At 42.2% G+C, this 285,453-nt stretch overlaps 4 protein-coding genes across 7 annotated transcripts; 3 read left to right on the top strand and 1 right to left on the bottom strand.

Annotated features, from left to right (window-relative positions):
- Positions 1 to 13,864: 13,864 nt before the first annotated feature.
- On the top strand, positions 13,865 to 78,218 carry TOM1L1 (target of myb1 like 1 membrane trafficking protein). The gene is made up of 15 exons (XM_063453479.1): positions 13,865 to 14,099; positions 37,114 to 37,198; positions 38,063 to 38,141; positions 39,442 to 39,591; positions 41,751 to 41,900; positions 63,912 to 64,028; positions 66,116 to 66,249; positions 68,270 to 68,330; positions 69,037 to 69,187; positions 71,611 to 71,707; positions 72,855 to 72,915; positions 76,353 to 76,458; positions 76,987 to 77,065; positions 77,455 to 77,510; positions 78,002 to 78,218. The coding sequence occupies exons 1-15, from the start codon at positions 14,042 to 14,044 to the stop codon at positions 78,016 to 78,018; spliced, it is 1,401 nt and encodes a 466-aa protein (XP_063309549.1). The 5' UTR covers positions 13,865 to 14,041; the 3' UTR covers positions 78,019 to 78,218.
- A 4,757-nt stretch (positions 78,219 to 82,975) lies between these two features.
- LOC134611916 (cytochrome c oxidase assembly protein COX11, mitochondrial) lies at positions 82,976 to 90,154 on the bottom strand. Its single transcript, XM_063456234.1, has 4 exons — positions 89,875 to 90,154; positions 87,900 to 88,055; positions 84,938 to 85,063; positions 82,976 to 83,361 (listed from the first exon to the last, which is right to left on the bottom strand). Exons 1-4 carry the CDS (start codon positions 90,118 to 90,120, stop codon positions 83,179 to 83,181), a joined length of 711 nt encoding a protein of 236 aa, XP_063312304.1. The 5' UTR covers positions 90,121 to 90,154; the 3' UTR covers positions 82,976 to 83,178.
- Positions 90,155 to 90,171: 17 nt separating this feature from the next.
- STXBP4 (syntaxin binding protein 4) lies at positions 90,172 to 173,132 on the top strand. 3 transcript variants are annotated; one of them, XM_063456231.1, is made up of 17 exons: positions 90,172 to 90,231; positions 97,534 to 97,670; positions 99,814 to 99,946; positions 105,205 to 105,311; positions 107,339 to 107,471; positions 107,941 to 108,001; positions 110,487 to 110,566; positions 110,992 to 111,088; positions 112,675 to 112,796; positions 114,329 to 114,382; positions 121,285 to 121,350; positions 125,508 to 125,684; positions 126,476 to 126,592; positions 132,078 to 132,127; positions 133,574 to 133,701; positions 149,459 to 149,516; positions 170,569 to 173,132. In XM_063456231.1, the coding sequence occupies exons 2-17, from the start codon at positions 97,639 to 97,641 to the stop codon at positions 170,696 to 170,698; spliced, it is 1,545 nt and encodes a 514-aa protein (XP_063312301.1). In that variant the 5' UTR covers positions 90,172 to 90,231; positions 97,534 to 97,638; the 3' UTR covers positions 170,699 to 173,132. The 3 variants fall into 3 exon arrangements, with proteins under 3 accessions (XP_063312301.1, XP_063312300.1, XP_063312303.1); XM_063456230.1 differs by having other exon boundaries at positions 90,190 to 90,231; positions 97,531 to 97,670; XM_063456233.1 differs by lacking the exon at positions 149,459 to 149,516 and having other exon boundaries at positions 90,190 to 90,231; positions 97,531 to 97,670; positions 170,569 to 170,660.
- Positions 173,133 to 239,781: 66,649 nt separating this feature from the next.
- On the top strand, positions 239,782 to 267,486 carry HLF (HLF transcription factor, PAR bZIP family member). Of its 2 annotated transcripts, none has more exons than XM_063456235.1 (4): positions 239,782 to 240,149; positions 244,429 to 244,764; positions 263,255 to 263,475; positions 267,098 to 267,486. In XM_063456235.1, the coding sequence occupies exons 1-4, from the start codon at positions 240,035 to 240,037 to the stop codon at positions 267,314 to 267,316; spliced, it is 891 nt and encodes a 296-aa protein (XP_063312305.1). In that variant the 5' UTR covers positions 239,782 to 240,034; the 3' UTR covers positions 267,317 to 267,486. The 2 variants fall into 2 exon arrangements, with proteins under 2 accessions (XP_063312305.1, XP_063312306.1); XM_063456236.1 differs by having other exon boundaries at positions 267,101 to 267,486.
- Positions 267,487 to 285,453: the final 17,967 nt, after the last annotated feature.

Below are 285,453 nucleotides of genomic sequence, written 5' to 3' on the forward strand. Positions count from 1 at the left end.
TGACATAATCTGGGCACCAAATCTTTAACTGTTTAAAAATCAGTCCCCTATATATACCCCATCTTCCCAAGCATGTCTTTTTTTGTCTCCAGTTGAGAAAGCCCTCATAGGTGAAACGCGTTGTGGATATTTTAATATTTTATTTTGTGTTCAAATAAAAGTATTTTGGCTACTTTTAATATACTTTGATTGTGCCATTTTACTTTTTAATTTTTTTAGTATTTAATTTGTATTCTTATTATTGCTGCTTTGTATCCTGATTTTACTTTTCCTGTTGAGTATTACTCCAAAGAAATCCTATGTGGGGATTATTCCACTCACGCCTGAGTCATTGAGCAGTCCGCCTGCTCAATCATATGTGAGTACACATTTTATTACTTATGCTCCTACGATATATTTTTACAGTGAGCACTATTAGTTGTCTCTCTTCTTTCTAACCCTTTCTATGGTCTACATATCAATACGATATCTACACCTCTCCACGTATCCTATAAGCTGGGATTGTACCGCTGTATGCCATACATACTAGAGAGAGTTCAAGCTCTACTACACGTGAGGAGGATTACAATAGACCCTATTGTCCAAATATTTACCTTCTGTACTTGACGTATTGCACTATTATTTTTTCCTTTCTCCACATACGAATCTGAAGAAGTCGTCTCCATTCGGTCCACACAGAGAATATCTCCCCATATAGGCCGTTGGTTGTCCATCTGGCATAATTAAGGACTCTGTTTCAGTATCTCTTTTTTTAAGGTTTAACTTGGGATTTGCCATTGTATTTTGGACTTTTTTACGATCATATTTACTATAGTCTGTTTTGGCACAACCTAAAAATGGTCTTGTCTTTTGTACATTACAGTTGTGCACATAGACAAATGTCGGTTCTGCAGAATACATTTTACGGAAGATAAAAACATTTTCGGGAACCTAATCAAGAGAAACAAAAAATTTAAAAAAGCGTGAAAGTGTACCAATCCTTGTGCTGCAAACTTTATGATAATATAATACTTTGTATATTTTTTGCAGTACACTGATAGGAGCATTTTCCCACCCTTTAGTTCATGGATCAAGTAAGTAAAAGTAACCAAAAGAGGGGGAAAACAGTCAACAACAACAAAAAAACTATATTTATATATTATACATTCTATATTGCAGGTTTTCGTTATCAAATTTACCAGGGTAAAGTCGAAACAACATACGTCTAAAATTCAGGTGTTCCAAAAATGTTGTTTTTTTTTTTTGGAAAAATGTTTTGGCCAAACCAAATTTTCCTGGTGTGCACAAGTTTAGTAGCTCTCTTATCACACATGTTCTATGACAGTTGACATCGAGTAACAGATTGTCTTTCCTCCGACGGTCTATGATAGACGACATGAGAGAGATTTACCGTTATTGAAAAGTGTTAACTGTTTCTAAAATATGAGGTGCGTGTCTGGCAGAGAATTATGGGAAATGTAGTACGATAACGGACGCAAAGCACTTGATATGGATAATGTACCTATTATTCTGGATTTAATGAAGTAGCGTTTGTGATTCACTGCAATGCATGGAATGTTTACGTATCCTTACTGGCTCATGTTTGCGCTGAGCCCGGACAGAATAAATTGCTGAAAACATATGCATCGAAGGCTGAATTTCAATCCCATAACATATCCGAGGGAAGCTGAATTCTATTACCCAGTCCTGAGAGCTTTCCCTGCATTTACCTCCCTCTATATTTCTGTATAGAGGTTCAATGCCTGCTCCGAACCCATCGGAGCAGATTAGCTCCTTTAAACAGTACATAGAAGGAAGGTAATTTCAGGCCGAGTTATAGCACCTTTTTTATATTTTAATGACAAATTGGGCTGTCTCGGGAAAACACACAGAAAATCCAGGTATTGCAGTCATGCGGCAATGGACTGAAGACGTGGTACCACAGCGCTACCGTGTGGCAGCCGCAGGGAACGCTGCTCTACAGTGTGACACTGATAACAATTCGGGTTTTTCCAGTTCTGCGACAGATGTGTTTCAATGCAGTAGTTCTTAGGTAGATAAGAGAGTGAGGATGGAAATTTAATTTACAGAGTCAACAAAGAGGAAAATAAATGGCTTGCATTGTGTTTCGAACAGCGTTTTCATCCTGTAGGTCTTGTTTAAAGAAACTTTAAACGCTGTTTATTCTCTCGAATCTATGAGCGAATCTGAGAATAGGAGAACTCTCTCCATCTGATGATCATTGTGGCTGCCAAGGTTCTAAGCAGAAGTCAGAATCTGCTGTTTGAAATAGAACGTTGGAAATGTATTCAAATCTAAGACTTGGCCTGAGGATTGGCATTCCGATTTCATGGAAGAGGACAGACAGACAGACAGATCTCTTGGAAGTGCTGATTTGAATTTGGATCGTGGGGGCAATTAGGGATGAAATTCCAGATAAAAGGGCCAATTAAAAGTTTCTTTGCTTATTTCTGCCTGTTGCAGGTTTTTTGCTCCCTGTCTCCTGATTACTGCAAAAATTTTACCCATAAAAACCTAGACCTACCCAGCTCCAAGTGGAATGCTAACAAAAAGTTGGGGAAATACCCATATATAATGAGTCTGTGCTAACTCAAACTCTACATTCTCAACTCCTCAATAAATTGAATTTCTGTGCCCCTAGACTTCACTAAGCATTCATAGGCTTCCTCTGTAACCCAATCCTTGCCAAGCTGCCTCTGTAACTACACTGACCCATTCCTTGCCAGGCTGCCTCTGTAACTACACTGACCCATTCCTTGCCAGACTGCCACTGTAACTACACTGACCCATTTCTTGCCAGACTGCCTCTGTAACTACACTGACCCATTCCATGCCAGGCTGCCTCTGTAACTACACTGACCCATTCCATGCCAGACTGCCTCTTTAACTACACTGACCCATTCCTTGCCAGACTGCCTCTGTAACTACACTGACCCATTCCTTGCCAGGCTGCCTCTGTAACTACACTGACCCATTCCTTGCCAGGCTGCCTCTGTAACTACACTGACCCATTCCATGCCAAGCTGCCTCTGTAACTACACTGACCCATTCCATGCCAGACTGCCACTGTAACTACACTGACCCATTCCATGCCAGGCTGCCTCTGTAACTACACTGACCCATTCCTTGCCAAGCTGCCTCTGTTACTACACTGACCCACTCCTTGCCAGGCTTCCTCTGTAACTACACTGACCCATTCCTTGCCAGACTGCGTCTGTAACTACACTGACCCATTCCTTGCCAAGCTGCCTCTGTAACTACACTGACCCATTCCTTGCCAGACTGCCTCTGTAACTACACTGACCCATTCCTTGCCAGGCTGCCTCTGTAACTACACTGACCCATTCCTTGCCAGGCTGCCTCTGTAACTACACTGACCCATTCCATGCCAAGCTGCCTCTGTAACTACACTGACCCATTCCATGCCAGACTACCACTGTAACTACACTGACCCATTCCATGCCAGGCTGCCTCTGTAACTACACTGACCCATTCCTTGCCAAGCTGCCTCTGTTACTACACTGACCCACTCCTTGCCAGGCTGCCTCTGTAACTACACTGACCCATTCCTTGCCAGACTGCCTCTTTAACTACACTGTCCCAATCCTTGCCAGGCTGCCACTGTAACTACACTGACCCATTCCTTTGCGGGCTGTCTCTGTAACTACTCTGACCCATTCCTTGCCAGACTGCCTCTGTAACTACACTGACCCATTCCATGCCAAGCTGCCACTGTAACTACTCTGACCCATTCCATGCCAGGCTGCCTCTGTAACTACACTGACCCATTCCTTGCCAGACTGCCTCTTTAACTACACTATCCCATTCCTTGCCAGACTGCCTCTGTAACTACACTGACCCATTCCTTGCCGGGCTGTCTCTGTAACTACACTGACCCATTCCATGCCAGGCTGCCTCTGTAACTACACTGACCCATTCCTTGCCAGACTGCCTCTTTAACTACACTGACCCATTCCTTGCCGGGCTGCCTCTTTAACTACACTGTCCCATTCCTTGCCAGACTGCCTCTGTAACTACACTGACCCATTCCATGCCAGGCTGCCTCTGTAACTGCACTGACCCATTCCTTGCCAGACTGCCTCTTTAACTACACTGACCCATTCCTTGCCGGGCTGCCTCTTTAACTACACTGTCCCATTCCTTGCCAGACTGCCTCTGTAACTACACTGACCCATTCCTTGTCGGGCTGTCTCTGTAACTACACTATCCCATTCCTTGCCAGGCTGCCTCTGTAACTACACTGACCCATTCCATGCCAAGCTGCCACTGTAACTACTCTGACCCATTCCATGCCAGGCTGCCTCTGTAACTACACTGACCCATTCCATGCCAGGCTGCCTCTGTAACTACACTGACCCATTCCTTGCCAGACTGCCTCTTTAACTACACTGACCCATTCCTTGCCGGGCTGCCTCTTTAACTACACTGTCCCATTCCTTGCCAGACTGCCTCTGTAACTACACTGACCCATTCCTTGCCGGGCTGCCTCTTTAACTACACTGTCCCATTCCTTGCCAGACTGCCTCTGTAACTACACTGACCCATTCCTTGCCGGGCTGCCTCTTTAACTACACTGTCCCATTCCTTGCCAGACTGCCTCTGTAACTACACTGACCCATTCCTTGCCGGGCTGCCTCTTTAACTACACTGTCCCATTCCTTGCCAGACTGCCTCTTTAACTACACTGACCCATTCCTTGCCAGGCTGTCTCTGTAACTACTCTGACCCATTCCTTGCCAGACTGCCTCTTTAACTACACTGACCCATTCCTTGCCGGGCTGTCTCTGTAACTACACTGACCCATTCCTTGCCAGACTGCCTCTTTAACTACACTGACCCATTCCTTGCCGGGCTGTCTCTGTAACTACACTGACCCATTCCATGCCAAGCTGCCACTGTAACTACTCTGACCCATTCCATGCCAGGCTGCCTCTGTAACTACACTGACCCATTCCATACCAGGCTGCCTCTGTAACTACTCTGACCCATTCCATGCCAGGCTGCCTCTGTAACTACACTGACCCATTCCATACCAGGCTGCCTCTGTAACTACACTGACCCATTCCTTGCCAGGCTGCCTCTTTAACTACACTGTCCCAATCCTTGCCAGGCTGCCACTGTAACTACACTGACCCATTCCTTGCTGGGCTGTCTCTGTAACTACTCTGACCCATTCCTTGCCAGGCTGCCTCTGTAACTACACTGACCCATTCCATGCCAAGCTGCCACTGTAACTACTCTGACCCATTCCATGCCAGGCTGCCTCTGTAACTACACTGAGCCATTCCTTGCCAGGCTGCCTCTGTAACTACACTGACCCATTCCTTGCCAGACTGCCTCTGTAACAACTCTGACCCATTCCATGCCAGGCTGCCTCTGTAACTACACTGACCCATTCCATGCCAGACTGCCACTGTAACTACACTGTCCCAATCCTTGCCAGACTGCCACTGTAACTACACTGACCCATTCCTTGCCAGGCTGTCTCTGTAACTACTCTGACCCATTCCTTGCCAGGCTGCCACTGTAACTACACTGACCCATTCCATGCCAGACTGCCACTGTAACTACACTGACCCATTCCATGCCAGGCTGCCTCTGTTACTACACTGACCCATTCCTTGCCAGACTGCCTCTTTAACTACACTGACCCATTCCTTGCCGGGCTGCCTCTTTAACTACACTGTCCCATTCCTTGCCAGACTGCCTCTGTAACTACACTGACCCATTCCTTGCCGGGCTGCCTCTTTAACTACACTGTCCCATTCCTTGCCAGACTGCCTCTGTAACTACACTGACCCATTCCTTGCCGGGCTGCCTCTTTAACTACACTGTCCCATTCCTTGCCAGACTGCCTCTTTAACTACACTGACCCATTCCTTGCCGGGCTGTCTCTGTAACTACTCTGACCCATTCCTTGCCAGACTGCCTCTGTAACTACACTGACCCATTCCATGCCAAGCTGCCACTGTAACTACTCTGACCCATTCCATGCCAGGCTGCCTCTGTAACTACACTGACCCATTCCATACCAGGCTGCCTCTGTAACTACACTGACCCATTCCTTGCCAGGCTGCCTCTTTAACTACACTGTCCCAATCCTTGCCAGGCTGCCACTGTAACTACACTGTCCCAATCCTTGCCGGGCTGTCTCTGTAATTACTCTGACCCATTCCTTGCCAGGCTGCCTCTGTAACTACACTGACCCATTCCATGCCAAGCTGCCACTGTAACTACTCTGACCCATTCCATGCCAGGCTGCCTCTGTAACTACACTGACCCATTCCTTGCCAGGCTGCCTCTGTAACTACACTGACCCATTCCTTGCCAGACTGCCTCTGTAACAACTCTGACCCATTCCATGCCAGGCTGCCTCTGTAACTACACTGACCCATTCCATGCCAGACTGCCACTGTAACTACACTGTCCCAATCCTTGCCAGACTGCCACTGTAACTACACTGACCCATTCCTTGCCAGGCTGTCTCTGTAACTACTCTGACCCATTCCTTGCCAGGCTGCCTCTGTAACTACACTGACCCATTCCATGCCAGGCTGCCTCTGTAACTACACTGACCCATTCCTTGCCAAGCTGCCTCTGTAACTACACTGACCCATTCCTTGCCAGACTGCCACTGTAACTACTCTGACCCATTCCTTGCCAGACTGCCACTGTAACTACTCTGACCCATTCCTTGCCAGGCTGCCTCTGTAACTACACTGACCCATTCCATGCCAAGCTGCCACTGTAACTACTCTGACCCATTCCATGCCAGGCTGCCTCTGTAACTACACTGACCCATTCCTTGCCAGGCTGCCTCTGTAACTACACTGACCCATTCCTTGCCAGACTGCCTCTGTAACAACTCTGACCCATTCCATGCCAGGCTGCCTCTGTAACTACACTGACCCATTCCATGCCAGACTGCCACTGTAACTACACTGTCCCAATCCTTGCCAGACTGCCACTGTAACTACACTGACCCATTCCTTGCCAGGCTGTCTCTGTAACTACTCTGACCCATTCCTTGCCAGGCTGCCTCTGTAACTACACTGACCCATTCCATGCCAGGCTGCCTCTGTAACTACACTGACCCATTCCTTGCCAAGCTGCCTCTGTAACTACACTGACCCATTCCTTGCCAGACTGCCACTGTAACTACTCTGACCCATTCCTTGCCAGACTGCCACTGTAACTACTCTGACCCATTCCTTGCCAGACTGCCACTGTAACTACACTGACCCATTTCTTGCCAGGCTGCCTCTGTAACTACTCTGACCCATTCCTTGCCAGGCTGCCTCTGTAACTACTCTGACCAATTCCTTGCCAGACTGCCACTGTAACTACTCTGACCCATTCCTTGCCAGACTGCCACTGTAACTACACTGACCCATTCCTTGCCAGACTGCCACTGTAACTACTCTGACCAATTCCTTGCCAGACTGCCACTGTAACTACTCTGACCCATTCCTTGCCAGACTGCCACTGTAACTACACTGACCCATTTCTTGCCAGGCTGCCTCTGTAACTACTCTGACCCATTCCTTGCCAGGCTGCCTCTGTAACTACTCTGACCCATTCCTTGCCAGGCAGCCTCTGTAACTACACTGACCCATTTCATGCCAGGCTGCCTCTGTTACTACACTCACCCATTCCTTGCCAGGCTGCCTCTATATCTACACTGACCATTCCTTGCCAGGCTGCCTCTGTTACTACATTCACCCATTCCAGACTGTTTCTGTTACTAGACTGATCCATTTCATGCCAGACTTCCTCTGAAACTACACTGACCCATTCCTTGGCAGGCTGCCTCTGTAACTGCAATGATCTATTTGATGCCAGACTTCCTTTGTAACTACACTGACCCATTCACTTTCACCGCCAGGCTGGCTCACTGTAGCTGTAACTCCACTGACCCTTTCAGTGCCAGATTATCTGTCTGTAATTACGTGACTCTTTCAGTGCCATAGCAAAGATTGATGAAGTCCAGCTCTCTGTCTCTACCATTGAAATAAATGCCATTCAATAGAGGCCATTCTCTCCTCTCCTGGTCCCTGGACCAGTGGATTCGAAGCCCCTCGTTGACATTTGTAAGGGACATTTTGCACACCATTAGAGCTTACATAGGTTATGTTAGAGGAGGATATACCTTTTTTACTGTCTATATCTAATACCTGCATGGTAAGAAGGCTTCGTTCAGGGTCTTACCCCCTTTCATATGTTCTGACTGACAGCTGATCTGTAACTGCACACATGACAGTTGGTGAACACTTTACACAGTAGGTAGGTACAATTATTGCGTCCAATATTGGATAATTAATGAGGCTCGAAACCGATTTAATGTGCCTTCTGATTCCCTTGGTCTCCTTAGTGATTGCTCCACTTTGCCCATATTTGTATAAATGTCCACCAATGCTACTGCCTTGGTAGCAACCAAGGAAATGAGGATAAGCCCTGTGAACATACGCTGGGCCATTTCTAAATATATAGGATTTGTTTTGTGTGTGTGAATGACAGGGGAGAAATATTAATCATTTACTGCACCAGTACAGAGCTTTGGCTAAATATAAGACAGACTGTGCAGTTAGTATCTAGAGCAAAATAAGAAAATACCTTTTTGTCGCCTCCAAGGTAACAATGTTCCTTTGTATCTCTACATCACCTGAAAGGCTGAAAGCAAATCACTAAATACCTGTCACAGGTAACCTGATATCGCTCGAAAATAGTAAAGATATCATTTGCAATAGAAAGGATTTCTAAAAAAAAAAAAAAGAAAAAATGACATAATCGCTGCTCATGACATCATTTGTTGTGAAATGGAATGTTGTAAGTAATCACATGATTCCTGTTTCCATTTAAAGAAATGAAATCATTTAAAAGGCATCGCAAGCAGAACATGTTACAAAGTAAAAATGGACCAGCAAGCTCTTTCTCCATCGGAAGATATCCAAACCAGTTCCAGGGTGTGGGGAACGTCCCTTACATTCTGCAGACAATAGATACACAGAGACTGGATGTGACATTCTCTGTGATATTATATACAGTTACCCTGGGGCATGGAACTCGTTGCAGATCAGATGATCAGATGAATCCTTAAAATGTTTCAACATTTGCATATTCTCTACAAAAGAATGGTTGTATGGAGAGTAACGGCTGTATAGAGGATAGTGATTGTACAGAGGCTAGTGGTTATATAGGGGTAACTTTCCATTGAAGGCTCGGGCTGTATGGAGGCTGTTTTCTATACAAAGGCCAGGGGCTACATGGAGGATATATATATATGGCAAGATAGAGGATAGTCACTGTATGGAATCTGGTGGTTATATAGGGGTAACTTTCCATTGAAGGCTCGGGTTGTATGGATGCTGTTTTCTATACAAAGGCCAGGGGCTACATGGAGGATATATATATATATATATATATATAGCAAGATAGAGGATAGTCACTGTATGGAATCTAGTGGTTATATGGGCCTAATTTCATTTGATACATGTAGGCTATTGGCTAAATTGATACTAGGAGCTATATGGAGCCTAGTTTCCATATAAAGGCTAGTGACTATAGGAGGGGTTGGTAGTCCATAATCCTTTCACAGAGGTTAGTGACTATATGGAGGTTTGTGGCCATATGAAGGCTAGTTACTGTATGAAGGTAAGTGGCTATATGGAGGTAAGTGACTATAAAGGCTATTGATTGTATAAAGGTAAGTGGCAATATGGAGGTTAGTGACTATACGGAGGTGTCGGTAGTCCAAAATCCTTTCACTGAGACTAGTGACTATATGGAGGTTTGTGACCATTTGAAGGCAAGTTACTGTATGAAGGTAAGTGGCAATATGGAGGTGTCAGTAGTCCATAATCCTTTCAAAGAGGTTAGTGACTATATGGAGGTTTGTGGCCTATGAAGGCTAGTGACTGTATGAAGGTAAGTGGCTATGTGGAGGTAAGTGACTATATGGAGCTGTCGGTAGTTCATAATCCTTTCACTGAGACTAGTGACTATATGGAGGTTAGTGGCCACATGGAGGCTAGTGACTGTATGAAGTTAAGTGGCAATATGGAGGTAAGTGACTATATGGAGGTTTGTGGCCTATGAAGGCTAGTGACTGTATGATGGTAAGTGGCTATATGGAGGTAAGTGACTATATGGAGGTGTCGGTAGTTCATAATCCTTTCACTGAGACTAGTGACTATATGGAGGTTAGTGGCCACATGGAGGCTAGTGACTGTATGAAGTTAAGTGGCAATATGGAGGTAAGTGACTATATGGAGGTTTGTGGCCTATGAAGGCTAGTGACTGTATGATGGTAAGTGGCTATATGGAGGTAAGTGACTATATGGAGGTGTCGGTAGTTCATAATCCTTTCACTGAGGCTAGTGATTGTATGGAGGTTAGGGGCCACATGGAGGCTAGTGATTGTATGGAGGTTAGTGGCCACATGGAGGCTAGTGATTGTATGAAGGTTAGTGGCCACATGGAGGCTAGTGATTGTATGGAGGTTAGTGGCCACATGGAGGGTAGTGATTGAATGGAGGTTAGTGGCCACATGGAGGGTAGTGATTGAATGGAGGTTAGTGGCCACATGGAGGCTAATGACTATGAATCCCATTTGCTATACGTGCAGGTGTGAAACTGTTAGCACGTTAATCAATTTGTTCATGTGCTGTGTGTTTGCGTTTTCAATCACAATGTTTATCTTTTCATCTTGTTTCTCTAGAACAGTTGCGGCTATCTGAAAAATGCCGATTTACATTATAAAAGAAAATGTTTTCTTTAAAACAGGACTTCATGTTTTTCAAAATCTCCGCAATACAAACGAAAATGACATTTTGTGTAAAGTCGCATCCTGTAAACAAGATCATTTTAAGGTGGGTTGAAAGGATCTTGCTCTGCAGCAATGATGAAGGTTCGTCGCCCAATCTGTTCCGGATATTGAGAGCAGGGCGTGTGTTACTGACATGTTGGGACAGGTCTCGGTGTGTTTTGTAAACCTATTGCACTCACACACTTCTGAGACTGACACATTAATGGCAAAATGATTTTAACCCTATAAATGACACATATGATGTCTTAACACAGCCTGAATCCCCTGGAGAGTCGTATTTGTTTGAGCAAAATAGTTGCATTTAATAATTCTATAATGTGCAATTGCTTAGACTTACATTTGCTTTTTGCCAATGTTTTTAATTTGATGGTCAGCTCACAATAGGCCATTGTTTAGTGAATTACAGCTTAATGTATGATAAATGCTTCCCCCTTTTAGAGGCACAGTAACCTATGAAATTACATTTCTAAGAGACAAGAAACCAATTTTTTAAAGGATCACCATAGAGTCAGGAAAACTAAGCGGTTTTCCTGACACTAAAGTGCCCTGAGGGTGCCCCCACCCTCAAGGTACCCCTCCCGTTGCGCTGGAGGGGTTAAAACCCCTTCAGGAGCTTACGTTATTCCAGCGCCGGGCTCCCTCGGTGCTGGTGACCTCTCCTCCCCTGCCGGCGTTAGCTGCCTCTGCCGACGTCAGCGGAGCCAAATGCGCATGCGCAGCATTCAGGCTGCCAATAGGAAAGCATTTTTCAATGCTTTCCTATGGACGCTCTGCATGATGGAGGCATAATATGACTCCAGCGTCGCAGATGCGCCTCTAGTGGCTGTCCGGAACACAGCCACTAGAAGCTGGCTTAACTCCAAATGTAAACATAGCAGTTTCACTTCATTGAGCTGAAGTGGTCTGGGTGACTATAGTGTTCCTTTAATATACAGTAAATGGCATGGTTTACAGATACATTTATTTTAAAACTGAAATTTTAAGTGCCTGGGTACGAACCCCTATGCCATTATGGCTTGTTAAACATTATGTCTTCGAAGCCCCAGATCTAAACCAAAAACAGGTTTAAATATGTACTTTATGTAACACAACCTTCTCTATCAATAGGTTCAACTTTAACGTAACATTCGTTGAGTTTCAAATCTCGACTTTTACATAAAAGGGAAAAGGAGCAAAATTTGTGAATGTTGAGGAAAGTGAAGTGGAGGGAGGTGGGGGGGGGCAGGTAAAAAAAAATGTGGGGGCTAAAAACCATTGGTCGCTTACTTCACCCTGGAAACTACCAAAATCCCATGTGTTTGAGTCAAAGGGAAATTCTGAACTGTAACAAATTGACAATAGAATTGCAAAATAGAGGTAAAAATAAATAAAAACCATTCAAATCACGTTGTGACAATAAACGCCAAAGCAGTTATTTTGGAATGTATACCAGGTCCGGACAGTAAACGTCAGACTAGAAATGGGGGAAATCCCTTATAGAACAGTAAGTTAACTCCACATTACCCAGACAGGAGACATGTATTGTTACAGTATAATATTAGAATATAATATATATGTTAAACCGCAATTGAATAGCAGGTCCTCAGATTTCTACTATGCGCAAAATTTAGGTTGCTGTCATAAAAAAAAAAAAAAAACACATCAGGCCATTTTTAGGTACTTTAAAAATTACTTTCGTCTGCAAATTTAACCCTTGGGTGTCTGAGTCGTGATAGATAGATATTTGCTCTCCAAGGGTTAAGCTCTGCACTTGTGCAGTTAATATCATGTAAAACCTTTAATTATGTAGAAAGGCATTGTGTGGCTCCTTTTAATGGCCTTGACAAGTATAAACTTGGAGATCTTTAACCGGTTGAAAATCTGGGTGCAGTTAGTATTAATTACCCAAAAAGCTGGGATTTCTAGGAGACATCAGCTACACTCTGTCCTTTCATTGGAAGTATTTTTTTTATTTTATGGCTTATATTTTATGGCTTAAGTGGTTGTGAGTTTCGAATAACCTTGTGTCAGGTGCGGCTATGGCTCCAGTAGACGCATATTTCCCAGGATTCCTATTGGTTACTCTACACTTGCTCCCAGCATTGCGAGACGCTGTTCAGGTGGTACGTCCCCTTTAATGTGTTCTGAGTATATCTACCGGATTATTCACTAACGTCCGAATGACCGCGTACCGAATGGACGGCAACTTGTTCACAGTATGTAACCATGTCTGGATATTGCAAAGCACGCTTCGAATGAACATGAAATTGGTCGGGATTTCATTCAGACCGAACTGCCAAACAGCGGAAAATCAGGGCTCAGATTTAAATAATCCAGACTATTTGCATGATGGTCGCACTAGCTGCGGTGCCAGGGTTAATCAATTGGCGGCAAGTCAGTGCTTTCAAGACAATCACATGCCTCTTATGGGGGTCAATAGAAATCCCTTATGCCCCCACCTGAATAACCCTGGGGGCAAGTCTACGAGTGAGGTCAAGTCTACTAAACAGTGAGCAGTCAGCGGCTGGATATGAGGCCTCTAAAATCATGGGAGGGATCTAGGTAGGGGATCAAATAGTACTTTAAATTATCGTTCACTTACCTAAAATCAAGTGAACTAGAATTTGTAAATGTCCATCCTAATTGTGTTTAAACTCTGCGCTTTGTACATATTCTATATTTGATTCTTGGTGTAGAAAAGTAATGATTTTAACCCAGACATTGAATATATCCGGCTGATTGGGGGAGATTCAGTTTGGTTGGCTGAAAATATCAATCCAGAAAAAAATCTGGTGTTTAGTGAATGACTCTGTAAAAGAATAATTCAATTATTAAAATGAAGCCATAACGACCCTTTTGGGCCCGGTGTCATTGCTCTGCGTGGTGTCACTTCATTTCACCTGTGCCATGCCTTGATTTCTAAACATCTTGCAGTTGGTGATTGCATAAACACCCTCCCTCCCTGCAGGGTTACTGTAAGCATTGCATGAGACTCACGTGACAGTCAGAGTCCACAACCTGTACCTGTGTACCTGCTCTCTGAGCAGAGCCATGTATCTCTCCCCGCCCCCTCAGCCAAGGCAGGTAAATCTCACAACTCACTGTACTGCATGGAAACTACAGAGAGAGCCAGGGCTGGGATCTGGGGGGAGATCTAATCCCAGGAGATTAACTGCTGAGCCCTGCGTGTACACAGACAACTAATTTATTACATTCATGGCTTTCACCAAACCTTCCAAAGATCCCTTCAGCACCTACGTGGGGCATCTAATTGGTGAGTAACAGATCCAATCTCTCCTGAATCACAGGGAATGCTACACATGTCAGCCTATACATACAGGACCCAGAATATCTTCCAGATAGGACAATGTTTTCTGTATAGGATTAAATCTTTTACGTAAGGTCACGTGTAAAATCTAGCAAGGCTCAAAACTGCCACTTGTCACTAGCCTTTGGCAAGTGAAAATGTAGCCCTGGCGAATAGAATATATGTATATCATTGTACAGCGCTACAGAACTTGCTGGTGCTATATAAATAATAAAATAATAATAATAATGTATAATATATATACTTTATAATTATATTACATGTAGGGTCAAGCATTATGTAAAGGATATGTTATTTGCATGTTCGAACCCATGCATTGTGAATGGCATATTAAATGATAACTGAACTTTTTTTTAAAGGGAAACTATAGGCAAGGATTACAAAATTAGTGCCCCCTTCGCTTATGCACCCCCTCCCCCTTCGCAGCGCAGAAAGGGTTAAAAACACTTTATTCATTTTCTTAAATCCAGCTCAGATGTCCCTCTGTAGTGGGTCAGGCTCCACCTTCGCTCCTCCCCCGATGTCGGCCGACGTTACGTACCTAATGTGCATCCGCGGCGAGCACAGGGATCGCATTAGGACAACATCAGAGGAAAGCATTAACTCAATGCTTTTCTATGAAGTTTTGGGTGATGCAGGATGTCCTCATGCCGAGTGAGAGGATGTCCAGCGCAGCCAAAAGTCGCCTAACAGCCCGGAAGCGCCACTAGTGGCCGTTTGGTAGAGGTGGGGTTAGCCCTGCAGTTTAGTTATTGCAGTTTCTCAATAACTGCAATATTTACAATTGCAGGGTTAAGGGTACTGATACACTGCATCTAGACCACTTCAATGAGCTGAATAACTATAGTGTCCCTTTAGTGTCCCCTGGATAACTATAGTGTCCCTTTAAATAAATATCATTTGCAGTTTTTTTTTTAAAGCCTGCCGGAAATGTATTTTATGGCATTTTAAACAAATTTGTCAGACACAGTTGGCACCTTATAAATAATGATTCAATAGACAGACAGATTATTTTATTGAAGCTTTATTCTGTGCTCTACCCTTAAATAATGCCAACATGATACCAACTATGTGGGCATAAAGGGGTGCTTGCATTATCACCTGCAACATGCACAACTGCATTTTGGGAGAGCATGCAGATACGTAGGCATTCCACTGCACCAGCCAAGATGTCAAACTACAGGAATCTTTAAATTGATACATTTGCTAGCAATTTTACGGCATATACACATATTATTCCGCTTAAAGAAACACTCCTGACACCATAACCACTTCATTCGAATGAAGTTGTTATTGTACCCGGAGGTTCCCTTTAAGGTGAACTTTCCATCATTGGTATTAACAAGTAGCCCTGGGCCTGATTTACTTAGATCACTTTGCATGAAGAGTTTGGGGGGCCAGCTGTGCATTGCTGTGATTCTGCATGTAGGTGCACAGAATTCTCCATATAATTATGTTGTATAATCCTTCTCTCACCATCAATACTTCCGATTGGTATCCTTTTGAGAGAAATCCACTCTGCGTTGTGTATTAATAGTGAATGCAATATCCCCGTGTCACCTCTTCCAAGAACTAACATATATCTTTATCCCCTCGTCCAGATAAATATATGACTAGCACTACTAAGGTATTCTACCCGATATTACAAATAAACAGCCAACACCATAGTTCTTACCAGAGAGAAATCTTTACTTAGAATCTGCCCAGTTAAATATTACAGAAGAAGAATGTTACAGAGTTATAGTATTACCGAGTTCCAATACATTCATAACACTCACACATTCCATCTATCTAATAATATCGGCTACATTGTGTATAATAATATCGGCTACATTGTGTATAATAATATCGGCTACATTGTGTATAATAATATCGGCTACATTGTGTATAATAATATCGGCTACATTGGGTATAATAATATCAGCTACATTGTGTATAATAATATCGGCTACATTGTGTATAATAATATCTGCTACATTGTGTATAATAATATCGGCTACATTGTGTATAATAATATAGGCTACATTGTGTATAATAATATCTGCTACAATGTGTATAATAATATCTGCTACAATGTGTATAGTAATATCTGCTACATTGTGTATAATAATATCTGCTACAATGTGTATAATAATATCTGCTACATTGTGTATAATAATATAGGCTACATTGTGTATAATAATATCGGCTACATTGTGTATAATAATATCTGCTACATTGTGTATAATAATATCGGCTACATTGTGTATGTGCTGTGAGATGTTATGTGCAGCGTGTGTGTCTTACCAACCTAATCTAATGTGATGACAGTATCTTCTATTTTTAAAGGAATTTGTTCCCATGTTGTAAATAGCCAATGCCTCAGCTCAGTTGATATGTAAATGTGATTTCCTTTCCCAAGGCCCACAGCGTTGTCAATCCTGTTATTTTATTTACGTGTGAATCTCCCAGCCATTCCCTTGCCTCTAACCTAAGGTGTGTTTTCCTAGATAGTGACTCCTTTGAAGACTAGTTGTTATGTAAATGTGATTTACTTTCCCCCTAGGATGTAGCGGTGCCTTTCAGGTGCTGTATCTTTCCAACTATCCAAACAGAAACTCCCTGTGAAGATAATTCCTGATCTCCCATACACACAGACTTAATCAAGCACATATAAATCAGATATATATAATCATAATATTTTCCCCAACAAACTGCACTGGACCTGCAACTACAGTAGATTTTGCATGTTGTTGCTGCACACGATTATGCATGCAGCATGCTGTCTCCCATGATTGCTAGTCAAAACAGAAAATGTTTGTTTTCGGGGATACAAGTGCTAGAAGAATGTTTGTTAGCCTGTTGAGTGCCCACTGCGTGCCTTATTGATGTTAGTAAATGCAGAATGAGGCAAAGTGAATGCGTGGAGGAGATAATGCAGAATATTGGACATTTATTGCTACATTCCTGATCACTGGATTCCTCTCTGTACCACATCATCAACTTAAATTTACATAAATAGCAAGGCATCATGGAAAAATGCATCTCTATTCCGTGACATTGGATCCATTCCCTGTACCCCAAAACTTTCATTCTATCGACATAACAAGGCATCATCGTAAAAGAGGTCCCTGCTCTCTGACTCGCGATAGACCCCGTACCCCATCACTTTCATTTTGTCTGTGTTAGAAGGAGGCACAGGCAAACCATTTGGGTGTAAACGTTATGACAACTGCTATTTGATCCGCTCAATAAACGTCACACAACAGAATGGAAAGCCAGTTTTATGATACGGAAACAGGATGAGAGAAGTTTCATTTCTCCATATAGTGGAGCTCTCATACTTCTTATAACATATATGGTGATTTATTCCCTGACGTACAGTAACTATCAGTACATTACTGATTGAGAATCACGGCTGGAAAATGAACCCAGAGCAGTCTAAGAATAGTCATCTTGTATGAAACAAACACACCACAAGCAGGGAAAGTCATTCAAGTCCAGGTTTTGGAGAATTCACCAGGAAATACTACATTTTGTTTTTTAATCACCTATGACATCAGCTTAGCTATTTCACCTGAAATTTGCATTTGCCTGATGAACTCGGAACTCTGACAATGATTTAAGGAAATGTCGTGAAAATACATTCAATCAATGGAAGAATTCTTCCCCTGCCAAAGTACCGAATTCCAGCTTTAGAATTTTACAGGGATCGTGAGATGCGTTCCTTGTAAGTGAAAGGGCAGGTAGGTGACCACAAGCGAATAGCAATTCCTAGGTAGATATATCTAAACCTACACGTTTGGCAATGATTTAGCAGTACGGATTGCACGTCTACCTGAAGCTGACACGTTCTGTGAGTGAGAGAGTCTCTAAAAATGTACTAAGGATCTCTGTCAGTTCATGTGTGACTCGTGAGGATGGAATGGAGGGAGTGGCGGATGAGTGATACAGTCTTACCATTGTGTTACATTGTTATCACGTATTAAAATATATCATCAACAAGCGTAAAGTCGGGCATTTCAAAATATTTAAATCTGCCATTACATCACACACTTGCTTGTAATCCTAGAGTCCTGTTTAACTATATTTATTTATTTATTTATTATTGCTATTTATAAAGCGCCAACAGATTCAGCAGCGCTGTACAATTAGTGGAGAAACGTACAATATACACAGACAAATACAAGAGATAAGAGAGCCCTGCCCATAAGCTGATATCTAGCCATTGGAGCTTTTTTATACAAAGTGCTTGGCTAGATGGCCCGTGAGCTTACAATCTAAAGGTATAAAATGAATGGAGTCAATATCTGTGCAAGTCTAAGGGACAGCATAGGCAACCAGACCACTTCATCTGAGTGAAGTATTCTGGGTGCAGTGCCCCTGCCCCCCTTAGTTCTGCAATGTAAATCATTGCAGTTTTAGAGAAACTGCAATGTTTTCTATTGCAGGACTAAGACTGCCTCTAGCTATCTATCAGACAGCCACTAGAGGTACTTTGTGGGTTCTAACAGAGTTTGACTTCGTTAAATGAAGCTGGACGTCCTCATGGTCTGCATGAGGACATCCAGCGACAGTGAAATCCTCATAAGAAATCATTGCCTCAATGCTTTTCTATAAGGAAGACCTAGTCAGCACTTGCCACGCATGCACATTAGGTCCCCCCTGTCGGATGACGTCGGAGGAGGCAGAGTGTCGACCCAGTGCACATTCCCTTTAAATACACCCATTATTACTAAAGAGAAAATTACCGTGAATCAATGTGAATTTAGAGTCAATTTCAAATGTAAGGCCAAATTATCGTAACTGAAAGCAGTATCTATCTAAATCGACTATTTTAGCCTGTGAATTCCAGGCAGTTCCCTGCCAGTATTCCGCACCCAGTGGATTTTTCAAGGGTGTCCTGTCTCGGTGGTCCGAGTTTGCTACGGTATTGTTCCCCAGTAATGAGAAGTGTGTCCGCTGGCTGCACTGATTCAGTTCACTGACTCATTGGAGAATGCTGTAGAAAGCATTTATACTGTAAAATAAACATTTCCCGTCTCTGAGCTCGCCGTGCAGAGAAAGACGAGAGACCTGCTTGGAATTCACAACAGGAACAGTTTATACAAAAAGCAATGTACCTAAACATGAGTTGTGTAAATAAGGCGCACGTTGTGCTTTGCATTTCCACTCTCCCCGGCCTCTTTCACTCCCTGAATGTCTGTAAGGGCAAGCCATTTTTCCTGCACTATAAACTCCTTATTTCTCCACCGTCAGCGACTGAAGTGGAGGTGTTTAAACAGACAGCGCTCTGTAAACAGAAAGGGTTTAACGACCTTTAAATATCTTTAAATATCTTATGAAACATTCTGTATCGGCTGGAGCCAGCCGCCGCTTCGCACGTCTCGGGAGACTGCAACTCCTGCATTGCACAGCCACCCTTCCACCAGCAAAGCATCATGGGAGCTGCAGTCCAACATTCGCTATTGTAAGGGCTTCTTTTATATATTACGATCTGTTAGTCATTTGTAGTCATGGCTGCAATCTGAAACCTGCAATTAAACTCTCCCATTCCTGAGTTCAATGTTCAGTAAAGTGCAGTGAATGGGGTACTTATTTACCCCGGAGACGCAGGGGGTGCGGCTTATTGCATCAGCGTTGAGCTGCGTGATTGCCAGAATCCCAGCATCAGACACAGCCAACTGAGAGCCTGCCAGCAATCATTTGTTGTCTTTTGACACCAAAGAGCTGGTTACTCCTAGCCTAGGGGCAAGTATAAATGAATGGCCTTTCTTTATACCTGAAACTCGCAAATCCCAAACCCCGGGAAACATCCCATTGGGCCAGCGGAATATTAAAATCACAAGCCACCAGTAAAAACACAAACCCACGCTGGACTGGGCTAGCTGGACTGGGCTAGCACAGGCTCTGCACAATTCCTAAAATAATACACAATGGGGTGAAGCATAGGAAATGCAAAAAAAAAATCATGTATAGTGTAAACTTGTATGTATACAAGTGTATAAAAAATACATACGTATCTTGATATTCTATAAAATATAACAGAGAAACAAAAATAGTGCAAATAAATGTTGCCAATATAAATCAGAATAGAGATGATCTGTCACACTCACAACAGACACTTTGCTCTGGTGATTAACGCCTTAGGTGAGATCCAATGTCCTCTTCTTATTCCTTAAATAGGACAAGGTGGATGGTTTCAGCTTGATGAAGAACTCCACATGGATAATAATGGAAAACTATTTATTACATTTAAAAATAATCCAACAACAAAATACAAAAACTTAATTGGTGCAAAGTCCTATACAAAGTAGTCTCCCAAAAGGCGTTTGGCCAGTCTCTTTTTTGTGGGAGCCCCCAAAACAGTGGTCTTAAAGGGACCCTATAATCACCAGAACAACTACAGCTTATTGAATTTGTTTTGGTGAGTAGAATCATTACCTTCAGGCTTTTTGCTGTAAACAATGCCTTTTCACAGAAAATGCAGTGTTTACATTACAGCCTAGTGATAACTTCTCTGGCCACTCCTCGGATGGCTAGTAGAGGAGCTTCCTGGGGCAGTGCTGCACAATGTGATCGACATTCAGTGTCTCCACCCTCTGCATGGAGACACTGAATGTTCCTCATAGACATGCATCTCTATTAGGAGATGCTGATTGGCCAGGGCTGTGTTTGGCTTGTGCTGGCTCTGCCCCTGCCCCTGATTATTTTGACAGTCTCAGCCAATCCAATACTTTCCTATGTGAAAACAGTGTGGTTGGCTCAGTACACCACTTCTGATGATGTCAGCCAAGCAGAAAGCTCAGGGACAGAGCCACACCAGCAGACTGGAGTAAAAGTAAGATGTTGCTATATTTAGAGGGTAGGGGAAGGGGGGAGGGGAGGTGGTGGGGGCAGATTGTGGTTTTAACACTATAGGATCATGAATACATTTGTGTTCCTGACCATATAGTGTTCCTTTAATTAGAAAAGTATGGGCTCTTTAAAAAAAACTTGTAGATATACCTGACGGCAGAAAAACTTTAATGTCTCTGTCTATATATATATATATATTATTTAGATTATATTATTATAATTAAATGCATGCGGTGTAATTTTCTGGCCAGTCTGGGCTCTGTATCTCAGTCCGTCAGTGTATTATAATACAGTTCCCTTAGATATTTACTAACCAGGGTGGAGAATTTGAATTGCACATAATAGAACAAAGGGACAGTAAGGCTGCCAGATGGATAAAGCAATGCCAATCATTAATCTGACTCTTCATCACTGGAGCAATAAATAACACAATAGATGCACAATGCAGTTCTCCTTCTCCTTTTAACTAACGCTCATAATGGGGCCCGTTGTAGGGGAAACTGGCCAGTCCTGTTCTGCTTTGTGGTTTTAAGGAAATAAATCCTGGTGCATTTTGCGATTTCCAGATCATTGCATTGCTAACAAAATAGAGATGGGTATTTATTACCAATAAAATATAACACAGAATCACACTAAATTAATCTGAAACGTATCACTTGGTTCTTTAATTATCTCTGGACCTGAATTAGTAGAAACAATTATCACGATCAGTGTTGAAAGGACAGGGGTAAGACACAATAACTCTGGGCATGTCTGAGCAGGTGTTTATGGGATATGCAGTTTAGTATCAGATTCATTCATGAAATTACATGAATGAAACTACTGAACAAGATAATGGAAGCCGCATTGTTTTTCATCGATAGAATTAGTTGCTGCTTTGCATATCGGCGGTCATTGACCAGGTTGTCACATAGAAAACCAAAGGAAACAATAAAAGAAAGTTTGACTTGTAGCTGCGTGATTGTATAAGGTGCAATTCCAAGTCACTGGGTCTAGATAGGAAACCTCGTTGTACCATAACTGGTTGAAAACATACGGCTGAGTTTGGTGCATAGACTGTCTCTATGCTGACTACCAGGTGCAAAGGGCAGAGTTTAGAACAATGATTGACAAGGAGATAAGAGGTGTGAATTTCTACATTTGATTACCGGTATATTTTTCACATATTACAAATATATTGTTGTTAATTATAGAGATAAGTAAACGTAAGATGAAAAATTCTAGGAAATCACAGTTTCCCTTTCAGTGTCCCTTTAACTTGGCACCAAAGGCCACCGGTGGCTCCTATGAAGTAGAGGGTACTGATGAAAATGTGCATTCATCTTCCATTTATTAGCTAAACTGTTCGATCAAACTCACCGGCAACAGTCACAGAAATCATGTTCTTAGATTTAACTATGAAGCAGATCTGCACAGAGGGAAATGAAGTATGCAAAAATTATAAGGACCTTTAACACCCTGTAGGATAACTTAGCATCAATAAACCTGATTATATTAATTGTAAAAATATCAGATATCATTTTCACAATACAGTGATAGCATAAAATCTGATTCATTCCAACCTCTAATAATTCATGCAATATACTCCTGGAGTGGTGTAATTGCCAGTCACTATGACAACCAGGTCATGAGATTCTCAAACCATCTCCTGGCTATCTTGTATTGACAGGTGTAGAGCCAATCAGTTAAAGAGAGAGATATTATTATTGAGTTTTTGTATTTTTGGAGACAGCCAAGAAATTCAGCTGCAATTGACCCCTCTCTCGGCAGCTGCTGGACCCCAAAAGCCTCCCGTAAAACCTGCAGAATAAAAGCTTCAACGCACCAAGACATGGCCCCCTTGCTCATGATAAATTCTGCAACTTCTAATATAGTCAGAGCAGGTAGGGAGGTCATGCCAGCAAAGCATATTAGGAGCCTTGAGCTACGTTCACAACTAATATCTACCCCAACGGCCTTGTCGAGCTTGTGCCTGCTTCCTCACTTATTCAATAAAAATAGACATGGCAATGTACCTCCCACTGTTTTTAATCAGCAATAAATGGTGCTTTGAGGCTACAGCCCACAATCCATATGTGTTAGTGTTCTGGGGGCCAATTGCCCTCCTCCCCCCTTGCCAGTCTTCTCTTGCCAAAAGACTCGAAAGAGTAAATTTCAAATTAGAAGCTAAACCTATTAAAAGCACACCTTATTTAAATTAACTTGTTTATATTAACTCGTACCATGTTCTAATTTGTTAGTTTGTTTGTGTGTTTTTTAAAGTAATTAATTAATGCAAACAGAGACCCCTGTAGACCTTTTTTCAAGTTCCTACATATTTTCTAAATCACAAAAAGGTTTTTCTGCTAGCTATAACTGAATCTAATTAAGTGACGTGTGCAATTTATATTTCTATGATTCTAAGAGAACTTTTCAAATAATTCTTCTATTTAACAAATGAGGCTAAGAATTTGAAGAGTATAAATGATTTTCTAATATACCCGTAAGGCGGGGGAGAAATAGCAGTGAATTACTGTCTGTAGCATGTATCTACTGCTGCAAGGTATCATTCTATATAATGTGTTACATACCCTAAGGGCTTATATACCTATCCCACCAGGGGGCAGCGCTGTGCAAAGTGGCCTCTAATTCCCCTGACCATCACTGCACTCGATAGCAGAGGAAACTACAACATTGTAATGGCATCGAATAATACGACTCTTGCTAAGTTAGAGCGTGACTCAAAGTTCACTTTATAAAAAGTTAAACAAGTTTCTTTGTAGTTTGTAAATCTTAAGTAAATATTGAAACGGCAAAGAAATCCAATAATCCATTAAGCAGTTCAATAATACTCAATGGTGCACCAACTCTGCCAAGTGGCCCTGTTTAGGATAGAAAGTCCCTATTTGTGGTCCGAATCCCTGTTCTCTAGGAGTTCTGTATTGTAAGTGTGTCTGATTAGATAACATCATTTTGCAGCAATAACACTCACAGTAAAGACACCTCCCTGGACTGACAAGGAAGGGGGGACATGACTGCGGCTAGGATAAGGAGTCTTAAAGGAAGAGCAGATGGGAGGGGGATATATGGATACATAGTTGCTAAGATGGAAGACAGTTATAAGGACAGTGAGGGGAGGGGACTTACCAGTCAGCTCTTGGAAGTGCAGGGATCCTGACTTTCAGATTTTCAGATTTGCATCTGTCTTTCTTTGCTGACCCCTTTAAAAAAAAAAAAAAAAAAAAAATATTATAGACATTATTCTTAAAAAGTTTTATACTTACCTGTTCCTGAATTTTGAGAGTGATGGACGTTTCCCAGGAATCGTTGGTGGCCCTGTTGCAGGCTTACCGGGCTGCACATGGTGCAGGCTCGTTAGCAGAGGTGTTGGCCGGCATGGATGGCGTCCCCGGTGAAGAGGCTCGACCTGTGGAAGGTGGGCGGCGGGCCAGGCGTTCAAGGCCGCCGTCGCGACTGTCTCCCAGCCCGGTGAGAGGAGGTCGTGAAGGCCGAAGAAGCCGGCGAGCTGGAGTGGCTGGGAATGTGGAGCCGAGCCTGGTGTCGTCCCCCCGAGCGATCCGGTCCCAGGTGAGAGCTGCGGCTGCGTCCGGCAGCCATTTCCAAGATGGCGATTCGGCGGGAAGATCCAGGAGCCCTCCACCTTCTCTTCCGGCGCGGCCGGAAGTGACGTCACGACGCCGGTCGCGCACGGCCGGCGCGCCGGATATGACGACAGCAGCCGGCGACGGGCAAAACCCGGAAGTGGGTGCCCGCGCCGGAAATAGAACGCCGGGCGCCCGGAGACCACAAGCGCCGGCGGAAGAAGGCAGCAATAGGGGTGCTGTGAGCCGGACAGCAGCCCCAAGGAGATGGGAGTCCCCAGGACCGGCCGGTTCATGGGGTGCCGCGGATCAGGCGGCAGCCCCAAGGTTGCAGTACTGCCAGGATGCCGGCGGTCGGGAGGCCGTGTCGGCTGCAGCCCCTCTGGGAGCTGGGAGGCTCCAGGGGGAGTCCGGTGAGGAGGAGGAGTCTGAGGAGGAGCGAGAAGGTGATGGAGGACGGCCCCTGCGCCTCCCCTCATTTGGTGAGTCAGCATGCGCAGGCGCCTGGGGTGCTGCAGGGGGTTCAGGTCAGGATAGCGAGGTGTTGCGCCTGCTGAGGATGTTAGTGGAGGGGCAAGCCAGGGGTACTGGTCTAGGGGCTCAGGGTCCCGGTAGTGCGGATAGTTTGAGGGGTCATGGGGTTGGGGTTGGTTCCTTTCTCCCAGGGTGTGAACTGGCTCCCCTAGGTTTACATGTGCCAGCGGAGGTGCAAGAGAAGATTATTCGTGGTGAGTATGTGGATCTCCTTTCTCTCGTTCCGCCAGACAAGGAGTCCGTGGACAGACCGCGACGTGGCGAACAATTGGAGGGAGAAAAGGGTAAGGCTATCCCGCGTACGTTCGGTAATTGGCTGCAAGGATTTAATATCTTTGCCAGCGTACTAGTGCGCCGTTTCCCTGAGAGGGCCCCCTCTTTATTTGGTTATTTGGACTTAATTTGGGGCGCCTACAAGGTTTATGGAGGGCAATGCTGGTTCAAATACGACCAGCAATTCCGCCAGAAGATGGCGGCGTGCCCGGGTATGGGTTTTGGGGTGCAGGACGGCAGCCTGTGGCTGCTACTTATGACCCCGTGTAGACCCTCTCCCTTTTCGGGGGCGGCCGGCGTCCCCACGGGTACGTCGGCAGGTCAGAGGAAGGGAGTCTGTTGGCTCTTCAACGAGAGCCACTGTAAGTGGTTTAGCTCCTGCAGATTCCGGCACGAGTGTGCCCACTGTGGGGGAGCCCACCCGGCTCTCCGTTGTTTCAAGAAGGGCAGACCATCTGCCTCCAAGGGCTCTGGTAGGGACGACGTTCCTCGCAGAGAGGACTCCAGTGAGCGTGGAAAAGATGCGTCCATGGCTCGTCCAGTATCCTAAGAGGGACGTTGCTAGCCTCTTGTTCGACGGTTTCACAACGGGTTTCTGTTTCCCTTTGTGCGGGTTTCTGTTTCCCTTTGTGCTGTCGGACGAGGGCCAGTTCGCGGACAATCTTCGGTCCACGCGGGGAAAAGAGGTTTTGTTACAGGAAAAGTTGGAGGCGGAGATTCAACGGGGCCGTATGGCCGGCCCCTTTGATTCCCCCCCATTCCACAACCTGAGGGTGTCTCCGCTGGGTCTGGTACCCAAAAAGGATCCGGGAGTTTTTCGATTGATTCACCATCTCTCGTACCCTTCGGGGTCGTCGGTCAATGATGACATTGACAGGGATGCGTGCAGGGTACGTTATGCGTCCTTCGACTCGGCATTGCTCCTCCTGCGGCGGGCCGGTCGTGGGGCGTTATTAGCAAAATCGGACATTGAATCGGCCTTTCGTTTGTTGCCGGTTCATCCAGATTGCTTTCACTTGTTGGGGTGTTTCGCTAACGGTTGCTTCTATTATGATATGTGTATGCCCATGGGCTGCGCTATCTCTTGTTATCATTTCGAACTGTTTTCTTCTTTTTTGGAGTGGGTCACGTCCAGAGTTGCGGGTTTGTGTTCGTTGACACATTACCTGGATGATTTTTTGTTTGTTGGTCCGTCGGGTTCCCAGGATTGTACAGCGTTGCTTCAGGCATTCCGGCGGGTGGCGTCTGAGTTCGGGGTTCCTGTGTCCGAACAAAAAAACGGTTGGCCCGGTGTTGGTCCTTTCATTCTTGGGTATCGAAATCGATACCGAGAGCATGGTTTTCCGGCTTCCGGAAGAGAAGTTGGAGGGGTTGCTGCGGTTGGTGGACTTAGTCAAAGGTTCCAAGAAGGTTCAGTTGCGTCAGATGCAGGGCCTGTTGGGGCACTTGGTTTTTGCATGTCGGGTGTTACCGATGGGTCGGGCATTTTGTCGTAGATTGTCCTTGTCCACGGTGGGGGTGAAGGAACCTTTCCATTACATTCGGATCACGAGGCGCCTTCGGTCGGATCTGGCAGTGTGGAGCTCCTTCCTCAGACGTTACAACGGGCACTCTTGCTGGTTGAGGGAGGCCACCACCAATGCTGCCTTGGATCTGTTTACCGATGCCTCGGGGTCCGTTGGTTTTGGAGCGTATTTTCGGGGTCAGTGGTGCGCGGGGGAGTGGCCGGAGGAATGGCAGTCTTCCCCATTTCGAAGGAATTTGACCTTTTTGGAACTGTTTCCGATAGTGGTCGCACTGGAACTGTGGGGTGAGGAGCTGAGAAATCACACGGTGGTCTTTCACACGGACAACATGAGTGTGGTCCATGTGATTGCCCGATCGTCCTCCTCGTCCCCACCAGTTTTGGCTCTTCTCCGTCACCTCGTGCTCCTTAGTCTTCAGTTTAATGTTTGGGTGCGGGCGCAACATGTCCCGGGTGTGCAAAATGTGGTGGCTGATGCATTGTCTCGCTTGCAGTGGGAACGGTTTCGCGAGGCAGCGCCGGAGGCGCGGCGGATCGGTCTGCAGTGTCCGGACTCCTTATGGAAGCTCGATTTCGAGGCCTGATGGGCTTGGTATCGGACTCCTTGGCGGAGGCTTCCTGGAAGGCATACCGGGCAGTGTGGAAACAGTGGCTGTCGGCAGCACGGGACGGGGATGTATCCACGGAAATGGGACGTACGGAGGCGACTCTTGTGTTGCTGGATGACTTGGTCAGGAGAGGTAGGTCTTGCGCAGTAGCGGAGAAGGCGCTGGCTGCCCTGTCTTTCTTGTTTCGATTTATGGGCTGGCGGGATGTTACTAAGGAATTTGGGATCCAGAGGGTGGTGAAGGGGTGGCGACTGCGGCGTCGCCCGGATCGTCGTCGTCCGATTTCGGTGGAAATGTTGCGGCGGATTCTTTTAGTCTTGCCGCGGGTCTGTGGCTCGGATTATGTATCGAAGTTGTTTCGCGTAGCCTTCTCGGTCTGCTTTTTTGGAGCCTTTCGCATCGGCGAGTTGGTAGCCCCGAGCAAGGGGAAGGCCTCGCCTTTGGCATTGTCGGATGTGCGGTGGTCTACTTCCTCCGTTGACATTTTTGTGCGGCGCTCTAAGACGGACCAGGCGGCCCGGGGTGCCTGGGTTCGTTTAGGGGCCACGAGGGATGTCGTCTGTCCTGTCGGGGCTTTTCACGATTTTCTGGAGGTGCGCCCGGAGCGGGGAGGCCCTTTGTTGGCTCACGCGGATGGGTCTCCCCTAACACGCTATCAGTTCTCGGCAATGCTGAAGAGAGCATTGGCCGCGGGTGGTATGGAAAGTCAAGGGTTTTCGGCCCATTCCTTTCGGATTGGGGCGGCTACCCAGGCAAGTGTTTTGGGTTACTCGGCTGCGGGCATTAAACGCATTGGAAGATGGGAGTCGGGGCGTTTTAAGTCTTATGTCCGACCTCATATGCTGTAACCCTCTTCTCGTTGTAGGTGGGCGGCCCCGGTACGTGTGGATACTAGGGCATTCCTACGTGTACTGGGCAGCTAGACGAGCTGAAGACCGGGCCTATGGACGAAATTTGGGGTTCTCAGTGGACTTGGCCCGAGTCAGGTGGAAGGGCATTAGGGGCCTCCGATGGCAGCAAGTATATCCTGAGTTCGTGGAGCTCCGTAAGTTTGTGTCAGGGCCGGTGGTGGTGGTGGTCCATGCGGACGGGAACGACTTGGGGGTATCCAGGATTGTGGACCTTCTCCACCCGATTCGGCACGACTTGGCGAGGTGCATGGCGCTGTTTCCGGACATGACCTTGGTTTGGTCGGAGGTGGTTTCCAGGCCGTGCTGGCGCGCGCTGCCGCACTCGCGCGGTTTGGAGAAGAGCCGGCGCAAGCTGAACATTGCAGTGGGGAAATTTGTCCGGCGGCTAGGTGGGGTGGTCGTTCGACACGTGGAGCTGGAAGGGGAGAACCAGAACTTAATGAGGAGGGATGGGGTCCACTTAAATGAGATAGGTTTGGACATCCTGAACACGGGTTTGCAGAGTGGGATTGAGGCTGCGCTGTCGGCGGGGGGCGCGATGACGGCAGGAGGCGTGAGGGGAAGTCGTCATCGCGGTGGCGGGAGTCCTGGCCAGCGCAGGCAGAAGTGATGGAGTTGCCGAGGAGGCTTGGGGAGTCGCAGCCTGTTGGGAGCTGATGGCGGAGGCAGGCTGCTCATGGACTCATGGTTTGTGGGGATAGACCTGTCTGTTGGGCAATCACCCCAACAGCTGACAGTATTTATGTTGCTGGCATGGAAAAATTAAATAAAGCTGTGGCCGATGCCCTTACCCAACTTTATACGGTCTCTGTGTGTCATTGGGAAAGGGGGGCACCGGGTGGGTGGTACAGTCATCTAGACAGCAGTCAAGACACCTCCCTGGACTGACAAGGAAGGGGGGACATGACTGCGGCTAGGATAAGGAGTCTTAAAGGAAGAGCAGATGGGAGGGGGATATATGGATACATAGTTGCTAAGATGGAAGACAGTTATAAGGACAGTGAGGGGAGGGGACTTACCAGTCAGCTCTTGGAAGTGCAGGGATCCTGACTTTCCCGCCCTCCCGCCCTTAGGACATTTGGTTATTGAAGGAATGTGGGTTTTGTTTCTGGTGCTTGTTGTTGGTTGTCTTTTCTTGTTTTGTCACAGCATGCGGGAGTCCTGGCCAGCGCAGGCAGAAGTGATGGAGTTGCCGAGGAGGCTTGGGGAGTCGCAGCCTGTTGGGAGCTGATGGCGGAGGCAGGCTGCTCATGGACTCATGGTTTGTGGGGATAGACCTGTCTGTTGGGCAATCACCCCAACAGCTGACAGTATTTATGTTGCTGGCATGGAAAAATTAAATAAAGCTGTGGCCGATGCCCTTACCCAACTTTATACGGTCTCTGTGTGTCATTGGGAAAGGGGGGCACCGGGTGGGTGGTACAGTCATCTAGACAGCAGTCATGGGCTTTTAAAGGGGCACGCACATTAAGTGTTGTAGTCTTTATGGTGCCAACGGTCTACCAGCACCATCACATCCCATAATGAGGAGTCATTCTGACTCTAACCTAGGTTCTCCAGGAGCCTGCAGCTCTCACTGTCTACTATGATATCACTAATACAGAGATTCCCATTCTAGTTTACAATGTTAGTTTTGTCCAACTATAGACATGATGTGTATCGCGTTTATGGTTCTTAGAATTGTCCTTTAAACTACAATAAATGTGTTTAACCAGTCTGAGTAAATAAGACACTTTGTTCTTGTTCTAAGTTACATATTCAGTTCTTACAACGTGGTGGAATGGGTCGATATCCCCTAACCATACCTCCAGTCACACCCCTGTAATTAAAGTGTCTGTGTCGTAGCTATGTGAAATGATTGGGGGTACGGTGCATCTTCTTGAAGGAAACCAATGCATGAATGGCCTGACTCAGCTTCTGAATGGAATCTTTGGAGACATTGGGCAGTGTGTTTGTGTAGTGGATGCTGTGTGTTTGTGTAGTGGATGCAGTGTGGGTATATGTCGGGTAGGAAAGGGGCTGCATTCGGTGGGCAAAAGATGTGGGATTTTTTTTTTTTAATCTTTATTATTCATTTGTTAGTTTTATTCCCCCCAGCTCTCACCTGTGGTCAGAAAGGGGGGACATTACACTCCATGGTGGTCCGGTGACATTGTGCAGGCTGCCTGGCACCTATATAGTAAAGAGGGGGCCCAGCACTCCCTATCTTCAGCTTCCGGCAGCTCCTCTCTCCAACTCTGAAGATTGCATTTGCTGTTCCCCCTCTTCACTATAGAGACAGTTGAGGGCCTGTAGGGGTACAAATATATGATATGATAATAGCTATATATGTGCAAAAATACTCCAAGGAGGTAGGTTTCTAGCACTTGTTAAATGGTCGAGTAGGCAGCTTGAACAACCCAAAACAGAGTCTCTTCTTACTGGTAGTAAATAGTTAATGTATAGAAGGAGGGGAGCAGGTCCAGGTCAGTGCAGGTCAGTATGTAATGAGAAGAGAGGACAAAGTGCAGGATATAGTGTAGTATGTAGTATGCTGATACTGTGTTAAAAAAACAAACAAAAGGAATTGCAATTTCAGTGTATGGAGCTGATAATTAGCTCCAATTTGATGCGGTAGGTGGTATAATCCCTGCCCGTGGATATATACTTGGTCCAATGGAGGGTGCTATAGAGGTATGTAAAAAGAACAGAGCGCCACCAACATAGTGTAGTATGTTGAATATACTGGGTGGAGTGATAGATACTTGGTGGAGTACATGGTCACGCAGGGAATATGGGGCCCAGACCCCCCAGGCAACCGGGGCTCCATACAGCAGTATCAGATGTAACTCCTGATGGCAGCCCTATAATTTTAATGATACAATAAGCTTTAACAATATAATGGAATGTAATGATACAATAAGCTGAAATAAAACAATTATTTGCAGCAATACAATATGCTGTGAAGATACAATAAGCTGTAACAATACAAAATGCTGTGAAGATACGATAAGCTGTAATAATACAAGAAGCTGTAATGATACCATGAGATGTGCGATATAATAAGCTGTATTAATACAATGTGCTGTACAGATAAAATAAGCTGCAATAATACAATGAGCTGTAATGATACAATGAGCCGTAATGATACAAGAAGCTGTAATGATACAATAAGATGTGCGATATAATAAGCTGTAGTAACTCAATGTGCTATGAAGGTACAATAAGATGTAATAATACAATGAGCTGTAATGATACAATGAGCCGTAATGATACAATAAGATGTACAATACAATAAGCTGTACTTATACAATGTGCTGTGAAGATACAATAAGCTGTAGTTTTACAATGTGCTGTGAAGATACAATAAGCTGTGGTAATATAGCTACCGGTAATTATACAATAAGCTGTAATAATACAATGAGCTGTAATGATACAAAAAGCTGCAATGATACAATAAGATGTGTGATACAATAAGCTGTAGTAATACAATGTGCTGTGCAGATACAATAAGCTGTGATGATAAAGCTACTGGTAATTATACAATAAGCTGTAATAATACAATGAGCTGTAATAATACAAAACGTTGTAGTGCTTATGGTGAATAAAGAGTCCCTTGAAGTACTGCCGCGAGGTCTGAAATACAACCATCAATTTCCTATAATTCATTATCTGCTAAAAAAAAATGGCAGATGCATTGACCCAAACCCTGCTAACTGTCCTGAGTTTCCAGGAACAGTCACTAGTGTCACGTCCAGTGCTTGGGTTTTCACCCACATTCTGGACTCATGATGTTTCTTTTCTTTGTGCGAAACGGTAAACCTGTGCTTGATTCTAATGGGTTAATAAGCTGTAAATTTTTTTCTCAATATGTTCAATACGGGGTATATACCATATTCCTCTAATTGGGAGCGGATTTATTCACCGAACCCCTTCTCCTCCAGCACCCCACCATTCAGCAGATTGTACCAGAATTATCCCAGCTATAAATCCCATCCTCCATACACAGGCAGTGTCACTCTCTGCTCACAGACTGTTACAAGCCTTTTAAGACTTGCTCACAGATAATCACCTAAAGCATGGTTCGTCAACCTGGTCCCTACCGCCCACTAGTGGGCGTTTCAGGATTCCAGGTGGGCGGTAGGGATTTCCAGGTTGATCGGGCCGGTGCGAGCCGGCGGTACCCGTGCGACTGGGTACCGCCGTGACCATTTGCGGCTCCGGCCCGCCCGGTAAACCGCCGGGGCCGCCTTCCAAAGTGTCCATCGGGTGGCCCATGCTGTCAGGGCCACCCGATGGATGCGGATTGTAAGGGGGCCCGGTCAGCGCTGGGCGCTTTAACAGCGCGACCGGGCCCCCTGTGATGACATCAGAGCTGGGAGGAAGTGATTCCCCGGTCACTCCTCCCAGCTAAAACTGAGAGCCGCGCGGGAGGAAACACCAGGGAGTCAGAGTGGGAACTCTGACTCCCATCCACCTGAGCCACCACTGGACCCCAGGGAAAGTCACCCTCCTGCACCTTAAAGGTAGGAAACAGGAGGGTGACTTAAATATGAAGTGTGTGTGTGTGTTTGTTTGTGTGTGTGTGTCTTTGTAGGTATGTCTTGTGTGTGTGTATGTGTCTGTCTGTGTATATGTGTGTGTGTGTGTCTGTATGTGTCTTTGTATGTATGTCTTGTGTGTGTGTATGTGTCTGTCTGTGTATATATGTGTGTGTGTGTGTCTCTGTATGTATGTGTGTCTTGTCTTTGTATGTATGTCTTGTGTGTGTGTGTGTCTGTCTGTGTATATGTGTGTGTGTCTGTCTGTGTATATATGTGTGTGTGTGTCTGTATGTGTCTTTGTATGTATGTCTTGTGTGTGTGTGTGTGTGTGTGTGTCTTGTCTTTGTATGTATGTGTGTCTTGTGTCTGCATGTGTGTGTGTCTATGTATGTCTGCATGTGTGTGTGCATGTCTGTGTGTCTGCATGTGTGTGTGCATGTCTGTGTGTCTGTTTGTATGTATGTGTCTTGTGTGTATGTGTGCCTGTCTGTGTCTTTGTGTGTGTGTGTGTGTGTGTATGTGTGTCTTGTGTGTCTGTATATGTGCCTGTCTGTGTCTGTATGTATGTCTTGTGTGTGTCGTATGTGTCTGTGTGTCGTATGTGTCTGTCTGTATGTATGTGTGTCTTGTCTTTGTATGTATGTGTCATTGTTTGTGTGTCTGCATGTGTGTGTGTCTATGTATGTCTTATGTGTGTGTGCATGTCTGTTTGTATGTGTGCCTGTCTGTTTGTATGTATATGCTGCGAGACTAAATATTTGATATCTGGTTCGATTTTCGTAAGGAACAAACGAAGGTCTCTTTCAGTGATATTCAGACGACTTCTCTGTTTGCGCATAATATGATTTCTCATTTGTGCGTCAGCTCATCTCCTCTCCCTCCTCAATTCCCCTCCCCACCTTTTTTTCCCCTTTTTTCTATTTTTTAACCATCCTTATAGCAATGCCCAGTAGGAAGGCTGAGCTAGGTAGCCCACTTACTATAGTCCACTATAACATACACTCAAGACACACACACACACACAGGACACACACACACACACACAGGACACACACACACACAGGACACACAGGACACACACACAGGACACACACACACACACACACAGGACACACACACACACACACACAGGACACACACACACACAGGACACACACACACACACACACACACAGGACACACATACAAAGACATAGACAGGCACACATACGTGTGTGTGTGTATGTGTGCCTGTCTGTGTCTGTGTGTGTGTCCTGTGTGTCTTTGTGTGTGTGTCCTGTGTGTGTGTGTCTGTATGTTATAGTGGACTATAGTAAGTGGGCTACCTAGCTCAGCCTTCCTACTGGGCATTGCTATAAGGACGGTTAAAAAATAGAAAAAAAGGGGAATAAAAGGTGGGGAGGGGAATTGAGGAGGGAGAGGAGATGAGCTGACGCACAAATGAGAAATCATATTATGCGCAAACAGAGAAGTCGTTTGAATATCACTGAAAGAGACCTTTGTTTGTTCCTTACGAAAATCGAACCAGATATCAAATATTTAGTCTCGCAGCATCAACCGCAAGGATCTCATTAATCACTAGTAAAGGTAATTTCAATTTACTTTATTGTTTTCTCATTAAACGTTATAAAGTTAAAATCCTTATAAACCTGCATTAAGTAGAAATAAAAAGATAAATACGTACATTTATTTTTTTTAAAAACACCCCCCTTTCTTAAAAATATTCCGCATTTGCGCGAAAACTGGTGGGCGGTAAGGAAATTTTTTCAACCAAAAAGATGCATTAGTGGGCGGTAGGTAGAAAAAGGTTGACTACCACTGACCTAAAGTGTAAATCAGTCTTGTATTTCAGGAGAGATGGGAAGGCTGTAAAATTGGATTTTATGTCTGTTTGTTATACATCTCTTTCTACAAACTGTCTAGCAGGTCTTACTCCTGCTTAACCCCTTAAGGACACATGACATGTGTGGCATGTCATGATTCCCTTTTATTCCAGAAGTTTGGTCCTTAAGGGGTTAATCAGAGGTCTGTTAATACATAAGTAATGATGGAGGGTCATTTAAAGGGATACTCCAGGAGTAATCGATGCAAAGTTTTTAATGCATTCACTAAAAAAAACAAAAAACAAAAAAAACAACAATAGAGATAAATTATTTCACAACAAAAACTTGTCACTTTCTGCATTTGAGATTTCCAGGAAGTGGCTGGAACCAGTCAATCCTGGTGATACCTTTTATTTTCTAATGCTGAAGCTAAACATATTCTGACCTATATTCTGACTTATTTATATTTAGAAACCTAGCATATTCTTTAATCCTGGCTCAGCAGGCTAGTTACACAAGTTTCTTCGTTCGAGAAAATAAAAATATGGCTTTTATACGGGAAAATACGAAAATACGGGAAAAAATTTTGGCCATTTTGGCTGTTTTTGTCTTGTCTGGGTATGTTTTAGTAAGTTTTGACTGCGTATTGTTGCCTAAGGCGTATACAGATCAGGAGCGTGGGGTTTAAAATAGTTTTGTGATTGTTTTCTTGTGAAATGTTTTAACACGCTTTTCCTGATGATGTACCATTTATGCAAAGTAAGGCAACAATTGTATATTGTGTTTTGTTTATATGGAATAACCAATAACAAAAAAATATATATATTAAATAAAAAAAATAAAAAAATATGGCTTTTATTAACTTTGCACATAGCATCATTCACAGACATGTACGGTGGGTCCTATCTGAGGTAACGGGGAGTGTATGTAGCCTCCATTAAAATATTGGCACAGGGAAAGGAAAACATTGCAACCTGGCATTTAATTTAATATTTTTGAAAATTGCGTAAACTTGTTTTTTATCACGTCAGTTTTTTTTTTTAATGAAGTGTTTGGTGGAATGCGTTTTTGAGCAAAAAAAAGTCTACAAAATATACATTTTTCTGGTCGGCAAATGTCGACTTTTCGGCGTCTTCATGTTCCCAGAGACTCTCTATCATGCATATTGATGAGTTATACTTTGAGGAGCTGGAAGCTGAGCCGTGGACCTGCAAACAATGGCAAACAATAAAACAGCCCATCCACTGTAATTTATCAGTCTGTGCTTCTATAAGGAATCATGGGGGAAAGTAGCGAATTAGCATTCATTTGCATTAAATGCCATGCCTGTGCCTTTTCAGAAGTTGCTTGTGATGTAATCTTAAATGTTAAATGTATTCAAATAATCTAAATAATTTGAAAAAAGAAGTCGTGTATTCACAAACAGTCAAGGAAATAAGGCAACCAGTTAATCTCTAAAAAAAAAAAAAAAAAAAAGGTTTTAATGTGACCACTTCTGTCTTGGGAAATAGGATCACATGGACTTTGTATCTAGATTGTTTTGACACAGGAATATTCTATAATGAAAAGCACAGAAAGTTGGGGAATCTTGTGATTTCAGTTTCAGACGTTCCGTTTTTGCTAGCGGAACATCAAATAACTGCAAATCAGGTTAAACAGTGCTTGGAGCTAACATTTTACCGTCCTATATATTGTGACCAGGGTGTGTTAAGTTCCGCAACATTCCATTGCAAGGACATTCCTTTTCAGCAACACCACAACACAAAGTCAGGGTTATTCGGGAATTCCAAGCAAATTTACAATTGAGGCCAACATATGTAAACTGAAAACAATTCAGAGCTCCCAATTGTACTAATTTTCTCAGGGCAGTCCCGATTTTGGGGTCCTGCCTTGCCGTTCGGATTAAATTCCCTGGTGTCCCACATTTAGGGACACCAGGAACCTGCCCTCACCAGCACAATGTGAGTGCATCTTTATCAGCGCTCTCTGCGTGGTCCTATAGGTTGGGTATTTGCACAGCTAGCCAAACTAGAAACATTATCCTAATATCATCTAGGCTTAAATTTGAAATTTACTTTCATCTCACCTTGACTTCTCACGTTAGTGTTTCTGGACGTTCAATAAAGCATCACAGCTGTGCAATAAACTGCCTTTATTGTTGCTCTGAGCCATGCTTCGATACTTCCAACAAATTTGTATTCTCATCGGAAATCTCCTTGTGTGCTCTCATCTATCAGTGTATATTCTTGTATAATGCCTTTTTTAAATATAGATTATGTTGTATTGTAATTGTATCCTGTTTGTCTGTTTATGAAAGTTTTATTTCATTTTTACATTTTTTTTAGATGTCAACACCGCTGGAACAAATCGCACAGCAGACTGGGGGCAATTTCTTAATATATGTGATTCCATTAGTACTACAGGGGAGGGGTAAGTATTTAATTAATCGTTTTCTATTGTGTCATTGTGAACCCCTTTAGTTCATAAGGCCATAGGAGCAACATTGTTTTAGGCACTCAGTTAATTTAAAGATTGGATTTGTCATTTAATTATAGTTATTGATACATCTGACTAATTCCAGTACAAAGTATTTTTATGTAAATTAATCTTAGTTCTGCCTGAGTCCATCCGGATGAGGTAGGCCAGCCCTGGGTCACTTTAAAATCTAAATTATATTAGGTTTATAAGCAGTAAATGGGAATAACTGAAAAAACTAACCGCAAAATGGTTTTATTGGTAAAGTAACATTTGATTTATATATATATATACATATATATATATATATATATATATATATTTATTTATTTATTTGTTTGTTTATTTTTTTATTTTTATTTTTTTTATTTTTTGTAAAAGCTACTTTGGCTTAAATTTCAATTCAACACAAGTTATTGTTTAGTAAAAAAAAATAATAATTGTATTTATAGGCTAATTGAACGTACAGGATTTTCCATAAACCATGACAGGTATTTTGAATGAGTTGCCTCCCCACCCCCCTCCACCCTCCCTCCATTGCCCCTGTTTGCAATTCCCACACAATTGTATGCATTAAGTAGAAACATGACACTCCATTACATCACATAAATAAACATGCTTATAAATTGATGCATGTTAATCTTTGCTTTGTCTCACGTCTATGATGTACATTATCAGGATATTGTTCAGTATAGCATCCAGTGGGTCATAGTGCTGGGTTAACCGAATCCGGATGCATAGTGAATATTTATCTTTTGGAATGTTTCACAGAAGGGACTCTAACTGTACTGATATCTGTCCATGTTTTGTGTCCAATAGACCCAAAGAGGCCATCAAAGCATTCAAGAAACGTTTGTATAGAAACTACAACCAGAAAGAAGTGCGTCTGGCTCTTTCTGTGAGTTGGGGAAAAATTCACTATCATTATGTAAAATAAATAGACATAAAATTTAACAGCCAGCCTGAAATAAAAGAATTTAAAAAAACTACACAGTAACTCTGTTGAGATAATCACTCCAGAAAAATGACTCAATGTATTGCACTCACAAACCAGAAAGCAATAGAGGTGTTGAAGCAAAGTTCAGATTATCTGGATGGAATATACTCCCAATGGATAGTCAGCATTGATCGTGATACTTCCCAAAAATCTTAAGTAAAATGTGAGAAAAGAAAGTGAACGTTCTATACCAGATAAAATAAAAAGCAAATTGTGTTGCACTTAACTCAATTAAAAATATTCTCAGCATGTCACGATAAACATCACCAAGTCTGAATGCGCCCTATGCGTTTCGTCCCCAGTGGACTTCATCAGAACTCTCAGTGAGTTGATAATCGCATAAAAATACAAGTAAAACAATAAAAGCAGAGCTGATGTAACAGGAGATTTAGAGCACAACAATCCAGGTTACACACCATCTTTAAGTCCCGTTCCCTCGCTCTCTCTTCAGGTTTATTAGAGAGTATATAAGGGAAACGCATCATGGGAATTAATGCTTAGTTCTGAAGTTCCCCAAATGCAATGGGTAAATCAATGCATACATAGAGCAAAGTGTAAAAGTATTTGCATTCCCCTTTCTAAAAGATCCTGTTTAGATGCCTTCAGTGCAATATAACAATAAAACATTAACACTCTAACAATTGATAATTCCAAAAACTAAATAAAACATTTTAACGCTGGAATCGAACTGACAAACCTTTGTTTTACCTTGATACATCTTCCCGGCAGTGCGTATATTATATGTAACTATATAGAGTAGACTCGTGCACTTTCAAACTGATTCATGGGAATTTAAAAAAAATTTTGGATCGGAAGAATTTTGGAAACTATTTTAGTTCAGTTAGCAAATTCAGTCTGATTCAAAAAAATCAGTTAAACCAAAAATAATTGGGGGAGTCCTAAAATGCAATTAAAAATGAGACTATAGTGTCCATTTTACACAATAACAACTCTCAAACTGTTAGTTAGTGATTCAAAGTTGTTGATAAATGTCAGTGGCTGAAATTTTAATTTGAATGGACTGAAAAGGCTCGGCTATCGCCCCATTTGGTGGATTCCGAATTTGAGTAAAGCTAAGTTCAGAATCAGGAATTTCAGTCAAACACCCGATAGGCCCAAATTCGGCCAAATTTCAATTCCAACAGAACCAAATCTCCAAGTTAAATACGCAGTAATTTATATAGTATCTTTAACGTTGCAGCTTCTAGAGATGTGTATGAAGAATTGTGGTCCTGCCTTCCAGTCGCTGGTAGTGAAGAAGGATTTCTGTAAAGATGTTTTGGTAAAACTGTTAAACCCAAAATATAACCTTCCAGTCAACTTTCAGAACAAGATCCTTCAATTCATTAAGGTAAGTGCATAATCTGCTACAGGAGTAACATTACTAAACACAGCACAACTGGGCTCTCAGAGGCGCACACAGAGATAACCAAAACATTATCGGTGTTTTCAAAGTCAATGTCACATTGAAAGCCAAAGAGGCTGAAACGAGGCATAGTTACATAGTTACATAGTTACATAGCTGAAATGAGACTTGCGTCCATCAAGTTCAGCCTTCCTCACATTTGTTTTTTGCTGTTGATCCAAAAGAAGGGGGAAAAAAAACAGTTTGAAGCACAATTTTGCAACAAGCTAGGGAAAAAAATCCTTCTTGACCCCAGAATGGCAGTCAGATTTATCCTTGGATCAAGCAGTTATTACCCTATATTGAAAGATTATATCCTTGAATATTCTGTTTTTGCAAGTATGCATCTAGTAGCTGTTTGTTGGCTTAAAGAATATTTCCAGTTTGTCTATATCAATCATAAATTTAACGGAGCACTATAGGATCAGGAGCACAAACATGTATTCCTGACCCTATAGTGTTAAAACCACTATCTAGCCACCTTTCCCCCATTTGCCTCCCTAAAGATAATACAATCTTACTTGTATTCAAGTCTGAAGCTGCTGCCTCTGCCTGTGAACTTCCTCTGACCTCTGACATCAGCAGAAGTGGCGGCCTGATCCAATCACAATGCTTCCCCATAGGATTGGCTGAGACTGACAAGGAGGCAGATCAGGGGCAGTGCCAGCACAATTCAAACACAGCCCTGGCCAATCAGCATCTCCTCATAGAGATGAATTGAATCAATGAATCTATATGAGGAAAGTTCAGTGTCTGCATGCAGAGGGAGGAGACACTGAATGTTCGGATGCATTTTAGGCAGCCATGACCCAGGAAGGATCTCTAACAGCCATCTGAGGTGTGGCCAGTGAAGTTATAACTAGGCTGTAATGGCCTATACTATGATATATGGAAGCTGCTATCTGGGCACCTGTGACTAGGCCCTAAAAGTGTTGGGCAATCTCTGCAAACTGCGTACCCCTGTTCCTGAGCGCTAAATGCAGGGGATGAGAGAGACGGGTTCTACCAATATTGATCCGTGCCCCAAAACTGTCCCCTGCCAATCTGCTCTGTTAGTAACAGGGGACACTGGGGTAATATCATTTAGCTGTTCCCAATCTCTTCCCACAGACGTGCCTCATGGGATGTTCCAGATATATCCTGGCACACACTAGTGCAGGGTGCCCAAAAGGTAGGTCCCCAGATGCTTTAAAACTACAGTTTCCATGATGCTTTGTCATTCTAAAGGCATGCAAAGGATCATGGGAGTTGTAGTTCTACAACATCTGGGGATCTACCTTTTGGGCATACCTGCCCTAATGAGTGCAATTTCTTACTCACAATCTGCTATTTAGTTCCCTGCGCATGCATTGTACATGTGTGGGCTAGTTTGATATGTTTTTGAAGAAAAAGTCATGACTGTCTTGGCATATAACTGGTCATTACTCGGTAAAAAAAAAAAATTAAATATGTAAATTAGCATTTTTGCAAGTAATGTTTCAATGTAAATTTTACACTCTCTAATGTACTGTGCTCTGCATGTCTACCAATGCTCTACAGCGAGGGAATGCCGCTATCTTATGGGTGCACGTCATCACTGACACTGGATTCCTCTAGGTTAATAAACCCCCCAAAAATGTCTTAAAAATGCTGAAAATGCAGCGTGCGTTTTGTTTGTCCTCAAGCACTGACAGCACAATAAGACTGTCTGTAGACTTGCGCAAAAATGAGTTTGAAGCGATTTGTCCAAATAAAATGTCTGTTAATTAATTCAAACTGACCTCACCTGTAGATTCCACAGGTAAAAATACGGGTAAAATGATTTTAAAACAATTTGTTTGACAATTATCCATAATTTTATCCAAACTTATCACGTCGTCAAATATTTGCAGATGGTCATCAGTTTCATCTGTTGGCTTACATTAGACACCGAGTTCTTGTCAGTTTATGAAATAACTACACAGGTATAAAAGGATGACAAAATGTATATGTTCGTATATTGCTTTTTTTATTATTATTTATGTATCTACCGATGTAATTATTATCTATGTGGATTTACTGAGTGCACCTTACTTAGAGCCTTGTTTTAAAATGTTTTTCGCATTGTCTTTGTTTCTTTTTAAAAGTCATGGTCATCTGGTTCTCTACCAAACGTGGACACAACTGAGGTCAAAGAATTGTATCTCGATTTGGTTAAAAAAGGAATCCAGTTTCCCCCTTTGCCGATCGACGCAGAGATATCGCTGGAGACAGTGGAGGTAAATGGGATCACTGCTGTGCATGAAAAATCTAAATAATCAAATATAATGTAGTTGGAAAAAAATGACATGCAATTGGCTTGTCAGTCAGTGGACGAGCAAACCCTGACACGTTCCAAATTATTAACCTGATAATGGCTGAGGGGTTTATCTACTGAACAAATCTTATTAAATATACAAGGCTGTAGCAAATGTTGGGACAAATTAGCGAAATTGTAAAGATTCTAATAACCTGCTATTTTATCAATAAGGCTAAAATTACCTAAATTTAGCACCTAAAATTGGTTTGTTGTTTGTTTGTTTTTTGCCTTCTTTTGGATCAAACAGATGTTTGAAATGCTGAACCGGTGGTTTTAAGTCTTTTTTTCAGTCTCCATTACTTTGTAACTATGTCATGATGGAAATTCTAATTACTTAGAGAAAGGGGCACTTAGGACCAGGAGTACTTTGGGCTAGAGGTACTTAGAGGAGGATTCCTTATTGTGATTTGAGTGTTCATGTGTAGAGGCTGTGATAGGTTTATTAAGTTTTAATAAATATAACAGAAGTTCCACCTGTGAGGAAAGTCCAAACAAATACGGACCGTTTCACTGGTGGAGGAACACCTAATTGGACACTCCAGGGGTGTCCTGGGGCTTGACCCCTATAACTTGTAGAACAGACGAAAAAGACTCAACTGCTGGAATGAACCAGACTAGTCAAGTGTACAACTGGATATGATGAACAAAATAATAATAAATCTACAAATAAAGTAAATATAGTCTAGTGAAAACACCAGTAAATAATGGTGAGAAACTTGCCGAAATGGCTAACCTCTATGTACATAAAATGATGCCTATGTGCCTACAGAGCTCCCAGATAGCCAACTGGCTAATGACTTTATTAAGTAGAAAGAAATGGTCAAATCCAGAGCTAGGGGCCCATAGAGTAGGTATAAGTCAAATGACAAACATAGGTATCTGGGGTGCAGTCACGTACAGCTAAACACGGTGCTTGAGTCGTGTAACTGCAAGAAGGTCTATAAACTTAGTAACCAATATGTATGCAGTATCTGGTCTGCGGTATACTAAGTGATAGTCCCACTGTCATAAGGGGTGTCATAACTGGGTTAATGGATACCTAGCATAAATGACATAGGGAAACAAACGTATATATATAGCGTCCCCCTAAATAAATCTCGATAACTGTAACGCTAAACAAATAATGGTTACAGTGTATCCTCGAGAAACCCCAAATGCTACTTCTGTGAGAAATACTCAACAGATAATAAACGTGACAAAAACCCCTGGTACAAATAAGAGGTGAAAAAAACACAAAATTAGGGTGACTTCATGTGCATAACCATACTTAGAGTGTTGGTTGCCTACACATGGTGATAGATATCTAGCCCCTGACGAAGGTGCATCTGAGCGAGCACCGAAACGCGCGTCGGGCTCTATGGGCTCTTTGTTCTGTTATGGTACTTTTTGAAAGTAAACCAAAATGTTCAAAGTCTATCTGTTCCTGTCCAAATCAATAAAATTAAATTGCGTATATACGCTGAAGTAATTAAGTCTGACACACGAGGTTCAGGTTAAAATAACTTCGAGAAAGTTTATTGGCAAGTGAAGAAAAAGCGGGCGCGCAGGCCCTTTTAAGAGGCATTTTGCGTCATCATTGATTATTAGAATATCAGCAAATAAACATCATCAATTGGATTAATTGTTAAGTGACGGGGTTAGTGTCTTACCTATTGGTTCGTAAAATTAAGAGGTTAGTCCCGTGCCCACCCATCAGAGGTGGGATTATTCTGGACACGGGTGGGGGACAAGGGGGGTCCTAAGCGTCATTTTACACGGTCAATGATATCAGGCTTTATGTCCAGGTGCAAGGTCTCTTATGAATAGAACATTTCATTACTACTGTGTTCTGTGGCCTTCAAACTGTACTATCTTACAAGCTCTAAGGAGTAGCCGGCAAGTCTTAAGGAGTAGCCAGCACCTCCTGGTACTTGTCCTTGAAGGAAACACAGTCTTTGTCTACTGTATTAATTGGGTTGAGAAGTTCAGTCACGTAATGTAGTTTTAAAATGAACAAGTTAAGTCATGAGGACAAAATGGAGGATTGAAGAAGTCAGGTTAGGAGGACAAAATGGAGGACGAAGTCACAGTATAAAGTTAAAATGGAGTTAGTACAATAATTCAATACAAGTACAATAAAGATTTTTAATAATTCCACATCAGTCCCCCCTATGAAATGTTAGATTCTAAGAGATAAAACTTTATTATGTTAGTATCAGAAGACGTGTTAACCCAAAGGCACAGAAACCCCGTGGCCGCTAGCTAGATGTTAATGCAAAGTGCAAGGCTGTCCCTAGATCTGACCCTAATAGGCTAACCATCCGTCAGTATGGCTCTCGAACGCTTCACACCCAAGGGTATCCCATGGCAGCTAACCCACCACTTCTCCACATGGGGCCTTTACCATTCACTGACAGATGCTGTCCCTAATCTAGTCCCTTCCTAGAATTCCTGCACTTTATCAACAAAGGGGATAATTTGTAGCGGCAGACAGGGTGAGTTGATGTCTTGGAATTCTTGGTCATCAACTTCGAGATGGGTCAAAGTGGGTGTTGCTTGGTCAACAGTCTTCATGAGGGATTTTCTCAGACATGGGAGGACACAACAAAAGAGAAGAGCAAAGATAAAAAGAAAAATTAGTATAGCCATACCAATCTGCATTAAAGCCTTTTGCCATCCTGTCATCCAACCAAACCATCTTTCCCAGGGATCTTTTATCCCAGAATTCCTTTTTAACTCTTCAGACAGGTCATTTAATTTTTCTATAGCTAGTGTGACTTTACCATTAGGGCCTGTGTTTTCTGGGATGTAGGTACAACATGTCATAGTGTCGGGCAAAATCTTACAAACCCCTCCTTTTTCGGCTAAGATCATATCTAGGGCCATTCTATTCTGGAAGGTCATTTGGGATGTGGCCTGCAACTGTTCGGCCAACCCCTGGAGGGCGTCTCTGGTGTAATTGACAAAACGCTGTTGATTATAATAAATGTAATTTATCCAATTTAGATTCTTGTTTGCGGTAACTATGGTAAAAATTGATTCAAATCCTGCAGCAACTTCATCCCTAGCTTTAAACTCATTGGGCACCCCCCTGGGCACTCCAATGGCATCAATATATACATGAGGATCAAAACTTCCTTTCACTGGGACGTCACGTTTAACCTTAGTGTGGCTGAACTCATGGGTGTTGAGGTGTGTGTCAGAAATAATATGTATAGGCATAATGGCCTTAGTCAAAGTACACTCTCCCCACCATTCTGTGTCCATTCTGGATCTTAGCTGTAAATCCCCACACAACCAATAAATGTCTCCTAGTGACCTAGTGTGATGTTGCAGCAAGCGTACAGGGACAGTTCTGTATGTAGCACAATAGCCTTTTGAAAAGTTACCTACAAATTTACCAATACCATCGTACATGGCATAGCAAGTGTAATTACCTTTATATACGGTAATACCATCAGGGGGTTTGACATCTTTGGCTAGAAGAGGATACTCCTTTGTCCATGCAATACATATGGACCTGTTAAAATTATAGTGATAGGCAAAAAGGCTTAAAACACATTCTTCTATATCTACGGGTAGGATTAAAGGTACGGTACCCAGGTGAGGCCGGGCACCGCCACACACATAACATGCGGTTCTATTATGCTTATTAGCATTATATTTCATCCATTCTAACCATAAATTTACATCATTAAAACCTGTTTCAGCGGCCATGGTATCTTCAAAAGTGGGGTTAGCAATGGCCATCATGTCTTGAAAGGTCTGGATATGAGGTTTTAATGGGTTAGGGACCATATGGGTGGCCCCTTGCCACTCAGAAGAGTTGCACATATCTTTAAGGTAGAAATGCCCTAACTTTTTATAGGAACCCTTTTTCCAATACATTCCCATCACATACTGGTCTGCATCTGTTGGGCTTGGATGCTCAATATTAAGAATTAATTTCATTGGTGTACTCCCTCCAGGCTTTCTTAAAGTCATTCTCTGGAGAAGCGATCTACCATGATCATCTACTTTAGCTACGGCACTTTTTGGTTTGTAACCCCAGGCAGGCCCGGCATTCCATCCCGCCCCCCCCCAATGATCACAATTGTGCCCCCATTGTTTATCAACTACACAAACATATGGGTCTTTCGAATGAGGGATATCTCTATAGATGCTCTGGATTTGTGGTGTGGGAAATGGGCATTCTACAATATCACAGTAGTCAAAGGTATAAGTAGCCACCTGGGTGCATGATGAATTATACCAGAAGGTGTACCCACGAATGTCTTTGGTAATGGCTACTTGCTGGGCCTTCATAAGGCTAATTAGGGAGAAGATGTACCAGAGATACATGTTTGTGCGATATTCGCTTCCTCTGGGGCAGGAGATTTCTTGCAGTGGGAAGCGTGGATCCAATTTGGCCTACCGGCCAATTTGACGGAGGTTGCGGTAATCAGGAGAACTTGGAATGGACCGTCAAATCTTGGTTCCAGGGTATTTTTCCGCACAAACTTCTTGACCAGGACCCAATCTCCGGGAAGTAGGTTATGGGAACCTGTATCCAATTCGGGATCTGGAATTGAAGAGAAAACTTGGGCATGTATTTTGTTTAGGACATTTGCAAGTTCAGTTACATAGTCTACTAAAACATCTGATTGGAGTTGCAACTGCTGCGGATAATAACAACCTAGTCTGGGTGCTGTCCCAAATAGAACCTCATATGGGGACAGTGAATGCTTCCCTCTAGGTGTGTGCCTAACACTGAATAGAGCTATTGGTAGGCTTTCTGGCCAGGGCATCTTTGTTTCTTGTGACATTTTTAACATTCTGGTTTTTAGAGTGCCATTCATGCGCTCCACTTTACCACTACTTTGTGGGTGGTAAGGGGTATGGAAGGCTAGGGTCACCCCTAGAGCAGTCCAAATTTCTTTAGTCACAGTTGCTGTAAAGGCTGGGCCTTGATCACTCTCAATAACTTCTGGGAGTCCGAATCTACATACAATATCTGTAAGTAGGCGCTTTGCGGTTGTTTTTGCAGTGATATTGGCCACTGGGTAGGCTTCTGGCCAGCCTGAGAACATGTCCACTATTACTAGTGCATATTCATGGGGCCCACTCTTGGGCATTTGGATGTGGTCGATTTGAATTCGTTGGAAGGGGTACATGGGCTTTGCCAGGTGTTTCGCAGGCACCTTAATTGGTCTTCCTGGATTGCATTTTGCACAAATGACACAGGCCTTGCAAAAGCTATTGATCAATGTTGTGATTCCAGGTGCTTCATAATACTTCTGTATGAGGGCGGCCATCAATTCTTTTGACAGGTGTGCAGGCCCATGTGCCCATTGGACAACTGCTGGATACAAATTCCTGGGAAGGCAAAATTTGAGGTTGTTGTAATATATTCCGTCCTTTTGGATAGCTCCTTTCTTTTTCCATTTCTGGATTTCTTCAGGAGTGACTGCAGCTTGCTGTTCTTGTAAAATTCGCAAATCAGTAGGAAGAGTTTGCAGAGCAAAAATAGGGACTTCTTCTTCTTGTCCGGACACTTCTTCATCCACTTCCTGCAAATCCCTGGCCGCTAACTTAGCAGCCTGATCAGCCAAATGGTTGCCCTTTGCTTCATCTGTATCCAATTTCCCATGGGCCTTTACTTTCAAAACGGCCACTTCTTTGGGGAGTAGGAGGGCATCCATTAGCTCCTTGATTGCAGTGCTGTGTTTGACTGGTGTACCGGCGGTGGTAAGAAATCCTCTAGTCTTCCAAATTAGGCCGAAGTCATGTGCCACGCCTAGAGCATATCTTGAATCTGTATAGATGTTGGCACGTTTTCCTTCGGAAATTTTGCATGCTGAAGTCAGAGCCTGTAATTCAGCTTCTTGTGCAGACATTGCTGGCGGTAAGGGTGATGATTTAATAACTCCATCTGTTGTGGTTACGGCATATCCTGTATGATATGTTCCTCCTTCATCGGCATATCTCGATCCGTCCACAAACAGGGTAAAATCCGGATCTGGTAATGGGTTCTCATGCACAGTTGGTAAGTGCACTGTTTCCATTTTCATCTGTTCAAAACAGTCATGAGGTGTTTCTGGGTCATAATCATTCTTTATGACCAGATCTTGAAATTCCTTTTCCAGGAAATGGCGTGGCCATGCTTCTAGAAGGTCAGTTGTTGGGTATTTGACAATACCATTTTCCTGTAGCTGTTCTTCATTCATGGTGGCCCATAGTTTTGCCATGGGCCCAAGATCATTCCATGACCTTGTCTTCAACTTGGTAACAGGAATATGTGGGATAGCAGTATCCCAATGACGGTAAAGGTAGTTAAGTTGTTGAGGTAGCTGGATCAAGACCATGCTATTGCCTTCAGAGTCACAATAGAAGTCTTGTGCAGTGAGCTTTACATCGGTCCGGTGGTAAAGCTCATCTTCATAGCAAGGTTCAGGGGTAATGTTTGGTTTGTACCACGTGGTGCAGAAGGCGTGATCTGGGCCTTCACAGAGAGGTTTTTCACCTTCATAAAATGTCAAATGTGGATGCATGACTTTCTTGATACATCCACAGAGCAGGTGAATGTAGGTTTCATCCGTGATAAATCCATAGTAGATACCCCCCTCAGGGAGTGGAAGAAGAGTGGACGGATTAAGCACCTGACATCTTTGGATGGAAATGTTGTCAGGCAAAAGAAGATGACACTGTAAGCGCAGGTGTCTGGCTGGAGACACGTGCTTGAGCTGGACTTGGTTGATAATAGCAGAAATGTCATGAGGGGCCAAAACAACCAGAGGGTGGCCAAGGACCAGGTCTGAGGTCCTCTCTATGAGTTCTCTCGCAGCAAAAACAGCCCTGAGACAGGAAGGAGTCCCTCTGGCCACAATGTCCAGTTGACATGAGAAATATCCAATAGGCCTCTGGCGGCCTCTTAAGTCATTAGTTTGGGTGAGCACTCCTGTTGCGTGGCCTTGTCTTTCGGAGACAAATAATTTGAAAGGTTTGGAGTAGTCAGGTAGGCCCAAGGCAGGAGCAGAAGCAATGGCTCGTTTGAGAGCATTAAAATTGTCCATAGCTTCATCAGTTAAACAGAAAGGGTCAGACTTAAGTGCGTCATAGAGAGGTTGCATGAGCAGAGAGGCTTCAGGGATCCATGCTCTGCAGTAGGAAATGAGGCCTAGGAAGGCATGAAGAGACTTAGAAGTCCTTGGAGGCGGAATATCCAGCACAGCTCTTACCCGGTCCCGAGTAAGATGTCTGGTACCTTGAGATAGGCAGTGTCCAAGGAAAATTACTGAAGGTTGGCAGAACTGTAGCTTGATGAGCGAAGCTTTGCATCCTTGTTCTGCCAAATAACAAAGCAGACTAATTGAGCACACTTCGGTAGTGGGTATGTCATCTCCACAGAGCAGCAAATCATCCACATACTGAAGCAGAACGACTTCTGGGTGCTCGGCTTGCCACGGGTCAAGGATGGTGGCCATGGCCTTTGCAAATTGACTTGGTGAATTTTGTGCCCCTTGGGGCATGACAGTCCAGGTATACTGTTGCATCTCATGGGTGAAAGCAAACAGGTATTGGCAGGATGGGTCCAGTGGGACACTGAAAAAAGCATTTGCTAGGTCAATAACTGTGAAGAATTTTGCAGATGGTGGGACTCCAGAGAGCAGAGTATGAGGATTTGGTACAAGAGGGGTGTCCAGGACTGTAGCTTCATTAACAGCACGGAGATCCTGAACCATCCTGTACTTCTCTGGCTCACCCTTCGGAGTTTTCTTTTTCACAGGAAATAACGGGGTGTTGCATTCAGATTTACATTTGACAAGGGCACCCTTCTCCAAGAGTGCCTTAATGTGGACAGAAATTGCAGCAGACTGTGCTGGTTTTAATGGATATTGTGGTTTTCTTGGTAACTTAGCTCCTGGAATAAGCTTTACCACCACAGGGGGAACGTTTAGGTGACCTATGTCCTCTGGGCCTGAGGACCATAACTTTGCGGGCACCTGTGTTTTTAATTCCTCTGGGAAATTGGACCTTAATTCTGCTGTCTCCTCACGGGGCTTTTCTAAATGCAGCATCAGAGGCAAAGAGCACAGGGCTGAAGTGTCTGATATAGACAGAGGTGTAAACATTTCTACCTGCCCATCCGGGGTAAAGGTGATGGATGCTTGCAGGCGTGAGAGGACATCAGCACCTAACAGGTTAATGGGGCATGTGGAGGATACTACAAAGCGAGCGAGCAGGCTAGAGCCAACTCGTAGCGGGGTTGTTAGAGGGCTATGTCTCGGCTGGCCATCCACTCCAACACAAGAGACATCAATACTGGACAGGAAAGATGGGTCTGGCAAGTCTCGTTCTCGTAGAACACTACGGGCTGCACCTGTGTCAACAAGAAATGTGGTAGGGTGGCCTTCAATGGGCAAAGTTACTGTAGCAAGTGGCCCCCCCTTATCCCCTGTAGACACTGCCATAACAGGGGTTAATGACACAGGCTTGCCAATTTCCTAGTCATCTGGTTCCTCAATTATTGGGACCTCCTTCTCAGTCTTAGGGGCCGGGGCAGGCCTGTGTGGCTTTCTTGGCTCTCTCTTGGGTTCCGGGCAATCACTTTTAAAATGCCCTTTGACCTTACAATTAAAACAAACACCTTCCTCTGGTCTGGTACCCTTGGGAATAGGGGTAGTGCGTGCCACCATGAGGGGAGCAGAACTTGGCCTTCTAAGGGTCTGGGAAGACTCTAGGCCCCTAGCAACTAGGAGTAAAGTATCTAGGGGAACAACCTTATATTCGGGGCGTGCAGCAATGATTCCCTTGCGTATTGGGTCTTTAACACCTTGGACGAATGCACCGGACAACATTTGTGAATGAATCTTGTCAGTGAGATCAAACCCCAAATCTGTGAACATTTGGTACAGTCTTGCATGAAACCTTTCCACTGATTCTCCTTTTTCTTGAATAACATCAGTAAGGCCAGCAGCCTGATCCGCAAGTTTGTCCTTAGCCCATTCTCTTAGTTGGGTGCAAAAAGTTACTCCAGAGGGGTAATCAACATCACTGCTGAGTAGATCAGTACTGAGGTGTCGGGCCATGCTCGGCCAATATGCATCCCCTGCTTTAATAGCACAAATACTCAGTAGATCACGCCATGCGGCGGAATAAGTCTTTTGAATTTGAACTACCCCTCGGTAGAAGGGCATAGGCTGTTTTTCTGGGTCAGGGAGTGATTTCATTAGAGCACTAGCTTGAGTGGGATTGAAAGCAACATATTTAGGAGGGACCTGTTCTCCCCGACCCTTGTGGCCAAAGGGGTCATCGATAGAACGATGAGTTGGGGCTCCCGCGGCAAGCTCTGATGAGACATGGGACACCCTGTCCATCTCGTCATCATCGAATTCTATGATATTGGCTCTTTTGCGTGGTGCAGGGCCCGAATGAGGTGAAAGGATCGGTGGTTGGGAACGAGCCCCAGATGCAGGGGTGGCTAGCGAGTCATAACCTGGGGATAGGTAGTCACCGGGGATTACCGGCATCAGGGCCGAACTGGGGGCCGCCATATTGGTGGCCGGAGAAGGTACTACGTTAGGGTTAAGGGAAGAAGCGGCGGCCATGTTGGAAGAGGGCACATCCGGGGCAGACTGTGCCGGACTGGGCATGACCGGAACCTGGGGAGTGGCTTGGGGAGTGGGTAGTGGATATCCGGGATAGGGCAGGGCCATGGGATATGGGAAGGGGTAGGGCCAGGCTGGGGTGGAGATGGGAGGGAACGGAGAGGGATTGGTAGGGGTGGGTGTAGAGGGAGGAGCCGGGGCAAGGGTGGAGGAGGTGGTTAGTTGGGCGGAGGAAGAGGGGAGGGGATCATTAACGGAGAGAGAGTGTAGGGAAGGAATGGCAGGTGAAATTTTAGGGGGAGGTACAGCAGGTAACGTAGGGATGGATGAGGATGATGGGAATGTTAGAGACGGGGAGGGGGAAAAGAAAGATCCATCAGAATTCAGGACCGGGCAGACAGGGGAGGTGACGGGATGGGTGTTGGGAGTGGGGAACATAGTCAGCTGGCTATCACCTACTGCTGACTGAACCTTGGGGATAGACGTCCCCTGGGCGCCACTTTGGGGCGCTGGCTGAGGGTAAACTCCAGCAACACAGTTATTATGATACACAAACAATTTCACACCTTTGTGATTTATCTCTTCCTCAACCCAACCTTCTAGCTGAATAGCCTTCGCTACTCTGTACCATGCTTCAGCAGTCTTTAATAAACCATTATCTGTAAGCTTGCCTTTCATTTCTGCCAGTAACTTGCGCCAACTTTCTGGTTGCAATCTTCCACCCGTTGGTACAGTGATTTTACATACTTTTGCAATCTTTTCAACACCTTTAACCATCTCCTCACCCTCTCTGTTTTCTACCAAATCACATGCTAACCAGCCCTTACTGGGTTTGCTTAAATCCTGTCCCATAATCCCTTTACCCCTATACCAACGTCCTGGATATATAGAGAGAGAGAGAAGACTGAACAAGAACGTCTACAATGCTCGACTGCCACCCGAGAACCGTGGGACTTTCTCAGGTGCGTCTTCCCAAAACGTAGACTAGTCACTGAATCCGCCTACCCGGGGTGGTAGACACGGATTGGAGCGAGGTGAGAAGTGTGTGACCAATCACTTCTCTTTTAAGAGGAATGGGAGTGGATAGTATAATAACATAGGAAGTATAGAAAGGATGAAAGACAAGGAAAATCCTTAGAGACAGACACAGGAGTTCATGAGACTCCTAATTAGACAAACAAGACAACAATACAATTGAAATACAGTGCATGCATCACAGTTCAAATGAAATTAACAATAATCCCTTTCCTTTACTCGTGTGCTTACTCCAAAGTCACCTCCCTCAACCCCGTAGTGTCTCCGCTCGGAGAACGACTTTCGTAAGTCTCACTACCAGCGGCCACGGAAACCAACTGACACCGGTCCGAGTTCCGTCAGCCTCTCTCTACTCTGCAGTCCACAAGAATGCGGCCACGTCTATCCTCGCTCCCGTAGTGCCCCTATAAAACCCACTTTATAAGTCTCACTACCACGTGATGCGGAAAACAAGCAATGCCTACTTGAATCCCCCCAGGAAACAGAGTCCCCCTCACAAATAAAACAGAAAACTGGAATTCCACAAGCCCCAGCGCTCAGGGGTGTGGTTACCAAAGAAAACCGGACTCCCCTCAGCCAAGCTGTGGGTTACCAAAACCGGACTCCCCCCAGCCAAAGCTGTGAGTTACCAAAACCGGACTCCCCTCAGCCAAAGCTGTGGGTTACCAAAACCGGACTCCCCCCAGCCAAAGCTGTGGGTTACCAAAACCGGACTCCCCTCAGCCAAAGCTGTGGGTTACCAAAACCGGACTCCCCCCAGCCAAAGCTGTGGGTTACCAAAACCGGACTCCCCTCAGCCAAAGCTGTGGGTTACCAAAACGCTAGCTAGACTGTAAAACAGGCAACAGAAGACCCCCAGGAACACATCCACAGGTCCACCCCCCCTTTATCCCAAAAAAGGGGCAAAATACAAACAGATAAGCAGACAAACCGAAGACCCAGGCAAATCCCCTCAGGTCCACCCCCCTTTATCCCAAAAAGGGGAAAACAAGCAAGACAGAACCCCAGGCAAATCCCCTGCAGGTCCACCCCCCCTTTATCTCAAAATGGGGAAACAGGCAAACAATTCAAACACACCCAGGCAACAGATAGACTAAAATGCAGGTAAACAAGTGAGTAACGAGGCACCGGGCAAGATATTACCTGTCTTTGATGTCCTCCCGGGAAGCAGTCACAGACACGTGGACGGGTCAATCAAAGGGGCCGGAACATACCGGTGGCTCTGCAGAAGTCTCTACCGTGTATCTGGAGGTGATCAGTCTCCCTTCCTTCCCCCTGGATTCCTCCGTCCACCCTTGTCTTCCTTAGGACGGCTCACCGGCCAGACATAGCCCGATGCCCCACGTTGGGCGCCAAGTTGTTATGGTACTTTTTGAAAGTAAACCAAAATGTTCAAAGTCTATCTGTTCCTGTCCAAATCAATAAAATTAAATTGCGTATATACGCTGAAGTAATTAAGTCTGACACACGAGGTTCAGGTTAAAATAACTTCGAGAAAGTTTATTGGCAAGTGAAGAAAAAGCGGGCGCGCAGGCCCTTTTAAGAGGCATTTTGCGTCATCATTGATTATTAGAATATCAGCAAATAAACATCATCAATTGGATTAATTGTTAAGTGACGGGGTTAGTGTCTTACCTATTGGTTCGTAAAATTAAGAGGTTAGTCCCGTGCCCACCCATCAGAGGTGGGATTATTCTGGACACGGGTGGGGGACAAGGGGGGTCCTAAGCGTCATTTTACACGGTCAATGATATCAGGCTTTATGTCCAGGTGCAAGGTCTCTTATGAATAGAACATTTCATTACTACTGTGTTCTGTGGCCTTCAAACTGTACTATCTTACAAGCTCTAAGGAGTAGCCGGCAAGTCTTAAGGAGTAGCCAGCACCTCCTGGTACTTGTCCTTGAAGGAAACACAGTCTTTGTCTACTGTATTAATTGGGTTGAGAAGTTCAGTCACGTAATGTAGTTTTAAAATGAACAAGTTAAGTCATGAGGACAAAATGGAGGATTGAAGAAGTCAGGTTAGGAGGACAAAATGGAGGACGAAGTCACAGTATAAAGTTAAAATGGAGTTAGTACAATAATTCAATACAAGTACAATAAAGATTTTTAATAATTCCACATCAGTTCTACTCACTTTATTTTCACTTAGGGATATCTATCACCATGTGTAGGCAACCAACACTCTAAGTATGGTTATGCACATGAAGTCACCCTAATTTTGTGTTTTTTTCACCTCTTATTTGTACCAGGGGTTTTTGTCACGTTTATTATCTGTTGAGTATTTCTCACAGAAGTAGCATTTGGGGTTTCTCGAGGATACACTGTAACCATTATTTGTTTAGCGTTACAGTTATCGAGATTTATTTAGGGGGACGCTATATATATACGTTTGTTTCCCTATGTCATTTATGCTAGGTATCCATTAACCCAGTTATGACACCCCTTATGACAGTGGGACTATCACTTAGTATACCGCAGACCAGATACTGCATACATATTGGTTACTAAGTTTATAGACCTTCTTGCAGTTACACGACTCAAGCACCGTGTTTAGCTGTACGTGACTGCACCCCAGATACCTATGTTTGTCATTTGACTTATACCTACTCTATGGGCCCCTAGCTCTGGATTTGACCATTTCTTTCTACTTAATAAAGTCACTAGCCAGTTGGCTATCTGGGAGCTCTGTAGGCACATAGGCATCATTTTATGTACATAGAGGTTAGCCATTTCGGCAAGTTTCTCACCATTATTTACTGGTGTTTTCACTAGACTATATTTACTTTATTTGTAGATTTATTATTATTTTGTTCATCATATCCAGTTGTACACTTGACTAGTCTGGTTCATTCCAGCAGTTGAGTCTTATTAAGTTTTAATGTTGCTTTTAGGAGAGAACAGTTTTATAAGATATCTGCCCTTGGAACACATCTCAATGAAATATCAAAAATGATATAGCTCAAAAGAAACCCCCCCCCAGAAAATAAAGGACTTTCTCCATAAACTCCCTTTCACGTACACACAAACACTTTGGATCTCGTCGATTTACAATTACCCGATCACCAGGGGTCCATAATCTACAGATTGAAACACGGTAATACGCCATTTTCCTTAACAAAGCTACTAAATGAAATGTTTCGGGTTGTTATGCCCTTGGCGTGTGGATGCCTCCAACCTTGAGATGCTACACAAAAAAACACAACGTGTCTGTAAAATACACAACGTCTCCCGTAAACGCTGAGGGCTGTGATACTGATGTGGGAAATGTTTTCAGCTGTTGAACTGTGTAACCGTGTTAAACTTTATATTATATTACAGTCTTCGTACTTCCAGAGGTTATCAGAATGTTTCTTTAATTATGGCTCATTGAAGCAGTTAATTATGCCTGCGTTCTCGGATGTAATTAGATCCTGTTTATCTTGTCTGACCAGCCGCAGAGTTTAGTGCATGTAATATATCTGCTGGTAAAAGCATTAAGATAGATTTCTTTTTTTCTTTTTTCCTTCTTCCTTAATAAGTGCAGTGCGGTGTCTTTTACCTCATCTGCAGTAAAGATTCTCTGATAAATAATCAGCCGAAAGTAAACTTGCAGAAGGCATTCTAATGCGAATGTCGCTTGAATGTAGAAGAGATGATCCATAACTTGAATTTCTGCGAATGGACAATGGAGAAATAATAATGGTTGGAAAGTGACCCCCTGGATGTGAGGTGGTCATGGCAGCACATATGTCAGTCGAGCAATAATACATCAAGCTGGGGAAATAACATAAGGGATGTTCGACTCTCCCCTTACTTTTCGGCCCAGTGGAGAAAGGGAACATCTGGCTTCTCACTCAACTAAAACTGGAGTAACAGTCTCTTCAAGTCTTTTGAGTCTCTTCTGGCTTTCTTTGTGCCGTGAAACCAGAAGATTGTGAATGGTTACTACTGCGGAACACATGGTAGCCAAAGACCCTCTGTTAGAAATGCTTTAGGTGTTTCAAAGTGCCCACAGTCCCAGTTTCATAGTGCAGGCATTGGTGAAGATGGCGGGGGTGTGGAGAGGAGCAGTGAAGGTCAGGACATTCAGCCTTCTCATCCGGGAGAAGAGCCAGGACATCAAGGCCTCCTTCATAGCTTTCTCCGAGCCCCATGAGATTAACATGGCCCTCAGCCTCTGCCCAATGACGCCACACTGATATTGCTTAATTTATGCAACCACTTGTTACTGTTATTGCTCAAAATCTGCATTTTCGCACGACACATAGTGGCACTGTGCATCATTCTGACATTTATGATGAGGATATCGTCACTGTGAGGTCCTATGATAGTCAGACCAGTACAAGTACTGTGTCATTACTGCGCCAACAGTCAAAAGCCGATGCTCAAACATCACTTCTCGGACAACAACCAATGATACTTTATTACATTTACTAAATTATTATTTAAGATCAAACCACAAAGTAGTAAGTATCCTCCCATGGTCTCCTGTTATCCAAGAGTGCATTATACTAGTTGGTTTTCTGGTTTTTGATTTTGGCTCGGATATTGATTTCACTATTCTCTGATACCATGACCTTGGCTTGCTTATTTTTTTACATGGTCCTTCTTCTACTCCTTTGACATTGTCTTGTTCCTGTTTACTCTCTACCTATCTGCAATCTGCTTCTTGGCACTGTGTTAAGTGACTGGTAATATGCTACTGTCCTGTCTTCTCTTATTGTTGGGAACATTTAACCTAAGTTTGTTTGTCAGGGTCATTGGTAGTCTTAAAAGTCAGAGCCTCAAGACCCAGAGGGCATTGCTCTGACAGAAGCAATGAGAGCAGCATTAAATGATTCTTGGGGGTTCTAAGATGGATGTGGGCTGTTTTCTCGGTCACACTGATCAGAATGGATTCTGGAAGTAGGGCATAAAGGCCCTCAAGCGGCAGAGGTGAATTTGTGGAAGCTTCCTGCGGGCCTAATTTGCTTAAATAGGCTTCAATTTTGCAAATCCACCTGAGTTCGACTGGAGACAACAAGAAACAGGCCAGGAAGGTGGACTTTAACCTGAAGTTCTAGGCGGGATAGTGGACATCCTACTTATGACAGCTGGACAGCAGTTCCTTTGTCTATCCCCAGAGAAGATAGCTCTGGCTCGGATTCAGAAAATGCCTGGGTTCTGGCTCTGAAGACTACTGCCCCAAGGCTGAGATCAGTGACCCAGTCATGGTATGAGGCATTATTTGTTACACTTATTGGGTCATTTTAATACATATATAACCCATAAAAAAATATTTCCACCTCAATCTAAAGAATGAATCTATCTCTGAGTTTGGATGACTGATGAATCGTCTTCTCTTGATGTTTTGCATCAATCTTCTCCTGACGACCCTTCAATTTTCCAAATGCAGTATTTATCCATGATTGCAACTTTCTCTGTAAATGTAAATTAGTTTATTTTTATTTTTTTTAAAGTAAATGTTGTTTGGAATAGAGTTTTCTCGTTATCTCAGAAATCACTAATGTATTCCAATAAATGTCATCCTTATTCGGACTCGGTAATTCAAATCAATGTTCGAGAGAACAAAAAAGAAATGCATAAATCTCAGCCCATTTTCTTGTTTTTAATGGCAACAAAGAAAAATCCCTTCCTTCTTTTATATTGTTGCAAAGCTTCACGCATTAAGAGGCTTAGTGAAATTAGCTTCCTTTGTAGTAGCTATTCTTGCCGTCAGAAGTGAGTGTTTTTAAGTAGAGAAGTGTTTTTGTAAAGTCTACCGTAAACGCACACTATTTATTGAAGATAAGGTCTGACGTATTGTGTCTCAGCATCCAACCATTAATGGCAATTTAACCACGATCAAAATGAGATGTTCTTAAAACTACAACGGAAAATGTTACAAGTAACAGTATTTATCAGTGTGTTCACGACTCATTTTCGTATTTGTGACATTATAGTTAGTACTTTTGAGACATGTTTACCACTTTTTGTGTAATCTGGTTAAACTTTTGGATTAACCCCTTAAGGACCAAACTTCTGGAATAAAATGGAATCATGACGTGTCACACACGTCATGTGTCCTTAAGGGGTTAAAGGAATATTCCAAACTCCATAACTATTACAGCATGCTGTAGTGGTTATGGTGCCAGTAGTGCTGTGGTGCCCACAATATAAATAGTCAACCAGTTTGCAGGACTTCTTACCTGGTGTCCATCGGGCACCTCTCCCTGCTTCCCCGCACACTGTGTGGTGGTTTTAGTACTTCTGGTTTTGGTACTGGTGGTTTTAGTACTTCTGGTTTTGGTACTCTTTGTTTTTGGTTCCTTTACATTCCCCACCATTCAGGCACTAATCTAATTTTAAGCTTTAATCTTCTGTATAATTGTTAAATATATGAATGTGATAAGTATATGAACACTGAACAAAAATGGGATGGATGGGTGGATGGGTAGGTGGATGCAAGAACGGATGAATGAAGGAAGGATGGATGGATGAATAAAGGAAGAATGGATGGCTGAAGGAAGGATGGATCGCTGAAGGACAGATGGATGATGGAAGGATGGATGAATGGATGAAAAAAGGAAGGAAGGATGGATGAAGGAAGGATGGATGGATGGATGGATGAAGGAAGAATGGATGGCTGAAGGAAGGATGGATCGCTGAAGGACAGATGGATGATGGATGGATGGATGAATGGATGAACAAAGGAAGGAAGGATGGATGAAGGAAGGATGGATGGATGGTTGAAGGAAGGATGGATCGCTGAAGGACAGATGGATGATGGATGGATGGATGAATGGATGAACAAAGGAAGGATGGATGATGGATGGATGGATGGTTGAAGGAAGGATGATGGATGAAGGAAGAAAGGATGGATGAATAAATGAATGAAGGAATGATGGATGGATGAAGGAAGGATGGATGGACTAAGGATGGATGGATGGATGAACAAAGGAAGGAAGGATGGATGAAGGAAGGAAGGATGGATGGATGAAGGAAGGATGGATGGATGAATGGATGAAGGAAGGATGGTTGATTAATGAAGGAAGGGTGATTAATGAAGGAAGAAAGGATGGATGAATGAAAGAATGATGGATGCATGAAGGAAGGATGGATGAATGAATGGATGAAGGAAGGATGGTTGATTAATGAAGGAAGAAATGATGGATGAATGAATGAAGGAATGATGGATGGATGAAGGAAGGATGGATGGACTAAGGAAGGAAGGATGGATGGATGGATAGATGAATGAAGGACGGATGGAGGAATGGATGAAGGAAGGATGGCTGGATGGATGAATAAAGCCTGATTTTTTTTATTTTAACAGAGCTTCACAAGTATATGTTTTATATTGGACAAGCCGAAGCAATAGATCACTCAGCACTCTGACAAACACAGGATTAATAAAACAAAAATGAGAGCTTTGAGAATATTTTTTTCTCTAAAAATAAAAGTATTTTTAAAGAAATATTGGTGCCCCCACCACCATACCCCCAGGCGGACAGTCAGTCGTTGCCCAGTTATCCTAAATGTATTATGCCGGGGGTACTCGAGCTAGGGAAAAGAGGTAATTTAATAAAATTCAGCGTCCCCTGTAAGACGATCCATCAACGCGTGTCTTACAGGAGGCAGACGGGGAACTCATTAACGTTATCTGGCCCTCAGCACCAAAGCAATAAAGTCCCCATTGTTGGCACATTTACTGTCCCCATAACATGGTGCCCGGCTAAGCAATAAGTCCAGGATTAAATCCTTCACATCTCCAGACCCATATTTATAGGATCAGCTTCAGGAAAAAATTAGATCAAGATGGAATTTATAGGCATTTATGTTTTATGCAAATAGAAAAAGTGCTTTTTTTCCCCCCGCAACCTATTTATCACTGATTTCCTTCTTTTTTTCACCAAAATATATATTTTTCCTAATAGTATTAACCCTTGAGTATTCCTATAGGTAGCTGACGATTTATAGTGCAATAACATTGTGTCTAATGATGTTTCCAGCCTTGTTGAGAACCATTTAAATCTTGTAGTTTGGAACTCCCAATGTCGAAATCACTCAGTACTCAGTAAAAAAAAAAGGACTGTTTTTGTACTAAAGGTTAAAAGAAATTTTAGACATTCTATACTGTTTATTTTATTCACAAATTTGTAAAAATGTGTTCATTTGTGTATAATTTTCTAGAAACCGTTATAAAAAGTTATAAAAAGCAAGTCAAGTTTTTGTAGGAATATTTAATTATGAAATAACAAGTTGTGGTTTATTGATAATTAACTAGTAAAATCAAAATCAAAATAGCCAATAGAGGAGGTGGTTTTCAACTCACAGGCAAAGCAGTTGACAAAGTAATAAATAAAAGAGACAAACAGTCGGAGGTCGGTTTAGTTATATGATACCTAAACCTGTCATTGTTATCACCAATTGACCTTTGTATCCAGGTATCTCTTTTGGTCCCAAAGTTCTAGTAATATTCACAGTAATGAACAGCATATATAAAAATATCACAGAGCTCCACTGCAATAAAACTCACAGCAATGTGCAATGTGTATCACAGAGCTCCACTGCAATAAAACTCACAGCAATGTGCAGTGTGTATGAGTGTATCAAAGAGCTCCACTGCAATAAAACTCACAGCAATGTGCAGTGTGTATGAGTGTATCACAGAGCTCCACTGCAATAAAACTCACAGCAATGTGCAGTGTGTATCACAGAGCTCCACTGCAATAAACTCACAGCAATGTGCAGTGTGTATGAGTGTATCACAGAGCTCCACTGCAATAAAACCCACATCAATGTGCAGTATGTATGAGTGTATCACAGAGCTCCACTGCAATAAACTCACAGCAATGTGCAGTGTGTATGAGTGTATCACAGAGCTCCACTGCAATAAAACTCACAGCAATGTGCAGTGTGTATGAGTGTATCACAGAGCTCCACTGCAATAAAACTCACAGCAATGTGCAGTGTGTATGAGTGTATCACAGAGCTCCACTGCAATAAACTCACAGCAATGCACAGTGTGTATGATTGTATCACAGAGCTCCACTGCAATAAAACTCACAGCAATGTGCAGTGTGTATGAGTGTATCACAGAGCTCCACTGCAATAAAACTCACAGCAATGTGCAGTGTGTATCACAGAGCTCCACTGCAATAAACTCACAGCAATGTGCAGTGTGTATGAGTGTATCACAGAGCTCCACTGCAATAAACTCACAGCAATGCGCAGTGTGTATGATTGTATCACAGAGCTCCACTGCAATAAAACTCACAGCAATGTGCAGTGTGTATGAGTGTATCACAGAGCTCCACTGCAATAAAACTCACAGCAATGTGCAGTGTGTATCACAGAGCTCCACTGCAATAAACTCACAGCAATGTGCAGTGTGTATGAGTGTATCACAGAGCTCCACTGCAATAAACTCACAGCAATGTGCAGTGTGTATGAGTGTATCACAGAGCTCCACTGCAATAAAACTCACAGCAATGTGCAGTGTGTATGAGTGTATCACAGAGCTCCACTGCAATAAAACTCACAGCAATGTGTAGTGTGTATGAGTGTGTCACAGAGCTCCACTGCAATAAAACTCACAGCAATGTGCAGTGTGTATGAGTGTATCACAGAGCTCCACTGCAATAAAACTCACAGCAATGTGCAGTGTGTATGAGTGTGTCACAGAGCTCCACAGCAACAAAACCCACAGCAAAGTGTGCCGTGTATGGATGTATCACAGAGCTCCAGAGGACACTGAGCTTCCTTCGTACATCTTGTAATGCCTGCTTTATTTTTCACCCCTTTCTTATTCTCTGTAATTGAAACGGCAGGACATTCTCTGCCTTTAATCCCCAGTGCCAATGTTTCTTGACTGCAATGATTACTTTAGGTGTGAGTTACCTTTATTACTTCACAAACAGAACCTGGAACAAGGCCCAGCACTGAAGCTGATAGTAAATCTCCAGCAAATAGCAATATATATTTTTTTGCGATAAAACGATAATGCAAATAGAAGTAGCATTTGGCAGGAGCCACTGTTTGCAGGACTGGTGACTGTTTTTAGACCAAGCCTGAAGATAACGAATGGTAGGATGACATCGGTGGGAGAGGTACCAGCTGTCTGGCCAATTTCCTCAAGCTGGACCTTAAATACCCTCAAACTGGGTTTCAGCTATCTGCACCAACTACCATCAACTGGGAATGAAAGTAAGAAATAAGAAGGAGATAGAAAGACAACAATAGTGCTCTCAATAAAATACATAGGAGTAAAAAGGTAATAAAAATATACTCACAAAGATAGAGCAGGCTCACTGCTCTAGGGTAACAGCTTTGGTGGTATGTTCCCCACCTCGGATACTTTGGAGTCCGTTTGACTGCTGAGTGAATACATTTGCAACTAGGATTTTCTTAAAAGCTCTTATGTGTATTTACAAAAAAAAACTTAGCTGACTATTCCTTTAAAATATATTTTTGCTTATTTAAAGCTAAATGTAACTGATGTGGCATGCAAAACCAGTGGTTTGGGTTTTTACTTAAAGTGACACATTAGTCACAAAAACAACTAAAGGTTGGTGTATAGAGCATGCCCCTGCAGTCTCACTGCTTAATTCTTTGCAATTTCTGAGTTAAATCACTTTGTTTGTGCAGTCCTACACACATCCCTGCGTGTGGCTTGCACAGACGTCCTAAACACTTCCTGTAAAGAGTCCTCTAATGTTTACACTTCCTTTATTGCAAATTCTGCTTAATCTAGAATTTCTTATCTCCTTCTCTGTTAATAGTTCCATAGACCATGCAGGGGCCTCTTGTATGTGATTAAAGTTCAATTTACAGAGCAGGAGATAAAAACTGTTAAAGTAAGTTAACACCTGATCGAAAATGAAAACATTTGTTTCCATGCAGGCTGTGTCAGTCACAGCCAGAGGAGGCATGGCAAGGACTGCATAAACAGAAACACACATGATTTAACTCCTTAAGTAGAGTATTGAGCAGTGAGACTGCAGAAAAAAAATATCTATACACCAAAATTACTTCATTAAGCTAAAGTTGGTTTGGTGACTATAGTGTCAGATTTATTTACCATTTTTTAATTGTCTATCCTCTATTTGATCATAGTTGCCCTTGTTTGGTGGGAAGTGTCACATAGCTTCACTGTTGCCTCCCTATATGCAATCAGACACATACAGTACAGGGGAGAGTTTCTTCTCAAAGACATCATCCACGGCCATGTTTCAATTATCTAATGATCCTTTAATCAGGGGAAAGGCAGCCGAGAGATTGCATTAACCTATGTTACATGTTTTAGTGACTTTCCCTTTGGCGTCTGTACCATTTGAAAGTAACATGTCTATTTAATTTATCTATTTTTTGTGGTTGTTTTGTGCAGATTGGGAAATTGTACAGTGAGTTAGACGTGGTGAGAATGAACATAAAGGTAATGTCAGAGATCCTGCTTGAAATCAGACCAGGGAAGGAGGTCAAAGAGGACATGGACCTGCTGGAGGTATGATGAGAGGGATAGGGAGATTGGTCAATAAGCTTGATATGTTCCAGGGACTGGAGGAAAACTGCATATGGTCCATATCACATGCCTCTCAGGCTTGGCCAGACTGGGAAAACAATTTGTCCCGGGCATTTTTTAATCACAGCAGTCCATAAGAGGGGTTGGAGCGAGAGAGTGGGGGTGTTGTGTCATCACCATGACAAGAACACACACCCTGAAAGTGAGCATGTTGGTTCAGTGCTCTTCCAGGGCAGCCCATGCGCAGAGCATTAGAAAAAGGCTCTATATTTGTTCTGTGCAGCACAAGCTACATTTGCTTGAGACTTGCCTCTAAGGTACTAGAGGACAAGAGGACTAGGAAAGAGTACTGAGCATGTGTTTGGAGACTACTTGTGGGATTGCGTGTATTTTGGGTGAGCTGTTTGAGGTTTGGTGTTTTGTGTAGCTAGGTTCAGTTGTGTTGTGGTGCAATATGTGTGTCTAGGGGCTGTAGACTACGAGAGTATGCATATATGGGACATTTTGTGTGTATATAGGATGTAGCAAGTGTGTGCATAGTGGCTGTAGTGTGTGTAGGGGTGTAATCTGTGTAGGGGCTGTAGAGTTTATGTGTGTGTAGGTGGTGCAGTGTGGGTCTATAGGGGACCTAGTGTGTAGGGATTCAGAGTGTATAGGGGACGTAGTGTGTGTCAGCAATGTAGTGAGTGGGTGGTGCAGTGTGAGTCTATAGTGGATCTAGTGTGTGTGTGTGGGAGATCCAGAGGGTGTATATGGGATATACTGCCTATATAAGGAATCTGGAGTTTGTGTGTGTGTGTGAAGGGTCCAATAAGTGAATGTGTCCCGTGGAAAAGTGTGTTTGTGTGTGTGTGCGTGTGTATGTGTGTGTGTGTGTGAGCATGCAGTAAATTACCTTCTTCTAATCTTTGGCCAGGGAGTGGTGACATTAAAAACCATGGTGGTCCTGTGGTATTGAGTGACTCTAGCCTGCAGTTTCTCTGGGTTCAGGCTGAGAACACTCCTCTCTTTGGCACTGTACTGTGTTGGAGCATTGCCATGGTAATCCGCGGCAATTCTCCGAACTGCCAAGCTGCCCAGGGTGCAGGCTAGACCCCTCCGGGTTCCCCTTTCCTCTCCTGTGGTAAAGTGCCGTGGGCTCATGAAGGTACAGAAGAGGTCTGGCACTAAGATATTGCCGGCCTTGCATGGTGTAGCAGAGGGCTGATTTCCCACAGCTTAACGACGGGCCGTTCGTGCGTTTCCATCTGCACTTTCTGAAGCCCTGAAAGTCTTAGTGGTGTTTGGTTAGTCGAGTGTCCGTTTTGAGTTCCAGACACTCGACGACCAAACACCGCTGTTCGCAGGTTTAAGATGGCCGCCGACACTTGTTCGGCTGCCGAAATGGCGGCAACCCAGGGAATACAGCAGAGTGTTCGTGCGTTTAAAACAAGAGAATGTAACGGGCAATCAGGGAGGTAAATTACAGCCACACTTCACACCAGGGTGGTCCGGTTGTTCGGTATTTTAGTTCGTATGGTGAATATAGCCGTTCACATGCAAGCTTGTACATCTTTATACCGAACAAAGTATAGCCACATATGGTTGTAGGTGATTCTGTGTAATCCAGGCACAGGAAAAACTCTTAAGTGCCAACAATAAAAGGGAATAGATCGGACAGCCAAAGGGGTTCTGCTACACAGGGTCGACAGGGGAGATCCTGGCCATTTGTTTGCCCAATGACAACTCCGGGCCTGGTCCCAAGTGTCCCTACTTAGCAGGGACAGTCCTTATTTTGGGCTCAAACACCTCTGTGCCTCTTTTATTATTGGAGTTTGTAACAGAGTTCCACAGTAATAATACTCCCATAAATGTGTCTTTAAACTACAATAAATGTTTAGAAATCAGTCTGTGGAAATTAAATATATTGTTCTTTTTCTAAATTACATTTTATTTACCTACAGTATAAAAGCGCCTCCCCTGGCCACATCCCCCAATCTTTGTCCATTTGGAATCTTGGGAGCTGTGATACCGAGACAGACTGCGGAGATGTCATCTCATTGAATTCATTCGTTATTCTTGTTTTCCAGGAACTCCAGAAAACATGTAAAGAAATGCAGAGGAGAATTGTAATGCTTTTAGAAAGTGTTCAGAACGAGGAAGTGATTGTGGAAATGGTGCAAGTCAACGATGATTTAAATAATGTCTTCTTGAGATATAACAGGTGCAGTCATGATGAATTATTTCAATAGCAGTTTCTTTCATTGCTCTTTAAAACAGCTTGGTTATTTTTATAATAATTATAAGATTGTAAAGTATCTCACTCAGGGACATAATATAATATCATTTAATAAACATTGTATTTATTCTTTGGATATATCTTTCTGATGATTGTCACATTTTAGCCCTATAAAAAGTTGCTTGGCTTCCTTGCCGTGTAATTGAATAGATGGCTGTAGTCAAAATGAGGTCAGCCAACAGTCAGGTTAAAGGGACACTATAGGCATCAAACCAAGATTAGCTTAATAAAGTAGTTTTGATGTGTAGATTATGACCCTACAGTCTCACTGTTCAATTCTCTGCCATTTAAGAGTTAAATCACTTTTGTTCCTGTTTAGGCTGCCCTAACCACACCTCCCCTGGCTGTGACTGACACAGCCTGCATTAAAAAAAATGTTTAATTTTCAATCAGTTGTTAAATGACTTTAGAAGTTTTTATCCTGTGCTCTGTAAATTATTATTAATATTATTATTATTTTATTATTTATATAGCGCCAGCAAATTCTGTAGCACTGTACAATGGGTGGACAAACAGACACGTAATTGTAACCAGACACAGGAACAGAGGGGTTGAGGGCCTTGCTCAATGAGCTTATATGCTAGAGGGAGTAAGGTATAGTGACACAAAGGGTATAAGTAGGGGTAATGAAATAAATTGAACTTTAATTACATACACGGTGCTACTGTAAGGTCTAGCAAGCTATTAACATAGCAGGAGATAAGAAATTCCAAATCAAACAGACTGTGCAATAAAGTTTAAAAATTAGATGACTCTTTACAGGAAGTGTTTAGGAAGGCTGTGTAAGTCAAATGCAGGGAGGTGTGGCTAGAACTGCACAAACAAAGTGATTTAACTCCTAAATGGCAGAGAATTAAGAAGTGAGACTGCAGGGACATGATATATACACCAAAACTGCTTCATTCAGATAAAGTTGTTAAAAGGAACACACCATTCTAAATAATATATATATATATATTTATTTATTTATTTTTTGTAACAATTAAGTAGATATACTGCCAAAGAAACATGCATGTATTTTTTTTCTTCATGTTTTCTTTAGTGATATATAAAAAAAAAGCTTGGAAAAGCTGCAGACCTGCTGTCTGCAGCCTTAGCATGCCTTCCCCTCTTTCACAGGCACAGACTGAGACGACTCTGTGCTGGAACCAGGTGCACACATCCCATCACAGCTTTCCAATGAGTATTCGAGCTCATTGAGAAAAGGGAAAGGCATGCATGAGCCCACCACACCTGCCACTTCTGTTAGCTCTGTGGCGGCGTTTCTGCTGAAAGGGCTGATTTCGATGGAAATTTCGATTATGTCAGACTCTGCTCTGTAGGTTTCACCCTGCTATGTAAGACACTGTCATTTTGTAGAAGCTGCAATGTCCACCTTGAAGGTTTAACGCACCTCTATCAGCTGTCTTCCTGACAGCCGCTGATGGTGCTTCCACGTTGAGAAACGAGTCAAACGTGGTTCTAAGTCAAATACAATCAAATCATTTGATTGGTGCAGAGTGGGGATTGCCACGGATGTGCACTAGTCTCCCAGAGCTTCCCCAATGAAGAATGCAGAATTTAATGTGTGCATGTTTTCATCAGAAATGTATTTACCAAACAGTCATTTTTTTGTTATTTTTTTTTTATGTTGTCAGTAGACTGTCCCTTCAAGGTGGGTGGGGCGGACACCTAAGCAGTTAGTAGAAGTCTATAGCGTTAGTAGCAGTTTATAGCGTTAGAAACGTGTATTTCTAATCCTGTAGTGTTACTTTAAACATAATAAGGATCCCAAAATGATTAGCACTTCTACTAACATACTGTGTCTGCTAATTATCAGAATGAAGAATGTTGCTACTTGACACAACATAAAGGCAGATCCTTTTACTATCACTGTGCTAATGGCTGAGTTTGCCCAAAACTTTTTTTTTTAATTATTCCCCAAATCATCTATTATGCTTTATAGGTTTTCACGGAATAGATCGAACCAGGAGCCAATTTATAGCATGCCGGCTGAACTCGCGTTGGTAAGAGAAAAACACTTTCAATGCAATAAATATTTTACCCGGATCTCCGAATTAATATCCACGAGACAAAAAGTAAACATTCACAGATTTTATATTAGATAAGAACCAGTTTGACTCCTTTATTCAACATTATTGATCAAGAAAATATACGCAAAAGGTGACACATATCTTACTGAACCAATGCTAACTCATTTATCACTAACTTATTTGTCGGGATGACTTTTGCCACAACTGGGGGTTTTAGAGCACGTGATTAATAGTTTGGGACAATACGATGCCAGAATGTAAGATAGACCAAGCCTACATGGGAGAGGGGTAACACGAAAGGACAACTCTCATCATGTTTTTTACTTTTATTTTTTAAAATTTTAATACATTTAATGAAAATGTATGATATTTTTTTAAAATTATGTATATTGATTTTTTTCTTAGAGAAAAGACTTTGTACCTGTCTGAGCGGCCATGTTGCGTCAGACTCTTCTGTTTATCTGACCAACTGCTGCTCAGCCTAATTTGTTGCCGGGGTGAATTCTGACCCAATATGGCTGCCCAGCCAGATAAAAAGTGAAATTTTCTCCAAAATGATCGTTATATATAATTTTTCATTAAATGGAGTAAACTTTAAAAAAAAACGAGAAGCTTTGATGATTGTTGTCCTTTATTAATCATTTTGAGGTCTTGATATTCATTTGTTTTGGGTTTTCAGACTGTCGACAGAAGCCCTTCAGCTCCAGCAAGCGAACTCATCGATCTCGCTCCATTATCTGCGCAGGTGAACGGCGTACCTGGACTCCCACTCACAGCCAGTCATCAACTCCCAACGCCGCTTTTAGTGCCCGGCGCTGCGCTCGGAACAGGTAAACATTGAGAAAATTGTTTATGTCTAGCTGTCTTATCCCACAGTTCAATGGCAGAAAGAATCACAGCAAAATGGTAGGATGGGCAGATTGTTGTATCCAACTCTCTTAGTCCTCAGTGGGCGAGCAAAGACTTGTAACCCAGCTATTCTTACAAATCGCTACTATAACTAGTGAGCAGTTAGTGAGCGTGTCTGACGGACCTGAAGCAAAACAACAAGTTCTGACTCACCAGACAGTGGGGTATGTGCTGAGTCATGAAAAGGCCTATTCCTTTTCTAAAAACCCAGCAGGCAGAAATATTCGGTTTTGTTATAATTTCTCTTCCTCCTTACCTCTGTAGAACCTTAATATTGTTTACATCTTTCCTGCAGAGCCATTACACTGGGTAATTCGTTCTGCAGAGTCTTAACACTGACTCTTTCCCGCAGAGCCTTAACACTGGGTAATTCCTTCTGCAGAGCCTTTAAACTACCGTTATCCCATGCAGAGCCTTAACACTGGGTCATTCCTTCTGCAGAGCCTTTAAACTACCATCATCCCATGCAGAGCCTTTTCACTGACTCGTTCATTCCTGCAGAGCATTTACACTGACTCCTCTTTGCAGAGCCTTTAAATCGACTCCTTTCCTGCAGAGCCTTACTCTGGCTCTTTTCCTACAGAGCCTTTACACTGCTCTACAACATATACAGAAATAAAAACCCAACTAAAGTGGTTTCATAGTGTGCAATTAAATACGAAACAAATACAGTGTGACAGCATGATTAAATTATCTAAATAAACAGTAATCTCTGATTGTGAAATGATATATCAGGCATTTAATAGAGAACAAAAGGTTCATGTCTAGACCCTGGACTTGCAGGAGTTAAAATAAACCTCCTGCTTTGTCAGTAAACACTCTGCAACACTCTCCAGCACAAGTACATTCTATTGATTTGCATTTCTATGCTGAGATCAATGTCTTCGGAGCATAGAAAGGCCACCGAACCTGACTGAAATGTCATGGCGGTTTTAAGATGTCCACTGATTGTGTCACCGGTGGTGGAGACGCGAATCAATCTGTTTAATAGGACATCATCGATCCAGTGATCTGCAGAGCGAGAATCATTTCTCTATCCGGGAGACAATGCCTGTTACACGTTTATAAATTAAGGAGTTAATGTCGCTCTGCCAAGACAGTGCACACAATGGACGCGCAGTCAGCAGCGATTCGCACATAACCACCTAAAACAACCCATTTTAACATCTAATTCGGCCTCGATCATGCATTTACTTTCAATCACAAAATCACTTAAAGAGGGATTAGGATGAAGAAGAAAAAAAAAACGCTTAAAATGCTTACGGAAAACATATTAAAATAATCTTTATTTTTTTTTATTTGAGGTTTTACCTCACCACCTTAAAAAGAAAATTAGTGTAACATGTGTTTAAAACCTGGGGTGTACAGCTGCCCACCTATAAACAAAGAGTAAAATAGCAGTTTTATATATATTACACAGGATACCTAAAAATCACACTGTCCTTTTCTTTGGTGTTTGAGAAGTGTGATACTGGGGACCCCGGAACTGTGACTAATCCATCAGCTTTGGAACTGTTGGCAAGTGCGGTCACTGCTCTCTATGTATATCACAAGTCATTTTCCACTAAAACCCCAGTCCTACACTATGGGGTACAGTACCGTACCGTGCACCTTTACAGCATTTGACATAGCATTGTACCGAGCGCTAGTTTGACACTCAGCAGTGATGGTGCTATAATGATAGCAATGTCTATTCAATGCTGAAAGATTATAGATTGACTATAATAAACAAAGGACATTTTTAATTTAACATTTTCAAAGTGAATCCATTTAATCTGTAGTATTTCCCTTGACTTCCAGCAAAGACTTTCCAAATGCTCACTCTGAACTTCCACTTTCGTCATCTCAATGATGGGGTCTGGGTGCAATGCCCTTGTCTTTGTAACCCTTTCATGTTAAACGCTGTCATTTTGCCAGAACAGCAATGCTTACATTGAAGGATTTAAATGCCTCTAGTGGTGTCACGAGAGGAGCTTCCTCTGAAACTCTGCTATTTCTATAAGATTAGATTTGTTTTGCTGTGCATGCGCACTAGCCTCCCAATGCTTGGATTGGCTGAGATCATCAGTTTTGATACTATCAGCCATGGTGGTGGGTCAGCAGTGTAGATAGCAGTACTGCAAGGAATAACAGGTAAATAATAGACTATAAATTATTGTTCCATGTTAATTATATTATACAGGTACATGGTATATTATGGTATATTAAATGTATTTATTTGTTATAAAAATGTACTACAAATTATTATTGTGTAAACAGTAAAGATTGTCCTTGTTTAAATTTTATAAGCTCAATTAAAATAAAATAATATATTTATATTGAATTGAGTTGTTTGTGATTGCAGATATCAGCATTTCACAACAAAATGTCTCCAACCCAATCAGCAATCATCTCTATCCTCAGATGGACCTCTCCGGATTAAGAGAAATGGCTAATGCACCGTAAGTGGAGACAGAGTCTATAATGAGTGAATGACAATATTCAGAAAAGTGGCCATATTGAGATCTTCACTTGGTTGTTAAATTCTAAATTAGAATGTTGGCAACAAATGCCTGTAGGAATTCACTAACCTGCAAAAATGAGAGAGCCTTGATACGAAAAAAAAAAAAAGGTTATGGAGAGTGTAATCCCTCCATCACTATAGTACATATGCTATACGGATTAATAAATCTGAGGTATCGAATTTCTTTCTCTTTATATACTGTATGTATTGCATTATAAAACATTTAATAAGGCTGAATTGGTGACAGAGGTAGCTAAACTGGGTTTTTATTGCCTCTCTGAAATATTATATTAACAGTTATAATTGTATTATTATCCCATCTCTTAACAAAACATCTCAATAAAAATGGCCTTACAAGAGAGACAAAATGGCCGCCTTTCTGTCTAATATTCGGCCGAGTGCATAAACTATAATTGTTGCTTAACTGGTAACCAAGGTAGAACATTTCCGAGTATTTGTATAAGGCTGGAAGTTAATTGGTGTAGTGTTTTTTTTTCCTATTGCTTTTTCCTGAGGGTCAGACTGTGACGTCTGTGTAAAATACAGCGGGGACAGAAGTAGCATGTGAACAGTTATAAAGCTCCGATTGGGTAGGGAAAAAACCCAATGAAAACCAGTTTCAAAACTTTGCATTAAAGTTTCAATTTAACTCGTTATTTTCCCAAACAAAAAGATATATTTTTCTTAAATGTTGGAAATTCACCATATAACTTTGAAACAATAAATAAAATATAGACTTGAATTGTGGCTCCCTAAACGAAGGAACCTGACAAATAAACAAACACATTTCTGTTAGTCCAATAAAAAAAGATAGTGCATTACTTCATTATTTTGCCGATAGGACTAATATGGCAAGCTTGGGGCAATGTGCTAAATGTGAAGCAGTTGCCATGGAAACCAATAGAATGTTTGTGCTGATTGCCCCACTTTTTCTCCCAGATTTGTTCTTTCTCCGAGCAGAGTTTACATATCTCCATCATTTCCGTGGTCAAGCGTGGTAGCTTAGGAAGAGAGATGTGTCTTGTGAACAATGCAATCAATATGTTTCTATTATTAAGGTGTTTCTAATCAATATTTTGCCCCAGGTTTATGTTCCCTGTACAGAGCATGACTCCGCATCCCCCTCCAAGACAACTCTATGATAATGTAAGTCTATCCATTTAAACAGGACCGGCAGTATTGAGAGGCATTAGAAAGGGACTTATTTTACCTCTGAAGAAGAGCAGAGTGAGAAAATGGGAAGTAAAGGAGCTGCCGGGGAGGGAAAAGTTGGGAGAAATGGGATCACTGGGGGAGGAAGGGTGAGAATTGGAGGAAGGCTGAAGACCACATTCGGCTTCCATTTTTTTCTGAACCTGAAGTTATTTATCATAAATTAGAAAGTATTGGCACAAATTAACTCATTTATCACACAAGCAACAGGAAGACTGGATTGGTAAGTGGTGCTAGCTACTTCCTAGTTACTGTCCCAAATACAGCCAGCTGACGTTTACTGTCACCATGCCCCAATTCAGCCAGTCCCTGGTTACTGCCCAGATTCAGCCAGTCCCTGGTTACTGCCACAATTCAGCCAGTCCTCTGTTACTGCCCCAATTCAGCTAGTCCCTGGTTACTGCCCCAAATACAGCCAGCTGACGTTTACTGTCACCAAATTCAGCTAGTCCTTGGTAACTGCCCCAAATACAGCCAGTCCCTGGTTACTGCCCCAATTCAGCTAGTCCCTGGTTACTGCCCCAAATACAGTCAGTCCCTGGTTACTGCCCCAATTCAGCCAGTCCCTGGTTACTGCCCCAAATACAGCCAGTCCCTGGCTACTGCCACAATTCAGCCAGTCCTCTGTTACAGTCCCAATTTACCCAATCCCTGGTTACTGCCCCAATTCAGCCAACTCCTTGGTCACTGCCCTTATTCAGCCAGTCCCTGGCTACTGCCACAATTCAGCCAGTCCCTGGTTACTGTCCCAATTCAGCCAGCCCCTGGTTACTGCCCCAATTCAGCCAGTCCCTGGTTACTGCCACAATTCAGCCAGTCCTCTGTTACTGTCCCAATTTACCCAGTCCCTGGTTACTGCCCCAATTCAGCCAACTCCTTGGTCACTGCCCTTATTCAGCCAACTCCTTGGTTACTGCCCTTATTCAGCCAGTCCCTGGCTACTGCCACAATTCAGCCAGTCCCTGGTTACTGCCCTAATTCAGCCAGACCCTGCTTACTGCCCTTATTCAGCCAGTCCCTAGCTACTGCCCCAATTCAGCCAGTCCCTTGTTACTGCCCCAATTCAGCTTGTCCCTGGTTACTGCCCCAAATACAGCCAGCTGATGTTTACTGTCACCATGCCCCAATTCAGCCAGTCCTTGGTTACTGCCCCAAATACAGCCAGCTGACATTTACTATCACCGTGCCCCAATTCAGCCAGTCCTTGGTTACTGCCCCAAATACAGCCAGCTGATGTTTACTATCACCGTGCCCCAATTCAGCCAGTCCCTGGTTACTGCCCCAATTCAGCCAGTCCTCTGTTACTGTCCCAATTTACCCAGTACCTGGTTACTGCCTCAATTCAGCCAACTCCTTGGTTACTGCCCTTATTCAGCCAGTCCCTGGCTACTGCCACAATTCAGCCAGTCCCTGGTTACTGCCCTAATTCAGCCAGACCCTGGTTACTGCCCCAATTTAGCCAGTCCCTGGCTACTGCCACAATTCAGCCAGTCCTCTGTTACTGTCCCAATTTACCCAGTCACTGGTTACTGCCCCAATTCAGCAAACTCCTTGGTTACTGCCCTAATTCAGCCAACTCCTTGGTTACTGCCCTTATTCAGCCGGTCCCTGGTTACCGCCCCAATTCATCCAGTCACTGGTTACTGCCCTAATTCAGCCAACTCCTTGGTTACTGCCCTAATTCAGCCAGTCCCTGGTTACTGCCCTTATTCAGCCAACTCCTTGGTCACTGCCCTTATTCAGCCAACTCCTTGGTTACTGCCCTAATTCAGCCAGTCCCTGGTTACTGCCCTAATTCAGCCAGTCCCTGGTTACTGCCCTAATTCAGCCAACTCCTTGGTTACTGCCCTTATTCAGCCAACTCCTTGGTTACTGCCCTAATTCAGCCAACTCCTTGGTTACTGCCCTTATTCAGCCAACTCCTTGGTTACTGCCCTAATTCAGCCAACTCCTTGGTTACTGCCCTTATTCGGCCAGTCCCTAGCTACTGCCCTAATTCAGCCAGTTCTTGGTTACTGCCCTAATTCAGCCAACTCCTTGGTTACTGCCCTTATTCAGCCAACTCCTTGGCTACTGCCCTAATACAGCCAACTCCTTGGTTACTGCCCTAATTCAGCCAACTCCTTGGTTACTGCCCTACTTCAGCCAACTCCTTGGTTACTGCCCTAATTCAGCCAGTCCCTGGTTACTGCCCTTATTCAACCAACTCCTTGGTTACTGCCCTTATTCAGCCAACTCCTTGGTTACTGCCCTAATTCATCCAGTCCCTGGTTACTGCCCTAATTCAGCCAACTCCATGGTTACTGCTCTAATTCAGCCAACTCCTTGGTTACTGCCCTAATTCAGCCAACTCCTTGGTTACTGCCCTTATTCAGCCAACTCCTTGGTTACTGCCCTAATTCAGCCAACTCCTTGGTTACTGCCCTAATTTAGCCAACTCCTTGGTTACTGCCCTAATTCAGCCAACTCCTTGGTTACTGCCCTAATTCAGCCAGTCCCTGGTTACTGCCCTTATTCAACCAACTCCTTGGTTACTGCCCTTATTCAGCCAACTCCTTGGTTACTGCCCTAATTCATCCAGTCCCTGGTTACTGCCTTAATTCAGCCAACTCCTTGGTTACTGCCCTTATTCAGCCAACTCCTTGGTTACTGCCCTAATTCATCCAGTCCCTGGTTACTGCCTTAATTCAGCCAACTCCGTGGTTACTGCTCTAATTCAGCCAACTCCTTGGTTACTGCCCTAATTCAGCCAACTCCTTGGTTACTGCCCTTATTCAGCCAACTCCTTGGTTACTGCCCTAATTCAGCCAACTCCTTGGTTACTGCCCTAATTCAGCCAACTCCTTGGTTACTGCCCTAATTCAGCCAACTCCTTGGTTACTGCCCTAATTCAGCCAGTCCCTGGTTACTGCCCTTATTCAACCAACTCCTTGGTTACTGCCCTTATTCAGCCAACTCCTTGGTTACTGCCCTAATTCAGCCAGTCCCTGGTTACTGCCCTAATTCAGCCAACTCCGTGGTTACTGCCCTAATTCAGCCAACTCCTTGGTTACTGCCCTAATTCAGCCAACTCCTTGGTTACTGCCCTTATTCAGCCAACTCCTTGGTTACTGCCCTAATTCAGCCAACTCCTTGGTTACTGCCCTTATTCGGCCAGTTCTTGGAAAGTTTATTGAGTTCTTCCAACTTGACTAAATTTTCCCAAATATTAACATATGGTTGCAACACGCCAATTCACTGTTTGGACGATAAACTAGATATTTTAAAACATTATATATGACTGCGGAACTATTTAAATGTTCCTTATTGAAAATCCCCCATTTTATGCTACTTTCCTATGATATTTCACTTTCTGAAACTCTCTTTTTTAGGTCAGCTTTTCAACTCCGCTTCTCCCAACAGTCCCAACATTGCCCCCCACCCTTGTAACTCTACCAAAGGAACAGCCACAGAATCCAGCGGCCGATCGCAAACCAGGTAAAGCAAACACTTGCTGCCTGAGGCATATTTACCTTAATAACCAGATGCAGACAGGCATTGAGATAAACAAGTAGTAAATAATAGACGTAGTATCAATATAAACCAACTTTCAGATACCAGAGAGGTATGACATCAGTGATGTGAAGTGGTTATGGTGCCTGAAATCTGTATGTATAACATTTCGCTTTGAAACACTTAAGATGAACCCTTTAGATGTCGGAGGTGCTTACAGCAGCATCACTGGGTTTCATTAGCCAGCCTAGAACAATGTAAGACAAAAGATGATCCGGCTGAGGGAGAACTTGGCCTCAACATTTTTTGTAATGTTGGCATTGGAGGAGTTCTATGTTTGACTGCTCAACATATGTGGGATACGATCCCACTTTCTATTTAACGCGTAGGGAAAATAATATTGCTAAACAATTTGCCGAACCATAAAAAAACCTGGACATTTGTGAATTTTATTGTGAGGATAAGCACAACGTAAAAATGAATGCCAAATCAAACTATTTTTTTTCCCCCCAGAAAATTCTAAGGAAAATTTAACAACAAACTACTATGAGCTGCTAGAATTCGATCCTCTTGTAGAAAACAGCCAAAAAGAGTGAGTGACTATAATGCATACTTTCTAATGTATAGAGAAAAAAAGGGTTTCTGGCTATAAAATAACGACATATGTTTTATAAATTCCCATTACCTTGAAGCATCCATTTTTGTTTGTTTGGTTTTTGAGATCTTAACCAATTAATTGTTCTTTAGAGATGAATGTATTGTCTCTGTATTCTATGATTCTGCCTGGTTCTGCCAAGGTCTCGTAATAAGGGCACCTATTACAGTGAGGGGCACTCTAACACAAAGCTGCTACAATCTCTCAGATAAAATATAGAACAAAGAAAAGACAATCAGTCGCCACATTCCGTGGTCCCGCTGTAAATAATGGGATGTGTTTGTGAACCATTTCACTAATTATTCATATTCTGTTCTTCGTTTTAGCGTTGTGTATGAAGAGGTTGATACATCTCTGTGGAACTCGGGACAAAAGAAAACGGGTAAAATTATTTATTACATCAGAGCTATTAACATCTTTGGATTGTTATCTCACATGATCACACAATCTCCGTAGTTGTGCCATGGCTACAATAGCTGCTCTACTATAATCTGACATATTACACTATATCATTATATTACATATCTCTTCCATAAATCAGTTACTGTATTCACCTTGAATCAATATCTCAAAAAAGAGCTGACAATGTGTTAGACATTGTATAACGGAGTCCATTTGATTCCTCTCTAAGGACTTAGACCTGACGTCTAATTTTTGTAATTGCAAAAAACAAAGCACTAGATGTCAGCTGCTGCATTGAAAGCTCACAAAGCAAAACTTAAAATCAGAAAAAAGTGAAAAGTGGGCAAAGTTTGAAGTAGAAAACCGTGATCATAGGAACTCTCTCTGCAGATACACTGCCACTTTTATTACTAAAGTTATTTGAATATTTACATTAATGCATGTTATTGTTTCTCCCATTTAATGTTATAGTTCCTTTGCTGCAATAAGAAACTCAAAGGATGACATGTTCAATATCATAACCTTAAAAAGATGGCTCTCCCACGCTGCGGACCCTGCACTCTGTGCTCCCAGGAGGTACAAACGACTCTGCGAGGTCGGAAGACAGCCTCAGGTGTACAAAATATGATCTTCACATTGGAATCGCAACTTAACTCAGGTCATCATAAAGGAGATATACCAACTGGAACAGTTTATCTGACTCTCTAATTAAGCCAATCTCCCATTTACTGTAAACTGTTTATTAATAATCTCATTTCTGTATCCTTTAACTGTATTCATTCTCACACTTACCTGTAAAAGAAGCATCACCTGATGTCCCTGCTTGTAAATAATATATTGCCCATGGGTCCCACATCTGCAATCCGTTTCTTACGGGCAGTAACACAATGAAAATAACTGATACTGAGCTTTGTTCTTGACTTGCAATTCATGGAATTAACCAGCACACCCAGGGTTTATAGGAGTTCTCATCGAATGCCTTTGGCAGCTATCCTAGATGCTATCCTAGATCACTGTAAGAGACAGGCCTAAAATATATTGGTATCTTTTTACACCATAAAAAAATCCTTAAAAGAACACCAATCATACATTTCTAACACTATGGTGTTCTACTCACTATTTAGACACACCTGCCTCCTCGTCTTCTCACTTAATCCAATGCTTCTCATAGAGAAGTACTGGGTAAGAGAAGCATCAATAATGAATGACGAAGTACTGGGTAAGAGAAGCATCAATAACTCATGGCGAAGTATTGAATCCAGCCACTAGATGTCAGTAAGGCAGCCACTAGAGAAGTGTTTAGTCCTGAGATGTAAACATGTACAAAAAAAAGCAATGTTTAACAGCGCAGAACAAAATCGACAGTTCCATTGTACGCCCACCACTGCAGGGAGGTTAAGTTATCTGGGTGCCTATAATTATCTTTTAAAGGGACACTATAGTCTCCAGAACAACTACAGCTTAGTGTACATTATACAGCTTATTGTATTTGTTCTGGTGAGTAGAATCATTCCCTGCAGGCTTATTACAGTAAACACTATTTTCAGAGAAAATGCAGTATTTACATTACAGCCTAGTGATAACTTCACTGGCCACTCCTCAGATGGTTGCTAGAGGTTCTTCCTGGGGCAGTGCTGCACAGTGTGACACATTCAGTGTGGCCATCCTCTGCATGCAGACACTGAACTTTCCTCTGCCCCTGATCTGATCCTTATAGTAAAGCATTGTGATTGGCTTTGAGCAACACTTCGGATCATGTCAGCCAAGCAGGCAGATCAATGGCAGAGCGAGCACCAGCAGACTGGAATAAAGATATTACTATATTTAGCAGGGCCTGATGGTGGTTTTAACACTATAGGATCAAGAATATATGTTTGTAGCATTCCTTTAAATTTATGAAAAATAAATTAAGAGGAGAAGTTATCACAGCGACATGATAAGAAAGGTGGAGCAATAGAATGAAGGCACGGATTTCTACTTTTAGAACTCTGGACCATGTTTCAGATTGTTCCACTTTCCCAAATCCTACCCGCAACCTTTATTCAATATGAAAGTCAGCATTTTTAATATGTTAATTTTTTTTATACCACATTTATTGCACGCATCCCCTGAGATATGGTGATCATTTATATTATTTCATTAGCACGGCATACCTTTATTAAATGATGCAACTTAATCCCTCTCCTTTAACATACGTCACTAAACCAGATGTTGCCTAACAAAAATTTTAAGTTCATAAGAAAAGAGCTGATTCCAGTCTCACCTCTTTAATCTACAATTTAGCACCATGCATCATCACCTGTCTAACCTTGTTGGCATTTAAGTACCTTTTTCTTTTAATTTAACATTTTTTTAAAATGTAAAACCTTGCGCATATATCAATGAAATTAGAAACTACTTGAGTTTGTTTAAAAAAAAAAAAGTAAAAATAACACAGATGCACATTTTAGTGATGACCAAATGGCCATAGACATGTGGTTGTTATATACCAAAATGTGAAATGTGTGTGTGTGTAACTTTCATGAAAACAATTCAACTTGTGTGATCACTAAAATGTGCATTTGTGATATCTTTCCATTATTATAAACCCCTCAGTGATTTCGAATTTCATTGATCTATGCACAAAGGTTTACATTTTTAAAAAGGTGTTTTTAGAAAAAAAAGAAATAAAAAAATTGGAATTATATGAATTTGTCTTCTAGGAATATTAGAAACAACAAAATCAGCAAGCAAGCTGTGCAAAGAAAGGAGATCGAGTCTAATTGGTCAAACAGAACATCAGCTTTATTCTGATTTAAGCAAGGTTATTTACTAAAATGAATTCAGATTTAACACCAAAGTAGCCAAGCTGGATGCAGAGCTGTTTTGGAGATTTTTATTTTGTAGGTCAGCGATTTTTAACTTGACTTTAACTAGAATAAACATGTTTTTTTCGATAAAAACTTATGTTGACGTGTCACAGATAATATATGTGTTATTAATTATTCTCTTAAAGTTGGCCTCTCCTTATATAAAACCCGCACAGCCTTAGAGTTACTCCAAGCACTATAACCACTACATGCAGATAGCGCTATTCCCCGCTAATGGGGCAATCGTTCCGCTACGATTTCCCTCTTGCCTGAGTTCCGCAAGGGCGAAGCCTCAAATGACGGTGGCTGAACCGCTTTGGGCTTCTGCAGAGCTGATTGCAGTAGCCCTCTAAACACCGTCTATATATTGCATTAGTCATTTTTTTTAAAGCTTCAGTAATTAACTCTTGTTTAATAACCTATTTACAGACTTTTCCATTGCGTGTCAAATTTTACCCATCATGCATCGGACATGTTCCTATTGGCCACACATTTCATACCCATGTAATATTTCTGCCAATTGAATGGGATTTAAAATTTTAGGCCAAATATCTAAATTGAAAGCACATATTACTAAGAAATTTACAATATGGCTTTTATGGTTTCAAATTCCCCAGCAAGTCTCATTTTAGTGAGTAACCTGCTAGATGTGCAGGTAGTGTTTTCATTACCAATGTTTATGTACGTTGTGTCTTTAATGAAAAAAAAAAAAAAAATAGACAATAATAGATTCTTTCCTTTGTGGAATGTGGTAAATCGAATATTTTTCCATTTCAAACAGCACTTTCATTCCTACGGGTTTTCTTTTTAAATAAAAACTGATGGGAACTATTTCAAACGTCACTGAATGTGCATTTAAATTGTGCTTGAATGTGTGTATATATTTATATATATAAAAAAGTAACCGGCTTTAATATTTCTAGAAACGCAAAGTGTTCTTGAAAAGCACATAATTTATATTGATTTTATTGCATTAATGAAATAAATTTTAATTTAAAAAAAACTTTAGATTTGTATTATATTTTACTTGCAGGAGACCAAACCTGAAAGAATATAGAGGACCTTGGCGGTCAAAATCCAATAAATATAATGTTTAATGGCAGCCAATGGTGATGTATCAATGTCACAAGAGAATCCCAGATTTCAGGAATGGAATGTCACATTCCATCACTGGGGGTACAAAATCAGAACAGGAGGTGGGGGAATCAGCAATGATAACATCAGCATGATGCATTCACAGCCGTACACACACTCTGATATGGATTAACAAAGCATATAGCAAATCCAGATACAGCAGCTGGTCAGAGACTTGTTTACAGATTTCTTCCGTACTATAAAGCTGAATATCAAACTATGAACAGATTTCTATAAAAAAATACACCTTTCAAAGCACAGGAGATGAAGGAAATCTGATAAATCGTCCTACAGCAAAAAACGATACCAGCTTCCATAGCAATAATTCCAAAAAGAACCTTTTGAATTAATCAGGTTTGCGATTAAATATCCGTAACTAGCATTAATTTGTGTTAATTTGCAAGTTTGTGTCACATGTCCAATTAATGGAAGTTCTCCATACAGTGAGATTGCTTTACCTCAATAAATTTCCTGCCTTTCCATTAACCTTGGGCTACGGGTGACTAAGACTGTTTATTACAAATAATGCAGAGCAGAGTTTCTCAAACTACGGGTATCTGAGGATTCACTCTAAAATGCCCCTCCCCCCTCACTCTGCACCATACGGCATGGTCCAAGCAAATTAATACAACCAGTACATTGCAATCCCAAGCCTAATATCACTATTTGAAAATTGGCTTTCCCTCAAGGTTCCATGCGCTAGCTCAGAAATTCAACATCAAGAAGTGCCATCAGCCCAGCGTTTAACCCCAATTCCCAGAGAGCTACTGATCCTGGAGAAAGCTTATTCTCTCCAATAGCTCAAGGTGGGAATATCCTATGAAAAATATGCATCTTTCAAACAAGCTTTAAGAAGTTACGGTCAGTAAATAAACACTAAACATAATGTCAATTGTTTTTTGGGTTTTAAATATTATGGACCAACGCTGTCCTCCACAGACTGCAATTAATTGTTTAGATATCACTCCCCACAGCCCAGGAAGTCATAGATATTGCCTCAATCCAAGAACATGACATACATTGCAGTACATTTATTATCAGTTACAATGTTATGAATTCCAATATTATGGGCAAATTGGAACCATGCAGTTGCACAGACTGCAACAGAAGAACTTAGAAATCAGTGTGGATTTTTTTTAAAGATGTGAATCCAACAATTACAGCTCTATACAATCACATAACCGCAATAAATCTATATTACTGGAGAAGGTATGAGTAAACGCCAATCTGTATATCAGAAACTGCTTTATTTACTGATAGCATGACAGTAAAATGCCCATTCTCTGTGCCAGTTCTCACTGTCACTCCCTCAGCACTCAGCAACCCTTACACACAGTATTGTGTATAATGCAGTGTGACTTCCAACCACACCATATAAATCACAATAACAGCGATACATTCCCTGATAAATCAATAAAAATACTCTAGTATTTACAAAAATAATTACTTGATTCATAATATATATATATATATATGTAGTGAAGTCATGAGACATTTACTCTGTAATAACACAGACATTTAGTCAGACCATTCTGTAAAAAAAAGGGCATCTTCTGTACCCGCAGTTTTATTTTCCATATAAATTAGAATAGGGGGCGTGTTAAGTCACTGTCTGTTAATATATTATGGTACAAAGACCAACAAGATTTATTCTTCGTCCAGCGATCAGCTGTACCCAGGTAACGGCAATTTTTGACCTTCTTTGGCTTCAAAAAAGGTGTAAGATAACATTATTGTGTCCACTTTCACCATGCGGGGGTCTTCTGCGAATTCTGGGTCAATATAGAAAAACACAGGCATGTCGACTTCTTCGTGGGGATTCAGCCGCTGCTCCTCAAAGCAAAAGCACTAAAAAGCAGAGAAGAAATTTTCATTACTTTTTTTAATATACCAGTAAAAGAATAAATTGTCAGATTATTACTCAAATGGCTGCAGGGCACCAACAAGCTCTGTCTGGCACTGCATGTTTCCAACAGGATGTCCAAGGATCCTGAGAAATTTAAGAAACTGTACGCAAGAAAGAATTTAAACTCAGGACAGAGAATTATCATACATGGTTATATAGAACATTTTATTTCACGGTGTGCAAACGCACAATACTATTTTTTCTTATTTTATATGTTGATTGATACTGGTTTAATACTATCAGTGCACTTTATCACACACGGACCATATACCCAGAGCTATATAACTATATCCGATAAGAGTGTTAATAAGAAGAAATTGACAGAGGATTATTAGAAATACAGTCTAAAAAGCCAGCAGTGTGATTTGCTCCAATTTGGGAAGCATCATACAGCTATATAAATATAGTAAATTAAAGCAGGGATCATGTGAGTGAAGACAGCAAGATTTGTGGAGCTCTACTGCCCCCTGCTGGAAAATTATAGGGAATCAAAATCCCTTGTTGGAAGACGAACAGGGATATTTACTAACATGAGAATTCAAAGCGAATGTTAAGGCCAAAATAGCCAAACTAGAAACATTCTCTAAGACACCTATACCTTTAGTTTGGCTGCTCTGAACTTATACTTTAAATTCCCTTTGAATTCTTACGTTCATAAATAACCAGATAATTTCACAAGTCGAAACATCAATTTGTAGAGAATTAAACTTAATTACAACATTTAGGGTAAAATGGCTGTTTTGGAAAAAAAAATTCTCCAACCTGGCCATAGTCACAACTTGGCTATTTATAGAAATCCCTTGTGTGTACCAATGCAATACTCTGTATATGACCCTGAAGATCCATGAACGCTTTTCAAGTTATAGACATGTAGATACTAAAGTTTCATCGCTGCAATATTAAAGGGACACTATAGTCACCTGAACAACTTTACAAGTTTAATGAAGCAGTTTTGCTGTATAGAACATGCCCCTGCAGCCTCACTGCTCAATCCTCTGCCATTTAGGAGTCAAATCCCCTTGTTTATAAACCCTAGTCACACCTCCCTGCATGTGACTTGCACAGCCTTCCATAAACACTTCCTGTAAAGAGAGCCCTATTTAGGCTCTTCATTGCAAGTTCTGTTTAATTAAGATTTTCTTATCCCCTGCTATGTTAATAGCTTGCTATACCCTGCAAGAGCCTCCTGTATGTGATTAAAGTTCAATTTAGAGATTGAGATACAATTATTTATGGTAAATTACATATGTTTGAAAGTGAAACCAGTTTTTTTTTTTTCACTTTCAAACATATGTAATCATAGCCAGGGTAGGTGTGGCTAGGGCTGCATAAACAGAAGCAAAGTGATGCAACTCTTAAATGACAATGAATGGAGCAGTGAAATTGCAGGGGAATGATCTATACACTAAAACTGCTTTATTTAGCTAAAGTAATTTCTGTGACTATAGTGTTCCTTTAATCATGCTTCACTCAAGAAAATGTTATTTATTTTTACACCGCATACTCTCTGTACATTACCTGGATTTTATTAAAATATTGTCCAGCTTCGTAGGGAATCACATTATAAGTTGAAATGCCTATCACTGGTTGATCTGTAGAATTCTTTGCTCTATAAAATGCTAAAGCAGTTTCACCAGGAACAACCTAAGAGTCAAACGGGAAAGAGATACAAGAAAAGTGTCATGAGCACGCATTATTTAAGAGGCAAACATCTTCTCTGAAGAAAAAACATGGCAGGACTGATTGGGTGGCGAGTGTCCGTATATCTATGGCAGGACTGATTGGGTGGCGAGTGTCCGTATATCTATGGCAGTACTGATTGGGTGGCGAGTGGCCGTATATCTATGGCAGGACTGATTGAGTGGCGAGTGGCCGTATATCTATGGCAGAACTGATTGGGTGGCGAGTGGCCGTATATCTATGGCAGGACTGATTGGGTGGCGAGTGTCCGTATATCTATGGCAGTACTGATTGGGTGGCGAGTGGCCGTATATCTATGGCAGGACTGATTGAGTGGCGAGTGGCCGTATATCTATGGCAGAACTGATTGGGTGGCGAGTGGCCGTATATCTATGGCAGAACTGATTGAGTGGCGAGTGTCCGTATATCTATGGCAGGACTGATTGGGTGGCGAGTGTCCGTATATCTATGGCAGGACTGATTGGGTGGCGAGTGTCCGTATATCTATGGGTGGACTGATTGAGTGGCGAGTGTCCATATATCTTTGGCAGGACTGATTGGGTGGCGAGTGTCCTTATATCTGCTAACTGGCACAATAAGTTAAAAAGCTCAAATGTACTGAGGCTTGGACACCGGTTATTTAGTAGGATTGAACACACAGTCTCCTATTATACCTGCTCATTTATACTTGTATGTTTTTTTTTTAAAGTATCTGTTCATTTTGGTCATTGTATCCATCTTTCAGAAAACCTCAATAAAAATTCATTGACATGAAAAAAAAAAAGTTTCAATAAAATAGTAAAAATGGGGCGTGGCCAAAAGAGAAGACGTGTTTACACAGAGCTCTGTTCCAGATATCAGAAAAAGCTGCTTTAAACACGGAAAACAAAACCCATAACACGCTGAGTGACAACCGCCCTCACACAGAAGACACTATGGGGCGAAAAAACAAAAAACCTTGCCCCCCAGAGGCTCCAAAAATGCAGGATATCAGATCTTTCTATCTTTTGAGAGACCTACACCACAGGCCCAAGCCAAAATGGCGCCCGACCCGCCTAGCGAAGATGAGGCCTTGGAGAACTACCAAGAGGAGGAGGAAGCCCCTGCCTCACAGTCGGAGGGGACCCCCTCTAATGAGTCAGATGAGGATTCCTCACCGGCAACAAAGAGACATTAAAAATCTCCTGCTGGATATGCGGCGTGTGTGGAAGGCTGACCTCTTAGACACACGCACGGAAATAGGGACCCTCAAACAACGGGTCACGGCGATCGAGACAAAAGAAGCAGCCAGAGACCAGAGTGTGCAAGACACCCACAATAATCTGCAAGCATTAACAGAACAAGTACAGAAACTTACCAAGTCGCTGTTAGTGATGGAGTCCAGACACAGACGGAAGAACATCCGCGGCATTCCGGAGCATATTGAGGGGGACACAGCACTGCCCTTCCTTCGACGCTTCATGGCCTCGCTGGGCATAGGGGGCAACACGAGCTCAGAGGCACTAAAGTCAGCGTTCCGGGTCCGCAAATCCGCAGCTGCCCCAGCGGATGCCCCAAGAGACGTAATTGCCACGACCAAAGACATTGCAATCCGTCTGCGATCATGGCCAAATCGAGAGAGCTGGGAACCATACACTTCGAAGGCTGTGACATAGCCATATACGGGGACCTCCCTTTTGCCGTCCTCGCAGTCAAAAGACAGCTAACACCGGTGGCCCGACAGCTGAGAGGCGCGCGGATCAGATATCGGTGGGGGGGTGGATGGCTCCCTCCTTGGTAGCACAAGGAAACGACATACTCACCCTCTCCTCTCCTGAGAACAAAGAGACTTTCCTCCAAAAACTGACATTAAGCACAACTATCCCAGCGAAAGTCCAGAAGCCAGGAACAGGCACACAGGGACCCACCAGAGTTCACCCATTAAACCCGCAGGCTCGACTCCTAGTTAAACCACGCCACCTGTAGACACACCACACTCATAGAGGCCCTTTGAGGTTACTAGTAACTTGATAGCGAGACACACAATAGTTGCCCAACATTTTACAAATATGAACCCACTGGATGCCTATTAAGCAGTGGCCAAACCCTCTCAATGACCTATGACATAGAGCCATACTTCCCAATGTGCAATAGAGGGGCCAAATTAAGAATGAACGAGGGGTACTCCTATATTTATCCATAAGGCTCAGTACGGTCAAACCCATACAGCGAACCATTTGACTGCCACTAATCCACATGTTGCCTATTCATTGTTTTAATGCACCAGAGTTAATATGTGAACTTTATAACTTCTTTAATTACGTACCAGATGTATTTTACATTGTGAAAACACCAATAAAATACAAATTTAAAAATAAAAATAGTAAAAATGTTTGACCTCTAAAGAAAGCATTTACAAAGTCACATCAACATAAAACAGCTCAAGGGTTAAGATCCAGGAATGGCTGAGGCATGACTACAAGCTCCAGGGAATTGTACAGCACCAGACAAACGAGCTGCAGGCACATAGCAATGCGCATGTACACATGAAACTCTACAGACCATGCCGGTAACATCTATTGTAAAGTGTAATTTCATGCTATACAATACAATCTATCAGATTAGATTAGCACATCCAAATAATCCCGAGCCTGCTTACGATAAACTCTTGAATAACCCCATGTCGGGTTATAATAAAATCTAACTAATCAGATGGCAGTATATAATACAGTCTGAACATTCCAGCCATATTGGATCCAATCATGGCATTCAGTAATTTAGCTTTGACATTTAGTTACCCTATATGACTTAATAAACATACATAGACTTCAGTTTGTTGCGGCCTAAAATTCCAGTGAAGGCTGGCGTGTACATCTGCGTTGAAACTGATTTTAATAACACGGTCTTTTACAGGCTCCATCTTCTCAACCTGCTCAGAATCATGTCCGGATACTGCTGTCCCACCCAGTCCGGTCGCCTGAATAATAAAACAAGCAAGAAATGAAAGAGAGAATATAAAATACACATTCCACAAACTAGTAACACTATAACGTTATAATGTATATGGATTATATATTGCATGATCTGTATTGTGAGGACAATAATAGTTTAGTGAATTGGCCGGGGGTTACCTGGCAGTATAGTGTATTGAGGGTTTACCTGGCAGTATAGGGTATTGAGGGGTTACCTGGCAGTATAGGGTATTGAGGGGTTACCTGGCAGTATAGGGTATTGAGGGGCTGTTACAGGGTATTAGGGGTGTTACCTGGCAGTATAGTGTATTGGCCGGGGGTTACCTGGCAGTATAGTGTATTGGCCGGGGGTTACCTGGTAGTATAGTGTATTGGCCGGGGGTTACCTGGCAGTATAGTGTATTGGTCGGGGGTTACCTGGCAGTATAGTGTATTGGCCGGGGGTTACCTGGCAGTATAGTGTATTGGCCGGGGGTTACCTGGCAGTATAGTGTATTGGCCGGGGGTTACCTGGCAGTATAGTGTATTGGCCGGGGGTTACCTGGCAGTATAGTGTATTGGCCGGGGGTTACCTGGCAGTATAGTGTATTGGCCGGGGGTTACCTGGCAGTATAGTGTATTGGCCGGGGGTTACCTGGCAGTATAGTGTATTGGCCGGGGGTTACCTGGCAGTATAGTGTATTGGCCGGGGGTTACCTGGCAGTATAGTGTATTGGCCGGCGGTTACCTGGCAGTATAGTGTATTGGCCGGCGGTTACCTGGCAGTATAGTGTATTGGCCGGGGGTTACCTGGCAGTATAGTGTATTGGCCGGGGGTTACCTGGCAGTATAGTGCATTGGGGGGTTACCTGGCAGTATAGTGCATTGGGGGGGGGGGTATTGCCTGGCAGTATAGTGTATTGGGGGGGGGTATTGCCTGGCAGTATAGTGTATTGGGGGGGGGGTATTGCCTGGCAGTATAGTGTATTGGGGGGGGTATTGCCTGGCAGTATAGTGTATTGGGGGGTTACCTGGCAGTATAGTGTATTGGGGGGTTACCTGGCAGTATAGTGTATTGGGGGGGTATTGCCTGGCAGTATAGTGTATTGGGGGGGTATTGCCTGGCAGTATAGTGTATTGGGGGGGTATTGCCTGGCAGTATAGTGTATTGGGGGGTTACCTGGCAGTATAGTATATTGGGGGGTTACCTGGCAGTATAGTATATTGGGGGGCTGTTACTGGGTATTGGGGGGCTGTTACTGGGTATTGGGGGGCTGTTACTGGGTATTGGGGGGCTGTTACTGGAAATTGGGGGGCTGTTACTGGAAATTGGGGGGCTGTTACTGGAAATTGGGGGGCTGTTACTGGAAATTGGGGGGCTGTTACTGGTTACTGGGGGGCTGTTACTGGGTATTGGGGGGCTGTTACTGGGTATTGGGGGGGCTGTTACTGGGTATTGGGGGGGCTGTTACTGGGTATTGGGGGGGCTGTTACTGGGTATTGGGGGGGCTGTTACTGGGTATTGGGGTGTATTTGAGGGTCTGTTACTGGGTATTGGGGTACTGGCCGGGTATTGGGGTCTGTTACTGGATATTGGGGTGTATTTGAGGGTCTGTTACTGGGTATTGGGGGGGCTGTTACTGGGTATTGGGGTACTGGCCGGGTATTGGGGTCTGTTACTGGGTATTGGGGTGTATTTGAGGGTCTGTTACTGGGTATTGGGGGGGCTGTTACTGGGTATTGGGGTACTGGCCGGGTATTGGGGTCTGTTACTGGGTATTGGGGTGTATTTGAGGGTCTGTTACTGGGTATTGGGGTACTGGCCGGGTATGGGGGGGGTATTACCTGGCAGTAGAGCCGGTAGAGGGGCACGGCAGCATAGGCCGCTCCCAGCATGCCCAGCCCGGCGGCGGCCACGTAGGTCAGGACAGTGCGGTTCCGGTTCTTCCATTGCTGCTCCTGGTTCCGGGTAAACGGGTTCCCCGCCCTCAGACCCCTGGCTCCCAGGGGCCCCCCGGCAGCGCTCCGGCTCCGCGCGCACACTGACCCCCACCCGCGACCCCGACATCCCAGCCGGCAGAGCAAAAACATGGCGGCCGGTCACCTGACCCGGAAATAACAGCCACTTCCGGTGACGTCACTGACAGCTGGATCCGGCAACTTCCGGCGAGAAACATCGGCCGAGAGAGACCGGAGAGAGAGGTGAGAGCGGCCCCCGGGGGCCAGACCTGCCCACACACTGCACCATAACCACTGCACGTCACCGCCCGTCACAGCCCGCGGTGGTTATGGTGCCTGCAGTATATATCCACCCACTGTACAGCGCCACGGAGTCTGAGAGCGCTATAATAATAATAAATTATAAATAATAATAATAATAATATATTATATCCAGCTCTCACTCTATACACTGTCACTGCCTGTATAATAATAATAATAATAATATCAGATCTCACTCTATACACTGTCACTGTCTGTATAATAATAATAATAATAATATATTATATCCAGCTCTCACTCTATACACTGTCACTGCCTGTATAATAATAATAATTAATAATATCAGATCTCACTCTATACACTGTCACTGTCTGTATAATAATAATAATAATAATATATTATATCCAGCTCTCACTCTATACACTGTCACTGCCTGTATAATAATAATAATAATAATATAATAATAATAATATATTATATCCAGCTCTCACTCTATACACTGTCACTGCCTGTATAATAATAATAATAATAATAATATATTATATCCAGCTCTCACTCTATACACTGTCACTGTCTGTATAATAATAATAATAATAATATAATATTATATCCAGCTCTCACTCTATACACTGTCACTGCCTGTATAATAATAATAATAATAATATATTATATCCAGCTCTCACTCTATACACTGTCACTGCCTGTATAATAATAATAATAATAATATAATAATAATAATATATTATATCCAGCTCTCACTCTATACACTGTCACTGCCTGTATAATAATAATAATAATAATAATATAATATTATATCCAGCTCTCACTCTATACACTGTCACTGTCTGTATAATAATAATAATAATAATATAATATTATATCCAGCTCTCACTCTATACACTGTCTGTATAATAATAATAATAATAATATATTATATCCAGCTCTCACTCTATACACTGTCACTGCCTGTATAATAATAATAATAATAATAATAATATATTATATCCAGCTCTCACTCTATACACTGTCACTGCCTGTATAATAATAATAATAATAATATAATATTATATCCAGCTCTCACTCTATACACTGTCACTGTCTGTATAATAATAATAATAATAATATAATATTATATCCAGCTCTCACTCTATACACTGTCACTGTCTGTATAATAATAATAATAATATATTATATCCAGCTCTCACTCTATACACTGTCACTGCCTGTATAATAATAATAATAATAATAATAATATATTATATCCAGCTCTCACTCTATACACTGTCACTGCCTGTATAATAATAATAATAATAATATAATATTATATCCAGCTCTCACTCTATACACTGTCACTGCCTGTATAATAATAATAATAATAATATAATATTATATCCAGCTCTCACTCTATACACTGTCACTGTCTGTATAATAATAATAATAATAATATAATATTATATCCAGCTCTCACTCTATACACTGTCACTGTCTGTATAATAATAATAATAATAATATATTATATCCAGCTCTCACTCTATACACTGTCACTGCCTGTATAATAATAATAATAATAATAATAATAATATAATATATTATATCCAGCTCTCACTCTATACACTGTCACTGTCTGTATAATAATAATAATAATAATATATTATATCCAGCTCTCACTCTATACACTGTCACTGTCTGTATAATAATAATAATATATTATATCCAGCTCTCACTCTATACACTGTCACTGTCTGTATAATAATAATAATATATTATATCCAGCTCTCACTCTATACACTGTCACTGTCTGTATAATAATAATAATAATAATATAATATTATATCCAGCTCTCTCTCTATACATTGTCACTGTCTGTATAATAATAATAATAATATATTATATCCAGCTCTCACTCTATACACTGTCACTGCCTGTATAATAATAATAATAATATATTATATCCAGCTCTCACTCTATACACTGTCACTGTCTGTATAATAATAATAATAATAATATATTATATCCAGCTCTCACTCTATACACTGTCACTGTCTGTATAATAATAATAATATATTATATCCAGCTCTCACTCTATACACTGTCACTGTCTGTATAATAATAATAATAATAATATAATATTATATCCAGCTCTCTCTCTATACATTGTCACTGTCTGTATAATAATAATAATATATTATATCCAGCTCTCACTCTATACACTGTCACTGCCTGTATAATAATAATAATAATAATAATATATTGTATCCAGCTCTCACTCTATACACTGTCACTGCCTGTATAATAATAATAATAATAATAATATATTATATCCAGCTCTCACTCTATACACTGTTACTGTCTGTATAATAATAATAATAATATATTATATCCAGCTCTCACTCTATACACTGTCACTGCCTGTATAATAATAATAATAATAATAATAAATTATATCCAGCTCTCCCTCTATACATTGTCACTGTCTGTATAATAATAATAATATATTATATCCAGCTCTCACTCTATACACTGTCACTGCCTGTATAATAATAATAATAATATAAATATATTATATCCAGCTCTCACTCTATACACTGTCACTGTCTGTATAATAATAATAATAATAATATATTATATCCAGCTCTCACTCTATACACTGTCACTGTCTGTATAATAATAATAATAATAATAATAATAATATATTATATCCAGCTCTCACTCTATACACTGTCACTGTCTGTATACTAATAATAATAATAATAATATATTATATCCAGCTCTCACTCTATACACTGTCTGTATAATAATAATAATAATAATATAATATTATATCCAGCTCTCTCTCTATACACTGTCACTGTCTGTATAATAATAATAATAATAATAAATTATAAATAATAATAATAATAATATATTATATCCAGCTCTCACTCTATACACTGTTACTGTCTGTATAATAATAATAATATATTATATCCAGCTCTCACTCTATACACTGTCACTGCCTGTATAATAATAATAATATATTATATCCAGCTCTCACTCTATACACTGTCACTGTCTGTATAATAATAATAATAATAATATATTATATCCAGCTCTCACTCTATACACTGTCACTGTCTGTATAATAATAATAATAATAATATATTATATCCAGCTCTCACTCTATACACTGTCACTGTCTGTATAATAATAATAATAATAATAATAATAATAATATATTATATCCAGCTCTCACTCTATACACTGTCACTGTCTGTATACTAATAATAATAATAATAATATATTATATCCAGCTCTCACTCTATACACTGTCACTGTCTGTATAATAATAATATAATATTATATCCAGCTCTCTCTCTATACACTGTCACTGTCTGTATAATAATAATAATAATAATAAATTATAAATAATAATAATAATAATATATTATATCCAGCTCTCACTCTATACACTGTTACTGTCTGTATAATAATAATAATATATTATATCCAGCTCTCACTCTATACACTGTCACTGCCTGTATAATAATAATAATATATTATATCCAGCTCTCACTCTATACACTGTCACTGTCTGTATAATAATAATAATAATATATTATATCCAGCTCTCACTCTATACACTGTCACTGTCTGTATAATAATAATAATAATAATATATTATATCCAGCTCTCACTCTATACACTGTCACTGTCTGTATACTACTACTAATAATAATAATATATTATATCCAGCTCTCACTCTATACACTGTCACTGTCTGTATAATAATAATAATAATAAATTATATCCAGCTCTCACTCTATACACTGTCACTGCCTGTATAATAATAATAATAATAATAATAATAATATATTATATCCAGCTCTCACTCTATACACTGTCACTGTCTGTATAATAATAATAATAATAATAATATATTATATCCAGCTCTCACTCTATACACTGTCACTGTCTGTATAATAATAATAATATATTATATCCAGCTCTCACTCTATACACTGTCACTGTCTGTATAATAATAATAATAATAAATTATATCCAGCTCTCACTCTATACACTGTCACTGTCTGTATAATAATAATAATAATAAATTATATCATTGGGGCAACAACAGATTGATTTTCTTATTGATTGCATCAGATGGACTTTAGAGAACAATTATTTCTGGTTCAATTCCCAATTTTTTTTACAGCTCAGGGGGACCGCGATGGGCAGTACCTATGCGCCCAGTTATGCCAATTTATTTATGGCCCACTGGGAACAGAGTTATATCTATGGGCAGCATGACTGGAGCGCACGGGTACGAGCCTATCGCAGGTACATCGATGATATGATTTTTATTTGGGATGGACCAGAAAAGGATTTTAACGATTTTTTATGTTTTATGAATAATAATATGTGGGGCATTCACCTCACGAGTCTTTTTAGTTATGAGTCCATTGATTTTTTAGATCTTAAGATTTTTGTTGATGGAGGAGTCCTCAAGACGGAAACCCTTTTCAAGAAGGTAGATGTCAACGGATATGTGACCTATAGCAGTGGGCATTATTCCCCATGGTTAAATAATATACCTAAGGGCCAACTCCTAAGATTGAAGCGAAACTGTACGGAAGAGACTAGATATCAGGAGCAAGCACAGGATCTTTTGAAAAAATTTAAAGAGAAACAATATCCAGAAGAAATTTTAGAAAAAGCTCTCAACGAGGTGAAAGGGAGAACACAGCGGGAACTGATAGATCGAGTACAGGAACAGAACAGAGATACAGATGGTTTTAAAGATGTTTTAGTGTTTGATTTTAATGACCAACATAGATCGGTCAAACACATAATAAAGAAATATTGGCCAATATTGAAAACGGATAAAGAATTGGGAGATCTACTACCACCTGAACCTAAAGTCACCTTTCGAGGGGCGCCTAGTCTAAGAAGTGCTTTAGTACATAGTTTTTATAAGGAAAAAACAAAGAGACCACCTGGTATGTTTTTAGGGGAATCAAAAGGTTTTTATAAGTGTAAGATGTGCTATGCATGCAGGACCGTCAATAAGGGAGATGTCAAGACGGAGTTAATGTTTAAATCAGGAAGGAATAATAAAGAATTCAATATTAGAGAACATATTAGCTGCCACACAATAATGTGATATATCTCCTCCAATGCCCGTGTCATTTACAGTACGTGGGGAGGACTACACGTCCTCTCCATGTTCGTATAAGGGAACACATATATAACATCAAAAGAGGGCTGGAGTGCCACAGTGTCTCTGAACATTTTAAGAAAATGCATAATCAGTATCCCAGTGGACTGGAATTTGTAGGGATCAAACGGGTGTTCAGGGATTGGAGGGGAGGAGATTTTATTCGTAAGATCGGACAGGAGGAGATGCGTTGGATTTTTTTACTTGATACTTTATCCCCGTCCGGTCTTAATAAGGATTTTGAGTTATGTAATTTTCTATAGAGGTCCCTTTTTCTTGTAGAGTTTTATACCCTAGAGAGGATGATATATTTACATTTATATTTATATTTATATATATTTTTCTAGTATATTACTGTATGTTTTATTATGTGGTTTTTATTATATAATATAGATAAATTTATTGTAGGGGTTAATTCCTTGTGATATCCCCTTACTTGTATCTCCATATGATGTGCAGATTTACACTTTTTCATTTAGGAGATCATTCCCTTTTTTTAAATGTGGATCTGTTGATGGAATTTTTCTTTTATGTGTTAGGGAAGTTTTTATCTACATATGACTGTATTCATTTGGTGTATGATTATGCCTTAGATTGGCTTATAGTATGTGTTCAAATATGTGCTATAGAATATTTCTTTGAAGAATTTCAGGATTATATCGGATGTTTCATAATGGAGGGATATTGGACTTTAAATCTGAACATTAAAAGACTAAAAGGCCGATTGGATCACGGCCTGAGGACATCCGATATATAATACGTATTTTAGTGGGAGGAGAATATGCTCGTTTGAGAAAGCCCCAAGAGGCGGGGCGAAACGCGTCACGTGACCACGGGATCGACGCACACGGAAGTGATCAGGAAACATCCACCGGCGAGAGGCACCTCTGAACAGGAGAAAGACTTCAGTTTTACCTTTTGTCACTGCTTCAGATCTCCATATGGTGTGGTGAGCTTGCGGTGGACTTATCCGTTTTTTATGTTTTGCTGCTTGGAGCTTGTTTTATATCAATAAATTTCTTGCGTCTGACACAGTGGTCACTAAGAGCTTTTCTGTGGATCCTACGTACCCAAGGGGCTGATCCTCCCTGGGCAAGATAGCCGTGAGTGGGGCTTATACCACTCTACACTTGTGAGTTTTTTATCTACAGGGATTTTTTTATATGTATCTATATGTTTATATTTTTAACTTTATTGCACTAGGAGTGCCTCCTGTTGTCCCCCCTCCCTGTTTTTTTGTCTCTCTTATTACAGAACCCAGCTGCCATCACTGACAGGCTATAAGCATATATGTGTCAGTGTTTGGGTGTACACACTTGTTTTGGGGTTTCTTTTAATACCACTATTTGCATTTTGAGAGTCACTTTAATAATCTGGAGGTGTCTCTATATGTTGTATGCGCACTAGCACTTTTCTCTTTTTTCTGTATTATTGAGTACCATTTTACCAGGGTACATTGCTGGTGCTGCTGCTTTTATATATTGTCTATTTTGAAAGATTTTGCGCCAATTTATCTTACTTGTATACTGTGTATAATGTTTGTATCTCACAGCCATGTTACATTGCGGCTAGCCACCCCATGTTTGTCTTATTAAGAGTTTATAAGTATGTAGTGGCAGCACCCCTTCCTGTATCAACAGAGAAATTTGCCTTTTAGCTGATACCAGCAGGGTGATTTGTATGTTTTATAGCTCCATTTAGGGTTAATAAGTATGTAGGGGTTTATAAAATACCCCTTAATGTCTCATTGGAGATTCTTGGCTGATATCAGCAAATCCAATGGCTAGCGTAGGCCTCACTTTTTGGGACTTGCCTTGACGCGGCAGGTGAGCTTATATTCTAATGGCCATTGGAATAAAACTAAAGAGCCTCCATTTTGTTTACATGTACATAGGGATTTAGGCCAGAGCGCAGGTAACGTTCTCTTTGTTTTTAAAATGTAAACATTGTCAGACAAAAGGTATTACGTACTATACTGCATTTCGATGCTTAGAATGCACATTTAACTTCAGGGTTCTAATGAAAATGTCTTGTAATGAAAATTGATTTTTCTATTATAATAACATACATCACCCTTTGATTTATAGCAGACTGACAGTTATGGGAAAAATGAACTTAATAATTTGATCATTGCGAGGCCTGCAGTCCGTCATCTGGGTAACTTCCTTTGGCAGGCTCCAGCATTCGTAAAAGTGATGTCAGGAATGGCCGCTTCTACAGAATTAAGGTAGGATGATAAACAGTTTACCTTTTTAGAGGGATGGGAAGGAACTCGTAACATACCATTACCATTTTTTATTGATGAGAGACTAAAGCGCTGTTATTGTTATTATTTGTTATAATTTACATTGAAAACACAAAAACATTGCATCCTATTAATAAAAAGGCTAGGTTTAGTCGCAAAAAAAAATTGTCAGGAACTCAAAGTGAATTTTCCATTTCAGAACATAATAGCCATTTCAGTTTGGCTATTAGCCACAATTGCCATTTACTTTTTTTTCTGTGAATCAACAAGAAGTGGAGCAATATTTAGGTGAGGAACCCCACACCCAACAGGAATACAAAATATCGATACTTAAGTTACCAGCGGATGACAGCAATCAATTACAAGATCACACAGTGCATGGAAGAAAAAATAGAGAAATATCGATAATAGTGTGGAACCGATTACTGTTATCCACTGGTTACTTAAAGGGACACTATAGTCACCAGAACAACTACAGCTTATTGAATTTGTTCTGGTGAGTAGAATCATTACCTTCAGGCTTTTTGCTGTAAACAATGCCTTTGGCGGTCGGCCATCTTGGATCCTTTGTCTCCCCAGCTGTGTTTTGTCGTCGAGTGCCTGGAACTGAAAACAGCTACTCGACGGCACAACCACCGCTGTACTTCCAGGCCGTTCGGAAGCTCCGGTCTTTCCCTATTGTGGTTCCGCATTGGTGTTCGGTACTTTCAGACGATTTTAGTAATAAAGTGTATTTCATGCGGCGTTCGGTTGTTTTAGCTGGGATCTGAGCGATACGCTCACGAAATGTGCACTCAGACCCCAGCTATCTACCGAACGTCCGTTCGTGCAAATAAAGTGAATATTATTGAAGTTATAGATTTTCATGTGAATTGACGGTTCTGCTGCACGGAGGGATAATCCACTTAACGGTGTATTTCAGTGGGAGTGTCCCTCTCGTGCAGCAGTACCTGATGGGAGAAATGCTCCAAATGTTAAGTCCCCCATGTAGTCCCCTAATGTATTACCCCTGCTATGTCAATAGGGAAACCCCTTACATGGGGACTTGCATAAATACTGGAAGCTGTGAATAAAGACCTCAGTTGACTCCCAGAACTGTGTTTCGTCCGGTTACTGGGGAATTTGGGATATTGCCTTAATTTTCAGCGCTTGACTGTGGATTACCTACTGTACCAGCGGAGATCGTGGATTTTATTATTGCAGCTCCGCTACAGAGGAGATGCTGATTGGCCAGCCCTGTGTTTGAATTGTGCTGGCTCTGCCTTTGATCTGCCTCCTTGTCAGTCTCAGCCATTCCTATGGGGAAGCATTGTGATTGGATCAGGCCACCACTTCTGCTGATGTCAGCAGGCAGTGGGCAGGTGTAAAGGAAACAGGGACAAAATAAGCAGCTCCAGACTTAAATACAAGTAAGATTTTACTATATTTAGGGAGGCATGAGGGGCCAAGGGGGGGGCTAGATGGTGGTTTTAACACTATAGGGTCAGGAATACATGTTTGTGTTCCTGACCCTATAGTGCTCCTTTAAGTATCGTTTTTTTTGGATTTCTGTTGGGTGTGGGCGTGGGGTGGGGACCTCACCTAAAAATAGCTCAACTTCATGTTGATTCACTTTGATGTTATGTTGTTAGATGCAATGAAAGGAGAGCATCGAAGTGTGTAGCAGCCAGAGATATTATTGTAACTGTATCATTAGATCACGTTCCATGTGATATAGACCCCAGGTCTTTTTAACATTTTTGCCCTAGGTGTCTATTTAGCACTCCGGTACTTTCTCTTTTTTTTCCCATTTATTTTTTATGGCCAAAAGTGATAAATTTACTTTGAATTCCTGAGAAATCACACTTTAATAAATAACCCAGTCTATGTTTCTAAATATGTGCCGAACCTAGAAAGTCCTTTATTATAGATGAGGAGAAATCCCACCCAAGGCTGATTGATTCTGAGTGCCGTAATTGTATGTTTTAACCCATTGATTTGAGAGTTGTTCACCTATGTTAGAGAAAGGTTTACACTACTGTCTTTTCTGTTCTAGTTCTTGCATTGTGTTAGAGAACGTTGCTGAGGAGGTGAGTGAGGCAGGGATTTGTTCCGTGATTTTAACAGATGTTCTTGTGTTTTCTAGTAAGATACCCGCACAGAAAATTACGGTAGCCAAGCAAAGCAGCCTGGGTCTGAGCCTCGCTGGGGAGATTAGCAGAACAGAAGGACCATTGATCTACGTTAAGGACATTATTCCTGGTGGAGACTGTCACACGGTAATTATCTCTCATACTAAACGTCTTCCTCAAACGTCTACTTACTAAACAGTGACCTGTCAACTGACTGGCAAACTCTTCAGCAAAATAGCCAAGTTACAGAGAAAATATCCATCTGCTCAGAGTTTCAAAGATTTTAGAACTTACGTCCTTAGTCTGAATTTTGTACATTGATTGACAGCTAATACAACTCACTGTTTAGGGAACAGACCCCATAATGGGACTGTTCTATCAATAAATAGCTGAATTGTTGTCACTATCTCTAGTAAAATAAAACGTATCCAGATTATTATTTACAGTTACTATGCTGCTGTGAACAGAAATTCTGATATGAGTTAAAGAGCCATTTAAAGTATTTTCTCAAACTATAGTGCAGGAATTATTGTCTGAAGTGCATGAATTATTGTCTTGTGCCAATTGTCAGCCAAAAGCAGGAGAGAGAGAGACATTAACCATAAACAGTGGCAAAGCCACCACTAAGTAGCTGGGCCTCAACGTATGTTTAGTATAAATAAAATATTTAGTGCACTTGCCAGAATCTCCATGCCCTTTCCAAATGATCCTGTCAGTGGCATACATTTCCCTGATAGGTAGAACACTTCCTGTCTAAGATCCTCCACTATGAAACAATAATAGGCTAGTTTTCTTAAATTCATTATTAATAGACCCATGTGACGAAGCAAACCTCGTCATGGACTCCTGGAGGAGCCTGCTAGCCAGCCTCCTGCCCCAGAATTATGGGCCATGCAAAATACACTAAAAAAGGCTTGGCTTATATCGTTCAGGAATCGAACAGCCGCACAAACCAAAGACCACCTGGGTGCTTGTTAAGCCCAATTGACACCTTGTAACTAGTTCCACCGCAGTGTTCTTCTGGATGTCCGCATTTCGTATGAACGACCATGAGGTGGCGGCCATCTAGTTCCCACAAACGCAGGCAGCAGTTTTTGGGCATGAATCTCATGGAATTAAAATCGGACACAGAAACTCCCGAACACAACTGGACTTCCATCATCCCCTGCATTTGGTTCTATTCCACTAAGAAAGGCACTGTTCGGTGGAAACGTTCCCACGAACAAGGGGAACAGGCTACACAAGTAACTTAAGGATTCTGTTCAGTGGTTTATGTACTTTTGTGCTCCCGAAAGAGACCTACCATTGGTCCTGATTTCCTGGAACTGTTTTGGGCATAGGACCACGTGCACGGTCGGTCAAAATGTGACTTTGATGAAATTCTTGAACCGATCGGGGTGATTTTTGGATATGTTGGTCACCCAGATCAGGGCTATCAGGTGATGTGACTTTTGTGGGGTGTTCGTGTATTTTGGTGTTTTTGTTATATTGTATGTTTTTGTACCTGAGAGATAATTTAATTGATATGTTTGTGGGCTCAGGCAGTTATCTCTCAGGCGCAGGGCGCAGAGGAGGAGTGTGTGGATTGCTTGCAACTAGTTCCCTCTCAGGTCGAGAGGGGAATGCCCCGTGAATATGTTTAAGGAAACCCCTCACATGGGGAGCTACATAAAAGGCCGTGTGTGGCTCCCATTAAACACATTCGTTTTACCCCTTCATGAAGTCTAGGCTCATGTTTGGGGGATTGGAGAGCTCTAATCACTACTCTGCTGGAAACAAGAGAGCTATAATCACTGCAGCACTCGGGATTCGGGAGACTTACTGCGGATACACTCAGCCGGAGTATAGGGGATCCGTTACAACCCAAACTTCCAATAATATCACAGCCATGAATATATTCTAGCTTAAAGCGGCACTGTCACACAAACTTACCCTTCTCCTATGGCTTTCCTCTTCTCTTCCTCTCTCAGCAGATGTTCTCCTTTACTTCCTTTCTGATCTAGTTTTCTTTAAAACATAAGACAAAGAAGGGACTACTTTGTCTTATGTATTTTTGCTACGCCTGACATTCTCTGACACGAGGAGCTTAAGTCACTTCCGTTTCCTGTGTCAAAGAACGTTTTCCCGCAATACTCACCCTCCTCCTTGAAGAAGGAAATGGAACTATCTTAAGTCAAAGAATGTACTCCCAGTTTCACAATACAGATACCCACTGTGAGGATATTCAATATAGGAAAGAAACCAACATGTGCAGAATCTAAATTAAAGAAGGTCCATTTATAGAGAATAGATCATATCACTACTGAGAAGTGTTGACTTTCTGATTTTCCTCCAAAACGACAGTCCAGCCAGTCTCTAAGAAGGCAGATTTAGCTGTATCTTGCAAAGACTTTCTCAGTAGTATTTCCTTGGCTCTATCAGTACTGGGCTGAGTTTGCAAACTGATGACTGGAGGACCAACATGTGTGGTCAAAATATTGATGGAGTGGATACATGGGGACCTATAAAAGATGCATTGCCAATATATTAATCATTTGGATGGGATGGGAGGTGAGCTGTCATTAACTTTGCTTTTGAAATGTTGGTTTTATTAATGGCAGGTTACATTGGTGCAGCATACGCCGTCTATACGTGGCTGTGGCTAGGTTTTCATGTAAGGTGAGGTCAGTGTCTGTTTACACTTTTTTCTGCCACTAGAGGTCATCCATAGATTATTTTGAATTGGTTCCCTGCGTCATCTGTCTCCCTGCACATACTTCCTCAAAACTGCAGCATTTGTGATTGTCATGCAGGTATGAGCCTGTGACTTTATTGGAGAAATCCATATTCCTTCCTTTGACCATATAGTAACATAGAATGTGACGGCAGATAAGAACCATTCTGCCCAATTTTCTAAATACTTTCATTAGTCACTGGCCTTATCTTATAGATAGGATAGCCTTATGCCTATCCCACGCATGCTTAACCTCCCTCACTGTGTTAACCTCTACCACTTCAGCTGGAAGGCTATTCCATGCATCCTCTACCCTCTCAGTAAAGTAATACTTCCTAATATTATTTTTAATAATATTTGTAATATTATTATTTGCGTACAATACTCCAAGTGAGGTCTCACCAGTGTTCTGTACAATTGCATGAGCACTTCCCTCTTTCTACTGCTAATACCTCTCCCTATACAACCAAGCATTCTGCTAGCATTTCCTGCTGCTCTATTACATTGTCTGCCTACCTTTAAGTCATCAGAAATAATCACCCCTAAATCCCTTTCCTCAGATGTTGAGGGTAGGACTCTATCAAATATTCTGTACTCTGCCCTTGGGTTTTTAAAGGGCCTGGAGTGTCCCTTTAATAATATAAAATAATTGTATCTGGTAATAAAATATATGAAAAAATAGGTATTGTTGTTTCGTAGGTGAACCCCTACTTCTTCAGAGACGGGCCTCTGAAGAAGTAGGGGTTCACCTACGAAACGCGTAAGACTATTGGACACACATCAGGATACAGACCCAGCATCCATACATCATTTGAAGCCAGTGCTCCTACAGGACCTGTCAGTTTTTTCTTTGCTGAATCGGAGCCGCCTACAGCACACGCTCCTCCGGAGTGAGGCTCCCGCAGGGACGCATGCTGTATGAACACGTTGTCCTCACTGGCGGTATTATCACAAGCGGCAAGAAATTTAATCTACATCCATCCGAGTACAATCCGAAGGTCTCTGAATAATTCTGACTTCCATATTGACTGGTAACATCTGTATGAATTTCTCCTGATGCATATTTTTTAACAATACCTATTTTTTCATATATTTTATTCTTTGTCTTATAAACTGTTTTTTTGTTCCCATCCAGTTTCAGAACCATTGCTTTTTAGTACTGCTGTTACATTGTAACAATTTTTAGCTTACAGTTCCACATACTGTATCGCTAATATATTCCCATTGGGTACTTTTTCCATCTGTATCTTTTTAAGACACAGAGTATACTATTTAGTACAAGTGCCAGCCATTCTGTTTCATAGCAGTAATAGAGGCACCTGCACTGCACAGTTTTGCTTCGGACACAAACTTATCCTTTTTTTTTTTATCCATTCACTTATTCATTTATTCATTCATTTTATGTATTATATGTCTATAAGATACCGATTTCTTATCCAGATATATCCCATTTATGCTTTTTAAAGTATATCTATCTATTTATCTTGCTTTTACCTTTTATAAACATTAGTTCCCTCTTAAAGGCACAGTACCATTGCACACCTACTCACTTTCATATCCAGATATTCACCCTATCTCAGCCATATTCTAGGCCAGCTCCTGGTATCTGCACACACTATCGGTGTTTATCCATAGTACTTTAATAACATAAACCCACCCAGTATAACTAACTGTCACCTAACCTACACAGTGCATCTAACGTGTGTGGGAGCCTGGAGTGTCCCTTTAATAATATAAACCCACCCAGTATAACTGTAACCTAACCTACACAGTGCATCTAACGTGTGTGGGAGCCTGGAGTGTCCCTTTAATAATATAAACCCACCCAGTATAACTGTAGCCTAACCTACACAGTGCATCTAACGTGTGTGGGAGCCTGGAGTGTCCCTTTAATAATATAAACTAACCCAGTATAACTAACTGTAACCTAACCTACACAGTGCATCTAACGTGTGTGGGAGCCTGGAGTGTCCCTTTAATAATATAAAACCACCCAGTATAACTAACTGTAACCTAACCTACACAGTGCTCCTAACGTGTGTGGGAGCCTGGAGTGTCCCTTTAATAATATAAACCCACCCAGTATAACTAACTATAACCTAACAGCAGATTGCACAACCTTGATTAGACTGTTTGATAAATGGCACTCTGTAATGTGTTATTTACATGGCAGACAGAGCCATGTGTTAGTTGGGACATTGGTAAGTAACTTGTGGCTCAGTCCAGGTGCATAACACAATAGCGACACCTAGTGGCATTAAGTAAAATCTGTTTTCATTACACATTTTAGCACATTTAGGTTTTAGTAGATCTCCCCACAGCTTCTGCTTCCTGGCTTTCAATCCGTGGCATGGATTTCCCAGCTGCATCTTGTAAAACTTGTGCCCTGGAGTTAATCTGCTGATCCAAATATGCATTACAGTGTGGTCAACAAACATGGGTTATCTCACTACAATAAACAGCAAATCTGATAACAATGAGTCTTCATAGGAGTTGTTGTGCACAGCGTCTTGTGTGTCATATTAAGGCCACAACGCTGGCTCTAAAAAGGGAAGAGGGTGCCAATTCTTGCCTATTTTTTAACATAATTTCTGGCAGACTCCTTTTCTCTTACTATGTAACATAACGTAGCCAGTTACTCTTCCTCTAAGTTAACTGTTTGGTCTTTATTTGTTGCTGTCCCTTTAATTAGGATGGACGTCTGAGACCAGGAGATCAGCTTGTCTCTGTTAACAAGGAATCATTGTGTGGCGTGTCCTGTGAGGAGGCTAAAAGCATACTAAATCGAGTAAAGTTAAGGTAGTTATCCTCTTGTCATTGCTGTTATGGTTTAATCATCCTTTCTTGTCCACCCTCCCCAACCAGAACATTGTTTATCTGCAGCGTGATTGAAATGTAGGGTGAGTTATCAGAGGTAGCTACCTTGTCTAGGCTCCATGGTTGTACGTTGTTAACACGTTTTCACAACAGCAGGAAAGCAGCATCATGTTACCCTAGTAGAAATCTAAAAATTGAAGGTCCTGTATCTTTTTGCAGTTAAGCACTGGGCTTGTAATACGAGCGTTCAGAAAGTTTGTAAAGATTTCTGCCAAGATACTTCTGGGTGGCAGAACGCGTGCGGCTTCCATTTGGAGCAGCAGAGAGATCACGGGGGAGCGATAAGAGAGAGATAATTGGAAGAAGTAATGGGGTCTGAAGAAAGATAATGAGGGGCTATGGGAAGATAATGAGAATAGCTGGGCAGCGATACCGTACATTGCACACACGGGGACACTGGGATAGTGGGATACACACAATGACATTGCATACATGGCAACACCAACATACTCCTATATTTATATTAAATACACACGAACACCAACAAACTCACATACATTGCGTACAAATGGATATTAATCAAACTAGACACATACTGACATTGAAACACTAACCCAAACCTACTGATATTGCCCACATATGTACACATAATCACATTCTCCCCATTGGTCAATTTAAAAAAGAATAATACATTATGTTTATCACATTATATAAGGTCCATTGTTTGTGCCCACTGTTTGTGCTTGTGTGTATGTATAGCTTTGGGCTATACATACACACAAGCACAAACAGTGAGCACATTGTTTGTGCACTATATGGCCCCAATAACAAGCAATACAGAATTGCAAGTTTGTTCACTGCTGTACCCAGGAGCACCATCATATTTGGGGGGGAGGAGGAGGGATATAACATACAACCGAGGCTCATAATATTTCTGTTTCTACAACAGCTGGAGAGCTACATGTATTATACACTTGCTCTGCACAGCATGGAGCCTCACATGTCACACTGCCAGGCTGGCCCACAGCCCTGTTGGTATGGAGATATTTCTAGCAATGCCCATTTGAACTCCTGTAACCTCTCCAGCTCCCCATTCACTGACCGTAAGCTGGGTCTAGTTCCACATGCCATCAAACCAGAATCCCGTAGATTCTACACAAACCCCGTTCCGATGCTTGGTATCTAGCAGGGAGAGAGCGGTATATTCCATCGGGGGACCCAGCAGCACACACTGTCTTCCCTTTCCAGCTCCGCTCTCGATGTCTGAATTTCCACCACGTCAATCAATTAGATATTAGCCGGAGAACGCGTTGGCTTTTGCCACCCGCAAGAACTTCTGTTATTGTTGTGACGTCATGGTGAAAGCTCGTATTGGAGAGTTGAATAAATTATTCATCCTTCAGGGCTGCACCTGTGTGGGCATCAGAGAAATTCAGCTGCTCAGAGACATATTTCATCATGTCTGTAAATCATAGTTCATCAAGGACCTAATTGCAGAAAACACTAAACACAAAAATCTCAAAATTCAGCATCCTTTGATATTTGAATTCTTATTGTAGTCTGGAAGTTACAGTAGCAGAAGGGATATTGACAACAGAATAGGAGACTATCCTTAGTAATTTCTCAAATATTAAATCATTTCAAAACTCAAGGCCTATGTGTTATTTTCCTCAATCTTTTTTTTCCCTCAAAGTTTTTATAATCAAATTTGGCTGTCTTACTTTGTCAAAACTTTTTTTTGAGGAAATGTTTGCATCCTGATTTTCTTATTTTTTTAATTTATTAGTCTCCTGATTGATTTTTATCACCTTATCCCAATGTCACATCAGCTGCTGCCAGGGTGAAATTTTAATTGTTTGCTCCAAAAGAGATCTCCTGATCACAGGAGAGGGGGGGAGAAAATTGCAAAAAGGGATTTCATGATAAAGCATTTTTATCTTGTAATTGAAGCGTAAAACTGTAACCTCCAAACACATTAACATCATATTGTTTCTGTCTCACATTCGTAGAGGTGGTTCTGTTTGGGAGATTACATTTATTCGGCCTAATGAGAACTGTCCTGAGCAGACATCACGATCAGAACACACTGCACAGACACAAGGAACTTCCTCCCCTTATGGCCATGCTAAACCTGCTCCGATGGTATGTCCAGCAAAAAAATGTATATATATTTTTGTTTGTTTTTTGATTGTGCTAGATGAATTTATCATAGAGATAAATATAACATGTTGGAAAATCACTGACTGTGCTTTCTTATGCATTCTTATTTTCTGAATATTGTTTTAAATACAATATATCTACACAATATAACAATGTAGCTTTCAATAGCTGTTTTGGTGTAATGATATGAAAAATACCCTCATTAATGTGGCAGATGTGACTGTGGATGAATCTATGAATCCTAGCTTCCATAAGTGAATGAGACTACATTTCTCGACATCCTCTGGGGTGTACAATTATTAAGGTTATTTTTAATGTTTTCCAATCAGTGTGTGAAGGCACAAGGCTTTGTTTGTCTTGGATTGTTTGTTGTGTTGCTTTTGTCTGTTACGTGGCTCCCTTTTTTTCTTCTTAATGAACGTAAACTGTTTAAGCTGTTTTGTTTTCACAGAAGGAGAACAGAAACCTTCACAGCTCACAGCCCAGAGTGAGTTCAGATACACCTTTATCTGGTAACTATTATCCCAACACTTTTCTTTCGTTTTGAACTTTTCTAGAAAACACAACAGACTCACACTGCATTAAAGAAAGTGGTCCAAACACATAAATCAGCAGCTTGCAAACTTCTAGAACATAGCTGATTCTGAGCTTACCAGACAGTGCCCGGGGAGCTGATTCATTCATAGATTGTATGGGTCAAAGAATTGTCATTTTATGATATTTTGGTATGGATGGATGTAGATCAAGGGACAGAGGCTAGATCAAGGCTAGATGGCTAGATGGCTAGATCAAGGGACAGAGGAAGAGAATGATGGATGGATACATTTAATGAAGGGGAAAATGACAGGAAAGGAAGGATAGCAGTCTGTTGGGAGGGAGAGACGAATAGCAGATTTTCACCGCTTACATCTCTTTGCTCACATCACTTCCTATATTACCCTTTCTCAGTCCTGTGACTGTTGTAAACAAGGGTTCGATGTTAAAGCAACATTCTACAGCCTGTTATGGTGGTAATGGTGGCAGGAATGCTATGGTGCCCTATTAAAATAAATAGTCCAACAATTTAAAAAGTCTTTGAAAAACGTACCTGCTATCTCCAAAGATCTTGGTCAATAACCATTTTATTTCCAGAGACTTAAAGTTTGCAGTTAGAAGCCTGATTGAGAAAGTAATAAAAAAAAAAAAACAATGTATTCATTTTATTCTTTCATTAGTTATACATGTAAACAATGCAAGAATGCCGGGGAACTGTGCTAGCTCATTCATATTCATTGTGGCTCTCAAAGAGTTAAAAGAGGTAAACAGACAATAATAAAGATACATGATTATATTAACCGTAACTCTTAAAGGGACACTATAGTCACCTGGACAACTTCAGCTTAATGAGCTTCCTGCTGCCTTTCTCATGTAAACACTGTATTTTCTGAGAAAATACAGTGTTTACATTGAAAGCTAGGAACACCTCCAGTTGCAATCACTCAGAGTGAACCAGGGGGACTTCGGAGTTGATGGAGGCATAATATGCCTCCATCCACTCAGATCTCCTGTCAGCAGAGCACAGGGCAGCACCGTGCACAGCATCCTGTGATTCAGTATCTCCTCCATCTGCATGCAGACACTGAACTTTCCTCATAGAGATTCATTGATTCAATTCATCTCTATGAGGAGATGCTGATTGGCCAGGGCTGTGTTTAAATCATGCTGGCTCTGCCCCTGATCTGCCTCCTGGTCAGTCTCAGCCAATCCTATGGGGAAGCACTGTGATTGGATCAGGCTACCACATGTCAGCAGACTGCTTGTTTTTCTGAGTCTAACAGCATGCAGATTTACAGCTTCAGGCTTGAATACAGTAAGATTTTTACTATATTTATGGAGGCATAAGGAGACCAGGGGGGCTAGATGGTGGTGTTAACACTATAGGGTCAGGAATACATGTTTGTGTTCCTGACCCTATAGTGATCCTTTAACAATCCCCAACGTGTCAGCTGAATTCTCCCTTTCCTATCTGTGCCCTGTTTTGGCACCATCTGATAAAGTGTTAAATTCAAAAATACACTGAGTGACTTCTCGGACTCCTTACGCTAAATTCTGTCAATTCTCTTTGCCAGCTGCTAATTAAAACCTGTAACAAATACTGTTAGCGCAGAGAGACACAGAACTGATAAGGGTGCTTGAAATGAATTGATTGAATATTGAGTAAAATGCACCACTGGGCACATATCTATTACTTTTATCCTTTAGGCAAACAAACTGCATCTTCACCACCCCACCTCCAAATCACAAGAACATAGCTTAAAATATTGTATTGATCCGTATGCACTTCTAACCGTCTGCCTTACTGGAACATTTTCACATTAACCATATGATTGCCAGAAAAAAAAACATTTTTAGTTTATTACAGAGTGAATTAATCACTTAAAGTTTAATTGAAAAAGAAACAAAATAATTTTCAATGACAATGGATGCTGTCCTATATTTTAAGAAGTATTGCCTTTGTGTTTATTACCTCTAAATAAATACGTGTTTAGTGTCTGCTGTTAAATATATGCTGTATATATCTTGTATTGGGATAACCTCACCTACTAGTAATAAATGAGCACGATTTGATATCGGGGTTTGAATCTGCAAGTACATTACAAAAATAGGTCATATAGGTATACGTATTATAATATTTATATTCTCTAATATGTATTCACTGTACCAATGACAGTGATGCTGTCACCACAATCCGATCCCTAAACCAGATGCAAGCATAGAATTGCATACGTACTTACCACGAGGAGCTGTGTCAATCTTTATTGTGCCGTGTTAATACACTGTATTAATCTGTAGACCGATAATGATGCACAATTAGTGGGATCTTTAATGTCCAAACGGATTATCTTATAACTGTATGATCCCATATATATTATACTTAACATGTGAAAGCCGAGGACGAGTACCTGAAACATTAAAGTTAATTCTAGCAAAGTAACACACGTAGTCTTCCATTCCTAGGTCGTAGTCAGGGACATGGTCCGGACAGAGTGGTTTCCTTGAATCCTGATGCCAGATTCAAAGCAGACAAGCTAGAATTGGTAAGTGAAATAAATGCTGAAAGAAATCTGAAACGTTTCAGTTAACCCACAAACATCCGTCAATGCCAGGGGAGCCATCGGGTAGCTCTGGAGTTTGGGGCAGTAAAATATGATTTCCCCAACTTTCAGTTAGCTTATTTTGATACAGAATCACAGGAGGATTGCAGACATTGTAACAATAATCTGAGATAAGCCTCTTGCTGTCCGTGATCCAAATACCGACACAGTTTTTACAGGTGAATTATGTAAGTGTTTTTTACAAAACGTAGGACCTCCGTCTCAATGCCAATCATCAGCTATGGTAATGTAAATCTCGCCACCTAGTGTGGTGGACACTAGTGTGGGGGAAACTACTGTTCTATAGATTTGTATAATTGCTCATGTAATAAATAATCTGTATTGTAATATTTTGTTCCTATTCACAGGCTTTGAATTACCTTGGCTTGAACCCTACAGAAGAGCAGAAACTGTCAATAAGGCAGAGGGTACATTTGGATGCCAATGGGACTGTGGCTTTTGGAGGTAATCAAGATATTAATGGGTGCTGATGTCTCTCTTCACATTAACCCTTCCGCAGCTTGTCCTTCCTGTTTTGCCCTTCACTGTGAAAGGCTTACTGTAATTAACATTACTGGCTTTGACCTTGATTGCATTTGTTTTTTTAGATTAGCTTGATGGATAAACACAATCTGTTATAAAAAAATATTTTTTCAAATGATCTATCTACAAAACTTCCCCTGAACTTTAATGAGAATTTCTGTAGAGAAATCCTTTGAAAAGTTTTTTTCTAACAGGTTGTGATCATTTAAAAGGCTTATCTAAAAGTGTTAAATCAAGGCCTTAAAAGGGCTTAGATTACAAATGTTGAGAGTTTGAGAGAGATGAAATGCTCTCCAACTGAATGAGGGGACTTGGAGTCTGTGCATCTCGATGCTGTGATGCTCTACAATACAAGGAATGCGACTCAATGACTGTTTAACTCAATGACTCACCACAGTAGAGAGAGTCATTTTATATGAATAATCAGTATGAATGGTAATTATATGAATACCAGTTATGTATAAAAAAACAAAACAACTCACACCTTTATTTGTATCACAAAGCATAAAAATGAATATCGTTAAACATCCCTATAGTACGTTACCATTCCGTTCTATAGATCTAAAACCTACCAGGAAAGGTTAAAGGATCTTAACATGTATAGTTGGAGGAAAGACGAGACAGGGGGGCTATGATAGAAACATTTAAATACATAAAGAAATCAACACAGTAAAGGAGGAGACTATATTTAAAAGAAGAAAAACTACCACAACAAGAGGACATAGTCTTAAATTAGAGGGACAAAGGTTTAAAAATAATATCAGGAAGTATTACTTTACTGAGAGGGTAGTGGATGCATGGAATAGCCTTCCAGCTGAAGTGGTAGAGGTTAACGCAGAGAGGGAGTTTAGGCATATCCTAGCTATAAGATAAGGCCAGGGACGAATGAAAGTATTTAGAAACTTTGGGCAGACTAGATGGTCCGAAAAGGTTCTTATCTGCCGTCACATTCTATGTTTCATTAGACATACAGCTTCACATATTTCACATAACCATAAGCATAAAAATGTAGTTATGAATCATCTATGTATGAACTATATTTATTATTATGCTTTGTGAAACAAGAAAGTATGATTTTAAAAACCTAAAATAAATAAAATTCCCGGTGTACAGTGTATGGTAATATAGTTTTGTGACTTGGCTGGTTTGGAGAGCTGGCACTGTGCGGCACCCTATTTGTACAAAGTCTGCTATCTATGCCCTGGTGTTTCCCCTGTCCTCTAAAACATTGGTCATTTTATGATCCCGAATGAGCTGGAGACCTCAAACAGCCTTTGTTTTAAAAAGGACTATATCCGTAGCCTCCAGATTAAAATAAAATGCAAAACTGAAATACGTTTTAAAAAAAGTCAGTAAATATTGTGCTTTTACAATCTGCCCCCACCCAGATCTTTGTTTTATTACACCTTGATAACTCATGTTTTTCTGTATTATGAAACCTATGGACCTTATTACACCGTTATATTTGCTTTTCTTAATTAAAAACGTATTATTTTTTTTGGTTTTAGACTTTGTTCAGGTGGTGAAAAGTCTGTTTAGCTTGCAGTTAGAAGAAGGCGATATTGGACGTGGCCCTGTCAGGCCCAGAGAGAAAGAAATGAGCAATTTACTAAACTCTGTCACAAGTCAGGTAAGGTCATTCTCTCCTCCAACCCTCGTTTGTGTTCTTCTTGCGTTTTTTAATGTTAATGCTCACAGATGCTGCTTTTGTTGTGTTGATTGTTTACCTGGCTGACCGTTTCACTGTTAGCAATTCAGACGAGCACTGTGTCATACGTGTCCCTTGGCAGATTGTTTACACGCTGTTTTCAATATACTTTAGCTATCGCTTTATATTATGTATCAGTTTCCTATTGGGAATAGAACAAACAAGTAATTGTTTGTCTGCACGCTTGTAGTGTTCCCATCGAGATTCTGTGCAGAATGAATCAAACACACACTTCCAGACACTGCAGCTTTCTGAGTAGCAGAACAACTGGAATCTCCTGGAACAAATATAGATTAAATATGGTTTATGAAATGTTTGTTATTGTTTGTGCTGAACAGTAATCATCTTAATACAGAAAGTTACTGGATATTTAAAGGTGTACTGCCATTATTCCCAGTGTGTACCATCTACAGAGAGCCACCATTTTACATAGGTAAACAAAGTGTTACTGGGTATTAAAATGGGTACTGTCACCATTCTCAGTGCTTGACTTTTGGGGACAGCCATCATGACCTGGTTTGAATTATTAATCTGCTGCGTTACACTCTGCTAATTTGGAGGAATTTCATAAACCCTGCCAATTTCTAGCGAGAGGACTGAGTTTATCAGAGGAGCATCTGAGCTTCATCAGCCCAGGACAATAGCAACTCCATGATTATGAACATTCCATTTAGCACCCGGTTGTTTTGTGACAATGATGTTGCTATAAAAACATGTTTCCTAAAAGCTTTATTCAATAAATGGTTCATTGCGCTCAAGGTTGATTGGTTGCACTTCGCTCCTTTAGAGTCTTAAAAGTTTCGTTACAAACCATAGACCATTTCGGAATAGAAGACACACTGGAATGAAAAATGTTTTAGCACGGCTTTGTGGATCGCAGTAGAGAATCTTCTTTTTCCACAACTCGTTCTGACAGGATAAAGAATTTTATCTGCCGTAGTCCACAAGGCCACACTACACAGAGTGACTCTCTGTGCACCGCCTCCAGCTGGTCACTCAGAGATTGCACTAGAGAACACTAATCGTTTTATTACCCTAAATGTTTGTTTATTCCGAAAAATAGGATAGACCGCTTTTCATTAGTAAGCATTTAAGTTCCATGTATGAGTTGTGAAGAAGTGGGAGATGGCTAAAAGAAACCTTCAAAGTACCATAACCACTACAGTTTATTGTATTATTGCAGCTCTTTGTATCATTCTGTTAAAATGAGCTGTAATGATATCATGAGATGTAGTGATACTATAAGCTGATGTGGATATACAACTTTAAATTTTCCTTCAAACAGTTGACACCAGTGTTCAGACTAGGCCATAGATTAGCTTTAGAATGAAGGTCCATAGGGTAAAGTGGTTTCCTTCAAAGTCTGCAATCCAGCTTCCTTAAATATTTAGGGATGTTGTGTCCAGTTGGGAAGGATTCACGTTCTTCTTTGCTTTACTACTTAATGCTTCCAGGTCCAGTCATGCGATCTTTCTGATTCCGAGATTAAAGAGATTAACAAACTCAAGGTAAGAAATGTCGTTTCCCTTCAATTTTTTAAAATGCTCCTGCCTATTCTGAAATGCTTATCAGTGCAATAGGCAAACGCAATTCATAAAGTAAAATATGACATGGTTTTGCTGTAGTGCAGTAGGGTAGGACCTTGTCAGCTGTTCGCTGTAAACAATACTCAGTGAGCCATAAAAAACAGTCTCAGTTCTTTAAGTGGAAATTTGCTGAAAATGTTACAATTGAGTTAATCCTCGAAAATCACATATAACAGGTGTTAACCTTTTTCGCTTGTTGCGATGCTCAGTTTTCTTTTAAACGTATATTAAAGATTTAGCAATATAACTCTAATTCTAATTACAAACCCTGACATTTGGGGTTACCTGCTGAGTAAATAAGAATGCATTCCCGGTTGATGATTCCTTGCTTGGGAAGATGGAGTTGGTTGCATGCAAAGCATTCTGGGATTTAGCCTCCAGCACCTTTTAAATCTATGTGTTTACTGTTTATTTTGCCAGCATGATGTATAGATTATCTTATATTACTTACTCAGCAGAGGTCTCGGCATTCACATCTTTGTACTGAGAGGACCAATGAAACCAATTAGACATGTTGTGTACAGGTAATCCCCTTAGCATACTGACCTCCAGGGTACTGTTAAATAATATATCATGATAAATACTGATACATTAAAACAAAATGCAGCATGCATACAGCTGAGCGATACATGGCTGTGCTTATTCGACAGGCCCACTTTTTGTAGAATGATCTCATATACCTCTTTATAGCAAACATAATTTTCTGCAAAAGCATATCAAGGTGATGTGTTCCGTGATCTAAGCCTATGGAAAAATTCAGAGTATAGCTGTGCTCGTTAGGATGCAGTGCCAAGCTGCCACATTGAGCCTGCCATCCTCTGTCTTTATGTGCTAGCAGTCTTTGTCCGTATCACGAATACGTCCAAATACCTGCACATGAGTACATAACGGCTGACAGTTAGGAAGATCTTTTGAGACTTCTGATATGAGCCTTTCAATGCTGTACTTGAAAGATAAAGTTTGACTAGGTAGTATCTGTTTCAAATGCATTAGTTACAAGTAGTAGGAATTTATTTTTTTGGGTTGTCCGAATATTTTTCTCATGGATGAAATTTGCTGGAACCAGCACATGAACAAGCATCAAATATCCCGAACAAAATGGCATTTTTGGGAAAAAATGATTTGGCTGAACAATACTTTCCCGCCATACACAAGTCTACTCCCTGGTATGGATACGTTTGAAGGTCAGTTTAGGCAGCACAATGCTGCATAACAACTTAATCTAAATGCAGTTGTTGTGGTGCCAGGAGGCTCCCAAGCACACTCTAACCATCAGTGGTTAAACCATTCTGGAATGGTTTAACCCCAAAGTTGTCTCCAGCGGTGATTTCAAATCCCTCACAGGTGGCATCCGGCTTCTGACATTTCAGTTTTAGGAAGTGCGGAGGGCCGCCAGCAATTGTCTGAGAATGGTTCGCTGACGCTCTCTGCCAATCAATGACACACCAGAAAAAATCTGGAGTGTCTCTAAAATCCTCTCCTTTATTATTAATTTTTTTGTGTGTGTCAAATGTCAAAAGATTGTTCTGGCACAACCTGAGCATCTGATTGATATGTCATACATGTCTCGCAGTTGCTGCTGATTAAAATCCCTCTGTATAGGGGATCGTAGGAAAATGAACATACGCTAGCAGTTTGTTTCACTGGGACTGCATCAGTAAGTGGATAGTTTTTTTTTCACCTCCTCTGCATCACTCACCTAGAAAACACACTTATCTGGGGCAAGTAAAAGATCTGTAAGCAGCACAAAGGTGATGATTTCTCTTTAAAAAAATATAAAATGATGTGCCAAGCATGTTCCGTATCATAAAAAGTTCAGTGTCTCTCATATGACATTTGATAGCTACACGTTCTAGCTCATGCTTATCTGCTAAAATGTTTCTCCGCATACATGTACCACTCTTGAACACAAAATGTATTCTTACTAAAAATGTGCTGTATTATAGACTGCCCTATACTGTACAACTGTGTGTACTACGTATCTTGCAGAGCGAGACTGTCTGTTACTCTGAAGCACAACTAAAAAAATATATATAAAATTAAATGTTCAGCCTACATTGCAAATCCACAATCCAAAATCTTCATTTTTTTTTAAATTCTTACTTTTCTTATTCACACATTGTCTGTAACTTTTTGTTCCTCGTTTCTCGGCACTACCAGATTAGTTTATAAATTGATGGCCTGGATGACTGACATTAATTAGACACAATATACTTGGTAACGAGTGAACCTATTAACGTGACATCTTACAGGCGTAGCGCAGTGTGCGGATAATCTCTGGGGTAAATATTGGAATTTGTGAGGACAGCTTTTACGGCTAGCAACACGACTGCATTTTAATTAGGATGTTTAATTGCAGCTCTCTGGCTTTCCTGCTAAGGAGCGAGAGAAAGCTGCGTGCGGAGAAGAAAATGCACTGTAGCCAAAAACACGTCAGAGTTTGCAAAATTCACCTATATTCTGCTATAGCTTGACATATGCTTAAACCGAAACAAAATATGTTACAACAGAGAGTGGGTTTTATATTCTATTTATTTTATTTCTAAAACATTTACGATTCTTTTCTTTGTTATAACAATTACCAATACACCTTGCACTGCTGAAATGCACATTATTTGGCAGCATCAAGAACTCCTCTGTTTTTACACAAGCAATGGTTTTTGAAGGTTTTTCAAAATTATTTTTATTATGTTAATCGATATATGCGTTGTGCATGCACTGTGAATCATAAATTCAAATGAACACCTGGCACCACTTTACACACGGAATGTTAACTGCACATAAGGGATCAATAATATTAAAACATTCTAATCAACAGAATATTTGTCAGTGTCATTAAACTCCACCACTTGTTATCGTTAACCTTCTTACACTACTAAAGTGAAAATTCAAAGTGACTGTGTCACGCTCCACTTTCTTTGGCAACAACATCCAACAGTGATCTTTTTTTCATCTCCTTTCCGTGGCGTGGTGGTGGGAGGTCATCTAGCTTCGAGGATAATTTTTTGTAAAATGGAGCTACATGTAAACAACTCATTCCTTTTGGCCCATCCTTTAACAAAACCGGATTCTAATTATTATAAATATATAGTAGATTGTCAATTCTCTGATCCTTAACCATTTGCACCATTCCACCAAATAATGCAAAATGCCAGGTCTCCTGTGAGATGAGATTGATTATGTACCAACCATGGTCCAGTGCAACATATATATGTAATCAATGCTAATTAAGTAGAGACTAGTGCAAGATACTGTGTGATAATGCAGCTCTGCAACCCAACTTTTCACTGTTGTTGTACTGTATATATATATCACCAAAATTGGGTGTTTTCTGCAAACATGGACTCATCTGATGAATTTTGTTTTCTCCAAGTGAGATGTGCAGAATTTAGCATAATCCATATAAGTTTGTTGCTCAGTCTTCTTTTATGAGTGCTACAGGTTGCTGGAGGCATCTTAATGGTGTAGCAAATGCTTTTTTTTGGCTTACATTTATTTAAATAAAAATTCTTAACCAAATATGCCTCAGTATATCTACTCATTGTTCCTGACCCTTTGCCTGCTTTTACAGAATGGCCATTTTAACCAGGACCCTTCTTAAAGTATAATTCATCATACCACAGAGTAGGCATCATCTCAAACTTATTCCACAAATCTGTCAGGAACTCCAGTTTACTTGATTCGCCGGATTAGTCCAATAGAGCAGGGCTCAAAATGTAAACTCTCCATTAGTCTTTGTCTAGTGAGTAGACGTTCACCCCTGATATCCCTGACATGCCGTGGGCCCTTGAGGCTTGTAGTGGAGAGTAACTCAACCTACATAGCAGTGTAAGACCTGACAAAGAGCATTGTTGGAACGGGAAATTACGGACTATTAAAATAACCATGTCCTATACTTTTTATACGTTTTCCTAACTCTTCTCCCCATCCCCCAGCCTACATATGGGTTTCCAATAAGGCTCCTGTGTGGTTAAACTTTCATTTTCACATCCTACCTGTCCCGTTGCATCTTTATTCAGAGTGCCGCCATCTTGGTGTTTCCAGGATCCCACCCACAAAAGTCCCCTCTCTGCCTTTCCCAGAGCGTGAGCATCAGACCTTGAGGCTAGCCTTGCACTGTGTTAACTCTCAGAATCCCGCAAGAGTCAACACAGTGAGAAGGGGACACAATACTGGAGGGAGGTGAGTGAGAAGTAGCCAGCCAATGACAACTTTGGCAAATTATGGGCATCTTCACTAAAGCTTCACCTTATTTCAACTTCCAAGTTTTACATAATGAAAAGTATTCCCTAATTTTCATTATATGTAACTTTTGAACTGATAATTATTTGAAAAAAAAATGGGACCACTCATTGGGACAAAATGCACCGGATAATACAAAAAAAGACAGACCCACTTTAATATGCTCTTCTACTTAGCCTGAACGTCAACCATGGCTTTCTCATAAAAGACCCTCAACATTTCAGTCTTTATCCATGTCATGATTAAATTAATGAAAGCTTGTAGTTTACAGCCACTCGTTCTACAGATTAAGTGAGAATTCACATAAAAGAAAGAGTGGAGGAAAAACGTGTTTTTCTCTCACTCGAAAGGTCAAGAAGATCTTACTAGTTTTTAGAAAAAAAAAGTAATGAATAGGTGAATGCAAGAAATGGACTAGTAATATGAGAAATTTCAATTCAGACTGGGCGAGTGAGGACGCTAGTGACACACCGACCTTCTAAACAAGAGAGTCTCGTAGATGTGTGATATTGCAAACAATTACCAGGACATGCAAGGTTACAGTGATCTGTGCATCACTCAAGCTGTTTGTGTAACCCTTTGCATTTCGCAGGACCCCGTCCCAAGAGTTAAAGGGGAACTGTCATTTTTCTAGAATTTACATTATTGAATAAAGCATCAAAAATCATCTATGACTTGTCTTAACTATTTTTCATTAGATGTTCTATTTTTTTTTTATTTTTTTTTAACATTTATATTAAAGATTTAACAAATGACATCCTAATCCCGTTCAGACGAGGCACAGCTGGGCTGTGTGACAAAGACAGAGACTGGAAACAGTGCATGACAAAAAAAGTTATATTAGTTGGAAAAAGTCTAAAATGGAAAAATAACAATACTTTAAAGTATTTATTAGATCCATTGCAGTAGCACCGTTGCAAATAAAGTCCTTGTAATTGACCCCGTACGTAATGTTTTTGAAAACCATTTACTGAATCTGATCAAACAACCTCTGTAGGCAGAGAGTTCAGTATCGTTCTTACTCTTGCTGTAATGAACCCATTCCTCTGCTGTAGGAGAAATCTCCTTCTTATCCTGTTTTTAGTGGAGTACCTCTTGTCCTGGTAATAAATAGATCACAAGGGAGCGGTTTGTATTGACCCTGTGTATATTTTTAAAAACTTATCGTATCTTCTTAAATGTGTACTTAAACAAATCCATTTTCTCTAGTCTATCTTTATAATTTCAGTCTCTTTTGCTATTCACATCTGTACTCTTTCAATACTTCTTTAAAAACGTTGCCCAAAATCGCTCTGTGTATTTACGGTGGGGAATTGATTTATGAGTTCAAAAATAATATTTTTATCGCAAGTCAAAATGCCTTTTTATACATGACAATAGCGTAGTGGGCTTTGCAGTTACTGACAGACATTTGCAATTTCTTGCCAAGTCTGTCTAAATGACTCCCAAGTCCTTCTCAATTCATTATTTTTTAGGCTCATCACTATTGAGATGCAGCTTTTACACTTTACATTTATCTTTTTCTAAAATGTTAAACTTTACTTTCTACCTATGAAATTCCCCATTGAATTTAAAATTCCACAGTTTGCTTCCCATCCCAGCCTAGAATTAAAAATACTGTTAACTGTATTTAAAATGCTCTTAATCAGGCATTCGGGGAAAGATTAACAAGTGTAATGTTTGCCATCACACTGGAGGTGAGTTGAGACTCAGGAGCTTGGGAGGTAAAGGGAAGCAAAGCTGCCCCTCTCATATTGAGTAACACATCTTAGGGCCAACAATTAGCTGGTGCAGTTGTAGAGGTTTCCCAGATTTGCGTATATATGAGACATGACCCAAAATCCCACTACATAGAGGTTTGAAGTAGTGTTATAACAAGACCTGACTGGTTTATGAGTCCTGATTAGGAGTTGGTTTTGGTGCATTCTATACCTTGTACTCTAGGACTGTGAGTGTAGATTACTAGGTTTTGAGTGCACAGATAGAATAACTGGGTCAGAATGTGCAGATGGAATATTAAAACGTGGAAGTATAATTGTGCCATAGAATTTACAGAGAGAATAGTAGGATTAGAATGTTGATATAAAATAGTAGGTTTAGAATATGGAGGTATCGTTGTGGGATATAATTTAAAGATAAAATAGCGGGGTTAGAGTGTTCAGATAGAATGGAAGGATTGGAATGGTCAGATAGAATAATAGAATGTTCAGATAGAATTGCAGGATTACAATGAGTAGATAGAATAATAGAATGTTCAGAGAGAATAATAAAATGTTCAGATAGAATTGCAGGATTAGAATGAGTAGATAGAATGGCAGGATTGGAATGTTCAGATAGAATAATAGAATGTTCAGCAAGAATTGCAGGATTAGAATGAGTAGCTGGAATGATAGAACAATAGTATGTACAGTGAAATGGCATAGCTGTAAGATGACAGTAAAGCTGGCTATCGTGCCCTGGGGAATCCATAATCCAAGGTGTCATTATGTACGTTCTGTCTCCATTTACACACATGTTAATGACTTGTTCCACGCAGGGTCACTTATTACCCGTACTGACCTCTCTCTCACGTCTGACTTTAGGATCGTCTCTTAGAATCTGAGAAACAGAAAAACCAGCTGGCAGAAGAGTTAAAAATTGTAAAACAAGTAAGAATTTGATTTCCTTTTAAAGTGTGCCATTTAATGTCTATGCTTTGGAAATCTGCGGCCTTACAATTTGTCCCTGAGCCATGAGAACCTTGGGCTGTGGATGCTTTATCTACTATGGGAGGATTTGGGTTTAACCCCTTAAGGACACATGACATGTGTGACATGTCATGATTCCCTTTTATTCCAGAAGTTTGGTCCTTAAGGGATTAACTGTGACAATTTGATGTGCTAAAAAAAATATGATAACTATGAAGATGATAACTTATTGAGACGTCCATTTATATATCTAAATACGAGAGTGGTGTGGTGGTGGAGGGGGCGTCACCTTGAAATTTTTTTGGCGTAGTTTCATGTGTAGGAAAGCAGGTTTGTGATAGGGATTCTCCTTGAGTAATTTCATTGGTAGGAGAGCAGGGTGGGATGGAGGGTGTGATTGCTGTAAATTCTCTGGGGACAATTTGAGGAAAAAAAAGAGAATTAAAGGGAGGGAGTAGCCCCTTTAAATTTCTTATAGATAATTTCATGGGTCAGAGAGCAGAGCCGGGGTGGTGGGTGCGGCCCCTTCAAAGGAACTCTGTAAGTACAATAACCACTACAGTCTACCCTGGTGATGTGCCTGCATTATTTGTCCATTTTAGTCTGCTGTGACCGGGTCTCATTGGATGCCCAGGCTGCTTTCAGTCGTTTCTAGAAAACTCTCAGCCAGTGCCTGTGTTCATGACATGAACTGACAGCTTTGGAAGACTTGAAGGAGTTCAGCCCCCGAACCATGCTTAAATGGCTGATCGATTACTCTAGGACCACGCCGGGGCCCCCCTGGCACTATAGCCTACAGAGTCCACCATCAAACCCTCCTCACTGGTACTCGGAAAAGAGCCCACCACGTTGAATGGAACTGTGAATTTAATCATTCTGCTGTTGCATGGCTGGTATCGGCTTATTGAACAGTTCCACTCGTGTTCGGGAACAGCGACTGGGGAATTGCATATCACTATAAATTCACTCTTTGGTGAATAAACCCCAGTGTGAATGTGCTCCAATTAGTCAGGCCATATATACAGGTATCTGGCTAATATATTTGCAGGTTTAGCACGGGGGTTGTGGTTAAATGTTCTCTGTGCCTTTAAGTCTATATAGAATCCTGTTTCTAATGTTCGCTTTCTTTTTAATTCATTGAGCAGAAAATTTTGTTTTTCTGCACTTTTATCAATATCTCTCCAACCTTTTGATATTCCTGTGTTTTAACGCTGTGCGATTGCAAATCCCAGCTCCTAATGTGAAAAGAATCTTTTGTGTTAACAAGGGTCAAATTAAATGTGCCCGACCAATATCTCACATTTAAATGGCTATTACAGCAGCTGAAGAAATCACGCAGAAACTCAATAAATGTGTTTACTAGAGCCTGGTTTATTCACAGTTCACAAGTGGAACTTGCACTCTTTACATGATTAAAATGTCACCCATGTGGGCTAATATAAGATTCAGGCTTCTCATTTAACCTGGAATTAAAAGGAGTGGGAAACAGGGGATTAAACTGTTCTTGTTTTGGATAGTATGTGGTGTGTCTTCCATTGGTTAAAAAACAGGAAAAGACAGTATCTGATATATCTGTCTGGACACCTTAATTTTAATTTACTTACTGGAAATTTTCATAGAGTAACAGGAGAGAAGTTAAGTTATATTGATGAAGTGCTATGGATAGTTATTAGTTCATGCATTATGTGGTATAGTTAGTTTTATGACCGTCATTTTTTGGTTCCATGTCTTTGGATCCCTTTCTATAGTTAATTATATGTCTGCAGATTCTGTGTTATGGTCAGTTATATGTTCGTGGATCCTGAGGTATGGTTAGTTAAATGCTTGTGGGTCCCATGGAATGTTAATTATACAGTTGTAGTCAAAATTATTCAACCCCCATTGAAAATCAGTGTTATTGTCAAAATTTACACTGTCAGCTGTTTGCAATGAACAAATCAAACAAAAGCAATTGAAATATCTTAACACAATTAATGCTTCAACAGAATTCAACAGAAAATGCAAGTAATAATGACTTCTCCAGTCTCAAATGTATTAAACCCCCTGAATAGAATTCCAGAAAACTCCACACAGTTGTGTGCTTGAGCTGGAACACTTAAATACCTGAACTGGCTAGGGGTTTGTTTAAGTGTCACGTTTGACCGCATGTTAGAAATATGGCTAAGTCAAAAGAATAGTCCACAAAGTTAAGAAAATAGATCATTGCTCTTCACAGAAGGTGGTTGCAGCAGGCAAACCCAAGAATATTACATAACTGGAGATTCCTCAGGAAACCTGCCAGAAGCTAGTGTCTGGCTATGCATCTCGTTTGCAGCAGGTCATAACAGTAAAAGGGTGCTCTACTAAGTACTAAAGATACAAAAAGAAAAGTCCTGCGCTCACTTCCATCACTCCTGGGCGGCAGCAAAGACCACAGTACACATCAGCTCCAATACATATAGTAAAAAACAAAGAAAAGGAGAGAGTGCAGGTAACTTTTTTCCTTTGGTTTTTACTATATGTATTAGAGCTGATGTGTACTGTGGTCGTTGCTGCCGCCCAGGAGTGATGGGAGTGAGCGCAGGACTTTTCTTTTTGTATTTGTATTCACTTTTTGTATCACACAGCTAGGTTACAATGCTGCCGCCCATCCCATGTGTTCCAGATTAAGGGTTAATAAGTATATAGGGGTGTATATAAAAAATACCCCTTTCTGTCTCATTAGAGATATCTTTGCCAGAAGCTCAAAGAAGCAGGCTGAAGGGTCAGTGTTAGGACCCGCTTAGGGGGGTCTGCCTTGACGTTGGCAGGCGGGTATTCCCTCCAATGGCCATTGGAGCAACTAAATGACCTCCATTTGTCTAAATATACATAGGGATTAAGGAGAGAGCGCATGCAAATTTTTTCCTTTGTTTTTAGTATAAGTACTAAAGATACTTGCCCTGAAGGGGTTGAATAATTTTGTGACTGGAGAAGTTATTATAACTTGCATTTTCAGTTTAATTTTGGGGAAGCCACTTGAAGCATTTGATGGGTTGAGCTATTTCAGTTGCTTTTGTTCGATTTCATTACAAACAGCTGAAAGTCTGTACATTTTGACAATAAACCTGATTTTCAATGGGGGCTGAATAATGATTGATTACAACTTACCTAGTTACATAGTTACGTAGCTGAAAAGAGACGTGCGTCCGTCAAGTTCAGCCTTCCTTACATATGTTTTTGCTGTTGATCCAAAAGAAGGCAAAAAACCCAGTCTGAAATGCTTCCAATTTTGCAACAAACTAGGAAAAAAATTCCTTCTTGACCCCAAAATAGCAGTCACATATCTCCTTGGATCAAGCAGCTATTACCCCACTAATTAGAAAATATATCCCTGTATGTTGTGTTTTTGGAAGTATTTATCCAATTGCTGTTTAAACATCTGTATGGACTCTGATAAAACCACCTCTTCATGCAGAGAATTCCATATCCTTATGGTTCTTACTGTAAAAAAAAAACCTTTTCTTTGCCTTAGAGGAAATCTCCTTTCTTCCAGCCTAAATGTGTGACCTTGTGTCCGATGTATAGCCCTTTTTATGAATAGATTTCCAGATAATGGTTTGTACTGGCCCCGAATATATTTGTATATTGTTCTCAAATACCCTCTCAGGCGCCGTTTTTCCAAACTAAAGAGATTTACATTTTGTGACCTTTCTTGGTAACTAAAATGCTCCATTCCATTTATCAATTTTGTAGCTCGTCTCTGCAATTTTTCTAGTGCCAATATATTCTTCTTTAGAATAGATGCCCAAAATTGCACAGCATATTCAAAGTGTGGTCTTACCAGCGATTTATAAAGAGGCAAAATTATATTTCCATCCCGAGAATTTATGCCCCTATTTATACATGACAAAACCTTACTGGCCTTAGCAATTGCAGATTGACATTGCCTAATTTGTTGTCTATAACAATTCCCAAAACTGTGTCTGTGGAATCCACGATATGGTTAATTACATGCCAGTGGATCTTGTAGTTATATCTCTGGCTTCTGTGGTATGGCTAGTTATTATATCCTTGGATTCCATTACAGTTATTTGTATATCCTGTTTTTCAACCATTTTTGCTTCTCACTACAGATGTACATTTTTATGCTGTTCTAGGAAGCCAAAGCAGCTGTAGAAGAGGCTAGGGTCCTGCGGAGCCGCATCCACCTGGCGGAAGTTGCTCAGAGGCAGGCACGTGGAGTGGAGATGGACTACGAAGAGGTCATCCGCCTCCTAGAAGTCGAAATCGCTGAGCTAAGAGATCAACTGGTCGACCACTCCGGCCATAACAAGGTAAGCATATCAGCCATTTTCTAGCCTCATTACCATGGTAGCCCAGCCAGGGAGGCCTGGTGACTGTAAGTGCTACTGTAAAGTAGGTCACGCTTTGTATTATTCAGGATTCCAAGCGAAGCGCGTCTACAAACACAATGCCCTCGTTACGACCCAATCTCTGTAAAGCAGGCCTCGTGATATAAACCATGAAATCTGCTTTCATTAAGTAATGTTACATTTTTACAGGTTTCATTTTTTTATTTTAAGTTGTTTTTATTTTTATTTTTGCAAAACATACCAGCACAGCTGCCCTTAGCTCAGTACTTTGAATACTCCAGAACATAGCCCTACAAATGAAAAAGGAGAGGAGCAATTCAAACCTAATATTGAATAGCTGGATGTTCCCTGTTTCATTACAGTGAGAAACGTGATTATGCTCCGTCTACAACAAAGCCCCAGGCCTTTTATATGTTTCATGTTCTCCTCCCATCCCCTGTACTGGAAGGGGTTAAACAGACACTAAATTAACCCAGACCATTCCAATTGGATGCAGTGCCCCTGTCTGTTGAAACCTGCATTGTAAAACATGCCATTCTGTAAGAACGTTTCAGGTTTAGCACGCCCCTAGTGACAGTCTTCGTGACAGGATTTCATCTGCTATAATGAGAAAAACTCCCATGATGCTTTGCCTGTCTTTGGAATTAGAGCCTCCTGTCCCAGGTGTAAAGTATATCATACCTGGGACAGGTGTATATATGTTTAATATTATTTGTTAAATGCCCTAAAGTGAGCTCTTGTTTTTACTTCAGGACAACACGCAGGATTTACAAAGGAGAATTACTGTCCTCGGCTGCCAACTGCGTAAATCTGAGATGGCAAGGAAGACCTTCGAAGTATCCACGGAGAAGCTGTTACAATTTGTCGAAGTTAGTTACCATATTATCGGACACTGGAGGAGAGATGTGACATCTTCTGGCAGAGATTGTGGTCAGGTTAAAGGGACACTATAGGCACCCAGACTTCAGCTCACAGGGTGCAGTATGCCAGGACCCTTAACCATGAGCGGGTAACTATTGCAATTTTTAACAAACTGCAATAATTACCTGTTAGGGTTAACTCCACTTCTAGTGGCTGTCTACCAGACATCCACTAGAGAAAATTCTGCATTGTTAGGCGACCTGGCTCCCCCTTAAAGCTAGTTAAAGAATCAATGTATTTCCAGCAGCACACAGGTCTCCTGGTGCTGACTCCACCATCGAATTGATGATCTCAGCCAATCACAATACTTTCCCATAGGCTGAGATTGTCAATTCTGAGGAGCCAAACGCCTCATAGAGATATATTGAATTGCAGATGGATTAGTGCATCTCTATGGGTAAAGTTCAGCGTCCCCATGCAGAGTGTGGAGACACTGAATGTCAGTCACACTCTGCAGCACTGCCCCAGGAAGCACCTCTAGTAGCTATTTGAGGAGTGGCCACTGGAGTTGTCCATGCCAGCAATGTAAACACTGCCTTTTCTCTGAAAATACAGTATTTACAGCAAAAAGCCTGCAGGGACTGACTATACTCACCAGAACAAATATATTAAGCTGTAGTTGATCTGATGACTATAGTGTCCCTTTAAGTCTGGATATTATGGGAAGAGTGAGATGTCAGGTTGTTGATGATTTTGTGATTTTGTACTAAGCTGTTCCCTGGATAATGCGATCTTTGGCAAAGCTCATCCAGAGGGTATCATCTGAGAGATGTTCAAGGTCTACTCGAAGCACCATGACCACTTTATTTATTTGAGAGGGCCATGGTGCCTAGAGTCTGTAAAATGCTGCACATACTGAGTTTAACCCCTTGGTGTCATGAGGTGTAAGGCTGGGTAATGTCAGTAATGTCAGTTCTGTGCAAAGTATTTTTATACAGTGTAACAATCATTGGCTGCGAGCGGTCAGTTGATGCTCTTAGCCAGTGAATAGCAACTGAATCGGTTTCCGACTTATGTAGCTTTGCAAAAAATGGACGCCCATCACCGAGGAGGAGATGATCTTTAGCTGTTTATTACAGAAGTCTGGGTAAAAGGTTCATTTTGAAAAGGCTAATATGGCCCAAGAAATAATTTCTTATTATAAGCAATACATCCAGTTCCAGAAAGTATTACAAAACATTAGGATTATTATTTAATAAAATACTGAATGTAGTTAGAGAAATGTACTATCTGTCAGTCATTTTTTTTTCTTTTGAACCGAGAGCAAGAAAGTAATATCATTGTACTTAATGCATTTAGATTCAAATGATACTGATCAAATGTGCGTTCAGTTCCAAAGGTGCTAAAGAGAATATATACCCCTAACTGGATCGCCATATTTCATTTTATAAACTGAGTGTAACCTCTTGCAGCCTTCTGATAGAAATAAGATAAGCAGAATCTGGCCGCTAGAATCTGACATCTTTCTTTCCAGCAGAATACAGGTTTAGAGATAAACTGTGTGTACAGTGTTGAAAGGAAGTGCTGGAAACCCTCACAGCACTAGCCTGTCTGTGTAAGCTCTATGGACTTGTATAGCGTATAAATGTTCTAGGGTCGGCTACCATGTCTCACCCATTTTCTGACTTGAAGTGGATGTCACGAGAGAAGGAACAATCTCAGGATGATAGGATATGTAGTCCAGTCGCAGCTTGGCTGTTCCTCCCTTCCCTTGGCTTAGTTTTGCAATAGTCTGTCACATGCCCTGCAAGTCTGGGACTGTGCAGCAAGCATTGGCTCGTTAGAGGACATAGCAGGTGACATATTACATCCCAGTCGAATCAACGAGCGCAGGTGAAAGGTGTCAGATTGATGCTGAGTGACTCACATTTATTTTTTTTACGGAGCTGTACGAGGTATTGGGTTTTGTAATGAGAAAATAGAGACAGCCTGGATACCCCGCGGCTGCCAATGCCACAATTCACAAATGAATAGACATTCTTTTTCTGTCCGTTAGAGAAACTCATTGATAGGTTTCCTGCAGCAGACAGGCAGGAAAGGTCAGATTCATGCCACGCTCTGAATCAGACCGGCCCGTGGAGCTCAGTACACAGAGTGAGCCAAGCCGATAAATCTGGGCGCTGTTTCTGAGAACACGGAGCCCTTCGGATTGGCTACTTGCCCACTTGTATTTCTCAGCCCATTTTCCCCCTGTGTCTCTCGGATTCTTTTTGATGACCATCTTGTTTTTAATGAACCCTGGGATTTCTGGTCAGGAGTTTCCACTTATTTTACTTGTAATTCCTCATTCATCCTGTGATTCATACTCTGCTCTGTAAATATCACAGAGAGAAGCTAAACGCTGCCTCCGCAATATCAGGGGCTAAGCCCCACTTAAACCTCCAAATGCTCAGCAGCGCCACCTTAGGCCAAACGTACTCGGTGCATGGATCATTTACTGGCTGTGCATGGCAGCATCCTACTGCGCCTTTACCAAAAACAACACAATTATTATTATTTTTATGTAGCTGTAAAAATAGATATTATGTAATGTATTTTTAGTAGTAGTTATATATTAACAAAAAACACAAACTGTAAGCTCTGTTAGGCCAAATTAACGTGTTTTTATTGTGGGCATTTTGTCTAAAGATGATTTCCTAAGAGTAATGACAGTTTAGTAAATCAGGAGATTAAAGTAGAATTTCCCAGTAAGTCTACACTGTTCTCTGTCTGGGTTATTTTCCTTCAAATAGCAGGATGCAAGCACAGCCCTCTCTCAGCCATTTAGTACTGTGAAATTACTGGAGCTATTCAAAAAAACACAGGACTACACGGCAGCGACTATTACAGCCCATATTACCGTGTGCTAGATCTAAAAGCTTTATTCCAAATAGAGTTTTTTTATCTTAATGAGGCACGCTTATTGCCGTGTGCCTTTTAGAGCCGTTTTATTTGCTTTTATATTCATAATGGCTTAAACCCAGTGTCCCTTTTATTCATTTTTGAAGCACTTTGATTACCTTTTCTCACACTGCTAGCAGCGTGACCTACAGCCGATACAAGCCTCCTCCTCTCCTGGACAGGTAGCCTCCAAAACTAAACTATTTAAAGGCTTTAACAGTCCTCTTTGATTCCCTTTCACCATCCCAAAAAACTGAAATGTAAACCTCATAACAAGAGTATCGACCCTTCCACTGGCAGGCCTGGACAAGCGACCTCTACTTTGGTGGAAGACAAAATATTTCGCAGGGCTTTTATTAATCTTTTCATGGATGTTGACATTTTAGTAACCAAAGAAAAAGTAACTTGCGCTCTCTCCTAAATCCCTCTGTATATTTAAACAAATGTAGGTTATTTAGTTACTCCAATGGCTTTTGGAGGGAATGCCCACCTCCCACGTCAAGGCAAACCCCCTCCGGTGGGTCCTACACTAACCTTTCACCCTGCTTCCTTGAGCTTCTGGACATTGGAGTAACTAAATAACCTCAGTTTGTTTAAATATACATAGGGATTTAGGCAAGAGTGCAGGTAACTTTTTCTTTGTTTTTTACTGTATGTATTGGGGCTGATGTTTACTGTGGTCGTTGCTGCCGCCCAGGAGTGATGGGAGTGAGCGCAGGACTTGTTTTTTTGTTGTTGTTGACATTTTAGAAAACACTGGTTTTGCAGTGGGGAGAATTCATCCATTTCTTGACATTTTAAGATGGTAATGTTGTAGTAGACATGATAGAGTAGAGCAGGACTCAGTATAAATAAATATTTGAGAGTCTTAAAGTCAGACTGACAGCCACTAGAAGGGCTACTTCTGATTTGCTGAGGTCTTCATGTTCGGCATCATTACACACAGCTCCATGAAACAGAAGGCTGTCTGAGTTTGCTCATAGATTCAATGCCTCTCTATGCGAAGCATTGGATTGGTGGAGCTCAGCAATCACTATGAATGCACCCAGTGTCCCCAGTGCGTATCTGTGACCATTGCATTGGAATAAAGTCATAAGAACTGATGATTTAATTGGAGATCGGGAAGCTGCAGTGAGGACACTGTCCTGGAGGTGGAATAAAGTTAAGATTAACTGCAGGGGGTGGTGTAGGGGTAGAGAACTTATAATCGTTATTAAGAATGGAACATGTGAAGATATACCCCATCACTTTCAGCTACTTTCGTATAACGGACTCGTATTTAATTTTCCTTCGTTTATTTTGTTCGGTTCCTGAACCAAGACCACCCCAGAGACCCATTAGAACATGGATCGTTGAGTATCTTCTACGAAAACCGCAAAGGAACTAATTAATAGAATGCTCCACGGCCATTTTGTCTCCCGAAAACTGGCAGCGGGACTTGATCGTCAAGTGCCTGGAACTCATTTCGGCCAGACACTCCCACGAAGTAGCTTTCTACACGAATTAACTTTCATCTATCTTGTGTGGTTTTCGTACAAAACACCACGAACGGAGACCGGCTCTTGCCACAACTTCCCTGGAACTATTTTGGGCTTCAAACTCGTGGCAGACCAGTCAAAACTTCCCTGCGATGGATATATTGTTCGCCCAGATCCAGGCTATCCGGGGATGTGACTTTTGTGGGGATTCCATGTATTTTTGGGGAGGTTAAGAAATGTTAGATTTTTCTGTCCCTTAGAGATAATATAATTAGCGATGTGTATTCCAATAAATTATCTCTCAGACACAGAGGATCATGGGAGGGATTCCCCTGTTTTTCTGTGTTAGAAACCCTGTGTTGGGGCTTTTGCATAAAAAGCCGTGTGTGGCTCCAAATAAACCAGTCTTCTCCCAACATTAGGCCTTGGCTCATGTGTGGGGAGTTATAAGACATTGGTAATATTTTACCTTTGGGATTATTTGTGTTCGTTTATTGGGAAAAGGGCATCCGTGGCGGTGATACTCTGGCAGACCGCCACAGAACACTCTAGCATTTATTTTAAATATATTTCCTTTAGTGTTCACCATTCAAGCAACTGTATGGATATGGTACAGTATGTATGGGCACAACCAGTACAATGCTATGTATGTGTCTGTTTTTTTTTGTTTTTTTTTTATACTTACTTTGATGCTTTTTTGATGGTTGTGGCGCATAAAAATCACAATGTATCCCACTCATTCACACTCTGCAAATTCTCTCAAACTGTCAAAAGGGGTTTGACAGTTTGAGAGAATTTGCAGAGTGTGAGTGAGTGGGATACATTGTGATTTTTAGTTTGGCATTAACGTGGAATTATCACAAGTTTCCTATACAGCTGCTGGAACAATTTGTGTGGGAATAAAGAATTGTTTAATGGTTTCTCTATAACTTGTGTTACTACAGGTGGCAGCTTCGATCAAGGGAACACCACCTTCTTTATGTTAATTAACATTAATTCGTAACTACCAGTAAATGATTGCGGTGTGTCTGTCCGTGTCATCTAATGTCTGTGTGTATTATGTTTCCTCTCACAGAGTATTCCTGATGTCGTGGTTGATGAGAAAGGCTCCACGTTAAATCTCTGGTGAGAAATCATACAATCAAAGTGGTGTAACTGCTGCAGCTTATTGCATAATTTACAGCTTATTTTACGGTTTGTGTTGAAGCGACTCACTGGTAGCTACCTCCCCTCCCACCCCCCACCACGAACTATTTACAATCTATTTGGCAAAATTTGTGGCTCTGCTAGTACCTTAATTCAACCATGGACAGTAACGACAGTCTACGAGTGCAGAATGAGGATTTTTAAACTCCGTGGCAGACTGTATAGCTGAGTGTAACGGACCGTTTCTCTTACAAGAGGATAAAACCCAGTTTAGGCGATATCCCCCTTTCCAGATGCACAGGCAGCTACTGCAAACACCGCTCTCCCGACTGGAACCACACGAACACTGGAACAGCTGAACAAGAAAAGCATATAATCCGCTTACACTCCTGGCAGTCAGCATGCAATCCAATTCCCCCAAAGAACGAGACTACACATCGCTTTGAGGGTAAAACAGGAACTCTGGACTGGCTCATCCAGCCTGGCTTTTATTTCCAACTCACACATACAGGCCACACCCAGGGGGAGGCATAAAAGAACCAATGACTTAGCTGTTACATCCCACACATCCCCTCCCCTTAGTGTGACACATAATCCCATTAGGCATACAGTTAAAAATATACTTTTATACAACTTTCATAACTTTGAAACCATACATCGCATCCACATACTAATCACATATTCAGACTCAGCATACTTTAAACATAAACACTCTCAAAAATCATACCAATCCCTTCAGTCAATAAAAAGTTACACGGAAGTCCTTTTATGACCGACCGCAAGCACCTTTTCTTGCCCAAAATAGTTCCATGGATTTGGGCTGTGCGGTCGGTCCCTTCCTGGTATAAAAACGACTAAGTCCCGTTCGAAGTGTGTTCGGTACTTCGACTTTAGTCGAAGTGTCGAAGTGCAGTCGATGGTACGGGTCGGCGGTGTTCGAGTTAAAATGGCCGCCGCCACGTGGTCCTTTGTCCGATGCCGGTCACTTCGACCACTTCGGCAACTTCGGCACTTCGGCTGCATCCGAAGTGCCCTCTAGTAAGTGCCAATCCTTCTCCCATAGTCATTAAATGGGCGAACACTGTTCTTAAAGGGCCCAATCTCCCAGGGCCATAATCGCTGGGCAGGAGGCTAGCAACCAGGCCTCTCCAGTTCACAGTGGCGAAGCTGGTTTCGCCACACTGAGAAAAGTGAGAGAACTCAAATTCTCCTTTTAACAATTTAAACCTGTTATGAGTTTGTCTGATATTATTTTTAAGGTAGCACCGACCTGTCTTGTAGTATGTGTGCAGTGTGCCTTACCAATTTATTGTCACATCACATAAGAATTCTAATTTCAATATCAAAAATTTTAATATCTTCCTGGAAGCAGTTCTCCGCTGCATTCACTGATGTGTTGGTTCTTTTTTTATGTGTTTGTTTCAGCGAACGGATTCCGGCGATTTCATCTCCATTGTCAAGACTTGCCACAAATAGGCGTGGGGTGCTCACGTCCTTGGTGTTGGAAGCTAAAGAACTTGCGAGAACCGTCCGTTCTATTGTTGAAGTTGACTGTAAGTTTACACTCTGCATTAACTACTTGGATGTTGGTTAATGTCACCTTTCCCAGTTACTGACCCATAACTCCAACCATCTACAGCCACAGTGGGGGGTAGTGAGAATACTGCTTAGAAGGCTGATTCAGGACCTTGCAGGCTTTTTAGGGGTAGTGTAATTGCATTTATTTAGCAAGGCTTGCAATGGCAGTCACTGTTAAACAGTGCTCCCACAATACCTTAAACTGGGCGTTGTGGAACCTTAAACCTTGCCCACACACATGGTACTCATTGCTAAGATGTGATAATGGGCCAGCATTTTTTTGTGTTTTTTTGGGGGGGAAGCTTGTATTTTGGTTGATAAGAATTGTTTGGACCTATGCACTAAATAAAAAATATATTATGTGTCTATGATAGAAAAGAATTAGCTTTCTGTGCTTCTGTACTTTCCAAGATCATTATAGTATCAAGTTTTTTTTTTTATAATAAATAAAAATAGTCTATATTAGATATTTTTTCTCTCCAATCAAAAAACAAAAAGCAAGAACCCAAGGCTTGCTTTGTTTCAGAAAAATCCACTTTAACCTGCAGCCATCAGGGTTGAGCAGCTGTTCACCAAATAGCAAACAGATAATTGTACAATCCTCTGGCACAGCAAGAGTCGGGAGAAAGGAACGCAAACTTCTCAAGCCAAGAACTGTCCCATTTCTTTGACATAATGAGATTAGCCTCTGCACAGGGGGTGTCAGATCATCGAGAGTGACAGGTATTGGAAATCAAGGGAGAAGTCAGTATTGTACTATGGACGTTATTATGTAACGTGCATTGTGGTTTGAAGGCTGTCAGTGGCAGAATAAGGACAGCTCAACAGGCGCGATCCAGCTCTTTGTAGTATTTGTGACTAAAGAGGTGATGGTTTCTGGGCGGTGGGGAGAACCCTGGATTTTACCAGCCTGGTGAGGATGGCACCTATATATGAATTGCTAAAGATACTGATCTGGAGACACCGTTCATTGTAGCTTTTTTTTAACTAAAATTGTAACTTCCTTGTCAGTCTCCTCAAAACCTCGCCATGCAACCTGTCCTTTTATTTATTTATTTTTATTTTATTTTTTGTGGGTTTTAATTTATTCCTTTAAACGTTAAGTTTGCACTGAATTTACACCCCCTTTCCACAGTGGCTCCTTTACGTCATGCTTGTACCACTCAATACAGGTCTTGCTGATTTGGGGCCTGTTCTCCGATGAAGCCACTGACGCACTCCTTCATCTCCGCGCTCCGTAACCGTCCAATAAATCCCGTCTAGACTCAACCAGATATTTTCAGAAAAAAATGCAGAGAAAGTTAACTCAGTGAAATCTAATCTGTTTGGAGCAGGCTTGTTTTGAATAAGAAGTAGGTCAGCAAAGGACGCAGGTTCAGTAACGCTCCCTAGGGAGGTGGGATCACATTATCTGTTGAATTACCGCTCAAAGTGTTGCTTGCGAGGCAGATTACAGCTTACAAATGCAGACATATAGCACCAACTGAAAATCCTTTGCAACAGCATATTTTTCTTGCAGAAGCGACCTAATTCAGGGAGGTTACTCACTGGCAAACACTTTTTAAAAGAACTTTCAGACACTTATTTTTCGGCAATGTGAATTTAAAGGGTAACAAGTTAATGCTTTATGGAGATATATTTATCGTATAAAAAAAAACACCACACATTAAATCTCCCAAAGTGCATCCAAATGTGAAAAAATTACCCCTGGGTGCTTTAAGAAACGCGTGTGTTAACTATTCCTGCACGTCGCCATGCAACCTGTCCAGGCAGAGCACCCCGGGAGTGCAGACGTGTGCTGTAACTGGGGGTTCACAACTGATGTATGCTTTATATTGTTCTCAATTTTTTTGTTCTTTTTCTGGCATTTTCCTTACTGAATGCCTTGTTTCCCTGTTCTGTATCACTTAACCCACGATTATAGTGGGCTCAGGGCAAGCACAGCATTTATGTAAAGCTGTGGAAACCTACACCACAGCTAATCTCACCAGCTCAGTAACCTGCATCTGTAATCCCTGGATGTCTACCTAGATAAGGGCTATTACATGCCTTTCACCTGCCAGGTACTAAACCTGGAGGACATCATGTTTTCACAGATGGTGCTTCTTCTCCACCCATGGGAACATGTCCTACATAGAGGTGTTTAGGTTTCCCATCTGCCTCCTTAACCCATGATTGGCATATCCTGTGACCGACTGCACATTGCAAAGTTGTATTTATATGTGGGCGTACCGTTGTACAGATCCATCCTAAGAACAGTGGGGATTCAGTGACATGGAGGTCCCCCCTTGCTTCCTATTGGGAAGAAAATAGTCAGTCCCAAGACTTAATATAAGATGGTGACAGTAAGTCAGGGAGGAAAGATTCAGAACTGTCCTAAATCAAGTACAAATCCGTAGAGTTCCCAGCTTTGTCCAGATCTGTCCTTGTGACCTTAAATAGTGACAGTGACCTTTATACCTTATCGCACTGAACCTTTCCATAGGTTTGCCGGGTGCAAAATGCCCGGAGGCTTAATGAAACCTGTTTTATCTCAGTGAACCCTGTGGTAGTGTACTGGGATGAGAGTACAGAAGATATTGCAACAGGCAGTAGTTTTTAATCTGTTATATACTGGGCAGTTTGCAATGGTCTACCTGTCAATTTTAGTTGTGCCATTAATGATTTTCGTTAATATTTTTGTGATGTGCAGGATCTGCGTCAGTGCCTGGCGTCTCACAGACCACCGTTTCTTCATTCTCACAAAAGCACTTTGACAAAAGATAACTAATAATAGTCTCTCTTCTCTACTCTTAACGCAATCACAGTTGCCGTGGCCGCATTATAAATGCGTTCAATAACACTGATTACTTCTACCATACTACGTATCACGCACCTTGCATTGAGTTTATTGTCAGACTGCTTTTTTTGTTTGTTTTTGTATTCATTTATTTATTTTACCCTGGGTTCTGAATTTGTGCCTATTCGGAGTAATATTAGATTTTAATGCTAAACACAGTCTGCTCAGCATTTAAACTGACACATTGTGGGGCCTGACATTTAAAGTGAAACTTGTTCACTAATAGTAAATCCTGGCGGCAGCATGTATAACACCCTTGTGAACATACCACTGAAATGGCACTCAGCATTTTGTAGTCATACTTTTTTACACATTTCCTTGTGTTAATAAAAACCCTGCAAGCATTTCAGATCCCGGGATCCTGCTGTGGGAGAGCAGTGATGCGAATCGCCCTTTGCCTGCCTGCTTGCTGCCTTCCTGTGAGTCTCTTCACTTGCCCCCTGTCTGATGTGTTGTTCTCACAGATCTGCTAGCAGCTAATATTTTGTGCTCACTTAATATCAGCCTTCCCATAAATCCGTGTAGAACTGTAAAACCAACAGATAATATTTTTAAACAAAGTTATAGTACATTTAGCTCCATTATAAATAGGTTTTATATATTGGAAGTGCCCTGAACTCTCCGATGATACAGGATGCCTGCTGTACTCACAGCAAGACCTGAGTACAAAAAACCCGACCTGCTGAACCCAACACACAGTAAAATGAGTTTATAAGATGCTACGTGATCGTGCAAAAGAAAATTGTGCTGACAGGAGAGTCACTTTAATGTGACTTTTTTACACATTCACAGACACCTTTGTCAATTTGTGAGAATTCTGGGATTTTACAGTATTACACAAACACTCAGGTTGATAATAAAAATCACTTTCACACACAATCTGTCAAAGGAAAGATCCAAATAATTCACCTTAATGGGCACTCATTTCCATACAGCGCCATTTTTTTCTGTACTTTTTCTTGCCGTTAATGTTAAACATTTACCATTTTATGCTTTACAATCGCACTGTGACAGAGCCCCTTTAATAGTATTAAATGAGAACATCACTGTGCCTTAAGCAAAAGCTTTCTTTGTTTGCGTTGTCATTGTTGAAATGTTTTTTTTGCATCGAGACACTCGCCCCTGATAGGCTGGCGCTGATAGTGTTTACTTACATATAAGTCTAGAGTGTAACTTTGTGAGTTGTATTCCCCGGGGTTGTGTTTGAGATCGGAGGTGTTGTTACCGAAGGCGCACTATGTCCTGTTAGAATTAGGAATATATTCAGTAAATTCTAAATTATTGTTTTATTGATATGTTTATTAATCAGTGAATTGAAAAACAAATCACAATATTTCAAGAAAAAGAGCACAACTGTGGCTGAGCTGGAGAATGTATCCATATGTTTGAGCCTAAATTTTGCCATTGGGATTTTGATTCGCTTCAATTTGAGGTTTAATAAATAAACATTTTAGTGACAATGAGACAGGTTAACAGCTCATACTCCTGTCTTGTCTTACTACAAGATATTTAAGGAAAGCTAATGCTCATATTTCCCTTGGGCACCGCAGATGTGTAACATAATCAGAGCATTTTCATCACATTTGGCTCTGATTGGTTGATATGCCATTACATCACACAGGGCTCTTTGTGATTGGATGATATGCCATTACATCACGCTGGGCTCTTCGGGATTGGATGATAGGCCACTACATCACACTGGGCTATCGTGATTGGATGATATGCCATTACATCACACTAGGCTCTTCGTGATTGGATGATATGCCACTACATCACACTGGGCACTTCGTGATTGGATGATATGAATTTACATCACACTGGGCTCTTCGTGATTGGTTATTTATTTATTTATAGAATATTTTAACAGGAAGGATACAATGAGATTTCTCTCATTTTCAAGTATGTCCTGGGTCCACAAAACATTGCATTGATACAATAGGGTACAATAAAATACAAAAAGAATGTTAATACACAATATATACAAAATTTAACATAGAACAGGTAGGAAATATATGATAAACCATAACACGTGCATTCTCTTTTGAGTTATGGAGAGAGGGATCTCTTGAAGGACTTTAGACCTGGGGAAGATTTGAAAGTGTGCCATTACATCATGCTGGGCTCTGTGTGATTGGTTGATAGGCCATTACATCACGATGGGTTCTGTATGATTCAATAATATGCCATTACATCACGCTGGGCTCTGTGTGATTGGATAATATGCCATTACATTACACTTGGTTCTGTGTGACTAGTTGATATGCCATTATATCACGCTGGACTCCTCATGATTGGTCGATATGCTATTACACATTACATCACTCTGAGCTCTTCGTGATTAGTTGATATGCCATTACATCACTCTGGGCTCTTCGCAATTGGTTGGTATGTCATTACATCACGCTGGGCTCGCTGTGCTTGGTTGACATGCCATTACATCTTACTTGGTTTTGTGTGACTAGTTGATATGCCATTTCATCATATTTGGCTCTGTGTGATTGGTTAATATGCCATTACATCACACTTGGTCTTGTGTGACTGGTTGATATGCCATTACATCACGCTGGACTTGGTGTGATTGGTTGATATGCCATTACATCACACTGGGCTCTGTATGATTGTATAATATGCCATTACATCTTACTTGGTTTTGTGTGACTAGTTGATATGCCATTACATCATATTTAGCTCTGCGTGATTGGTTAATATGCCATTACATCACACTTGGTTTTGTGTGACTGGTTGATATGCTATTACATCACACTGGACTTGGTGTGATTGGTTGATATGCCATTACATGACACTGGGCTCTGTATGATTGGATAATATGCCATTACATCACACTTGGTTTTGTGTGATTGGCTTAGCTTGTGTTATAGGAGTTTATCCAGTGTTGACTGACTTTGTCAATACAGCCTAGAGACAATGAGCATCATGGGAAACCAAGTCCGCAAACCTCTGTAATGCAGAGCTTACCTAAACGCAGATTCACGTGTTTGTCCTTCGTGTGTTTAGCCTTAACCCCATTCACGTATGTTGGTTCCTATAAATGCACCATGTTGTGTGCTAGAAGATAAATAATCATGATGTGTTTTTTAACCCTCTGTATGTTAATGAGTCATTTATGAAGGCTGATTCCTAAGCTTAGAAGCATAATGACGTTCAAATCGTCCACCTTCATTTCGATTGTTTCCATGACAATGCGAAGCAATGTTTCTGTAGAGCACAATCTCTGCTTCTTTTTAAGGATATTTCACTGTCTGCATGCACACAAAGACTTGATGAGGGGGGCCAAGATTTAGCAACAGAAAACAATATATATATAAAACTTACTGTTGCTGCAATAGGAATATTTTTCATATATGACATTCAGGATTTAGAAAAGACTATATTAAGGGTCAATTTGAAGCTTACCCACTGCTCTGCATACCCTCTGTATGTCTATATAGGGGCAGTTATACAGAAAGCACTTTCAACATCACTTGTCTTTGCCTTCCCACCCCAGCAGGGATCTGTTCTCACTCCCCTACTACCTGTCCTCCCCCTTTGTTACACCCGCCTTCTGAAGAATGTCTGCATATCCTGTAAAACAGGGGTTTCCAACCCAGTCCTCAAGTACCCCCTACCAGTCCAGGGTTTAGGGATTACCCTGTTGTGTCTAAAGTGTTTTGTGTTTTTTTCTTATAAAAACACCTTTGACATAAGTGGGTAATCCTTAAATCCTGGACTGTTGGGGGATACTTGAGGACTGGGTTGGGAACCACTGCTGTAGAAGCATAGTTGGTACTGTGTCTTGAGAAATTGAGAAATCATCAAGTTATAAAAGTAAATAAATTTTCTTTTTATATATATATATATATATATATATGAAGTATATGTAAAGAAAAAAATAATGAGTAAAACACATTCCTACCTTTAGTATATGAGAGGATCCTTTAGCCATATACATACACCTTGTGTCGGACAGTGTTTGAGAAACCACCAGTCTCCATGGTCTGCCCTGTTTCTGTGCAGGGAGTGAAGCAGGGAAGACCGTAGAGACTAAGTGTCAACACTGTCCGACCCATGGTGCATGTATATGGCTGAATGACCCTGTCATATACTGAAGGTTGCGATGAGCTTTTCTAATTAATTTTTATTTAAAAATAAAAATCTGTTTCCTTTTACAACTTGATGAAAGGATTATTATATTAAAAATAGTTTTGATGTGACAGTTCTTCTTTAATAGACCGACCTGCTTTTTATTTAATTTTGAATAACTTCTAGCCATCCTAGATTTGCTAATGGCATACACAGTGTACAATTTCCTTCTCCCTCCCCATGCTGGGATTTACATAGTTTCTCTCTTTGAATCTCGTGTACTGATTGGCTGCTGACATCATCACACTCCTTACTTTATTTTGTATTCTTTTTTTTTTTTTCTTCAAAAACATTATTCATTGAAAATTAGATGTTGTAAATCCTGTACACCTACGCCACACCAAAAAAAAAAACATTTAAAAAGCCTTTTATTTCAATTAGTAATTACAGCTGCAATGTTGCTCAAACCTGGTTAAATGAACATATTATTTGTTTTTTGGGAATGTTCTTTTAAGACAATTTCCGATCACCGGTTTGCTTTAAACTGGTATCTTGCGGTATCTTGCGTTCAGCAGGAGGTCAGCAAGTTTGTGTATTATTAGTGAAAAGAAATAAAAATACACAAAAAGAAATAAAATGCATCACTACTCTCCCGCGGCCTCACAATAGCTTGCCGTCTTGTGAGGCAGCTGAATTGTGTTACCCTGAGCAGCCTTAAATCTAACCTAGATTAGGCCCTCATTATTCCGAACAGGAGATGCTAACCCTAAGCACCTCACTCCGTTTGCCGATAAATGGAGATGAAAGCATTGTACATCCTACCTTTATAATAACCTGTTTATTTTTACGTTTTATGTAACAGAAAGCTGTATTGATTAATCTGTGGGGGGGCACTCTGGCGAAAACTTGTGAATGAAGGCAATTCATTTTCAACGTACTATTCTGACTGTTCGTCTGCTCTACTTTTAGTGGACTTCAATTTATTTAATTCTTTCATTCTGCATCTTTGAGGTCAGCTGCTACTTGAAAACCACCAGCTCTACGCAGGAGGACTCAAGTTATATTTGTGATTTTTGAAAGAGAAATATATATTTTTAAAAAAATAGAGCGACTTCTATTATTGAGTGACGTTAAAAAGAAGAAAAAAAAGAAGAAAATATGACTGTAATTTCTTTGAAAACATATTTACAAAGTCTCTTCCAGGTCTAATTGTGAGTTTGCAGTAAAGATCAATAAACCCATCCTTAAGGCACATACAAAGCAGGAGTTTTTATGATTTCCCTGTGAGTCCAGGGCTTTATCTAAATGAAATAATTAATGCCACCTGCTCATTCATAGGTTTCAGAACCCCGCACAGTGGGATTACTGTAAAAAGTTAAAGCAAGGCTGCTATGTTCCCTAAATTCCATTCATGGTGACAGGTCATCGAGTAGACCATCATGTAACCTAGGCTACTGTGTTTGCCAACTTCCATTCCCAGTCTGGTTCTTGCTTTCAAATCGCTACATAATGCTACTTCCACCTATCTATCCTCCCTTATACACAAGTATGTCCCGTCTAGGCCCTTACGATTTGCTGAAGACTTACGTCTATCTTCTGTCCATACTCCCACCTCTGATGCTCGCCTTCAAGACTTCTCCAGGGCTGCACCGTTCCTGTGGAACTCGCTTCCCTCCTCCGTTAGATGCTCACCCAGTCTCCACTCCTTCCAAAAAAATTGTTAAAAACCCACTTCTTCATAAAAGCGTATCAATTAAACTGTTAACAGCTCCTGACTGATTCCTCTTCTGCAACTGTCACCAGTCTAATACTATCCTTACCTTTTTGTGTCATTTTACCCCACTCCCTCTAGCATGTAAGCTCATTGAGCAGGGCCCTCAACCCCTCTGTTCCTGTGTGTCCAACTTGTCTGGTTACAACTATATGTCTGTTCGTCTACCCATTGTAAAGCGCTGCGGAATTTGATGGCGCTATATACATATCATAATAATAATAATAACCATATCACCAAATTCCTTGGCATTTATTTTATATATGCATATATTATGAAGTTTTTCTGTAACAGGTTTTAGAGGCAAACAGTCATTCTCAATTCTTGTAACAAGTGTAAAAACTTTTCATTGTTAATTAGTACGGAATCTTTACACTGCATCACTAAGGTCTAATTGCTGTTCCCACTGGGTCCTGAGATAAGCAAGTGATTGCACATTCTTACGTATCTGCACACTGATTCCCACATGGTTGCAAACGTTGACCAGCAGGAGCCAATTAGCTTTAGCCCCATGAAGTGCTGAAAGTTCAGGTCACGAATCCTTTTATTTGCCTCACTAATGGGCCTGCGAGTTACATTCAAGACCCTTTTGCCGGCATCATAAATGCTTTTCTTTCACATTGTTCTGCAGCAGGCATTCCTGGGGAATGTAGTCCCTAGTCTGTAAGACTAAATATGGTTCTAGTTTGGACAGCCAGCAGCTACTGAGGTCGAAGTTGAGGCTTATAGGGACGGTTCTTGTCTTGGTAGCTACCAAAGATGGATCTGAGCTATGTCAGAAATTCCCACGTATAACCATGCACAACAGCACTAGGAGGCCTTGCACTGATTTCATGACAGTACTCTATACCTCTGCAAATTCCTTATTGGCATCTGATGCAAACACATGTGTGACGTCACGTTTAGTGCTTCTCCCATTTTGTCTGGAAAAATCACGACTGTCAACTACTTCCTTGTTTATGAGAAGTATGAAGAAACAAATACTGCGAAGAGCAGACCCCTTGTTCTCTCTATCTATCCATCTTTCCACTGACCCATATTCGATGTTCACCCATGTCTGATCATGGACACCCCAACTGACATTCCCCCTGAATATAACTATGACATCATTGGCCTGTTGTCTCCCACCACAACCAGTTACCCTGGAATTTAACTTTTGGTGCAACTTTCAGTCAGGATTTTTTTTACAAGTTCCTACATATCTGGGGTGGATTCACTAAATTGTGATTTCTCCAATGTCATCTGAATTGCAAAGCGGAAACAAAAGTAGCAGGTTAGAGCATTTTTCCTTTTCTTACAATTTGTAGCCAGTATATTGCAGAAGTCTTGTAAGCTCACTGTTTAGGAAATAAACCCAGTGCTTAATTCATTTTGCACCAACCACTGTTAGTGAAGGCTGTGTGCTAATTATTACTGGCAGAGGAAGTGTAACAAGGTTGCCAATTAGAGAATAATCAATGGGGTTATATGGGTGATACCATGCTGGGCTGCAGTTCTAACTCCATGAAGGAATATGTACTAAATCAACCACTTCATACAAGACCTGAAAACTGCTTTTTTGTTCAATATATCCCAGACATCATAGGGTAACCTTCCCTTCCATACTAATTAACTCTCAGTATTCACGGTAACTGCAAAAGATTTATTACTTGTAAAATCGCAGAGTGACAGACGCTCCCTCCCTTTTCATATTGATGCTCCTGTTGCCTTTAATTTTATGTTACCAGGAACAGTTAGCTGACTCCTTCATCTTCTCATACATGCTGTGAAAGGACTTGTTAGATTGTGGAGGAGCTAGTCTTCCTTTTATGGGCTCAGAGAGACTCAGCCGGGACAGTCCTAAACAGGGCAGCTTATACAGAAGCATGACTGTTACACATCACCATCTGTTGGTTGAAAGTTGTGTGTTCCATGCTACGCATTCTATGTTTGATATTCCATGCTGTGTGTTCGATGTGGGGTATTCTTTTCTGGGTGTTTTAGTCTATGAGTTCCATGCTGGGTTTTGATATTGAGTATTCCATGTTGTGTATTCTGTTCTGTGTGTTCTGATCCATACGTTCCATCTTGGGTGTTCAATGTTGGATATTCCATGCTGGGTAGTCTGTGTTTGTTATTCCATGCTGGTTATTCTATTCTGGGTGTTCTAGTCTATGGGTTCCATGCTGGGCGTTCTAGTCTATGGCATCCATGCTAGGAGGTGTTCGATGCTGATTTTTCTGTTCTGGGTGTTATAGTATATGGGTTCCATGCTAGGTGTTCGATGCTGGTTATTCTGTTCTGGGTGTTCTAGTCTATGGGTTCCTTGCTAGGTGTTCGATGCTGGTTATTCTGTTCTGGGTGTTCTAGTCTATGGGTTCCATGCTGGGTGTTTGATGCTGGTATTCTGTGCTGGCTGTTCTAGTCTATGGGTTCCATGCTAGGTGTTCGATGCTGATTATTCTGTTCTGGGTGTTGTAGTATATGGGTTCCATGCTGGGTGTTTGATGCTGGTTATTCTGTTCTGGGTGTTCTAGTCTATGGGTTCCATGCTGGGTGTTCTAGTCTATGGGATCCATGCTGGGTGTTCTAGTCTATGGGATCCATGCTAGGAAGTGTTCGATGCTGGTTATTCTGTTCTGGGTGTTCTAGTCTATGGGTTCCATGCTGGGTGTTTGATGCTGGTTATTCTGTTCTGGGTGTTGTAGTCTATGGCTCCCATGCTGGGTGTTCTAGTCTATGGGTTCCATGCTGGGTGTTCTAGTCTATGGTTTCCATGCTAGGTGTTCGATGCTGGTTATTCTGTTCTGGGTGTTCTAGTCTATGGGTTCCATGCTGGGTGTTTGATGCTGGTTATTCTGTTCTGGCTGTTCTAGTCTATGGGTTCCATGCTAGGTGTTCGATGCTGATTATTCTGTTCTGGGTGTTGTAGTATATGGGTTCCATGCTGGGTGTTTGATGCTGGTTATTCTGTTCTGGGTGTTCTAGTCTATGGGTTCCATGCTGGGTGTTCTAGTCTATGGGATCCATGCTGGGTGTTCTAGTCTATGGGATCCATGCTAGGAGGTGTTCGATGCTGGTTATTCTGTTCTGGGTGTTCTAGTCTATGGGTTCCATGCTGGGTGTTCTAGTCTATGGGATCCATGCTGGGTGTTCTAGTCTATGGGATCCATGCTAGGAGGTGTTCGATGCTGGTTATTCTGTTCTGGGTGTTCTAGTCTATGGGTTCCATGCTAGGTGTTCGATGCTGGTTATTCTGTTCTGGGTGTTGTAGTATATGGGTTCCATGCTGGGTGTTTGATGTTGGTTATTCTGTTCTGGGTGTTCTAGTCTATGGCTTCCAAGCTGGGTGTCCTAATCTATGTGTTCCAAGCTGGGTGTTTCATGCTGCGTATTGTAGGCTATGTTTCCATTCTGGGTGTTCTAAGCTGTGCTTCCTATGCTGCATGCTGTAGACTGTTTCTCAGAGTGGGTATTCATTGTTGGGTGTTCTAGTCTATGCTTTCCATGTTTGGTATTCTGGGCTGTGCATTCCATGCTGGCTGTTCTGTTCTGTATTGGGTATTCTGGGCTGTGCATTTCGTGCTGGCTGTTCTTTACTGTTTTTTCCATTCTTGGTATTCAGTGTTGGGTGTTCTATATTGGGTATTCCATGCCTGGTATCCCATGCTGCATGTTCTAGGCTATGTTGCCCATGCTGTATGTTCTAGGCTATGTTGCCTCAACTATGTATTGTAGGCTATGTTGCCTATGCTGTGTGTTCTAGGCTTTGTTGCCTATGCTGTGTATTCTAGGCTATGTTGCCTATGCTTGGTGTTCTAGGTTATGTTGCCTATGCTGTGTGTTCTAGGCTATGTTGCCTATTCTCTGTGTTCTATGCTATGCTGGGTGTTCTAGGCTATGTTGCCTATGCTGGATGTTCTAGGCTATGTTGCCTATGCTGTGTATTCTAGGTCATGTTGCCTATGCTGTGTATTCTAGGCTATGTTGTCTATGCTGTGTGTTCTAGGCTATGCTGCCTATGCTGTGTGTTCTAGGCTATGTTGCCTATGTTGGGTGTTCTAGGTTATGTTGCCTATGCTGTGTGTTCTAGGCTATGTTGCCTATGCTGTGTATTCTAGGTTATGTTGCCTATGCTGTGTGTTCTAGGCTATGTTGCCTATGCTGTGTGTTCTAGGCTATGTTGCCTATGCTGTGTGTTCTAGGCTATGTTGCCTATGCTGTGTTTTCTAGGCTATGCTGGGTGTTCTAGGCTATGTTGCCTATGCTCTGTGTTCTAGGCTATGTTGCCTATGCTGGATGTTCTAGGATATGTTGCCTATGCTGTGTATTCTAGGTCATGTTGCCTATGCTGTGTATTCTAGGCTATGTTGTCTATGCTGTGTGTTCTAGGCTATGCTGCCTATGCTGTGTGTTCTAGGCTATGCTGCCTATGCTGTGTGTTCTAGGCTATGTTGCCAATGCTGTGTGTTCTAGGCTATGTTGCCTATGCTGGGTGTTCTAGGCTATGTTGCCTATGCTGGGTGTTCTAGGCTATGTTGCCTGTGCTGGGTGTTCTAGGTTATGTTTCATATCCTGGGTGTTGGAGACTCTTTCATATGCTGGGTGGCTATGGTATGCTGTGGATTCTAGGCTATGTTTCCTAAACTGAGTATTCTATGCTGGCTGTCCTAGGCTACGTTTTCTGGGTATTCTATGCAGTGTGTTAAATGTGTTCTATCATGGGGGTTACTTTACCTCTTGCTTTGTGTCCTATGCTTTGTGTCCTATGTTGTGTGTTTCCTGATGTGTGTTCCAGGTTTTTAATTTCATGCTGTGTGTTCTGTGATGAGTGTGCCGTGCTGTGTGTTCTAGGATGAGTGTTTTAGATCTTTGTTCCAGGTTTTTAATTTCATGCCGTGTGTGCTGTGAAGAGTGTGCCGTGCGATGTGTTCTGTGATGAGTGTTTTAGATCTTTGTTCCAGGTTTTGGAATGTGTCCTATGCTGTCTGTAGGTTCCAGGTTTTTGTTCCGGTCCCTGTATAGCACTCTATGTTGCTTATCTTGGTAAATCTCTGTTTTAGCCTCTGCTACAAATGCTAGATGTGTTGTAAACAAAGCCCAGTATTTAGTTTCACCTTAGAGATTTCATTTGCTGAGTCCACATTAGAACTACTGTTGGACAGCCTGGATCTTGCACCGGGTTAAGTCTTGGTAGAATGTAGAGCGGTACATGAATAAAACAAATTAGTGAGACCTATAGTACTTTGCTCCCCTTGGTTCTCACAAGCCATCCCACATGAAGCCAGATACAGAAAGCCTGCCTTCTGATGAGCATCAAGCCGTGTTGCTAAGGACCGAATTGCTGCATGTTAATAATACTCTGAGATGCTGCAGATCTTTGGCCCAATCAAGCGATTGCAGAGACTTTGGGAGCGATCAATCAAGTAATGGTAAAAAAAGACACTGTTTGAGATTTTTTTTTAACCTTTTCTTTTTTACCACAAACATTTGCTTTCCTGCAGATACCTGGAGCGGCGGCTCGCAGACCATGTCCTCCCCATAAGTTCTTCCCAATGTTTTGTGTGATAGTAACGGGTTTATGATGCTGTGAGTGTGGTGTTTTGGCAATAATTGTGTAAGGGGCAGTTACCATAGAAACCAATGGAATGTCCCTGCTGATTGCTCCTTTTTTATTGCTTTCCCCTAGGATTGTGTCAATTACTAGGTATTAAAGGAGAATCTCCTAAGCAGAAGATTGAGAGGGTTACTCCAAGCACTATAGCCACTTCACTGATTTCAAGTGCTCATAGTGCCTGGAGTCTGCATGTGCTGTGTTTTTCTATGAAACTCGCACCTCTGGCTGCGATTTCAAGAGTTTGAGGTGCCTAATGTGAATCCTGGATAATTTAGTGTCGGATGCTGCCCATATCCTCCCTGCAGCCTGCCCTCTCTGCAATCCTTCCGCCTCTGGCAAGGGGTAGTAATGTCAGCCGTAGAAAATCGGCTTGCAAGGAGAACTTCAACGCTGGATCGAGGTGAGTTTTAGCTGCATTTTGGGGGGAGGGGAAACCAGCTCAGCAAGGATTTTATGTATCACACTTTTGGTTGGAGTAACCCTTTAACTTTATATTAAATGTATCTGTTTTTGGTATAATGTCTGATATTGCTTGTCAGAAATCAGTTTTTTTGTTGTTTTTGCGTTCAGATATAAGCATACTGCATAGAATTGAAGTGTGCAATGGCAGCTGGGTGACTGACCCTAGTTAGCACCGGTAAAATAGGGAGGAAAAGGGCTGAGTATGACATCACTGTGTCAGTTGTCCTAAGAAATGTTCTGATGTCATCTTACATGGAATTCTAAATTGGGTTCCTTACCAAGACAGCATTACAGTTTACACCTATAAAAGCAGAAATAATTTAATTCTCTCTTTATTCTCTTTTACCATATTGGGGAAAATTCTCCTTACCGCTTCTATCTGTACTTCTGTCTGAGAATAATTTGCAGTGCAAAGGGGGAATGTCTCATGGTCTGCATTATAGGATATCATTATGTGATGTCATATGTTTCAATAAGACATGCGACATGGGCTTTAAGTTAAGTGGTGTAGCTCCAAAATGAGATGGTGATGGGTTAACAAGGCGGATGATATGGGGACTGGGAAAGGGGGTGTATAGAAGGGGGTGCATAGATCAGTCACTAGACTGTTCTTTACTGGGTTTTCCAAAACACCTTTAGTTTAATGAAACAGTTTTGTTGTATAGATCATGCCTCTGCAGTCTCACTGCTCAATTCTCTGCTATTTAGGAGTTGTTTTGGTGCCTACAGTATCCCTTTAATAATCGCTAGATTGTAAATGGTGCTTTTTACCTACTGACTGATAATCATTGTATAAATAATGAAATCGCTTTGCGTTAAGACACATGCAGAGGCACAGTCCACATCGTAGCCTTAGAATCTTACATTTATATAAGATTTTAGGAAATTTGTACACAGTTAGAGATGCCTTTCTGTTTGCAGATATTTAGCCTGTGTCTCTTCATTTTACTGTTTTGTGACTGAGGCTTTTATCTTTTTCCTCAGGCCTTCCATACGGCTGGGAGGAAGCTTACACGGCAGATGGAATCAAGTACTTTATCAAGTGAGTCTGTGTGTAATGCAGTGTAAGCAGTCTGTGCCACATCTGGCAGGGAGCGAGGACTGCCGCGCAGAGCACATTACTGGCGCCCTCGCAGGAGATGGAGTGTGGGATACAGGGAGTCATTAAGGCAGCATCGGCCACAATAAAATCTGAATTGCTAGAACAGCTTCAGTATCACTGGTGGAAAGCTTTACTTGTATTTGTATATACAGATATGCACTCTCATACATTATACTAACTGGGCAATAATGTCAACCTGTGCTCCCTGTATAATGCACTGGGCACGTGGCATTAGTGGGTCCTAGTAAGTAAGGGGGCTGATTGATAAGGGCCGTGTTGTAAATTACTGACAACATTTTAATGTGCTAATTACCAAAGCATTGAACCTAATTCTTCCACCTCCCAGTTGCATTTCCGGCTATTGATGGCCACAGTGCAATGTATGCCATTTATTTGACAATGGTCCACGGTTGACCTCAAGCATGCAACCAACAGGCGAGTAGGTGCAGCTTGGCCACTAACACATGCTACAACACCCGTGCAGTAATATTGCAGAGTGTTAGATCCGGGCTGGTTGTGGGCCCTGAATTTGGAGGAACGCTGCTTTTGTGCTCAGTTCTATTTAAAAGCAACTGCCTGTTCTTTATTATTAACCAGCCGGGCTTTGCGTAGCACACAGGGTAAATGTTGCACCAAATGCAAAACTCACAAACTAATCAGCTGCCAGTATTGCTTGCAGGAACGGATTATAAAGCTGTCATCATGTGCATTAGCCACATGGGGGCGCTTCCATCCAGACCAAAGTCTTCACCCTCATATCTTCAGCATGATTCGCACTGTGTGCAGATCTCAAACAGACTGCGTGACCAGGGGCCAGTCATAAAACCGTGCTGATACAGCCGGACTGGGAACCTTGGTAGGATTAACCCGGGACAGATAGGGGGAGTGCAGCAGGTGCAAGGCCTCCAGGGTCCACCAGAGTTTAGGACCCCTCCATTGGCCACCCATCAGGGGAGGAAGAGCAGTGGAAGAGGAATGTGGCTTTTTGGGGGAGGGAGGGGCCAATTGACATTGAAATGTGCCAATCTAGAAGGGAGACGGTTAGTTGGCAGCCGAATGTGCAAATCTAATTTGGGAATATAGAGAGTTCATGGGCAGGCAAATGTGGCAAAATTTGGGCATGGGGAGTTAATTATCAGGGAAATGTTGAGAAATGTCTAAATTGGGGAAGAAGAGTGTGAACTGGCATGGGGATGTAGAGCCATGTGACTATTGAGTTGGTTATTTGGCAGTAGTAGCAAGTGGGGACATTTTGGAAATTAGAGTATAATTGTCTGGAGTGTATGAAAGCCCCCCCCAAAAAAATCTTGCACAAGGGCAATTTTGTTCATTAGTCCCCTACTGGATTAACTGATTGAATATTAAATTGTCAATGTATCCTACTCCATGCTATGCATGTGGTGGATGGATTTAATGATACTAGTGGTAATATGTCAGGGTAAAACAATGAGGAGTGTAGCGATAACCCACTGTAATATTATAAATATATATATATATTTTTTTTTTTTTTCAAATATATACTTCTATATTGTGGCTAGCAGGGGGATCAAGTTATATGGCATTTAAATACATACAGAATCTCTTACCGTCCCATCACAGTAATGTATATTAAATTATCCATGCAGGAGTGTCCCACAGTAGTCCTTCTTTACTAAACATATGGCTTCCAGTTGTCAGTGTAAGTAAAGTTCCTCTCCTGGATAGAGGTTAGACCCTCCCCCTGGCTCTTCAGGGGTGGAGTTGATTGAGAAGATCATGTTGTTGGAACAGCTGGCCTAGGCTCAGACTTATACACATGCTTCAAGTGCTTGTGCTTATTTAATAAACACAAAAAAATGCATCACAAAACTATTTTATGTTCTGAGGAAATTGGTAATTTTGTGAACATTATTTATTTTAATCTATATTAGCAGACAAGTGAAAAGCAACTGCCTCTGGCTGGTGTCCCACTGCTTTCGCCTCATTATTTCCCCCATACACCATCTCCTTGCTCCAATTTTACACAACAGCCTTAAATTGTTTTCTTTTTCTCGCATAATTACAATCAAATAAACTGCAGGCAGCCTCCAATACATGGCATAGCTCTTGAAGGCAGTTCTGTCCCTCAGAGCACGTGGAGAAAACTGTGATTTTATTTTTGTGTGGTTCTTATTTATTTGTTGGTTTTAACTCTTTCATGGACATAATTGTTAGGTAGAGATCGGAAAGACATTTGTGATTGAATTTACCAAAATTCCACTTCTAGAATCTCCTGGCCCTAAGCTGTTTGTCCTGACCTGTTGGCTTCATACATATCTCCATATCATGTGCTGCCCATCCTGAACTTTTTGTTTCTTCTACATCTTTTCCTCCTCTCACTGCTTGTCCTGACCTGTAGGTTTCTTCTATATCTCTGGATCCAGTGCTGCCCTATCCTGATCTGTTGGTTTCTTCCATATCTCCTGATCATGTGCGGCCTCTCATGATCTGTTGCTATTTTCTAGATCTTTTCATCCTGTCCTGTCTACTCTTATAGGCTTATATGCTTATTTTTAGTTATATATAAACCTGTGCTGCCCACCTGTTCAACTAGTTTTGTTTCATAAGCTTTCAATCCTGGAACTTTTCTACGCATCTTGTTTGCTTAAACGTTTGTGAAATATGAAGCCCATACCAGCTATTTGACTTATTTGAGCTGTGCTACTAGTTCAGGATTTTTGACTACATTATTATGCTCTTTTGGAACCCGCTGCATCATCCCATTTACAGTGGCCTTGTGAACCTAGAGACCGGTACGGGAAAGTCTAGGTTGGTGGAGAGCTCTGCTAACATCACTAAGTTTTGATCTTAATCTTGTACCTCAGAAACAGGTGTCCAGCAACCTATGACCAATATTGCTTGGTCAGGTGGCATGATTACTGCCGCACTTTACTTGTGTCTGCTTTGTATAAAATGCGACCAGGGTTCCCATGTGGAGGAGAAAAGTGTATACCTGTTAGATAGTGAAGCTTCTATTTCCTCCATTTGTTTGATCAATTCTAGTTTTAGTATCCAAACCCTGATTGAGGGAACTGTTTTTTTTTTTTTATTCCAATTTATTGGAATTAGTGTGTTTGGGGCTGTAATCATGTGGTTGATAAGTATACGTTGCCATTTAGGAATATGGTGTGGGTGTAGGAGGAACATTAGCGTTTCCGGGGATTGTGAGATGCGAATGCCTACTATGGAATGTATCATGTCTAGTATCCGTGTCCAGTATGCCTGGATTATTGGGCAGGACCACCAGATATGTGCAGTAGTGCCTCCTTGTTGGGAACATCTCCAACATGTGTGGAAGGGAACAGCCTGTGGAGTAGTGCCATCTTTGATATGTGTTTGTATGAGCTCTCCCTAACTGTGGTGCTGACCGAGGAGTTGTGTATATAGGTAAAGATCCGTCGCCAAACTTGTGTGGAGATGGTAATATTTAATTCCTGTGACCATAAAGACGTGAATGGTGGTAGTTTCTCATTGTCAATGTTGTTTAACATTTTGTAGAATGTGGAGAGGTGTTTGAGAGGTTCAGTGGGTTTCAAATGAGGTTTGTGGGCGGTCTCCTTTGAGGAGGTTTGGGTTGGCGGTGAGGAAGTAAATCATCTGCAAATGCAGATATTTTGTATTCCTGGTGCTGGACCCGGAACCCATGTATGTTGGGGTGGTACCCTGTAAGAAGGGTTCCAAAATCAGAATGAAGAGTAGGGGAGATAAGGAGCAACCTTGCATCGTTCCATTTCTAATGTGTACCGATTTGGACAGTTGCCCATTTATCCTTAATTTTGCAGTCGGAGTGGAATATATTGCCTGTATCCAGGTCATCCAGTTGAGGCCTAAGCCTAGCGTTTAAAGAGAAGTCGTTAACAAGGTCCAGTCTACTCTGTCAAACGCTTTCTCAGCGTCAGTGGAAAGCATTAGACGTTGTGTTTTGGAAGTTTGAGAGATGTGCATGAGGTTTAGTAATTTGGTGGAGTTGTGCTTAGCTTCATGGCCTGGTACAAAGCCGGATTGATCTGCGTGTATGAGGGTGGTGAGTAGTGGTTGTAGGCGATTGGCTAGAATTTTAGTGAACAGTTTGAGGTCTATGTTGATCAGCGATATGGAACGGTAACTACCGCAGTTGGTCGGGTCTCTACCCGGTTTGGGGATCAGTGTGATACGTGCCTCAAGGGAGGATTGTGGGAGTGTTGCCGCTTTAGTGAGGGTGTTGAAATGTTCAGTTAGGTTTGGGAGAAAAGCTTTGTAGTATAGGGCAGTTAAGCCGCCTGGGCCTGGACTTTTACCCAGAGGTGTTTTGTGGACTGCCAGACGTAATTGAAGCTGCGTCAAATGAGTGTGCGATGTTTTGCGGGGTGGTTTGTTTGATTATAGTGGCTAAGAAGTTTGTGATGGCTGAGTAGTTTGGCGGGGCATCCCTGAGATTATATAATTTAGTGTAAAAAAGAGTGGAATTCCTCCATTATCTCCGGGAGAGTCTGGGAGAGTTTGCATTTTTTATTTTTGAGATTTATGAGGATTGTTTGGGTTGCACTTTCAGAGTGTATTGGTGTCGTGGAGAGAGGCACTGAGGCTAGTGGTGTTGTGCAGAGAGGCACTGAGGCTAGTGGTGTTGTGCAGAGAGGCACTGAGGCTAGTGGTGTTGTGCAGAGAGGCACTGAGGCTAGTGGTGTTGTGCAGAGAGGCACTGAGGCTAGTGGTGTTGTGCAGAGAGGCACTGAGGCTAGTGGTGTTGTGAAGAGAGGCACTGAGGCTAGTGGTGTTGTGAAGAGAGGCACTGAGGCTAGTGGTGTTGTGCAGAGAGGCACTGAGGCTAGTGGTGTTGTGCAGAGAGGCACTGAGGCTAGTGGTGTTGTGCAGAGAGGCTTGGTGAGGCCTAATAGAAAGCAGTTGTTGGTGGGGGATTCCATCATAAGAGGTGTGGAGATGGACAATGGTGGTCTTGTGAGGTGTCTTCCCGGAGCTACTGCTCACAGAGACAGGAGACGTATCGGTAATATTGTTAAGCAAGCAAAGCAGGAAGGGGAATTGGATGTACTTGTCCATTTAGGGACAAATGACTTGGCTTGCCATGCGGTTTCAGAGGTTAAGGAAGTTTTTAGTGTTTTTGCCAATGATATACGGCAGGTTGCTTCCACATTGTCATTCTCTGAAGTTCTGCCTGTGCATAACACTCAGAATGACAGGCGGATGCGTATTAGGGACTTTAACTTGTGGCTTGGTGAATGGTGTCGGGAGCAAGGATTTGGCTTTATTGCTCATGGTAGCTCTGTTTGGAATGGAAATAAACTGTACAAAAAAGATGGTTTGCATCTTTCTCAAAAGGGAACAAATGTTCTCAGTGAGCAGTTCAGAGGTTTTGCTAGGATGTATTTAAACTAGGAGGGGGGGGCAAAAGGGTGATAAAACATCAATCCAATTGTCCCCCAAAACAAGGACAGAAGGTGCCTGTAGCAAGTGTGTTAAAAAATGATAAGCTTAGAGTCATGTCTACAAATGCTCGCAGTTTAGGGAATAAGATCCATGAACTTGTGGCAATAATGGCAACTGATAGTGTAGATTTAGTCGCTGTTACTGAGACATGGTATAATGAGAAAAATGACTGGGACATAGCAATACCAGGGTACTCTTTATATAGAAAAGACAGGGAAGGCAAGAAAGGGGGAGGGGTGGCCCTGTATGTAAAGAATAGCATAAAATCTAGCCTAATAAAGGTTAGTGAGGCGAACATAGAGTCAGTTTGGGTTACGTTAGAATTTGGTAATCACACAGTAACTCGTGTAGGTGTGATTTATAGGCCCCCAGGACAAATTGAAGAGTTAGATAATCTACTAGTTGAAGAAATAGCTAAAATGACAATGAAGGGGGAAGTTATCATCATGGGTGACTTTAATCTTCCTGATATAAATTGGAAAACAAAAATAGCTACATGTGCCAGGAGCACACATATTCTAAACTCCCTACTGGGATTGTCTCTAAAACAAGTCGTTGAGGAGCCAACTCGTAAAGAGGCCATACTAGATTTAGTGTTAACAAATGGAGATTTGGTATCAGATATTACTGTAGGTGAAAGTTTAGGATCCAGTGATCATCAGTCAGTGTGGTTTAATATAAGAACAGTGACTGAGTCACACCACACAAAAACAAAAGTTTTAGACTTTAGAAAAACAGACTTTTCCAAAATTAGAATATGTGTAAAGGAGTCATTATCAGACTGGAGCAATTTAAATGGAGTCCAAAAGAAATGGGATTATTTAAAAGTTGCACTACTGAAGGCAACAGAAAATTGCATTAGGCTTGTCAGTAAAAGCAAAAAATTCAAGAAACCACTGTGGTACTCCACAGATGTAGCCAAAATAGTAAAAAACAAAAAGTTAGCATTTAGTAATTATAAAAAAACCCAGAGTGAGGAAGACAGAATGACCTATAAGATTAGGCAGAAAGAGGCTAAGCAAGTTATAAGAGCTTCCAAATCACACACAGAAGAGAAAATAGCACAGTCAGTAAAAAAGGGGGACAAAACCTTTTTTAGATACATAAATGAGAAAAGAAAAGTAAAACAAGGATTAGTTAGATTAAAAACAAAAGAAGGAAGGTATGTAGATGAGGATAAAGGTCTACCTGACTGCCTCAATGAATATTTTTGTTCGGTATTTACAGATGAAAATGAAGGAAAGGGACCTCAGTTAAGAAAAAGGATAAATGAGTCATTTATTACACGTGAGTTTACAGAGGAAGAGGTTCTATTTCAACTGTCAAAAGTAAAGACAAATAAGTCAATGGGACCTGATGGAATACACCCAAAGCTATTAAAAGAGCTTAGTGGTGTACTAGCAAAACCATTAACAGATTTATTTAACCAATCATTGATAACAGGAGTAGTCCCAGAAGATTGGAAGTTAGCGAATGTTGTGCCCATTCACAAGAAAGGTAATAGGGAGGAGTCGGGCAACTATAGGCCAGTAAGCCTATCTTCAGTAGTGGGGAAAGTGATGGAAACCATGTTAAAGGATAGGATTGTTGAACATCTAAAAACACATGGATTTCAAGATCAGAGACAACATGGGTTTACTTCAGGGAGATCATGCCAAACTAATCTTATTGATTTTTTTGATTGGGTAACTAAAATTATAGATCAGGGTGGTGCAGTAGACATTGCTTACCTCGATTTCAGTAAGGCTTTTGACACTGTTGCACATAGAAGGCTTATCAACAAACTACAATCTTTGAGTTTGGATTCCAATATTGTTGAATGGGTAAGGCAGTGGCTGAGTGACAGGCAACAGAGGGTTGTAGTCAATGGAGTATATTCGAAGCTTGGGCTTGTCACCAGTGGGGTACCTCAGGGATCTGTACTTGGACCCATTCTCTTTAATATTTTTATTAGTGATATTGCAGAAGGTCTTGATGGTAAGGTGTGTCTTTTTGCGGATGATACTAAGATATGTAACAGGGTTGATGTTCCAGGAGGGATAAGCCAAATGGAAAATGATTTAGGTAGACTAGAAAAATGGTCAGAGTTGTGGCAACTGACATTTAATGTGGATAAGTGCAAGATAATGCATCTTGGACGTAAAAACCCAAGGGCAGAGTACAGAATATTTGATAGAGTCCTAACCTCAACATCTGAGGAAAGGGATTTAGGGGTGATTATTTCTGATGACTTAAAGGTAGGCAGACAATGTAATAGAGCAGCAGGAAATGCTAGCAGAATGCTTGGTTGTATAGGGAGAGGTATTAGCAGTAGAAAGAGGGAAGTGCTCATGCCATTGTACAGAACACTGGTGAGACCTCACTTGGAGTACTGTACACAGTACTGGAGACCCTATCTTCAGAAGGATATTGATACCTTAGAGAGAGTTCAAAGAAGGGCTACTAAACTGGTTCATGGATTGCAGGATAAAACTTACCAGGAAAGGTTAAAGGATCTTAACATGTATAGCATGGAGGAAAGACGAGACAGGGGGGATATGATAGAAACATTCAAATACATAAAGGGAATCAACACAGTAAAGGAGGAGACTATATTTAAAAGAAGAAAAACTACCACAACAAGAGGACATAGTCTTAAATTAGAGGGACAAAGGTTTAAAAATAATATCAGGAAGTATTACTTTACTGAGAGGGTAGTGGATGCATGGAATAGCCTTCCAGCTGAAGTGGTAGAGGTTAACACAGTAAAGGAGTTTAAGCATGCGTGGGATAGGCATAAGGCTATCCTAACTATAAGATAAGGCCAGGGACTAATGAAAGTATTTAGAAAACTGGGCAGACTAGATGGGCCGAATGGTTCTTATCTGCCGTCACATTCTATGTTTCTATGTTTCTATGTTGTTTTAAGGCGGTGGCCAGGAGCCTACCACATTTACCTCCTTGGGTGAAGTAGGTATGTTGTGCGGAGTAATTTATTTTTGGTTTGGGCTGCAAGTAGTTGGTTCAGTTCTGTTTGTTCATTTACAAGGGTGTTATATGTAGGGAGGGAGTTTGTGACGAAACCAACCTCGCCACTGGGCATTGGAGAAGCCTGTTTGCCCGCCTCCTACCTGCTGACTATGGCCCCTTGAAAATTGGTACGTTTAGAGAACTATATTTGGGCATATTGTATTTTATTGTGCGACTGCTGGCCCTTTAAGCACAGTGAATGGTATTTTATTGTACTGCTGCTGGCCCTTTAAGAACTGTCTGGGGACATATTGAGACTTTGGGTAACAATACCCTTTAAGACTATGGCCCCTGAAAAGTATGAACTTTTATTGTGTGTGTATGGCCCTTTAAGAACCGTCTGGGGACATCTTGTAACTTTGGTGAACAATGTCCCTTTAAGACTATGTCCCCAGACCTGTAAAATAACTTATTCCTGGCTTTCTCCCACTTGGTTCAGTAAATAGGGCTTACTGAACCAAGTACCACACAGGCGGACCACCCAGAAGTTAAAGTATGCAGGCAATTTACCTCCCAGGCTGTGAGGTTACTGCAGGTTAATTGCCGAGCGCTGGGTGGCCGCCATTCGGCAGCCGAACACGTGGCGGCGGCCATTTTGGTCATTCGAATGCGGTCAGCGGTGTATGCTAAAGATTCTGTGGAACTAAAATCGGCTACACATTCTGCCGAACACCGCTGACCCTTACCTTCTCCCATACGGAACTTGCAGCTCCAGAGACTAAGTCCCGTTCAAAATGGGACTTAGTCGTTTTTCGGCATGAAATTGACCGACCGCACAGCCCAAATCTATGGAACTGTTTTGGGCAGGAAATTGTGCTTGCGGTCGGTCATAAAGGACTTCCAGCTAACTTTTGATCCACTGGAGGGATTTGGCTGATTTTTGGAAGGGTTAATGTTTGAAGTGTGCTGAGTTCAAATATGTAATTGTTATGAATATTGGATGTAGGGTTTTAAAGTTATAGCACATGTATAAAAATTGTATTTTCCCTGGCTGTAATAATTATGTTATATGTTTATCTGAGGGGAGGGAACTTGTGGGTTGTAACCGTTATGCTATTGGCTGTTTTACCCCGCCCCTGTGGGCGGTCTTTTATGTGTAAGATGGAAATAAAAGCAGACTGGGTGTGCTAGCACCTCAGATCATCTTGTACCTTCATGAAGTTTCGGCTCATGTTTGGGGGGATTGGAGAACTACACTCTGGGGATTGCTATAATCACTATACTCCCCAGGGTATAATCGCTGAGCTCTGCTAAGAGCTGGTTCCTGTTCCTGCGCTCTGGAATTCGGAGAGGTCCATCTACTGGAAGCTAGACCCTGGTCTTGGGTCCAGAGTGGGTAGCGTGGCGAGACCCCAACCAAGCTGCGGCGGTTCGTGGGAGTCTACAGTGGTTATGGTGTCTGGTGGAGTGCTTGGAGACCTCGGAAAGCACTAGGAGCATCCGTCAGCGGAGGGTACCCGGTCGGGGTGCCAGCGGTTCCGTTACAGAGTTGTCCTTGCTATGATTGTCCTCTAAATCCTTGATCTCCCGTGTGAGTGTAACCACCTGTTTTTCTCTTTGGTTTTTAAGCACTGAGGTCAGAGCAATGAATTCTCCTCTCACAACGCATTTGTGGGCTTCCCATACGGAAGTGTGGGACATGGCAGGGGATAGTGTTGTAGGATAGTGTGAATTTGTGATAGGACTTCAGGATTGTTTAGTGAGAGGTCATTTAGTTTCCATTGAAAGGATTTCACTGGGAGGGATAGAATATGAATGGACATGGATAGGGGCGCATGATCTGACCATGTGATCGGACCGTAGGAGCACAACGTTGTCAGGTGTAGAAGGTCTTGGGGCAGGAAAAACATATGTAGTCTAGAGTATGTTTGTGATGTTTGGGAGTAGAAATAAAAGTCTTTAGAATGGGGGTGTAGGTTCCTCCAGCAGTCTATTAGTCTACATAGTTACATAGCTGAAAAGAGACTTGTGTCCATCAAGTTCAGCCTTCCTCATATTTGTTTTTTGCTGTTGATTCAAAAGAAGGCAAATAAAAAACAGTTTGAAGCACTTCCAATTTTGAAACAAACTATCATCAAAATTCCTTCTTGACCCTAGAATGGCAGTCAGATTTATCCTTGGATCAAGAAGCTATTACCCTACATTGAAAAATTATATCCCTGAATATTCTTTTTTTGTTGCAAGTATGCATCTAGTTGCTGTTTGAACATTTGTATGGACTCTGATAAAACCACTTCTTCAGGCAGAGAATTCCACATCCTTATTGTTCTTACAGTAAAAAAACTTTTCTATGCCTTAGACGAAATCTTCTTTCTTCCAGTCTAAATGCATGACCTTGTGTATTATGTAAAGTCCAGTTTGTGAATAGATTTCCACACAATGGTTTGTATTGGCCCCGATACATTGCATAATGTTATCATAGCCCCTCTCAGGCGATGTTTTTCTAAACTGAATAGGTTTAAATTTGTTAACCTTTCTTCATAGCTGATATGTTCCATTCCTTTTATTAATTTTGTAGCCCGCCTCTGCACTTTTTCTAGTGCCATAATATAGTCTAGAGTGGTCTCGGAGTCTGACAAAACGGCTACGGGCCGTTGTTTGGTAGGTTGTGGAGGTTGAGGTCATGTCTAGAGCTGTGTCTAACGAAAGGGAGTGTGTGAGGAGAACAATATGGCGACTCCCCGGGCCTTGGCTCCCACATAATTGCTAAAGAAACCCATGGGGTATTTTCGTTTTTCTAGGGTGGGGTCTGCATCTTTTTTTAAATGTTTCTTGTAGGAAGGCCACTTCGGCCTTGAGCTTGTGGAGGTCAGATAAAACCAGGGTCATTTTCTCTGTGGTATTCAGTCCTCGGGTTAAGAGTGACCAGTCTCAGGGTCACCATTTTTATGCTGGTATGTGTAGCAGTCCCCTACCTGTGGCACTCATAAGTAATGGGTGAGTCTAAGAACAAAGTTGTGTTCAGTTAATGCATACACTTAAGGTTTGGTAAAGCACAGTGGAATAAACTATAAACAAAATGCAACCAAAAAATAAACAATGAAAAGAAAACAGTGAACAGTAGAGTCCGCAAAATAAGAAGACGTATATACATGCTTAAGGCGGTACAATCAGTACCCCTTTTCTCCAGGTTGCGCAAAACTCAATGGTGTCTGTCCCTGTGTAGATAGGTTCTGCAAGTGATCCTAAGTGGCACCGTGGGATAGGTCCCTATGACCTACGGTAGGGGTAATGGTTTCAAGTACTCAGGGTGGGTAAGTGGTTTGGGGGGAGGGTGAGATGGAAAGGAGGGTGGGAGCGGATAACGCCGGATCCAGAAATGGCAACCAGTGGTAGTCTGTTGTGGTGGTCTGTATCGCAGTGGCAGCCATCCAGGGATCGAGCATGAATCCTTTTATAGTTATACATTGTATTGGAGTGGGCTTGTGATCTGGCCTTGAGGAGTTTCTGTGCCCGTATTACATTGGCACTAAATTGCAATTGGACAGTGCTAAAGCCGCATACCCATCACGATCCCGCCCACGTGGCCTCGCTTGAGCCCAAGCGAGGGACCCACAGCCTTGCATAACTCGAACTCAGCAGCGAATCTGGGGTAGGACACCTGTGGTAACTGATGCATACTGGGGGGAGGGCACCATACAGGGGACGGGTGGGGTTGGGAGAGACTCTTATGTTCTAAACCTTATGATTCTCGACAGATAAGTATCAAACTCTCACCCATTCCCATCCCTTGTAGCATTACATAAACATTTTCATTTGGGTAGGATGTGGGACCCAGGGTATTTGAGCTAGGATCAGGAGAGATATAGAGATGGCGGGCATTATATACCTTTGGGCATGTTATATAACCAGGTGTAACCTTTTCTCCCCTTAGTCTACACCTGAGGTAAGGGGACTTAGGGTGAAATGCTAAAGGATTGGCGCCGGTGCAATAGAGGTATAAGGTGCAAAGTGAAAGGTGTGAGGAGAAGGGGAGTAAAGGCTTTGATATCACCAGTCCGCCCTTCATGGTGGTAGTCCGTTGCAGGAATGTCCCTCTCCCGCATGCACTCCGCGTTCGTCTGTTCAACTGCGGTAGTCCAGTATCAACACTTTGGAACAGTCCCCAAGGCTCTATCTTTATACAATTTTGGTGAGTGGGCATAGTGGCATAATATGCAGAGCGTCCATTTGGTTTTGTGAGCGATTATGTGGCATTGGCCTGCGTTTTCTGGGAGTCTGCTGCCAGCGAGATCTTTGCAGTAGTTGTGGTGCAGTTGGGATTTGGGGTGGGCCATACCAATCCAGTAGATCTGTTTCGGTTAGGTCCAGTGCTTGTGTGAACGGTAAGACATTCGTAGAGGTAAGTCACCTTACCTCTACACCTGAGGTAAGGGGACTTAGGGTGAAATGCTAAAGGATTGGCGCCGGTGCAATAGAGGTATAAGGTGCAAAGTGAAAGTTGTGAGGAGAAGGGGAGTAAAGGCTTTGATATCACCAGACCGCCCTTCATGGTGGTAGTCCATTGCAGGATTGTCTCTCTCCCGCATGCACTCCGCGTTCGTCTGTTCAACTGCGGTAGTCCAGTATCAACACTTATATCTGTTTTGGTTAGGTCCAGTGCTCGTGCAAACGGTAAGACATTCGCATGGGAGTGGATAGCGTGGATTGTGCCTTTGTAGGAGACGCTCAGGGCCAGCGGAAACCTCCACCTGTATCTCAGGTTCCTAGCACGTAGCTGATCCGTAATAAGCCTCAAAGCCCTTCTCGCCTGCAATGTCATCCATGACAAGTCCTGGTAGATATTAATGGGAGCTCCCTTGAATAGCAAGGGCTCCGTGGATAATTTAAGTGCTTCTAGGATGCTTTCTCTGCAAGTTGAGTAGTGGAGGCGGCATATGACGTCCTGGGGTCGGTCATTTTGTGTGTCAAATCCTACGGGATAGTCAGTGGCCACGCTGCACAGAGTGCCTGGCAGGAGGGAGCGCTGTGCACCCACCTCCTGCCGGTCACTCCGATCTAGCACCCCTAATATTTTATAAACAAATACTTTGATCAAAATAAAATCTTGTTGTGAATTTGTAACACACACAGGCTAATTCAGTAGTAGTAATTCACAGTGGTAACAAATTGAAATCAAAATCAGGATGAAGTAGCCGTGTTGGAATTATAGATGAACTTTTCAACTATCCTTGCTTAAATTCTGCCATTTGTATTTTAGTTTGTTCAAAGTTTAGTAAATTTCCCTGTTGGAGTATGGTGTCCAGCTCTGGCTTATGTGTAGGTGTTTGGTAAAGAGGCCTATTATATACTTTTTTCTGTGTCATAAATTCTCAATGTTTACTCCTTTTGTTCATTATCAGTTAAGTAATATGTAATATGCCCTATGATTTCCAAACCTCTTTAGTATTCTGCTTCAGGATATATCCCCATTTATTCTTCAATCATGTGAATGAAGCAGCGTGACGGAATAAATCAAAGCTTTGATCAGAGATGAAGATGAACTTGTTTTTGAGAGCTGTTTACGCCACTCCTAAGAATCAGTTTAACTTTTATTTCTACACATTTGTTGGGCTGTTAAATTAGACAAGATATTTGTGTCTTTTTACATGCCCAATGTTAGCACCACTCAGATTTTTCTTTAGATGCACAATTTCTAAAAGCGTTATTCACCAGGAGTACATTTATTTTCCAAGCTGAAGGGTTAAATAAGTGTTGATCTTTTCTTGACCCACCTGCGCCATACCTTTCTTTATTTCGCACACTGTGCGATGACCCCGGCCATTTTGTCAAGTCAGTAATACTTTTTGTCGATGCCTGTTGGATTGAATTCCTCCTGAGTTGACTGCCATGAATCTTTGTCTGATTCCAAACTTTCTTTCATGACCATTATCCCAGCACAAAACTCAACCCAACACTTTCCTTAACTCTGCCATGCAAGTCTTTTGGATGGAGACAAGAAACGTTACAAGAAGCTAGCACTTCAGCAGACCTCAAACCGAGCGGAGGTCAGCATTTTCACTGGTATTTGCTCCTCTTACCCCATGTGCCCATCTTGTTCCAAATTTGAAGTAGCTTTGAGGTAGACCAAATATTTGAGAACCTGACAGATGGCAGAAGTTTTCTTGTAATTCATTTCCTCTTCCTGTTGAATGATGAACTATGATAAGTCAAAAGGCTGGCCAATAACCTTCCCAGTGCGTTGGAATGCCGGTCACACAGTCTGTGTAAGTGGACCTTACCAAGAGACTCTTTAGTGGAAGTCAATTAACATGAACGATGGACTGTGTAGAAGCCTCTGGGTGGGTGTAAAAGCTTGCCAATCGAAGTTTTTCTTGCTATGTGAATGGACTCTCACCTATTATTGATTTTTGTATAAGCAAGCCATATTTATAGCACCATATCACTAGTCGTCAGATGGCACGCAGCAGCCAACCAGCATCAACTGCCAAATGGTATTGTAATAGACGGCTCCCGTCAACAACTGTCAGTAAGGAAGTGAGCACTTAGTCTATTCATGGTGCCTCATGGCACTTACCACTACTATAACTTACTTTCATTTAGCGAACAAGAACCTATTCCATTGCATTTCTTTATTTCTAAAAGCAAAATATATTCGTCCTGTACAGAGTTTTAAAATAACTGAAGGCTGCGCATGTTTTTCTACATAGGAGACTTCACGTATTCCAGCTATGTAAAAGTAAGGTTTTCTTTTTTTTCCTTGGTTTAGCGCAGTTTGGCAATTTGTGCCTGAAATAGAATTTTTTTTCTACAGAAAGTTATATATTTCTTCCCAGCCAATATTTGATGTCTCCGTGGCGTGTGTTATTTCAGAACGCCTTACTTTGTTTAATTTATTATCCAAGTTTAAATATTAATAAAAGTATTTTATGCCTGACACATGAATAGAGTTCTCTGTGCTTTTTTCATTTCCTCGCTGAATGAAAAACGCCTTTGCATCCGATTTCTTGCTGACCAATATTTCTGTAACGTAATTTCCACATTTCATCTTGTTATTAACTGTTTTATTTATATGGAACATAAAATATCAATAATGAATAGCGAATGGTGCTGAGACACCAAGATACAGATTTTCATTGCAAATAAGTACAAATATTGAACTTTTTTTTTTTTTACTAACGTTTTATCTAAATACATTGGTTTTTAACATTGTTTGATGGGGACCGTCTTTGAAATTAAGCTCCACAACTAGTTCTTAAATAAAAGGATAGAGTAAACATGAGTGTTTTCCAAAAGAACTGTCTTTGGTTGCTTCAAACTGCTATTGGCTTATTCCTTGGATTGACCGTAAAAGTCATAATTTTGAAGGCAATTTACTCTTTAATCCTAATTATCCCTACTTCTACAGACCTCATATAGTCCTTCTTTAGGATTATTTATCTGCTGTAGTGACAAGGGCATTTGAAACTCACCATTTTGACGCAGGGTTTTAAATGTATACATTCTTCTATCAAAATGTGATATATACAGAAATGAATCCTACAAAATCCTATTAGACTCTTACCACTGCCGCTGGCATCTTCTTTGAACTGGTAATAAAACCGCTACAATACGATGATTTACAAGTTCCAGCCGGTGGCATTATGTCACTTGTGTGATGCTCAAGCATCTTGGTTGCAATTGCCCTGTTGCCCAAGGATCCACAATGCACCAGTCACACATTTAGAAAGTATTGCTTGACCTTGAAGTTTTTTGCACAACTGGTGCATTGTGAGAAAACTGAAATTTGGTTGTTCCATTGTCTGCTGTAATGCTACTGAATTTCTTGCTCTGAGTGTGCTGGGTCAGTTGCCATCTGGTATCCTGCTGAATTCCTTGCTTTTATTTTGCAGGGTCTGCCTACAACTGTATTCCCACTAAATGTCTTCCTCTGAGTCAGGTATCAAAAGAGAAAAGAGAATTGCACTCAATCATGAAAATCACAGGGTGCTAACTGAGCATGGGTCAGCATATCCCATAAGAACAAGTATAAAACAAAAAATTTCAGGCACTCACTATGATAGATTTAAGCAGGTTTCTTTCAAACCACAATGTTTCGACCTGTACCGGGGTCTTTATCAAGCTCCATAACCAGGTCTTTTTTTAAATCAGGGTCTATCATCACCAGTAAACCTTTTGAATTCCTTGTTCTGAGTTTGCAGTGTCTATCTTCACCAGTAAACCTTCTGAGTTCCTTGCTCAGAGTTGTCAGGATCTATCTTCCCCTGTAAACCTTCTGAGTTCCTTGCTCAGAGTTGTCAGGATCTATCTTCACATGTAAACCTTCTGAGTACCTTACTCTGATTTGGCAGGGTCTATCTCCATCTGTAAACATTCTAAGTTCCTTGCTCTGAGTTTTCAGGATCTATCTCCATCTGTAAACCTTCTGAGTACCTTACTCTGAGTTGGCAGGGTCTATCTCCATCTGTAAACATTGAGTTCCTTGCTCTGAGTTGGCAGGGTCTATGTTCACCTGTAAACCTTCTGAGTACCTTACTCTGAGTTTTCAAGGTCTATGTTCACCTGTAAACCTTCTGAATTCCCCGCTCTGAGTTGGCAGGGTTTATATCCATCTGTAATCCTGAGGAATTCTTTGTTTGTAATATACAGGATCCATTGCCATTGTTATTTAGCTCCATGAGTTTACAGAGTCCTTTTTGGTCTTTATAGTTGATGAACTCCTTCATTGGAGAAATAGTGATACCCCAAACACTGATTTTAGGTTTTTTAGTTCTCCCAATCTGCACCGGTTAATGTATTCTTCAGTACTTCGTCCGTGAAGTTCTAACTCAGCACTACCTCAGTATATGTTTAATTAAGATTTTTTTTGGGAGCAAATATAAGACCAATGAAAGTTGTTAATGTAGAATTTTTCTGAAAATAAAAAAAGGTCCATCGAGGGGAATAAAATGTGTTTTTCTGTTTCTTTCTCATTCAAAAGACCGCTATATATATATATATATATATATATATATATATATATATATATGATTTGTGGATGACATCAGTAGCATATCATACATTTGAGGACCATTCCTTTGCCACTTGTATGTTCTTATGAAATCCACTGAGCCTGGTCATGATGAGACTTGACTAGTTGACACTCAATGTTAAAGTTATAAACATCTGCTCATCTACTAGCTAATTAACACAAATCTCAAAACTCTTTCAACCTTCAGTTTATACAACATAATTTTTAGGAGTGCTGCAGGAGTTCTCTTTTATATCTCACCACCCACCAAAACTATCTCTGTGAACATGTAATTAGGTCTGTAGAGATTTGTGAAAATCAAGCAGACGGGCATGACAGGAGACTATCAGATTCCCGATCTCACCATGAATACTTCTCTAAAGATTTTTTTTTCTTGCGTTATCCATCTTTACCTTTCATAAAATCATATTTCAGTCTCGAGAGTGGTAGTTGAAGGAGTAGATTTTGGATTTGAAGACACTCTTACATTCAAGAACAAAGTTCTCTTTCATCTTCCCTGTCCACTCAGAGCTTTTCAGAAAAAGAAAAAAATATATTTAAATAATATAAAACTAATATTTTTCAAATACAAAATAAGCAATTTCTCTTTTTTTTCCTCTGTCAAAAACACAGAAATTAAGAGTGGTTTTTGCACCTGTTAGATATTCTTTGTTTTACAAAAAAAACAGATGATGCGATCAGAAGATATGGGGGGGGGTCAGAAAAAAAGATCTCAGCAGCAAACGATGCCAGTGAGAAAAGATAATCGTTTAGGGAGAGTGCAAGTCAATAAAAAAATGTAGTTAAATTTAATTACAAAAGTGCCGAAGTGGCAGACACCTTACATCAGCAGATACTTTTTGTCATACATTTAGATCATGCTAAAAAATAATGAGTTCTCAGCATGTTACCTATTCCACTCGGAGAGAGGAAACCTGCAAGTCGATATACGGTACGTTCAGTTTCACTGATCTATTATCTATAATAGTAAGCGTGTTTACCTTCTTCTAGCCAAACCGTTAAACAAACATCCCTTATGTCACCCTCACCCCCTAAAAAGGGTAGAGAGAATTGGGGGTGAATTCACAATCTAGTTGCGAAATTTAGCTAAAGTACGCAAGAAGAAAAAGAATCTTCAACGTCAACATCTGATCTTTTAAAGTTCCTGAAAAACTCCTAAATTATCAAATTTGGAGGGGGTGGTGGGGAGGAGAAGCTTAGTTGATGATTATCTTTGAAATCTCTCATGTTCTGTTCTTACAGTACACATGTCAGTGCTTACCTACACAGTGTAAGAAAAATGTGTAAACGTTATCATTTTAAACTCATTGTGAAGAATAAAAATGATTAATTGGAGACCCTTGGGATGTCCGTGGGCTATCCCTTTAAAAACTCCGACATGGTTCTTTATTATTGAATCATTGTTTTATTGAGTGGTGATCGATGATTATAAGCAGGTTAACAATAGAGAACGCAAAACAATAGAGAACGCGAAATTAGAGAACGCAAAAAAAATGGTCAGACAAACAAATAGTGGAACTATGTCAGTGTTAAAGGTTGCAATCCAAAGCTACCATGATCTGAGCGTTCTGATTGGAGCTGCAATATATTGCGGTATAAAGATAATTTATTGCAGCACAGCTATCTGTAAGGACATTTTCTGGAAACACTTCAGGTTAATATGTGTTTGAATAATACACCTGTCACTGGCCGTTTTACTTCCATGCTCTGCGCACACCCCATGTAAAGTAACCACGTGTGCCCAGTCACTCCAGAAAAGTCTCTCAGTTCATTGGATCTTACATTTTCACGTTTTGTTTAAAACCATGCCTGCCTCTACTGCGTGCAAAAAAAGGTTGGTCTAATTTCACTCTGTAAATACTCAGTTTTGCTTCGCCAACAATTCTTCTCTGCTCTTCACCCAGCTGAGAAATGCTCATCGGAACTGCATAGGCTAGGATATCCCACCACCACATTGGACAGGAGCCTGCAGGGCTCACTGCTACAGTGCAGTCAAGGAGCAAACAAGGTCTCGGCAGAGATTCTAAGTCAGATTGCTGACCAAAGTCCGTTGGATGATATCGCTTTATTGCTTATAATATATTGAATTCTAAGATTTCCATTATTCAACAAAGGAGCCACAATTCCACAAAACAAAACAATCTAAAAGGACCGACCTCCTTTCCAATAACATTTAAAATCAAGTAAAATATACAAATGCATTAAGAGGGGACTAATCAGACACTCACAGTATAGACCGCAACGGTTTATTCAGTAAACCAGAAATTGGGGAGAATTGCATGTTTTAGCCCAGAGTAGTGGCAGAATGTTTCCAGTTTGGTTATTCTAGCGTAAAATGTGCCGTTCATTAGTAAATTCTTCACAATTTCCAGTTTACCGAATAACCCTGAAAGTGTAATAAAAGATTCCCTGAATTGAAAAACACACTTCAGAAATTGCCCATGGCAAAGAGGAGATTTAAGTGTTCTGAAAAGTGTCTTTTATTTTTGGTATCTTTCACTTCATATTTATTAAATTGTTCTAAAAACTGTGTGAACAGTGTCCGCTTTTCTCTGCCTAAATGTAGCTTTTTTTATTTTTATTTTTTTTCAAAAAATCATTTTCAGAAAGACTGCCAAATTTAGAGCGGCGGAAAAAATAGAAGTGAATAGTGAATGAAAGATTGATAAACCCATTGAGCTGCATTCGGCAATAACAGGGCGAAAAGACGTAAATGACGAAAAAGACTGTCAAATTTACTAAATTGCTCTACAAAAGCACCCAAAATACTGGAACTCAGAAAAATCCTCTCTCTCTGCGCTAGTAACAGTTGGTTATCGTAGACTAAAATTTTCAGTTTTGTTCTCAGTTCTCTGTTTACCGAATAAAAACCCTATTATATTATTACAAATATTCCAGCCGCAGTCACTGAGTAAATGCACACTGTGTGCCTGGCGAGTTCTCTGCCTCCAGACATTATTATTATTTTCCAATCTATCATGGTGATTAGCACCCGTCGCACTGCACACATGCCTTCTGGCATATTGGCGTGAAGGCTTTAAAATAGTATGTTTGTCTTTTGTGGCTCTTGCCGATAGCACACGCCTTACCAGACCAGTTAAATCTGAGATTATTCAATGTGCTGATTACTAGATGTCAAAGCTCTTTAACCGCACTGCTTGCACAAGGCTATAAATAAACCGGAGCATTGACAGATCGCAGAGTAATCTTTTTTAGAACGGGACGCCAGATGTTCTGTAACTCTCAGCCGACCAAGTGCAGAACCACTGGCGGAGCTTACCGCTGATGATTCATTATCCAATGCTTTATTAATCTCGTCATATTATTTAGTTATGGTTGCAAAGTCTTCCTTTCTTTCCCCTCGTGTACTGATGGTAATTAAAATGATATTTTAATGATATTCTAATATTTACAACAGACATTATTGTTAAGCCCATGTTAATCAATTGCATTTAAGTTCATTATATGATTTCTAATAGAGGCATAAAATCTGCGTGTGTTGTTATGATAGTGACTGCCAGTCAGTTCCGTTAGCACCAATCACTGACTCGATTTCTGTTTTCCTTTCAGTCATGTGACACAAACCACGTCATGGACTCATCCAGTGACCAGCGCTCTGAGCCTGACCGCTCCGGAGAACATCCGCGAGGACCTCAACCCAGAGCCTCTGGACTTGAAAAGTTGCTGGAAGCAATCCTGACTGCGTTCCCAAAGACCCACTCCACCAAGTGTGAATTCCTATTCCTCAGGGATAATTCCATCCGACGAGATCAGATTGTAAAGATTATCCAATTTGTAAGATCCCTAGAGTCATTCCCTCGACACTAATTCAGGGCATCAAACCACACTATACTCCTGTAACCTACCAGCATTCCTCAGAGAGCATTGTGAAGGTGATCATTTTCTTTAAATCTTTCCCCTCCTGTTCACATCAATTAAAGGAAATCCCCCATTGTTTTTACTTTATGACTGAAAATAGGAGTATATGTCGTATAGACTACGTGTATTTTATTTTGTAATAAGTATGTTTAACCCCGTAAGGACCAAACTTCTGGAATAAAAGGGAATCATGACATGTTACACATGTCATGTGTCCTTAAGGGGTTAAGCTAATAGCTCTTTTCAATGAGTCTCCTGGCTTCCCTTTGCTCTATGGTTGCATCCATCTTCAAAGGGTTACTCTAACACCATAAGGACTACAGCATTCAGGAGTCGCCTGGTGCCAGGCCACTTTGGATGCCCCAGGCTCCCTTCACAAGTATCCTGAAAGTGGAAGTTCCCTTCCTGTTTCAAAATATATATTTTTTCCCCAAGTTTGGCTAAAATTCATTGGCTCAGCAGAGTTAGCTGGTAATCTCTGCCAATGAAAACTGTCCAAAGACATACAGAATTGATTAAGCAAAAGAGGAGCTTCAACATCAGAGATACCTATGAAGAAGGAACCCAGGGAACCAGGTAAGTCTCAAAATGTACAAAAACAGTAGTTTCACTCTTAACATGGAAATTTTGGCACCTTAACCACTATTTAACGCATTAGAAAAGTGCAGAAAGTGCTTCTTTAAAAATAGCTGCCCCATAGAGCGAGGGTAAGACGAGATTCAGGAAAAAGAGGCTTTTGCTAAAAACTTTCGCACAGGCTATAATACGTATTAATCTTTTAAACAATAACAAACCATTAAGGCAAATTCCCTTTAACTCTTTGCAGCAAAAATTAAACCTGCATTTTGTCGTAAAACGAGGTTCGAAGCAAAAATACCAGAGTCACAAGCATCAAGTATTGTGAAACATGTATTTCTTTATTCATAAGACTAAAGTGATGCATCAGTGCGCAAGAACAGCAAAGGATTCTGGGAATTGACATTCCATTGATTGCCAAATGGCCAGACTGCCATTCATTGCCTGTTACATGCCCCCTAGCCTTTCTTCCTACGTGTATAGTTTTATTTTAGCCAAAATCAGACATCAGGGGGGGGGGGGGGGTGGAGTTACAGAATGAGGCTTGACATTCCTAGATATTATTGGCATGTCATATTTTCTGTTCCCACCAATCTCCCAATCCAGAAGAGTCAATATTAATAGAGCATAGTTCACGCATTATTCAAACATAATTTTCCAAAATATTGACAAAAAATATAAACTCTCCCACCTGGAGCCGTAGAATGAGCATGCAAGAGGCTGGATTCTTCGTTGGACATGATATAGCTCTCATGGAGTGTGTGTCTGTATGTACGTATAAACATTTACCTGCCATCCAGAGATAGAAGTGTTTGGTTAATATGTTTTGTAGTCGATAAAACATGTTTACTCACATGCAGCGCTGGTTTAACTAAGCTCACCTGGAGCTGTTTGTAAATGTTCCTATTTAGAACGTGCCCTTGAGGTGTCAGTGCAAGAGGCTTTTCCCTCTCCTGTTCTCAATGTATCCCTAAACTTCTGGGCTGGCCGATAAACCGGCAGTGCTCTCCAAGCTTGTGAAAAGAAAGGTAAAAAGAGATGGTAATAAAAAGAAGTCTAAATAAAACATTCAGAGTTAGGAAAGTACACAGCGGTCTCTCCACCAACCCATGTCACGGCCAGCTTTGTCTCGAGTGCATTCTGTTCAGGACGGCTTACATTTTAGCGATGCCTTCATTGAATCTGAATTCATATGTATGGAACCAAAGAAAAGAAGACTTAGAACTTGAATGATGAAGATCACACTCCAATCAAGAGATAGTTAATTCCATTAGCAGGCTAGCCTTTAGTAGAACTTTTACAATTCATCTATTTAACACCTTCACTGCCAGCTGTTCCATTTAACCTATGTAGTGCCAGGGAAATGTGCTGTTCGGGTTAATTAAACTCTAGTTGCAAAATGTGCTCAAGAAGTAAAACCTTAACTAATTTAGCGCCTAAGGGTTGAGCCGCAATCTTCCCTGGCACTGAGAGGGTTATTGGTTGCTTTTTGAATCCCCAGACATGCAGCCATGCATCAAATGGCAAATACACTGCCAGCGAATGCCGCTTTTTTTGCATTATCGTTTAAGATGCTGCATTTTATTTGTATAATGTTTATTAATTTGATATATTTTATATGTAGAAAAAAAAGACAGTATTTTTACGCTATTTAGGTATAAAATAAACATTACTGCTAAGAATCCAAATAAACGTATTTGTACTTTACTAGAACCTGCTGTGATTGTGCTTTATCTTTTGCAATTTTTATAATTGAGTGCCATGTGGACCTGCAGGGTCATTCACTAAATGCCACAATTTATTCAATTTTCAAAACACAAACTAAAATAACCACAGTGCGACAATGGTGGTGTTAAAGAAAGTCCGCCATTTCCAGCTCCATTTTGTAAATCAGATTTAGTTTGTTAAAATTCGTAGGATTAGTGAAAAACCTTGATAGAGTGTTTTAAATACCCAGCCCACAAACCGCAAGTTACTGGCAAACTTTTTATGGGTGTTGTAGTTTTCGAAAGCTGGAAATTCAAACCGGGTTTATTGTTAATAACTTATTGCGGATCCATTGACCAAGTTACAATTGATTGCAAACTGCACAATGGATGAGATACGGTTTAGTGTAGTTTCTACTCTGTGTGTTTAGAGTTTGCTGTATACACTGTACATTTACAACGATAGAAGGACACATTTACAGAAAGAGGACACCCACTGTCAACGGACACTGATAAACTAAAAATAAATTATTCCAGATATGTTTGTTTGACTTGGCCTACAACATACAAAATCCAGCGTTCCACTCACTCATTCACTAAACAGCAATTTCAGGTCTCACAGAAAGTAATTGTTTTATTTACAAACATCTTTGCCGAGGCAAAAAATAATGGGGGTGTAGTTCCAGTATATGATGATACATTGTATAAGCCTGCCACAACGTCAATGTACCCCATTCTTGGCAGGTCCTACTCCAACAACCTAATGTCTGCTCTTATGAGGTTAATCCACTTACCTGGGAAATCCTTCCTCCTGGGACTCTCTGCAGTACAAGGCTAAATATGGACCTGGAATAGGGAGGGATGCAAAACCAAGGAGTTGGCCTGGACTCCCAAATATATAACTGAAACCAAGAGGGCTTCACTCACCTGAACATGCTGCTGGGGCCAATTCATACAACATACAAAATCCAGCATACTCGCTTATTCACTAAAAAGCCAGCTCAAGTCAAATATAGTTTCAGTATATGATCATACATTGCCACAACGTCAATGTGGCCCATTGGCTCTGACGTGTCATGCCTAATCTCTATTAATTTTGCATTCCAAAAACCCAGGGTATGAGTATAGTTAAACATGAAATGAGCACTGCATGATGGGTAAGAAACGGTCATGTTCAAAAGCAACAAAATTGAATGCAGGAATTCTTTTACATGCCTTTGTACCTTTTTTTTTTTGTTGTTTATACCAAAATTGTAATTGTTATCTCACTGCTTTTTCCACCTGCTATCAGATGATCCCCATGTTGTACTATAAATAATATGTATTGATTCTACAGAGCCTTGTACATAGCGTGTGTAACTCTGGAGGTCTGGTAAACGTTACAGTCACATTAGGCTAGGGCATTAAAGGGAAACTGTCACTTTGCAGTATATTTAATGTCATCTTTACGTATCCCCTGTATTTATTAAATATGTGTTTAAATCATTACTGCATGATGGGTTAGAAACTATTTTATCCAAAATTATCAAAGGAATTAGTTATTTTATGTGGGTTAGTTCATTTCCAGGAATATTGTACAGGGCTATCTCTTCCCCTGCTGATGTTCAGTAGCACGGTATTTAAATCGACAGCCTAATGGTCATTTTAATGCTAGCCTGACTGTCAGTTTATCATGATGTGATGTTTAGGTCTTTTTATGGTCATGTGAAAAAAACAAGAGGGCTTCTGCAAAATTTAGATTGAAGGGATTTGTCTATATACAATTCCTGTTAATTGATACCGGAACAAATTGATTCTAAATCAATCTCATTAGTAGACTCCATAGGTAAAACTACAGGAAAACAATTCGGAATAGATTGAATCTGTACTTACCAGGAATTTTATTTAGACGAATCGCTTAAAGTGACACGGTAGTCACCAAAACAACTTTAGCTTAATAAAGGCATTTTGGTGTATAGGTCATGCCCCTGCAGTCTCACTGCTCAATTCTCTGCCATTTATTATTATTATTGCCATTTATATAACACCAACAGATTCAGTAGCACTTTACAATATTATTAGAGTGTGGATTTAACTATAAATAGGACAATTACAAGAAAACTTGACCCTGCTCAATCTAGCTTTTACAGTCTATAGGAGGTGGGGTATACGACACGTTAGGACACAGGAAATATTATGCAGCCCTAGTCACACCTCCCTGCAGCTGACATACACACAGGGGTGTATCCTGGTTTTGTGCTGCCCTAGGCGCCCCCTCTCTCCCCTCCGCGCCACTCCCACCCAACCCTTCCCCCCGCCCCGCCTTCTAAATACACACACACATTCACTGACAGATACGCATACACTAGCTAACAGACACACACTCACTAACAGACACACGGACACTAACAGACACACTAACAGACACACACACTCATTCACTGACACACACACACTCACTCACTAACAGACACACACACTCACTCACTAACAGACACACACACTAACAGACACACACTGACACACACACACTCACTAACAGACATACACACACACTAACATACACACACACACACTCACTCACATGAACACATTTTTTTTTATTTTGACCCCCTCCCCCCCCCCCAGCCTCCTTACCTTTGGGAATGCTGGGGGGAGCGTGGGGGGTTTCCCTCTTTCCCTGGGGGTCCAGTGGCTGTTGGGCGGCACTGGTGGGCGGCTGGAGAGGGAGCACTTCCTCTGAGCTGTCTGCTCAGCTCCCTCGCGCGCTGCAGAGTGAGGCTGGGAGGCGGAGCCGGAAAATGACAGCTCATAGGAAGTGCTACCTCTCCAGCCGCCCGCCCTGCAACCAGCCCAGCATGTCAGTTAGCCGCAAGGCTAAAAAGGCATTTGCCCTGGGCATTTGGGTGCGGCTTTTTTTGCCGCCCCCTGGAAAATGCCGACCAAGGCAAATGCCTTGTTTGCCTCGCGGCTAAAACGTCCCTGCATACACAGCCTTCCTAAACTCTTCCTGTAGAGAGAAATAATGTTTACACTTCTTTTATTGGAAATATTATTTCATTTAGAATTTCTTATCTCCTGTTCTGTCAAAGGCCTGCTAGACCCTGCAGAAGCCTCCTATATGTGATTCAAGTTCAATTTACAGAGCAGGAGATAAACATTTTTTAAAGTAAGTTACATCTGATTGAAAATGAAACCATTTTCTTTTTATGCATGCTGTGTCAATCACAGCCAGGAGAGGTGTGGCTAGGGCTGCATAAACAGAAACAAAAGGGGTTTAACCTCCCTGGCGGTAATCCCGAGCATGGCTCTGGGTTAATTTTCAGTACCAAAAGTGGTAACCCTGAGCCACGCTCGGGATTACATTGTAGTATCACTTACCTTGTCCCTAGAAGCCCCTGGTTTCCTCCGCCCGATGGCTGGCATCTGTCTTCTGGGTTCCCTTTCCCTGCGAGCGCCACCTGAATTAAAAAAAAAAAAAAAATACACATACACATAATACATTGTAAAAACAATGTACTGCTTTAACATTAAAAAATACTGAGATAATTAGACCACCAGGGAGGTTAAAGGAACACTTTAGGGTCAAGAACACAAACATGTATTCCTGACCCTATGGTATTAAAGATACTATCTAACCCCCTTGCCCCTCTAACCAGTGGCGTACACATGACCCATGGGGCCCCGGTGCGAAAATTGATCCGTGGGCCCCCCCAACCCCCCGCGCTTACTCTGGCGGACCGGGGCCGCAACACATTGCGGCGGGCACCTGGTCGCAGGGGTTGCAGGGCTGCGAACCCTGCGACCGCGGTATGTACGCCAGTGCATACAGATGCACACACACTTAAAGGACCACTACAGACACCCAGATCTACGCCGCTAGAGGCGCTTCCGCGATTCTAAGACACTGAACGTCCATAGAAAAGCATTGAGTAATGCTTTCCTATGGGCGGTTTGAATACGTATTCGGAGCTGAGAGGCGGAGGGATCCCCTGCGCCAAGGGAGTCCGGCGCTGGAGAAAGGTAAGTGCTGAAGACACACACACACACACTCTCACGAACAGACGCATACACGCTAGCTAACAGACACACACATTTACTGACAGAGACACACTCAGCGACAGACATACATACACACTTACAAAACATACACTCTCACTGACAAACACACACTCACTAACAGACATCAAACAGACTCACTAACACACACACAAACACACTCAGTAACAGACACACACAGTAACACAATCACTGACACTCACTAGCAGACACACACACACTCACTCACTGACACTAGCACACACACACACACAAACACACTCAGTAACAGACACACACAGTAACACACTCACTGACACTCACTAGCAGACACACACTCACTCACTGACACTAGCAGACACACACACACACTCAGTAACAGACACACACAGTAACACACTCACTGACACTCACTAGCAGACACAAACACTCTAACACACACACTCACACACTAACACTCACACTTACACACTTACACACACACACACACTAACACACACTCACACACTAACGTGTTTTTTTTTTTTATTTAATCCCCCCAGCCTCCTTACCTTTTGGAGTGCTGAGGGGATTCCCTGGGGTCCAGTGGTGCTGCTGGGCTCCTGGGGGGGCTGGTCACCTGGCGGGCAGGCAGTCAGGCTGGCGGGCGCGCGAGGGAGCACTCTCCCCTGAGTGCTTCCTCTTCAGCTCCCTCGCGCGCCGCGTACTGATACCGGCGCCGGAAGATGACGTCATCTTCCGGCTCCGGTATCAGTGCGGTGCGCGAGGGAGCTGAAGAGGAAGCACTCAGGGGAGAGTGCTCCCTCGCGCGCCCGCAGGACCAGCCAGCCGGGTGACAGCAGGGCCAGCCTCGGGGGGCCCGGAGGTGGCCGGCTCCTGGGCCCCCCAGGAGAAGAAGCTGGCCCAGTGGCTACATACCGGGTCGCAGGGGCGGCCGGGCCCCCTGGTGGGCCGGGCCCGGTCGCAGCCGCGACCCCTGCGACCCTGGTATGTACGCCACTGCCTCTAACTATAGTAAAATCGTACTTTTATTTCAGCATGCCGGCTCTGCCCCTGACCTGCCTCCGACCTGCCTCCTTGTCTGACATCATCAGAAGTGGTGATCTCAGCCAATCACAATGATTTCCCATAGGAAAGTATTGGATTAACTGAGATTGTTAAGGGGCAGAGCCAGCACATAACTCCTAAATGGCTGTAAATGGCAGTGAATTGAGACTTCAGAGGTGTCCCTTTAAAACTTTTTATTTTCACATGTCTAAATGCCTACTTGATGAATATCTTTCTCAATACTTGCTCTTGGAACCTGCATCCAATAAGCAGTAGTTACATTATTATTACTGTGTTATACTCTCTTCCATCCAATGCAACATATGCAGGCTATTCACTAAATAATGACTTGTTATGGATTCAAAGTGAATTTCAAATGTTAGGCTGAAATGTTTTAAATTGGAAAAATTCTCCAAGTTTCCAGTACTTCTAATTTGGCCTCAATTTTTTAATTCACTTTGAATTAATGACAAGTCACTCTTGTGCATAACTCAGACAGTTATTCTCTAAAATCCAAATGTCAATCTATTTGGATTTCAAATTGCACCAATTTGTGGCTTAGTAAATAAACCCAAATACGTGAATCCCAGTTTGGTACAAATCTTGTTCTGTCCATAAACGGCATTAGTTCGATGTACCTTTTGGTTTTTCTGACAATCCAATGTGTATCAATAAGTATTTAAAAAAAAAAAAAAGTTATTTGAAGCATGAACATCCTGTCCACTCAATGATTTTGTTGAAATATTTTTGTTTTAAAAGATTTGTTACAAGGCCCGCTGCCCCAAATCAGTGCTCCTCAACCCCCTCCTCATGGCACACCTAACAGTCTAGGATTTCAGGATAACCCAGGTGTGTCGAAAAAAAAACACCTTAGACTCTAAGGCAGGCATAGGCAACCTTCGGCACTCCAAATGTTTTGGACTACACCTCCCATGATCCTTTGCCAGCATTATGAGTGTAAGAGCATTATGGGGGATGTAGTTCAAAACATATATGAATGTTTTTCCCAGGTTAAGCTGTATATGACCAAAATGAACTTGAAGATGGTTACCCCTATAGGGCAAGGTTAAATATAGTTATGTACTTATATGTACAATTTACACCTTTAAACACATTTCTTTAACAAATAAAATGATGATTTTTCTATGCTTGTGCCTCTCACTCACTTGATTTAACCTTTTACATGGCAGACTCAAGTAGAATTGAAGCGCCGATGTCTGACTTGTTAAAGTTGCTGCTGGTGTAAAAATGCAACAAACTGGTTATAAGTGAAAAATCCAAATCTAATAAACAGAAGAAAAAGTTAATTTGCGAGGAGTGTGTTTATCTAGCAGCTAATCTCATTGTGCAGACTTGATATGGATGCTGTAAAAGTATTTCGCTTAATTAAGAGAAGGGTTTAAAGATAAAAGATACTGATCTGAAACTTCACACAGTGAGAAAAGTGCAAAGACATAATTTGCATCGCGCAGCAAGCTTTAGAGGGAGAGGAAATTCACACAAGAAATTAACGTAATTGGTGTACGCACATCTTCATGTCTATTGAAAGTAAAGTTTGCTCTTGACTGGCAAATTGTGGGATAAAGTAGCCAAACTGGATTCCAATCCTAATAAGTTCAACCATATCAGCCTAACATTTTCAAGTCTGCTCTCAACTCGTCGAAATTCACTGCTCAGTGAATAATCTCATCAGACTATCTGTGATTTAGCTTGCCCTAAAACTTCAATCAAATAAAATCCTCATGATGTCCCAGGTGTTCAGGATTCGTGTGAGGGCCAACTCTGAGTTGCTCAAGGTGATCCTGCAAACTCTGGAGGAGTCGGAGGACCATGCCTGCACGGCTTTAGAAACTGTCCAGATAATATTTCAAGAAAAAAAAAAGTTAAACCTTTTCAAACCCTCACAGTTATCAGTTTAGGGCTACTTTGGGTATAATTAATAGACACAATTTAAAGGTTTAATAAATACGGAGTACGATGACCAGCTTTGGCCTTCCCATTCCATAACTCCAAGTGATGGTCTTCAAAGAAGCAACGTTAGGTAGCTGCTTGGTCCTATCATTTTTCCTGATCTTCTCACGCTCAAGCTCTCTGTACCACTCACTGTACAACATTTAAAATGCTTTTGGAATAGATGACCCCCCTCCCCTCTATTTGTTCTATATTTAGAACTGAGGCATTAAAAGCCACGATTGATTATCTCTTTCCTGTCTGATTTAGAGGAGACCTTACGGCCATATGTTCTATAACGGACGGCACATAGACAAAGTTTACAAATCAATGGTAATAGGGGGTCAGCCAGTATGGATTATACACATAGTGGGGCCGGAAAGGGACGGGTATTGATATGAAGCTCTATTGAGTCAATTACCCATAATAGAGAAACGGTCATATACACCATGTGAGCTAGAGAAAGCAGTTTCCAACATGAAATTTAGTAAAATATTTAGTAAATTAATTAAAAAATAGATTAATAAGTTATGGAAAGGAGGTCAATCACAGGGTAGTAAGTGTGATGCATAACGAGTCATTACGTCCCTTTGCTCCTTTATCTTACCATTGTGTTTCTTGGGAATCAAAATTAAAGGTGTATATCACAGAGCTCCACAGCTATAAAACAAACAGTAATGCGTGTATGAGTATCACAGAGCTCCACAATAATAAGACTCTAATTAACTGCCTAGCGACTAATTTGTCTTATGGTAAATCTGAGGTTGGCAAACTTTTGTCCAGTCAACGTTTGTCCAATCCCAACATGTGTGATTCATTCATATTCTTGCTCGTCATGAAATGTCACCTACGAGAGCACCTGCCGGATCCTCCACAGATCTCAATGTTATACTCTTGCGACTCCTGGTGTGCACCTGAAGCCAAAAAAGACAACGGGCGGCCATGAGGGACAGCTTCAGGTAAGTAGCCTACCTTCCACTGCACCCCTCGTCCATCTTCAAAGACCACTGTCAGAGGTCTTTGAAAATATGCAAAGACCTCCGAAAGAGACAGTTATGCTTTAATATAGCCAAATGGCTAGCAAATGTGCAGATATGGAATCATTTATATTTTTACACTAGATCGGCTGCGAATTCCGCTTTACGGAGGTTATTCTATGTCCGTCGGATTTTATTTTTCTTGGATTTTTTTTATTCCTGGAGTATAAGACGCTAAGATAACTTTTTCAGAATTTCTGCAACGTTTCATTTAGAAGTTTATTCTGCTTGTATACGTCTCTTCCTAATTGCTCTTGCAGCAAATATAACGTATTAAATATCACAAACTTTCAGCACCTGGTGTCAGAATTTGCTGAATCTCCAACTTTGACTTTGAATTCGATTTAATTATTATTATTTTTCTCGTAAACCTATGTACTGTCAATTGTCCTACAGGGAGGCAAAAAATAATAATGTGTTTAAATATTACAGCAAATATTAGCACTAGTATCATCGTTTATTTTAAATAATGCCAAGGTGTTTCTGCAGGCAAATACAAACAGGGACACATTACAGAAGGTATAATAACGCGGAATCTGCATATACATTTATTATGGAATTAACCTGAGGGATATTAAGAAACCGGTGTATAGGTGATTCTCTAACCCTAAACATGCTAGGGAGGCAGTTTTATTGTTTGCAGTGGACGAAGATCAGCCTTTTGTGTTGTTTTTGTCAACAATTTAAATTTCAGGTCATTCAGTGAAAGTCTAACGTATGCAATTTTCTTAAATGTATTTAGTCGGTTAGCAGTTTTGAAGCTCAACAGAGTTTGAGAGCTAGCTTAGTCTGTTTCACACGCTGGGTAAAACTGGGGGCGTTTAAAGGGACAATTCAGTGTGCATTTAATTCCCATTATATTTTTTTAATGCATTGTAAGGATAATGGCTTTAAAAATGATTCATAAATTATTTCCTCCTTATTCACCAATTTCTAGCAATCCCAGGTCTGATATCATCTTCTATCAGGAAATGGTAGAATGGAGTGTCCACGACCATTGATATACGTGTTAAACTGGATCAGCGTCTGTCAACAATGGACTAAAGAGGCATTGGGTCAAGAGGGTATATTTGCAAAAATGTAACCCCCCCCCCCCCCCCAGCTCCCTCACCTGCTATTTTGTGTAAAGTTCCCTTGTCTAGGAGGGCAGTCAGAAATTTCTCTGTCCCCCTTAAGAGCTCCATATTGTTGGTGCCAATGGCCACACATGAAAATGGTGCCTCTCTGTCCATTTGAAATGTTGGGCGGTACGGAACTTGGAGTTCAATTTAGAGAAGGCCCAAATTTTGGTCTGGTCTCTTTAAAATAAAATACATGGGATGTAGTAAAGAGCACGTCTACCAACATTTTAAATGGACAAAGAGGGGTGTTTCAATTATAGGGGTGTGAGTGTGGTGTGTGGCCAAGGGCAGGGTTGTCCTGAGAAATTTTAGGTGATTTACTAATAACAATTTATTCAACTAACTCCAGGATACCTAGCGCGCAATGGAGAAGCGGGGTCGGGATGGAATTTCCACATTTGGTGGACGTTCCCACAGATTGTGCTCTATTGGAACCAGATCCATGCCCCCATTAATGATATCACGGAAGCCAACCTACCGTTCCAGCCCTTCCCAATCCTGTTACACCATAATAAACCTCCCATATAAAAATACACTTACAAAACATCTCTTGAACGCTGCTGAAATGCTTATCCCCCTCTCCTGGAAATGGGTTGAGATGCCTACCCTCTAGCAATGGATGCCAAAGGTAGATTAAATAAAGAGCATCACTTGGACCCCTTCGATAGACTAGATTTCAAAGTGGTGAACTCATTGCACTAACAAAAACTGAGTTTCCGATGAATCCCCCATTTGTATAGAAGTAGAATAGGTACCCTGGGTAAATGGACTTTTTCCTCTTTCCCTTCCTCCCTCAGGACCCCCCTTTCTTTTCTCTACCTGCCTATGCACCCTCCTCTTTCTGACTACACCCAAAGCTAGTCAGCCAATTGTCTCATGTACCTGCCATTGATTGGCACACTTTACAACATGCTAAGCTGTCGCCGGGTGCGAGCCAAGTATCTACTCTGTGGATACAACTAGGAGGGCTCCACCTGCCAATTCAAAGGCCTAACCCAGATGAACAAACTTAGTTGAATTTCCAATTTGCTATGTAGCTGAAAGGAAGTGTCATTTTTACTTTGTCAATTGTGACCAAACGTTTTATGGACTTATCTGTATTTACGGAGACACAATTTCGTATCTTTCTTTTGTATTCTTTATTGCTGTGTTACATGTGAAGACATTTTCAATAAAGATTGTCCAAAAAAATAGGGACTGCGTCTCCTAAATAGGGACACTTGGGAGGTATGAAATGGATGTGCAGACCAAGCACTGCTAATAAATAAGTTACCAACATGTTACCAACATGCTGCATAGCTGGAAATCTACGACCCAAAACACCAGTGTGCTAATCCCATTATTTCTCAAGCTCTGTTTAATTCCTGATACAGAACATTTTCACACCAAAATACCTGTCTCCGAGACTGTACCTGAGAACAGTAGCAGATTTGAGATGCATTGACTCCCCCTTCCCTCACACAAACACACACACACACACACACACTCACACACAGTCTTGCATCACATTGTGTCACATTTCAACAGCAACAAAAAAGATGTCTGATATTATTCTATCTAACCAATACAAACCTAATCTGCGTTGAGGTCTCCAACAGTGCACCTGACACTGTCAGCAAGCAATAGACATGTGCAATTTGTTTCGGTCCGAATGTGAATTCGGACGAATTTCAGGAAATTCGGACATTCGGGTACTTCTGAATGTCCGAATAGATGAATTGCTGAATTGCCGAATGGTTGAAGTCCCGAAGTTCCGAAATTACTGTTCTGCCGTTCCGCCGGTGGGCAGGATAGCTGGGCAGCGGCCGTCAGCCCAACTCACCGCCCGGGCGGTCTCCATCTTGCGGGACGGGGATCACCCCACCGAGGGACTAAAACCTTGCGGCAAGCCTCTCCTCGGGACCGGGGTTGTTGGTTTGCACCGGGGCACCGCTGTTGGTTGTCGGTTAAGCTTTTTGCCGGGTAGTTGGGGCTAAAACGGAGCAGCCTTTCAGGAGCTGCTCCTCCGTGCGTCCGCTCAGCATGGCGGTCCGGCCCCGCCCCAAGTCTCTACATTTACCTGTCACAGAAGTCTGATTGGTTGGCTTGAAATCCACCAATCAGAGTGCTCTGTGTCATTTTACACAGCGTGGGAAAGTTCTTTGGAATTTTCCCACGCTGTGTAATTTGACTCATAACACTCTGGTGGATTAAGTAACCAATCAGAGAGTTATGAGTCAAATTACACAGCGTGGGATTGATCCCAAAGAACTTTCCCACAACGTCACTGCTTAATAGACATGCCCCTACTCGCGTATAGCGAGTAGTGGCAAAATTTACTAATACTAAGTAATTTTTACTTAGTATTAGTAAATTTGATTGAAAGACCAATTTAGGTCTTTCAGCCTTTTGGTAGATAACTCTCTAATACCGTGGGAATTAGGGAGTTATCTACTAAGTGGCTGCACGAGATGTCCCGAAGTGCCGAAGTCTCGAAATTCCGAAATGCTGAAGTTCTGAAGTGTCGAAGTGCCGAAGTTGCTGAATTTCCGAAGTGTCGAAGTGACGAATTGCCGCAGTCCCGAATATCGGAATGCCGAACCAAACCAAAAAATTTCCCTATGCACATGCCTAGCAAGCAACATATTAATTATTCCTCAGTCAATTAAAATCATTTATCCCTGTAAAAATTCAAATGAAACCTTGTATTTTAACAAGAGTTCAGCACTGCGGCACTTGGGCCCTTTCTCGGTCATATAAAAAGTATTTGAAATAATTGTCAGCAAAATCCAGCTGTAACCGTGCCGGTGATAAATCTAAACGGGGAAGTAATGGCTGGAATTACTGCCAAACATGAAGAATAATTTGCTAAGATTAGCTAACCTTAACTTTGCAAAGAAGTATTTACTAGTAAGAGACGTACAATACGTTGGCTTGTGAATTATCTCAGGGGTAGAAATAAATAAACCTGACGGACATAAAATCAAAGGGAATGCATTGAATTAAACTAAACAACTCAGATTTTTAAAGGGACACTATAGTCACCAAAACAACTCAAACTTTCGAACAGTTTCTTTGTATAGATTATGCTCAATTCACTGTCATTTAGGAGTTAAATCACTTATGTTTCTGTTTATGCAGCCCTAGCCACACCTCCCCGGCTGTGACTGACACAGCCTGCATGAAAACAAAATGGTTTCATTTTAAATCAGATGTAACTTACTTTAACCCCTTAAGGACAGAGCTTCGGAAGCTTGTCTTTCACTTTATGACAACGGCATTTTTTGCATTTTTTGCTGTTTGCGTTCAACTGCAATTTGCATTTGACTAATTTATTGCACCGACGCATATTATATACCGTTTTTTAAAGGACAGAAAGGGCTTTCATTTGATGTAACATATATATATATACATGCTTATTTATTATAAAAAAAAATACAGAAAAATGCAAAAAAAATGAAAAAGTTTGTGTTTTTTTACAGTTTTTGCAATAATAATGTGTGCACAATTAGTGCAGGTTAAGGAAAGTAATTAAAAATAAATTTATTTAGTTGTTCTGATTTACAGAATATATAATGTGTCTGGGATTTTAAGTTTTTTTTGGTAGTTACAGGTCACAAAGCACAAGGAGTAAAATAAACTTTTAATGTGGAGCGATTTTAGAATTTGGTATGTTTGTCTTGTAAGCTTAATAGCCATAAAAGAAAACAAAATTGCCACACAAAAGTATATATTTATACAAAGTAGACACCACAGGCTATTTACCTAAGGTTGTTTTGACACTTTCTACCTAGCCATTTTACCGCCAACCTCTGCTAAATATTGGAGTAAAATTGTGTTTTTTGGGGGTTTTCGCACACAAACTTATAACAAAGAACTTCTCATGTGTATTTTGTAAAGTTGGTGTGTGCTATTCCTGTACAAAGTTTTATTATGTGTTCAGTTACTTCTGCTGAGTAAAAGGACACCCCCATTGTATGTCTTTGGCACTATTTCGTGAAGCAACAGTGCCATACAGGAGACCTGTCCTTTTCAGTATTCACAGTAGAATTTTGAGAGACGGATTTAATGAGCCTATGCTTCCATTTGGGGTATTATAACAGTTTGACTGTTCAAAAACACCCCACAAAGGCCTACCATTTGTAAAAGTAGACACTCCAGGGTATCTCATAAGGTGCATATTGTGCCTTAACATGCCCCCATTTTTTTACCATTACATGCCAAAGTATGTGGTAAAAAATAATTTTGTGCATTTTTTACATATGGATTGCATTTTTGCTGGGCATTTTGTATATTTCATGTGTGCCACTAAGTTCAAACCCCCCAAATTATGCTCAGCTAAGTCTTCTGAGTAAAAGGACACCCCCATTGTATGTCTATGGCACTATTTTGTGAAGCTACAGTGCCATATAGGAGACCAAGCCATATCAGTTTTTACCGAACTTTGAATTTTGACGCCGGGCCTATGTGCAATTTCCAAGCATCTTCGCAGGTTTTAAATTCAAACTACCCCACAAAGGCCTACCATTTCTTAAAGGAGACACCCCAGGGTATTTCAAAAGGCATTTTTTGAACCTTAGCGTGGGATCATTTTTCCGCTAGCGTGTACCAGGTGTAGTGGTAATAAGCGTTTTTTTCTGCCTTTTTGACACACAAAGTGAGTTTGCACAGTATATTTTGCAAACCATATGTGTACTACCACTGTATAATACTTCATATGTTGCTCAGCTATGTCTGCTGAGTACAAAAATACCCCCGTATGTACCTTTGCCAGTTATATGTGGACATCGGAGGGGCACATTTGGGACACAGCCATTCCATTTTTTTTTCAAACTTTACATTTTTACGCTGTGCCCATGTCCCATTTTAGAGTATTTTACCAGGCTATATAATCCAAATACCCCATGAAGCCATACCATTTCTTAAAGAAGACTGTGGCGAAACCGACCTCGCCACGTGTCCTTGGAGGGGGCTGCTTGCCCGCCTCTTGCCTTTGGACTATGGACCAGACTTTATGTGAATGTGTTAACCCAGATAGCTATACCATGGAGCCTATTCATATAATGAAAGACTATGGGAAAGACTTTAGCTCCATGGCAATTGTACTGTGTGAATAGGATCTGCGCGCTATTCGGTAGTTTTGTGTGCGCAGATCCCAGCTATCTGGGGATATGTGAAATGTCTGTGTGTTATGGATAAAAAGTAACTTTCTGTATTTTAAAGTGTTTTATGTCTTTCTGTAACCATGTGGTTAATGGAGTCTGTCTCTGTGCTGGAGATAATTAGATTACTTCTCCAGCACAGAGAAGGCTCTGTAAAAAACAGAGCTGGAAAGCCAGGGGTTTTAAAAGATACTTTACTAACTTTTGAACCCCTGGTCTGATCCATGCCATTTTTTAACCCCTTCAGGACGGAGTCAATAGTGCACGTTCTGATCAAAACAAAACGTAAACAAAAACTGGAATTTGCGCTATATGTCTGTTCACCCGTAGTTCCCCTCTTTCAAATTATATGCACGCACACTTATTATATATCATTTTGTTCAGGAGAAACAGGGCTTTAATCTATCATTAACTATTCATATATGGAACATCATTTATTATGAATAAAAGTAAAAAAAAATGTGCGAAAATAAGATTTTTTTATTTAATTTGCATTTCAGTCTGACATTTTAACTGTGAATGTCATAATACTGTTAGGTTTTACTGCAAAAAAAATGCACATATTTGTAATCAGCGATGTCTCACGAGTACAACAGTACCCCCCATTAACAGGTTTTATGGTGTTTTGGAAAGTTACAGGGTCAAATATAGAACATTCCATTTTCAAATTGAAATTTGCCAGATTGGTAATGTTATCTTTGAGACGGTGTGGTAGCCCAGGAATGAGAATTACCCCCATAATGGCATACCATTTGAAAAAGTAGACAAGCCAAGGTATTGAAAGTGGGGTATGTTTAGTCTTTTTTAGTAGCCACTTAGTCACAAACACTGGCCAAAGTTAGCGTTCATATTTGTTTTTGTGTGAAAAAAGCAAAAAACGAATATTTGGACAGAGTTTGTGACTAAGTGGCTACTTAGAAAGACTGGACATACCCCACTTGCAATACCTCGGGTTGTCTACTTTTGCAAATGGTATGCCATCATGGGGGTAATTCTCATTCCTGGGCTACCATACGCTCTCAAAGGCAACATAACCAATCTGGCAAATTTCAATGTGAAAAAAATGAAATGCAAGCCTTATATGTGACTCTCTAACTTTCCAAAACACTATAAAACCTGTACATGGGGGGTACTGTTATTCTCGGGAGACTTCACTAAACACAAATATTAGTGTTTTAAAACAGTAAAACATATTACAACAATAATATAGACCATAAAAGTGCAGTTCGCTTGTAAAAAATGCAAAAAACGTAACTTTTACTTTAAATATCATCGTTGTAATACAATTTACCAGTTTGAAACACGAATATTTGAGTAACGGCGTTAAGGGGTTAATATGTTGTTCCCCTGAATGGATTGATTGTGGATATGTATTTTTATGTGAATGTGATCTATGGTTTTAGATTTATGAAAGTTGTGTAAAAAGTATATTTTAAACTGTATGCATAATGGGATTATGTGTCACACTAAGGGGAGGGGATGTGTGGGTTGCACCCGTGACACTATTGGTCATTTTATGCCTCCCCCTGGGTGTGGCCTGTATGTGTGAGATGGAAATAAAAGCCAGGCTGGATGAGCCAGTCCAGAGTTCCTGTTTTACCCTCAAAGTGAAGTGTCGTCTCATTATTGGGGGAAGGATTTATTGCATGCTGTTCCAGTTGACTGCTAGGAGTGTAAGCCTATTCGTATGGTTCCTATTCAACGGTCTACAGCATTCATATGCTAGAGAGGATTCCTATGCTTCTCAGATTCGGTGATTGTGGTGTCTGCCAGAGTGCTTGGAGTTCTCAGGAAACGCTAGGAGCATCCATTAACGGAGGTACCCGGTCGGGGTGCCAGGTGATCCGTTACAAAGACATCCCAGGGTATTTCAAAAGACATATTTTGAACCTTAGCGTGGGATCATTTTTCCGCTAGCTTGTACCAGGTGTGGTGGTAACAAGCGTTTTTTCTGCCTTTTTGACACACAAAGTGCGTTTGCACAGTATATTTTGCAAACCTTATGTCTACTACCACTGTATAATACTTCATATGTTGCTCAGCTATGTCTGCTGAGTACAAAAATACCCCCGTATGTACCTTTGCCAGGTATATGTGGACATCGGAGGGGCACATTTGGGACACAGCCATCCATTTTTTTTTTCAAACTTTACATTTTTACGCTGTGCCCATGTCCCATTTTAGAGTATTTTACCAGGCTATATAAACCAAATACCCCATAAAGCCATACAATTTCTTAAAGAAGACATCCCAGGGTATTTCAAAAGGCATATTTTGAACCTTAGCGTGGGATCATTTTTCCGCTAGCTTGTACCAGGTGTAGTGGTAATGAGCGTTATTAAATGTATTTTTTTACTTTTTAAAACTTTTTTTACTTTTTAAAACTATTTTTTAAACTTTTGTTTTGCTTATTAATTTTTTTTTAAGTTTCCTAAACTTTCGTAAAACTTTTTTTGACAGATTTAACATTTTTCTAAGCTTTTTTTTTACGTTAACCCCTTACTAGCAGTAAGCAGCACTAACAGTAAATTCCCCATTTTCCCATAACTCCCACCCACCCCAGCTAGCAAAATATTTAATTATACAATATTTAAATTAGTTAATTAAATAAATTTACCCCTGAGGGTTAAAAAATAAATAAAAGTTAATCGTCATGGGGTTAAAAAAAAATTAGATCACAGTATAATACTGTGATCGGTATTTTGATCACTGTAGGCAGTGATCGACTGGCAGGGAAGGGGTTAATTTTTATTTGGACTGGGTAAAGGGTTTATTTTTTTAAATTTTTTACTTAAACGTTATTAAAACTTTTTTTTAACTTAATTTTTTAACTTTTTAAAGCTTATTTTTAAACTTTTTTTAACGTTAACCCCTAGTTAGCCTAATACTAAATCCAGGGCCGGATTAAGAGCCCAGTGGGCCTGGAGCTGACAATTATGATGGGCCTAATTACGGAATCTTATCGACCAAAAACACTAAAACAGTCATACCTCCCAAGCATCATGTATCTGATGGAGATGGTGCTGGAAGGAAACTCAAAGGATGCAGCTATAAGAAAACACATACTCTATGCTAATCTCCCTCTAATTTATGCGTTCATCTTATAAGTAAATCCATACCCCCTAACAGCAGTGTCCAGGGAAGCAGGAAATCAATGGGCGCGGTAAAAGGGTGTGCCACTGGCACGAATCACGTGACCAGACCTGCCAAAAGGGGTGAACATGCCCAGAAAGGGGGCATGTTTGTCCAAAGAATTGGAAGGTCAGCCTGGCATGAATGCATGTCAGGCTGCCCGCCAATCCTGCAGGCTGTCCAACTAAGGGCATACTATGCAGGCAGCACCCTGAGCTTGACATAAATGTGTCTAATGATGCGCTCACTCCATGCTTTCTTAGGACTGTACCCTAGCACTCGCTGGTCCACTAGTCTCCTTACCTTGTTACTAGCAGGCAGAAGTTCCTGGTATATAGTCTGAGACAGAGAAAAGGTGAGTGTAGAATAAAGGGGACATGCCACAGTGTTAGAGAGACCAACGTTTGCATTACCTAAACTAATTTTATTGTCAGCCAGTCCACACAAGTTTTATTCCCATACATCCCTCTCAAGCTTCCAAACATAAAGGGACACTATAGTCACCAGAACAACTACAGCTTATTGTATTTGTTCTGGTAAGTAGAATCATTCCATTCAAGCTTTTTGCAGTAAACACTGTGTTTTCAGAGAAAATAACTCCACTGGCCGCTCCTTAGATGACTGCTAGAGGTGCTTCCTGGGGCAGTACTGCCTAGTGTGCAGCACTGCCATTCAGTGTCTCCACCCTCTGCATGCAGACACTGAACTTTCCTCATAGAGATACATTGATTCAATTTATCTTTATGACGAGATGCTGATTGGCCAGGGCTATGTTGGACTTGTGCTAGCTCTGCCCCTGATCTGCCTAGTTGACAGCCTCAGCCAATCCTATGGGGAAGTATTGTAATTTGCTCAGACCACCACTTCTGATGATGTCAGCAGACAGTCTGTTCACAGGCAGAGCCAGCAGCTGCAGACTTGAATACAAGTAATATTTTATTATATTTAGGGAGGTAAGAACAGGCCAGGGTGGTGGTTTTAACATAATAGGGTCAGAAATACATGATTGTGTTCCTGACCCTATAGTGCTCCTTTAAGCAAGAGTATGTGAAGAGTAGTTAAGGTTGCCACCTTTCTTGGAAAAATATACCAGCCTTAATCATTTGTATAATTAATTAGTTAAGCGTGACACCACATGATGTAAATCACAAGGAGTGACATCAGAGAAAATTCTGTAAAATCACCAACAAACTACTCACAGTTTGATTCTGCTGTATAGATGGATTGCTCCCAGTGTCTCCCTGTCTCTCAGTGTCTCAGTGTCGCAAGTCACCCAGTGTCTCAGTGTCCCTATGTATCACAGTGTCAGTGTCCCCATGTCACCCAGTCCCCTAGTTTACCAGTATCTGTGTCCCCATTTCTCCCAATGTCTCAGTGTGTCCCCATGTCACTAGGATACTAGGGACACAGTGAGACCCGGGGACACTAGAGACATGGTGACGGGGACACTAGAGACATGGGGACACAGAGAACCGGGGAAACTGGGAGACATGGGGACACTGGGAGACACAGAGACATTTAGGGAAACTGGGAGAAATGGGGACACTGAGACACTAGGGACACAGACACTGGTAGACATGGGGACACTGAAACATTTGGGGACACTAAGACACTAGGCACACAGAGACATGGAAACAGACACTGGGATACTAGGGGACACTGGCTGGGAGACAGACACTTGGGGACACTGGGGACATGGGGACAGTTGGGACATAGACATGGGGACACTGGGACATATAGGGACACTGGGAGACATGGGGACACTAGGCCCACTGAGACACTAGGAACACAGACACTGGGAGACATGGGGACACTGAAACATTTGGGGACACTAAGACACTAGGGACAGAGAGACATGGGAACACAGACACTGGGAGACTAGGGGACACTGGCTGGGAGACAGGCACTTGGGGACACTGGGAGACATGGGGACAGTTGGGACATAGACATGGGGACACTGGGACATATAGGGACACTGGGAGACATGGGGACACTAGGCCCACTGAGACACTAGGAACACAGACACTGGGAGACATGGGGACACTGAAACATTTGGGGACACTAAGACACTAGGGACAGAGAGACATGGGAACACAGACACTGGGAGACTAGGGGACACTGGCTGGGAGACAGACACTTGGGGACAGTTGTGGACATAGACATGAGGACACTGGGACATATAGGGACACATGGGGTCACTAGGTACACTGAGAGACATGGGACACAGACACTGGGAGACTTGGGGACACACACTAGGGACACTGGCTGGAGGACATGGGGACTCTGGGAGACATGGGGACATAGTGTCTCCGTGTCCCAATGTCTCAGTGTCTCCCAATGTCCCTATGTCTTACAGCATCCCCATGTGTCTCAGCATCCCCATGTGTCCCAGTGTCCCCATGTTTTCCAGTGTCCCCAAGTGTCTGTGTTCTCAGGTCTCCCAGTGTCTGTGTCCTAGTGTCTCAGTGTCCTCGTGTCTGTGTCACCATGTGTCCCCTAGTGTCCCCATATGTCCCCTAGTGTCTCAGTGTCCCCTAGTGTCAGTGCCCCCATGTTTTCCAGTGTCCCCAAGTGTCTCAGTGTTCCCAGGTCTGCCAGTGTCTGTGTCCCCTAGTGTGTTTCCCCGTGTCCCCTAGTGTCTCAGTGTCCCCACATGTCCCCTAGTGTCTCAGTGTCCCCATGTGTCCCTGCTGCCTTTCCCCCCATCCCTCACTTACCTGAGCTGTAGAGCTGCTGTCTGGACTCTGTGCTGTGTTGCTGCTCCCCCACGGATCAATGAGTAGTAGAGAGAGGCAGGGATATGCTGTAACTTCCTATCCCTGCCTCTCTCCACACACAGTGACCCCTACTGGCCGGTGCTGGTATTGCAGAGTAATCTATTTATTTTCTCATTTACTCTGAGAAAAATACATGCATTTGTATTGCTGGTATTACTGCAATACCGGCACAGCCAGGCAACCTCAAATACCGGCTGTGCCAGTAAAATACCAGTCAGGTGGCAAACCTAAGAGTAGTGTGTAAAAAAAAAAAAAAAAAAAAAAATTTTTTTTTTTTTTTTTAAATGGGCCTATTCCATGGGCCTGGGCCTGGAGCTGCAGCTCCATCAGCCCCTATGTTAATCCGGCCCTGACTAAATCCCCTAATTCCCCACTAACTTCCACCCTCCCCAGCTAGCTAAATTTATAATTTTAAAATATTTAAATTAATTAATAAAATAAATTTAACCCCTGAGGGTTAAAAAAAAAAGAATGAACCCTCAGGGGTTAAAAAATAAATCAGATCATAGTAATATGTAATCCCCGCCAATTGATCACTGTAGTCAGTGATAAATTGGCAGGGAAGGGGTTAATTTTTTTATTTATTTTTTTTAATTCTTTATTTTATTCGTGCATATGAGTAACAGTAGGATGTGCACTGCCACAACAGCTGGTGCCACCAGGTTGATATTCACATATGATCACATGGCATTATTAAAACATTGCACTTTTTTTTTTATAGGTACATAAGTAAACAGGATTCATTCTTAACCCCTTCACGACGGGTGACGGACGAGGTCCGTCATCCTGGGGATGCCCTTAACGACGGGTGACGGACCTCGTCCGTCACGCGGTAAAATTAACCCCAGATCGCCGCAATCGCGGCGATCGTGGGGTTAATGGTGCTCCGGTCTGCCTCTGCATTAGAGGCAGACCGGGAGCACCGGATCGGGCTGTCAGAGTACATGTGCCCGCTCTGACAGCATGCCAGAGCGGGCACATGTGCTCTCTATACTCACCTCCGCCTCCCTGCACTTCCGGGTTCAGTGTGAAGTGCAGGGAGACGGATCTTCAGTGATCCTGCCCCCTGCTGTTAAAAAAAAAAGTTAAATTAAAATCCCACCCCCCCTTTACCCATATTAATAAAAAATTAACCCCTTCCCTGCCAATTGATCACTGACTACAGTGATCAATTGGCAGGGATTACATTTTAATATGATCTGATTTTTTTTTTTAACCCCTGAGGTTTAATTCTTTTTTTTTTAACCCTCAGGGGTTAAATTTATTTTATTAATTCATTTAAATATTTTAAAATTATAAATTTAGCTAGCTGGGGAGGGTGGAAGTTAGTGGGGAATTGGGGGATTTAGTGTTAGGCTAACTAGGGGTTAACGTTAAAAAAAGTTTTAAAATAAGCTTTAAAAAGTTAAAAAATTAAGTAAAAAAAAGTTTTAATAACGTTTAAGTAAAAAATAAAAAAAAATAAACCCTTTACCCAGTCCAAATAAAAATTAACCCCTTGCCTGCCAGTCTATCACTGCCTACAGTGATCAAAATACAGATCACAGTATTATACTGTGATCTAATTTTTTTTTAACCCCTGACGATTAACTTTTATTTATTTTTTAACCCTCAGGGGTTAAATTAATTTAATTAACTAATTTAAATATTGTATAATTAAATATTTTGCTAGCTGGGGTGGGTGGGAGTTATGGGAAAATGGGGAATTTACTGTTAGTGCTGCTTACTGCTAGTTAGGGGTTAACGGTAAAAGAAAAAGCTTAGAAAAATGTTAAATCTGTAAAAAAAAGTTTTACGAAAGTTTAGGAAACTTTAAAAAAATGAATAAGCAAAACAAAAGTTTAAAAAATAGTTTTAAAAAGTAAAAAAAGTTTTAAAAAGTAAAAAAATACATTTAATAACGCTCATTACCACTACACCTGGTACAAGCTAGCGGAAAAATGATCCCACGCTAAGGTTCAAAATATGCCTTTTGAAATACCCTGGGATGTCTTCTTTAAGAAATGGTATGGCTTTATGGGGTATTTGGATTATATAGCCTGGTAAAATACTCTAAAATGGGACATGGGCACAGCGTAAAAATGTAAAGTTTGAAAAAAAATGGAATGGCTGTGTCCCAAATGTGCCCCTCCGATGTCCACATATACCTGGCAAAGGTACATACGGGGGTATTTTTGTACTCAGCCGACATAGCTGAGCAACATATAAAGTATTATAGAGTGGTGGTACACATAAGGTTTGCAAAATATACTGTGCAAACTCACTTTGTGTGTCAAAAAGGCAGAAAAAACGCTTATTACCACTACACCTGGTACAAGCTAGCGGAAAAATTATCCCACGCTAAGGTTCAAAATATGCCTTTTGAAATACCCTGGGGTGTCTACTTTAAGAAATGGTAGGCCTTTGTGGGGTAGTTTGAATTTAAAACTTACGAAGATGCTTGGAAATTGCACATAGGTCCAGCGTCAAAATTCAAAGTTCTGTAAAAACTGATATGGCTTGGTCTCCAATATGCCACTGTAGCTTCACAAAATAGTGCCAAAGACATTCATTGGGGATGTCTTTTTACTCAGAAGACTTAGCTGAGCATAATTTGAAGGTTTTGAACTTAGTGGCACATATGAAATATACAAAATGCCCAGCAAAAATGCAATCCGTATGTCAAAAAATGCACAAAATTATTTTTTACCACATACTTTGGCATATATTGGTGAATAAATGGGGGCATGCTAAGGCACAATATGCACCTTATGATATACCCTGGAGTGTCTACTTTTACAAATGGTAGGCCTTTGTGTTTTTTTTTTTGAACAGTCAAACTGTTATAATACCCCAAATGGAAGCATAGGCTCATTAAATCCGTCTCTCAAAATTCTACTGTGAATACTGAAAAGGACAGGTCTCCTGTATGGCACTGTAGCTTCACGAAATAGTGCCATAGACATACAATGGGGGTGTCCTTTTACTCAGAAGACTTAGCTGAGCATAATTTGGGGGGTTTGAACTTAGTGGCACATATGAAATATACAAAATGCCCAGCAAAAATGCAATCCGTATGTAAAAAATGCACACAATTATTTTTTACCACATACTTTGGCATGTAATGGTAAAAAAATGGGGGCATGTTAAGGCACAATATGCACCTTATGAGATACCCTGGAGTGTCTACTTTTACAAATGGTAGGCCTTTGTGGGGGTTTTTGAACAGTCAAACTGTTATAATACCCCAAATGGAAGCATAGGCTCATTATATCCGTCTCTCAAAATTCTACTGTGAATACTGAAAAGGACAGGTCTCCTATATGGCACTGTAGCTTCACGAAATAGTGCCAAAGACATACAATGGGGGTACCGTTGTACTCAGCAGAAGTAACTGAACACATAATAAAACCTTGTACAGGAATAGCACACACCAACTTTACAAAATACACATGAGAAGTTCTTTGTTATACGTTTGTGTGCGAAAACCCCCCAAAAACACAATTTTACTCCAATATTTAGCAGAGGTTGGCGGTAAAATGGCTACGTAGAAAGTGTCAAAACAACCTTAGGTAAATAGCCTGTGGTGTCTACTTTATATAAATATATACTTTTGTGTGGCAATTTTGTTTTATTTTATGGCTATTAGGCTTACAAGACAAACATACCAAATTCTAAAATCGCTCCATATTAAAATTTTATTTTACTCCTTGTGCTTTGTGACCTGTAACTACCAAAAAAAACTTAAAATCCCAGACACATTATATATTCTGTAAATCAGAACAAATAAATGAATTTATTTTTAATTACTTTCCTTAACCTGCACTAATTATGCACACATTATGATTGCAAAAACTGTAAAAAAAAACAATATTTTTCATTTTTTTTGCATTTTTCTGTATTTTTTTTATAATAAGTAAGCATTTATATATTTATATGTTATATCAAATTAAAGCCCTTTCTGTCCTTTAAAAAACAGTATATAATATGTGTCGGTGCAATAAATGAGAGAGATGCAAATTGCAGTTGAACGCAAACAGCAAGAAAATGCAAAAATTGCTTGTGTCATTAAGCGTAAGTCAAGCTTCTGAAGCTCTGTCCTTAAGGGGTTAAGTTTCATTACAACAAAACAGAAAAAAAAAAAAGCTAAATAAAAAGAATAAAACAGCATGAAGGTAATACTATCTTGGCTTGTGGTATGATAGAGGAAGAACGTGGCTGGTCTCCACAAACTAGCTAATATGCAGTGTACAGGCTGTGTGGTTGCTGAGAGTAGTGTGCTGCATAGCCAGGAAATAAGCCAGGCTGAGTAAGTTACAGAAAAATACGCTGGGCTGTATCCCGCACAGTTTTAAGCATAGAGATGAACCACAAAGTTTCCACAATAGCCACAGCAGCTTGTATCAACCTATATCAACATATAGTTTAACAGAGTTTAACAGTGGCATGCATAGTCACACAAGTTCCTCCCTATACTTATGCAGGGTTCAACAGTTAGATTACATGAAAGATAACATTCGATTTAGAACAGTAGCTTGAGATTTACGTATTGTCCTCGCTTTAAGGTCTAAACGTGAACCTGGTTCTGCTTGACTATGCATAACTACGCGGGAGACATGCTAAATGAGAGGCATACATTTTATACACATTAACTGTTGGTCTAAGCGGTCATAACATGCAGTAAGAATTACATTAAGATTAACAAAAGTAAAGTTAACACAAGGAATATGATTAAGCATGAGCGCTGCACATACTAGGACGGTGCCCTAGGAAAGTCTCATCGTGGGTCAGTACCGTGTCTTCAGCGTTAGATGCGTAAAGTCTCTGGGACCTCAGTCTCTGGAGTTCACCCAATTCCGATTCTCTGTTGGAGCCACTTGATTTCAGTAAGAGTGCCCATGCCCCTTATCACCTGTTGAGGCTTCTGCTGCTGGTGGTCCGCCGCGTGTGTGTCGGCTCCGGTCTGCTGCGGCATCCCCGGTTCTGACTGTGGCGAGGGGCAGGTGTTGGCTAGATGCTTATCTGGTGGCTGAGTGTTTTTGCCCTTTGGGTTTGCTACAACTGAGCTGGCTGTGCGGTAGGTGTTTGCTTTCTGTGGGCTTCGTTTCTGGTTGCGGTATCTTGCTGATTGCAGGCTGTTGGGACCATGCCCAGTGGCTGATGGTTCTTGGGCGTTTCTCGCGGGTGCCCTGGGTGCCTTTGCCTGGCCTTTGTGCGGTAACTTCGGGCGGGTGATGCCCGATCTGCGCCTCACCCGCCTGGTCCTCGTGCCCTGTGGACGCTTTTTAGGTGGCAGCGCCTCGTCCGAGTGATCCGGGTGCTTGTGAAGGGGTGCACAGGGACTCTTTGTCTTTGAGGCTGCTTCCTGAGTGGGGTGTGGATGCTTGGCCCCAATTCGGCTCCAGAAGCGCTGGCAGACTTCTTCCCATCTAGCCCTGAAAGCCTCCGCCCATGCTTCATCTGTCTGCTGTTGCTGGTTAAGAGCACTGCCGTCGGCCATCTTGGCCATGCCTCGTGGGGCCATCTGGGCAGCGTGGCTCGAGGTGGCGACCCAGAGGTGAGTGCTTGCCTTAGGTTGGTGGACCAGGATGACCCCCGCCGGTCCAGGGGGGGGGGAACAAGGATCTCCCCGCATCGTAGCCCCCGATCGTAGAGGGGGGAGAGCGGCCGCCTCTCCTATTCCCTCCAGTCTGGTAGGCCTCAGCCGCCGGTCTGGCTTAAAATGCTCGGTTCGCCGCCGGAGCGGTATCATTATGCTCCTCGTAGTGTTCCCCTTTGTTTGCTGGCTTAATCAGCCCGTTTGGTCTACGCTTGTGTCGGGAAAAGTGGGTTCCTAAGCGGATTCTTGCCGGAGCTCTGTCAGTTGTCGACCGGTCGGCTCTGCGGTCAGGCCCCGCCCCCCAGGGGTTAATTTTTTTATTAAAATGGGTAAAGTGGGGGTAAAGGGGGGTGGGATTTTAAATAAACTTTATTTTTTTGTCACCAGGGGGCAGGATCAACACTGATCCGTCTCCCTGCACTTCACACTGAACCCGGAAGTGCTGGGAGGCGGAGGTGAGTATACAGAGCACATGTGACCGCTCAGACATGCTGTCAGAGCGGGCACATGTACTGGGGCAGCCGGATCCGGTGCTCCCGGTCTGCCTCTAATGCAGAGGCAGACCGGAGCACCATTAACCCCACGATCGCCGCGATTGCGGCGATCTGGGGTTAATTTTAACGGGTGACGGACGAGGTCCGTCACTCGTCATTAACGCATTCCCCTGAGTGACGGACCTCGTCCGTCACTCGTCGTTAAGGGGTTAAACGTTTCTATCACTTGCCGTATTTATCATCTGTAAATTGAACTGTAATTATCAGGAGATTGCTGGAGGGTCTAGCAAGCTATTAACAGAGCAGGAGATAATACATTCAAAATTAAACATAATTTTCAATAAAGGAAGTGTAAACTTAGATGACTCTTTACAGGAAGTGTTTAGGAAGGTTGTGTAAGTCACATGCAGGGAGGTGTGACTAGGGCTGCATAAACAAAGTTATTTAACTCCTAAATGGCAGAGAATTAAGCAGTGAGACTGCAGGGGCATGATCTATACACCAAAACTGCTTCATTAAGCTAAACTTGGTTTGGTGACTATAGTGTCTCTTTACACAATGTCTGGATGTTTTTTTTAAGCAAATACAGAATTGTATTCTGAATAATCACGAATATAACTGAATGCCAATTTAGAGTCAAGAAAGAGCGTTTGTTCTCATGTTGAGACAAAACTGAAAATTAAATGAGGAATCCCATTCCGACCCTGCATCTCCATCGCATTTCCGATTACCCAGAGTTGATACGGTGTAATTTCTCTCGGGTCCTTTACCAATGTGTCAAGAGTTTGTATCCCATCTCTTGAAATTTAGAACATAAGGAGCTTTGATGGGTAAGGTCCCACTCGTTCCATAAGCGTTTGGGTGATGGACTTGTCGGCAGCTCAAATCATGACACTGTCAAAGAGGGGCCAAGCATGGATGTCATTACAATTATGCCCCTCACCCCCCTGGAAAAATTCCTGCGTATGCCCATGCTTGTTACACCCCCTTGTTACACAATCAGTCCTGTTACTTCCAGGTTGCGTTAGCTCAGTGGAGCTAAACTCAAGAGGCAGCAATTGCCCAGAGCACCTGCCTTGCAAAGACTTTTCATTGAGCTGCATTGGGAAGTCTGTGATTGGACAGTCACAGAAAGTCTGGGCAGGGTTAGCAGGGGCGGGCTTCAAAAGATATCTGCACCATTTGCAATCTGGTATTAAATATACCCTAAATGAAAAATGCACAATTAAATGCATGCATGTTTTTATTGGGGGTATGTCTACTAAACAGTGTGTGGAGAGGGGGGGTTGTTTAGTATTTGGGCAGTGGAGTGTCCCTTTATTATTTAGTGCTGAATGTAACAGTGCAAACAATGTTTTGGAAAGCCATACAGCTGTTAGATAAATTACCGCGCTAGTTGAATATTAACTGCTCAGATTAGCTGTATCCAAATAATTTTCCTACGAGCAGTGTGTTTAAACAGATAACTGGATGCTAATTTGAGGAATTTCAGGGCTGGGCGCCCATTAACTGCCTGAATTAACTGTTAACGTGTGTTATCCTAACGCAAGGCACGAGCCACACATGGGGCGTTGTCCAAGTCTCCACCAATAAATCCAGAGGTCGCCCTATAACTGAGCCTCCTACAGCGAGGGGTGATAGAGCATCTAATTCTGCCGCTACAGACTGCCATTCCTGAACACCTCATAATCTCAGTAACTGCAGTACAGATAATGTGTGATTGTTCATTATTTTGTTCTTTGGTTCTTTCTGTTTAAATATTTTCACGTACAGAATTTATTGACTGCACATGCACAGTAGGTTCCCATACTGTGTAATGGCCATGTAGTGTTTCAGGACTGGTAGTTTGCTACACACCTCCCTACCTCCCCGCCCGGCTTCACAAACGCAGAACTCCGAGTCGGGTCAAACAGTCCTGTTCTATTCAGATACCCCGTTTAGGGATTATTTGATATACCAATATAGGACAACTGTCACCTCTAAAAAGGTTTTAATATAATAATCCTTTATCAAGTTTTGAAAGGAAATCGATTTTTTGTAAAAAATAAATATATGTAACAAATATTTTAAAAATGAGAATCACTTATACTTACCGTATGTTTAGTATATCACATGATCCTTCAGCCATATTCATACACCTTGGGCGGACATTGAAATTCCGACAGTTAGTCTCTATGGTCTTCCTGGCTTCACTCCCTGCACAGAAACAGGGCAGACCATAGAGACTAACTCAGTTTTCAAGCACTGTCCAACCCAATGTGTATGTATATGGCTGAAGAATCCTGTCATATAATAAAGTTTAATGTTTGTCAATTTTTTAAAAGTTTTTTACATAGATTTAATTTACAAATAAAAAAACAATTTCCTTTCAAAACTTGATGAAAGGATTTTTATATTAAAAAATAGTTGGAGGGTGACATGGCAGAGGTTGACTCTGCAGAGGGTGTCATGGCGGAGGATGACACAGTAGAGGGTGCCATGGTGGATGATGCCATAGTGGAGGGTGCCACTGTGGATGATGCCATAGTGGAAGGCGTCATTGTTTAATGTGCCCCTGCAGAGGGTGCCATGATGGAGGGTGCCATAGTGGTGGATGCCATAGTGGAGGGTGCCACGATGGAGGATGCCATAGTGGAGGGTGCCCCTGTGGAGGATGCCATAGTGGAGGGTGCCCCTGTGGAGGATGCCATAGTGGAGGGTGCCACGGTGGAGGATGCTATAGTGGAGGGTGCCACGGTGGAGGATGCTATAGTGGAGGGTGCCACGGTGGAGGATGCTATAGTGGAGGGTGCCACTGTGGAGGATGCTATAGTGGAGGGTGCCCCTGTGGAGGATGCCATAGTGGAGGGTGCCAATGTGGAGGATGCCATAGTGGAGGGTGCCACGGTGGAGGATGCTATAGTGGAGGGTGCCACGGTGGAGGATGCTATAGTGGAGGGTGCCACTGTGGAGGATGCCATAGTGGAGGGTGCCACGGTGGAGGATGCTATAGTGGAGGATGCCACGGTGGAGGATGCTATAGTGGAGGGTGCCACGGTGGATGATGCCATAGTGGAGGGTGCCACTGTGGAGGATGCTATAGTGGAGGGTGCCACTGTGGAGGATGCCATAGTAGAGGGTGCCACGGTGGAGGATGCTATAGTGGAGGGTGCCACTGTGGAGGATGCTATAGTGGAGGGTGCCACGGTGGAGGATGCCATAGTGGAGGGTGCCACTGTGGAGGATCCCATAGTGGAGGTTGCCACTGTGGAGGATCCCATAGTGGAGGGTGCCACGGTGGAGGATGCTATAGTGGAGGATGCCACGGTGGAGGATGCTATAGTGGAGGGTGCCACGGTGGATGATGCCATAGTAGAGGGTGCCACTGTGGAGGATGCTATAGTGGAGGGTGCCACTGTGGAGGATGCCATAGTGGAGGGTGCCACGGTGGAGGAGGCTATAGTGGAGGGTGCCACTGTGAATTTCCTTTCAAAACTTGATGAAAGGATTTTTATATTAAAAAATAGTTGGAGGGTGACATGGCAGAGGTTGACTCTGCAGAGGGTGTCATGGCGGAGGATGACACAGTAGAGGGTGCCATGGTGGATGATGCCATAGTGGAGGGTGCCACTGTGGATGATGCCATAGTGGAAGGCGTCATTGTTTAATGTGCCCCTGCAGAGGGTGCCATGATGGAGGGTGCCATAGTGGTGGATGCCATAGTGGAGGGTGCCACGATGGAGGATGCCATAGTGGAGGGTGCCCCTGTGGAGGATGCCATAGTGGAGGGTGCCCCTGTGGAGGATGCCATAGTGGAGGGTGCCACGGTGGAGGATGCTATAGTGGAGGGTGCCACGGTGGAGGATGCTATAGTGGAGGGTGCCACTGTGGAGGATGCCATAGTGGAGGGTGCCACTGTGGAGGATGCCATAGTGGAGGGTGCCCCTGTGGAGGATGCCATAGTGGAGGGTGCCAATGTGGAGGATGCCATAGTGGAGGGTGCCACGGTGGAGGATGCTATAGTGGAGGGTGCCACGGTGGAGGATGCTATAGTGGAGGGTGCCACTGTGGAGGATGCCATAGTGGAGGGTGCCACGGTGGAGGATGCTATAGTGGAGGATGCCACGGTGGAGGATGCTATAGTGGAGGGTGCCACGGTGGATGATGCCATAGTGGAGGGTGCCACTGTGGAGGATGCTATAGTGGAGGGTGCCACTGTGGAGGATGCCATAGTAGAGGGTGCCACGGTGGAGGATGCTATAGTGGAGGGTGCCACTGTGGAGGATGCTATAGTGGAGGGTGCCACGGTGGAGGATGCCATAGTGGAGGGTGCCACTGTGGAGGATCCCATAGTGGAGGGTGCCACTGTGGAGGATCCCATAGTGGAGGGTGCCACGGTGGAGGATGCTATAGTGGAGGATGCCACGGTGGAGGATGCTATAGTGGAGGGTGCCACGGTGGATGATGCCATAGTAGAGGGTGCCACTGTGGAGGATGCTATAGTGGAGGGTGCCACTGTGGAGGATGCCATAGTGGAGGGTGCCACGGTGGAGGAGGCTATAGTGGAGGGTGCCACTGTGGAGGATGCTATAGTGGAGGGTGCCACGGTGGAGGATGCCATAGTGGAGAGTGCCACTGTGGAGGATGCCATAGTGGAGGGTGCCACGGTGGAGGATGCCATAGTGGAGGGTGCCACTGTGGAGGATCCCATAGTGGAGGGTGCCACTGTGGAGGATGCCATAGTGGAGGGTGCCACGGTGGAGGATGCTATAGTGGAGGGTGCCACGGTGGATGATGCTATAGTGGAGGGTGCCACGGTGGATGATGCCATAGTGGAGGGTGCCACTGTGGAGGATGCCATAGTGGAGGGTGCCACGGTGGAGGATGCTATAGTGGAGGGTGCCACGGTGGAGGATGCCATAGTGGAGGGTGCCACTGTGGAGGATGCTATAGTGGAGGGTGCCACTGTTATGGTACTTTTTAGCAGTAAACCAAAATGTTTAAATGTCTATCTGTTCCTGTCCAAATCAATAAAATTAAATTGCGTATATACGCTGAAGTAATTAAGTCTGACACACAAGGTTCAGGTTAAAATAACTTCGAGAAAATTTATTGGCAAGTGATTAAAAAGCGGGCGCGCAGGCCCTTTTAAGAGACATTTTACGTCATCATTGATTATTAGAATATCAGCAAATAAACATCATTAATTGGATTAATTGTTAAGTGTCGGGATTAGTGTCCTCCTATCAATATTATTAATTGGCTCAAAAACTAAGTGGTTAGTCCCGTGCCCACCCACCAAGAGGTGGGATTGTTCTGGACACGGGTGGGGACAAGGGGGTCTTGAGCGTCATTTTACACGGTCGGTGATCTCAGGCCTCGTGGCCAGGTGCAAGGTCTCTTATGAATAGAACATTTCATTACTACTGTGTTCTCATGGCCTTCAAATTATACTATGTTGCAAGTTTAAGGAAAAGTCAGCAATTCCTGTGTTAATCATGTATTTATAGAAAATACAGTCTTTGTCTATTGTATTAGATGTGCTGGGAAATTCTGTCATGTAAGGTAGTTTTAAAATGAACAAGTTAGGTTATGAGGACAAAATGGAGGATTGAAGAAGTCAGGTTAGGAGGACAAAATGGAGGATTGTCACAGTATAAAGTTAAAATGGAGTTAGTGCAATAATTCAATACAAGTACAATAAGGATTTTTAATCATCCCACATCAGTCCCCCCTATGAAATGTTAGATTCTAAGAGATAAAACTTTATTAAGTTAGTACCAGGAAGACGTGTTAACCCAAAGGCACAGAAACCCCGTGGCCGCTAGCTAGGTGTTAATGCAAAGTGTAAGACTGTCCCTAGATCTGACCCTGATAGGCTAACTCATCCGTCAGTATGGCTCTCGAACACTTCACACCCATGGGTGTCCCATGGCAGCTAACCCACCACTTCTCCACACGGGGCCTTTACCATTCACTGACAGATGCTGTCCCTAAGCTAGTCCCTTCCTAGAATTCCTGCACTTTATCAACAAAAGGGATTGTTTGCAGCGGCAGACAGGGTGAGTTGATGTCTTGGAAATCTTGGTCATCAACTTCGAGATGGGTGAAAGTGGGTGCCGCTTGGTCAACAGTCTTCATGAGGGATTTTCTCAGACATGGGAGGATACAACAAAAGAGAAGAGCAAAGATAAAAAGAAAAATTAGTATAGCCATACCAATATGCATTAAAGCTTTTTGCCATCCTGTCATCCAACCAAACCATCTTTCCCAGGGATCTTTTATCCCAGAATTCCTTTTTAACTCTTCAGACAGGTCATTTAATTTCTCTATGGCTAATGTAACTTTACCATTAGGGCCTGTGTTTTCTGGGATATAGGTACAACATGTCATGGTGTCGGGCAAAATTTTACAAACCCCTCCTTTTTCGGCTAAGATCATATCTAGGGCCATTCTATTCTGGAAAGCCATTTGGGATGTGGCCTGCAACTGTTCGGCCAACCCCTGGAGGGCATCTCTGGTATAATTAACAAAACGCTGTTGATTATAATAAATGTAATTTATCCAATTTAAATTCTTGTTTGTGGTAACTATGGCAAAAAGTGATTCAAATCCTGCAGCAACTTCATCTCTTGCTTTAAACTCATTGGGCACCCCCCTAGGCACTCCAATGGCATCAATATACACATGAGGATCAAAACTTCCTTTCACTGGGGCGTCACGCTTAACCTTAGTGTGCCTGGACTCATGGGTGACGAGGTGTGTGTCAGAGATGATATGTATAGGCATAATGGCTTTAGCTAAAGTACACTCCCCCCACCACTCCTTGTCCATTCTGGATCTTAGCTGTAAATCCCCACACAACCAGTAGATATCCCCTAATGACCTGGTGTGAAACTGCAACAAGTTCATAGAGACACTTCTGTAGGTAGCACAATACCCCTTAGAGAAGTTACCCAAGAATTTACCAATTCCATCATAATTAGCATAACAAGTGTAATTACCTTTATACACGGTAATACCATCTGGGGGTTTGACATCCTTGGTTAGGAGAGGATACTCCTTTGTCCATGCAATACATATGGACCTGTTAAAATTATAGTGATAGGCAAAAAGGCTTAAAACACATTCCTCTACATCTACTGGCAGGATTAGAGGTACGGTACCCAGGTGAGGCCGGGCACCGCCACACACATAGCATGCAGTCTTATTATGCTTATTAGCATTATATTTCATCCATTCTAACCATAAATTTACATCATTAAAACCTGTTTCAGCGGCCATGGTATCTTCAAAGGTGGGGTTAGCAATGGCCATCATGTCTTGAAAGGTCTGGATATGAGGTTTTAATGGGTTAGGGACCATATGGGTAGCCCCTTGCCACTCAGAAGAGTTACACATATCTTTGAGGTAGAAATGCCCTAATTTACGGTAGGAACCCTTTTTCCAATACATTCCCATCACATACTGGTCTGCATCTGTTGGGCTTGGATGCTCAATGTTAAGGATTAATTTCATTGGTGTACCTCCCCCAGGCTTTCTCAAAGTCATTCTCTGGAGAAGGGATCTACCATGATCATCTACTTTAGATAAGGCACTTTTTGGTTTGTAACCCCAGGCAGGCCCAGCATTCCATCCCGCCGCCCCCCAATGGTTACAATTGTGCCCCCATTGCTTGTCAACTACACAAACATATGGGTCTTTTGAATGAGGGATATCTCTATAGATACTCTGGATTTGTGATGTGGGGAATGGGCATTCTACAATATCACAATAGTCAAAGGTGTAAGTAGCCACATGGGTGCATGATGAATTGTACCAGAAGGTATACCCACTAATATCTTTGGTGATGGCTACTTGCTGGGCCTTTATGAGGCTAATTAAGGAGAAGATGTACCAGAGGTACATGTTTGTGCGATATCTGCTTCCTCGGGGGCAGGAGATTTCTTGCAGTGGGAAGCGTGGATCCAATTTGGCCTACCGGCCAGTTTGACGGAGGTTGCGGTAATCAGGAGAACTTGGAATGGACCGTCAAATCTTGGTTCCAGGGTATTTTTCCGCACAAACTTCTTGACCAGAACCCAATCTCCGGGAAGCAGGTTATGGGTACCTGTATCCAATTCGGGATCTGGAATTGAAGAGAAAACTTGGGCATGTATTTTGTTTAAGGCACTTGCAAGTTCAGTTACATAATCTACTAAAACATCTGATTGGAGCTGTAACTGCTGCGGATAATAACAACCTAGTCTGGGTGCTGTCCCAAATAGAATCTCATATGGGGACAGTGAATGCTTCCGTCTAGGTGTGTGCCTAACACTAAATAAAGCTATTGACAGGCTTTCTGGCCAGGGCATTTTCGTTTCTTGTGACATTTTTAACATTCTGGCTTTTAGAGTGCCATTCATGCGCTCTACTTTACCACTACTTTGTGGGTGGTAAGGGGTGTGGAAGGCCAGAGTCACCCCTAGAGCAGTCCAAATTTCTTTAGTCACTGTTGCTGTAAAAGCTGGGCCTTGATCACTTTCAATGACTTCTGGGAGTCCGAACCTACATACTATCTCTGTAAGTAGGCGTCTTGCGGTTGTTTTTGCAGTGATATTGGCCACTGGGTAGGCCTCTGGCCATCCTGAGAACATGTCCACTATGACTAGTGCATATTCATGGGGCCCACTTTTGGGCATTTGGATGTGGTCAATTTGAATTCGCTGGAAGGGGTACATGGGCTTTGCCAGGTGTTTTGCAGGCACCTTGATTGGTCTTCCTGGATTGCATTTTGCACAGATGACACAGGCCTTACAGAAGCTGCTGATCAATGTTGTGATTCCGGGTGCTTCATAATACTTCTGTATGAGGGCGGCCATCAATTCCTTTGACAGGTGTGCAGGCCCATGTGCCCATTGGACAACTGCTGGATATAAATTTTTGGGAAGACAAAATTTGAAGTTGTTGTAATATACTCCGTCCTTTTGGACAGCTCCTTTCTTTTTCCATTTCTGGATTTCTTCAGGAGTGACTGCAGCTTGCTGTTCTCGCAAAATTCGCAAATCAGTAGGAAGAGTTTGCAGAGCAAAAATAGGGACTTCTTCTTCTTCTTGTCCGGACACTTCTTCATCCACTTCCTGCAGATCCCTGGCTGCTAGCTTAGCAGCCTGATCAGCCAAATGGTTGCCCTTTGCTTCATCTGTATCCAATTTCCCATGGGCCTTTACCTTCAAAACGGCCACTTCTTTAGGGAGTAGGAGGGCATCCATTAGCTCCTTGATTGCAGTACTATGCTTGACTGGTGTACCGGCGGTGGTAAGAAATCCTCTTGTCTTCCAAATTAGGCCGAAGTCATGTGCCACGCCCAGAGCATATCTTGAATCTGTATAGATGTTGGCACGTTTTCCTTCGGAAATTTTGCATGCTGAAGTCAGAGCCTGTAATTCAGCTTCTTGCGCAGACATTGCTGGCGGTAAGGATGATGATTTGATAACTTCATCTGTTGTGGTTACGGCATATCCTGTATGATATCTTCCTTCTTCATCAGCATATCTTGAACCGTCAACAAACAGGGTAAAATCTGGATCTGGTAACGGATTCTCATGCACAGTTGGTAGGTGCACTGTCTCCATTTTCATCTGTTCAAAACAGTCATGAGGTGTTTCAGGGTCATAATCATTCACTATGACCAGATCTTGAAATTCTTTTTCTAGGAAGTGGCGTGGCCATGCTTCCAGAAGGTCAGTTGTTGGGTATTTGGCAATACCATTTTCCTGTAGCTGTTCTTCATTCATGGTGGCCCATAGCTTCGCCATGGGCCCAAGATCATTCCATGACCTTGTCTTCAATTTGGTAACAGGAATATGTGGGATAGCAGTATCCCAATGGCGGTAGAGGTAGTTAAGTTGTTGAGGTAGTTGGACCAAGACCATGCTATTGCCTTCAGAGTCACAATAGAAATCTTGAGCAGTGAGCTTCACATCAGTCCAGTGGTAAAGCTCATCTTCATAGCAAGGTTCGGGAGTAATGTTTGGTTTGTACCACATGGTACAGAAGGCCTAATCTGGGCCTTCACAGAGAGGCTTTTCATCTTCATAAAATGTCAAATGTGGATGCATGACTTTCTTGATACATCCACAGAGCAGGTAAATGTAGGTTTCATCCGTGATAAATCCATAATAGATACCCCCCTCAGGGAGTGGAAGAAGAGTGGATGGGTTAAGAACTTGACATCTTTGGATGGAAATGTTGTCAGGTAGAAGAAGATGACACTGTAGGCGTAGGTGTCTGGCTGGAGACACGTGCTTGAGCTGGACTTGGTTGATGATGGCAGAAATGTCATGAGGGGCCAAAACAACCAGAGGGTGGCCAAGGACCAGGTCTGAGGTTCTTTCTATGAGCTCTCTTGCAGCAAAAACAGCCCTGAGACAGGAAGGAGTCCCTCTGGCCACAATGTCCAGTTGACATGAGAAATATCCAATAGGCCTCTGGCGGCCTCTTAAGTCATTAGTTTGGGTGAGAACTCCTGTTGCATGGCCTTGTCTTTCAGAGACAAATAATTTGAAAGGTTTGGAGTAGTCAGGTAGGCCCAAGGCAGGAGCAGAAGCAATGGCACGTTTGAGAGCATTGAAATTGTCCAGAGCCTCATTAGTCAAACAGAATGGGTCAGACTTAAGTGCATCATAGAGAGGTTGCATAAGCAGAGAGGCTTCTGGGATCCATGCTCTGCAGTAGGAAATGAGGCCTAGGAAGGCATGAAGAGACTTTGAAGTCCTTGGAGGTGGAATGTCCAGTACAGCTCTTACCCGGTCCCGAGTAAGATGTCTGGTGCCTTGAGATAGGCAATGTCCAAGGAAAATTACTGAAGGTTGGCAGAATTGGAGCTTGATGAGCGAGGCTTTGCATCCTTGTTCTGCCAAATAGCAAAGGAGACTAATTGAGCAATTTTCAGTAGTGGGTATATCATCTCCACAAAGCAACAAATCATCCACATACTGGAGCAGAACAACTTCTGGGTGCTCGGCTTGCCATGGGTCAAGGATGGTGGCCATGGCCTTTGCAAATTGACTTGGAGAATTTTGTGCCCCTTGGGGCATGACAGTCCAGGTATACTGTTGCATTTCTTGGGTGAAGGCAAACAGGTATTGACAAGATGGGTCCAGTGGGACACTGAAAAAGGCATTGGCCAGGTCTATGACTGTGAAAAATTTTGCAGATGGTGGGACTCCAGAGAGCAGAGTATGGGGATTTGGTACAAGAGGGGTGTCCAGGACGGTAGCTTCATTGACAGCACGGAGATCCTGAACCATCCTGTACTTCTCTGGCTCACCTTTTGGAGTTTTCTTTTTCACAGGGAATAATGGGGTGTTGCATTCAGATTTACATTTCACCAGGGCACCCTTCTCCAAGAGTGCCTTGATGTGGATAGAAATGGCAGCAGCCTGTGCTGGTTTTAATGGATATTGTGGTTTTCTTGGTAACTTAGCTCCTGGAATAAGCTTTACCACCACAGGGGGAACATTTAGGTGACCTATGTCCTCTGGGCCTGAGGACCATAACTTGGCGGGCACCTGTGTTTTTAATACCTCTGGGAAATTGGACCTTAATTCTGCTGCTTTCTCACGGGGCTTTTCTAAATGCAGCATTAGAGGCAAGGAGCACAAGGCTGAGGTGTCTGATTCAGATAGAGGTGTGGACATTTCTACCTGCCCATCCGGGGTGAAGGTGATGGATGCTTGCAGGCGTGAGAGAACATCAGCACCTAACAGGTTAATTGGGCATGTGGAGGATACCACAAAGCGAGCAAGCAGGCTAGAGCCAACTCGTAGTGGAGTTGTTAAAGGGCTATGTCTTGGCTGGCCATCCACTCCAACACAAGAGACATCAATATTTGACAGGAAGGATGGGTCTGGCAGGTCTTGTTCTCGCAGAACACTACGGGCTGCACCTGTGTCAACTAGAAATGTGGTAGGGTGGCCTTCAATGGGCAAAGTCACTGTGGCAAGTGGCCCCCCCTTATCCCCTGTAGACACTGCCATAACAGGGGTTACGGACACAGGCTTGCCAATTTCCTATTCATCGGGTTCCTCAACTATTGGAACCTCTTTTTCGGCCTTAGTGGTCGGGGCAGGCCTGGATGGCTTTCTTGGCTCTCTTTTGGGTTCCGGGCAATCACTTTTAAAATGCCTTTTAGCCTTGCAATTAAAGCAGAAACCATCCTCTGGTCTGGTGCCCCTGGGAACAGGGGTACTGCGTGATACCATAAGAGGGGCAGAGCTTGGCCTTCTGGGGGTCTGGGCAGATTCTAGGCCCCTAGCAACTAAAAGCAGGGTATCCAGGGGAACAACCTTATATTCAGGGCGTGCAGCAATGATTCCCTTGCGTATAGAGTCTTTAACACCTTGGACAAACGCACCTGACAGCATTTGTGAATGAATCTTGTCAGTAAGATCAAACCCCAAATCTGTAAACATTTGATACAGTCTTGCGTGAAACCTTTCCACTGATTCTCCTTTATCTTGAATAACATCAGTAAGGCCAGCAGCCTGATCTGCAAGTTTGTCCTTAGCCCATTCTCTTAATTGGGTGCAAAAGGTTACCCCGGAGGGGTAATCAACATCACTGGAAAGCAAATCTGTACTGAGGTGACGGGCCATGCTTGGCCAATATGCATCCCCTGCTTTAATAGCACAAATGCTGAGTAGATCACGCCATGCGGCGGAATAAGTCTTTTGAATTTGAACTATCCCTCGGTAGAAGGGCATAGGCTGCTTTTCTGGGTCAGGGAGTGATTTCATTAGAGCACTAGCTTGAGTGGGGTTGAAAGCAACATATTTAGGAAGGGCCCGTTCTCCCCGACCCTTGTGGCCGAAGGGGTCATCGATAGAACGATGAGCTGAGGCTCCCGCAGCAACCTCCGATGAGACATGGGACACCCTGTCCTCCTCTTCGTCATCGAATTCTATGATATTGGCTCTCTTACGCGGTGCAGTGCCCGCGTGAGGTGAAAGGATCGGGGGTTGGGAAAGAGCCCCAGATGCAGGGGTGGCTAGCGAGTCATAACCTGGGGACAGGTAGTCACCGGGGATTACCGGCATCAGGGCTGAACTGGGGGCCGCCATATTGGAGGCGGGGAAAGGAGTTGCATTAGGATTAAGGGAAGAAGTGGTGGCCATGTTTGATACGGGCGCTTCCGGGGCAGACTGAGCCGGACTGGGCATGACCGGAACCTGGGGAGTGGTTTGGGGAAAGGGAGGGTAACCGGGGTAGGGCAGGGCCATGGGATATGGGAAGGGGTAGGGCCAGGCAGGGGAGGGCAGAAGAGTAGGGTGGGTAGGTACAGTTAAGGAAGTAGGGTATTGGACTGGGGTGGAGCCGGTTATGGGAGGAGACAGGACGGGATTGGTAGGGATGGGTGCAGAAGGAGGAGTCGGAGCAAGGGAGGGAGGGGTAGTTAGTTGGGCGGATGCTGACGGGAGGGGATTAGCCATGGAGAGGGATTGCAGGGAGGAAATGGCAGATGAGATGTTAGGATTAGGCATGGAAGGGAGCTTGGGGATGGACGAGGATGATGGGACTGTTAGAGAAGGGGAAGGGGTGAAGAAAGATCCGTCAGAATTCAGGACCGGGCAGACAGGGGAGGTGATGGGATGGGATTCGGGAGGATTGGGAGTGGGGAACATAGTCAGCTGGCTATCACCTATTGCTGACTGAACCTTGGGGATAGACATCCCCTGGGCGCCATTTTGGGGCGCTGGCTGAGGGTAAACCCCAGCAACACAATTCTTATGATACACAAACAATTTCACACCTTTGTGATTTATTTCTTCCTCAACCCAACCTTCTAACTGAATAGCCTTCGCTACTCTGTACCATGCTTCAGCAGTCTTTAATAAATCATTATCTGTAAGCTTGCCTTTCATTTCTGCTAGTAACTTGCGCCAGCTTTCTGGTTGCAATCTTCCACATGTCGGTACAGCAATTTTACATACTTTTGCAATCTTTTCAACACCTTTAACCATCTCCTCACCCTCTCTGTTCTCTACTAAATCACATGCTAACCAGCCCTTGCTGGGCTTATCTAAATCCTGTCCCATAGTCCCTTTACCCCTATACCAGCGTCCTAGATATAGAGAGAGAGAGAGAAAACTGAACAGGAACGTCTACAATGCTCGACTGCCACCCGAGAACCGTGGGACTTTCTCAGGTGCGTCTTCCCAAAACGTAGACTAGTCACTGAATCTGCCTACCCGGGGTGGTAGACACGGATTGGAGCGAGGTGAGAAGTGTGTGACCAATCACTTCTCTTTTAAGAGAAATGGGAGTGGATAGTATAATAATATAGAAAGTGTAGAAAAGATGAAAGGTAAGGAAAAATCCTTAGAGACAGACACCGGAGTTCATGAGACTCCTATTAAACAAACAAGACAACAATACAGTTGAAATACAGTGCATGCATCACAGTTCAAATGAAATCAGCAGTAATTCCTTTCCTTTACTCGTGTGCTTACTCCAAAGTCACCTCCCTCAATCCCGTAGTATCTTACTACCAACGGCCAAGGATAACAGCTAACACCGGTCCGAAATCCATATGCCTCCCTCGTCACAGCAGCCCACTAATAGTGTCTGCGCTACCCTCACCCTTGTAGTGCCCCTATAAAAACCCACTTTATAAGTCTCACTACTCCGTGGTGATGAAGACAGCAATGCCTGCCCGAATTCACACACCACAAAATAAAAATTGGAATGGCTCCAGCTCAGCGCTCAAAGCTGGAGGGTACCACCACTCTGCAAGCAGAGTAACGTGCACAGAGAAGCTAGCAAGGCTATCAAAGTGACACAAGAAGGATCCCCAGGAAACTATGAGTCTACACAATCTCCACAGATCCAACACACCTCTTTTTCCCTACAGCCCCAGCCACGAGGCTCCTAAAAGAGTTAAACAGGAAAAGATGACCCCCAGGAACACATCCACAGGTCAACCCCCCTTTTTCCCTACAACCACAGCACCGTGGTTCCTAAAAGGGGTAAAACAGGCAACAGAAGACCCAGGCAAATCCCCTCAGGTCCACCACCCTTTATCCCAAAAGGGGTAAAATACAAACAGATAGACAGATATACTGAAGACCCAGGCAAGTCCCCTCAGGTCCACCCCCCTTTATCCCAAAAAGGGGAAAACAAGCAAGACAGAACCCCAGGCAAATCCCCTGCAGGTTCACCCCCCCTTTATCTCAAAATGGGGAAACAGGCAAACAATTCAAACACAATTCAAACACACCCAGGCAACAGATAGACTAAAATGCAGGTAAACAAATGAGTAACGAGACACCGGGCAAGATATTACCTGTCTTTGATGTCCTCCCGGGAAGCAGTCACAGACACGTGGACGGGTCAATCAAAGGGGCCGGAACATACCGGTGGCTCTGCAGAAGTCTCTACCGTGTACCTGGAGGTGATCAATCTCCTTTCCTTCCCCCTGGATTCCTCCGTCCACCCTTGTCTTCCTTAGGACGGCTCACCGGCCGGACATAGCCCGATGCCCCACGTTGGGCGCCAAGTTGTTATGGTACTTTTTAGCAGTAAACCAAAATGTTTAAATGTCTATCTGTTCCTGTCCAAATCAATAAAATTAAATTGCGTATATACGCTGAAGTAATTAAGTCTGACACACAAGGTTCAGGTTAAAATAACTTCGAGAAAATTTATTGGCAAGTGATTAAAAAGCGGGCGCGCAGGCCCTTTTAAGAGACATTTTACGTCATCATTGATTATTAGAATATCAGCAAATAAACATCATTAATTGGATTAATTGTTAAGTGTCGGGATTAGTGTCCTCCTATCAATATTATTAATTGGCTCAAAAACTAAGTGGTTAGTCCCGTGCCCACCCACCAAGAGGTGGGATTGTTCTGGACACGGGTGGGGACAAGGGGGTCTTGAGCGTCATTTTACACGGTCGGTGATCTCAGGCCTTGTGGCCAGGTGCAAGGTCTCTTATGAATAGAACATTTCATTACTACTGTGTTCTCATGGCCTTCAAATTATACTATGTTGCAAGTTTAAGGAAAAGTCAGCAATTCCTGTGTTAATCATGTCTTTATAGAAAATACAGTCTTTGTCTATTGTATTAGATGTGCTGGGAAATTCTGTCATGTAAGGTAGTTTTAAAATGAACAAGTTAGGTTATGAGGACAAAATGGAGGATTGAAGAAGTCAGGTTAGGAGGACAAAATGGAGGATTGTCACAGTATAAAGTTAAAATGGAGTTAGTGCAATAATTCAATACAAGTACAATAAGGATTTTTAATAATCCCACATCACCACGGTGGAGGATGCCATAGTGGAGGGTGCCACGGTGGAGGATGCTATAGTGGAGGGTGCCACGGTGGAGGATGCCATAGTGGAGGGTGCCACGGTGGAGGATGCCATAGTGGAGGGTGCCACTGTGAAGGATGCTATAGTGGAGGGTGCCACGGTGGATGATGCCATAGTGAAGGGTGCCACTGTGGAGGATGCCATAGTGGAGGGTGCCACTGTGGAGGATGCTATAGTGGAGGGTGCCACGGTGGATGATGCCATAGTGGAGGGTGCCACTGTGGTGGATGCCATAATGGAGGGTGCCACGGTGGAGGATGCTATAGTGGAGGGTGCCACGGTGGAGGATGCCATAGTGGAGGGTGCCACTGTGGAGGATGCCATAGTGGAGGGTGCCACGGTGGAGGATGCTATAGTGGAGGGTGCCACGGTGGATGATGCCATAGTGGAGGGTGCCACTGTGGAGGATGCCATAGTGGAGTGTGCCACGGTGGAGGATGCTATAGTGGAGGGTGCCACGGTGGAGGATGCCATAGTGGAGGGTGCCACTGTGGAGGATGCTATAGTGGAGGGTGCCACGGTGGAGGATGCCATAGTGGAGGGTGCCACGGTGGAGGATGCTATAGTGGAGGGTGCCACTGTGGAGGATGCTATAGTGGAGGGTGCCACGGTGGATGATGCCATAGTGAAGGGTGCCACTGGGGAGGATGCCATAGTGGAGGGTGCCACGGTGGAGGATGCTATAGTGGAGGGTGCCACGGTGGATGATGCCATAGTGGAGGGTGCCACGGTGGAGGATGCCATAGTGGAGGGTGCCACTGTGGAGGATGCTATAGTGGAGGGTGCCACGATGGAGGATGCCATAGTGGAGGGTGCCACGATGGAGGATGCCATAGTGGAGGGTGCCACTGTGGAGGATGCTATAGTGGAGGGTGCCACGGTGGATGATGCCATAGTGGAGGCGTCATTGCTGAATGTGCCACTGCAGATGGTGCCACGGCGGAGGGTTTTAGATCTGTACTTTCACAATTACCATGATGCCAGCAATAGGTGGACATTGTGACTACATGGAGAGCACTATTCTAGCCTTACTTAGTCCCAGATCAGGACTGACCTGCAGGATCCGAGACAGTTGGGTGGTATTGATGATAGATTCTACATTATTTCCTATAAAGGCACTCTTGCTATGCAGCTTAGCTCTGTATTATTTCCCTGTTGCCCTGAGGCAGCTTGAAGTATAAATGATTCGTCTCTCTCAGTATTAAACCGATTGGTTTTATTTTACTGTAATCTCTATGGGTGCGCGCTCCCGCGACTATAGCCCGGCTGACAGCGCGCGCGGCCGCTTCCCCCCAGCAAAATACTGCGCGCCCCCGCTCCCCCAGACTGACAGCGCGCGCTCCCTGGCGGCATCCAGACAGCGCGCTCCCCACGTGATTCTCCCAGGGATGCCAGGCTTTCTCCGCTCCTTGCCTCCGATTGGCCCAATGTAGGTCAGACCCGCCCCTTCACGTGACAATACAGCAGCCGGGCGGCCGCGCTTCCTACAACGTGATATGAGAAACCTGGTAGAATTTTATGGTTCTGGTGGACGGAAGTCGTGCGGGCTGGCGGCTGCATTAGCAGCTTTCATGAGGCAAAGTGGCAAATGTTTTAATTCTTATTTATATAGTGAAATGTAATTAATAAATTGAACTGTAAAAAAAATCACATTGGCTTTTATTGTAACTAATCCAGGAAACTGTATTTATATTCAGTCTGAATAAACCAAACTAAAAATTTAAATATAATTATATATAAATACACACACAAACTCTATATATTGATTTTTCATATCTTCCAACCCGATGTTACGCTGACGCCCTTCCAATATTACCCAATATCGCCTACAAGTCCTCGTTCCCACAGCCATATTGTCAGCGACCATCCATTTCACTATAATCTTTCCCATAGTATTTACAGTAATTATATAATGACAGCCAGTAGTCACTTCCATTAAACAGTGCAGTAAAACCCCACTATTTCCATCAGATCGTCTCCGAGAGACCACCTGTCTGGTGTGGCGTTTTGCCGCGCATGCGCACTAGCCGCCCAATGTTTTCCTGTGGCAAAGAACTGGATTGGTCGAGATTATCAATATCGACAATATCATACAAAATGCTAAAAAAACATCCCCTCCCCCTCACCCCTTCCAAACTGAGCGTGCAAATAATAAAATAATAATATTATTGAGGCCAAAAAATATAATGTACATGAAAGGCGTGTTTGGTGAATGGAGTGTCCCTTTAAACCCGATATATAAAGTCCTACAACGTTCTTGTCATATTGAAAATGCAAAACAAAAATACCCAATAAAGAAACTAAATTAGCCTCTCAGTTAATTCCTAATTAAATATTTAATATGTCGTGTTCATTCATAGAATCATAAACCTGTGCATGATTGGAATATTTTTATTTAGCGTGGCAAATGGATTCCGAATGTTACCGCCGTAGGAAATGAATCCTGACAGCCGCGTAATGATGAATTCTTACTAATATCAAAACCAAATTTAACACAAAATATAACTTAAAAAAAAAAATCCTAATTCTGCATATAAATAAATATTTTTTTTTCAGGGAGACGGGTATGTTGAGATTTTTATGTATTTATTCATTTTAGCTGCTTTCTGACGTTCAGAATAAACACCCACAGAAAGCTGACAAATATAGTGGGCATTGTTGAATTTGACTGTAAGAAAATATTAACTGACAAAATAAAAATATAATGGTTTGAAAGGAACACTCCAAGTACCATAACTACTGCATCCCTAGAGCCCAACCTGCTGGGAGTTCCATTGGTTCCGGCTACTGTCCTATTCCTGCCCTTCCTTATTCGGATACCAGATTTCTGACTTGTTAAATCGCCTCCAAGCCCTGACTAAAGGACTGGATCCCAACGTGCATCATGGCTTTCTTTTTTATATATATATATATTTTATTTATTTTTTTATTCTTTATTTTGTCGTAAATAGATAAAACAGATTACATTTACGCCGGCAATGCCACAACGGCTTATGCCAGTGTTTCCATATACATAGAAAAACAATCGTGTGGCATGGATTAACAGTGTACATTTTTTTAATTTAAGAAAAACTAACATATCGTGGTGTGAGTCATAACGTGTGCGCTTGTAGAAGCTTCTTACTGGTTGAGTTAGTAAAATTGTCCTAAACATTTGAAAGACCTGTAAAGTTTAATAGTAAAACACAAGCTTATAAGACAGGAGTAGGGGATAGGTCTATATGTCTGGAGCCATGACCGGTAACATGGTTAGGCATGTCCTCTCACCATAGTTGATTGACCATGTAGGAGCTGCATAACCATGCAAATGGTATACTAAGGCCACCAAGGCTGGTTAGTCACGGCTCTTAGACAGTGCTTAGGAGAAGGAGGCCACTGTGTGGTTTAGTTACTGGGTGTTGAGTATTAGTGGGTTTGGGTGGATTGGGAGACATATTAGTGCAAGTGTCAAGTAAGGTTATCAAATCACATAACTGTGTTGCGGTGCCGTGTGTGAGGGAACATCGGGCTATTGCTATACTATATTTTACCCCCTCTCGCCAGAGTCGCTTAGGTATTTTGGTCCGCCGCCATGTTGGGACCTGACTGGTTAGCTGAGCCTGCATGGCTTTAGTCAGGAGTGGAGGCAGCTGCTTGAGTAGGTGGCTGCTTGTCCGCTGTGAGGTTAGCGGCTTGGTTGAGGTCAGCTTGTACTTGAGTGCAGGCATAGCTGGTCGGAGTTTGCCTGTTGGCGGGCGTAGTCATTTTCGATGGCGCCCTTTGCTTGGTCTCTTCCTGCTATAAGGTGTGCCTTGGCGGCGGGAGCGTGTGAGCGGCAGTGTATAAGCTTCTGGGGCTTGTGTCAATGCTTGGCGTTCTTCTAGTTTGCTCCAGAAGGCTGCAAAGCATCATGGCTTTCTGCGTCTACTGCCTCTCATGCTTCTCTTTAAGATGTTCCACATCTCCTCCATTTTGTTATTTCGGTCTCCGCCATCTTGTTTTTCTCCGCACTCCCATTCACACTCAAAGAGTTTGTACTCAACCCTGGCATAAGCCGCTAGCGATGTTCGCAAAGATAGGATTCTCTCTTAAATCACATTAACGAGAGAGTCTTAAACCCTTATTGTAATTTTGTGGGTTGTAGTTCAACAAAATCCAGGGGGCCAACGATGGGCATCCCTTGCATATGCTCCATTACTGACTGTAAAGTTAATTGCGTCTCTTTTAAAATTACAGCTATTTATGGTTTTATTCATGCTTTCATCAGGGCAGTGTAACATATTCCTCCTCACCTTGCGGTATTTGCGCCCAGCGGCCGTGTATCTGTATAACTGACTCCTGTAACATGTATTATAGCCCCACGTCCGCCCACGTTGATGACGACGTCAGCGTGCGTGTGACATCACGCGGTAGACAAGCGCGCCTGTTCTGGGGTCAAAGGCTGATTTCGGCCAATCAAATTTGTTAAGGGCTTTTTTTAAACGCAATTTTACTTCTCCTCATTGCCCTGTCGTGGTTTCCCTTAGTCGTTGTCCGAGAGTGTGTTCCTGAGCGTTTATTTCTGGTTTTTGACTTTTGCTTTGTTTGACGTCCTTGTATTCTGGTATCCCTGACTTTTGTCTTTCCCTTATCGTTGCGTCCCATACTGTGTCCCTGACCTTAGCAAGTATCCTGACTATTCTTTGGTACGTTAAGTCCGGCCATTCTAAGGCCCGGTAAGACGCTACCTTTTAGTCCTAGGTGTGATACAATTCTACGTGCTGGATCAATCAGTAATCCTGACAGGCAGCCGTCACGCCACAACGTGCCCGTACTTTAAACGCCCAAACTTTGCTGTGCTCCGAGGATTACAGGCCCGAGTACTCCCGCCACATGGATTTCCGAGTGCTCTTAGCTTTCAGTGTAGATTGTACTTACTGGGGTAATTACATCTTAGCAAACAATGTCTTCGGAATTAGTAATAACAAGTTATTTGGCTAATGTTCACATTAGGATTTGCGAGCACACTGAAAGCTTTATATTCAATAAAATGAAGAAACATCCAACACACTGTGTTTCGCAGACGCATCATTCAGTCCCTACTTATGTTGCAGGAAATAATGATCCTGTGGGTGTGTTATTGTGCCTGATTAGATTCTCTCTTTTTATACACCGAGAGCTATAACAAAGCTTGGAGATAATTGCGCTTCTTCATTAAAAGATGTGTGGTTCACCCGCACCATGTATGAATGCATCAAGAATTAAGAATTATTATTGGCCCAGTTTGATGTTTGGAGGCAGATCTCAATAGCCATACTAACAGGATCTCTTATGTTGTTTGTTTGTTCTGTTCAATTTAAAACATTTGTGGTGAGGTTTAGTAGATGTCATCGGCAGAAAAAAAAAACTCCCAATAGCAAAGTTATTTACAGATTTATTATTTAATGCAACCCGCCAAGACATTTCCTGTTATAAACTTCTCCAACTGCACGATTAAAAACTTTCTAGGGTAATAGAAATGGTGATGGGATATGTGACTTATGTGCTCCAGATAGGTAGATATTGGAAAAATACAAACAAAAGCAACAAAGGAGAAGACAATAGTGTAGTACAGTCCAGTAAAACAGTATAAGAAGACACTCTCAAGAGAAATCATTAGCCCTAACATGTCCGCTTGGGCGGTATGGGGTACTTATTGCTTTGGAACAAATTATCTGTAATATATAAAAAAACAAAAAAAGTTGAATCTCTGTACTGTAGTATGTCCAGGAGAAATACATGGATGTGAATTGGTAGGAGTACATTCACATATTAATGAGCCCAATTAATGAGATTATGATTACACTCACATATTAATGAGCCCAATTAATGAGATTAGGAGTACACTCACATATTAAAGAGCCTACTGTGATAGCTTGCTATATACTGCTCAATCCATGAGCTTGGGAGGTATATCTCCCACCATGGATAACTCAAGTAGCAAACAGTAGGAGTGAAAAGGAGGTCCAGGAAGATAAAAAGCTAAAAAAAAAAATGTATTCACTAACAACTGATTAAATAAACAATAAAAGTTACACTAACTGTTTTGCCAAAAATAGGTTTTATCAAAGTGTCTCAAATGAAGGATTTTAAATCTCTCTCCTCACCGAGTACATATCTCTCTTGGTTGAAAAAAGTGTTTTGAGTGGCCTCTGAACCCCATATTTGTTGAGGGAACCGTTTATTAGTACCCTTTTTAAATGTAAAAACCAGATTGGATTTCTCATGACCCCTAGTTTCATGTGAGTCCTGAACAAAGCTTTCCCGCTGCCTTCACCACAAATGCGTTGGGGTGTGAGGCTCATAAAAGAGGGGGCATACATTCACACCTACTTTCTTCATCTCATGGTGCTGTGAGATGAAGGGGTAATGCTTAAGGGAATGTAACAGGTACTTTAAAACTCTACCCCCATCCTTTCCCCACAAGACTAGGTGATGTGCCTCAAGCACCTACCTCTCCAATCCCTGCCTACCAAACTGTAAAATAACTCCAACATCTAACCTGACCCCCACAAAAATACAAGTATCTAAATACCCCCCTCCCTGACAGTCAGCCATTCACTAATACCCCCAAAAATGATTAGGGGGATTTTATTTTAAGCAGATGCTTTTGGGCGAAATTCCACAATGCTTAAAGGAACACTGTAGGCACCGTAACCGCTTCAAAAGATTGATATGGCTATGGTACGTAGAGTCTGTGCGTACTGGGTCTCGCCTTTAACATTGCTAAACCTTTAACTCAATGCCTAGTAGAGATTATACACCACAAAAGTGTATTTAAATCCCTTCACCAATATAGAAATACTTAACTGGTGAGTGGCATCTGCCTCAGTTTGCCCAAAGGAAGGTTCTGTACAACAATATACAAAAAATATAAACAGGTAATCCGCTGTTTCCTCAAATACAAATAAACACAACCTAGTGTAATACTGTAAACATAGATTAAATAGTGCTAAATGGAATTGCACTCAGATGTTGAGATATTAGTTCGCATAACATAGAAAAGAGTGTCAAGCAAAGAGCATAATATTGGCCACAAACCCTACATAAACGGATGGAGAAGTGGTGACAAAACCATAACATTTATATTAGTAGTTATCATATGTTGGAAAAAGAACAGGTGGAACGTTATGTGGGGGGGCTAGTGCCCTTCCCGATGTCTCCAATTTACTAACTCCACAAGCAAGGATATTCAGTAAGGTGGTAAGTAAAAAAAAGGCTGTATTTGAAAACAGAATATGCAAAACAGGTCCAGCGCGTTTCTTCCTCTTAGGGACTTCCTCAGGGACCGTATAGTAAAAGACATAAAAACAGTTAAGTGCAAAAGTAGCCATAACTCACCCTGAAAAGGAACCCTACAAGCCAATAGAACTGCTCATCATCAAATCCCTCCTATCTTATGTTGGCATGCGTGTTTCACCTGTTCGCAAATCTTATCCATCCTCGGTGCCTGCGTTTCAAAAGCGTTCCACCTCAATGGTGGTTTATTAGTGCTTAACAGCGAAAAGTTCTACAAAAATTAGAAAAGAGGGGCAAACAGAGAGCCTAATAATGGCCAATGATATTACATATCAGTACGGAGAAGTGGTGGTGTAATCTCTAACGTATTCTTTTTCCAACATAATATTATGATAACTACTCATATAAATGTGAGAGGTTTCATTTCCAATTCTCCATCCATTTATGTACCATTTTTGAGCGCTGATAGGCTCTTTGCTTGCCCCTCTATGTTGTGCAAATTAATATCTCAGCTTCTCGTGAGTGCAATTCTACTTAGCGCTACAGTATTACACTAAGTTGTGTTTATTTGTATTTGAGGAAACAGCTGAATATTTTTTGGTATATTGTTTAGTAGAGATTGTTGATCCCCGGGTCTTGTATTACTACTAGACCTGTTACTCACTGTTTAGTAGCGATTGTCAGTCACCGTCAACCTACAGCTCGGCCTCCAAGAATTATATTGCCGCCCGTGCCATACCAGTTCATACCAGGGATTAGATACTATGATTGGCTGAGATCTTGGTATAGTGTGAAGAGGGGCATAGCCCAGCCTTCGCTATCTTATAAGTGAAGACCCGGCTGCAGGCTTCTCTGTTCCGAACATCTCTAATAAATGGTAATTAAACTGTTTAGCATCGATGAGGGACTCAGAGATCCAGGCATCTTAATTACTTCAATCCATTTTAAGTTTTTCTGGTGCTTCCAGTATTCCTTTTAAGTAAGCATTGAACATGAGGCGACATGGGGCTTGGACCCACTGGAAGGAATTTGGACGGAGAATATTTGGCACTGACGGGGTTAATGTCATGACAATATATTTTGCCCAAAATGTCACAATCTGCGCCCAACTCTCCAGGGGATGGGGCATTTCGGGCATATTCTCAGAGGATTATCCATTAAAAACCTCATGGATTAATTGAAATCCAAATTGCAAAATTTAGACCAAATGTATTCATTTCGAAAAATCCTCCAACTAAGCAGGAAGGAAAACATGTTGTCTGCTTAATAATCTCCTTTCCGACTGGCTGTCTGAACCTAATGGGAGTTGGAAACAATAGCTGGAGATTTACTGATTTCACTGACTGCTGGTAATCGCTCCCCTGTTTTTGTTTTTTTATTATTATTATAAAAATTTTTTTTAGATGGAAACTTTTTTGTTTATATGTTTACCCAACACCATTTATCCCACACTATATGCATTATGACGTACGCTTTGCGAGAGCTCTTTTCCTTTTACGTAGCACCAAATGCATTGTTTTGTTCTCAAGAAATATTTAATTGGGACACGAAGAATCACCTCTGGGATTTTATCCACTTGATTTGCTTTTTAACAAAACCCGATTAAATAAATGCTGTAATCAGTAAGGATTTGCTTATGGTTCTTGACTGCACTCTACGCTTTATATTCACAGATTGCAATTATTAGTTAATGTATTTTTCTCTTCTCCTTAAGCCACTCAGGTACCTATTTTATCTCACATTCAAGACTGGAGATCACAGCAGACATCCATGTGTTCAAAAGTCAAATAATGACCCACAATTAGGCCTCGTTCAGAATATTTCCATGTATTTTTTAAAAAAAAAAAATGTATTCTCAATGCCCCTGTTCTGCGGCAATCGGTTTTAAAAACAGTAAAAGGTTATATTTTTCCTATGGATGTAGGTCCCTAAAAATGACTTGCGCTCGATTTGGTAGTTATTCCCAGCAAAAAAAAAAGTCAAGAAATGAATCGAAGTGGATTTGTATAAAGCGTTTTAGTAGAATGTGTGTATCTACTATGTACAATGTTCGAGTTCTAGACACAAGGTTCCGAAATTAGTTTTCGGTAGTGATCGCAGTTCACACTCCCCCCCGGCCTTAATTAAAATTCCCATTATCTGTAAGACGTGACCTGGTTTTTCTCTACGGACTATCAAAATATTCATTTTAAAACACGATCAGTCGTTTTGCAATCTAAACATCTGAGAAAAGTTGTACAGTGTGCAGCTCGACTGACGAAGACATGGTATCGAGTGAGTGCATGCATTTCATTCGTAGATTTTGAACATATAGGATGAAGAGTGGAACCGATCCTGACGTCTACCATTCCTACACCCATAACTGCAATGTCCTGCACCACATCAATCTGGGAAGAGATAAGCGATTGGATTGACAGTTCAGTTTGTTAGTTCGGTGCAGTCTACTTAATATTGACGCAGTTCTGCTCTATATTAAAGACACACTCCAGCCTGGCTTGACCCCTAATTTATTAGCACATTGAGAAAAAAAATTAAAAGATTGTAATACTGGCATATTGACCAATAACTGTACCCCACGATTTAACCCTCTCATTACTGACGGGTGTGAGTGGAAACTGCAACTCTGCAAACTGGCACGAAACAAGTCATTAACTTATACTGCCCAATCTGTGCTCTCGATTCTGACAGCGAGTGCTGGAAATTTAAATAAGACTGCTTTGAATTTACTGTACTGATTTGTCAGACTCCGCTCCATCGGCTATGTTACCCAGCAACACGAGACAAGTTAAAGAGACCTGAATTTACCCACAGCCACGTTTATGCCGGCAACGTACGAGACATGCTCACCGGGACCTCCTGGGATAATGGATGGGATTGGGACCTTAAATATTGTTTATATTATTTTTATATATATATATTATTATATAGCTAGTCCTGCCGTGTCCAATATTTTTCAACATACAGACGTACCATTTGGGACACTGCTGTTATAGGCAACAAGGTTTCTTGGGATACCCTTTGGGGTAGTATAGCTATAAACCCCTCCAGTTTTGGGCAACTTTCTCCTCCTTAGCCTTTTACCCCTTTATATATATGGCACATTAGGGCGGTTCTACTAATCTGTTATTTTGTCTGCCTTGCAACCAACTTTCGGGGACAAGCTCCGTATACCCTATATTTACTCCCCCACCTCCGATATCTGTTGAGCCATTTGGCTCTCTTTAATTGAAGTACTCATATCCTTTTGTCTTATAATTTACAAATAGAATTGTGTTTTCATTTTATTTTCTATATTTAGCAAGAACTTTTTTGGGTCCTCTGTCCTTTCTGTCCATTGGTCATTTCTGTGTTTAGTTTTGAAATTTTAGGGTTATCCCCTTTTTGAGGATTTTTTCACACACTATTAGTCCCTTATTGGGACTTTGTTTTATTTTGGTTTAATATTTGCAAGATGGCAGACATATGCCTGATGTGGGATTATTAAAAATCTTTATTGTACTTGTATTGAATTATTGCACTAACTCCATTTTAACTTTATACTGTGACAATCCTCCATTTTGTCCTCCTAACCTGACTTCTTCAATCCTCCATTTTGTCCTCATAACCTAACCTGTTCATTTTAAAACTACCTTACATGACAGAATTTCCCAGCACATCTAATACAATAGACAAAGACAGTATTTTCTATAAAGACATGATTAACACAGGAATTGCTGACTTTTCCTTAACTTGCAACATAGTATAATTTGAAGGCCATGAGAACACAGTAGTAATGAAATGTTCTATTCATAAGAGACCTTGCACCTGGCCACGAGGCCTGAGATCACCGACCGTGTAAAATGACGCTCAAGACCCCCTTGTCCCCACCCGTGTCCAGAACAATCCCACCTCTTGGTGGGTGGGCACGGGACTAACCACTTAGTTTTTGAGCCAATTAATAATATTGATAGGAGGACACTAATCCCGACACTTAACAATTAATCCAATTAATGATGTTTGTTTGCTGATATTCTAATAATCAATGATGACGTAAAATGTCTCTTAAAAGGGCCTGCGCGCCCGCTTTTTAATCACTTGCCAATAAATTTTCTCGAAGTTATTTTAACCTGAACCTTGTGTGTCAGACTTAATTACTTCAGCGTATATACGCAATTCAATTTTATTGATTTGGACAGGAACAGATAGACATTTAAACATTTTGGTTTACTGCTAAAAAGTACCATAACAACTTGGCGCCCAACGTGGGGCATCGGGCTATGTCCGGCCGGTGAGCCGTCCTAAGGAAGACAAGGGTGGACGGAGGAATCCAGGGGGAAGGAAAGGAGATTGATCACCTCCAGGTACACGGTAGAGACTTCTGCAGAGCCACCGGTATGTTCCGGCCCCTTTGATTGACCCGTCCACGTTTCTGTGACTGCTTCCCGGGAGGACATCAAAGACAGGTAATATCTTGCCCGGTGCCTCGTTACTCACTTGTTTACCTGCATTTTAGTCTATCTGTTGCCTGGGTGTGTTTGAATTGTTTGCCTGTTTCCCCATTTTGAGATAAAGGGGGGTGGACCTGCGGGGGATTTGCCTGTGGTTCTCTGTCTTGCTTGTTTTCCCCTTTTTGGGATAAAGGGGGGTGGACCTGAGGGGATTTGCCTGGGTCTTCAGTTTGTTAGTCTATCTGTTTGTATTTTACCCCTTTTGGGATAAAGGGGGGTGGACCTGAGGGGATTTGCCTGGGTCTTCTGTTGCCTGTTTTACAGCCTAGCTAGCGTTTTGGTAACCCACAGCTTCGGCTGAGGGGAGTCCGGTTTTGGTAACCCACAGCTTCGGCTGAGGGGAGTCCGGTTTTGGTAACCCACAGCTTCGGCTGAGGGGAGTCCGGTTTTGGTAACCCACAGCTTCGGCTGGGGGGAGTCCGGTTTTGGTAACCCACAGCTTCGGCTGGGGGGAGTCCGGTTTTCTTTGGTAACCACAACCCTGAGCGCTGGGGCTGGTGGAATTCCAGTTTTCTGTTTTATTTGTGAGGGGGGCTTAGTCTTGTGGCAGGGGACTCTGTTTCCTGGGGGGATTCAAGTGGGCATTGCTTGTTTTCCGCATCACGTGGTAGTGAGACTTATAAGTGGGTTTTATAGGGGCACTACGGGAGTGAGGATAGAGGTGGCCACATTCTTGTGGACTACTGTGCAGAGGGAGGCTGACGGAACTCGGACCGGTGTCAGTTGTTTTCCGTGGCCGCTGGTAGTGAGACTTATGCAAGTTGTTCTCCGAGCGGAGACACTACGGGGTTGAGGGAGGTGACTTTGGAGTAAGCACACGAGTAAAGGAAAGGAATTACTGTTGATTTCATTTGAACTGTGATGCATGCACTGTATTTCAACTGTATTGTTGTCTTGTTTGTTTAATGAGGAGTCTCATGAACTCCTGTGTCTGTCTCTAAGGATTTTCCTTGCCTTTCATCTTTTCTACACTTCCTATATTGTTATACTATCCACTCCCATCCCTCTTAAAAGAGAAGTGATTGGTCACACACTTCTCACCTCGCTCCAATCCGTGTCTACCACCCCGGGTAGGCGGATTCAGTGACTAGTCTACGTTTTGGGAAGACGCACCTGAGAAAGTCCCACGGTTCTCGGGTGGCAGTCGAGCATTGTAGACGTTCCTGTTCAATTTTCCTTCTCTCTCTCTATATCTAGGACGCTGGTATAGGGGTAAAGGGACTATGGGACAGGATTTAGATAAGCCCAGCAAGGGCTGGTTAGCATGTGATTTAGTAGAGAACAGAGAGGGTGAGGAGATGGTTAAAGGTGTTGAAAGGATTGCAAAAGTATGTAAAATTGCTGTACCGACATGTGGAAGATTGCAACCAGAAAGCTGGCGCAAGTTACTGGCAGAAATGAAAGGCAAGCTTACAGATAATGATTTATTAAAGACTGCTGAAGCATGGTACAGAGTAGCGAAGGCTATTCAGCTAGAAGGTTGGGTTGAGGAAGAAATAAATCACAAAGGTGTGAAATTGTTTGTGTATCATAAGAATTGTGTTGCTGGGGTTTACCCTCAGCCAGCGCCCCAAAATGGCGCCCAGGGGATGTCTATCCCCAAGGTTCAGTCAGCAGTAGGTCATAGCCAGCTGACTATGTTCCCCACTCCCAATCCTCCCGAATCCCATCCCATCACCTCCCCTGTCTGCCCGGTCCTGAATTCTGATGGATCCTTCTTTACCCCTTCCCCGTCTCTAACAGTCCCATCATCCTCATCCATCCCGACGCTACCTTCCATGCCTAATCCTAACATTTCATCTGCCATTTCCTCCCTGCAATCCCTCTCCGTAGCTAATCCCCTCCCATCAGCATCCGCCCAACTAACTACCCCTCCCTCCCTTGCTCCGACTCCTCCTTCTGCACCCATCCCCACCAATCCCGTCCTGTCTCCTCCCATAACCAGCTCCACCCCAGTCCAATACCCTACCTCCTTAAATGTACCTACCCACCCTACTCTACTGCCCTCCCCTGCCTGGCCCTACCCCTTCCCATATCCCATGGCCCTGCCCTACCCCGGTTACCCTCCCTTTCCCCAAGCCACTCCCCAGGTTCCGGTCATGCCCAGTCCGGCTCAGTCTGCCCCGGAAGTGCCCATATCAAACATGGCCGCCACTTCTTCCCTTAATCCTAATGCAACTCCTTTTCCCGCCTCCAATATGGCGGCCCCCAGTTCAGCCCTGATGCCGGTAATCCCCGGTGACTACCTGTCCCCAGGTTATGACTCGCTAGCCACCCCTGCATCTGGGGCTTCTTCCCATCCCCCGATCCTTTCACCTCACGCGGGCCCTGCACCACGTAAGAGAGCCAATATCATAGAATTCGATGACGAAGAGGAGGACAGGGTCTCCCATGTCTCATCGGAGGTTGCTGCGGGAGCCTCAGCTCATCGTTCTATCGATGATCCCTTCGGCCACAAGGGTCGGGGAGAACGGGCCCCTCCTAAGTATGTTGCTTTTAACCCCACTCAAGCTAGTGCTTTAATGAAATCCCTCCCTGACCCAGAAAAGCAGCCTATGCCCTTTTACCGAGGGATAGTTCAAATCCAAAAGACTTATTCCGCCGCATGGCGTGATCTACTGAGCATTTGTGCTATTAAAGCAGGGGATGCATATTGGCCAAGCATGGCCCGACACCTCAGTACAGATCTGCTCGGCAGTGACATTGATTACCCCTCCGGAGTAACTTTTTGCAACCAATTAAGAGATTGGGCTAAGGACAAACTTGCAGATCAGGCTGCTGGCCTTACTGATGTTATACAAGATAAAGGAGAATCAGTGGAAAGGTTTCATGCAAGACTGTATCAAATGTTCACAGATTTGGGGTTTGATCTTACTGACAAGATTCATTCACAAATGCTGTCCGGTGCTTTTGTCCAAGGTGTTAAAGACCCAATACGCAAGGGAATTATCGCTGCCCGCCCTGAATATAAGGTTGTTCCCCTGGATACTTTACTCCTAGTTGCTAGGGGCCTAGAGTCTGCCCAGACCCCCAGAAGGCCAAGCTCTGCTCCTCTTATGGTGGCACGCACTACCCCTATTCCCAAGGGTACCAGACCAGAGGATGGTGTTTGTTTTAATTGCAAGGTCAAAGGGCATTTTAAAAGTGATTGCCCGGAACCCAGGAGAGAGCCAAGAAAGCCATCCAGGCCTGCCCCGGCCCCTAAGGCCGAGAAGGAGGTTCCAATAATTGAGGAACCAGATGATTAGGAAATTGGCAAGCCTGTGTCATTAACCCCTGTTATGGCAGTGTCTACAGGGGATAAGGGGGGGCCACTTGCTACAGTGACTTTACCCATTGAGGGCCAACCAACCACATTTCTTGTTGACACAGGTGCAGCCCGTAGTGTTCTGAGAGAACAAGACCTGCCAGACCCATCTTTCTTGTCCAATATTGATGTCTCTTGTGTTGGAGTGGATGGCCAGCCAAGACACAGCCCTTTAACAACTCCACTACGAGTTGGCTCTAGCTTGCTTGCTCGTTTTGTGGTATCCTCCACTTGCCCAATTAACCTGTTAGGTGCTGATGTTCTCTCACGCCTGCAAGCATCCATCACCTTCACCCCAGATGGGCAAATAGAAATGACTACACCTCTATCTGAATCAGAAACCTCAGCCTTGTGCTCCTTGCCTCTGATGCTGCATTTGGAAAAACCCCGTGAGAAAGCAGCAGAATTAAGATCCAATTTCCCAGAAGTATTAAAAACACAGGTGCCCGCCAAGCTATGGTCCTCAGGCCCAGAGGACATAGGTCACCTAAATGTTCCCCCTGTGGTGGTAAAGCTTATTCCAGGAGCTAAGTTACCAAGAAAGCCACAATATCCATTGAAACCAGCACAGGCTGCTGCCATTTCTATCCACATCAAGACACTCTTGGAGAAGGGTGCCCTGGTAAAATGTAAATCTGAATGCAACACCCCATTATTCCCTGTGAAAAAGAAAACTCCAAAAGGTGAGCCAGAGAAGTACAGGATGGTTCAGGATCTCCGTGCTGTCAATGAAGCTACCGTCCTGGACACCCCTCTTGTACCAAATCCCCATACTCTGCTCTCTGGAGTCCCACCATCTGCAAAATTTTTCACAGTCATAGACCTGGCTAATGCCTTTTTCAGTGTCCCACTGGACCCATCTTGTCAATACCTGTTTGCCTTCACCCATGAAATGCAACAGTATACCTGGACTGTCATGCCCCAAGGGGCACAGAATTCTCCAAGTCAATTTGCAAAGGCCATGGCCACCATCCTTGACCCATGGCAAGCCGAGCACCCAGAAGTTGTTCTGCTCCAGTATGTGGATGATTTGTTGCTTTGTGGAGATGATATACCCACTACTGAAAATTGCTCAATTAGTCTCCTTTGCTATTTGGCAGAACAAGGATGCAAAGCCTCGCTCATCAAGCTCCAATTCTGCCAACCTTCAGTAATTTTCCTTGGACATTGCCTATCTCAAGGCACCAGACATCTTACTCGGGACCGGGTAAGAGCTGTACTGGACATTCCACCTCCAAGGACTTCAAAGTCTCTTCATGCCTTCCTAGGCCTCATTTCCTACTGCAGAGCATGGATCCCAGAAGCCTCTCTGCTTATGCAACCTCTCTATGATGCACTTAAGTCTGACCCATTCTGTTTGACTAATGAGGCTCTGGACAATTTCAATGCTCTCAAACGTGCCATTGCTTCTGCTCCTGCCTTGGGCCTACCTGACTACTCCAAACCTTTCAAATTATTTGTCTCTGAAAGACAAGGCCATGCAACAGGAGTTCTCACCCAAACTAATGACTTAAGAGGCCGCCAGAGGCCTATTGGATATTTCTCATGTCAACTGGACATTGTGGCCAGAGGGACTCCTTCCTGTCTCAGGGCTGTTTTTGCTGCAAGAGAGCTCATAGAAAGAACCTCAGACCTGGTCCTTGGCCACCCTCTGGTTGTTTTGGCCCCTCATGACATTTCTGCCATCATCAACCAAGTCCAGCTCAAGCACGTGTCTCCAGCCAGACACCTACGCCTACAGTGTCATCTTCTTCTACCTGACAACATTTCCATCCAAAGATGTCAAGTTCTTAACCCATCCACTCTTCTTCCACTCCCTGAGGGGGGTATCTATTATGGATTTATCACGGATGAAACCTACATTTACCTGCTCTGTGGATGTATCAAGAAAGTCATGCATACACATTTGACATTTTATGAAGATGAAAAGCCTCTCTGTGAAGGCCCAGATTAGGCCTTCTGTACCATGTGGTACAAACCAAACATTACTCCCGAACCTTGTTATGAAGATGAGCTTTACCACTGGACTGATGTGAAGCTCACTGCTCAAGATTTCTATTGTGACTCTGAAGGCAATAGCATGGTCTTGGTCCAACTACCTCAACAACTTAACTACCTCTACCGCCATTGGGATACTGCTATCCCACATATTCCTGTTACCAAATTGAAGACAAGGTCATGGAATGATCTTGGGCCCATGGCGAAGCTATGGGCCACCATGGATGAAGAACAGCTACAGGAAAATGGTATTGCCAAATACCCAACAACTGACCTTCTGGAAGCATGGCCACGCCACTTCCTAGAAAAAGAGTTTCAAGATCTGGTCATAGTGAATGATTATGACCCTGAAACACCTCATGACTGTTTTGAACAGATGAAAATGGAGACAGTGCACCTACCAACTGTGCATGAGAATCCATTACCAGATCCAGATTTTACCCTGTTTGTGGACGGTTCAAGATATGCTGATGAAGAAGGAAGATATCATACAGGATATGCCGTAACCACAACAGATGAAGTTATCAAATCATCATCCCTACCGCCAGCAATGTCTGCGCAAGAAGCTGAATTACAGGCTCTGACTTCAGCATGCAAAATTTCCGAAGGAAAACGTGCCAACATCTATACAGATTCAAGATATGCTCTGGGTGTGGCACATGACTTCGGCCTAATTTGGAAGACAAGAGGATTTCTTACCACCGCCGGTACACCAGTCAAGCACAGCACTGCAATCAAGGAGCTAATGGATGCCCTCCTACTCCCTAAAGAAGTGTCCGTTTTGAAGGTAAAGGCCCATGGGAAATTGGATACAGATGAAGCAAAGGGCAACCATTTGGCTGATCAGGCTGCTAAGCTAGCAGCCAGGGATCTGCAGGAAGTGGATGAAGAAGTGTCCGGACAAGAAGAAGAAGAAGTCCCTATTTTTGCTCTGCAAACTCTTCCTACTGATTTGCGAATTTTGCGAGAACAACAAGCTGCAGTCACTCCTGAAGAAATCCAGAAATGGAAAAAGAAAGGAGCTGTCCAAAAGGACGGAGTATATTACAACAACTTCAAATTTTGTCTTCCCAAAAATTTATATCCAGCAGTTGTCCAATGGGCACATGGGCCTGCACACCTGTCAAAGGAATTGATGGCCGCCCTCATACAGAAGTATTATGAAGCACCCGGAATCACAACATTGATCAGCAGCTTCTGTAAGGCCTGTGTCATTTGTGCAAAATGCAATCCAGGAAGACCAATCAAGGTGCCTGCAAAACATCTGGCAAAGCCCATGTACCCCTTCCAGCGAATTCAAATTGACCACATCCAAATGCCCAAGAGTGGGCCCCATGAATATGCACTAGTCATAGTGGACATGTTCTCAGGATGGCCAGAGGCCTACCCAGTGGCCAATATCACTGCAAAAATTACCGCAAGACGCCTACTTACAGAGATAGTATGTAGGTTCGGACTCCCAGAAGTCATTGAAAGTGATCAAGGCCCAGCTTTCACAGCGACAGTGACTAAAGAAATTTGGACTGCTCTAGGGGTGACTCTAGCCTTCCACACCCCTTACCACCCACAAAGTAGTGGTAAAGTAGAGCGCATGAATGGCACTCTAAAAGCCAGAATGTTAAAAATGTCACAAGAAACAAAAATGCCCTGGCCAGAAAGCCTGTCAATAGCTTTATTTAGTGTTAGGCACACACCTAGAGGGAAGCATTCACTGTCCCCATATGAGATTCTATTTGGGACAGCACCCAGACTAGGTTGTTATTATCCGCAGCAGTTACAGCTCCAATCAGATGTTTTAGTAGACTATGTAACTGAACTTGCAAATGCCTTAGACAAAATACATGCCCAAGTTTTCTCTTCAATTCCAGATCCTGAATTGGATACAGGTACCCATAACCTGCTTCCCGGAGATTGGGTTCTGGTCAAGAAGTTTGTGCGGAAAAATACCCTGGAACCAAGATTTGACGGTCCATTCCAAGTTCTCCTGATTACCGCAACCTCCGTCAAACTGGCCGGTAGGCCAAATTGGATCCACGCTTCCCACTGCAAGAAATCTCCTGTCCCCGAGGAAGCAGATACCGCACAAGCATGTACCTCTGGTACACCTTCTCCTTAATTAGCCTCATAAAGGCCCAGCAAGTAGCCATCACCAAAGATATTAGTGGGTATACCTTCTGGTACAATTCATCATGCACCCATGTGGCTACTTACACCTTTGACTATTGTGATATCGTAGAATGCCCATTTCCCACATCACAAATCCAGAGTATCTATAGAGATATCCCTCATTCAAAAGACCCATATGTTTGTGTAGTTGACAAGCAATGGGGGCACAATTGTAACCATTGGGGGGCGGCGGGATGGAATGCCGGGCCTGCCTGGGGTTACAAACCAAAAAGTGCCTTATCTAAAGTAGATGATCATGGTAGATCCCTTCTCCAGAGAATGACTTTGAGAAAGCCTGGGGGGGGTACACCTATGAAATTAATCCTTAACATTGAGCATCCAAGCCCAACAGATGCAGACCAGTATGTGATGGGAATGTATTGGAAAAAGGGTTCCTACCGTAAATTAGGGCATTTCTACCTCAAAGATATGTGTAACTCTTCTGAGTGGCAAGGGGCTACCCATATGGTCCCTAACCCATTAAAACCTCATATCCAGACCTTTCAAGACATGATGGCCATTGCTAACCCCACCTTTGAAGATACCATGGCCGCTGAAACAGGTTTTAATTATGTAAATTTATGGTTAGAATGGATGAAATATAATGCTAATAAGCATAATAAGACCGCATGCTATGTGTGTGGCGGTGCCCGGCCTCACCTGGGTACTGTACCTCTAATCCTGCCAGTAGATGTAGAGGAATGTGTTTTAAGCCTTTTTGCCTATCACTATAATTTTAACAGGTCCATATGTATTGCATGGACAAAGGAGTATCCTCTCCTAACCAAGGATGTCAAACCCCCAGATGGTATTACCGTGTATAAAGGTAATTACACTTGTTATGCTAATTATGATGGAATTGGTAAATTCTTAGGTAACTTCTCTAAGGGGTATTGTGCTACCTACAGAAATGTCTCTATGAACTTGTTGCAGTTTCACACCAGGTCATTAGGGGATATTTACTGGTTGTGTGGGGATTTACAGCTAAGATCCAGAATGGACAAAGAGTGGTGGGGGGAGTGTACTCTGGCTAAAGCCATTATGCCTATACATATCATCTCTGGCACACACCTCGTCACCCATGAGTCCAGGCACACTAAGGTTAAGCGTGACGCCCCAGTGAAAGGAAGTTTTGATCCTCATGTGTATATTGATGCCATTGGAGTGCCTAGGGGGGTACCCAATGAGTTTAAAGCAAGAGATGAAGTTGCTGCAGGATTTGAATCACTTTTTGCCATAGTTACCACAAACAAGAATTTAAATTGGATAAATTACATTTATTATAATCAACAGCGTTTTGTTAATTATACCAGAGACGCCCTCCAGGGGTTGGCCGAACAGTTGCAGGCCACATCCCAAATGGCTTTCCAGAATAGAATGGCCCTAGACATGATCCTAGCCGAAAAAGGAGGGGTTTGTAAAATTTTGCCCGACACCATGACATGTTGTACCTATATCCCAGAAAACACAGGCCCTAATGGTAAAGTTACATTAGCCATTGAGAAATTAAATGACCTGTCTGAAGAGTTAAAAAGGAATTCTGGGATAAAAGATCCCTGGGAAAGATGGTTTGGTTGGATGACAGGATGGCAAAAGGCTTTAATGCATATTGGTATGGCTATACTAATTTTTCTTTTTATCTTTGCTCTTCTCTTTTGTTGTATCCTCCCATGTCTAAGAAAATCCCTCATGAAGACTGTTGACCAAGCGGCACCCACTTTCACCCATCTCGAAGTTGATGACCAAGATTTCCAAGACATCAACTCACCCTGTCTGCCGCTGCAAACAATCCCTTTTGTTGATAAAGTGCAGGAATTCTAGGAAGGGACTAGCTTAGGGACAGCATCTGTCAGTGAATGGTAAAGGCCCCGTGTGGATAAGTGGTGGGTTAGCTGCCATGAGACACCCATGGGTGTGAAGTGTTCGAGAGCCATACTGACGGATGAGTTAGCCTATCAGGGTCAGATCTAGGGACAGTCTTGCACTTTGCATTAACACCTAGCTAGCGGCCACGGGGTTTCTGTGCCTTTGGGTTAACACGTCTTCCTGGTACTAACTTAATAAAGTTTTTATCTCTTAGAATCTAACATTTCATAGGGGGGACTGATGTGGGATTATTAAAAATCTTTATTGTACTTGTATTGAATTATTGCACTAACTCCATTTTAACTTTATACTGTGACAATCCTCCATTTTGTCCTCCTAACCTGACTTCTTCAATCCTCCATTTTGTCCTCATAACCTAACCTGTTCATTTTAAAACTACCTTACATGACAGAATTTCCCAGCACATCTAATACAATAGACAAAGACAGTATTTTCTATAAAGACATGATTAACACAGGAATTGCTGACTTTTCCTTAACTTGCAACATAGTATAATTTGAAGGCCATGAGAACACAGTAGTAATGAAATGTTCTATTCATAAGAGACCTTGCACCTGGCCACGAGGCCTGAGATCACCGACCGTGTAAAATGACGCTCAAGACCCCCTTGTCCCCACCCGTGTCCAGAACAATCCCACCTCTTGGTGGGTGGGCACGGGACTAACCACTTAGTTTTTGAGCCAATTAATAATATTGATAGGAGGACACTAATCCCGACACTTAACAATTAATCCAATTAATGATGTTTGTTTGCTGATATTCTAATAATCAATGATGACGTAAAATGTCTCTTAAAAGGGCCTGCGCGTCCGCTTTTTAATCACTTGCCAATAAATTTTCTCGAAGTTATTTTAACCTGAACCTTGTGTGTCAGACTTAATTACTTCAGCGTATATACGCAATTCAATTTTATTGATTTGGACAGGAACAGATAGACATTTAAACATTTTGGTTTACTGCTAAAAAGTACCATAACATGCCTAATAGTGAAATCTGATAAAATTCTCCAATTTACTTGTGTTTTCAGATCAGCTTATTTGGGATAGAATTTTAAATTCACTTCGAATTACTGACAATTCACACTTTGGTGAATATCCGGGACAAAAATCCTCCAGTCAGTAACCGGCCGCCTGCAGGTTTGTTTCTGATATAAGCAGCTTTTTCACACAATGCAAAAATAAAACAAAAACTGTTTGCCCCTGTTAGTTGAAGTTGTGGCCACATTGCTCTGTGTAAGAAATGAGGGAATAGACATGACTGTAACATTATACATTCATGAATCTGGGAGGTGTGGCTAGGGCTGTACAAACAAAGTGATTTAACTCCTAAATGGCAGAGAATTGAGCAGTGAGACTGCAGAGACATGATATATACACCAAAACTACTTTATTGAGCTAAAGTTGTTTTGATGACTATGGTGTCCCTTTAATAATTTTTTTACCCCAAAGTATGTGCTATGTAGTGTCTTTATAAGGGGGGAGTCACTCTAAGCCTCCACCTTCCTTAAATGTCCATTGGACTTCAAATTAAATTTTTTCCTGACATGCTGTGACGCAGTTAACCGCTGGGGTACAGTGTGACACCCCTCATTTCAATGGGGCATTTAAAAAAAAAATCAGGATAAATCTACCTGGAGAGTCCCTTTAACAGTACAAGAGTTTTATATATGCTGAATTATTGTTAATAATAGTATTTATAAAGCGCCGACAAATTCCGCAGCGCCGTGCAATGGGTGGACTAACAGACACGTATTTGTAACCAGTTGGATGAGTTGGACGCACAGGAACGGAGAATAGAACATGACACACGGCTGTCTCTTTAACCCCTTAAGGACACATGACATGTGTGACATGTCATGATTCCCTTTTATTCCAGAAGTTTGGTCCTTAAGGGGTTAAACCATATAAAATCAATAAATAAAGCTATTTCAGTTTGCCTTAAAATAGGGTTAATTTGTGAGTTTCACTGAGGTACTTGGTTAGCGTCCATGAAGGACTGTCTGATGTGACTTTACGCAGACGCCATGGTGATTCATTCAGTAATGGCGATTAGTTCACAATAAGCAGGTGAAGTACATATAGGAGAGTAAACATTGTATAGATTTATCCTTATTTTAACACGTTTAAGAACTTAAAAAAAAAAAAAAAATAATTAAAATCTGAAATTTCCTTTAATTTGAGAGAGCATTTTTTAGTAAATCTTTATCACTGGTCGCAGTGTGATATTTATTTTCCCTGTTAGTAAATTATAACTTGTCATTTTTTCTTTTAGTAAAATTAATTAGAGTATGAACTGGGTGAGTGTGTGGGGAAATTCGGTGCGCGCGGTGACGGGCAGTGAGATATCCAGTGTGTACAGTAAGTGGATGAGTATGGAAAGGCTGCTGGAGGCAGGCAGGGGAGGCGTGGCCGTGACGTCACGCCCCTGCACATGGAGCTGTAGGATCAGAGCAGCTCAGCTCAGACCAGTCTCTGCAGCTGGAGGAGACGCACAGCAGCTGGCACTGATCCAAACCCTGCAGAAACTGGAGGAGACACACAGCAAATACTACTGTTAAAAAAAGGCTGCAGCAGCTGGAGGAGACACACAGCAGCTTCCACTGATCCAAACCCTGCAGAAACTGGAGGAGACACACAGCAAATACTACTGTTAAAAAAAGGCTGCAGCAGCTGGAGGAGACACACAGCAGCTCCCACTGATGCAAACCCACCAGCAGCTCCCACTGATCCAGACCCTGCAGAAGCTGGAGGAGACACAGCTCCCACTGATCCAGACCCTGCAGCGGCTGGAGGAGACACAGCTCCCACTGATCCAGACCCTGCAGCAGCTGGAGGAGACACACAGCTCCCACTGATCCAGACCCTGCAGCAGCTGGAGGAGACAGACAGCTCCCACTGATCCAGACCCTGGAGGAGACACAGCTCCCACTGATCCCGACCCTGCAGCGGCTGGAGGAGACACAGCTCCCACTGATCCCGACCCTGCAGCGGCTGGAGGAGACACAGCTCCCACTGATCCAGACCCTGCAGCGGCTGGAGGAGACACAGCTCCCACTGATCCAGACCCTGCAGCAGCTGGAGGAGACAGACAGCTCCCACTGATCCAGACCCTGCAGCAGCTGGAAGAGATACAGCTCCCACTGATCCAGACCCTGCAGCAGCAAGCATGGAGAAAATGTCAAGGGTGCTCCCTCTGAACCCAAGTTTTATACCCCCTTCATATGGGGTGCTGAAATCCCTGCTGGAAAACCCCCTGAAACTGCCCCTACACCATGAGGATGGTATGACAGCAGCAATCTTACATAGAATTATATGGAACAGAATATATAGAGCTGAGATATAATGTATAGAAATTATTATATATAATATATTACAAGATAGAGCTGGGATATAATATATAGAGCTAGGATATACTGTATAGAGCTAGGATATACTGTATAGAGCTGGGATATACTGTATAGAGCTGGGATATAATGTATAGACATTATTATATATAATACAATATAAAGCTGGAATATACTATATAGAGCTGGGATATAATCAATGTAATTTAACATAATATATTATAGAGATGGGATATGATGTATAGATTTAATATATAAATAATATAATACAATATAGAGCTGGAATATAATATATAGAGCTGGGATATACTGCATAGATTTAATATATAAATAACATAATACAATATAGAGCTGGAATATAATGTATAGTAGATAATATAGAGCTGGAGTAGAATGTATATAATACTAATAGACTATAATATAGCTAAGAATATAATATAATGAATACAATATAACTGGAATATAATATATATAATGTATAGCTAGAATATTATATATATATGAATATAATATGGAAAACAGAGCTGGAGTATAATAAATAATATAATATATATAATATAGCTGCTATATAATATAGTGTATAGATGTAGTATAATATATAGTGTATATATTAAGTATAATACAATATATGTAATATATAGCTGACGTTTGATATAGAATACAATTCCTATAGTGTTTAGCTGGACTATAATATATACATTGCAATATAAAGACAGGAGGAGAGGAGTTGTATAGTAAATATCCCACTAGGGTAAACTAACGGTAGGAGCTCCACTATAGAGCGGGGCTTGTCCAGTGTTGCAATCTAAAATGACAGTATTATGTATATATGGGACTGTACTGTATAGCCAGGGGAAGGGATTATAGATTATTGATTGTCTGTTGTTATTTGTTGTTTCACTGTTTATCTGTATTATATGATTTCCTGCTCTCAATGTGCGTTAGGGGGCATCTTCGTATTCTGGGATCTGTTAAGCCGTATATATATATATAGGTTTTGTTTACCCATTTCCCCCTCCCCCCCCCCATTTCATTATTCCTACAATGAGATACTATAACTATCTCATTGTATAGGGCAGGCTGTATGTGAGAATATTGCATGTATGACAATATAACACATACTGGAGTAATATGTTTATACAGAAGTATCAGCTGTTTAATGCCATGATGTTAAACAAGCTGGACAATCACGAGGGGTCCCGCGCTGCCAAAATGAATCACATTTTTTTAAGAACACAGGTCTTTGTGTCCTGAGAGGCCGAGGGCTGTTTGTCGGCAACTCGGTCTGGGATCGGATTTAGGGATGAAAAGATTCCTGGGAAAGGCAGATCTCAGACAAGTTGTTTAGTTGAGTTTGTCCCGTAATGAGATTACGTTAAAGCTTTCATTATGTTGACATGTGGTACTCTTCGCCCGATAGATGGTCATTGGCTCGATGACTCGGAGCTTGTGATTAGAATATAGTTCACTGACCGCTGTCAGTAGCCCATCGTAGAAAGAAATGATATTGCCAAATTAAGTGACAGCCGTTGGTATGGGACAGAGAACTGCATTTGGCAACATCACCATAGAAACCAGCAAATTTCTCGAAAAGTAGCACTTAACCCCGTTATTACCCACTTTAGCGCAGTCTGGCACCTCATAGTTAACAAAGGGCATTATTTACTGAACGGAGAGTGACTCAAGGACTGTATTGTAGCACGTTTTGAAGAATTTCTAAATACACAACTTAGAAAGAAATATTGCAAAGATATTGTGTTCCTTGTTAGTTTAAAGACGCCTTTTCTGCGCAGCTCACCACATTTAAATGCATGACTTGGTGAATGCCCCCCTTTACCCTGCAGCTCGATGGCATGCCAGACCCCAAAACTCTTGTAAAATGATTACCAGCGTCTAACGTTTGAAACCATTTTCACTGTATACAGTGTAACATCAATTTGTAAAGCTAAAACTCACAACTGATTGAAGTGTTTTAACTGCTGTCTGTTCGAACGGTTTAACCCCCCCCCCCCCTGTAACGCACAAAGTACTTTAGACATAGCCTCAGTGGGTGCAGCGTGGAGTTATTTACAGTGAGCAGAATTGATTCTCTGTGTGAATACTCGCTGGCAATGGGCCAAATAGACTTTGAAACTTTAAATATGAAGAAAGTGAGGCAAAAATGACATTCAGCGCGACTTTTACAAAATATCAGCAAATTACCCCGAACGACTGGCTGCAGGCAGCGCATTGTTAGAATCTAAACCTGGGTGCTTATTTACTAAACTGTGAGATCTGGTAGTGATATCAAATCGCAGTCCCAGATTGGCTGCATGAGCCTATTCCCTGTTTTTAATATCTTTGTCTGTTTAGTAGACATGTCCCTGTGGCGGCTTGCTGTACATGTTCGCCGATAAATAGTTAAAATCTATTCCTCCCCTCAGAGAAAACCCCAACGCATTTATGAACAATTAAAGGCGCAGCAATCTAGGTTAGAAGCGGGCTGCACACCACGTGTCTAGGGGAGATAAAATGTGTTTTATGTATTTTATCACTCCTGTCTCTTTCGTGTGATTTGTTCATTTTCTGACGGTGAAACTCACAACCTGAGCTGCTGTTTCATTTGGCTCCAGGGGCCGTTTGCAGAAACTGTTAAATGATGAAAAACTAACAGGGTTTATTGAAAGTGAGAATTCAAAGTATATTCAAAGAGAATTTCAAATTTAAGGCCAAGGTAGCTGAACTCAGAGCATAGCTGACTGAGGGTTTTTTTTCAGTTCGTCTATTGTGTCCTTAAATTAGAAATTCACAACAATTCTCACCTACAACACAATACAGCGTTAGCTTAATGATGCAGTTTAGTGTATATAGATCGTGCTGGACGGAGGGGAAACTATAGTGCCAGGAAAACAAATTTGTTTTTTGGCACTATAGTTTCCATTTAAAAGAAGGTTAACACTCTTGGATATTAATTATAAAATAGTTTTGGTATGTAAAGTACCCGACTTGGTATAATATAAACCAACACTCCAGTTACCATAGCAACTTAATCTAAATAAAACTGTTATGATGCCCCCAAGCGCTTTCTTACCTTAAGAAGTTAAACTAGCTTGGAAACTGGTTAAACTCCAAAGGTGCCTTCAGCGCCAGAATCTGAATTACAGGAAGCACAGAGTGCCGGTAGGGCAGGGGCGCCGCTGATTAGCTAGAACGATCGGCTGACGCTCTAAGCAAATCAGTAGCTGCCCTTTCATAAAAAAAAAAAGGTATGTAACCGAATCTTTCCAGTTTGGCAATTTTAACCTAAAGTTCGAAATTCAATTTGTAGTCCCCTTAAATGCTCACTTATATAATCCCGAGTCTATTGGAGTTTAAATAACAATAAAACTCCAAGACAATCCAATTGTAGCTAAACGTACCATTTCTGGCTCAATTAGATAATTCGATTTATTTTAATGAGTATTATTTTGTAGCTAATGGGCAGACATGTTTTATTAGAGAGAAACATATTCGTGTTTACCAAAGTAAACTTGGAGCAGATGGAATTTGAAACACATCTGGAGCAATCACCAGAGACCCCAATGCATCACTCTAATTACCCAGTCACTTGCATCAAGTACGATTTAATACATGTGACTCCGGTATAATAACTGCACTTTGACCGAACTGTACCAAATTCTCCACCAAAGTGTAAAATTTTTCACTAAGCTACATACTGCATTCAGTATGTCTGTAGGACTTAAAGGGGCACTTCAAACACCTAAAGCACTTTAACTTGCTTTTTTCATTTTACAAAAAGTTCAGATTTCTATAGAAATTAGTACTTTTATAAATTAACCTTGTTACACCTCCATGGCTGTCAACCGGATAGCATGTCCTGTCACTTCCTGGTTAGGTTAGCTCAGTGGAGCTAAACTCTAGAGGCAGCAATTACCCAGAGTTCCTGCCTTGCAAATACTTCTCATTGAGCTGCATTGGGAAGTCTGTGATTGGACAGCCACAGAAAGTTTGGGCGGAGTTAGAAGGGGAGGGCTTGTAAAAGCTGCAGACAATAGATTTACAGTTTTCCCAAGCTGTTTTTAGATATACTCTTGATGAAAAAATGCACAATTATATGCAAACATATTTTCATTTGGGATATATCTACTAAATTGTAAAAAACTAACATTTTATTCCATTTAGTTGCTTTCAATCATGTTTGATTTTTTAGAAATGACTGGTCTTGTTTTTTCCACAGCCTTCTGTAAAGAAAAGGACAAAGAAAAGAAATTGGAGGATGAAACCACAGGATCCACTGTCCCGCAATCCGCTTTCTTGGGGCCAACTCTCTGGGACAAGACCCTGCCGTATGATGGCGACACCTTTCAGTTGGAGTACATGGACTTGGAAGAATTCCTGTCTGAGAACGGTATCCCTCCCAGCCAGTCCCCACACGAAATCAGCCACCATCAGCCTACACTATCACAGGCTCCTGTGCCCACCCCTTCCATCATTGACCTCAGTAGCCGAGCGTCCACATCTGTTATACCAGGCTTGGTAGCTCCAAACTGCATGCACAGCCCAATGACACCTGGTAAGTTCTGACAATAATTGATAAATTAACACGCACACTGTCTCCCTATCTCTCTGAAGGTCCACTTCTTTGTACTTCTTGTACTCCTTTAGTTTGAAATGAGTTTGAAATGAGGGCAGTATAAGGCACGGTGATGGACTGCAGGGAAATATTGTTTTGAGGAAGTGAGATCGAACAGGCGTCTCCTGGGAAGTGAGATGGGATGGACGTCTCTTGAACCGTTGCATGGCAGTGATGTAGGACAGGCTTGCACTGTCAGTGAGATAGGATGGGTTTCTCCCAGGCTTCTCCTGGGCGGTAAAGCAAGACAGGCCTTTTATGTGCACTGAGGTCGGACAGCCTCTGCCGAACTGTGCGGTCGGACAGCCTTTGCCGATCTGTGCGGTCGGACAGCCTCTGCCGATCTGTGCGGTCGGACAGCCTCTGCCGATCTGTGCGGTCGGACAGCCTCTGCCGATCTGTGCGGTCGGACAGCCTCTGCCGATCTGTGCGGTCGGACAGCCTCTGCCGATCTGTGCGGTCGGACAGCCTCTGATGATTAGTGAGTACAGAACTCTATCAGGCTTTTGCAAATCAGAGAGCCTCTCTCAGGAATCTCTTGGTCAGAAAGAAATTGAATGAATCTAGCCAATCTACAGAAAAGAAAGGAACGGCCCCAAATATTTGGCAAGTTACAGGCGCAAGAACATATTAAAAAGTTGCAGAAAGCTGGTGGATAAATGTCCTCCTTTGTTTTGCTCGTCCTTTAAGTCCTTGCATATCTGTGGAAGTGAGTGAGGTGCTTATTTGCGCTCTCTACTCTTATAGGAGCATTTCAGAGAGCTGGAGAGACCAGGATTAGAATACTGGGTTAAACTCTCCGTTTTAGTGTGAGCTGGAATTCCAGCAGATGAATTTATCTCAAGGCCACCTGTAACCATGGATAAAATATATGGAAGTGTGAGCTCACAGCGTGATGCAGCAGTGCTGGTTGTTGTTTATGTGTTGTATCTTTACAATGACAATAATCCGAGCGGTCGAGGCATTGAGTTTATTTTTAGGCAGCCCTTACAAGATGCTGTGAGAGTGGCTTTACTTTCTCTGTATTGAAGTGGAACGAATGATCATAGAACACGATGAGTGGGCAAAATATCGATAGCTGAAAGTGCCAGGTCCAGTTTCCACTTCGTGGACTGACGATGATATGGAGGGGGGGGAGAAGGTACTTACTCTGGTTGATATGCAGCAGTTATAAAAATTATTTGATTAATTAATACAGTTATGCAAATTGCTGCTTAATTAAGCAGAATAATCAACAGAACTGACGCGAGTGGTAAACACTTCTCATAAAGATTTAGCATTCTGTATATTGAGTGAAATGATGATCTTTCTAAGGGGTCTGACATCCAAAAGTGGTTTAGGCAGTACCGCTCCCCAGTCCTTTAAAGGGACAACACTGCCACTGGAGCCTCTACAGCAGGGCTGTCCAACCTACGGCCCCCCAGATGTTGCTGAACTACAACTCCCATGATTCTTTCAATGAAACAGATAGCCAGGGAATCATGTATTGGTTAAGCACTATTAACACTGCCTTTTCAGAGAACACCTCAAGAGACTGTCACACAGACAGCCATTAGAGGTGCTTCTAGTCCAGTGCTGCACACGGTGCAGCACCTACGTATCCCACATGCGCAATAGCCTCCCAATGCTTTCCTACCGGAAAGCATTGGATTGGCTGAAATCATCAAGATTGACCATCTCATCCAGGGAGGCGGAGTAACATGGCAAGACTGGTGCAGCATGGGAGAAAAAGATGAGTTTAAAGTTTTTTTACTGCTCTGACAGGCGGCCGGACACCTAAATCGCTATTTTAACACTATAGTGTCAGAAATACATGTTTGTGTTCCTTCAAGGTGGTACTTACCATAATGCAGCAAAGGTTAATGTTGGTCTGCAAGCTGGCTAAGCATCGTGGTAAATGTAGTGAATAAACCAATTCTAAATTAAAATGCTAATTGAGAAAGATTTACTTTTTTCCCTGTACATTATAAAACTTATATCCAAATTGATTTTTTTTTTTTTAAGTGTTTAACAAGCCTAAAAAAGATTAAAGCAACATTTAGACAGTTTTTAAGTTTTTCAGTATTTACTTTTAGCTGTTAACTTTTCCATTTCCTTCACACACAGAACCCTTCTTCATACATTCCCAAACACGCTTCAATAATATAGACAAATGAAGCTTGAAAGGTTTAATCTCTGTCTAAATACAGGCTGGAGGATGCTGTGTGAGTTGTACTGTGCATTTTCCAATTACTAAATGCAATATGCTGTTTGCCGTGGTACAGGCATAGAATTGGAACAGAGTAATTGGAAGGTGTCTGTCGTCTCCCTCCCTTGTTTACCTGTCGTAATCTGTCCTAATGGGAGGCGGGAAGGAGAATGCCTGTGCAAACATTTAATCTTCGATGACTGCTGATTAGAACACTCCGCGTACACACGCGTTTTACCATGTGAGAAACGCCTTCTACTGTACCATTGGCTAATGGCCTGCTGGATACAGTAACATCCCAGATTGTCATCTTTTAATTAACCTGTACTACAGCACCAGCCCCAGGGCAGCAATTCCCACCATCCACAGCCAGCAGTAAATAGCACTGATTCAGATATCAGAAATTTACATTTTTGTCAAAATGAAAATTAAAGTAATCAGATTTTTACTTAAGGGAAACAGTGTATCTTGAATTTATTGTCCATGCTATCTCTGCACTGTAAATGCATTCTTAAGGGGGTGAAGCAATTAATTTTTTTTTTAATTTGCAATGTCTTTATGGGGTGAAGTTCATTAAAGAATAGCATTGTGTTTGAAGAGAGCCCTGTACTCTGCATTTCTCATATTATACAATTAGTTCAGTGGAGTAATTTACTCCTTTAACCCCTTAAGGACACATGACATGTGTGACGTCATGATTCCCTTTTTTTTCCAGAAGTTTGGTCCTTAAGGGGTTAACACATTTCCCTTTAATCACGCGATCATAAAAAGCTCTTAGATCGAATTACGTTTTATGTATTTAAATTTACATTATCAGTGTATTGTGCTTAGGACTACATATCCCATCATTCACCTGTCTGCCTCTTCCTTACTCAGCAGGTTACGTGTGCATTCGCTTATAGGTTAAATCTGTCTACATTTGTTTTAATAGGTGGTGTGTTAATACATGTTAATTGTAAGAGCCTAATCCTAATCTAGCCTAACGTGTCAAATGTCATTTAGATTAACTCTACTATATTACAAAACCTAGCCGTGATGAAATTACTTTAGTTTATAAAATATATATATATATCCAAATAGCATCTGGGATTACAGTGGGAATTGAATGAATTTAGGGGGTGAGTACTTACGGTAAGGACATATCGCAGTGCAAAGACTAGAATGATATGTGCAGCGATGGACGCCGTCGCAGTGAGACGCTGCTCGCCGCTCTCAGTGGGAGCGTTGGATCATTTTGTACTTTTATGGAATAAAAAGAGATTGCCTTTTTAAAATGTAATCCACGCTAACCGAATTAGCATTTCCTTTTTATCACCAGCCAGTCCTTTATTTTTTTTATTATTAATTTCTTAAATAGGAACCGCATGTTCATTATTTCGGGGCTGGTGGAAGCTGGCTCTTTGTATGTATTTTTGTGTCTTTGTACTTTGTATAAGAAATCCAAAGTTTTTACCATTTTAGGGTCCATTGCATTTTAATGTGCAGTTTAGAAATGATGATCCGAAAACCAACATTCCAAGTTCTGGGAGGAAATGTGGCTGGCTGCGTGATTTATTAAAAATAAGTCTTTCAGGAAACAAACCATTTCTGAATTAATCTACTAATAATTGTACACTGTGTGCACACTGCTTGCTGAATGGAGCAATAACGTGTAGATTAGCAGATATATGAAATATGCCATGAATGAGAATAAGACTGTTTGGTTACATCCTTAAATAGGAATTAAGTTGTTATGGTGCCAGGAGTTCATTTCCTTCAGGGATGGTGTAACCCCAAGGTCTTCTGTCATGCACCGTTTAACTTTTTACCCTCCACATCCGCTTGAGTCCGAGGTTTGAAACAGGAAGCCTCGTACTTGGCACTGCTGAGAACATCAGCTGACCCTCGGCATGTCCGTAGCACCAAATTCACAAAATGGCATTAGAAACGTATGTACAACCGGACGTGGAGGGGGCAGAGTTAAACAGCGTAGAACAGACGCATTGAGGGTTAAATAGTTCATTAGCTGTTTAACCCCTGAATGTAAGCTGGCACTAGCAAGATTTAACTCTGTGAGCCCATTAGGGTTTATAGCCCCCAGTGACACCGTTCCTAATCTGAACACAATGCTCGATTTATAGCCTACAAAGGACTTGGCTCATTATTTAACTGCTGATATTGTTTGCGGAGAGAGTGTACTTTCTGTACTGAGACAGCTATTAGGCGGGTCCTGTGATATCCCGAATAGTGCTTGTTGGTGTGTGTGTGCACGAGGAATCTGTACAATTTGTGCCGCAGGTATGGGTGTGAGTAATAAGAAACCCTGTCACGTTGAATCACTTGTGCAGGAAAGTGATTGTAAACAAAGTTAGAACTTTCACTGCTTCCTGTTAATCATCCCAGAACTCTGCTGCCTGGCCACGTTATGCGCCGAGCACACAAACACATTGTTCTGCCACGGTTACCTCACACTTAATTAACACCTGGTACAATGGGTGCTACTAATTAGAGTTTTATCCTCCTGCGTTCCAGAACATTGCTCACCACTTTCATTTCTAGGGACATGCTAAGCACCATAACCACTTATACTGTTGGAATAGGTTGCGGTGTGATGAAATCCTTGTGTCCATACATTCAATGAATGACAGCCACTGCTATGATCACCACAGCTTTATTACCCATTTTTAACGTCACAGTGCTGTGCTTCCTTCGACCTGTACCAGATCCCATACAAACATTCTACGTCCCCTTAGGGTCTGCACAGGTTCTTTAAATGAACACTATAGGTTCAGAAACACAAACATGTATTCTGAATCTATAGTGTTAATACCACCATCCAGCCCCCCCCCCCCCCCTGGCTCCCCTTGCCTCTTTAAAGGGACATTGTAGGCACCCAGTCCACTTCAGCTAGTTGAAGTGGTCTGGGTGCTGTGACCCTTTTACACTTAGAGCTGCAATGTTTACATTACAGCTATAAGTCTGCCCTCTGTGGCTGACTTTTGGTTCGTTATCTGACAGTGGGGGAGGAGCGTGGGCGGAGCCTGACCCAGTGCCAAGGGACATCGGTGCTTAATTCAGGTAAATGGCTGAAGGGGTGGCTAAGGGGGGCACTCCATAAGCCTATAGTGCCAGGAAAACGGGTTTGTTTTCCTGGCAATATAGGATCCCTTTAAATCTAGTAAAATCTTACTTGTAGTCAATTCTGCAGCTGCAGCCTATGCCCCTGACATGCCTGCTTGGCTGACATTATCAGAAGTGATTCTCTGAACCAATCACAATGCTTTCCCATATGATTGGCTGAGACTGTCAAGGAGGCAGATCGGCAGCAGATCCAGGCCTGGCCAATCAGCATTTCCTCATAGAGATACATTCAATCAATGCACCTCTATGAGGAATATTCAGTGTCTGCATGCAGAGAGTGGAGGCACTGAATGGCAGTGCTGCTTACTCTGCGGCACTGCACAAGCACCTCTAACAGCCATCTGAGGAGTGGCCAGTGAAGTTATCACTAGGCTGTAATGTAAACACTGCATTTTCTCTGAAAAGACAGTGTTTACAGCAAAAAGCCTGAAGGGAATGATTCTACTCACCAGAACAAATTCAATAAGCTGTAGTTGTTCTGGGGACTATAGTGTCCCTTTAACAACTTAATTTGCACCCATTTTCATTCGATTTATTTGACTTAGATTGTTAGTCATTCCTTTTTGATTTACTCTATTTCATACTGCTCATTTTTTAGGGGGTAAAAAAAGAATTACAATCTAGTGACTTTAATCCAAGGTTTAAATTGTTTGTTATGTGTGTTTAACCTTACTGTGCTGAGAAACCCACATCTGCCCTCTGAGCAAAGAGTGTGATCGGGAACATCAAGGTCCCCCCCTCCCTACTCCCTACCCGGAGCATAACGCGGCGTCTGAATTCCATGGATTGAACTGAACGTGGTACCAAAAACCTTCAAACTAATCTATAGAGCTGATAAAATAGTAAAGAGTTTAAAGGTGAAGCCAGTTATGAAATATTTTGTAGCTTATTTGTTATTATTTTATTTATTTCCATTATCTCTGCTGCTTCTTCGATAATCAGAGCTGCGAAATCTAATGTTCTGTTTGTTCAATGCCATTTTAAATCCTTGCAGCTTGATGATAAATGACTTATTTTCTAAAAGAAGCTGACCACGTCTGTCTCCAAGAAATGAAATGGTCTGCAGGTGCCACGGAAACGGGTGAACTTCCATTAAAAATGCTAGAAGCTGGCTGTGCCAGTGGGATTCTTCTTAAAACAATCTGAGGCATAATTTGAAATGCCAGCTGACTCTTCAGCAGTGCATGCAGAGTTTAGTACAGAGCTTGTAAGCAGACACACTTGGTATTGTCTGACTGAACTTTAAGGATCACTATAGTGTTTTCCTGACACTAAATAGTCCTTAGGTCCCCCCCACCCTCAGGGCCCCCCTCCCTTGGCGCTGTAGGGTTTAAAACCCCTTCTGTAACTTACTTTTTGTCAATCTCTTTTTATTGAAATTTTGTTTTTTCATACCCTTGCGGGTCAAGAATATTTGAACTGTACATCAAACATAATCATGAAAACAGAGTACGGCATGAACAATAGCATTTAAACGAAATCATGTACTAGAGAATGTGGGCCTGCAATGGTATGTTATCGTGAGTGTGTGAATTGCCTCGGGAGAATGGGTGAGTAACCATAGTATGTGTGTAGTAACCCTATCTGGTTCTGAGTTGTGGCCTTCTTCTATGTATACCCAGGGCCCAGGGGGGACTGGGGGGGTACGTAGGTTTGGAGCGGTCGCTCCCTCTTGTCAGTGGGGGGGATGAGGTAAGCTAGGAGTGGTTCAAGGCCAGCAGATTATGTGTAGTTATAACTGTGCAACGTAGAACATGTGTGGTAAAGTCTCTGTTGTTGGAGTCAGGCCTCAGGGGTAGGTCGCTTGTCTGTGGCCTGGTTGGGTGCGGGTATGCCCAAAGCGTGGCAGAATGTCGGGAACTCCTCAAGTGTGGAGAGTTTGTGGACAGTTCCGTGTCTAGTGACCACCAGGAATCTGGGTGACCTCCAGTGGTATTCTATCCCCGCTTCTCTGAGGGTGTTGGTGACTTGGTTCAGCGATCTGCGCCATTGTAGCGTGGCTCTGGTGAGGTCTTGGTAGATGTTAAGCTGTGCGCCTTCAAATGTGAGTGGCGTCTTGCCCCGGAGAGCAGTCATCAGGATTCTTTTGTCTTGGGAGGCAGCACAGTGGACAATCACGTCCCGGGCCAAGCTTGGGGCTGTCCTGCCCGAAGGTGGCAGGCGGTATATCCCATCCGTGTTAAATTTCTTGGCCTGTGTGGGTGGCAGGATGGCGGCCACGAGGCGTCTCAGGTAGTGAGGTAATTCGTCTGAGGAGACGTCGTCTGGTACTCCTCTTATTTTTATGTGGTTTCGCCTTGTCCTGTCGTCGAGGGCGATATAGTGGAGGGAGAGTGCTTGCTGTTGATTCTGGAGTGCCAGTACTGTGTCCTGCAAGGTTGTCAGTCTCTGTTTGATGTTAGCAACATCGTTCTCTGTGGCCTGAACCCTGACATCTATAGCCTGCACGTCAGATTTAATGGCTGCTATGCTGGTCGCCAGGAGGTTTTTTATTTCCCCAATTAGGTGTTGGAAGTCCCGCTGGGTGACTGGGGCAGACCCATCAGTGATTCCCCCTGGTGTAGGTACCTGTTCTGGGGATTGGGCATGTGGGCTGGGACCCCTGAGTACCTTCATGGTGTCCTGCTCCGCTGCTCCCGCCATTTTGGCTGGCGGCCTGTGTTGTTGCAGCATGGTGCTGATATCCCTGGACCCTGAAGCCGTCTCCGGAGGGGGTTTCTGGGACCGGCGGCCCATTTCTGCCCGAGTGGGTGAGGGTGCTATATAGGGATCTTCCCCTACTGAATCCTCTGGCTGATCGGGGCCGTTGAGGAATGCCGTCCAATCGAGGGCTGCAGCCGGCTTGTAGGCCGCGGGTCTGCGCTTCCGGCGGTTAACCCGTGCCGGGCACACAAACGGCATGGGAGGTTGTAGGGGAGAGTCCCGATGGTGCCCCTGGTCAGGAGTGGGTAAGTAGTTGGGGGTTTTATTCCCCCCTTGTCGGGTGCTTTTTCAGGTTGCAGTCGGGAGCTTTGCTGAGGTGCGACCGCTCCAGCTCGTGGTCAGGCTCCGCCCCCCACTGTAACTTACTTTAATGCAGCGCCGGGCTCCCTCAGTGCTGGTGACCTCTCCTCCCCCGCCGATGTCAGCTCCCGAGTGGAGCGGAATGCGCATGCGTGGCAAGACCCGCGCGCGCATTCAAACAGTCCATAGGAAAGCATTTCTCAATGCTTTCCTATGGACGTTCTGCGTGATCAATGCGATTTTCGCATCCAGCGTTGCAGAAGCACCTATAGCGGCTGTCAGGAAGACAGCCAGTAGAGGTTGGATTAAAGGGAAACTCCAGTGCCAGGAAAACAATCCGTTTTCCTGGCACTGCAGGTTCCCAATCCCCGGTTGCTAAGGGGGAGGGGGGGAAAGGGGTGGATGTCCCACGTCGCTGCTTCACCCTCCGCTCCTCCTCGGCATTGCGTCGGCTTTTGGGGGCGAGACTGATCCCGCCCACCGGCCGCTGAGACCTAATGCGCATGCGCATTAGCGCTCTCCATAGGAAAGCATTGAAAATGCATTTCAATGCTTTCCTATGGGGAATTGAGCGACACTGGAGGTCCTCACACAGCGTGAGGACGTCCAGCGACGCTCTAGCACAGGTTTCAAGTGCCCTCTAGTGGCTGTCTAGTAGACAGCCACTAGAGGTGGAGTGAACCGTGCAAGGTAATTATTGCAGTTTATAAAAAACTGCAATAATAACACTTGCAGGGTTAAGAGTAGTGGGAGTTGGCACCCAGACCACTCCAATGGGCAGAAGTAGTCTGTGTGCCTGGAGTGTCCCTTTAACCCCAAATGTAAACATAGCAGTTTCTCTGAAACTGCTATGATTACAGCTGCAGGGTTAAAACCTGGGGGACCTAGCACCCAGATCACTCCATTGAGCTGAAGTGGTCTGGGTGACTGTAGTGTCAGTTTAATTCACGTTACAGTTAAAATGCATTCTGTACATTTACTATTTGTAAAATCCAACACAATGTGTAGATTCAATGTTAGAATCCACCGTAAGCCCTTGGCTTTGACATTTGCACGTTGCCCTGACAGGTCCCTGCGAATCTCCTCGTTTGTTGCTGTTGATGTTAGACTTGCGTGCCACAGTTTGCTAACTGGCTCGATTCCCACTGTCTGTGCTAAGTACAGAAACAGCCTGATAAATTGCAAGTATTATGGAAGAAATTCGCAGTAGGGAAAAGATCCTTTCAAGGTGTTTAAAGGACCATTGAAGTCACCCAGGCTATTTAATCTCAATGAATTGGTCTGGGTGCAGTGGCCCTGTCCTTGTAACCCTGCAGTGTAAATCTGTGCATATTTATAGGAAATGCAATGTTTACATTGCAAGGTTAGAGGGGCACTATAGTTAATGTGTTTGTTTTGGTGAGTATAGTCAGTCCCTGCAAGCTTTTTGCTGTAAACACTGTCTTTTCATAGAAAATGCTGTGTTTACATTACGGCCTAGGGATACCTTTACTGGCCACTCCCCCGATGGCTACTAGAGGTTCTTCCTGCGGCAGTGCTGCACAGTGTGACTGACATTTAGTGTCTCCACCCTCTGCATGCAGACACTGAACTTTCCTCATAGAGATGCATTGATTCAACGTATCTCTACTAGGAGATGCTGATTGGCCAGGCTGGCATTTGGCACTGCCCCACCTCATTGATGATCTCAGCCAATCCAGTGCCTTCCCTATGGGAAAGTATTTGATTGGCTGAGATCATCAATTCTGATTATGTCAGCCAAAGAGGCGGATTGGGGTGCCTCTTTGGCTGATGCCGGCGGACCAGCATGGTGCTGGAAATAAGATGAGTTTTAACCCTTTGTAAGGTGGCTGCGGGGAGGAAAGCCACCTAAATGGTGTTTGTTTGTGTTTTATTTATTCTTTATTTTTGTAGTGCATTGCAGGATAACAAGTAAAGACAGAGACAATGAAGTGATCAGCTTACGAGAGTAGGAGCAAGAGGTTACAAGACATGTCTGAGATACAGCACTATTTTTTTTAAATTACAGGAATACGCTTATGTGACGTGGCAGAGGAGTAACCCCCCAAAAGGCCCCATGTGAACTCTGAGTAAATATGTCAAATATGAGTAAACTGCAATATATTCCATAAGAATGGAAAAAGGAAATGTAGCTATAAAACAAAACTAGTGCCAAATCGCTAGTAATGAGGCAGAGGGAAAGTTCCGCTCAGCTCAGCTCAGCCTATGCCTTGCAAGGGCCAGATAGAGTTCCTCACCAGAAACTGCCCCAGCAGGCATGATAGCTCATAGGTAAGTATGAGAAACAGCCTGGCTTGGAGACATGAGCTGTAAGGCAACAGCACCCAAGCCGTTCCATCCATCAAGTTAGCATGTAAGCGCAACATCAGGGTGCCGCCGTATCCAGAGAGGTTGTTCTCGGTAAATGCCAAGAAGTGTCTCTCAGGGCGCTGGCATACAGGACAGGTCTGATCAGGAGCGGGCTCCACTTCTCACAGCCCGTCTGCATGTGCAGGACTGTGAGGCACGAGGTCTGGCTGGAGATCAGGAGCCGCAGTCCACATATGAGCGGGCAGCTTCGCAAAGAAGGCGTCTTATAGCTCCGTCAGCCTACTCTCCACATCCCATCTCCCACCGCATGGGTTAGGCGAGCATGGCTGACCGCCTTTGTAGTGGTAGGGTCGGTACTGCTTGTAAGTGTTGCTTGGGCACAGCGTAGTAGTGGAGCCTTTGGGGTTTGACCGGGATCACCACCACCGGCCCAGAAGGGGGTTGTAGTAAGATTTAGCGGTAGTCCAGTATCCGGCAAGCCGGGAGAGCGGCCGCCTTTCCCATCCAGGCCTCACCGCGTCCTTCTTTGGTGGTAGAAGCAATCCAGTTAATGTGCTCTAGGAGAGCCCCAAAATAGCGGGGTAGCTGTAAGTCTCTTGTAGCTGCAAAAGTAGTGTCCCAAGGGGCAGTAAACACGGGTAAATCAGTAGTTAAGTTGGGGGCTCTTTCAGAATGCGTTCGACTGCTATGCAGGTCAGGTCCCGCCCCCTCTAAATGGTGGTTTTAACAACATAGGGTCAGGAATATACGTTTGTGTTCCTTTAAAGATACACAATAGTCACCTGAACAACTTTAGCTTAATGAAGCAGTTTTGGTGTATAGAACATGATCTATATACTAAAACTGCTTTATTTAGCTAAAGTAATTTAGGTGACTATAGTGTTCCTTTAAATTCACCAGATTTCTAGCCTCTCTGAACTGACCGAGTAAAACAGAAGCCCCCATAGGAAAGCATTTATTCAGCTTTGGATGCATTTCCCGCGCATGTGGTCAGATCTAAAATATGGGGAGCAAATGATTGGAGCATCGCGGAGGAGACTATGATGTCACAGGAGGTGGAAAGATGAGCAGTGTACTTAGGGAGCTTCGGTGCTGGAAAAAATGGAAATAACTATATCTAACTAGGGACAGGGGCACTAAAGCATTAGGAATTCAGTTTTAGCGTTTCTTTTAAGATTACAGCAAATTATATTATCTGTCCCATATACCATTCATCACTACTACTTGAATTAAGTTGTTGAATTCAGATATTCCACAAGGAGTGTGTGTACAGTATGCAATGACCTTCGGTACTCTCTATGTACTATTAGCCGATATTGTTTATGCATAGATGTGTTCGATGATAGACGGGCTCTTCTCAGCTTTAAATCTGCAACTCGTGTCGGATAAAAGTTATTCTGAAACTGTCACGTAATCTTATGCTTGAGAGAAAGGTTTGTGCAGACAAGTACTTTTAAGGTTATAATCTGAATTTGGACATTTGCAGCGTATTACAATGAGAGAGAGGTTTGTGCATGGGGTACAAACAACAAAACCAATTGCCAAGAATTTGCTTTTGAGAGGACTTAACCCAAATTTAACTGAGTTAAATGAGCTTAAAGGATCAGACTCCGTGATCTGTGCCTTAGCATTTAGTTAATGTTCTGCTACTAAAAGAACAAGGAGTCAACCTGTTTTCTAGTTCTATAATTCGTTCTGCGCACCTTACTATGAATTGCAGGGCTTATTTTTGGTGTTGCGCAGTGAAGTAGCCATTTTAGAACATTTGGTGATGTGACACAAGCCTCTACAAAGGCTTTGTTAGGAGCCAAAACTCCTGTGCCCAGTCTCTTCTAATTTATTGCCATCGGAGTTTGGTCATCTCTGGAATGGAGACACGATTACTACTTCCAACGTGTGCCGACCCATCGTTCCCTTGTCCACATGCCTCTAAGTGTCTTGATCACATTCTTGTGACTACAGATCTTGTGCGTCACTTAGACTTTATTTAATAAGGCAGGATAAGTTAATTACCTTAACTTCATAACTGTTTTATATATCGCACACTTATGACCAAAAATGAATATGCAATACAGGATCCTCGACATGCGGTACAGTTGCATATGCTGTGTATTGACTTTGCTGCCTGCTTGTGAATTTAGACGTGCTTGGTTGATTTTTCTTTTTGGATTGTACTATGTGTTTGACAGATTCTGGGCAGAACGCTGGGTGATGAACACGACGTTAAAAAAAAACTTAAAAGGCCTTAAATACTTTTTGACATTTTTGAGTGTTCCCTTTTGTCCATTCGACCTAAACGACGTTCACCAATTGTCCTGTGCTTCAGCTTTTTTCTTGTTATTTTCGAAGTTGTTTCCTACTTCACCAGGGCATAGTCTAAGAAAGAGACAACCGATCACATGTGACGGCCACGCAGCCTGCACAGCATAGCGTATGCAAAAGTCAGGCCGGTTAATGTATCCGTCGGTCAGCTCTGCTCAGTGTGTAAATATATCAGACAGGGCAGTCAGTGTTGAAGTCTCTGCCAAAGACGTGTCTGTGGATTAAAGCATCTTTGGTCAGACTGAAATGCTACGAGATATTTATCATATTGGTTTATGGCATCAAAAATTGAGGGGAAAAAAATTACAATATGCGTAGCATACTAAGCTCAGACAGATGTAACAAAAATAGTTTAAAGAACTGGAAATTAGGGGGGAAAACTAGTTTTTGATATAATTAAAATCTTGAAGCAGCTTCATAAAGAGCGAGATGGGTAAACCCAAAGAACATTCGACCCACGTTTTTTTATTTTTCTAATCTTTACAAAGCTTGGGCACTGCTTAATCATTATCTCCAAATGATGCGTGGGTACAATATGGTGGTTAAAAATATGCACGATAATAAAGCACATCCTTGCTTCCAAGCGGATATTGTACAAATTAAGACACCATTCTAAAATTATGGATTTTTGCACAAATTACTTTTCCAAAGATACCAAATGTAACCTGGTAGATTTGCTCCGATTCTTCAAGATAATTCCTTCCTGCTCTACTTTGTAAACACAAAGCAGAATGAGAGACCTAGATGAGATAGTAGAGCGTTCGCTCATTGCGTCCATTAGACCCAAGTAGGTCCAGGTGTTATATTTCCGTAAGGCTGTATAAAACGTGATGGTTTGTTGGAGTGATACAGGAGATCGCCTTCTTCAAGCCTTGTTTGACTGGAAGGATCATTACGTTGACCTACCGGTGGTATAAATAAATAAAGATGGATATCTGGACTTTGCATGTGTTTATGGAACATGCTAGCCGAAGATTCAAATTAAAAATAAAAAGTGACGCACAATGCTTTGTATGAAAATGGATACGGAGATTGTACACGTGTCTACGCAGCATCGGGAGACAGTGATCTAAACTAAACAAACATCTACTTAAAGTGGTTCAAATAGAGCTCAGACAATGGCGTTTACTGGCGTTTTTACATATTAATCGTAAAACACCTTGTATAATGTATTGAAAGTTTAGGAAACTTTCAGACAGATTTCTAAGATATGTTTAGTAATGTATTCGGTCTGCTGTGAGCCATTTTTTCCCCCCAGACACAAAGAAAGCAAAAAAATCATTTAGTCTGTCAATTCTCTTGCTACCCTTAATCAAAATGAATCTCAAACACATGGCAAAGTCCCTTTATAAGGTTTTACGGAGCCCCCCCAAAAAAATCCATGTGTTTGTTTATGTCCAGATTTATCAAGGGACCTTCAATTCCCATTGTACAGCGCTACGGAAATTGCTGACGCTTTATACATAATAACATTTTAAAAATATTAATAATAAAGCCTGCTATTGCTCAATTGTCCTCTAAATCATGGTTTGATAATGAGATAACGGTGATTTCTTTAGATAGAGTTTTAAACCTTCTGTTGTATGGCCCATACTAGTGATGTTATAACATGATTTTTTTTCTGTGTCTCCCTGGTCTTGGGTGAGCAGTTTAATATTAGAATGGATTATAAGGTAAGGTCGGGTTTGTGAGCAGATTTAAACAGTGCCCCAGAATAACTGAAAAGGTTCCAGAGAAGACGATTTAATAAACTTGTTAATAAACGGCAGACTTAACTTTATCTGGGGCAAGTTCGGAGGAGAAAAAGGATTCTTTGCCGACATATCCAACCACTGAGATTTTACTTTGATATCAATTTTTCCTTACTTGGATATTTGCAGAACTCGTGATTGTTTGAAACTAGAATGTAAAAATAACAGAAAGTTTTAAATCGCAGTAATTGCAAATTAAAAATGCATTTCTGACTTCTCCTGGATTTTCCAAGGCCATCTGATCTATATGACACAATGAGCAAATTGTAATCAATTATAGGATCTTGGGTCCAGTCATACCATCTAGTGAAATAGACATACAAGGGCATTACAATCTCATATCTGATGTCTATTGACATGTTAAAGTGGCTCTGTCACCTACCCAGAAAATTAGCATATCAGATAAAATCTATACAAAATGCTTATAAAGACTGTGTTTATATTTTATTGAACTTCCAACACAGCCAAAAGATATCATAAGACAATTTGATGTAGTCCCAGCTTGACAAGAGTAGAGCCACCGCCGTGAAGTTTTGTCATTTCCCCCAGCTGTCTCTAGCGACCGAATGGGAATTAGGCACGGTATCGGTTCTGCTGGATCCTTCATAGACCTCAATGTTATGCTCTTGCGCATGTTCGAGAGTACAGCACTGATGTGGGAGCCTGAAGCTGACGATTGAAGATGGTGTTGCACTCTGAGACCAATATCCAGTAAGTGTAACGAACGTCCACTGCACCACCAGTCCACCGCACACCAAGCAAGGATATCACCATGGGGGAGTCTTTTCCGAGACTCTAGAAGATGACAGAACCATTTTAATGGCTGCTATTGCACCAGTGATGGTGTTGTAGTGAACACAATCCCACCATTGTTGCTGGTGACAGTGGGCCCTATACCTTGTGTATAACACTCAAATATTTGCAATCACATCCTGCTGTAGAACAATCATTGACACTTTAGCAAGTCCATCAAAAACCTTCAACCTCTCGACACCTCAAAGCGACTTATAAAAACTTTTCTATTAACTAAGCAATACCAAAACATGATTTGGGCGTGAGAAGAAGGTACTTCACAAACACTTACCCTGACTTAAAAATGTGTACAAGCAACATTATTTATTGATTCCTTGTTAGTTACAATCAATCAATTATACCAAGTAAAGGTCGAAAAATGACTGCAACTACAATAGAACTATCAAAATTGATCACCTAATAAATTCACACAGATAAAACACACACACAGCGATATCCCTGTGGAACATAATAGATTATTGATCCTTCACGAGTTAATCATGAGTCTCTATTCTAAAACAATATCTGAATTCAGAGAAAAAATTTGGCGTAATTTGGGTTGTGATCGCTTTGGCAACTATATTAATGTCAGAATGTCGTGTTAGATGTATATAGTGATGCTCAATAGGAACCATCGGCTCACGTTAATAATCCCAGTTCTTGCTTCCTAAAACGCAAGAGCGAAGGCTACGACTGGTTCTCGTTTGATAACCATGGACCATTGGTCATCGAATGGTCATTAATTCAGTACGTTGCTACAAACCAACCTGTGTAGATGAAGGTTACATTGTAACGAGGACTGATCTGCATTTCCTACAATCCATAACCCCAGATACCATGTTACTTCCCCGCACTGTAATGCTGAAACGGTTAAGAAAGAATCGGGAAACAAAATACAGAGGGATCATGCGATTTCATCAAAGCTATTTCTGTAAGCGGCAAATTTGAGAGTCACGCCAATCAGACACTTGGACGACTCTTTAATCAGCTTGCTTTCTGTACCCTTTCTTACTTTGATTGCAACATCCAGAGTGCAGCCTTTTAATTAGGATTTTCAGCTGTTTGTGACGGATCGGCTAAATTCTGCAACAGCTCACCTCCGCCCTCTGCTGGAGTCAGAAGGAATTCAAAGCTTATTGTTAGAGCGATTTGTAGCAAATCAAAAGCTTTTTTCTTTTACAGCGTTCAATATGGGAACATTCGAAAGAGTTACTGCTGAAGCAGATAAAAGGTAGAGACTAATTTTTACATAAATATTTCATTAAAGTGAGAAGAAATGGAATCTGAATTAATTGGGATAACAGCAAACACGAACGAGTTTTTTAATACTAAAATGCGCTTTTTAAATTGTTGTCATAGTTACTGTTATAATTCATACATTGTGCAGTGCTGAGAGCAGTAAGTTACGGGATGTAAAAGGCCTGTAAAGTTGTGTTTATTGCAGTGGTTGCTGGATTACAGTGCTAAGGTTCGCAGTAGTTTTCCTAACCTGGATTGAAATGCCTGCGCGTGCGGTGGCTCCCGCGACATTGGCCTCAGCAAATCAGGAAAGACCAAACCTCTCGAACTCTTTATAACGCTCGCACAGGAGGTCAGCTGACTACTGATCAGGGAGACCTTGAGCGGAGGGGAACAACGTGGAAAAACTAGAGGGTCCACAGCAAGCTGTGGGGGCTGCAACCGCGTTCATGCATCAACGTTAGAAGTTTGGGCAGTCACCTGTCCGATTCACGAACTGCGGAACAGCGAATTTAATAGCGAATGGAATGTGAATCTGTTGGAAGATTTTGATTTGACGTGGTACGTGCAGCTTTGGTCTATGCTCCATAGCAACATAGCAAAAAATAGCAGCTTCTGTGAACAACACATAACATGCAAGCGGCACAGCCTTGTAGAACAAAAGCGTTGCCGCCTGCTTTATTTCAGTTTCCATCTCGCCGTGGTTTGTCAGTTCGTGAAGTATAAAAGGGCAGGTCTGTGTCATCGCAAGCTCATTTTTGGTACTCGCTTCATATAAACTCATTCTTCTTTCCAATTGCTAAGTGATTTCTCTTATTTTTCTTTTTTTTCCACAATGGCGTTTTGTTACCGGGTTCAGTTGGGTCGCTGCTAAAACCATCCAGTAAAAGGCTTGAACTCTTGTACTTTTCTTCTTTTTGTATTTTTTTTCCCCTTATTTCAACTTTTGTCATATTTATGTATTTTGTTAAGAATATTGTCTCCATTTGGAATTTCAGTATGAAAGTAGACTTTTCGCGGAGGTCGGTTTACAGAACACTCCATTGAAAATTGTTTTGTTTTTACTGTTTAGCCGATATAATCTCAGAGAATACGTGCATGTTTCTTTATTTTCTGCATGTTTTCTATGGGGTGTATGGAAAAAAAACAACTTGAAAAAGCTGCAGACCTGCTATCTGCAGCCTTTGAAAACCCTCCTTAACATTCCATTATTTATACTTCTAGTCTGTGTTGTGGAATACACCAATTAGAGGCTTCTCCGCTGCTGAACTGCGTTATGTGTCTCGTGCGTTACTTCTGAATTAGGACAGATTTTTGATTTAGTTTAAAGTTGTTGTTTTTTTATTATTATTATTTTGATGTTGTTTGTTTTGTTTGAAATGTACTTTTTCAACCTGTTTCCCTCCCCCCCCCCCCCCAGCTATTTTAGATTATTACTCTTAACATTCCTCAGCGATACTTTTTAAAACTGGATACCACTTTAACCAGTCTTAATTAAATGAAATATGGGGGAGAAAAATACAAAAGTTTGTGCCCAATAGAATTTGTGTCAATAAAAGAGAACATTTTAAAATGTGATTTTCAGCCTGGATTTTTCCTTTTGTAATATTTCTGTGGTTTCTTTTCAGATATATTGTTAGAATTTTTATTTAAGATTGCTAACACTCTGATCATTTTCTTTCAGGTCAGATTTTGCCATCAAACCGTAACACTCCAAGCCCAATCGACCCAGAATCCATCCAGGTGGCCGTGGGCTACGACCCAGACCCAGCAGACCTAGCTCTCTCCAGCATCCCAGGTCAAGAGATGTTCGATCCACGAAAACGCAAGTTTTCAGAGGAAGAGCTTAAGCCACAGCCTATGATAAAGAAAGCTCGAAAGATCTTCATTCCAGATGATCTGAAGGTAATTTGGAAACAGTGTGCAAGATATTTACTGAAATGGGGGGTCCATTAGGATCTGTGTTTACCTTTCATCATTAAAGGGACACGCCAGACAACTACAGCATTTTAGCTTGCTGCAGTACTTTATGTGTGAAGAGTGTATCCTCTTTTTTGATTTTACAAAAAGTGTAAACTTCTGTAGAAATTGACACTTTTATAAAATACACTGGTTACAGCCCACTGCCAGTTAGACACCTGATCCTGTTACATCCTGGTTTGGTTAGCTCAGTGGAACTCAAGAGGAAACTATTGCCCAGAGCACCTGTCTTGCAAAGACTTCCCATTGAGCTGCATTTGGAAGTCTGTGATTGGACCGCCAAAGAAAATCTGGATGGGGTTAGAATGGGACGGCTTGCAAAGGCTGCAGACAAGCGATCTACAGCGTTTGCAAGCTGTTTTTGACATATCCCGAATGAAAACAAAACTTGCTTTCATTGGGGGTATATCTACTAAGCAGTGATTTTTATTTGTTTTTGTATTTGGAGAGTGAAGTGTCCCTTTAATCTTATAAACGTTGTGGCTAACACAGTCTACTCCAGGGTGGATCTACCAAAAAGCCAAGTTCTAAAAACTCACTTTGATCATACCTTTTTACTGTTATAACCACCCATGTCCCATTCGCTCACATCAACAACCAATAATGCAAATAAAAAGGAAATACTGTATTGGGCATGCAAATGCAGGCAGCTAATCCGAGACCAAGACGTAGCTCCACCAATCAGGAGCCCCTCATTTTTGGTGTATTGGGGTCTGATCCCATAATTCCCTGCCCAGCATTGCCTCATGACCTCAGTAGTTTCTCCTTCAAGAGCAGTTCCACTTGTCTAACAGGATGAATGAATCTGTAAAATAAGCCAACGGAACCCACGCCGCAGCTGATATCACTTCACACATAGTTTACTCAAGTGTTTTTTAAACTAGGCCTTCCTACGGCGTGTAGCAATCCCAAGATAAACGGATCTAATACTGAAAAGGAGGAAGTAAAATAACTCCTCTCAGCATGGAGAAGAGAACGTTCAAAATCATACCCATCTCAACGATGCAGCATTGTTATGGTGTTTGGAGTAAGCCTTTAAAGGGATTCAGACATTAGAAGGGATGGACGTCTCGTTTACCCTTTGTACAACACTGCCATCTATGTGGGTGCTTTATAAATAGCAATGGGTATTTTTTAGAGTGTCCCTGGTTTGCATTTAGGGGGAAGCTCTAAGCAACACAACACCAACAGCACAGTTTATTATCACAGCTTCGTATAACAGCTATTTCGGATTTCATTTGAAGTGGGGTCTTCTTGGGGCCCATTAACTTAACTGTCAGTATGGTCCAACCACAGAGCCCTGTGCTAAACTGCGAGCTGAGTATCTCTTTAATGCCATGTATCTTCCAATCAGTTAAAGTGTCCTGTGCATCATCTTTATGTAAATGAGCTCAGCGGACGTACACCTTATTTGCATATTGAGGCGAAGTGTTAACAGTACTAAGCCGGGCGAGGAATATAACGCCTTGGGCGCCATTTATACGGCTGAAGTGTAAACTTAATGCTACAAAAAAAACTTTTCCAATGTCCCTGTTAGTCAGTGAGCTGCGTGTGACCTGCCAACAACTCCAAGTCTGAAGGGAATGCTGTTTAAGTGGCGCCAGTTCCACGTGGTCGTGACATTAGAGAAGTCGCCTATTTTAACTTCCTTTTGTAAGCAGACACTGGCCAGTAAGATCAACGTGCACTCAGTATATTTTCTCTGCAGCTAATCACATCAGGTGCTGCGCTCGCTTATCAGAACGCTTAATCCGGCTCGCTGGTCCACCGCAGACGGCTGATTGGCCGTTTGATCCTATGGCAGCAGTAAGGAGATTAAGGCTCTCCGTCGCTGCTGTAGCGCACGTGATCACAGTTCTCCAACCTTGGCTCAATCAGGACAGGATTAAAGGATTTGCTAGAGCAATTTGTTAAAATAAGGATAGATATGACTCAGGTGACTTTGTTAATGAATTGCTTTAAAGCTGGTTTTGTGGTAAGTGAACTAGATTCAAAAACTAAAGATACAATTTGGGTCAGATGTTCTATAACCCAAAGAGAATATTATCTGAGATTCTGAACAATATACCTGAGCAATAAATAGAGGATTATCTTTTTTAATTTTCAGTGATTCTTGGAGCAGCTCGGCACAGAGCTGACGCTTTATTTAAAGGGACCACATTATGCAGACTATGACAGAGCTCACCTTAATAATTCCAGCTGTGCATTGTGCTAGCAGTTTGTCCAAGAAATGTTAGCAGATAAATCTGATACTTTATGTCCAATTCTAACTTTGTTGGTGGGCATCCTCTGTCACCTGCCCCTTGTGCAAAGCATTCTGGGACATGTTTTAAATGCCACATTTGGTGTAGACACAGACATATATCAAGACACGTTATTATATATATTCTGTGTAAGCCATTTGTCAAACACTTGGTATAGATTAAATAAATGAAGATTAAAACAAGCCTAAATTATATTATGTCCACTTGACATCACTTTGAGAATATTTCCTGGGACATTAAAGGAACACATTACTGTCAAAAAAAAAAAAAAATCCACTTCTTAGTAGATACACAACTATTGAAAACATGCATGCATTTAATTTTTTTTTCCATTTATATCGAAAACAGCTTGTAAACATTGCAGATCTCTTCTCTGCAGCCATTGCAAGCCCTCTCCTTCTAGCCACGCCCATACTTTCTGTGACTGTCCAATCACAGACTTCCCAATGCAGCTCAATGAGAAGCCTTTGCAAGGCAGGAGCTCTGGGCAGTTGCTGCCTCTTGAGTTAAGCTCCACTGAGCTAACCAAACCAGGAAGTAACAGGACTGACTGTCTGATTGCCAGCCATGGGGGTGTAACCAGGTTAATTTATAAAACTGTCAATTTCTGCTGAAACCTGCACTTTTTGTAAAATGAAAAAGAGAACACATTCTTAACACAGCAAGGTAAAGTGTTTTAGATGTTTGTAGTGTCCCTTTAAAGGGATGTCTGTGTCATGTACGAGAGAATGTTTAGCAATACTATTATTATTATTGGTATTCATATAGGGCCAACTTATTCCACAGCCCTTTACAATATTATCTAGATATAACGTTGGACTGGCAGCTAAAGGGTTTCTCTCTGTGTATTTATAGTAAGAACATGGGCTGTCTTGCACTGTTTTTTTCGTAAAAGTGCTTCAAAAGTTAGAATGTAACCTTCCAACTATAATCCTACCTAGAGTTAATTGCTAAAGTTCTATGGAAATGAGGCTATATAAGTTAAATAATAGAGCTCTGGACTGTTGGATCCTGAGCTCAAACCTCACAATATCTAAAGGTGTTTTTTTTTTTTTAGCTAATTTAGTGGCTAACATGTTGTGCCCAAGGGTTTGGTGTAGTTTGGGCAAAGGATAATTGGGTTTAGTTCTTCAGCCATAGGAGAGCTATATCTTGCTCACCCTTTGTTGACCGGCTCTGGATGTCATCAATATTTCCTGATTAAAGTGATGTATGTGTTTTTGTGTTAGTTTTCTTATTCGGAAATCTAATATCTTGTTTCCTCTTGTCTTTGAACAAATGAGCAGGATGAAAAATACTGGGCAAGGCGCAAAAAGAACAACATGGCTGCCAAGAGGTCAAGAGACGCTCGGAGGCTGAAGGAGAACCAGATCGCCATCCGTGCCTCGTTCCTTGAGAAGGAAAACTCTGCATTACGGCTGGAGGTGGCCGACTTACGGAAAGAGCTTGGAAAATGCAAGAACATATTGGCAAAGTACGAGGCCAGACACAGCCCACTGTGAATATACACGGACACTCTGACCCCCGCTCGTAGCACTAAACACCGAATTTTGTCATCAGCACTTTACTGGAAGCAGAAACAGACTGAGAATTTTTGTAATTACAATTCTTCTGTTTATTTCTATGAGTGTTTGTATATCGCTGCACTTTTCATGATACCAAGCGCTTTATATATATATATATATATATATATATATATATACACATATAAAAAAAATACTACTTTTTACCTGGGTTACAAACAATAGAAAAAAACTGCCGTAGCAAATACCATCCGGGTATGCTGGTCATTGCTGAACTACCTTCTCCATTTTCAGGCTCACTTTACTATCCCCAACGCGTTGCACACCTTGAAGGACTGGACTGCCAGAACGATACACTGTCTGAAATAGGTTCCAGCAAAACATTGTTTTACTTTTCCGACGCCACAGTGTACATGCGCTTTCCGTAGACTGTCATCTTCAAAACTATCGCAAGGATTTTATTCGCTAACCTGGGAATTGTGGGAATTAACAGGGGGAATTGCAATTTTTTATTGCCAGTTCTGCTTTTTTGGGGCCTAAAATTTGCACCCCTTCCCCATTTTCCACTTAATTCCTGATTGGGTGAATAACTGATTCTTTTTTTTTTTTTTTTTTTTAATATCAATAATGTCTAAATATTTCAATGTAATATAAGAGAAGATTTGTTAACCTGCAGTGTGCTGTATGTATTGCTTTGGCAGCGGTATGGTTGAACGTCTAAGCAAAATGAGAACACCTACCTCATCCAGCCATTCCATTCTAGCTTCTGTTGGTCTGGAAGGGATGTGATTTGTCGTAGAACCATGTGTTAAAAGCCCAAGGCTTAGATTGGCCTATGTAGGCCTTAAACACCTGGTATCGGCTTAGATTCCCTCTATATTAGATAGATGAACCCTAATTGGAAATCTCTATAAAGCAATAAGACTCATCTCACCTCTTTCCATTTTTTCTCTATTGGCAGATGGTTATATTTTATGAGATAACTCAATTATTGTCTTGTAAACCGTTAATGCGTTAATGACCTTCTCAATGTTCTTGAAGGGATAAAGGAGAACAAAGAAATTAGAGTTGCCACGCTATGATAAAATAGAATTATTTGTTTAATTCCAGCCATCGTACTTTCACCGAGGAGTAGGTCAGTTCCGCCACTCCCAGCGTACTGCGTCACTGCCATAAATCCATGGAATGGTTATGCCAAAACATTTCAAGTGGAAATATCAAGGTCTGTCGGTCTTCTTCATACCTCGTTCAGAGGCTTTTCTTCAAGATTTTCTGTACATTTGTCACATTTGCAGCAAATGGTTTTGCGTGTTTTTTTTTTTTTTTTTACTGTCCTGTTTTGTTGTGGTGGCTAAAGAATGGCATTTATTTATTGTGACAGCTTACTGAAACTTTTGCATTTTACGTTGAAGCACTTACCTTGGCACAGTTTGTTCGTTTTTCTTTTACATAAAGGAATTCGCTAAATATTGCATTGCCAGAAACGCAAAGTGGATTTCCAGTTCTAAACCAAAATAACCAAATTGGGGTAAAAGCTTTAAATCATTCGTTGACTACTAATACTATTTTGACCTAAATATTTTAAATTCTCTTTGATTTTACCAACAATTCATGCTTTAGTAACTAACCCTCCTAGTGATCCCTGCACACCAAATCTTTTGGGATGTTGATTATTCCCTTCTATGCACATCTGACATATGCCAGTAGGACAGCCACTAGAGGTGGATTCTACAAAAAGGATAGGTCCACTGCACCCAGACCACTTCATTGAGATGAAGTGGTCGGGTTGATTTTAGAGGTCTTAAAAAAAAAAAAAAAAATACACACAACATTTATTTAATGAAAAACTGTACATTCATTTCTGTAAACTCAATTTCACGCACATTCACCCACTTGCCAATTGTGGGAAAAAATACACCCCTGGTGACTGTGCCATGGACCCTCCAACCTTGCAGTGACAAGTAACTTTTAAGCCCATCTAGTAGTCTAGACTTTAGATTTTAAACCCTGCATTAGATCTATATTAATAAAATATAATGTTTGAAAGAAAACGGTGAAACCGACCCATGTGCTTAAGTCAACATTCCCTAATACGAACAGGTGACGGACCTCGCTATCTGTTTGGTCTGCCGTAGCATTGGACGCATCTGCGCAACACCTGGTTTAACTGCAAAAAGCTTCAGTATGTGTTGTTACAGATTGAATGTAACATATAAATGTGCCGGAGGTGATGGTTTTGTTATATTTTTTTTTTATTTAAAATTTATTTAGATGACTATAAGAGCTATATTATAACTGTACAGTTTATTAAAGATAATAGAAATTTGGGAGGTTTTGCACAGTGATGTTTTTCTTTTTATGAACGATGAATTTTCGATGGATATTTCAGGCACAGAGAAAATAAAGATATGATGTATAAATACATTGTACAGTATAGATTTGTAGTATTTTATGTGTGTTATTGACTCCAGACAGAATCTGACGTTAAGAGCTAATATTACGGATATTTCATTCTCCTGGTTGTCTTAGAATGAGAATTGTTATGACTTGTATGTCTGTGTTAAGTCCGAAGTGAAATTGTTCGAGTAAAAAAAAAAAAAAAAAGTATCTCTCTATATATAATTCTATTGTATTTTTGTATCAATTCAGCATTCGTTCACTTGGAATTCCCATGATCTGCTTTATGTGTTAGAATGGAGACATGGAGAACATTTTGTAATAAAAACTAATTTCATTTCTATTAACGTAGACACGTTTTTCAGAGTGTGGGTTTGTGTATTGGGTGGGTGGATTTGTGCAAAAATACCTTTTTTTATTAGATTAAATGGACACTCCACACCCGTAAAGCAGGGGCGTACCTAGAGCGTGTGTTTCGTACACAGAGTTACAGGCAGTCACAGTCACACACACATACACACAGTTACACACACATACACACAGTTACAGGAAGACAGTTACACACACACACAGTTACAGGCAGACAGTTACACACATACACAGTTACAGGAAGACAGTTACACGCACACACACATACACACAGTTACAGGCAGACAGTTACACACATACACAGTTACAGGAAGACAGTTACACACAGTTACAGGCAGACAGTTACACACACATACACACAGTTACAGGCAGAGAGTTACACATACACACAGTTACAGGCATGCAGTCATACACACACACACACACAGTTAAAGGCAGACAGTCACACACAGAGTTACAGAAAGACAGTTACACGCACACACGCATACACACAGTTACAGGCAGACCGTTACACACAGTTACAGTTACAAGCAGAGTAACACACACACACATACACAGTTACAGGCAGGCAGTCACACACACACACACACTTACATTCAGACAATTACACACACACATGTACATGCAAACAGTTACACACACACACACACACACACAGTTACAGACAGACACACACACACACACACACACACACACTCTTACAGACAGTGTGGGCTGGAGGAGGAGTGGATTAACTGAAGTCCTTCCCTGGAGCCTGTTAGTTGGAGAAGCAGAGATTCCTTCTTGCTGCACCTCCAAGGCAGCAGTAACAGCAGCGGGTAAAGGATTGGACAGCCACAGAAAGTGTGGGCGGGGTTAAAAGGGGAGGGCTTGCAGAAGATGCAGACAAGAGATCTGCAGTTTTTAGAAGCTGTTTGTAGATATACCCCCAATTAAATAAATGCATATTTAAATGCATACAGGTGCATGCTTTCATTGGGTGTGTATCTACTAAACTTTCATTTTGATTTAAAAAATATATTTTTTCATTTGTCCCTTTAACCCCTTAAGGACCAAACTTCTGGAATAAAAGGGAATCATGACATGTCACACATGTCATGTGTTCTTAAGGGGTTAATGGGTACCTGTTCTATTGTATAGAAATTGGTGACTGGTCTGCCCTCGTCCATTGGAATAGCTTAGATGTGTTTCTCCAAATTCTTTCATTCTAGTGGGTTTGTGCAGGTTCTTAATTGTGTAAAACAGGGTCCCCCTAAAGGGGTCAATGGTCTGTGGTGGGGAGTAGTAGGGTACAAAGTCCTGGGAACCATTAACAGTGTTTAAATGAACACTCCAAGCAACTACTACCAACCATTGCACCCCAATAAGGAGGTTAAAGTGTCGTGAGTGGCATGGCGTCACCCTTGTGTAATTTGTAAAATCATTTTAGAACGTACCTTTGTTCTGCAGGGGGCTGTAGTGGTTATGGTCCTGGGAGTGCTCCTTTAACAGCACTTAGCTATAGGTTCTGCTGTAAAGCATGGAGCTAATTTCTCTACCTTCTGCCTCGGACATTTAGGCAGTTGAATGGCAATGAGGAGGTTTCTACATAATTTCCTGACCCTGCTTTCTAATCTAGATCCACGTTGCCCAAAAGCGATCTCAAGTGGCCATCCACCTGGGCTACATATTAATATCAGAGGTCGGAATAAGATCATGTTTCAGGTTAACGTTTAAAACCCTTCTGGCGAACAGAACCCCTCCACAGGCTTTTGGAGGAGCCTGCTTGCCAGCCCCCTGCTCCAGGACATTGTCCCCTGCAATAAACCTGGCTAAAATACTTTAAAAAGACTCTGTTTATGTAATTGGGATTACAGTGGGACCTCGGTTTACAAACGCCTCGGTTAACATAATTTTCAGTTTACAAATGAAAATCCATTGAAAATAATGCCTCGGTTTACAAAAAAAAAATCGCAATACAAAGCAAGTTTCCCCAGGATGCATTGCACCTGGGAGGTTTATAGCACTCTCCCCCACCCCCGCATGCTGGAGCCTGTGAGTAGCACGTGGCGTAGAGTGTGGAGGTGTTTGAGCGGCTTTTGCATCGAGTTTTGGAGCCATTCTGGATATTGTTTGCAGTTGTTTTGGGACTTTTTGGTGCATTTCTCAAGCTGTGGAAAGGTAGGGAGCTGAGCTTCGCCGTTTGCATGCGTTTTATTGTGTGTTCTGCATTGTGGGTTGGTTTCCATGCCAGCTTATTTTGACTTTTTTTCTGACCTCCAGAACGGATTAATTGGTTTTCAATGCATTCCAATGGGAAACAGTGTTTCGGTTTACAAATTTGTCGCAATAAGAAACGTCCCAGAGAAAGCATTAAATTCGTAAACCGAGGTCCCACTGTGTATGGCTCAGTTCCCGAACAGCCGCACGAACCAGAGACCGCCCGGGAGCTTGTTCAACCCTATTAACACTTAGTAACGATTCAAACTGCATTGTACTAATTGTCTCTTTGGTTGGCCGCTGTTCGCATGAACGACCATGAGGTGGCGGCCATCTTGTTCACATGAACACAGGCAGCAGTGTTTGGTCGTCGAGTTCCTGGAACTAAAATCCCGAACACCGCTGGACTTCCATCATTGCCTGCGTTTGGTTCTATACAATTTAGAAGGGAACTGTTTGGTGAAATCGTTCATCTGGATGAGGGGAACAAGCTCCAGGGTAAGAACATGGGCTATGTCCGGTAGTTTGTTCGATTTTAAACTACCGAACTAGACCGACCGCAAGCTCTGATTCTCTGGAACTGTTTTGGGAATGGGACCATGCGTGCGGTCGGTCAAATAAATGACTTCCAGGTCATCAGGGGATGTAACTTTTGTGTTTAAATGTATTTTGGGGGTTTTATAAAAATGTGTGTTTTTGTGTCTGGAGATAATTGAGTTAATACAGTACTTGACTCAATTATCACCCAAGTACAGAGGAGGGATTGACCTAGTTTGCATGGGATTGTCCTGGATCTGAGAGCCAATGTGATTGTGTGATGGCCAATGTGATGGTGTCTGGTGGAGTGCTGGAAGTACTCGGGAGCACTAGGAGCATCGACTGGAGGAGGCACCCGTCACAACCCTGTATTCTGGACCGTCAGTGATCCTAAAACCTTTTTTAACCCCTTAAGGACACATGACGTGTAACATGTCATGATTCCCTTTTATTCCAGAAGTTTGGTCCTTAAGGGGTTAAACATCAGAGATACATGTTCTATAAACTGCGACAGCAAAAACTTTAGGAAAACATTTAAAATATCACAAAACGTTAAAGAATTGAATAACCAGGTGGTAACGCAAGTATTTTATCTTTACCGTAAAAGATAAAAACAAAGTAAATAAAAGCTAATAACTGCTATTACTCTATCAATCAGAAACACTGGCCAGAAATGATCCAGTGACACAAAATACCCACAGCGCGTATTGTATAATATTCAGCTTAATCAGAGAGAAATAGCAGCAATGCTACTGTAACTGGATGGAGTCTCTGAGAGTAGTGTCCAAACGGCCACCATTTTGAACTGAACTCCCACAGCTATTCAAATACAAATACTACCATACCATCTCTTACTAGGTGGCATTACATATTCAAATATTTACACAAAGCTTTCTGCATTTTTATACTTAAAGGAACACTATAGTCACTAGAACCACTACAGCTTAATGTAGTGGTTCTGGTGTCTATTGCCTGTCCCTGCAATCAGAGCACTGTAAACACTACCTTTTCAGTTTACTTTGCTGTCTAGTAACACCTCTAGTGACAGTCACTCAGACGGCCACTAGAGGTGCTTCCTGGGTCAGTGATGCACAATGTGCAGCACCCACATTCGGCCGCTGATCGCTCCAAATGAAGATGTTGTAGTGGAACCTCTTTTTGGCTGTCCCATCTATCGTTTTATTTGTTGGCCCTGCTGAGGTTTTTCATGCCTTGATTATACAGATTGACATTGCACCAGCTATGGACATACTTTGTTCGGTATATGAACAAAGTACCGAACAAACGGACCACCCTGATGTACATTAATCATGCAATTTACCTCCCTGATCGTTTCTCTCATTCCCTTGGTTTATACGCACTTACTGCTGTATACCCTGGGTGGCCGCCATTTCGGCAGCCGAACACGTGGCGGCGGCCATCTTAACCCCACGAACAGCGGTGTTTGGTCATCGAGTGTCTGGAACTCAAAACGGACACTCAACTAGCCGAACACCGCTAAGACCTCCAGAACGGCAGAAAGTACCGAAAGTAACTCACGAGCGGCCCGGCATTTGGTAGGATGAATCCCACGAACTAGGGGATTCATCCAGTTACCGACTCAATTATGTGTGGCATAGCCTTTCGGGAGTTTTGGGGCACGAATAGAGACCGACCGCAGGGCCAGATTTCATGGAACTAATTTCGGCATTTTTACCCATGCGGTCGGTCAAAACTTTACCTTCCTATAACTCCCGAACCCCTGGTCTGATTTGGGTGATTTTTCTATATGTTGCTCACCCAGATCAGGGCTACCAGGGGGTACCATATTTAAAGGTATATCACACATATTTGGGGTACATCTGGAAAGTGGGGAAAAGTATGTACAGTATAATCGTATTATCTGTTAAGCTAAGGGGAGGAGATGTGTGGGAGGTAACGTCTGTTTGATTGGTGCAAAGTGTAATTAATGTGAATCCCTCCCTTGCATGGGAGAATCTCATAAAAGCAGGAATGTTGCCATTAAACATTAGTTGTACTCCTGATACTGTGTGTCGTCCAGTGATTGGGAAAGGTGATGGGATACTATTGGATTTGATTGCTAACTGTGCTGTATATTCTCTGGGATTTACTACTTGCTACTACTTCCTGCATCCTCTGGATATATTGGTGGAGTAAAGCTGTGGGAAATCAGCTCTCCGCTACAGATGTATTGATTAAATTAATCTATGCGAGGAGATGCTGGTTGGCGCAGCGTGTCATTTTGCTGCACATGCGCAATAGCCTCCTAGTGCTTTCCTGTGAGTTTAAGGATTGATGATCTCAGCCATGGAGGCTGGGCCAGCTGCGGAGGGACCAATGCGGCAATGGAGTCACTGTGACCAATGCGGCAAAAAGTAAGTAAAATGCCTTTTTACTCCTCTCTAAGGGAGGCCAGGGACCTCAGCTGCTACTCCAGCACTATAGTGTCCCTTTAAATTGTACCATATCTAAGTTAAGCTGGAGACAGTTAAACGGTATTATATTTTATATATTTGGCAGAAAAGCCGCTTTAAACCTGAAAAAGTATATATGAAATATACTGAAAATAATGATTATATAAAATTTAAATCAAAAGACCATTATATGCATCATAAACAGTTAGTAATTAACATGTTTAAAGGAGTGGGCCGATCCCGGGTAAAGCATGCCCTCCTACGCCAGCAATGACCTCTGCCTGCCCACCCAGGCATGGGCGCCCTTCCGCGGCGCCCATGCAGGAAAAGACACGACTCAAACGTCCACCCGAGTCTGTACCACGCAGAAGCAGACCCAACATGAGACCTGGGGCTGGGGAGGGGCCTCTCCTTCCTCGCAACTCTCCTGCATCCTCCAGAACATCCAAGCACCAGCCGCCACACGGCTTAGCAAGGGAATCGGCTGACACAGCGGTCCGTGAACTGTGCCCACACACATGATCAAGCATACTGCACGGACTGACACCCAGAGAGAATCACACCACCATAGCTGAGTATTATTTAATCCACAAGCGGACATTGACTCTCAGTGATCCCTGTACCCTAACTCACAAATCTTATTTACCAACTCATGCGAAATCAAATATCTGGCGACCCCTCTCCACACCTCAGCAATATACCTTTCTTTACTTTTAGCTGTAAATAAGTAAGTTACTGACTTCTTTTGATGTTCCCATAACTGCATATATCTCGAATATAGTGACGTGTGTGTCCTTAGTCACACGCACCTTTACATCTACAGGGGAGAACTCCCCCTACACCTGGCCCATAACTTGCATCCTGAAGTTTCATGTTTACTTATATTCGACATGTCTAGCTGGTTCTTTTAAGCCCTGCTTATTGCCTAAACAGTTACCAGTTAATCTTGAATGCTTCTTACCACAATGTCAATCTAGGCTCAGACCTGTATGCTTAACTTCCTTGTTTAGTCTTCGTTCGGTTTGCCTTATCATACTACTCCTACCCTGATATTATCACCATGTCTAACACACCTCTCGAGTCAACCTGCCTAGTCCAAGACATTGCTTTAGACATGTATACCTATCCTGCATTTCTTAACAAGAATTGTGCTGTTATTGCATGTCATGACACTGTTTAATCTGTATGTTCTCATTCGCTTGTACCTGCTGTTGTGGCAACACTAGCCTGTTTGTACATCTAAGCACAGCAAAAATAAAGAATGCTAAAAAAATAAAAAAAATAAGCATAAAAAAGATGATTGATATGCACTCCCGTGTTCCAGAGCCTGGAAAGGGGATCTGCAGGCTTAGCGCGAAGGTTTAGGTGAAGTGTTAACGTGCGGCAACGCTCCGCCCAGCCTGCTCGCGGGATAAACACAGAGCCTTCCAGGTCCTTCCCTCCCTCTGCTGGAACTAAGTGCCAGCGGGCTGGTGAGGCTTGCTCTGCGTTGGCTGGCAGGGGAGATGAAAGGTGGGCTGTAATTGATGAGTTAGTTGCTGTAGTGGGGGGACAGAGGGCTATAGCGGAGAGTATGGAGCTCAATTGGGGGGTTAGGAAATGTAGTGGGGGGATAAGAGCTGTAGTAGGGGGGTTAGGAGCTGAAGTAGGTGAATGGCTGCGATTAGGGAAAGGGACTGTAATTTGGGGTATATGGGCTACAATTGAAAGAGAGGGAATGTAGCAGGGAGGATATGGGACTGTAGTGGGGGTTACAGACTGTAGTCAGGTAATAGGTGCTGAAGTGAGGGTATGGGGTGTAAAAGGGGGGTTAGGGGCTGCAAGTGGGGGTAGACATTGTAGTGGGAGGCATATGGGCTGCAATAGGTGAATAAGAGCTGCAATTGGTAGGAAGGGACTGTAGTGGGGTATAGGGGATGCCAATGTCTGGAGTGTCCACTCCATTCACTTCCTCAGTCCCTCTGTATCAGCTTCAGCCAGGTAGGTAAGGTGTCACACCTTAGGTGTAGTCATACTGTGTGCACTGCTCGGCCCCTAGTCCCTCTGCAATCTCCTGGCAGGGTAAGGTGTGGCTGCACTTTCCACTACGCTTCTACCCCCTTCCATCCATGTCTCTTCCACCCCTCTTCCATCCATGTCTCTGTTTCCCATCCATCCATGCCTCTCCTCCCATGTCTCCCTCCCCCTTTAATCCATGTATCCCCCTCCGCTTCCATCCATGGCTCTCTCCCATGTTTCCCTCCCCCCAGAGGCGGCTCTCTAATTAGGCAGTTTAGGCGGCCGCCTAAGGCCTCGCGCTGGCTGGGGCCTCGCGGCCGCCTAAACCGCCTGTTGGCAGAGTGTGTCAGGTCCTCGGTCAGTGACCGAGGACCTGACACCAGGAGGGGGCCCGGCGGCTTGCCCGGTATGCTGCCGGGTGCGAGGCCCCTCCTGGATGCCAGGCCGGCCACCGCAGACACTGGTCTGCAGCTCCGCAGTGTGCAGAGCTGCAGACCATGTGACTCGCGAGAATTGGCCAATCAGAGCGTTGCTGCGGGTTACCACGGCAACGCTCTGAAATCTCGCGAGATTACACGGTCTGCAGCTCTGCAGAGCTGCAGACCGAGAGCAGTGGCCACCGGACCACCAGGGAGCCCACTGGACCACCAGGGAAAGGTAGGCTCTCCCTCCCCATCACCCCCCACCACACTCAGGCTCACCCCCGACCACCACCATCACCCCCCACCACCCTCAGCTTCACCCCCCAACCATCACCCCCCACCACCATCACCCCCATCACCATCACCCCACCCTCAGCCTCACCCCCACCACCATCACCCCTCCCCACCCTCACAATCACCCCCCACCACCCTCAGCCTCACCCCCACCACCATCACCCCACCCTCAGCCTCACCCCCACCACCATCACCCCTCCCCACCCTCACAATCACCCCCCACCACCCTCACAATCACCCCCCACCACCCTCAGCCTCACCTCCACCACCATCACCACCCTCAGCCTCACCACCACCATCACCCCCCACCACCCTCAGCTTCACCCCCCACCACCATCACCCCCACCACCCTCAGCCTCACCATCACCTCACCCCCACCCTCAGCCTCACCCCCACCACCATCACCCCACCCTCAGCCTCACCCCCACCACCATCATCCCTCCCCACCCTTACCATCACCCCCCACCACCCTCAGCCTCACCCCCCACCACCCTCAGCTACACCCACCACCACCATCAGCTTCACCCCCCCACCACCGTCACCATCACCCCCCCACCACCCTCAGCCTCATCCCCCACCACCATCACCACCCTCAGCCTCACCCCCCACCACCCTCAGCTTCACCCCCATCACCCCCCACCACCATCACCCCTCACCACCCTCAGCCTCACCCCTCACCACCCTCAGCCTCACCCCCACCACCGTCACCATCACCCCCCACCACCGTCACCATCACCCCCCACCACCCTCAGCTTCACCCCCACCACCCTCAGCTTCACCCCTGCCCACCCTCAGCCTCACCCCCACCACCCTCACCATTACCCCTTCACCCTCAGCCTCACCCCCACCACCTTCAGCCTCACCATCCCCCATAACCCCCCACCACCCTCAGCCTCACCACCCTCAGCATCACCCCTCACCACCCTCAGCTTCACCACCCACCACCACCCTCAACACCAACACCCTTAGCATCACCCCCCTCAGCATCACCCCCCTCAGCCTCACCCCCACCACCCTCAGCATCACCACCCTCAGCATCACCCCTCACCACCAGCACCCTCAGCATTACCCCACACCACCCTCAGCATCACCACCCTCAGCATAACACTCCGTCACCCCCCTCTCACTCTCACATAACCCATTCTCACTCTCACATTACCCCCCTCTCACATTACCCCCTTTTACTCTCACATTACCCCCTCTCACTCTCACATTAACTCCCCTCACTCTCACATTACCCCCCTCACTCTCACATTACCCCCCTCACTCTCACATTACCCCCTCACTCTCACATTACCCCCTCTCACTCTCACATTACCCCCTCTCACTCTCACATTAACCCCCCTCACTCTCACATTAACCCCCCTCACTCTCACATTAACCCCCCTCACTCTCACATTAACCCCCCTCACTCTCACATTACCCCCCTCCCTCTCACATTACCCCCCTGACTCTCACATTAACCCCCTCACTCTCACATTACCCCCTCTCACTCTCACATTACTATCACCCCCTGCTCCCTCTTACATTACCATCAACCCCCCGCTCCCTTTCATCATCACCCCCCACTCCCTCTCACCATCACACCCCCCGCTCCCTCTCAACATCAGCTACCCCATACACATATGGTCTCAGACAAAAACGCAAACATGCTCACAGAGACATACATTCGCACACACAAGGATACTCTCCTTGTCAGACACACTCTCAGGCACATACACAGGTAGACAGTGCGTCAATGTGTATATGTGACACTTTTTTGTTAGTGGGGCCTCATGTTTGCGTTTCGCCTAAGGCCTCATAAAGTCTAGAGCCGCCTCTGCCTCCCCCTTCCATGTCTCCCCCCACTTCTATACTTGTCTCTCCCCCAATATCTCCCTCTCCCCTTCCATTCATGTATCCCCATTCCTTTCCATCAACGTTTCTCTCCCCATGTCATCCTCCCCCTTCCATCCACGTTTCTCTCCCCCCATGTCTCCCGCCCCCTTCCATCCATGTATCTCCCCATGTCTCTTCCCCCTTCCATCCATATCTTCCCCCCCATATCTCCCTACCTCTTCCATGTCTTTTCCATCCATGTTTTCCTCATGTCTCTTCCTCCCATTGATGTATCCCACTTCCCTTCCATCCATGTATCCCTCACCCTATCTCTCCCTCCCATCCATGTCTCTCTCCCCAGTGTCTCCCTCCCCCTTCCATCCATGTGTCTCCCCATTTTCTTTTTAGAGTGAACAAGACAGAGTTCAATGGTCATTTCTTAATCATTAGAAATGACAATTCTCGAATCATTAGAAATGTTCGATCTTTCGAACTCTTGCTCTCTCTCTCAAACTCCCCCCCCCCCCCCCTGATTATATATATTATATAGAATTTGCAGGCACCGCAATTAAAAAGCGTGAGATTCCCGGAACGTCCAGGAGAGTTAGGATTTCTGGAATACAATATCATACTGCTAAAAGGCCCCTTTTAGAATGTACATTTTGTTTTCAGCCACTAGGTGGTACCCATGGATCACATTTCTTTTTTTACACATTCAAAGTCTTTGAAGTTACAGTTATTCATAACGCCAACATAATTCACAGCGCTGTACAATGGGTAAACAAGACATTAAATTCTAACAAAACATGATTGACTTACCAGTACAGTAGGGAAGAAGGCCCTGCCAAAACGTGCTTAATGGAAATATAAAAGAATCAGATCTGTATTCTTAACACTACAGCCCTGATGTCCCTAATCAATTAGGTTGTCGACCCCTCTCCCCCCCTTCTCACCCCCAATGTAAAATATAACATTTTTTAAAAATGGAAACATTTTTGATATAAACAAATTACTCACCTTCTCTCCAGCTTATGATATAAAGTATCTCACAAAGAAAGTTCACAAAAACTATAAGTGATTTCCAACGTTTTATTAAATTGTATAAATTCCAGGAAAGTGTCAGTTCCCTTTTTAGGAACATCTAATTGCCATGTATACAGAAAAATACCTGAGCTACGTAATAGGAAATACAGATGTGAGACTGACACCCAGTAACATCAAATATATATCTCTGTATGTCTAGGGGAATATTCACTAAGCATTGCATTGGTAAAAATATTTTCCATAATTTGTTCTCTCCTATTTGAAGGAAGACCCTAACCCTACACACTCCAATTCTAACAAGACCCCATTTAGTTTTAAATCAAAGACTGGTTATATGCGTTCACTAATGTTGTATACAAGACCTTGTTCATGACATTCGTTAATAGTTGTCAATGTTTTATTGGTAATTAATGATACTTCCCCATGGCTGCCCTTTATTGCATGTTATTATAAAACCTTTGTTCTTTTTAAACATCAGACATTTTCCTGAACGGACACCCTTGTATGTCTATCAAAAGTGTCTCCAAATACTTGGAAGGGCCTAGCTCGGTCTGGATAAAACTGTAAGACCATGGCAGGTAATTCTGATGATCAACAAGGACAGGAGTATGTTCCATCACAGAGGCAGTTTGGAACTCTGCACAAAGTGATCCAATCGATGATAGACCATTCGTACTCACTTCGTACCTCAGCACTGTGAACATGCGCAGTCTACTATGTTGTGACTGGGCTGTTGCTCCTAAATGACCCACTTCTTAATAATACCATTTACAGGTGACTGGGGAAGATCTAGTCAACAAATTTCTCTAACTGACATAGGTGGAATGCTAGGTCACGGAGCACTGAGTATGTCCTGCTTGGAATGGCTGTGGCTGACATTCTAGAACTCTGTAATTAGTAGGGAGTCTACATGTACTTTTGAACATTTAGTTTGTAGTAAAGAACTTTGTCTTATAACTAAAAGGGTAACCCTGACGTGGACCCCTTGCTCACGGTGCCTAGAGGGATATTGGCTATACCTCATAGATGATACCTTACAAGGTTGAAATGATTGTCTGGGGTTGCCGTATCTCTCGTGCAGAGGGAACTTGCTGGCATTTCGGATCTGGACTGCCGTATGGGTGGCACCAGTCTGATATGTTCTCTCTGTAATGGAACAAGTTGAGCTAAAACCAGGTTGAGATCTAAGCGGGGACCCACCGAAGGGCAGGCTAATTGAGCGGTTGTCCGTTCTCACTTCACTTGCTACCTATTTTTCTGGTCTTATAACTAGATCAATTTTTATAAATGTTTGCAGATTGTAGGGAGACTCGAAGCAGAGCATCTCCTCACGCCCTTACGAATGCATTAAGTATAGGTTATATGGGTCTTGAAGCCATTTACATTAAAAAAAATATATTTTGAAACAGCAATTTCCTATTTGTACTTATAGCCCTATAACTTGCAAAAAAAAAAAAAAAAAAAAGCAAGACTGCAATGACTTGGGATGTCTTCTTTTGCAAATGGTATGCCATCATGGGGGTAATTCTCATTCCTGGACTACCATACGCTCACAAAGGCAACGTAACCTAACTGGCAATTTTCAATGTAAAAATATTTGACCGTTATATTTGACCCTGTAACTTTCAAAAAACATTTTTTATTTTTATTTTATACTAGCAGGAAGACTACCTATCAGCACAGGCAGTCCCCCTGCAGGCAGACACTAGGACACCTATTGTGACTGCTCTGTATAGCGATCACATGGCCCCAGGGGTCCTAATTCGCAATGGGGAGACTGCCTGGGCTGCAGGCAGTCTCCCCACACCGGGAGCACCGCCGATCGCTGCCGGGGGAACGACAGCGATCGGGTTAGTACATAATAGCGTTGTGGCGGTTCAGGACCGTCAGCGGACGGAAACTGTAAAATACCGATGACGGTCCTGAAGCGTCCACGGTCGCTAAGGGGTTAAGTACACTCGCGAGTACAGACATTCCCACGCCTCTTCTGTCTGTGAGTGAACAGTAAATGGAAGGTTCTATTCTCGCCCGGAGCAGCTCAGTTCGGTGCCTTTGGGGCAAGAACTTTTCACACCTTCTGCATAGCACAGGTTAATCATCTCAAATTTATAATGCCTACTCCTAGCTGAACATATATATATTTTTTTCTGCCCATACATTGTCCATACTCTGCAATCTGCGCCATCCAGTGAAAGGGTTTACCCTGCCATTTTCTATAACTATGACTTAGCAGCTTAGCTGCATTAGCCACAATTCTGAAGATTTAAAGTTAAACCATAAATGCTTAACCCCTTAAGGACCAAACATCTGGAATAAAAGGGAATCATGACATGTCACACATGTCATGTGTCCTTGAGGGGTTAAAGTGATGAAGAGGTGTTTCTAAACAAAGTGTGCAACTAAGCTGCTAACAAATACAAAGGTTGTTAAGGGTTGTCAGATGAGTAAAACATTAAAGATAAATGGTACAATCTGGAATGAGATTTTTCTTTTTACGGTTTGTTTTAACTGAATAAAAGCCCACTGTAAATCACTAAATAAATCTTTTTCTATAAGTGTGTTTGCATGTGTATATTTTGTGAATGCATGTGTTTGTGTGCATTAGATTTAGTGTGAATACACGTGCACGTTTACTGTGTGTGTATGAAGTCTTTATCTATGGTGTCAGTAAATGTGAATGCCTATTGCAATGTATACGTAGCGTAAAGTTCACTGTATTTCTTCTCATTTTCCCCACCTCCTGTTTGTTTTGGCTCCAGCCCCATCCTTCTAAAAGAACATCTATAACTCAACACCCCATCACCACCCATTTAAATATGCAATGCGCATCAAGACCATTAGGTGGCAGTGTTTCCCCAGCAGAAATACTAGAGAACACTATTTCGTAACACTGATAGCATATAACACTTTATACATACAGGGTATGATGGCTTAAGATATGCATTAAGCAAAACAAGAAAAAAGTATGTGAATTCTAAAAGCAATTTAAAAAGCACATTCTGCTACTCATTAAACAACGGCTACCATATAAATGTGCTACTTCCTTTGACTTTATGGTCACATGTTGTACTACGAAGAATCAGTGCCCCAAGGGGTGGGGTGTAAGGCGCAGGTATGCAGGTGGTCTAGAAACTATGAACGAACATATAAGAGGAAAACCACACACAAAAACAACCCTACAAACGGTGTGCGTTTCCAATAGAAATTAATTGCTGGGCTCACATCTTGTATCCTGCACATAGCTGATCCTTTAAAACTGGTAGATGACGATGTGACTACCGAAACAATGTAAAACAAAGTATCAGATTGAGTTTGTGTAGTACTTCTATTTAATGTGTCCAATTCCTAACCCCTCTGTTACGCCGAACATTAATCAAGCTTAAATTTTGACTTCACACGATGAGATTCTTGGATAGGCATCTTGTGATATAGTCAGAGTTCTCGCTAAGTCATTAAAGTGGTGTTAGGCTGACAGACAATCTAAGGATCGAATCAAGCACAGTCACTGCCCGCCAGGATTTGCCTGCAAGCCCCTTTATCCACTTCGGTTTCCGGACCCGCTGCAATCTTCATCCCGTGAGATCAGTGCCTATCCCTCGATGTGAGGTCTGTAGTGGAGCGCACTGACACGCACGCCGTCCTCACCGGCGGTCAGGATACAGAGGACAAACTTACCATCATCATCATCCTCATCCATCACTGTCTGGTTTTAAAGGAACACTATAGTCACCTAAATTACTTTAGCTAAATAAAGCAGTTTTAGTGTATAGATCATTCCCCTGCATTTTCACTGCTCAATTCACTGTCATTTAGGAGTTAAATCACTTTGTTTCTGTTTATGCAGCCCTAGCCACACCTCCCCTGGCTATGATTGACAGAGCCTGCATGAAAAGAAAACTGGTTTCACTTTCAAACAGATGTAATTTACCATAAATAAAAAATCTCTAAATTGAACTTTAATCACATACAGGAGGCGTTTGCAGGGTCTAGCAAGCTATTAACATAGCAGGGGATAAGAAAATCTTAATTAAACAGAACTTGCAATAAAGAAAGCCTAAATAGGGCTCTCTTTACAGGAAGTGTTTATGGAAGGCTGTGCTAGTCACATGCAGGGAGGTGTGACTAGGGTTCATAAACAAAGGGATTTAACTCCTAAATGGCAGAGGATTGAGCAGTGAGGCTGCAGGGGCATGTTCTATACACCAAAACTGCTTCATTAAGCTAAAGTTGTTCAGGTGACTATAGTGTCCCTTTAAGGTTTTCTTTCTTATTTCATCTCATCTAGACTGGTTATCACACTGTGCTGTTATTTTTATATTTTTATTAATACATTTTTTTTTTTTTATATCTCCAGTTCGCTTACTTTTTAGCGATATTGTTTTTTAACAACCAGTTCCATATAGAGATATGCTTCACTACATGTGGACATTATCTTTTATCCTTCTAAAAGTATATTTGGCATTGGTGCCATCCACCCTGTATTATTCTCATAAGCAGGGTTAGGGCACCTATACCATACATATTAATCCTACATTGCTTTGAACTTACCGTATACTGCTGTTAGGATACCAAAGTGTTTTATTAATGTTCCATAAAGATTAAGCATAGATTTATTATTCATCTA

This window comes from Pelobates fuscus, chromosome 5 (assembly GCF_036172605.1).
Source record: "Pelobates fuscus isolate aPelFus1 chromosome 5, aPelFus1.pri, whole genome shotgun sequence".
In the NCBI taxonomy this organism is placed as follows: Eukaryota; Metazoa; Chordata; class Amphibia; order Anura; family Pelobatidae; genus Pelobates; species Pelobates fuscus.

Coding starts and splice junctions, on each gene's coding strand:
- TOM1L1 (XM_063453479.1), top strand. CDS start 14,042: ATGGCTTTCACCAAACCTTCCAAAGATCCCTTCAGCACCTACGTGGGG. Junction 64,029..66,115: donor AGGACATGGACCTGCTGGAG/GTATGATGAGAG, acceptor CTTGTTTTCCAG/GAACTCCAGAAAACATGTAA. Junction 68,331..69,036: donor TGCCGGCTGAACTCGCGTTG/GTAAGAGAAAAA, acceptor TTGGGTTTTCAG/ACTGTCGACAGAAGCCCTTC.
- LOC134611916 (XM_063456234.1), bottom strand. CDS start 90,120: ATGTTTTTGCTCTGCCGGCTGGGATGTCGGGGTCGCGGGTGGGGGTCA. Junction 85,064..87,899: donor CGCAACAAACTGAAGTCTAT/GTATGTTTATTA, acceptor TTTGACTCTTAG/GTTGTTCCTGGTGAAACTGC. Junction 83,362..84,937: donor AATATTTTAATAAAATCCAG/GTAATGTACAGA, acceptor TCTGCTTTTTAG/TGCTTTTGCTTTGAGGAGCA.
- STXBP4 (XM_063456231.1), top strand. CDS start 97,639: ATGTCAGGAATGGCCGCTTCTACAGAATTAAG. Junction 97,671..99,813: donor GCCGCTTCTACAGAATTAAG/GTAGGATGATAA, acceptor TGTGTTTTCTAG/TAAGATACCCGCACAGAAAA. Junction 114,383..121,284: donor AAGAGATTAACAAACTCAAG/GTAAGAAATGTC, acceptor GTCTGACTTTAG/GATCGTCTCTTAGAATCTGA.
- HLF (XM_063456235.1), top strand. CDS start 240,035: ATGGAGAAAATGTCAAGGGTGCTCCCTCTGAACCCAAGTTTTATACCC. Junction 244,765..263,254: donor GCACAGCCCAATGACACCTG/GTAAGTTCTGAC, acceptor ATTTTCTTTCAG/GTCAGATTTTGCCATCAAAC. Junction 263,476..267,097: donor TCATTCCAGATGATCTGAAG/GTAATTTGGAAA, acceptor TGAACAAATGAG/CAGGATGAAAAATACTGGGC.